Source organism: Paroedura picta, chromosome 3 (genome assembly GCF_049243985.1).
Source record: "Paroedura picta isolate Pp20150507F chromosome 3, Ppicta_v3.0, whole genome shotgun sequence".
Classification (NCBI taxonomy): domain Eukaryota; kingdom Metazoa; phylum Chordata; class Lepidosauria; order Squamata; family Gekkonidae; genus Paroedura; species Paroedura picta.
Genome location: NC_135371.1, coordinates 15959942 through 16197642, shown reverse-complemented (window position 1 = coordinate 16197642; position 237701 = coordinate 15959942). Strand labels below are relative to the sequence as shown.

Here is a 237701-nt window from a genome sequence, read left to right as displayed (position 1 = left end):
ACACAGCTACCCGCTTGAATATATTTGTATTGCATAGGTACTAATGTGAAATTGGGCAAAAAGGTTTTGAGTCGTGTTGGGCTGAAGCGGCAGAACAAGGTTTGAGTCCAGGGGACACCTTTAAGGCTAACAGAGTTTTATTAAAGGTATGAGCTTCCGTGTGCATGCACGCTTCATCAGACAAAAAGAAGTGTGCATGCACGCACCTTGAATAAAAGGTTGGTTTTAAAGGATTCAAACTGTGTTCAATGTTACACAATTACCCCCTGTAATGAGCACATTTATATGATATACAGATGACAGTGCAATCTGTGAAGGGTTAATTTTTCACACTTTTGGAAGGGTGTGGGGATGCATTGTTAATCCAGAGTGGAAAGCAGTCATCGTTTCTGATAAGCATGCTTGTACTAGCTCAGGCATAATAAGTGGTGCGTGGTAAGTGCTGTGGGGTCGCTTCCAACTTGTGGCCCTATGAATTAAGGGCCTCCAAAACACCTCATCATTCAGTAGCACCTTTGAGGTCAAACTTTTATTCAAGGTCCTGCAAAGGGTGGGCCCTAGCTATCTTGACAGAAAATTGGTTTCATACAAGGTCTTCTCCCTTGCTGCTGGTTTCAACTTTACCTAGCATGATTGTCCTTTCTGGTGACGCTGTCTTCTAATGTGAACAAAGTACAATAGTCTCAGTTGGGTCATATTAGTTTCTAGAGGAAGTTCAGGCAGTAATTCAGATTTTGCTAGAATATATCTTTGTTAAACGTTCATCTTGTTTATATATATATTTGAAATAAAGAAGGAACCAGTAGGAAGCCTCAACACACATGTATCCCATTAACCATGTCTTGAAACAAACAAAAAGAAAGAACAAATTCTGAAATTACATACTTATCCTGTATTATGTAATGAACTGGCAACCTGGGCAAGTTTCCTTTGAGACTCTGCCTCCCAGGGAACTATACCTACCTGCCATTGCTTGAGCTCTGGTTATGCAGGCCTTTGTACTCAGAATTAATTCATTTAATTCTGAGTACAAAGTACGAGTGAGAGTCTTGGCAGCTTTGTTGCACCCTCATACCCACCTTCCTGCCCTCTTTTCCTGCTCCAAGTAATTTTTTAAATGGTGCAGTCTGCATTGCAGCATGACTGCAAAGCTATATTGTCAAAGGTAAAATAAAATATTTAAAGTGTCCACAGTCTTTTGGGGATCAGGCAGGCAAAACACAGCCCCTTTTCTGTTTTCGGGAGGTGGGAAATGAGCTAGAGAAGGGGGGGGGCAGGTGATCAGGCAATATTCTCCTGATCATAGAGGGGGCTTAGCAGTCTGTTTTTAAGCCAACCATTTACATTTTTGTGCTCCAGGAACAATGTGCAGCGTCTCAGAAATCCAGACAGACAGAAATAAAGTGCAAAAGAACACAACTCCCCAAAAGGGAGGGGAATGCTGTATCATTCTGGTGTTTCTCCATAGCAACATGGCAGTGTTCAATTTTATTAAAAATGCATCTGTGTCGTGGCATTACCATAGCAACATGGAAGTGCCTTTTTAAAAACAAAAATTAATTTTGGGGCTGGGGGGGGAGAAAGTTTCAGTCCACGAGAAAACTGCTGTGCTGTAATTGGTGGCTTGCTGTGATTGACAAGCCAAGAGGTGGAGGAAGAAGTTCGTTTTGCTTTCCCTTGCAGCCTCATCAGGAGGTTAAAAAGCCGTGATGGGGCAGAGGGAAAACACAGGAGGCGTCTCCCCATGAGAGGGCTACAAATGCGAGATTTACCATCCCGCGTTTGCAAGCAGGAAGCCACACGTGTTTTACCCCTCGGCGTGGAAATGGTCACAGATCTTACTAATTTCTTTAATCTAATTTTAGCACTAATTGGCCCTTCCTAGCAACAACCTCTTCACCTGCTACCTCCGTGTGATGGCTGGTGACTATTTCAATGTATCTGAAAAAGTGTGTATTATACACTGTATAAAACAGTGTAAAAGGTGCCGCTGATCTATGAGTGCTGAAGATAAGCGAAGTCATATTCAACCACCAACAGAAGACCAGTGATATAGTTTCCTAAAACAAAACCGGCATGGAACAGACCGCCAAATTAATACCATAGCAACCCCACTGCTGCCATGGAAACCACAAAGATGTTGGTTGCTGATGATGCCAATATTACTATCTTTGTCCCATACTGTAAGTATTGTGACAACCATGTTGAGAGAACAGCTGTAGCCCTCTGCCAGAGATGGCAATGACATTTTGAGACCATTTACTAAGACAAGAAGCCTAGCACCTTGTTCATATTCCGTGACAATTGTATTTGGCTCCAGAATTGACAATAAGCTAACCACTTAGACATCAGAACAAAGTGTGAGTCCAGTGGCATCTTTAAGAGCAATACAGTTTAATTCTATTTATAAGCTTTCGTGGATCTGTACACTTCTGTGCATGGCCACAAAAACTTATACCCAGAATCAAACTTTGTTGGGCTTAAAGGTGCCACTGGACTCAAGCTTTGTCTATTGCTTCAGACCAACTCAGCTTCCCATGTGAATCCACAGTTATATTATACCCTAACGTGACTGATGGCCTACCTCCTCTACATTAAGAATCAGTCAATCTTGCCAGCCTAGCCCCTATTACTAATGCTAAATCAGTACATACAGGGAGCAAACCTGAGCGGGTTTCCTCAGAAGTAAGTCTCATGTTATTCAGTAGAGCTTACATCCAGGAAAGTGTCTTTTGTACTGAAGTCTGAAAACACAGAATTAAAATGTTATATTTCGTGTGGAATTTCAGTCTTGTTTTTCAGCAGCTTCCCAGATTCTATGTTGCTAGGCTTGCCTCATCTTTCCCTCCTGATGGATCAGACAGAACAGAAAATACAATGCCAGAGTAGGACAGCATATGTTGAATGAGTCCCGGCACCCCATCACTTCCATTAAATTTTCATGAGCGTGTTTATTTCCTTTCAGTATGATCTGTAAAACTTGAAAAGGAAAAGAAGAGTTGGTTGTTATACTCTTCACTACCCAAAGGAGTCCCAAAGTGGTTTATGAACACCTTTCCCTTCCTTTCCCCACAACAGACACCCTAAGGGGGTAGGTGGCGCTCAAAGAGCTCTGACAGAACTGCTCTGCAAGAAGAGCCCAAGGAGAACTGTGAGTAGCCCAAGGTCACCCTGCTTGCTGCCTGCAGAGGAGTAGGGAATGAAATCTGATTACAGTCTACCACTTTAAACCACTACACCACTCTGACTGTCAAATAGTAACCTTGATGTCTGTTTTGCATAAGATAAAGAACACTATATCTTCTCCACTGTGGTCAAGTACAACTTCAGACTGAATATCATGGCACAATACTTGCTATTAACAACATACACTTCGTAGTTTCTGCCACAGAACATGCTTTCTCTTCTACTAAAATTTCTTTTTGCTCATGGACTCCGTTGATCTTGTGCAAATGAAAGCTTTAGAGCCAGATTCCCCAACCTGATCCCTATCGGCCCACTGACACATTTCCTGGTTCCCACCAATTGTTTATAGAATATGGTGGAGCCAGGTGAGGATTTTCCCTAGCAGGGTTTCTGATTGGCTATACAGGTCTTTAAAATTGCATTAGCAGCAACTGCTGTCACAGCACAAAGGTCTTCACTGGGTAACTGAAGATAAAAAGTATGTTAAAAGAGTAGAATCATAGAGTTGGAAGAGGCTATACAGTCCAACCCCCTGCTCAACGCAGGATCAGCCCAAAGCATCCTAAAGCATCCAAGAAAAGTGTGTATCCAACCTTTGCTTGAAGACTGCCAGTGAGGGGGAGCTCACCACCTCCTAAGGCAGCCTATTCCACTGCTGAACTACTCCGACTGTGTAAATTTTTTCCCTGATATCTAGCCTATATCGTTGTACTTGTAGTTTAAACCCATTACTGTGTGTCCTTTCCTCTGCAGCCAATGGGAACAGCATCCTGCCCTCTTCCAAATGACAACCTTTCGATTACTTAAAGAGGGCTTTCTTACACTTGTACTAACAAGTGTAAGGAAAGGAGTCCAAATTACATATGCAGAAAAAGAGCTACCGGAACAATTTATCATAGTTGTCTCGTTAATATACAAAAAGAAGGTTGTTTCAGAATTTAAAAATAAGGGAATATTTAAAAGAGATCTTCATTCCAAAGTTTATGTCAGAACACAGAAAAAAAATTAAATCTAACAATACTAATTGAAATCTCTCAAGCAATAAAGAACCTTAAGAAGGACAAAACACCAGGACTAGATGGGTTGACAGCAATATATTATAAGTGGGCTGAAGAGGTATTAATAATAACAGTTACAAAAAGTTACGAACGAGATAAAGGATGAAAAACACAGTGCCCCGGACATGGCAAGGAGCATAGATAATGCTTTTAGATCTATTCCTCTGTTGAATGGTGACTACAAATTTTTTGCCACAACAATAGTGGCAGAAAGATGAAGAAAATGCATACTTAATTTAATATACACTAACCAAACAGATTTTGTACTAAATCTGCCCCTGTCAGTTCTCTCATGCATGGGAGCAAGATCTCAGCTAACGGCTGAGCAATCAATTATCCATTTGCCCATTACTATCTTAATGTGGTGTATTTATTGTATACCAAATGTTTCCCATGTAATTCAATCTCAAGTGAACACAAACAAATCCAAATTGCTGGGTTTTTTTCCTATTTATCTCTGGAAACTGTTAACCATTTTGCATTATGCTGTATGTTAATTCAGTGGTCCCCAACCCCCTGTACAGGGACAAGTCCACCTCCTTGTCCTCCTCCCCGGCTGTTGCCTCGGGGGCTGCCCTGCCACTCTGCTGCTGCTCACCTTTGGTGCTCTCCAGCGGCCGCCATGGCTGGAGCTCCCGCTTGGCCTGGCACTGCACAGCTACTGCTGGTAGCGCCCCCCAGCGGGCGGCGGGAAGTCAGGGGCGCCAGCGGGAAAGCAAGTGGAGCAGGGGCTCAGGTCAAGCATTGACCGGTCCCCGCTGATAAAAAGGTTGGGGACCACTGCCTTAATTGACTCTCACATTCTACCTATAAGTTTTAACTGATTACTTCCATTCCGTTATATTGTATCTGAGGAAGTGTGCGTGCACACAAAAGCTCATACCTTGAATAAAACTTGGTTGGTCTTAAAGGTGCCCCTGGACTCTAAATTTGTTCTGCTGCTTCAGACCAACATGGCTACCCACCTGAATCTATTTGAGAAACAGGTCTACTATGAAAATCGAGGAAGATAACAGTGTGTATTATGTGTATTTTGCTAGCAGGAGACAAACTTAAAGTGAGAAAATATATACAAATGTATGGTAATGAAATAGAAGTAGAATAAAAACCTGTTCCAAATATAATATCCCAGTTATAAATGGGTTCTCCATAGGAGATATATAATAGATGTTCTTTGATACCATGATATACTATTTATCTATTAAAGGTTCTAATGAATATTTAGAAGTGGTGAAACTATATTATGTTGAATATATATGTAGTGTAGTCAAAACAGATTAGTTATGAAGCTTGAAGCTTAAAACTTAAATGATTAATACAATTGAGCCCCAACAGAAATAAGATTTATAGATGATACCTTAAAAAATTATAATGCAGGGGAGTTTATAACCAATTTCTATACAATCATGAACAATGGATCTTAATGCCATTGGTCAGTTTCAGTTTAATTTCTGTGAAAGAACCCTTGTATAATTTTCTGGTTGGGGGTCACCTCAACAGGAAGGACTGTATTAAAGGGTCGTGGCATTAGGAAGGTTGAGAACCACTGAGTTAATTGGACAATAGGTATAGCTGAGATTAGATTAAAGCTGTTGGTAGCAAATGTGATTTTTAGAAACCTTACAAGCGTGGAACTTTTTAAAAATTAGTATTATGCAAAAAGAAAAAATGCTCATGAGGTTGCAGGAAAGGGTATATTATCAAAGTTAGCTGTTCAGACCCCCAGGGTGGAAGAACATCAAATCTTCTCTAAGAGCAGTTTGTGTGTTCATTTCCCTGATGAGCAACTCACAGGGTGTCCAATGCTGGGGAAAAGGTCAAGTGTCGCTCTCCATGGTCCTCTCTGCCATGGCCTCCAATGAGAGCATAGAACGTGCATTGGTAATGCACCTCGTTTGTACCCATCAATTACGCTGATTGCATACCTATTTTTTTTTTCTTCCTCCATACAAATCAACAAGAAGCTGAGGAGTCATAAGATGGGAGGTGGGGGGAGAACCCCCCCCTCCAAAGAAAGATCTGTGGCAAGAATTCTGTAGGCTCTCAAAGGCTGCCTCCCCTTCCCCTTTTAAATGACTCTCGATAATCCGGCTTCTGGAGCAGATCCAAGGCTCATTAGTATAGTGTTCTGGCTCCCCCTGCCCTGAAGCTTTTCGGGTTGATTTACCAAATCATTTTTTTTTTCCTTCTGCAGATGACCTGTTTTTTTTTTTCTGATTTTGGGATTGGCACAGTGGCCGTCCACTTGCCTATTAAAAGAATTGATGGGAACAGCACCCCTCTAGTGATTTTTGTAGAAAAGATGGGGAAGGGCTCATCTTCAGCACACTCTGTTTTGTTCCCAGGATCCAGGGACTGGGTAAGTAGGCCAGCCCTGTCAATGATTCATCGGCAGCTTCTGCTGCAGCTTTTATCGCCACTTGATTGTAGCTCTTTTCTCTCTGTCTGCCCGGTTTCTGCCTGTGTGCCTCAGTGACCATATCTTACAGCTGGGGAGCCTGCCAGGGCTTAGAGTGGTGGTTCTCAGTTGGTGTCATGAACCCCTAGTTCCTGACCCGTAGTTCTCACCTTCTCGCCTCCTTTTGATGTTTTGCTTTATTGCCAATGTTCCCGGATCTCCCGCTGCTTTGTGGCACCTTCCCTAGCCCACTCAAGAGAACCTCTCCCATCTCCACCTGCATTTCAAAGGCTTGTCCAGTTCTCTTTCTCATTTCAAGGCTGTTCTCTGCTCAAAACTTAGTCTAAACACCAGATGGCTGACTCGGCTGCTCTGGCACCTTGTAGATCAGAGGAAAACTGTATTGTTCTTTCTGTGTGAACTAATGTTCCCGCAAAATGCTGCCCCAATGCCCCCCCTCACCGAGCTAAGGTATATCTGCTTTGCACACCCCTTGCCCAATGTCTCTGTCAAGATTCCTGTCTAAGAGCTTATGTGATGTGCTGATCGTTGTCCTGATTCTCCAAATAAAGACTTTTACTTAAAGCTTCATCCTGAAGCCCAAGAGTGATATGTTTGCTGCAAATCTCCTGGGTTCCTGACACTTGGTGGTATGGGTACCACTGGTGGAACTCAGAAGTAGGCTGACCTTATTAGAATCATGAGTTGGAAGGGACCTCCTGGGTCATCTAGTCCAACCCCCTGCACTATGCAGGACACTCACAACCCTATCGCTCATCCACTGTAACCTGCCACCTCCTTGAGCCTGCCAGGCATTATCCACTGTGGTTCTGCTGTGCTCCCCCCCCTACCCCACCCCCAGAGACCGTTATAAGTCACAACACTGTCCTTATATTCACAGTATCTTTATCAGCGATAAAGATAACCACTGTTCGCTGCCTGGGGTGAAGTTCTCGGAGATGAAGCCATAAATAAAACCCACTCTCAGATGATATAGCTATGCATCATATTGAAAACATGTCTTGTGATAGCGAAACTCTAAACCTCTTGCGAATTTGAAGAAGTTCTTTGCACTTCAAATGGATGAAGCAGCAGATGTTTCAAATGGTGCCATTTTAATAGGATCTGTCTGATAACCCAGTGAAGACAAGGTGTTTATGGTTCACAAAGCAACCGATGCAAAGGTAGCTTCTCATTATTGATGGATATTTTTCAAAGAATGATCAAGAACAGAAACGTGTTATACTGATGGCAATTCTGACATGACAGGCGTCCTTCTTGGGGATCATGGCAAACATTTGCCAGAGACTAATTTGCAAGTTGCATCCTTAGGGTTGTCAAACTCTCCCGGAATTATAACTGATCTCCAGAGGACAGATAACCAGTTCCCCTGAGAAAACGGCTGCTTCGGAGGGTGGGTGCTACAATTTTATATTGTGATGAAGACCCTCTCCTCTCCAAACCCCATCCTCCTCAGCTCCACCCCTAATAGCACCAGGAATTTCCCAGCCTTACTCACTGTATGTTCCATTATGCTTCCCATCAAACATATGAGTCCTGAACTGCCTGACTGCATGAAACCAACATACTGAGCAGCTGAATTGTCAAAGTACTTTATAAAGTGATGGATGCAAAGCACAAAAGCCTATTGCTGCACACCAGAGATGATTAAGGTGCTATTCAGAGTCTTCAAGCTGGGAGAATTTAGGTATTTCCAGGCTGAAAAGAAATTGGAGCTAGCGAGCCCGATAATACTGAATGGATCTTGAAAGCAGCAGATATGGTTGACCTAAACAAACTGAGTTTGCAGATGCAAAAGTTCATTCGATTCATTGTTCCATTCAAAAATAAGCTAGTGGTTTGGAAGAAAAGTGTTGATGAGAAATTGCTGGTGTATTTAATTGCATTTTGTCTGTCTGTGTTTTTAAAGACAGAGCAACAAAGTTTATTCCCACCAATACTCCTGTAATGTGTATGGCCTTTTCCCTTCTTGCGAAAAGTCAGCTTTTTTGTTTCTATCATGGAAGGACCCAGTTTCTTTGCTACAGCAACTGGTCGGATATGTTACCCTGCGGGGAGAGCGGTATATAAATACAATAATAAAATAAAATAAATAAAAGCTTGACAACCAGTAGCCTGGAGGATTCTCCTATATATCTGCTTCAGAAGAAATCAATTCCAGCTAGACTCTAGGGTCTTTCCAGATGTTACACTTGCACCCACCAAGAACCTTCCAGTGGTACATATCAGGAGACCATGCCACCTATGGTCTTGCCAATCACCAGGTTGCGTAAAGAAGGGATTTACCGTATGTGAAGAGTTCCTGTGCCCATGAGTGCAAACTCTGAAAAACCCAGTGCATGGTCAAAACACAGACTGTCCCCATTCACGAAGCTTGGGCTTAAGTGCTGGATAGCCTCTCCCGTGGAGCTTGCTTTCTCTAAAATTTCGATTTAGGCAATTCAGTGGGCTTTAATGGGCCCTTGCACAACTGACATTTTTAGCAGAAGGGGAAAAGCATTCCACAGCAGGAACTATCTCGTACACACAAATTGTAATGGCCTTTTATGCATGGGTGTTTTCCTGTGCTTTCACCATGCACCATGCACATCCATTGGGTTGTCTTTTTCATTCTGCATTTTCCCTCACTTTCACCACACATGTCTGTTTGCTTTGATTTTTCTTCCCTTCAGCATTCAGTTTGCTTTCTGCTCCCAGTTTCTCTGGGTTTTCTGAGAGTGGTTTTTGTGGTGAGTTTTCCCCATGCTTTCCTTCAAAGCTGAAGGTAATTCAAAGGCATGCAGCTTCCTTCAGAATCCCTTGCCACTGCCATTTTCCTGCCCTTGGGAGCCACTCCACTGCCCACATTCTTCTCTTTCTGTGCCTTCCACCATCATTGGGAAGGGGAAGCACCTCCTTCATTGGTGCTTATTTTTCCCATCACATAAAATTCTGCTCTTTCTTTTTTTCATGGGATGAATTTAGCAATATGAGTTTATTAATAACTTGGCTTGCTGGGGGGAAATTAGTCAGGGAAAGGCTGAGGAACATGTGGGAATCTTTTCAGAAATGCTGGTCCGTGTGTTCAGGAGCTGATCCTACAGGAAGAGTTCTCCCCGCAGGCTCTGCTGGGCAGCCTAGTTTAAATCAAACTGCCCAACTTAGCCTGCCAGGGAGCTAAGCCTGTGGGAAGAACTTTCCCCACAGGCTCTGCTGGGCAGCCTGGTTAAGACCAGACTGTCTAACAGAGCCTGCCCAGGAGCCAAACCTACAGGAGAGCTCTCCCAGCAGGCTCGGCTGGGGTTCTGCATGTGCCGTTTGGACAATTTCAGGATATTCTTTTAAAACTTTGCCTGTTTTCCTTTGTGTTCCCTTTCAACCAGGGGACTGAACCCCAAGGATTTAAACGGAAGGTGCTTACTTGACACTACTGTGCAGCTGCAAAAGAGACACTGTCATTTAAATAAAACCTTTGACACCATCCCCCGCATGTCACAAATAACGTTTCTACCCCAATTAAGAAAAACTGCATTTTTATATTGTAGCTGCTGAAAAAATACACTGGCAAATAAAAAAAAGATTTGTGCATATGGCAGGCTCAGGAATCCTTAGCTGAGCTTAAAGGCTTGGATTGCCTTCAGGAAGCTGTGTGTACATAATAGGCCAGTGACCACATGTCTTGGGAGGATATAAGTGTGGTAGAAGGGCTTCTAGTACACACAAATGTAATGTCTGAAAAAGTCTAGGGTAAACTAGAGTTGTACACATCATCGAGTTCAGGGGTAGTCAAACTGCAGCCCTCCAGATGTCCATGGACTACAATTCCCATGAGCCCCTGCCAGTGAACGCTGGCAGCGACTCATGGGAATTGTAGTCGATGGACATCTGGAGGGCTGCAGTTTAACTACCCCTGGCTAGTTACTGGGGTGGTTTGTGGGACAAGATATGCCGGACAAAGACACAGTGTAGTGTGACGCAAAGAGCAATGCCACTTTGGGCCTTTATTCACATGCAAACGCAAGCTATTTTTCTTGGGGTGCGTCATGTGCAACAGACTCGTGAATGTACCTGTCTCATCCAACCCTCCCTTGAGCCAATATATCATCTGCTCCGTGCTGTTAGCTTCTGAACTGGGTCTTCTGTCTCCTGAGGATGGACAACAAGGAGAAGGAGAGTAGAAGAAACTGGAACGAGACCATGTCTGCGGCAATACGTTCAGAGAGTAGCTGTGTTAGTCTGCAGGAGAATAGCTACATTAGAGTCGAGTAGCGCCTTAGAGACCTGCAAGGCTTCCAGGGTGTAAGCTTTCAAGAGAGTATCTGACAAAGGGAGTTTTCACTCTTGAAAACTTATACCCTGAAAATCTGGGTCTCTAAGGTGCTACTCGGCTTGAATCTAGCTCCCTGTGGCACGTAAGGGCTACCACAAAGATATTCCCCACACAGGAAGATGTCAGGGAGCAGATTCTCTTGAGGAAGGCTTGGTGAATCTTTTAATAATTCAGGCACCTAGAAAGCTGAGACAAGGTTGAGGACCCAGTTGGGGCAAGGCTCAGGGCCAAGCCATACCATACCAGGTCCATGTGGCCCCCAATGGGACTGTATCTCAGATGTGCATGTAGGCCTGGTTGTGACCATGACCTCAGTGCTTGGGTAGGAGGTGCTTCAGCTTTCCCCACGTCCTGATAGGAGCTGCTGTTTAGTCTGTTGTGAAACATACATGCCATAATAGCTTCAGGTATTTCTCCCCATTGCCACAAATAGCAACTACTCAGAGTTGTCTCAGGATCCTGGGTGGGTGGACAGAGGGTCTGAAATCACTTCCACCCGCCTTCTGCAGCTGCAATCGGAACCCATCCTGTCTGTGTCTTGGAGGCACAGAACTCCCACAGCACATCTGAATTAGAGCCCTCTTGGCGTCCACATGGACGTGTGAACAAAGAAAGAGCCGATAAAGAAGCAGTGCTCCAGGCACTAGGCAGGGGTGGCCAAGAGTTCTTCAAGCGCATGAGTAAAAGCAGAGAATGGATCTGACAAACTGGAAGGGGAGAGGGGGGGGGTGTTCAAAAATAGGAACATCACTGGCATGTGTTGTAAATTTGGATCTGCTGGTTGATGTCTCCCAAAATGGCCCTCATCTTGGCCTCCAGCCCGTCTAACTGGGCTGCCTTCTCTTCCAACAGCCTCTCGTTTTCTTCGTATGTTCCTTCCAGCACTGGATAGAGATGAGGACAGGTGTGGAATGGAGGGAGGACCCCAAAGAGAGAGGGAGAGAGAAAAGACATCACTAGTTGCACATCTTCATTCCTGAATCCAACATCTAAAGAGATCGTTCCAAGTTCTGTTCTTTGTAGTTCCAGCCAAAACCCTCAAGTGGGCAGGCACGTTCTTGCAGATTGAGTGAACTGTTTGTGCCCCTTCCATGATCTCTCATCCAGGCTCCCTATTGGCCACCAGACTACAGACAGAGTCGCGGACAAGGCTGCTTAGAGACCGTGCCAGGTCTGTGCTCTTGGTGCAGTGAGGCTTCCAATTATCCATGGACTCACAGCAGAGGCCAGACCCTGCCAAGTGCTGGCAAAGGCTATCATGGCACCTCCAGGAAAAACTCTTTAGGAGACTACTCTTTAGGAGTAGAAAAGTGACACCTTCAGACCTTGAGCTGTGGTGAGGTTCTCGGAATGCTCACTACTGCACCAAGACAGTAGATTCGGAGCTTGCAGAGTTAATTCTGCTCAAAAACACACAAAGCTCTCCCAACGAAATCCTCTTCCAATAGTGTGTTCACTGTCTGTTATTACCTCCTCTTTCCCTCACCCCCCAAGAGTCACAATGAATCACAGAATCATAGAACCATAGAGTTGGAAGGGGCCATACAGGCCATCTAGTCCAACCCCCTGCTCAACGCAGGATCAGCTCAAAACATCCTAAAGCATACAAGAAAAGTGTGTATCCAACCTTTGCTTGAAGACTGCCAGTGAGGGGGAGCTCACCACCTCCTTAGGCAGCCTATTCCACTGCTGAACTACTCTGACTGTGAAAAAATTTTTCCTGATAACTAGCCTATATTGTTGTACTTGTAGCTTAAACCCATTACTGTGCGTCCTTCCCTCTGCAGCCATAAGATTCTGTTCTCTCCGCTCTATCCTAGGGCTTGGTATATTCTAACTGTTTGTAAGTCTTCCAAGCATGATATTAGTAACAGCAGCTGATACTTTGAGAATCAGCTTTGCATTAAAACAGCTCTTAAGTTTCTGTGTGAGACAGCAGAACTGAGATTATGTAGTCGAGGGAAAGTTCCGAAACCAGGAAGGACGAAAGGCATCTTTATCTAGCTCTCTATCCTTTCCCCAGTCATACCCATCTTCCCATCCACAGTATTACTACTCCAATCAGAGGGGAATGGAGACTCTCTAGGAATCTCAATCTTGGGAGACAAAATATATACAAATGTTCAGGGTTTATGTCATTTATACAGAGGGTGGAAGGGAGAGGTCCTGGTGCCAAATTTACAAGCAGTGTTTATGTTGAGCGCATCCCTGGTGACTACACCCTCCCCTCTGCCATAGGCACATACCACTCAGCCGTCGTAGTTTGTCGTGAGCATTGCGCAGCAGCCCCTTGGCCTCGTCCCGTAGGCGCTCTGCTTTCTGCCGCGCTTGCTGCACATGGTGAGCCTTGTACTCCACCAGCTCCTTCATGGTGCGGTACTGGTCCCCCAGAGACCCCTCCAGCACCTGGAGAGACAGTGGGAAAGAGGCGAGGTGGTGAGCAGGAAGTGCAGGCCGAGATCCCTGGCATATCCCGAGGATTATGGGAAGGATGGCCAGAAACAAAGATGGGAATTGTTTTGATGGAATAGCTTCAACAGACAAGCTTTGCTCCTACTAAGGTATCTGTGAGACAGGGGTGTATCATCTTCCTAACTGTTCTATCTGTATGGAGAACACTTTGTTAGGAAAACTGGATTAGATTCAGATGAAGGTGGAATGAAAATTGGTGGAAGGAACATTAACCGTTTGAGATGACTCCACACTACTGGCAGAAAACAGTCAAGACTTGGAACGGCCACCGATGAAGGTCAAAGCCGAAAGTGCCAAGGCAAGATTATAGCTGAACCTCAAGAAGATAAAAGTAATTACTCCTGGGAAATTGCACAACTTTAAGGTGATGGCGAAGAAACCGAAATGGGTCCAGATTTTCTATTCCTTGGTTCCCTCATCGACCAAAAGGAAGACAAAAGGAGATTGAAACTGGGAAGGGCAGACATGAAGGACTGAGAAAAAATTGGGACACGTGAGGATGTGGCCCTGGCATCCAAGATCAAGATAAGATACGGTAATTTCCCCTATTACTAGGTAGGGATGCAGAAGTTCAGCGCGGTAGAAAGTAGACAGGAAGATAGTTGGCTGATTGATTTGACATGTGGTGTTGAAGGAGAGTCGAACAGATACCATGGACCACCAAAAAGACAAATACATGGGCTCTAAATCAAAGCGAGCCTGAATTCTCCCTAGAAGGTGAAATGACCAAACTGACACTATCATACTTTGGCTGCATTATATGACAACAAGAGTCAGGGAAGATGCTAGGCAAACTTGAAGGCAGCAGGAGAAGCGGAAGACCCAAGAGATGGGTTGGCTCAGTTAAGGAAGCCCTCTGGTTGCAAGACCTCAGCAAGGCTGTGAATGATCGTATATTTTGGAGGTTATTAATTCACCTGGAGGTCATTAATTCATATGGTCGGCAAAAGTCAGAAGCAGCTTGATGGGACATAACACAAAGACTCACACACTGTCTGAGGCCAGGGAAAAGGATTTCCTCCAGGGTCAGACTGGTCATGGGTGTGTGTTTGAGATATGTGGTTTGGTACAACAGCTCGAACAACACAGATATTTCTCCCTGTGTCCTGTGCCCATGCTTGTGGACATCATCGACTGGAATGCCTAGATGGGTCTACCTGGACTTTGGGTTTCACCTTGGAGTCTCCTCCATCTCTATGATTCCACTGGAGTGCTCCTTATTAGGGAGGCTAAATGAAGTGGGCCTAGTGGTAGGAGAAGGTAGAAGATCTGCCCGGCTTGGTTCTGTCTGCCAAAAGCTTTTGCCACCACCTAGCCTCCCCAACATCATCAGAACTCTGTCTTAAGGGACACAGACCCTGCATATTGCTATCTCCAGAAATAAGCTATCTGAAGTAAGATGCATTCCATCTGTCTGATGTAATTGGCCCAGACCATTTAATTATAGTGTTGGAGTTTCTTAGGGCATTTGTGATTCCCATTAAAACTAGGAGATATCCAGAGAAAACTTGGCAAGACTGAATCTCTGGAGGCCCGCCAGCAAAAAGCAAACGAAATTGTCTCCAGAACAACCTTGCGAGGGGTAGGTACAAAGAGCTCTAGGAGGATACAAGAAGGGTCAGCCAAAGAACACAAAGGGTTTCAAAGTATTAATTTTACACCAAAAGTACTTGATGTGAATTATCTATTCTGAATTGCCCAGGGACTCCATGAGAAAAGTGGAATGCAAAACTGTGACACAGATAATGCCTACCACCTGTCCAAGGTCAGGGAAAGGCTGTCCCACATGTGGATCCTGCACAGATAATGCAACGTGCCCATGTTCAACCCAAGTGCTGAAGCCCCTCCCTCCTTACCTGTTTGGCCTCCGCAGCCCGGTCCCGAGCGGCATTGGCTGTCTCCTCTGCTCGCGTGGCTGCCAGGCTGTTATTGGCCCACTTCACCTTGAGGGCATCCACCTGCCTGTCCAGGTGACCTACCCGCTCCATGGCTTCAGCCAGCTGACCCTCGGCGCTTTCTGTCTGTTCCTGGATCTGACGGGAGGTGGGAGGCAAGAGGGAATCAGTGAAGAAGCAAGGAGCGATGATGTCTCTTTCTCTCTCAGCAGTGCGAGCAGCATCTCCTTTCACGCGGGCCCACTGACTGGCAGCATGTAGTGCTCATATAAACCATCCAGGTCCCCCATGCACCAAGACACAGAACTAGGGAAATGCATTGTCCAGTGCACAGCCATCTAGCCCTCCCCTCTATCAAAATGGCACTCAAGGCAGCCTACAGAATTCTGTTTTAAAACCTTCCAGACCCGTATTGCAGTTCAAAAATACAACAATAACGAAAGCAGCAGAAGACCAGAGAATAGGAAGCATTAGGTGGTCATCAAACAAAATCCAAAAGAACAGAATACTAAAAAGAGACTGGAGCATCAGGGGGGCAGCTAAAACTGAAGTGGAGACTAAAACCAGCAATTGAGAGTGAAAAGATCAACAGGCCACGGTTAGATTCAGCCTTTGGAAAAAGAAGTCATCACCGAATGGGCTTCTTAAGGGAGAGAGTTCCAGCTACCTGGTCCTTTAAACTGGAGATGTTGGGGATTGAACCTGGGACCTTCTGCATACAAAGCAGACACTGTGCCAGCGAGCCCACCCATGCCATGGCCACATCCACAACCCCCACCTAAAGCAATTTCCCTCTCCTGGTTTATGAAGGAATCCCTCCCTCACCTTTGTATCAGTGACTGTGCTAAGGATCTGCTGAGGAAGGTATGTTAATGCTGGCTTTTCTCCCTGCTAGAAGGGCAATACCTCCCTTCTGTACTTCTTTAGATCATTCTCACTGCTGAGCCTTCTGCTGGGCATTCATTCATTCATTCATTCATTCATTCATTCATTCATTCATTCATTCATTCATTCATTCATTCATTCATTCATTCATTCATTCATTCATTCATTCATTCATTCATTGTATTTTTATCCCGCCACTCTCTGGAGACTCGTGGCAGCTTACACAAAAGACAGAATTAGACCCCAATAAAATAAATCACAATCCCCAATACTAAAATTCATTAAAAAGTAAAGGTAAAGGTATCCCCTGTGCAAGCACCGGGTCATGTCTGACCCTTGGGGTGACGCCCTCCAGCGTTTTCATGGCAGACTCAATACGGGGTGGTTTGCCAGTGCCTTCCCCAGTCATTACCGTTTACCCCCCAGCAAGCTGGGTACTCATTTTACCGATCTCAGAAGGATGGAAGGCTGAGTCAACCTTGAGCCGGCTGCTGGGATCGAACTCCCAGCCTCATAGGCAGAGCTTCAGACTGCACGTCTGCTGCCTTGCCACTCTGCACCACAAGAGGCTCTTTAAAATCCATTAAAAAAACCCCTTAACCTCATAAAATGCCAGCATGATCCCCAAACCTTGCCCGATTTACAGTCAAACCACCACAGGTACAGAATCACAGAGTGAAATAGGGCTGGCTGGAGGTTCTCCACCCTCCACCCCCCCAAAGAGACAAGAGAGATCAAGAGTTTTCTCTGTAAAGGCTGGGCATAGCCTTTGTAGGACAGAAACTGAGGTGGGACTGGCAAGGGCTGCCATGTCTTGGGACTCACCTTATTCACAGCATTCTGGGTGTGGTAGATATCGCTGGCTGCATTGCGGATGGCTCTCTCAGCAGCACTCTGCGCACGCTTGGCATCGTCCAGCGCTCGTTTCACAGCTTCGGCAGCACTCTTGACACTCTCTGCCCGGGCACTGGAAGGAGAGGGTGGCTCCAAATTAGATCCTATCCCCACTAACCATCCTGGTGGCCAGGAACAGAGATTGCAGAGTTATGGGAGGACAGAGTGGTAAGCAGCCGATATGCAGTCTGAAAGCTCTGCCCATGAGGCTGGGAGTTCAATCCCAGCAGCCAGCTCAAGGTTGACTCAGCCTGCCCTCCTTCCGAGGTCGGTAAAATGAGCACCCAGCTTGCTGGGGTGTAAAACGGTAATGACTGGGGAAGGGACTGGCAAACCACCCCGTATTGAGTCTGCCATGAAAATGCTAGAGGGCATCAGCCCAAGGGTCAGACATGACCCGGTGCTTCTACAGGGGATGCCTTTACCTTTACCTTTTACTAGCTACAACTGCTCAACAGGGCTTCTGGGTTCAGATCTACTGTGCTTCAGATTAATGAATGTCAGGGGCAAAAACAGAGGGACAGATCTGAACCTTGGTTCCTCTGGTCCAAGTCTAATACTTTAACCCCATGTTGGGTCTGTAACAGTGACTATCCCTCTTCTGTACAGCTCCTAATACAGCCCCCGCCCCCAATGTAGAGAGATATGGGTGCCACCATTTTCCTTGCATCTGCAAAGTATTTTGCGAAAGTGGGCGGGGTTTTGTCCCATCAAAGTTTCAGATCCACCATTGATGGGACTGGCCGTGCAGATTGTTTTAAACAAACATTACTTTGACCGCAGCTACCACCACTGCACAAGAATCGTTACGGTGTGACTGAAAGTGAGCTGTGGCAGCCATTTTGTGGCTGGCTCCACTTCCTGGGGCAGCCATTTTGTGTCAGCCATGCAATGTCAGAATTCCAAATGTGCCTGCAGGTTCAAAAAGGTTGGAGATCCACCCCACCCCACACTTCGAGAGAGAGAAGGGATTAAGACTTATGACAAGACATGCCTCGTTTTGCACACAAAGCACTCCACAGTTCTTACCCACTTGAACACCATAAGACCACTATGAGGGAGGAATAGGCAAGTCACTATCTTCTCAGCTTTTGTTTCTTGCCAACTCAGGGGCTTCATGGGGGACAAGAGGTTTTAACCTTCTGCCCAGACTCAATATGTCCTCTCTACAATATGTCCCCTCACAAAGGGCTGCCAGTCTCCTGGCAGTTGGTTACCTCAGTTGCTGAGCCCCTTTGCTCCCATTTTGTTCGCCATCATGTTACTTGTGCCTATGTCGAAGGCAGCTGAGGGGGAACAATGGTTCTAGCCCCTACCGTCTCTTTCTGGACCCCAGAGAGCCACGCCGTTCCCACTCCTACCTCCCGCACTCACTTAGCACGACGTGCATCTTGTAGCAGCAGCCCTGCTTTGTGGACATCCCCTGCCGTTTGGTCCAAGATGGCGTCCACGTTGGCCAGGCTGCTGACACGCTCCTTGATCTCCTCAGCAAGGTGGTGGATCTGTGCAGGTGAGGCTGGGATGGAGAGCTCCAGCACGCGGGAGGCCACCAGGGCGATGCTGTCAGGATCAGCCCCTTCGACTATGAAAGTGATGGATCGGTTATTGCTCTGAAGAGATTTTTTTTGAAAAACAGCCTCTTCCCACAAGGCCTATCCTAGATATGCTTCTGGATAGGGTTAGGGTTCCAAACCCCTCCAAACGATTTGCCTCAGTCTATCTGTGGCTGCTTAACAAAGCCCAAATACACCATTCTCATCGAAACAGCAACCAGAGTGTCAAAGGCTGGCGATACTTGGGAGCCTTGCCCAAGTGCAAAGGCTGTTGGAGTTCTATAACTGGGACAGTAAATACATAATTTGGCTGTAAAAAGCAGCCACACAGGCAGGCAACCTGGATGAGGACTGTAGGGAATGGGGAAGAGGGGAGGCTAACTCTTCACCGAATACCATTTACTTGGTTGGAAATTCCCCACACTATGAAGGAAAAAGACATCTAGTGCCTGTCTTTTTCCCCTTTGGAAACTTACAACAGCTCAGAAGAGAGAAGCTTTTCAGTTTTGGAAATAGCTGTGAAGACATGCAGTCTGAAAGCTCTGCCCATGAGGCTGGGAGTTCGATCCCAGCAGCCGGCTCAAGGTTGACTCAGCCTTCCATCCTTCTGAGATTGGTAAAATTAGTATCCAGCTTGCTGGGGGGGTAAACGGTAATGACTGGGGAAGGCACTGGCAAACCACCCCGTATTGAGTCTGCCATGAAAACGCTAGAGGGCGTCACCCCAAGGGTCAGACATGACTCAGTGCTTGCACAGGGGATACCTTTACCTTTTACACAAGACTTCAGCACCCCCAACTTTCCCTAGCAGTGTAAACCTGCTCCAAATCACATATATATCCTACTTACAGCTGTTCTTCAGGGATGCCTGGAGCTCCAGTGATGGAACTCCAGTGTCCCAGGTAAGCTTGCAGGTACAAAAACATTGCCAGGGTAGAGCTGAACCTACTGATTGCTGGAACTCCTCTCTCCACTATACAGGTGAGGGTTATGTTCACATGAGAAAATATCCTGGCCTGCTTAGGAGCTTTGCAGAAGGACCTGCCAAGCTGCTGATGGACATAAAGTTTTGGAAGAGAAGGACTTTGGCCTTCTCTAGCAGGTGGTTCTCTGAAACGCTTTTGGCCTAATGCTTTTTGTGTTTCTTCGTGTGAATACAGACTCAGTCCACAGAACTAAGTGAAGTCCTAGGGCCATGCCAAGAACGTAAGAAGAACAGTGTGACATTTAAGACAAGATCTCACTTATAATAACTTTATTCTGAGCTGTGACTAAAAATCGTCCAAAAGATTTTCTTGAATATATATATATATATTTGTAAAAAAATCTTGTTGAATGTGTATGGATTGTTTATACAGAGCTTTCTAGGGCAATGATTCCTGGTCTGTTGTGTAACTTCCTGGTGGTGCCTGGCTGCTTCCTTGTTTTGCTCAGGTAAAGTACTGCACACGCAAAAATGAAACTACCTTCTTATTTAACAAGCATTTTATTTTATTAGGGATGCCATGCACACTATAAACATGTGATTTCCAGGGCATGGCAAGGAGGCGTGGCCGACTGGCATCACTTCCAGGGTTACTGGTAGCAGGTATTTCAAGGGGTTACTTCATGGTCAAAATGTTGAAAAAGTCTGGAGTAGACAATGCTAACCTTGCTAGACCAAGGGTCTGACTCCGTGTCAAGTGGTTTCTTAAAATCATGTTTTAATAAATGCCCTTACTTAGGTAGGCTAAACTGGCACTGGAGAAGTGGAGTCTCCCAATTGTGAATGCTGCTGAAATACTATACAGGCTTATGTTTCAGCTTCTGGTGTTTAATGGTTTATATCAGGGGTAGTCAAACTGCGGCCCTCCAGATGTCCGTGGACTACAATTCCCAGGAGCCCCTGCCAGCGAATGCTGGCAGGGGCTGCTGGGAATTGTAGTCCACGGACATCTGGAGGGCCGCAGTTTGACTACCCCTGGTTTATATATTAACTGTATGTTTTTAAACTGAATTTTCCCCGAGTTTTAATACAGGCTGCCTTGAGAGCACCTTTGGGTGTTCAGGTGTTCAAAGGTATATGAGCAGGTTTTTATATGCACAGGGGACAGGGGGATACAGCTAGATCCTGCACTTACGATTCAGGAATCCCTTGATCTGCTGGATGAGGTCCCGCAGTTCCTTGTTGGAGTGCTCCAGCCGGGCTTTGGTGGCATTGGCGTTGTCCAAGGCTGCTTGAGCTCTCTGCCTGGCCACCCCTGCCTGTGCTTTAGCATCCGCCACCTGCCAAAAAGCACAATGGACCTACTGGTCAGCCAGAAGGGGGCAGCAGATACACAGGGATGCAAAGGAACCCGCATGCAAAAATACAATGGGAAAAAGTTCCTGCTGAGCACTGCCTTGAGATTAAGGTTGCAACTGACCGCGATGGGAGGGGCAAACTTTGTTGCCACACAATGGTGTCATTCCTGGAATGAGTCTCCCTAAAGTGCCAGCACTGCACTGAGGCAACGCTCTAGCATTCATCCCCAAAACTCTGGAGTTCCTGGGTAAGCGCTAGAACATCGCCCTGGTGCAACGCTGGAGTTTCCAGGTCGCACTAGAAGTGACATCATCAAGCGGTGACAAAGACTGCAGCCACACAGACTCCATTTTGCTGGCCTGCTTCCACCTGCCCACCAGATGAGTGGCAACAATCGCTTGGAGCTCGCCCACCATTAGTGGGCACCTTGCACAGTGCCACGTCCAGGCCTCCAGATATAATTTGATCAGCATGAAGAAGGAAGCCCCTCCCCACCCCCTGCGGAAGCAAGCCCTACTTCCTCCGTCAGAGCTTACCTGACGTAACAGTTGATCCACGTCAGTCACGGCACGGCGCAGCTCTCCTTCAGCATGGCGGGCTCGGTCCAACGCGTTATCGGCCGTGGCCACTGCCCCATTGCAGTTGAGGCCCCCACAGTGACGTCGGCCATCTTCGTCACGACAACCAGCGCCTCCACATGGGCTGCTGGAACAAGGGAGATCCCCTGGGGCACCACACACCTGGCAGAGGAAACAGGTGAGACAGCCAGTGAGGCTGTGGGCCCCTCTCCTTCTCCACTGCACTTTTACTGTCTCCTTTCCTGAACCATCACATCAAAGGGACTATAATGTTTTTACTGCACTTTCTAATTTATTGGTAATCCAGTTGTTGTGATGTTTATGCTATGTCATGTCTTTTAAATGATGACAACTTTACTATATAATTAACCACAAAAGAATCAAATTAACACAAACACTAACGATCCTTAATCTAATCAGTCCATATAGTCGTTGTGTGAGTTCAACTGAGTAAATAATGTAGGAAAGCAAAACATACAACCTTCTTATTAAATACTCATAAATTAAACCAGCTATAAGCTGTTATTCCATCAGAATATTTCTGAAGTTACGATCACTTCTCTTCACAACAGCCTGCTGAGCAATTAATGATACAGTTAAGATCCAAACATACATCAATTTAACAAGTTAAACTATTCACACCTATCCACTGACTATGTTATGTTACCAGACTTATGCCTAATAAATGTTATATTATTTTTACAATTTTTATTTTTTTTAAATTGCGGTAAGTAAACTGTCTAAATTTAATAATTTACATTGAAATTAAATTGATTAGATTAAATAATGTTTAAGGAAATTTTCTTTTTACAGCTACCAAAAAAGCACAGTTATAAAAACTGTCATTGCATATTGAAAAAATCATAAAATGATTGCCAACTCTGTGCAAAAGAAGGTTTCTCAAATCTGCCATCCTGCAATAGCACTAATTCTGTCCATTTTGCTCACTGAGGGCAGCTGTCCTGCCCCTGAGTGCCTCCTCCTCCAATCGGCTTGCCTGTTTGTCCAGCGGCCAGCCAATCGCCTTCCACCCCCCACCCCTGACTACTGCCTCCTCCTTCCACTTCCCTCTGAGGCTCGGAGGCTGCAGATCCCTGCTGCATGAGAGCTCCCCCTGCTGGTGAGTTCCCTAACCGCTGCCGGCAGCCTTTCCAGGTCCTGGGGGGAGGGGGAAGCCATCTGCAAAATTCTTCTACCCCGCTACCCCCACCCCCAATCTAGCTCCCGTTGTATTCCTGAATGCAACAGGCTTGGCCCCTAGTAAGTAAGTAAGTAAGTAAGTAGGTAGGTAGGTAGGTAGGTAAGTAAGTAAGTAAGTAAACAAGGATTCTGTCCAACCTTCAGATCTTGATTCCTTCTTATTGCTGTTTCCCATGTTTCCCACAATGCATTCAATCTCAGCACCATCCCCTCTCCTCACATCCTCTCCAGTCTCACCCACCTTCTCATTGATCCGGTGAAGGCGCAGACCACCAACGCGTGTGGACAGATCCGTCAGGGCTCTCCGGTTCACTGCATTCTGCCGGTTGAAGGCGTCTCTCCGTGCCGCCATTAGGCCTTCCGTGCGGCGTCGGAGGGCGGCTGACTGGCTGACAGGACTGGGCACTGCTAAAGTGGAGGCGTTGGCCCGGCGCTCAGCTTCTTGCGACTGCTCAAAGGACTTGCGTATACTATCATAGGCCCCTGAAGGGAAGCATGAGAACCATCCAAGGCTTGTTTGCTGGACAGCAAAGCCAGGTCCCTGGGATTCTCGCATGGCGGCCAAGTGTCTCAAGTTCCCACCCAGCCCGCTCCTTGGGGAAGGGAACCAAAAGACAAACTGGGACTGCAGAAGAGTGAAGTTAGCAGTGAGAGGCATTACCAATTTCCCCCGCCCTAAATGCCTCTTCCAGAGATTCAAGTGGGTAGCCGTGTTGGTCTGAAGCAGCAGAACAAATTTAGACTCCTGTGGGACCTTGAAGGCCAACAAAGATTTATTCAAGGCGTGAGCTTTCGTGTGCACGCACACATCCTCTGAGGTGCTATTGGACTTAAAGGTGCTACTGGACTCTTCCAGGGACTGTAGCTCGGAGGTAGCATATTGGCTTTGAATGCATAAGCTCTCACGATCCAGCCATGGTATTTCCACTTAAATGAATCAGGGAGTAGGTGCTGGAATTCTGGAGGGCCGTCAAGGTCAACAAGTACTGACCTTGATAGACCAATGGTCTGACTCAGTATATCGATTTGGGATGGGCCATGGAGGCCTTCTGCTATTCAGAGCAGAGCTAGATGGACCCATGTACTGAATGGGTATAGAGCAGCTCAGAGTGTTCTCCTATGCTCAGAATTTGGGTGGAGATGTTGGGAAAAGCAGAGGAAGGTTCTAAGCCAGTGGTTCTCAACCTTCTGAATGCCGTGACCCTTTAATACAGTTCCTCATGTTGTGGTGACCCCCAACCATAAAATTATGCAAGTGTTCTTTCACAGAAATTAAACCGAAACTGAACAATGGGGTGAAGATCCATTGTTCATGACTGTATATAAACTGGGGTTTCTCCGTTCAGTTCTGCCTCTTGTCCCACCATGCCGATCTCGCTCTTTTCCGCTGCTCCAGGCAGACAAATGCTCTATCTTGATCTACTCTGCAAGGCTGTTGTGTGGATGGTGCCTTCCCGTGGCCAAGCTGGTTGCCCTGCTGTGACCTCCAAAGGGGTCCTGACCCCCAGATTGAGAACCACTGTTCTAAGGTAAGAGCAGTACATAAAGAATAACCCTTGATGGGCACTGAATGGTGACTTCACCATTAAATACAAGTGCTGTCTTTTCTCTCCAGCGTTAAGCTTTGGGGGCAGGGGGGAGTTCTGTAAATCTACAACCAGCTGAGCACAGCACCTATTGGTCAGAACCCATGCTGTCCCCGGATGAACAACCCTCGCAATTCAAGGAGAACTTCTGCTTCCATTTTTTAAAATAAACCCATTATTTTAAACACAACACAGCTGAAAAAATAATACGAATCATAAAAAGTTGCCATCACCAGATAAACAACCCTCATAACTCACAGAGAACTTCTGCAAACAATTTTTAGAAATAAATCCATTATTTTAAATAGGGCAAAGGATGAAAGGTTAAACACAATAGAGTTGAAAAATAATACCAATAATACAAAATTGACAGCTCGCCCAAGGCAGGGCTGAAGGGTAAGACTGACAGCTGCCTCAGCATTTGAGTTGTCAGAAGGTCTGGCTGACATGCAACCTGACAGCTGGTAGAAAGCTGTGAAATTTTTTTCACAGTCAGAGTAGTTCAGCAGTGGAATAGGCTGCCTAAGGAGGTGGTGAGCTCCCCCTCACTGGCAGGCTTCAAGCAAAGGTTGGATACACACTTTTCTTGGATGCTTTAGGATGCTGTGGGCTGATCCTGCATTGAGCTGGGGGTTGGACTAGATGGCCTGTATGGCCCCTTCCAACTCTATAATTCTGTGATTCTATAAGCAGAAGTAAAAGAACCAGCTCTGCCTTCCACTTACGTAATACATTTGTCTTCATTCCGAGGTGAAGTTCCTACCTGGCATTTGGACTCCCCACCCTCAAAACTTGTGCACTTAAGCACTGCACTCTCCCAACGAAGTTTGACGAGGACTGCAAGCCAAAAATGTGGAGCCTGCTCAGAAATCCCAAGGACTACCAGGAAGGTTACCCAGTTTGTCTTTTGGCTTCCTTCCCCTGAGTGTGGATTTGGCCTCTGGGCGAAGCCCCCCAGAGGACGCTTACCCGGCACGTTGGCATGCTTGAGTGCATCCAGCTGGCGTGCCAGGTCTGCCAGGCTGAGGTTGAGGCCACGAGCAGCACGCTCCAGAGTGCCCAGGGCATGGTTGGCGCTGAAGTTCTCATCCTGGGTTGCGGTCAGCAGCCCCTCCAGGCGGGTGAGCGTTTCTGTGACATCTGCTATCTCCTGTCTAAGAAGACAACGTCAGTCAAAAACTGGAGCACTGTCCTACTCCTGGGGAAGGGGCAGGATGCAACCCCTGCAGTTCTGCCTTTAAGCACGGTGAATCTGTCTGTCAATGGCTGCGAGATCATCTACAGCAGTGGTTCTCAACCTTCCTTATGCCGTGATCCCCAACCATAAAATTATGCAAGTGTTCTTTCACAGAAAGTAAACCAAAACTGACAATGCCATGAAGATCCATTGTTCATGATTATATGTAAATTGCTTTTTTCCATGGGGTTTCTCAGTTCAGCTCTGCCTCTTGTCCCACCATGCCGATCTCGCTCTCTTCCGCTGCTCTAGACTGATGAAAGCTCTCTCTCGATCTATCCCACAAGGCTGTTGTGTGGGTGGCGCCCCCCCCCCGGCCAAGCTGCTTGCCCTGCCGCGACCCCTGTGAAAGGGTCGTTTGACCCCCAAAGGTGTCCTGACCCCCAGGCTGAGAACCACTGCCCTAAGCGACTCTAGAGTCCCAGATGTCAACATGGTTGATGATCACATAAGGGACACAGAGGCCTCCCTTGTGAACGTCCCACCTGGCAAAGGATTCCTGGAATAAGACTGGATCGGATGAACCCATCTGGCGCAGTCAGTGAAACGATTCTTCCTTTCCCCGCCTCCCGTATTCGTTCATGTCATGTTGGGACCCTCTTTCACTCACCGCAGTTCGTCCATGTGATGCAGGAGGTGGGCTATGTTGCCGGCTGTGGCGTTGCGGGCGTTGACAATGGCCTGGGCGGCACGCAGCTTGTCCTGCAGCCGACGGAAGGTGCCCTCAAAAGCCCCGGTGAGGCCCGTGTGCTGGAGCTGCTGGGCGCGCTGGGCCAGGCTGCGGGTGCGGGCTGCCAAATCCTGCACGATGCGGTCCCAGTCTCCGAAACACTGGTGGCAGGTGTGGCAGGCCGGGAAGTCGCCCGCAAAGCCCCGGGAGCACTGGTCACAGCGCACGCCCGACACGCCTGGGCGGCAGGAGCAGTGTCCGGTGACACGGTGGCACTGGGGGGTCTCGATCCCGCGAGGGTCACAGTCGCAAGCTGCCCACAGCACAAAGTCAGGACACAAGGGAGGGTTTATGAGCACAGGTATCCCAAGTCCTTGTGGCCTAGCTTCACAAGGCCCTAGGTTTAGAATAAACTACTCCGATGCAGGACTTTTGAGATATCCTTTCCCCATTCTTCAGTTTGCCCTTACCTGGATAGCCCAGGTTAGCCCAATCTTGTCAGATCTTGGGTGGGAGGCCACCTTGGGAATCCAGGGTCACTCTGCAGAGGCAGAGTCAATGGCAATCCACTTTTCCATGTCCTCCCGCCTTGAGAAGCCCACCAGAGGTTGCCAGGAATTGTCTGCAACTTGGTAGCACTTTCTATCAGCATTCTACTTACGGCCACCCCTGGTTTTGCTACTTCTCTGGGTTTGCTACTTTTCCGGGTCCCAATGTGTTGCGAGGTGAACTGGCAAATATTTTAAAGAAACGATTATTTACGAATAACTCCATGGTTGCAAAGTTGCTGTGCTATCCGGTTCCAGGGCTTTCCCATGACCAAGCAACAGACACCCAGATTGTTTGAAACAATCTGCTTGATCTAGAGAGCTCCTCCCACAGCCATGGCCCCCTGAGCTACACAACATGAGAGCCTAGATCAGGAGTCCCCAACAGGGTGGCCTTGAGCACCAAGAAATCCACCAACACCTTTTTGGGCACCTGCAAAATGATTTTAGAAAGCAGGTGGAAACAGACTGGGCTTCTGCTCAGCAAGGTTTCTGAATGACTGTTGGCGATTTGATTGGCTGGACAGATTATTAGCAATGTTGCTTTGGCCATCACCACAGTGACTGTAAGTAAGCTGCAGCAGCTGCTGTATTCCACCTCCTACCTCACAGGGAGTCTGTGGTGGGGAGAGGAAGGGAAGGTGATTGTAAGCCGCTTTGAGACTCCCTCGGGTAATGAAAAGCGTGGTATAAAAGCTAACGCTTCTTCTTCCGTGGCAGCTGTTTTGTGGCTGAGCCCACTAAAGTGGGCCAGAATGCCAAAGGTGCTTGCAGGTTCAAAAAGTTGGGGGACTCCTGGTATAGTGTGTTCTTTAGCCCTCAAAAGCAGCCTTCTCAGAGCAGTGGGGGCAGCAGGGGAAGGAACAGACCCCAATGGAACTCTGCTCCCAGTTCTTCATAAGCATTAGAGCAGGGGTAGTCAAACTGCGGCCCTCCAGATGTCCGTGGACTACAATTCCCAGGAGACCCTGCCAGCATTCGCTGGCAGGGTCTCCTGGGAATTGTAGTCCATGGACATCTGGAGGGCCACAGTTTGACTACCCCTGTATTAGAGGCTCGCCATTGTGTGTGTTCTTTTAAATGAACCCAGATGTTTTCCCGATTACTGTGTCATCCGTCACAGCTTTGCACCCGGCTTTTGGCTCTCTGCAAGGGCCTGGATGCTGGCTGCTTGCTGGCTGTACTCACCTCTGCACTGCCGGCTGGGCTCTCCCCAGTGGTATTCCTGGCATTCAGAGCAGGTGCGGCCCCCGAAGCCCGGTCGGCACTGGCATTGCCCTGTGAACTGCACAAAACGGCCAGCTGGTGGCACAGCGGAAGGAATCCCGAAAGCAAGCCCCAGCACACCACCTCCATGGCCAAGGGGCAGAAGGCGCACGTTGCCTAGGCACTGAGATACAGTACTGTATGGTGCCTCAGTTCCCCATTGCTGGGAAGCCCTGACTAATACTTGGGAGACCAGGGAGGATTGGAGACAGCAGAGGAAGGAGAAAAAAACCAAGAGGCAAATTTCTACTGAGAGAAGTTTAGGCTTCTGCAGCTTCTGCTCAGAAAAGTTAGGGCTTCCCCTTTAAGGCAAGTTAGGGCTTCCCCTTTAAATCTTGGAAACCAGGAACTGACGCCCTGGCCAATCAGGGCTTCTCTACCACAGAGTTCAGGAACAAATTTGAGGCAGGCAGAGCTCCGCATGTTTTCTCATGCTTTCTCAATCCGATTCTTCAAATATTGAGGGTTATATCCACTCTAGGATACTGCAGGATAAAGGTAGGGTCACTCCGGATCAATCATGCTTGTTGCAGAGGGAAAATTTAAATCGGACAAAATTATCATGGAAATCGCTTTCAGTGGAGTTGGCTGTGAGGACGAAATGGGGGAAAGGAGATCCATGTATCCCAGCTCCTTGAAGGAGAAAAAAATGTGCTTGATATGCATGGACTGGACCGTGGCCGGAACGGCACCTGCCACAGGGTCTGGGTGGGATCAAGAGGAGCACACACTAGCAGATGCCTTCTTGGCCGGCACATCCTCTGGTTTCCTTTGCAGAAATTTCACTGCACGTGGCAGTCACTTTATTAAGCTCCTGGGCACAGTGGCTCTGAGTCTGAGAGGCAAGGAAGGGAATGCTCAAACATTGTTTCTGCTATAAGCTTAGAAGGGGGCCTTAGGGGAGCTGCTGTCCCGCAGCATAAGATGGTCTCTGCTCCTCCGGCTCCCATCCCCGGAAGCCCCTACCTGCCTTCACTGACAACTGAGATTTGGCTCACCTGATTGCAAGCAGGGCTCAGCGAGTACTGGGGGTGGCAGCTGCACGGCTGGCAGCCCTGTCCACCGGCTAGGTTCCAGAAGTTGGGGGCACAACGGTCGCAGCTCTGCCCTTGAACACTGGGCAAGCACTGACATTGTCCGCTGCTCCGTTCGCACAGGCAGTGGTCCTGCGATGGACACTCACTGCGCACCGTGCCCAGGAAGTTACAGGAACAGCCTGCAGGGAGAAAGGCAAGCAGTAAACAGAAGGGAGATCTTATTCCATGTCAATGAAAGAAATTGTGCCTCTTCTGGAATACTAAAGCAAAACCTTTTCTGAGATCCAGGAGGATACAGGGCCAGCATACATACTATGGTGTAATTGTGACTGAGTGGAAGTACAATGGGAAGGAGGTTTGGGGCAATAAATGACAACAAGGGGCTTTCCAGCATTCTCATGTTCCTAGCTTGTTCTGTTTCTTTTGGGTGGGGGCTTGTTCTGCATATGTTTTGGCCACTCTATTGGTTGATTTAATTTTACACCCGTTTATGTCCCGCATAAAATCCTGTAGTTTAAATCTGCAGGGAGATATACTGGACATACACTGATGTAATATTGAGTCGACCACTAGAGGGAGCAAGGCAGTTGTGGAATGGACTGTACCCCCACCGTAAGAAACCATAACTTAGAAGCAAGGAAATTGAGAATGTGGAAAAGCTCAAAGGTAATGCTGTCATGAGGACTGAGATTTGCCTGCCCTTGCTCTTCTTTTCTCCCTCCACCCTACATGAGCAGATTAAGATTCAAGGCTTTTGGTTTTCATCAGGTTTCAGGGCACTCAGAGACCCAAACACAGGAACGTTTGAAAACCAAAGCATGTATGTATGTGTGTATTTATTGCATTTATATACTGCCCTCCCCTAAGGCTCAGAGCAGTTTACTCTTTTACTCTTTCAGGGTGGGGCCATGGCTCAGAGTACCTGGTCTCCATTCAAAACGACTCAGGTTCCCATTCTTGGCATCTCCACTTGAAACGATCAAGTAGAAGTTGACAGGAAAGACCTCTGTTTGAAACCCCCAACTAGGCAATCCTGACCAATGGCCTCATTCTGCCTTCAATCAGGAATTCTGAACCAGGAAGCAAATCTCGGCTGGTGAGGAATGAACAAAACGTGATTTGCTGAAGCGTCTCGATTTGGACAACCTGATGAACTGGAGCTTGATCAGCCCAGTTTTATGTGTGGAAGAAAGTAAGGGGGGGGGCGAAGCATGAGCACCGCAGCAACCTATTTCCGTGCCCCTCGCTTCAAAGCTTCTTTTTGTCGTGACACGTGGCTAAAGGCAATCCCCCTTTCAGCTGACCCCTGAAGCCTGATAGTGTGATGAAGCTGTACCTGACAGAGATTTGCCTCCCCTAAATCCAGTCCTCTAGGCCTTTACTTATCTCATGTTTTCATTATCGTGAGAATTAGGAAGCACCTATGAAAACAGAAGTCCTTAGTGCTCTGAGAAAGATGCCAGATATGGAACTAGAACGACACAGGGCATTTGTGCACCCAGGCCCTAAGCCGATTGTCCCACTGTAAGCGTGACTGCTCCTGCCCCAGGTTGACTACCCCTGATCTGGACGATATATTTTCAGCCAACAGTATTATTAAGATTTAAACTTGGGGACAACAAAATGAAGCAACCAGACTCCAACCCCTCATAATCTCTGTACTCTGGCAATTTAGCAAGCCACACGTTACCTGACAGAATAACCTGGACGCCTCCGATGCTTCTTTGCACTTTCTTCCAGCCCTAAAAACACATCTGTCTATGGTTTGTGGAAGGACAGGCCCAAGAAGGCAGAGCTAGGAGCTGCGGCTGCAAAATGCCATCTGGAAGCAGGGCCTCTCCACAGGAGACACTTACGGCGGCAGGTCCGGCGTGTGGCATCCCCGTAATAGCCCACTTGGCAGTGCTGACACTGGTCCCCCTCCGAGTGGTAGAGGCAGCGGAGGCAGCGGCCCGTGCGACGGTCGCAGGATTCCGGGTTCGAGGGGTCGATGTTGTTGTTGCACGTGCAGGGCTGGCAGCGCCCCCCAGACTGCCAAGGGTTGCCGTAGTAACCGGGAGCACACTCATCACAGCGCTGGCCTGTTTAAGGCAAAGGAGGTTTTTTTTTGGGGGGGGGGGCTGACACACGCAGCGGTAGGCCAGTGCCACCACCCCAATAAAACATACGAAAGCCGCCAGTGTTCCGACCCACAAGGCTCGACTCCTGCTTCCTAGCCGAGCCTGCTGTGGCAGGAGGTCATCAGCGATGGACTTAGTGCATCCTTGCAACGAGAGATGCCAACCTCCAGGTGGGGCCTGGGGATGCCCCGGAATCACAGCTCATTTCCAAACTGCAAAGCCCCTGGTGGAAATGGATGTTTTTGGGGGGTGGACTCTAGGGCATTCTATTCCATGCCAACCCCAGCCCTCCCCAGGTTGCTTCCCCAAATCGGGGGTTTCCCAGCTTGGATTTAGCGGTCCTACCCCTCAACTCCCCCACCAGTGGGGACCTGGCAGCCCTACTTCCAGCCCATTTTACGGGGTCTAAAATTCCCCTTCTTCACCGCACGTGCCGCATGCCAAGCCTGACCCTTGGCTCAGCTGGAAGGACAGAGAGGTTGGTCTTGCCTGTATAGCCTGGGAGGCAGCCACACATCACGGTGCCAGAGCGGCTGTCTTGATGGCAGGCGGTAGCAAAATGGCGTCCGGAGCCAGGTGACTCGGGACAGGGGCAGGGGCGGCAGTGGCCCCCTGAGGCAAGCACAGGGTTTCCGTAGTATCCAGAGGCACACCTGCAGATGAAGGAAAGGGGCACGTTGTGTATTTTACCTTTCAGGGCAATAAATACATGAAGCACATCCTGCTGGGAGGGTGGTCTAAAAGTTTAACCCAACAAATGTTGCACAAATTTTTAAAATATTTAAAATTTGATTAACTCGCACCCTTTCAGGAAACCCTTCCAAGGTTGTCGAGAAAACCTGGTCTAATCCCATTATGCATAACCATTCATATATGGAAAAATACCTGACTTATATGACAGAGTCACAACACACTATCTGGACTTCCTTGGGGGAAAAAAAAAGGAAGACGTTCCAGGCTGATGGGGGTGGGCGTGGTGATTGGCTGGCTGTTCATGTGGACAAGTGGGACGATAATCTATGATACCTCATTCCTTCATGCTGATGAACAATATATGACTGGCACATTCCCCACTTCAGCCAGTGTGGACATGGATTCATAAGTGTGGGCCACATCCGACAACAATAGGCTACCATCTGATCCTTCAGTGCAGGGGTAGTCAACCTGTGGTCCTCCAGATGTCCATGGACTACAGTTCCCATGAGCCCCTGCCAGCAAATGCTGGCAGGGGCTCATGGGAACTGTAGTCCATGGACAACTGGAGGACCACAGGTTGACTACCCCTGCTTTAGTGGTTGGATTCACGAGGATGCAGGACCCTGAGGCCTTCCCTCCCATACCTCAAACCCGTGTCCTCAGGGGGAGGGATGACCCCCTCGAATGCCTTAATGCTCTCCCTCACCTCTGGCACCGTTCTCCTTCAGTGTGGCCTCGGCAATGCAGACAGCTGCCTGTCCGGGGGTCGCACTCTTCGGCACGCCCATTGCACTGGCAGGGCCGGCAGTTCGGGAAGCCCCAGTGGCCGGGCTGGCAGTGGTCACAGCGGGGCCCAAAGGCCCCCGGCCTGCATGGGCACTGTCCATTGAAGCTGTCACAGAAGCTGGTCAAGGATCCCTCCCTGTTGCACTGGCATGCTGTAAAGACGGGGAATCAAAGAGTCATCCATGCTTTCTGCTCTCTTGCTAAGACGCCATCACAAGCACTCCGTGAACACAAGATCACACCCGCCTCACAACACGTCTGCTTATCTGAATTAAGAGCCGTTCCCGGCCTCTTTCTGGCTTCCCTTTGTCTAGAAATGTCCGCAGTCCTTGCCTAAAAGATCCAAGTTCTGCTTTCATTCAGTTATATAATTCAAGGGATAGAAATGGTGCTTCTTCTGCGCAATATTAATTCCTTGCCACGCTCCTTTCCTGAACCAGGTGTTTTAATTTTCTTCCCTGCAGTATCTGTCTGCTTTTTAGCCAAGCACAGTGGCAGGACAAAAAGGGACAGCGAGGAACAGTCAGATAACGATCGGAGGCTGTTCAAATGCACAATTGCTTCGGCACAATACGACTGCGGCGGGAGAACTCAAAGAATGCCATTATATCAGCAGCATTAAGTGTTTCTTCGGAGGAGAGGAATCGGGGTAGAGCACAACAGAATGGGTGCAAAGAATTGCCAGGCAATAAAAGAACAAATGATTTTTTCTGAAAAGATCCGTCTTTCTCTTTGCTGGGCAGAAGATTAACATTTTAAGAACTATTCAGCTTAAAGATTCGGGTCGCTCGCATAGGGAGAGTTGTTTAGTTATAAAAGAGACTAAAGAGCATAGGGGAATGCTAGGTAGCTCTGGAGGGCAGAGAAGAGACCTAAAAGCACTGTAAATAAACAAGAATAGATTCAAATGGGTAGCTGTGTTGGTCTGAAGTAGCACAATAATATCAGAGTCCAGTAGCACCTTCAAGACCAACAAAGATTTATTCAAGGCATGAGCTTTCGAAAGTTCACGCCTTGAATAAATCTTTGTTGGTCTTAAAGGTGCTACTGGACTCTGATTTTATTATAAACTAGTAGTAGAGCCCACTGAAACCAAAATTCAGCGGGCGCTAGGGGCCCGGGGTGCTTTCTTCTCCCCCCCCCATCTTGAAAAAAGCTCCCCAGGCCCCAGATCGCCTTCCCTGCAGCCTGGGGAGCTTTTTTCTCCCCCCCCCCCCGATCCAGCAAAAAGCTCCCCAGGCTCCGGGGAAGGCGCTCCGTGGCTCTGCGAGCCGCGGATCGCCTTCCCTGCAGCCTGGGGAGCTTTTTTCTCCCCCCCCCGATCCAGCAAAAAGCTCCCGAGGCCCCGGGGAAGGGGCTGAGCAGCCAAGCGAGCCGGCCAGCAGCCTCCCCGGGGTCTTGGGAGCCGTTGCTGTTTCGAAGTCAGGGGCCAAAGAGCATACCTTCGCTGTCGGCGGCCAGCAGAGCAATGGCCGCTGGAGCGAAGGTAAGCTCTGGTGGGGGGTAGGGCGGGTTGGGAGGCGCTTCGCGCCTCCCAATTGGTTATAGTCTGGGAAAACAGCCAATCAGCAGCCACGCTGTGCGTGGCTGCTGATTGGCAGTTTGGGGCTGTACTGACAAGCAGAGGGCCCAATCGGGAGGCGCTTCACGCCTCCCGATTGGGCCCTCTGCTTGTCAGTCCAGGGGAAGGGGCCTATCGGCACCCTTCCTCATCCCGGACAGGGCCTGCCCTCGGGGCCCTTACTGTTTTATTTCTTCCGCTCCGCCAGGAGCGGTTAAAGATAAACAAGTTACTTTGCGCTGTCTTTTGCTTATTCAGAAATGAACGTTGGGAAGAAGTGGTAGGGGTTACAGGAAGGGTGCTTAATCCTTTCCTTTTTACTCTTTTCCTGCTGTCCAGAATCATCCTTCTCTTTCCCCTAAGAACATAAGAGAAGCCATGTTGAATCAGGCCAGAGGCCCGGCCTTTCCAACGCTCTGTGTCACAAATCCAGAAGCCCTCAGGAGCTCCACCAACGGGACCTCTAGAAGCCCTTTTACTGGGGCCCCCGAGCACCAAGAATACAGTGCATCACTGTCCCAAACAAAATGTCTCATCTATATCTTGCATCAGCCACCAATGGACCTCTGCTTCATGTATTTATCCAATCCCCACTTGAAGCTACCTATGCTTATAGCCACCACCCAAACTTCATGGAGTTGAATTCTTTTCGTAGCTTGAGTCAACCTCCTTCCCATCCAATATGTCATCAGAAGGGAGAAACGTGGGACAGATGATCTAACGACATTTCTGTTGTGGCCCCGTTAGCAATGGCTGAAAGGAAGGAGCCCAGCAAGGACTTCAGAGCAGGTGCAGAGGAGAGCAAAAAGGATGATTAAGGGTTTGGAGACTAAGGCCGATTCTGCACATGTTGGATAATGCACTTTCAGTGTGCTTTTGCTGCTGAATTTTCCTGTGCGGAACAGGATAGTCTACTTCTAAAGTGCATTGAAAACGCAGTATCCGCTATGTGCAGAATGGGCCTAAGCCTTAAAAAGAAAGGCTGTGGGAACTGGGAATGTTCACCCTGGAGAAGAGAACGTTGGGCAGGATATGATGACTCTTTTAAAGAATTTGAGGGGCTGTCATTTAGACAGGGGCAGAGAGCTATTGGCAGTGGCGAACAGGACCTGTAATAATGGGCTTAAAATTATGGGTGGATTGTTAGAAAAAATAAGGGCAATAGAGTAGTTAATCAGCTGGCCAGGGATGTTGGTGGGCTTTCCCTCTTTAAAAGTGTTTAAGAGAAGATTGGATAATTATGTGTCAGGGAAGCTTTAGGACTACCTGCATGGTAGACTGGATGGTCGTTAGGTCCTTCCCAACCTTTTTAATCCTATGATACTATATGATACTTTCCAACTTATTCAATCCTATGATACTATTCTACAATTCTATGATCTGAAAAAAAAAAACAGTCGAGGAAGGGCTGATCAGAACCCAAGTCCCGCTCACCTTTGCAGCCACTGGGTCCAAAGCCAAAGGTGCCAGGGGAGCAGCGCTCACAGCGGCGGCCCATGACGTGGGGTTTGCACTGGCACTGCCCTCCGCTGGGATTGCATTCGGAGCTCAGGGACCCTTGGGGGTTACACAGGCAGGCTGTGGGGAAAGGGAGAAGGAGGTGGAAAGAAAGACAATGGGAGGGGGACTAGGAGACCAAAATCTCAGGGACCTGGTCACCTAGGGAGCCAGTGCATGGTTAGAAATTCCGTGGCCCCTTCTTTGAGGGGAAGGAAGGGTGACCTTGGGCCAAATCCATGATTTTTTTCAATATGGTGTCTGGGTTGGATCTGGAAGACATGAGGAAGCCCCAAGAGAATTCGCAACCGGGCAGACAACGCTGGCTGAGCAGCACTCTCTCGAAGAGCAAGAATGTAACCTTCACCAAATCACAGGAAGGTACCTTGAGACCTTTGGAGGGAACAAAGGGGAGGCAGGTCTACAGCATCCTGACTCCAGAAGACGATGGCAGAGAAACCACTTGTGCATACAACTTAGCCTGGACACAGAGCCACTGAAGTCTCCATGTGGTACGAGTCACCAGGGATCATTTCACCCCCTCTACCAAGGCGCTTTCATCCCCACACGGAGTTCTGTGCGGTGCCTGAAGCTTTTCCAGTGTGGGATGAGCCGTCGGGCAAGGTCTACCCCTTCCCCCCCCCTCCGGGGAACTGAACACTCACGCAGCGCCCCCTGGAGGATGATGGCGGACATGCTGACAAGCAAGTTAGCACAAGGCTCCGGAACGGGCGACTTGACCACCGGGCGAGCCTGCTGGGCACAGCGGTAGCGTTCAAAGACCTCCTTGCGGGCAATAGAGGCCGCATCGCCGGCAATGAACATCTCTAAGGAGGAGTAACGTGGCATCAGGACCAACTTCGGGGGAGGGGGAAGGAAAGGAAAGGGACACAGACAAGGACAGAGTGTTACTGGAAAGTGTCTCCTCCATCAAGCCATGGCTCCCCCTGTCAGATACACCAGGCCCCCGCCCATCAGTACTTACTGAGTCCAGGAGTATAGCAATGCCTTGCAAATGCTCACGGCCTCCATAGCGAGTGAACTCCACCTGGATGGTGTAGCTGACCCCTTGCTCCAGGCAGACTGGTTGAGGCAGTACCACGTAGCTGCAGACGGGAAGGACTGTATAGTTCGGGACACGGCAGAAAAAAGCCTACCTCTGTGGCATACACTCTAGTAACACCTAGATTAGACAATTGCCAGGCATGCTGGGATTGCACTCTGAGTTCAATGACTCTTTGGGGGGGGGGGCAAGGGAAGAGGGAGAAGGAGGGGAAAAGAAAGACAAGGGGAATGGTTCAGCTGAGAAGGGAGATGGACAGACTCGGAGAACAAAATCCCAGAGGCCTGGTAAAGCTCTGTGCCTCCGTGCGGGTGCTGGCTGGCTGGTGTGCTATTACCAGTGTCGTCCCTCCCCTCTGCACCACAGCTCTGGCCGCCTCGGGCTTCGGTGGTTGCTGAGGTGGCTGAATTATACCTAAGTGCTCACCCCTAGTTACAGACTTGTCTAGGATGCAGCCCTGTCTGGTCCTGAAACAGTCCAAATCCCCACAGTGACATACATGTCCACATCCTTAAAGTCAAAACGCTACCAATTCTGGATTTGCCAGCACTCACCGGGAGGTGGATGGCAGAGCCACAGACATCAAGTCGTCCGCGGGGATAGTGTTCCCACAGGGGCTCCCGGTAGGGATAGGCCCAGGCCGCACAACCGACACCTTCACCTTCTCCCATGTTCCGGGGAGCTGAGGGGACAGGAGAGCATACAGCATGGCTCATGGAGCAGCAATTCCCCTAATAAGGCAGAGCAAGGGTCAAATGGCACGTGGGTCAAATGGTCCCTCGGCTCAGTGCGTAGAGGAAGTTGTCGTGAGCCGAAGGGATTCAGTGCAGCAGGGAAGAAGATGAAAGTGGGGCAACCTGAGTCTGGCTCATTCCACGGGAGGGGGTAGAGGGCAGCCCCCGAATCTCCCTCCCATGGTGGCAGCCATAGAGGGCTCTGGACAGCAGCTTTGTTGCCGAAATGTCCAATTCCTCGCCCGGCCACCAGGGGGCTTAAAAAAACTCTCATTAAGCATAGTGTTACGTATAACAACGTACTAATATGTGTAATCAAGTTCCTTGAATTCCCAGCTCCCATTTTTAAAAGAAGTAAATCTCCAGCAGTTTCCCTCATAAAATCAAAGGGCGTATCTCCACAGCAAAGGAAGCTCAATACTTTCGTTTTAAAAAATGAAAGCTGGCAATGCAGGGAATCTGCTTGCTATTTGATTGTTATTTTCCAAAAAGTCTCTGGTGGAGGGGGGGGGGGAATGGCGGCTGTGACAGCCTCGTGTCACTGGAACCCAGGAGCCTAACCCCATACACAGACGCTGTTTTCCGGCTGTGGGGTGAGCTCGGCCACCTCTGAGAGCCAGTTTGGTGCGAGAGCCAGTTTGGTGTACTGGATAGAAGCGCAGACTTCTAATCTGGCGAGCCGGGTTTGATTCTGCACTGCCCCACATGCAGCCAGCTGGGTGACCTTGGGCTAGCCACAGCACTGGTAAAGCTGTTCTGATCAAGCAGTAATCTCAGGGCTCTCTAAGCCTCACCTCTCTCACAGGGTGTCTGTTGTGGGGAGAGGAAAGGGAAGGCGACCGTAAGCCACTTTGAGACTCCTTTGGGTAGAGTAAAGCGGCATATAAGGATCAACTCTTCTTCTTCAGTAATATCACGGCTGTCTCAGTCTCACCCAACTCACCGGAAGCCGCTTTGAGACTCCTTCAGGTAGAGAAAAGCGGCATATAAGAACCAACTCTTCTTCTTCTTCTGAGGCTAACACTGGAGAAAAGTCTTTGGTGTTGTAGGCGGTGCCTCACCAGTAAGTCCAGGATCACCTTTCTCTCTTTCCCTCCTCCCTCCTGCTGCCTCAGAGAAAGGGGGAAATGGGGGCGCAGAGGACAACAAAAACAATGATTGCCTGAAAAAAAAGATACCTGGGGGGAAATCCCCGAACTGATAACAACACTCCTGAAGAATCAGGATAACCAAAACAGTGCCCTACCTGAACTCCGGATCCGAAACTAATGTGAACATTTTGGAAGTGCACAACCCTAATTCTGTTGCTAGGCCAAAGTGGAGGTACCTGAGGTTCATAGCGCAGCAATATGTCATACTCCATGGAGAAGGGAACATTATTGATCTGGAACTCCACCACGCTGCCTTCCAAAGCCCGGGCAAACCCCAGCCCGGTCCATGTGGCTGGGTGGCCTGTAAGGTGCACTCGCTCCATGACTTCCGCACCCTGCCAAGAGAAATGGGTACAAAAATTGCCCTCTCTGCAGGACAGCACCCTGCCAACTCAGCCCCCGCCTGGCTGCTGTCCCCTCAGTGCTTCCCCCGTCTCAGTCCTTTGAGCTATCCCTGACTTCATTAGCAACAGAGGGAAGCAGTATATGCACTGGCATCATGGGACACACTGGTGCTCTTTGCTCCATACTCTTTGAATCCAGGCAAGAAAACTGCGGATCATGATGTTCTGGCTGCTCTGGATGTTAAGTACCAGCAGACCAGGCCTCGGAGCATTGCCAGAATTGACTCTCATTTAAGAAGAACACGTATTTCATTATGCCAATAAAAGTGTCGCAGAGGAATGGCGTTGATGCTACTACAGTCTTAAGGCCAATCCATTCTCTGCCTCCTCTGAGCCTGAGAGGGAGGTTTCCTGGAACGGACCCTCACATGGGCAGCAAAAGCAGGATTTCAATATGAAACGTCTACTGACTTGAGATCTTCACTAAGGAGTAAGCAGAGGTCTGTTTTCTGGGACTAAGGGCGTGCCGCATCAGATCCGTCACTCAGGCTTCCTTCACGGCTTGAAAGGCTGGCGGTTATCTCAAGCATTGACAATTGTGTCCAAGTGGGATACACACATTTATTTCACTTACACCCATAGCAAGGCAGCAGGCCAAGGCTAACAGAACCTGGGCTGATCCTGGCTCCAGCTCCCCTTTCTCCTGTTTCATGCTTCACTAGACCCAGCAGGCCGCTTCATATGCACCCCCAACAGGGGTGGTTCCTAGGGTCGCCAGGTACCCCATGCCCAGTGGGGAATGGGGGAGGGGTACAGCTTCAAGGCCCAGGTTGGGAAACTCTTGGAGGTTTGGGATAGAGCCTGGGGCGGATAGGGACTTCAGTTTGGCACATGGCCACCCGCCCTCCAAAGGAGCCATTATCTCCAGGGAAGCTGATTTCTGCTGTCCGGAGATGAGTTGCAATGCCCCAGGCCCCTAATGGAGGCTGTCAGCCCTAGTCTGAACCTTTCCCCCTGTCAGCCCCTTCCTCACCTGGCGGAGTCTGGCCTCTTCGGCCTCGTAGGTGTAGTGGTCCAACGCTATGTGGAAATAGCCAGTCTGCACTTGGTTGCACTGCCTGCCTACCATGTGGTTGCGGCAGCGACACTGACCTGTCTCCGCAGCACACCTAAGGGGAGAAAGGGCAGAGCATCGTAGAACGTCAGGGTGGGCCGACCCCGTCCTCTGGGGCCTCCCCTCCCCTCAGTTCCCCAAGCAATCTAGTTCTCGTGCCACAGCAGTGCCCCCAAGCCCTCCCTCCCATCTCCCCCCGCGATCTATTTAACTAGTGGCTGTAAACAAGAAGATACTAGGGAAGCTGCAGTGCATTGGGACTGGATATCCATCGACTAGTTGCCCAAGTCGAAAGAACAATCATGAGGCAAGTAACGCAGAGAATGGAGGATAGAGATGCACAGATACTGAGCTCAACATCTAACCGAACCTGTTCCCCTCAACACTGGGGAATCCTCCCCGTATATAGAGCCTCTCCTGCGTATTTAGGAATATTGGATGATAGTTCTCTTAGAAGAACATTTATTCTGATGCGGCTAAATATCTTCCCCTCCAGTGTATTCAGAGGTTACCTTTTGCACCTTTCCTTTGCGGAAAGGTTGTGACGTCATGGCTGTAGTGTACCTCAGTGGTCCCCAAGCCCCGGTTTGGGGACCGGTCCCGGTCCATAGATCAGTCAGTACCGGGCCGCAGCTCTTCCTCATCCACCTCCCCAGCAAAAGACTCCCCCTCCCCCCCCGGGCCCAAGCGCTGACCGGTCCCTGGTGATAAAAAGGTTGGGGACCACTGGTGTACCGGACACTTTGTATCACCCATTGATGGAGTGCCCTAGATTTTTCCACTTGCAAAAATCACTACTGGAGAAAACTGAAATCTACTAGTGTACATGAGAAGGACACAATGCATCAAATACTAGGTGAAAGTGATCCAGAGATTATCTGAGAAATAGCCAAGGTATTCTTAACAATACAAAGGGTGAATTGTTCATATCTGAGCCCTGTACTGGCTAAAAACAGACCTCTGTGAGCCCACTGTGGACCGCACATCACAATATGGCCATCTTGTAATATTTATATGTTATTGAAAGATTGTACCTATCACTTAACTGACCTGGTTTGACTACCATTTTATCTTCTGTTTATTATGCCAATAAAGATATTCTGTAATTCTCCCCCTGCAATCTATTGAACTAGTGTCTGAGCTCATGGAGAATCCCCACATTCACTCTTCTTGGGCCCCTGCCCCTCCGTGTTGGGCCTCCCCCCGCACTCTCTCGGCCAGTTCCTTACTGATTGTCATGAGCACCTCCCACGTCGCAGTCACAGGGCCGGCAGCCATGCAAGTCAGGGCTCAAGGCCCAGTGTTCAGGCTGAAAAGGAACAAAAAGCATGTTAGGGACCCCTTTTTTTAGGCAGGGGAGAGGATGTGAAAGTCAAAGGAGGACACTGACCAGGAGGAGGGCCTGTTCATCCATAATAAGATCTCTGGAAATTGCCCCCCACCCCAGGCAGGGAGGATGGACCAAGCAACCCTGGGTGTAAACTGCACAGAGCTTTTATTCCAACCCCAGATCGATTCAGTCCCTGCCCTCTACACAGAATGCGATTTCCGTTTGGATTTGGGGTGATTTTAATTTTCCTTCTGCAGCAAGGATTGATCCGGAGTGACCCTACCTTTATTGTGCAATATCTCAGACTGCTTTTAAGCCTGAATATCCATTTGGGAAAGAAAGCTCCGGATTGGGAAAGAAAGCTCCGTGGTAGAGAACCTCTGATAGGCTACACCTGGTCATGTGACATGCTTGCCTTAAAGGAGAAGCCCCTAATTTCTCTCAACTTCTGTCGGTCCTGGATTTTTCCTCCCTCCTCTGCCTTTTTTGATCCTCTCCCCCTCCCCTCCAAGAAAAGAAAGAGGCTTCCCTGCCTGGCTCCTCTCCGCCCCCTTCAAGAAAAGAAAGAAAGAGGCTTGGCTCCCCCCCACCTTCTGAGCCCCCCTAACCACGTGCAGAAGACTTTCCTGTTTCAATGGGGAAGGGGGGGGGGAAGGAAGAATCGAGTTCAAAGCAATCTGAATTCAACAGGATTGACAATGGAATAAAGAAAGTAAGTGCAGACTCTGCCCTGGTTAGAAAGTTAAGCTAGTATTTCTTGTGTTCTGAATGGCTTTCTTTTAGAGACCCGCCTGGCTAACTGATAAATTGATAGCTTGAAATTCGTTCTAATAAACTCGACATATGTTTTAACAAAGTCTGTTTCTTGTGCACACTCGCCCCACAGGGTTTAGGTCTGTGGACAAAACTGTTGGGGAAAGCCTCTGTCTCTCATCTTAAAAAGGCACTCCCAGTCTGAAAAGTCCATTCCGAGCCAGAGGGATCAATCACCTGACTTGGTAAAAGGCCACTAACGTTCTCAGATGCAAACGATTTGGGCAGCATCATCATCAGAGAATACTAATGTCTGACCAGCCCAGGAAACATCATCAATTATCATCAATCTGTTCCACATAATATATTTCTGGTAAGGCCTCAGAGGAGGACCGTGACTCATAGTTTAAGTGCCACTCAGCACTTAACACCCACTCAGGGAGGATGTCCCGCCCCTGAGTGCCTCCTCCTCCAACCGGCTTGCCTGTCTGTCCAGCAGCCAGCCAATCGCCTTCCATCCCCCACCCCTGACCAGCCCCTCCTCCTTCCACTTCCCTCTGAGGCTTGGAGGCTGCAGATCCCTGCTGCATGAGAGCTGCCCCTGCTGGTGAGTTCCCTAACAGCTGCCTGCAGCCTTTCCAGGTGGGGGGAGGGGGAGGCCGTCCGCAGAGTTCTTCCACCCCCCTCCCCAATCTAGCGCCTATTGTATTCCTGAATGCAACAGGCTTGGCCCCTAGTTATAAAAATAAAATAAGAGGATTGCCCAGCACTCACCAGACACTGGTTACAGCTGCGCCCAGTCACCAAACGTTTGCAGAAGCAGTCGCCGGTCATTACGTCACACTGGGGTCCATCCTGCACTGTGCCTCGTGGGTCACATTGGCATCCTGGGAGGGAGAGTGGATGAGATCATCCCAGTTAAATAACCTCCATCCTCTATGCTGAGAAATAGGTTTTAAATGCATTTATCCCTTTCACATTTCAGTTTTCTTTCGGGGAATTGAGGATGACGCTTATGAAGTGATCTCCTTTTCCCCTCAGAGCCATCTTGTGAGGTAAACTTAATTTGTTCAACACCCATATGGACATGAGAAGAGTCCTGCTAGATCAGACCAATGGTCCATTTAGTCCAGCATCCTGTCTCTTACACAGTGGCCAACCCGTTCCTCTGGAGCAGGGGTAGTCAACCTGTGGTCCTCCAGATGTCCATGGACTACAATTCCCAGGAGCCCCTGCCAGCATTTGCTCTCAAGCAGGGGTAGTCAACCTGTGGTCCTCCAGATGTTCATGCATTTGCTCCTGGGAATTGTAGTCCATGGACATCTGGAGGACCACAGGTTGACTACCCCTGCTCTGGAGGACCAACAACTGGGCATGGAGTCTGAGAACTTCCCCAGATGTTGCCTCCAGGTTCTGGCCTTCAGAGGTTTAGTGTCTCTGGACATGGAGGTTCACTTTGGTCACCATGGCTAGTAGTCACTGACAGAAAGACCTCTCCTCCATGAATCTAATTCCCTTTTAAAGCTGCTTATGCCTGTGGCTATCACCGCATCCTCTGGCAGCAAATTCCACATTTTAATCACTTGCTGAATAAAGAAGTGTTTCTTCTTGTCCGCCCTGAATCTTCCAGCCGTCAGCGCCACTGGGAGGCCTCAAGTTCTATCATTTTGGGAAAGGGAGAAGAATTTCTTGTGATTTTTCACCACCACATGCATAATTTCTTCTCATCCCCGTTACTTATCTCATTTTTTAACTGAAAAGTCCCCGACTCCTAAAGGTGATACTGTTAGCGTAACCTGGGAGTTTATGTTATTAAAAATATCAGCAGTTATACTGTATATAAAAGTGGGGGTCATCAACCCACGGTCCGCGGCCCGGAGCCGGGCCGCAAAGGCCACAGTACCGGGCCGCCGGCAGCCGCGCCTGCCTCCCCCTGCCCACAGCGAGAAGGAAGGGAAGAGGCAGGCGCAGCCGCTGGCACGCCGGTGACGCAAACGCGCAATTGCAGCGCATGCGCATTAGCGCCCCCTGGTGGCGAAACCGCGCATGCGCAGCAACTGCACATGTGCGTTTTTGCAGCGCCCGGGCCATCGGCTCTCCCCTCACCCCAGAGGCGGTCCCTGACCTGAGAAAGGTTGGGGACTGCTATATAAAAGGACAAGTTTACTAGCTAACCAGGATAGGGGAAACTGGAAGGTAAAACAATAAAACACATAGCTTCTTTAGCTCATACAGGAGCTCTACCCCTCAGCTGTTACATGGTGAAGATTCAAGATGGATCTACCTATCTGCTTAAAGTGGATGTCTTCTCAAACAAAAGGAGGAAGGAGAATTCTTCTCTTCCTGCTAAAGTTGTGTACCGGGTAAACAAGCATGAGGAAATGGCCCCTAAACAAATCTGCATATCCATAAACAGACCACATGACCCACTCTGCCTGTCCCCACCAGCAACAAGTGTAAACAAATAGTTAACCCTGTAACTCAGGGGTAGTCAAACTGCGGCCCTCCAGATGTCCATGGACTCCAATTCCCAGGAGCCCCTGCCAGCAAATGCTGGCAGGGGCTCCTGGGAATTGGAGTCCATGGACATCTGGAGGGCTGCAGTTTGACTACCCCTGCTCTAGCAGATATTAAAACTTCCCAGAAGCCTACCCACAACAGCACCCTATGGTGGAAGCAACGGTGGCTCCGAGTCCCTTAGAGGGCCGAGACGGACGGACCAGACTGCTCAGAGAGAAGGGCCCCTTACGTCGACAGCCTTGTGGGTTGTCCGCACTCATTCCAAAGAAGCCGGCTTTGCATCTGTCGCAGCGGGGTCCCTGCACGTGCTCCTTGCAGCGGCACTGTCCCGCGATCAGCCTCAGCACCGGATCGTCATGCGCGTCGCACACTCCGCCGTCGAGGGTGCCGTCAGGGTCACAGTCGCAGGCTGGAAGGCAGGGGGAGATGTCAAGGGCGCAAAGAGAGTGGCGCTCACTATTCAAGGGGCCAAGAGAGCCCTGGAGAAAAGAAACTTAATCTATCCCTCATCTAACCTATGTAACAACCAGCCTGCACCGTATTCTAGCCAATGAGCGGTCTCAGGCCGGATGGAGAGACCTGCTGTAGCGATATTATTATTATTAATTATTATTATTATTTAATTACATTTATACTTCAAACAATGAGCCTCTTGTGGCGCAGAGTGGTAAGGCAGCCGTCTGACAGCTTTGACCATGAGGCTGGGAGTTCAATCCCAACAGCCGGCTCAAGGTCGCCTCAGCCTTCCATCCTTCCGAGGTCGGTAAAATGAGTACCCAGCTTGCTGGGGGGTAAACGGTAATGACTGGGGAAGGCACTGGCAAACCACCCCGTATTGAGCCTGCCATGAAAACGCTGGAGGGCGTCACCCCAAGGGTCAGACATGACTCGGTGCTTGCACAGGGGATACCTTTACCTTTACCTTTATACTTCAAACAAAGGTGTAGCATTGCTTAGAATGGCACCGTCAAAAAGTCTGTTTTAATTTTCTAGCACCCTGTAAGTTAACACTGGGTATTTTATTTTGAGGTGGCCTTTTAAAACCAGTGGAATTTTAGGCTATTAGCTTCTGCACAACCGGTAGCATTCATCACATGAGTACCCAGATGCTGACACCAGGTAGGATGCAATGGATCGCTGTAAACTGTAGATTTTTCAGCCCTCCATTTCTATTCAGGAGACTTCAAAAGCTACAGTTCCCATCAACTATGGAAGAAGATCACATTGCGGAAGATTAGGGAACAAAATTTCCAGGAAACGGATGTCCTGTTTTCTGTATTCTGTTAAGTGTTATTTCCCATGTCAGATTACTTCCCTGTCCTGTGTTTAAGACAAGTAACATTTGAGGCTTGAAGAAGAAGAGTTGGTTCTTATATGCCCCTTTTCTCTACTGGAAGTAGTGTCAAAGCGGCTTAGTTGCCTTCCCTTTCCTCTCCCCACAACAGACACCCTGTGAGGTGGGTGAGGCTGACAGAGCCCTGATATCACGGCTCGGTCAGAACAGCCTTATCAGTGCTGTGGTGAGCCCAAGGTCACCCAACTGGTTTCATGTAGGGGAGCGCAGAATCAATCCTGGCTCACCATGTTAGAATTCTTTGCTCCTAACCACTACACCAAGAGCCTCTTGTGGCGCAGACTGGTAAGGCAGCAGACATGCTGTCTGAATCTCTGACCACAAGGCTGGGAGTTGAATCCCAACAGCCGGCTCAAGGTTGACTCAGCCTTCCATCCTTTCAAGGTTGGTAAAATGAGTACCCAGCTTGCTGCTGGGGGGTAAAACGGTAATGACTGGGGAAGGCACTGGTAATTTGCCTTCCCAGAGAGCCAGTTTGGTGTAGTGGTTAGGAGTGCGGACTTCTAATCTGGCATGCCAGGTTCGATTCTGTGCTCCCCCACATGCAACCAGCTGGATGACCTTGGGCTCGCCACAGCACTGATAAAACTGTTCTGACCGGGCAGTGATATCAGCGCTCTCTCAGCCTCACCCACCCCACAGGGTGTCTGTTGTGGGGAGAGGAATGGGAAGGCGACTGTAAGCCGCTTTGAGCCTCCTTCGGGTAGGGAAAGGCGGCATATAAGAACCAACTCTTCTTCTTCAAACCACCCCCTATTGAGTCTGCCAAGAGGACGCTAGAGGGCGTCACCCCAAGGGTCAGACATGACCCGGTGCTTGCACAGGGGATACCTTTACCTTTAACCACTACACCAAGCTGGCCCCAGTGTCTTGGGGACATTGGTGAGAAAGCTGGTGGCTACCTCAGTATGCACATATTCATATCTACATTTTCCAACTACCCACATCTGCCCAAATATCTGAAGCCCTGACAGGAATGCTTACAAGAAAGTGAGCGGGTTTGAATTGATTATGTGGGTATTTTTGCATCATTAATCCACTCAATATGGGGACAGACTAGTCTGATGGTCTTCAAAATACCTTACATTGCTTTAACTCGTAAGAACAGGCGTACTAGCTTCCTGCCTGCCTAGAAATGTTGCCCCTTAAATCTCTACACGTTTACTAAATCACATGCTAAATTCTACACAGAAACTAATTGCACTGCCTTAACACTCTTAAGAGACCTGCTGTCCCCTCCAACCAGGCAATGAAAATTTAGATTTTGGAGCCTCTTGAGTACTTCCCGCCCCAAAGACACCAATAGTCACCACGGCACACGCTGGGATCACGAATGTCCTTCGTGGGGTCCTTGTAGTAGAAGGGCTTGCAGAGCTGGCAGTTGCGCCCCATGGTGTTGTGCTGACAATCGTCACAGACCCCGCCACTGCTGTTGCCCGTGGCCAGGTACACAGCCATGTCGAAGTGGCACTTGTGCGAATGCTCGTTGCAGTTGCATTCTGTAAAGACAGTGAGGAATGCTAGCATGCTGGCTCCTGCCCCTAATCCATGAGCCCAACATCTAAATAGCCATCGTCTCTCCCCTAAAGCATGAGGAGCAGCTCAGCTTCATGCTGCCTGATGTGCATGCAAGAGTGGCCTCCAACCTTGCTGAGCTGGAGGACAGTTTTGGAATTCTGAGAAAGGACCACCACAAAATGGCCGCTATGAAGGATGGCTGCAACAGCAAAATGGCTGCCATGGAGCTATGGGACCCATTCAAAATACTGGAAAGTTCCAATAAAATGTCAAGAGGTTCTGAGACAAGCAATCTCCTACAAATGAGGCAGTTGTTTCTGAAGGGATGTTCCCCAGCAATGACAAAATGATTTGGGGTCCTCTGAAGCACCTTCTGCTTCAATGAGGTGGAGAAAATCCAGGATTAACACTTTAATTTGGGGAAGAGATCCTCTAGGGAAGAAGCCAATGAATGCCAGAAAAATGTGCCTGGGTGTTAAGACGTTTGAAGATTGATTTCACTTTGTAGTCAGATAACTCGGACTTGCGGTGGGAACGCCATTTGGTGCGCAAACCTCATGGAGGGGGGACGACCAGAATGTAACTGTTCCTGGAAAACTCCATGAGGCATCCTCAACAATGTATGTTTTGTGATGGCAGCTTCCTGCTGATGCTCCCTCAAGACTCCCAATAAAGCTACCTTTACCCATCTCTACAAAGAATTTGCTTTGGTGTCTTCAGGGGCAAGTGTCCCAGGGTCATGACACCTGTGCTAAAAATCATCTCCAAGTAGAAAAGAACAAGGCGATGCTTCCACTTTCCCCGATGCTACCTCTCTTGGGTCTCGATTCCGCTCAGGAGGCACAGCCCTACTTCAGGCATCCCTCTTCTCCCAGCAGCCCTTCTCCACTCACTTTTGCACGCATTGGTGCGGCGCCCCTCAGCTGGACGCCAGGGCAGCTCGTTGTAGAAGCTCTCACACTGCTCACAGTTCAGCCCTTTGGTGTTGTGCTTGCAGACACAGCGGCCGTGCACCTGTTGATAAGCGAGAGGGACGTGGAATCCTTCGGGCACATGGTGCAGTGCTGAACATGCCCAACACTTCCTCCCAGCACCGAACCATGTGTGTGTTCCTCACCCTACCCACACAGCGTACAACTACAGAAACTGCATTCCACCCCACACATACAAGGCAAAAGCCATGAGTATCTTTGGTTCTGGCACAGAATTCAGTACCTTGAACGGCTTCAAAAAGAACATCAACAAGCCACAACCTAACACTGTGAATTCTAGTTCTAAACTTGAAAATCCAAAGAACCAGGGGCTTTCCGCACCAGGATCTTTGTAGCAAATTGGTTGCTGAATGAAAAACGCCATTTAAAATAGTGGAATTCGTCGTTATGCATACCTGCCTTTGTAGTGGAATCCAGTTGCGTTTTGTAGCGTTTCCCACAGGCTTCCGGTCTCGGCAAAAATCGCTAGAAAGGAAGGGCTATTGCCAAGCTCGTCCCGCCCCTGGCCGTCAAGCAGCCAATGGGCAGCCGTTAGCATGCTCCCAAACAGCCCCTTTCCCTTTAAGAAAGTTAAAAAAAAAAAAAAGACCCATTGCAACGAATCTGTGTTGATTCGTTGCAACGGAGAGACCCATCCAGCTGCCTGGTGTGTTTGAGCTGTCGTTTGATCGTTGCCATGCTCCCTCCGAGTGAAAAAAAAAAATCCCCCCCCTCTCACGGGCCCGATTTTCGGCTGAATGAATGTGTAAAAGATAAAGGGAAAATACATCAGCAAACGGGCTTTTCTGTTGTTTGTGCTTAGTGACTCTGGGGAGGGACTGAAGCCGGGGAAGCCTCTAAATAGAAAGAGGCTCGCTGGTGCGTTTATCCCCGCTCGCTTGGAGAAAAAAAAATGGCGATCGCTTCGCCGGAAGATCAGAGGAGAGAGCCAGGGGGAGGGACTTTGTAGAAACCGCAACAATGTTAACACACAGGTCTTTTTCGCTAGTGTTGCAGATTGGTTGCAGGAGTGTATCGCTTTCCGGAGGGTGAATCCACTTTTGGGGATTTCCCTGAAAGCGCTACAAGGAAGCGCTTTTTGCAGATCGGTTTCAGGTGTGTGGCAGATTGTCAACGACGTTGTGCATAACGGAAAATCAGTAGCGTTTTCAATTGGCAACCATTGTGCGATTTTGAAGGCGTGCGAAAAGCCCCCCAGTATGGTGCATTGCAGTCTTTCTCAACCTTTTTACTGTGGAGAAACCCCTCAAACATTCTTCAGACTTCAAGAAAGACCAGAAGATTAGCAGGTCACACTTCCCTGCCATGCCCCCAAAAGTCACGTCACCAGAAGTGACATCATGTAGACACTCCCACAGGATATGACATCATACTCCGTTCCACCCCCCCGCCCGCCATACAATGCCAGAAACAGCCCAGTGGCCTACTCTGGGGCAGGCACCCACCTCTCTGTCACCCCCTGCCATCTCCCCAACTCAGTTAAGTTAAAATGATAATGCTCATCTCTCTGGACTCTAGTTGCTACCAGACGTGATGAGCCTTGGCCAGCAAGGACTTGTATGTTCAGGGCCCCTCCCCTTCTTAAACCCTCCCCCAGGCTCATCATTGGCCATTTGGGGGGGTGGATGAGGTCAACATAGCCATATATGGTAATTTCACCAGATATTTTTTCAAAGAAATATATATAAAATATTTTAATTAATTAATTCCTATCCAATCAGGGAAATCTTTCTGGAGGCTGTCAAGAAACTGCTCTGTGAGAACAGCTCTAACAGGACTGTGACTAGCCCAAGGTCACTCAGCTGGCTGCATATGGAGGAGCGGGGAATCAAACCCGGCTTGCCAGATTAGAGGCCGCTGCTCTTAACCACTACACCAAGCTGGCTCTCAGATAGACAGACAGAGAAGCTGTACTTGGCAGAGTCTGAGAACCTGGAGGGAGAACAAGAAGGACTTCCAATAGTTAGATAGTGAGTCTCAGAGCTCTGTGTTGTATCTCATCTTCCTATCTAGCCACAGCCAGCTAGCAGAAGATACAATAAATCTCAGTAGTAGTAGCAAAAGCTTGGTGGTTCAAGGGGCCTCCTACTGAGGCACAGATCTATTTCGTTTCAACATTGTGTTCCAGATCGTTCATTGGACCCCTAAAAGAGCATCCTTTGATACTTCTACATTGTACTGTAGAATGAAGTATCACAGGCAACTGAAAGACCTTGAACCACCAGAGATGTAGGGTTAACATTACACAGACAGCTGTATATGCGGAAGAAGTTCAGCAGGAACTTTATAGCTATGTAGCAAATGGAGAACTAGTACCAGTTGAATATCTCTATGACATACAGCTATTAAGAGCAAAGAGGGCCTCTATGGTATCCCTCAAGATGGAATAAGGGGTGTTCTTTTTGTGTGTATATGAGAGAGAGAGAAAGTTTGAACTTGAAATATGCAAGATCGGCAGTGTGCATAACTGAGCAGAATATAAAGGGTGTCCAGCAGGGGGCACTGGAGGAAATCTATATTTAGCATAGATAGGGTAGGAACGTCCTGATGATTTTAAAATTATCTCCTCCAGTGTCCTGATTGGCTCAACAGGAGACTTCCTGCTCTTTGAGTATACTTCCTTCCTGCTTGCCTCTAGAACAGTTGTTGGACAACAGAAAAATGACCCCAGGCAACAGTTAGTTAGACTGTAGGTCTCTCTCTCTCCATGGTTGTTTATCTCCTGAATAAAAACTATATTATTCTTTAAGGAACCCGGTATTGTGCTCTCTCTCTGCACATTCAAACTCTGCCAGCATGGAATAGGATCTGGGAGACCAAGGTTCAGATCCCCACTCTGCTTTGAAAGCTTGCTGTTGTCTCTGGGCCAGTCACTCAGCCCAAACTACCTCACAGGGGCATTGTTATAAAGGCAAAACGAAGGAGGGAGAATTATGTTGTGGATTTGGGTCTCTGCTGAATAGAAAGACTGGGTATAGACATCTATATAAGCCAAAAGAGTACCAGGGCCTTACCATGCCTTCCACATCAGCAGGGCTGCCGGGAAGAGGGGCACACTCCGAGGCATGCCCGTAACAGAAGCAGTTGCCACGCAGCACCATCTCATAAATGGCGTAGTAGTACTTCTCTTTGATTTCCCGGCGTGAGTCCAGAAGATTATCTCCTAGTGTGTGCAGCTTGGTCAAGTTCACCCGCAGGTTGGTGACCTTCAGGAGGTCTTAGAGGGAAAGAATTGGAGGAGGGGAGGTGGAAGGGAGAGATTCTCATTGCCACTGGCCCAATTGCCCAGAGGATATTGTAAGCTTCGGAGTATTTGAGCTTTAATATCTGTTAAGTTCTTATTGTTATAGTGTTATTACTGTTATCACCTGTTACCATATGTTATCTGTATCTTTTCCTGTTTTCTGTAAACCACCCTGAGCCCTCGAGGAGGGCGGTATATAAATATAATAAATAAATTAAAAAGATCAAGATGGGCGGCCGTGAAGAAGCAAGCCGTGACTGCGCTGTTACAAATTTTGTTGAGCTTTACGGTGCTGCTGGACGCTCGCTCTTTAATATCTAAGTTATCAATCAGAGAATATCGCAGCAGGTGGAAAGGGATAACTCCCCCCCCTCCCCCAGATGCACCCAGAGTCAAGATCTAAATCCACCCTCAGCCCAAGCAGAAAAAATGTCTACGGCCACAATAATCCAGCTGCAAATAGAACCAGACAGAGAGTCGCCTGCAGACTGTACTAGGATCCTAGATACTGGTTAATTAATTCATGTATACACACGTTTCTACGAATGTACATACAAAAGAAAGAGATCCTCTTTCTTAGGAATTGGGGAGGGTGGGCAATGTCTGTGCCCCGTGCCCTGATCTAGATGGCCTGAACTTCTCACATCTTGGAAGCTAAACAGAGTCAGCCGTGTTTAGTATTCAGATGGGAGGCTATCAAGGAATTCCTGGGTCTCTATGCAGAGGTAGGCAGTGGCAAACCATCCCAGTTAGTCTCTTGCCTTGAAAATCTATGGGATCACTTCGACTTGACAGCAGTTTACACACGTGCCCTGCGCAGTCTCTTGAGAATGAAGATCTGGTATTTATGCTGGCGATGCACTTAGGAACTTTGCAGGGTCTGCAAAACGGAGCTCTTCCTCCAGGCGTTTGGTTGAGGCCAGGGAAGATTCCCGATGTTTCCATCAGGGACCCCTTCCCAAAGTTTATTAGAGTCTGTTAGATCTGCACCTATTCACTCCTAGTGGAAGAAGACTCGGCCTCCAGCCGAACGAGGCGGGATGGGATAGATGGTTGAAATACATTTTTGACCTCTTGCTTGTCTATTGTAATTGGGGTTTTATGGGGGTTTCATTGTCTTTTAATGTTTTATTCTGTGAAGCGCCATGGGTTCCTAGGAAATGCGGCGGCATATAAATCGAAATAATAAGAATAAATCAATAAACCAATAAACCAATAAACCAATAAACCAATAAACCAATAAACCAATAAACCAATAAATCAATAACGGGATCACATTGGAAACAGAACACTTTTCAGGAGCTAACATGAAGCAACATGTCCAGATTCCTGGTATAGGGAGGGGGGAGGGATTGTGGGTACTGTCTCTTTGCAAACCATTCTCACTAAAGAGTTGCCATTTCATAAATAAGCACAGGTTGCGTGTATTTGTGTTGCTGAATACAACAGCTGCCTCCAACAGATTTCAGACACTGTGGGGTATGGCGTAGTTTGTTGTGGGCTCGATTTCAAGCAAAGCAATACAAGGTTGGGGAGTTCATGCAGTGAATTTCCCTCCGTTAATGAACCGTCTCTGAAGTGCTACGGTCATTTCAAACAGTGCCACTCCCACCCCCCTTTTTGCCGCGCCATCTTCCTCGGACCTATTTTTTTAACATTCTAAGTTGAGCGCTATAGCGTTACGCTAATGCAGAACTAAAGAACTGACTCAGTGGAGTTAGGGCATCTCACTGGTACTGCTATAGCGAAAAAAGGCAGGAGGAAAAGGCGGCATTGTACAAAGCCCTAGGGGCATTTTGGACAGCACACCACAGAGATTCAGAAGAGCAATGAAGGACAGGAAACAAAAGAAAGCCATTTCCCTCAAGAGCGGCTCAAGCACATTTTGCTAACCTAGAATCATAGAATATTGGAGTTGGAAGGGGCCACACAGGCCATCTAGTCCAACCCCCTGCTCAACGCAGGATCAGCCCAAAGCATCCTAAAGCATCCAAGAAAAGTGTGTATCCAACCTTTGCTTGAAGACTGCCAGTGAGGGGGAGCTCACCACCTCCTTAGGCAGCCTATTCCACTGCTGAACTACTCTGACTGTGAAAAACTTTTTCCTGATATCTAGCCTATATCGTTGTACTTGTAGTTTAAACCCATTACTGCATGTCCTCTCCTCTGCAGCCAACGGAAACAGCATCCTGCCCTCCTCCAAGTGACAACCTTTCAAATACTTAAAGAGGGCTATCATGTCCCCTCTCAACCTCCTTTTCTCCAGGCTGAACATTCCCAAGTCCCTCAACCTATCCTCATAACCTAACCTGACACAAGCTGGTTTGTATGAACAGGTAAATGAATCCTGCTAGCAGCCAGTTACTAAAATGGGCCTGTCCGAAATGACAGGGGAGAAAACGGAATACAAAAGCTGTTGGAAAACAGCCTGTAGCTCTTAGAATCAGAGGCACTGGCCCATCTTGCGGCTCTGTTCTGAGAAATTCTTCATCAGCTCTGCCTTATTTATTATTAAAAGGTGTCGTCCACCCAAAGCTAACCCATACAAATTTGGCACTACAAGATTCCACTCTCTTTCCGAAGTGCAAGCCTCCTCTTTGTGCCCCAGGATCCCAGCCTCTCTGAAGGGGAGGCAGGGTGTTTTCTGCTGCCCCCAGCCACGCCCTCCCCATTTCAGCCCACATCCCACACAGAGACTCACTCTGGATTTTTGGACTATAGGGGTCTCGAATGTAGATGGCTGGATCCAGCACTCTGTAAATTACCTGTAGGAAAGAAGGGAGACAGGACAGTGCAGGAGAGCCTGGGAATATTGCATGAAATCAATAACCAGCTCGGAGTGCACCCTAACCAGTGTGGTATAGGGGTTAGAACGTCAGGCTCAGATTCGGGAGACCCAGGTTCAAAATCCCCTGGAAGCTCACTTCTGATTGTAGGCCAGACTCACACCCTCAGCTTAACTTACTCCTCAGGGTTGTTGTGAGGAAAGAAGGTAGAAGAGAATGGTGTAGGCCACTTAGCGTTTAACTCCTGTGTTTATTGGAAATCTGTATTTTGGTACTAATTTTATGCATCAAATCTTTATTGTAAACCACCCTGAGTCTCACGAGATGGGGCAGTTAATAAATATAATTATAAAGAAAGAAAGAAACGAGGGAGAAAAATGGGGTGTAAGTGGCACAAAGAAAGAAACTGACTAAAAGGTAAATGGCGCCCTTTGCTTTAAGCCCCCATCTCAAGACAGAAGGCAAATCCACAAGGTATAAATCAGGGGTGGCCAGACCGTGGCTCCCCAGAGGTCCATGGACTACATTTCCCATGAGCCTCTTGGCAGGGGCTCATGGGAATTGTAGTCCATGGACCTCTGGGGAGCCACCGTTTGGCCACCTCTGGTATAAACCAATCTGGGTGCTGAAAAACCCTGTGGGCTCCCCATGCCCCCTCCCACCCCATGGTTATTTCTCCTCCTTTTGACTCTCCCGCCGTCACTCACCTCTCCCTCAGTAGAGGGCTCAATGTCTGAGTAGCGGGACTCACAGATGACGTCATCCACCCGTCGCAAGGATCCGTGGGGGACGTGAGGGAAGGACGCAGCACAATCGTAGGCAAAATAACGGTATACTTGCCAGGTGCGGCCAAAGTCTGCTGAGCGCTCCACCAACATGGCTGCTGGACGGAAAGTCTGTTTGGGGGGGGGAGGGAGGTTGTGAAGAAACAAGGAGCACTGCACAGGCCCAGACGTTTCACCTAATAAGGCAGGTTGGGACCGCAAAAATCTACCTTTCCCCAAATTACAAGCATTTCTTAGATTTTTGTTCCACCCGTGATGTCAACAGACAGGAGACATCCACAATGCCACATTGGTATCCTGCACTGTGTATTCCTGCTGTGGTGAACGTACAGCCACGCCGTGGTACAAGGGATGCTCTGACACGTGGTTGCAATAGGCACCGAAACAGGAACCACAAAAAAGGAATCCTTCTTGTGTTCTCAGTCAGTCAATACTGAAAGCTTTTCCTCACTTTCTCAGATCCCTGTTCAGTTGGCCTCCATGCAGATGTTATTAACCAGTATGAAAGTGCCTCGCTGTCTCTGGTGCAAAATTTGTTCCCAGCAAGAAGCGAGATGGGTTGGATGTACTGCTCTGAAAACCTGCAGTAAGATGTGCACGCATAATGTCCCTCTGCTCAGGAGTGTACTGTTAATTAACGTACTTGTTGCGACCTTGGCACACCTGAATGGATCCTTAAATCATTTCTTGTTTGTGGGGTGGAGGGGAATTAATGACCTTTTTGTAATTGTGCAGTTATTTTAATTAAAAATAAACGAATGAGCAATTGCTTTGGCTACAAAGAGCAAAGCAGCAAATCACCACCATCACCCCTTTGGAACAATTAATTATGGATTCATTCAGGAATATTTCTGCCAATGAACAGGAAAAAAAAATTAACTGAGAAGAAGAGAGAGAAGAGCTGGGGGTTCCTTTGTGCCCTGCTTTTTACCACATGAAGGAGTCTTCCCTTTCCTCTCCCTACAACAGACACCCTCTGAAGTAGGTGGGACTGAGAGAGCTCTGTGAGAACTGTGGCTGGTCCACCCAGGTGGCTGCATTTGGCAGAGGAGTGGGAAATCGAACCCGGTTCTCCAGATTTGAAACCTCTGCTCTTAACCGCTACACCAAGCTGGTTCTCAACTAAGAAGTGGAAGTTGCTTTAAAGCAAAAGAAAGCAGCAAACTTTAAAGGTGTTTAGTTGTCTGTGATTTATTTATTTACTAGCAAGACAGCCCATTGCAACCAGGAATGCAATGGGCGCTAGGACCCAGGGGACACCGGCAGGCACAGCTCTCTCTCTCTCTCTCTCTCTCTCTCTCTCTCTCTCTCTCTCTCTCTCTCTCTCTCTTGCAGCAGGAGCCATAGGAGGTAAGCAGGGCTCCTTCATAGCAGGGAAGCAAGGGTCGTTTGCAGCACGCAGCCCTTTTCCTGGAGAAAGAGCCTCCCTGCTCCTGAATAAGACATACCTTAAAAGTCATAATGAGGTGAGTGAAATGGAACTCTGCTTCCAGGTCAAGGTGAATGCTGACCTGCTCCATACCTAGATAAACAGGGAAATTGGTGTTAGGCCCAGGCAAAACTCCGTTTCATAGCGGTCTGTCATTTTCAGTCTGTGCTGGGGAGGGGGACTGGCCTTTTAGAAAAAGAAAGTTTTTATAAATAAACCAACTTTTCACTGCCCAAAGGAGTCTCAAAGCGGCCTTCCTCTCCCCAGAACAGACACCCTGTGAGGTAGGTGAGGCTGAGAGAGCTGCTCTGCGAGAACAGTCCTATCAGGGCTGTGACTAGCCCAAGGTCACCCAGCTGGCTGCAGGTGGAGGAGCGGGGAATCAAACCTGGCTCACCAGATTAGAAGCTGCCACTCCTAACCCCTACAACCACACTGGATCTCAGAAATTATCAGGACCTCTTTCAAGGGAAAACAGTAATTGTGTGCATGCTTTGCGTGCCCATGGCTGATGACTGTCTTCTGCAATATGCAGCAGCCACAAGACAGGGGAGAACTATGCTTTAGGGAGAAACTTCAGCTTATGCCATGCACTGCAGGGTGCAACAGGTCTGAACAACGTCCGGCTTGAACTTGGGGTTGCAATCCTCCAGGTTGGGGGCCTGGAGGTCTCCCAGAATTACAAACTCATCTCCAGATTACAGAGATCAATTCCCCTAATGGCTGCTTTGAAGCATGGACTCCATGGCATTGTGCCCTCCCCGAACTATACCCTCCCCAGGTTCCGACCCTACATCTCCAGGAATTCCCCACCCCAGAGCTGGCAACCCTCCTTGAGCCAAGGCAACTGATGTGCTGGACTGCTGCCAGGAGCACGCCACTTCAGACAGCAGGTAACAAATACCGTTTTGGAATGCTCCCCTGTATTAAAATCTCTCCATGCATCTGAAACCAAACACAGCAGGAGAAGGAAGGAGACATTTTTTTGTTGCACGCTATTTGTTTCTTCGTTCGTTTGTTAATGTGTTTATGCTTTGGCTTTATGAACCACTCCTTCCTGCAAACAGGGTTGAGGCATTTCACAGCATACATTTCACATACGTCAAATTATAAAACCCCAACTAAAACAGTAGCTAAACCAGTGTAGGGCTCCATTCTCCTGCCTGTTCGTTAGTTGCTCCACTACTTCATTCTCTTCATTCGCTTTTCATCTTTCAGTTTAGGATAAGAGATGGAGGGAAGCTCATAACTTTTATTGGCTATTGTAGCTTGTTTCGGCCTCAACCAAAAGCAACTGGCCACCAAAACGGATTACAAAGTCTGTTGAAAAGGGGCCCTTTCTGTACTAGTCTGATGCAGAGCATTATACTACGCTTGGTTAAACCCCACAGTGTATTCACAAGCTGTTGCTTTGTGGGTGCTTTCCTTAGCTCTAGGGATGTCATGTCATGACCTGGATAGCCCAGACCTGCTTGATCTCATCAGATCTTGGAAGCTAAGCAGGGTCAGTCCTGCCTAGTATTTGGATGGGAGACCTCCAAGGAGCACTAGGGCCATGACATGGAGGCAGGCAATGGCAAACCACCTCTGGTTCATCTCTTGCCTTGGAAACCCTATGGGGGGGGGTTGCTATAAGTCCACTGTGTCTTGACAGCAAGTGAAAACATTCTTGCCCTTAATACCTGACAACTGACATGTTAAACAGGACCCTTTGCCCACCCCTCAATGCCTGCTGAAAAGATTAGTATGTGGGAATGTAAAATTAGAACCAAAGGGTGAGAGTGACACCCAGGAGTATCTTGTGCCAGTGGTATTTATGGGGGAGTCCTAGCTAACCCACGTATCATGCTGCTGTCCTGGGATGCAGAACCAGATGGTCCAGGAATCTGGGACAAGGCTCCCCAGTGACAGCTAGGCAGTCCCTGTGATCAGCCGGCCCTTCTCCTGTAGTCAGCAGGGCTCCCGTTCCCCCCCACCCCCCGCCTGGCAAAAGGCTCAGGAAAGAAAGGGTATGATTCAACATTTCCTCTGCGTGGGAGAGAAAGGAAAGACACAGCGCTCTGGGGACACCCTTGCACGGCTGCTGCCTCGGCTTTGCCAAGCCTTCAAGCAGAGAAGCACTGCATTCATGTGCCCAGGGCATGCTAAGTTCACAAGACAAGTTTGCCACATGGAGCTCAGAGGCATGGGCCTGGTGGCAGAGGGCTTTGTTTCCTTTCAGCAAGGATTGCCAACTCTGGCCTGGGAGTGGAATGCCACCAACAGGGTACATGCATACAACAGGACACAATTTTATCCCCTTAGATGGCAACTGTTGTGGGTGACTTCATCTTTCTCTCCAAAGGTGCCAAGCCCTATTGCTCACCTGGGTCCCTTGTTATCCGTGGCAGCCCCTATGACTTAAATAGCGTTTGGGGATCAGACTTTAAATTGCTATGCTTGCAACTAGGATTGCCAGCTCTGGGTTGAATACCTGGAAAATACCTGGAGATGGAGCCAGGAATGGGTGGAATTAGTTTTTTAATTTGTTTGTTTGTTTATTTATTTGTTTGTTTATTTATAATCAGTTTGATATACCACCACTCCTAACATAGTTGGCTTGTGGTGGTTCACAATCAATAAAAACAACATCAGTACATGAAAAACATCTTTAAAACATCCAACAAAACCCCACAATACCAGTAAAGGTAAAGGTATCCCCTGTGCAAGCACTGGGTTATGTCTGACCCTTGGGGTGACGCCCTCTAGCGTTTTCATGGCAGACTCAATACGGGGTGGTTTGCCAGTGCCTTCCCCAGTCATTACCATTTACCCCCCAGCAAGCTGGGTACTCATTTTACCGACCTCAGAAGGATGGAAGGATGAGTCTACCTTGAGCCGGCTGCTGGGATTGAACTCCCAGCCTCATGGGCAGAGCTTTCAGACTGCATGTCTGCTGCCTTACCACTCTGCGCCACAAGAGGCTCTACAATACCAGTACAAAACTCCAAAATCCAGAAAAATTCAAGATGGCGGATTAACAAATCCCTTCCCCAGCGGTTCAATGTCCTGGCACCAATACACCATGGTGTCACCAACGGGTAGATATAATCCGGGGGAAGATCATACGATGGAACCGAACATACCCAAATTCAGTCTGGAATAGTGGAATCCAGGGGAAGGGGGTTGACAAGATCTCCTAAGCCCGAGACCCTGCACCCAGCCTGAACCAAACACCTGGCGGAAGAGCTCCGTTTTGCAGGAAGGGCCCTCAGTGGAGTATCATGCTATGGAATCCACCCTCCAAACAGGAGTAATTTAAGTAATTTAAGGACTCAATGGGCCTGTAGCACCAGAGCCAGTTTAAGCATCTGTGGGGCCCCTAGCAGAGTACAAGTGTGGTGGGTGCAGCTAGACTGGGGATGGAGGGCCCCCCACACAGTGGAAAGGGGTGTCACTCCGAGCATCCTTAAAGAGGGAAAAGGGGGGAGAAGAGCAGCTCTGGCCCTGATTCATGGGCGGGGGGAAGCACCACACAGGGCCCCTGGAAGTGCAGGGCCCGTAGCACCTGCTCCATGGATAAACCAGCCCTGCCTCCAAAGCAGCCATTTTCTCCAGGGGAACCAATCTCTTTAGTATGGAGATGAGCCATAATTCCAGGGGATCCCCAGCTCCCACCTGGGGTCCTGCATCCCTAGTTGCAACCCTGTGCCAAGTTACCTGAAATCAAAGAGCTTAGAGAGGGCAGCAAATCTACTAAGGACAGCACTGCAGATAGTTCCTGATGACTGCTGGACTTAGGACACGACGCAGAGCAGCTGAGCCCCAAGACAGCTCTCCCTTTTGTACAGTGCCTAGCGCACCATTCACACAAAACAGGAGCTCAAAGGTGGCTAGATGGCAGGGAGGGAGAACAGAGAGGCTGATTCTGTGAAGGCTCAAGGGGTTACAGTAGATGAGCTATTGGGATGTGAGTGTCCTGCATAGTGCAGGGGGTTGGACTAGATGACCCTGGAGGTCCCTTCCAACTCGATGATTCTATGACTCTTACCGTTCTCTGCCTGCCACCAGGCCTTCTTGCGGTGGGGCGCAAAGGTGGTAATGACATTCTCGATGCGATGGCTGTGTGGGTTGGTCAGGCGATCGTAGGGCCGGCGGGAGTCGCACGCAAAGCACTTTTTCTCATCCTGTAAGACATACAGTCAATCGCACACAGGGCTGAACGTATGCACGCATGTACACAAACCCCTTACCTCCACAATCCTACTCCTTTTTTTAAACACCCTCTAATTTTCAGCCTTTCAGGCAGCGGCATTAACGCTGCTCCATACAAGCTCAAAGGGTGGGTAATGGTGGCAGTGATCAGGAATTCCAGTTTCTGGCATCGCTGTGCATACGGCTGTTTTCCACAGCTGCTTGCTTCCCGGGTCCCCCGTGGCTAATCACGAGAACGTATATGGTGCTTTCTCATGTCCAAAGCACTTCGTATAAAGGTCGGAAAAGGGCAATGAGAACTAGAGGCTTGTTCATCCTCTTCCAAGAACATAAAACTCAAATCTGCAGGACGCTGGATTCTGTGGCTTTGCCACCTCCCACCCCCCTCCGAATAAATGAACCAATTCACACACTGGCCTGCGTATAAAACATATCCTGCTGTTGTGCCCCTCTTCTTTCAAAGATCTCAGGGTCATATTCATGAGATTAAATCCAAAATAAAGGTTGGATCCTTCTGACGATCCCGTGTACCATGAAAAAAGGCTGCCTTGGGGATATATGAACAATAGCCATGGTGGGTGTAGTACGGTAAGGGAACTGGGTGGGACTGAAAGAAAAAATCCTGGCTGGATCTAACCTACGGCCCTTCCCCCAATTTAATTTCTCAACGATCCTGTCAAGTACTGATTGATCTGAGTGGGTAGCTGCGTTGGTCTGAAGCAGCACAACCAAACAAAATCAGAGTCCAGTGGTTAGGCTGAAAAGGGAGAAATTCACCAATGGAGCTTGATGGCAGAGTCTATATTTCAACTTGGGTCTCCCCAGTCCTATTCTAGCTCTAACCCCTTGTCCACACCAACGCCTGTGGCTGAAGAGACCCAAGAATTCCACCGTGTCCCCAAGAATCCAGCCCTTGCCAAGGGATAGTCCTAGCGCCCAGGATCTCCCCTGCCCCTCTGAACATTATGAGTTTCCAGCTCCCGAAATGCCACTCTGCCCCGTGACGCTACATCCAGCCCCCTCACACATGGAGGCACCATCTGCAGGCAGCAGCTCTCCCAGAAGTTGGGCTGGAATCTTTAGCCCCTAAGTGGAGATGCCAGGGATTGCATTTGGGAATTGGGACCTTTGGCACGCAAAGCACACATTCTACCACTGAGCCCACTATAGCCCCTCCTCAATCTCCCACCCATTCCACTCCACTCACCGCGCCCTCTAAGGGCTGCCTCCAGCAGGAATGCAGTCTGAGACCTGGGTGCCTTTTCTAATCTCTATCCCTGGCACGAATCCCTCTCCCCAACACGCCCTGTCCCCCCTTCCCTGTGCTCCAGGGGGCACTCACCTGCAGGTGGCTGACAATGCAATAGGGCTGGGGCCGTCGCAGCCCGCAAGTGGAGGTGGTGGAGAGGCGGTCGGCCCGGCCCACGAGCAGGTCCCCTGTGGCTGGATAGCAGCTGCCTTGAGAGCAGCCGTGGGGGAGTTCGGGTTCTTGGCACAGAGCTCCCCCCAGCACTGGAGAGACAGGGAGCGGTCAAGAGAAAGGCAGGTCAGTAATCAGCCTAGACGATAGGCAATGAATGCTATTCCGCTTCCAAATGTGTCCCGTTTGCTTGAGGCAAAGTCGGCTTTTCTCATTAAACCCCCTTACAACAACCGAGAAATTCTATTACACAAACACAGAACTAAGAAGCACAAATATCAGAAAGGAGGAGGGGGGAAGATATGTGACATTTGCTTTGTCAAAACAGACGTGGACGCAAAAAGAACTGAAATGGGCGCTTAGCTCGGATATATTAGTTTCTCTCGATTCAGAATTGACACACCGTGTTGGATTCGACCAGCTTCTTGCCTCTGTCCTGCCACATCCCCTCATTGACTGAACATTTGTCCATGCAAGTCCCATGATCCCAAGCAAAACATTTTTGCCTGGTCCAAACAGACCCCTTCATTCATTCACACCGGAGTCATTAAAGCAATGAATAACAACATTTAACATTTACACCATTAATTAAGAAATGGGTTAGGCCAGTTATGCTTAATGGGGAGCCCCCATATGATGTGCTGGGAGGTGAGCTGAAGGACAAATGGGGGTACAAAAGAGTAAGTGGCCCATACCTTAGTTACCTCCAGACTGGACTACTGCAGTGTGATCTGCTTGGGGCTACCCTTGAAAAGTGTTTGGAAGCAGCTGCTAGAGCAGAATGCAACAGCTAGAATGCTGGTCAGGGCCAGCTATTGGGAGCATATCTTCCTGATACTACAGCAATTACACTAGCTGTCGATCCACTCCCAAATCCAATCCTTTTAAGTCCTACATGGTTTAGGACTGGGATATCTGATAGATTATTTTCTCCTGTACAGTCCTGCCTGGTAATTGAAATCTCAAGGATGTGCCCTCTTTAAATCCCACCAATTAAAGATGCTTGTTTGGTGGGTTCACAAGACAGGGCTTTTTCGGCAGCAGCCCCGCAATCATGGAACAACCTCACAAGGAGGTATATCTGGCATTGTCTGTCTTCAGGAGGAAGGTGAAGACGCTTTTATTTAGGACTGCATTTTAATTGGCCAGCTTGGTGTAGTAGTTAGGAGCACAGACTTCTAATTGGCGAGCTGGGTTTGATTCCCCGCTCCTCCTCCACATGCTGCCAGTTGGGTGACCTTGGGCTTGCCACCGCACTGATAGAGCTATTCTGACCGAGCAGTAATAATAATAAGCAGGGCACAAAGCGGCATATAAGAACCAACTCTTCTTCTTCAGTAATATCAGGGCTCTCTCTGCCTCACTTCCCTCACAGGGTTTCTGTTGTGGGGAGAGGAGAGAGAAGGGGAATGTAAGCTGCTTTGAGACTCCGAGTAGAGAAAAGCAGCATAAAAGAACGAACTCTTCTTCTTTAACTATTGTTATGGGCAATCCTAATTCGAGTTTTTAAACTGGATCTATTTTGGGTTTTACAACAGTTGCTTTTATTGTGTTCTATTAATACTGTAAGCTTCCACAGATTCTGCAAGTGTGGATAATAAATGCTCTAAATAATTAATAAATAAATCGAGCACTTTCTGCACCCATGCAAAGGCTTTCAACAGCCAGAGTGGTTTTATCCTGTTCATTCAGTCCTGAAGATAAAAGCCCAGCTTTTTCACCCCATGCCATTAAAAGGTGGCTCAGAACAAACAGCAATCAAACCTAACATTAACATTTGGCTGATGACAATCAGGAACAATAATGTAATTAAACGTACACCCAGTATCTGCATACTGTACATGGATTTCTTAAGTATGCATATGAAAGTTTATAAATTGAAAATTATAGAGGTTAATGAAATTATGCATGGGGAGGAGAGAGTTGACAAATCAATTTTCCCCCTCTCCCAAAATGCTAGAACTAGAGGGCAACCAATGAGGTTGATGGGCGGTAAGTTCAGGACAGACAAAAGGAAATATTACCTTACACAGATAATGATTAAAACATGGAATTCCGTGCCAGAGGATGTATTGATGGCCACAGGCATAGACAGCTTTAAAATAGGATGAGATAGATTCATGGAAGAGAAGTCTATCAGTGGCTATTCATCATGGTGACTGAGGGGAACCTCCATGTGCAGATGCAGTCAACCTCTGAATCCCAGTTCCAGGAGCCAACATCAAGGAAGGGTCTTGGTCATCTATGCCCCGCTGTTGGCCCTCTAGTCTGGAGGAAATGATTGGCCACTGTGTGAGACAGGATGCTGGATTTAGGGAGGAAGGGTCTTGGGGGTGGGCAGGGACCTCAGCAGGGTGCAATTCTATGGAGTCCAGCCCCCAAAGGAGTATTTTCTCCAGGGGGATGTATCTTGATTGTTTGGAGGTCGATTGTAATAGCAGGAGATCTGAAGGTGCCACCTGGAAGTCGACAACCTTACTAGGGTCACCGTAAATTGGAAGCGACAGACAGATACATACACAGACGAGGGCCCATTCCGCACCCATAGGATAATGCACTTTCAGTGTGTTTTGGCAGCTGGATTTTCCTGTGCGGAAGAGGAAAATCCACTTCTAAAGTGCATTGAAAGTATATTATCTATTGTGTGCAGAATAGGCCCACGATCACCCTTAGATGGGGAGTCCCCCACGTAACCTGCCCTGAGCTTTCCAAGGAAAGAGCAGGGAGTCATCATCAGCCAGTTTTGAGTTTGAGGCCTGGATTCAGATTTCTCTGCTAGGGACTTACTGAGTGCCCTTGGGCCAGTCACATCCGTGGCTCTATTTTGTCATCTATGTAATCTGGAGATGAAAATTCCTCCCTGATTTTTGCTCAGGACTTGATGACCCTCAGGACTCGATGGCTCAGGGATCAAATCATCTCACTGCTGGAGGGCTCTTTCACTCTTCTTTCCATGTTTCTTTCCCTTGCAGCTGGGATTCCTTCCCTCAGACTGCCCCCCCCCCCACCCACAGACTCTCCCACCTGTTTCTGCTGCTCAGACAAGGGTGGGGCTGGAGGGGGCAGTGTCTCTGCTAGGCTCCTCTGTCCTCACCCCCCCCTCCTCCCCATGGGGTCTGGAAGCGGAAACGGCAGCGGTGCCAGAAATAACCCAGTCGGGGACTGGCTCTGTTGTTTGGCCAGCTTGGCCCCCTGCCAGGGCCTGTGGGGGATGGAGGCTGAATCTGTGTGGCTGGGCTTTTGAGAACGCCTGATGGTGGGGGGAGATGGCACAGCCCCAAGCTGGGATCACAACTTTTCGCATGTCTGGGTCCCTCAGGCTGCCCAGGGCTCTCTCCCTTCCGCAGCAGGGCAGGGGATTAGACGTTGAGGGATTGAGTTCTGAGGTTGATGGAAACTTCAAGGGTCTTTTAAAGATGAATTCCACCCTCCCCCCTGCCCTGCCAGGAATCCTACAGATGTTGAATGGAGGTGGAGCAGGTACGGGATCTTGCCTGCGCCCCCCCCTTTTTTTTTTTTTTTTGCTGGCTGCTCCAGGCACCCTGCCAGCACTCTCAGCCTCAAATCCCCTGGAGCCAGAGCTTCAAAGGGAGGCAGGGACAAAGATTATTAGGGAGCTGATGGGTGTGTGTATGGGGGGGGGGATACACCAACAAAAGGAGATCCAGCTCCCACAGTGAAAAGGGGAAGGAAGCCGAGGTAAAAATCACTCAGGAAAGTGTACATGCTCAAATCAGTGCGCATACATTGATTTCAGATAAAAACAAACCAGCATCATGGCCCATTCTAGATCCATACAAATTAGGATCCTAGTTCCATCTATGAAGGTGTACTGAAAGGTTAGCAAAAACCTACCTTTTACCTGTTCTGTAGCCATCTTATAGTCAGTATACAGGCTAGGAGGGTATCAAGGGGTTACTAGCCCCTTTTGAAGAGCCTCTTGTGGCGCAGAGTGGTAAGGCAGCCGTCTGAAAGCTTTGCCCATGAGGCTGGGAGTTCAATCCCAGCAGCCAGCTCAAGGTTGACTCAGCCTTCCATCCTTCCGAGGTCGGTAAAATGAGTACCCAGCTTGCTGGGGGGTAAACGGTAATGACTGGGGAAGGCACTGGCAAACCACCCCATATTGAGTCTGCCATGAAAACGCTAGAGGGCGTCACCCCAAGAGTCAGACATGACCCGGTGCTTGCACAGGGGATACCTTTACCTTTTAGCCCCTTTTGAATTACCCTTAGTATGCAAAATATCTGTAAATCCCCTGAAGTCCCTTTTGTAGGGCAAACATGGCCTTCCCTGTTCTTACAATACACATTTAAGACTGGCAAAGTGTGGGTTAAGCAAATCTGAAACCAGGGACTAATCATGATGGGAATCTGGAATTAAACTGTATGGATTCTATATATAGGACTTCCTCAGCCTTGCGAGTTATGGGGTAGAGACATGCACACCAGCTCCCATCTCTCAGAATACAGGATCTTAGTAAACAAAATCTCCACCTAGGAATGGCTATAGGGCCAGGGCCTGGCCTGTAGCTGTAAATAGCAACCAGCTAGGCCACAAATTTAGGACCTGTCCAGTAGTCCTATCTGACAAAGGGAACTTTGACTCCTGAAACTTATACACTGGAAATGTTGTTCGTCTCTAAGAGGTAACTGGACTGGAATCTAAATTAGTTACCCTCTAAAGTCTGTGGCAAATTTGCTAACACACACATTTAATCTGTATTTGTCTTTGAACTGAGGTTCTAGTCAGCATTAGTGACAGCAATTTACCTCAACACTGGTTATTTGGGATCAATTAAATGGCACTTATTGATTTAGCATGTTGCTTTCAAAGGGCCTTGAGATGATTTCAACATAAAATCCCAGTAAAAGACACTTTCTTATAACATTAAGAGTCACTCCCTTATAACATTACAACAAATTCAGGGGTGATCCTGTGAGATTGTGTGAATGCAGCATTCATAGGGAGTCTGCAGTTAGCACCCAGTGGAAAGTCAGGGGTGTTGCTCCAAAAGAACCAGTCAGTCTAACAATAACCCACTCCTCAATGGAAAAGCACTACAGGCACTACAAATCCTGAGGGGGCATCACCTACAGCCCCCTCACTCAGTTCTGTGGCTTCCCCCCAAGTAAACTTGTGATGCTTTCTGAGGCAAGCTGGGAAAGCAGATCTCCCCCTTGCTGTATCTGGGGCTGCCATTTGTCCTGACCACCCACCCATTCAAAACCCCAACGACTCTGCCTCTGTTAATAGGCGTTTGCCTTAAATTGGTAACACCTTAACCTTTCCAGTATTAGGAGTATGGACAGAGGCCCCCATGTCTGCTAGAGTGAACAGCGTTTTGGGGGCACCTACATCCCTTCACCCCAAGGATTGCTGTCCCTTGCTGCGGGGGAGCAGGGATTGGATGGGGAGGGGGCTCTGTCTGGTATCTGGCATAGTCAGATCGATCCCCGCCCCCTCCAAGTTCAGTCCACTCCGTCCTGGGCACCCCAGCCGGCTGCCTACCTGCCTGCTTTCCCGCTGGGCAGGAGGAGGTTTTTTGACAGGCAGGTGTCAACCCCCCCCGCCGCCGCCGCGCCCTTTCCACCCAATCCCAAGCGAAGGCTCACCTGCCAACAGCAAGCCCCAAATTTCCATGGAGGCCACTCGATCCAGGGCTCAGTAGCCCCCTCGCGATCTGCAGGCAAAACCGAATTGATAAAAGATCTCTCTATGCGGGGTGGGGCGGGGGGTGGGAGGGCGCAGCTGTCCCCCCCGAAACTCCCTCCTTCCGTCCGCTCCTAGGCAAGGCCGAGCTCTCCCGGTCTCCTCCGGCCACTGGCTTCAGCGGGGCTCCAAAAAAGAAACGCGCAGCAAACACACCGCCCGGAATGATCCAAAAGCTAAACTTAGTTGGAAAAAGTTAGTAACAGGAGGTCGAAGGAAAGCGCGGGCCGGATTCCGCCCGGGATCCGGTGTCGAATGAAGCGCTCGCCCGGCGCATAACTGGGCGGACAGTCCGGGGATGCTGTTTTGGCTGGTTTGTATTTATTGTCGTTATAAACTACCCAGCTGTTCTCTGCGGGGCATTGGATGTTCAGAAACTGTAGAAATTTAAAACGCACCCACGTTTTCAGAGTTTCTCACAGGCATTAATTACATTAGGATTTTTCTTTTGCTGCTCTAGGCAAAGGGGAAATTGCAGTGGGCACAATACAGGCCGCAGCCAAACACTTTAAACTACATTGATTTCGGCTTGGAAGAGGAGTTGGTGGTTTATACCCTGCTTTCCACTGCCCGGAGGAGTCTCAAGTGGCTTCCCTTCCTCTCCCCACAACAGACCGGCTGTGAGGTAGTTGAGCCTGAGAGAGCTCTGACAGAACTGTGACTTGCCCAAGGTCACCCAGCTGGCACCATGGCACCATGAGGAGGAGCAGGGAATCAAACCCAGTTTGCCAGATTAGAAGCCACTGCCGGCTAATCCTATGCAGTGTCATAGGCTAATTCTCTGCAGAGTTACTCCAGTGAGTTTAAACTGGGGGATCCATGGAGAAGTGCACCATTAAGTATATGTTCCCGTTTCCCATTAAAATCAGGAGAAGCTAAAAATATTTGCCCATGACTGATTTGTGCCCAACAAATTCCTTTCATTCCATCCTCCTAATGACAGCCTAAAGGGAAGCCATTCCTATTAAACTACATAGTCCTCCATGGCTATTCCAGAAATGTAACCTGCCCATGAGGGGTTGCACATGCCCCCAAATGGTACGGAGAGAGGTTGTTGACATGGGTGAGTGTGGCAAAGGATGGAATTGGAGTTCTGCTGAGTGGAGCTCCAAGAGAGGCAGAGTCCTGAAACAGAGGGCCCAGGAAGTCAAATCCTGAAGAGACAGGCTGGGGAGGGGAGGTAGATGGTGGCAGGGATTTGTGGGAAGAGATTAGGAGAAGTAGGCAAGAAAGATTCATATGATGCTAGATTCATGTATTGTTTGATCCTGTAGTGTTAACATGGTCTCAAAGCTCCAGGTATGACGTACCGTATTGGCCGGCGTATAAGAAGACTGGGCGTATAAGACAACCCCCCAACATTTCCACTCAAAATATAGAGTTTGTTACATTACATTACAGTACTATGGGCAGCTATGTCTATCCCAACTGAAGTACACCTGGCGTATAGGACGACCCTCCCCCCCACTTGTAGGCATGTTTTTCAGGGGTAAAAAATAGTCTTATACGCCAGCAAATACTGTATGTTAGGCCAACAATAGTGAGGTTTTTGGGGTGAAGTCTGAGGAGGGCGGGCATAATGCCACAGAGTGCACCTTCCAAGGTGCCCGATTTTCTCCAAGGGAACTGATCTCTGTCACCTGGAGATCAACGGTCATAGCAGATCTCCAGTCACTACCTGGAGGCTGGCAATCCTAATGATGACCTGCCTAGGCTATTTTTTGTTTGTTTTTTTGAACAGCAGCATAGTGCTGTACCTATTTCATTTTTGCCTAGTCTACCACTCTAAAAGACATGTGCCTTTTGCTAGCTTAAGTTGGTTTGCCAGGTGTAGCGGTTCCTGCAAAAAGTCAGCCTTCACACATCCTGATTAGACTACTGCTACGCAATCTATGTGGGGCTGCCCTTGAAGACAGTGCAGCTTCAGTTACTTTATACATACATCACGTCAGTTTTTTTACAGCTGCATTTCTTAAAACTGTGAATTGTTGGTGCCTACAGTACATAGAGGCAAGCAATGGCAAACCACCTTTGAACATCTCTGACCTTGAAGAATCCGATGGGGTCTCCATAAGTCAGCCATGACTTGACGGCACTTTCCACTACCTCAGTAGATAAAGAAATGGTTCTTCCCCTATCAACCACCCTGAGCCCAGTGATCAATGAATGGGACTCTTCTATAAGAACCTACTTCGTCTGTGGTGAGATCAGCAGAGTGTTGTGTCCACCACCTCTAAGAAGTGAGATCCAGACAGTTTCTTTGGGCCTTCTTCTATATGGAGGGGAAATCAGCAAGCCCTGGGTTTTCCAGGTCCCTCCTGGCCAGCAGCGATGCCAGTGGGCCCAGGTCAGGAAATTCCTGGCAATTTGGGGATGCAGCATTTGGAGGACAGAGACCTTGGTGAGGTTACAATGCTGTAGAGTAAGACCAATATTGGTAACCTGCCTTCTCTCTGACTTCAGCCCCTTGTGCTTCCAGAATTTAAGAGCTGAAGTACGCCATGTTGTTCTTCCTGGCCCCAATACATTTCCTAGCCTGTCAGTCTATTAAAGCTGAAAGTGTCCTGCCACCCCTGTAAGGGAGGTTAGGCTGAGAAACTGACTGAGGAAGGATTTGAATCCAGTTCTGCCACACGTCCTGGACTGCTGGCAATCGTAATATTATTGTCAATACAGTTGTCAGTCGGTGGGGAGCAGTTGTGAACAGGCCTACCCCTTCCCCTTTACTAGAGACTTGCTATGTAGAAACGAGGAAGGAAGCTTTTTGTGGCATAGAGCTAAACAAGCAGCGGCAGTGTGGGGTAGTGGGTATACTGCTAGACTACAGCACGACGGACCAGGACCCCCACTCGGCCATGAAACCCACTGGATGACCTTGAGCCACAAACTAGTGAGGTAGTTGTGAGGATATACTGAAGGGCAGGCGAACACATAACCTCAGCTCCCCACTGAGGGGAAAAGTCAGGGCCATTTCGCACAGAGCTCAAAGTTGCTATTTGGTTGCCGTTTGTGAAAGCGCTACTTCAAGTAGCGAAATGTAACTAGCCGTGCCCGTAACGCACAGCTGCGGTTTTTGCGGAATTTGGCACTTTCACTTCTCGCCACTTTCGTAACCCACAGGCTTCCGGTTCTCCGTCTTATCGCTACAAAGGAGGTCCCTTTTTAGCGCTTCTGGCCTCCCGTGCCCGTCAATCAAACTGCAGGCACACCTTTGACCTCGACCCTGAAGCCGAACTTGTCGGGGTTCCCTTTTTTTTTAAAAAACCCAGGAAACCCCGTAGCAACGCGTTATCGTCCAATCATTGGCGCCCTTGGAACGTGTTTTCTATTGTTTTCTAGGAACCAGATGCATTGACATGTTTGATTGGTTAATCCCCGCCCACAGTACACGCCCACAGGTTACCTGCTTATATGCACCTGGGCAGACACGCGGTCGGCCTCACTCTTTTGTTTGCGTAGCCTACTGCCCGCAGCACAGGTCAACGTTGCAATGGAGAGGCTTATTTTTCAATTGCTGGCTTACATGCTCGCGGTGGTCCAGCGCATGAATATCGCCTTGTCGCGTCGGACGTCTGCTATCGCGGAGTACCGAGAACGGGTGGCCGGAACGCTGACCAGCAGCAGAAGACGTTCTGTAAGGGTAACCATGGCGGCCAAGAAACGCTGGCAAGCTCTGGCAGAGGTCCGGTTCCCCAGACAGTTCTGGGTGGACGAACGATCCTCTGACTGGTGGGAGAATTTTGTGTGGACTCGCTGGGATGATGACCACTGGATTGCCAACTTCAGGATGTCGAGGGGGACATTTTTTGAACTCGTGGAGGCTCTACGTGGACGCATGGAGAGGCAAGTCACTGGCATGCGGCGCCCCGTTCCAGTTGAAAAAAGGGTGGCTGCCGCATTGTGGTACTTGGCCACCCCTCAGTACTTCCGGACAGTAGCCCAGCAATTCGGACTCGGAGTCACTACGGTTGGCGATATCCTTAAGGAGTTCTGCCTCGCCATGGAGGCGGAATTGTTCAGCAAAGTCGTGTGCCTCGGAGACCGGCTTGGAGCGGTGAGTGTCATTCTATCCCCTTTGCCCTTTAAATTTTTTTTCTTGTTTGACAGGTCAGCAACGAAGACGCGATACACCCCACGCTGACATGCCATGGCTTATATTCTTTTCTTTCCCTTATTCCAGAGTATGGACGGGTTTGCCAGGCTTGGATTCCCGCATTGTTTTGCGGCCGTCGATGGAAGCCACATCCCTATCCGTGCCCCCGGGGGAAGCATAAAAGAGTACGGGAACAGGAAGGACTTTTGCTCTGTTCTCCTGCAAGGAACAGTGGACTTCTCCGGCCGGTTTATCGATGCCGAGGTGGGGTGGAGTGGCAGGAGGCATGATGCCCTTGTTTTCAGGGAATCCAACCTCAGGAAAGCCATGGACGAAGGGGTCTTTGTTCCAGGAAACCCCACCGCCACCATTGAGGGCGTGCGTGTGCCGCCGTTGGTGCTCGGGGACGGAGCCTACCCAATACGACGCTGGCTCATGACTCCCTACAAGCGGCCAAGGACAGACGTGCATAGCCACTACAACCTCACTCACTCCCGGGCAAGGAATGTAGTGGAGCGTGCCTTTGGACGTTTGAAGTCCCGGTTCCGTTGCCTGATGTCCCGACTACACGTGCATATAGACAATGTGACTCCGCTGATCATCGCGTGTGTCATTTTGCACAACATATGCGAGGACAAGGGACATAACATCCCCTTCCCTGTGGATGAACCTGATCCTGTTGTCCTTGAGGACACACAAGACATCCCTGAAGCAAGGAGAAGAAGAATCTATGCAGAGGGGTGCAAGGTTCGGGACGCCATAGCCACCCACATCTACAGAAACAGGAGGCGTGTTTAATTGTTTTTCCCACTCTCTTGTTGGTGAATAAAGTTTTGTGTTATTTGTTTAACCTTGTCTTGTGCGGTTTGTGTACTTTGCCAGCAAAAAAACGGGGATTCTCTGGTCCAAAAGCACTTTGACAGCCCTAAATGCTAACTCCCAACTGAAATTGACAAACACAATACGGAAGCGCTGAATGGGGAAAGTTCGGGGAGGCGGGTAGCCAGGAAGTATTGGCGACCCCTGTCAAACCGGAGGATCAATCCACTCATGTTCCAAGGAATAATTTTATTGGTGGGCAGCTTTGATACATTTAAAAAACGGGGTGGTCGATCGGAGCAACGCACGTTCGTTCCCTAACCGTCATTCCGAAGATGCCGAAGCCACGGAAGGGCTCCTTCTGGCAGCGCGCCGAGGCTGAGGCACTTCTGGAGCTTGTGCTACAATCAAAAAGTGTTGGCCGCCTAATGGCCAGCACCCATTGCCACACCAAGGGTGCCTACCTGGTGTTGGCTTCAAAGCTGAGGGAGAGGGGCTACGTCCGGACCTGGGAGCAGGTCCGGACAAAATTCAAGCGCCTTAAGCTGGACTTCCTAAACAGTCTGGAACAGTGGGGGGGGATCCCGCAGCCAAGTGGGAGGACGGTCTTCCACGACCAGATGGTTAAAATATGGGAGAAGGCTGGGAAGCCCCCCCTGGACATGAGGAGGCATATGGGTGAGTGCTGCCCTCGTTGTGTTTTGCCCTTAAACATGCATGGAATGACTAGCTGCCTCTTTCCCCTACTGTCCCCAATGAAATTCGAGAAAGTATTTAGATGCTGTCAACCCCCTCAGACTTAGCCAGCCAGTACTGTAGAACCACTTTGGTTATGCGCTTAGACTCTAACTGTGGTGTGTCTACCTGCTGTGTTTCATCTCTGTTTTGTGTGCTTTTAATTATGATTTGTCTTTTTCTTTGCCCAGCCACACAATCACCATCCAAGCTGGCAACAGCACCTGAGCGTGAGGAGGGGGAGGAAGAGGGACCTTCCACCTCGGGACAGGCTGCAGGTGAGAGTTTTATGCCTGTGCGGGAGACCCATGTGTGTGTACCCCCATGGAGCCATATGGGAGCCTGCTGTGATGCTCCCATTTGAAGTGTTATTAAATTCTTTGTTTGATTTCTATAGCTGAAACTGTGGAGGCAAGGCTGCGTGCCATGGAGGCCAGAGTTACTTCCCTGGAGGCTCAAGTGGCAGAGCTGAAAGGGGAGATTGAGCAGCACAGGCAACAGAGGGAGGCGGAAGAACGTAGGTTATGTTCCCCACTGCCCAACTCATCTCACACTGTGGCTAAGGCCACTTAAAAGTGTATGCATGTAAACTAAAGAAATTTGAAAATATGTGTGGTACTAATGTGTACTTTTTCTCCCTCCCCACAGTTAAGAAGAAGGAGGACGAAGAGCTCTTCCGGCGCAAAGTTAGGGGGACCGTGGGACGGCTGTGCAGGAGAGTTAGGGCGATGGAAGGGGCTGGGGAGGGGAGCGGTGGGAACTGAGTTTTGTTTCCTGTTTGTGTTTTGGGGTAGGGGTTGGGGGGGGGGGCTCCAAGTTTCATTCCCTAATGTTTTTCCCCTGTTAAATGTATACCTTTGTTAAAAAAAATAGGTTTTCCAGGGGGGTGGGGGGTGGTGGTGCTGGTGGGGCTCCAAGTTTCATTCCCTAATGTTTTTCCCCTGTTAAAATGTTGTTTAAAATAAAATGTTATTGCAAATTTTATAACAAGACTCCAGTGTGACTTCTTAAACTCGCACATATTTAACCCCACACCACACTCCTAAAACTCCTTGAACTAACACCCCTCCAACCTCCAACCCACACAGCAGTACCACAATATACACAATCACTAGAGAGGCCGCTTTCAGCCTTGCAGATTCTACAGTAGGGTACACAGAGACAGAGTCAAAAATATAAACTTTATTCAACAAACAACAAAACACAGATAACATGAAATAGAAAAAGTGGGCAAAACTAGGAGGGGGAGTACTTGTCTGCTGGTTTAATTTTTCTCTTTCCGAGAATAGTCCTCCTTCTTGTTTGGGTGGAGGCATTCTGAGAGGGAGTTGGTGGGGTGGGTGCTGGAAGTGGTGGTGTTGGTGTGGGTGGTGGTGGGGGGGCGATTTGTGGAGGGTAGGCCCTTTCCATGACCGCTACTGCCCTCTCCATGAGTCTCCTTATCAGTCGCACCTCCTCCACGCCTTCGCGTAGGATTTGGTTTGTCTCTCTAAGGACTGCCCTCAATTTTCTCCCCTCCTGGGCAATGAGTGTGAGCATGGCTTGGTCAGCGGCCGCGGCACGCCGTGACTCCTCATAGCAGTGCTCAAGGAGCCTCTCTCCCACGCTTGTCAAGACTGAGACGCGCCTCAGCCTGCCGCGTTCCCTCGTAAGCCTCTCCTCTGCTGGGAGCGCACCTCTAGGTGGTGGGCTGCCTGGAGGCAGGGGTGGTTCCTCCTCCTCATCTGAAAGAACCTCTGTTGGCAAAAAATGAGAAACAAAACTGTTAGTAACATCAAAAAAGTCAAAACACACCATGGTGGACATGGTGTCCTTTTTTGTCCCCGTGTTTTCCTGCCAAGAATTTAAACAATCCCCGGTGAGCACATGGCCATTGTTTGTTTGCCCATGTTGTGCTTTTACTTTTGCCTACTTTCACAGCAGGACTCTCAACAATTAAAAGGGAGCACATGGTTAGTGCCTAGCGACATTGTCCTGCAGCTATGGCTCGAAAGGAACAGGTCATGCACGCTCACCATCTTGAATCTGTATCCGCCTGCGCCGGGCAGGAGGTCCAAGCACCCCAGGCTGTTCCTCCTCCTGTGTTCCGGGTATGAAATCTGCAAAAAAAGGAAAAAAAAAAGATCTAGGACCAAAGGGTGGCAAAGCCAGCTTCAAAGCCTACACCAGCAACGCAGAGGGACTCTCTTCTTTCTCTTAGCAGTGCTGCTGCCCTGCACAAACAGAAAAGCACAAAGCAGTTAAAACAGCCCCCCCCCCTATTTTTACTAATACTTACCAATGTTAGTTGATGCCCCCGAATCACTATCCACGTCAGGTGCTGCTGGAGACTCTAGGGGCCCCGTCCCTGGCAACTGTGTCTCTGTGGACAAGAGCAGAAAATAGTGAAAAATGAGCAAGCATACACCATGAACCACAAAGCAAGCTCCCAAAGTAGTGAGCCAAAGTACTGCAGAAGGCCTATGGGCGAGGCATGCAGCAAATATTTTGGGGCTGTGGGTTAAACATGACCGTTTAAAATACTAACCACATCAAGCACTCCACAGCCAACCATCTTATTAAATCTTTTAAAAATTAAAATTAAATTATAACATTAAAACCGTTTCAAATAGTAACCACAGCAAGCACTCCACAGCCTACCTTCTTTTAAAATCTTTTAAAAATTAAATTATAAAATTATAAAATTAAAACCGTTTCAAATAGTAACCACAGCAAGCACTCCACAGCCTACCATCTTATGCGTTGCAACGAACACACGAGAAAACGATGCCCAAACGTCAGAACACACATTTGCTCAAAAGGAAATATAAAATAAAAAGAAAATCACTTACCGGAGGCAAGGGGCGTTTGCTCAGGAGCCTCCTCTGGCTCCCCAGGAGCGATGGCGATCAGGTCCAGCGTTACCGATTCCGCGGCTCGTTGCTGGACGGGGGGTGGAGGGCGAAAGCTGGACGAGGTTCCCTCGCCGGGATCCTCCTCAGCGGGTGGTTCCTCGACCGGGGCAGCCGGCTTCCGAACCACCTTAAGGCTCCGGCCGACGCGCTTCGGCCTGCCGGATCCTTCCCCGTCCCCGTACAGCTGGCGCTGCTCCTCGAAGTAGGGGCAGGTAACCTTTTCGTTGCCGGAACCCTTATTATGGTTCACGGCACGCATGTACTCTGCCCTCATTGTCTTGGTCTTCGACCGGCATTCAAGGCCGGTCCTGTTGTGGCCCAGGGCGCGCATCTTAATAGCCACTTGTTCAAAAACCTCCCTATTCCTGTGGGAGGACTGGAACGCGTCCTGGATTTTCTCCTCCGAGAAAATCCCGATCAGGTCCCTGATCTCCGCGTCCCTCCAAGTAGGGCCACGGCCGGTTGCAGGGACGGACGAGGCTTGAGAAGACGATTCCATGTTGCTTTCGCTAGTAGCTGAGCAAAATGGTGGTGGGAGGTGCAGGGTGCAACGGATCATATACCTTCCCGCACACAAAGACAAAGGGACTAGCCGGCTCCTGATTGGTGGAGGGCAGCAGGGGACACGCACATTGGCCACATCAGGTCACATGTCACGTTCAAAACTCCTCGCGCGGGAACAGGATCTGCTCCTAATGGCCAGATTGGCGCCCTTGTTGTTTGACTTAACGCATGCGCGTATTCGTTTACACGCGAGAAGAGCAGTTTGAACATGCAGCGGGAGCCATTTTAGGAAAATGTCCGCCATTACACAAACGCATGCCGGTGTTCAACCGAGAGCAAGTGCGGCAGTACTCGGCAGTTCCCCAATAATATTCACCAGCCACAGCATAAATCAACCAAACATGACATGTTACTGGCGTACGTTCGTTGGCACGCTCAGAGGAATGTTTTTTAAAATGAACGGGGGACGGCGACTCCGCTTGCCGGAGGTCTAGCCGCCAATGGAAGGGGTTGTCCGCACCCAAGCACAAGCACGCACCGGGAACCACACAAAGACCCACTACACATAAGCCGCCCCTCATGATATCACCACGAATCATGTCTATTGAACCCCTGTAAGCTAAGCAGGAGACTGCGAGCGGCGACCGTTCGTTGGCACGCTCAGAGGAAAATTTTTTAAAATGAACGGGGGACGGCAACTCCGCTTGCCGGAGGTCTAGCCGCCAATGGAAGGGGTTGTCCGCACCCAAGCACAAGCACGCACCGGGAACCACACAAAGACCCACTACACATAAGCCGCCCCTCATGATATCACCACGAATCATGTCTATTGAACCCCTCTAAGCTAAGCAGGAGACTGCGAGCGGCGAACGTTCGTTGGCACGCTCAGAGGAAAATTTTTTAAAATGCTCCCTGTACGTTGACTCCGCTAGGACTGGCCGATGGTAGACGGGGTTTTAAGCTTTGGGCAAATTTTGGGAACGTGACGGTGTGTGCCACTGTGCTTGTGAAAAACTCTTGTGGTGTCCGGGCAGAATTTCCGAAAGTGATCGTGCTTGAAAGCCAGTCGCTGTCCCGTTGCCTCGTAGATCCCCGCTCGCTCGGAGAAAAAAAAAATGGCGAACAGTTCGCCGGAAGTTTGGAGGACAGGCTCGGGAGGAGGGACTTTGAAGAACCCGCAACAATGGTAACGCACAGGTCTTTAGCGCTAGTGTTGCAGATTGGTTGCAGGAGTGTATCGCTATCCGGAGGGTGAATCCAGTTTTCTGGATTCCCCTAGAAGCGCTACAACGAAGCGCTTTTGGCGGTTCGGTTTCAGGATTGTTGCAGATTGTTTACGACGTCGTGCGTTATGGCAAATTAGTAGCGTTTTCAATCAGCTACCATTGTGCTATTTTTAAGCCGTGGGAAATGCCCCTCAGCTATGAATATCTTCTTTATGGTATCTTGAGCTCTATTGAAGGAGGGAGAGATAAGGAAATCAGCCATGGATGATGGATGCCCATCAAATTGTTGTTAAAGTTGCTATGAAGCCTTTTTCTCCAAAAGGTGATGCAGTAATAAATGTTTTCCTCGTTTGATAGTTAAAGGCACAGCCTCCAGGTGGTACCTGGGCCCACCTGGAATTACTGCTCATCTCCAGAGTGCAGAGATCAGTTTCCCCGGAAAAATTGATGCTTCGGGAGGTGGATTCTGGGCTGTTGTACCCCACTAAGGTCCCTGTCTTCCCCAGGCCCCATCCCTAAATCTACAGGAGTTTTCCAAACCTGGATCTAGCAACCCTACCCCCATCCCCCACTGGTGACCAGGGGATACCCGACCACCTTTGACACACAGATCCTGTATGAATAAATGTGGCAGGCCACCTTGGTGTAGTGCTTAGGAGTGTGGACTTCTAATCTGGCGAGCCGGGTTTGATTTCACGCTCCTCTGCATGCAGCCAGCTGGGTGACCTTGGGCTCGCCACAGCACTGATAAAGCTGTTCTGACTGAGCAGGAATATCAGGCCTCACTCAGCCTCACCTCCCTCACAGGGTGTCTGTTGTGGGGAGAGGAAAGGGAAGGAGAATGTAAGCCGTTTTGAGACTCCTTCGGGTAGAGAAAAGCAGCATATAAGAAACAACTCTTCTTCTTCAGTAATATCAAGGCTCCCTTAGCCTCACCTCCCTCACAGGGTGTCTGTTGTAGGGAGAGGAAAGAGAAGGCGATTGTAAGCTGCTTTGAGACTCCTTTGGGTAGAGAAAAGCGGCATATAAGAACCAACTCTTCTTCTTCTGAGACAATTGACTTAGCTCAACCCAGCTCAAAGCGTATACTTGACAGTGATATGTTGAATAGGGCCATAAATGTGAGGAATCCTTCACTTTTATTGCACTCCCACATGGATCTATAAAAGCCATTAAGTGAACATTTCTTCACATCCTGTTAGATTTATTTACGGGCAACTGTGGAACACTTTTCAGGAAATATGAACAATGTTGATTTTTTTTCCTCCCCTCAGTTATACACTCTCAGCAAAATGCTAAGTCTGTTTACTCAGGAGTAAACCTCTCTGGAATTCCTAGAGTATGTATCTTTGTAAGTGTGTTGCAGCAAAATCAAACAGAAATCTGGTGGCACTTCAAAGACTGCGAAAAAATGTTTTTAACGCCAGAACTCATGGCGACAGATGAATAGAACAAAGTTCGAATCCAGTGGCACTTTTAAGACCAACAAAGTTTTATTCAAGGTATAGCTCTTATGTGCGCGCACACTTCCTCAGATACATTGACATGGAAGCTACCAGTCCATACATATAGACAGGAATAACAAGCTTAGTTTATAGCAGGGGTAGTCAAACTGCAGCCCTCCAGATGTCCATGGACTACAATTCCCAGAATCCCCTGCCAGCGAATGCTGGCAGGGGCTTCTGGGAATTGTAGTCCATGGACATCTGGAGGGCCGCAGTTTGACTACCCCTGGTTTATAGTATGGTCACCACTTGTTTGGGTTTACTTCCATGGTGGGGAGCATAGGAAATAAATATATCAAAATTGGAAATTGATGTCCAACTCCTGGGGGATCCTGGAGAGCTCCCAGAATTACCATAGATCTACAGGCCATTCTGAAAGGTGGATGGTGGCATTATATTCTTCTGAGGGTTCTCCTCTAAAAATTTTCTAACCTGGAGTTGGCAACCCTGGTTACCTGCATCTGCAGGCGAAGGTACAGACTGAAAGATGGTCTCCTGCAATCAGGACTCCATGATTTGCTTAAAGTTGAACATATATTTAAAATGGATTCACATGTAAAACTGCCCAGCGTGGAAGAAAGCCTAGAATTACAACAGAACTTCTTGCTTCAAGGTTCCATGGATCTCCACTGAACGCATTCCTGACTTTCAGCAAGCAGAACAGTAGCATGCAAAAGAATGCATCCTGTTTAGGGAAGCCTTTGAGGAATGCTGGAGAAGAATAATCTATCACCAAGGGCTTTTCTGCATGCCATAAGTTTACCACCATGCTTACTTGGTGAAGACACTGTATTCTGTCCGCTCCGCATGATGTTGCCAGCCTTCTGCATCGGGTCAGCAAACTGCTCGCTATATCTGCCATTTCAAAGTGAGAGTTCGTTCATCCCCAGAAGTGGATTCACCAACCTAAAAAGCGCTATCCCCCGGTGGACAACCAGCAGGCCACCAGCACAGGAAATGTATGGAGGTGAAGAAGCGCTACCTCCGCCTCCAACGTCCCCCCCTCGCACCCGCCTCCCTCTCCCCGGGAATGGAAGTTCTTTTTTAAAATGGAGAACTGCCTGGAGCAACGAATAGGCAGACACGCACCTCAGCTGCGATTGTCTGTGCCTCTGAATATGTGGAGAGGCATTTAAACGAATAAGTCTATTTTTTAAAAAAACAGCGCTCTCAGGAAGTTCACATGTCAATCAGCCATGTCAGAAGGGGACTGGTTGGCCAAAGTTATTGACAGTGGTAGGCAGGGCAAAACAAAACAAGACTAAAGTGCATTGCATTTCCGGCAGCAAGTGAGGAGTGCAAGACATGTGAAAAGAGCCCAGAAACATTCGAGACAGCTCAAGAGGTGTGGAGTGCCAGCGAGTCGCTATTATTTCTCATGCTTTGCCATACAGCAGGCTTCATGTGATAATGCCCCAATGTGTGGAAAAGCCCCATGTTTTGCTTGCTGCTTTCCGCCTAGGGTAGGCATCTTGACTAGTCTCACTTTAGCAGCGAAAGTTTGCAGACAGTTGCGTGTCAGAAGTCTGACTTGCCAATCCTTCCCTGGGGCTGCTTAAGATAACGACATGTTCCCAAGTGCTACGGTAATTAAAGAGGTAATCATGAAGTATTTAATGTCGGTATATCTGATATAATCTCTCTGTGTGTTTTGCAGCAGTGCTGGTGCACGGGGCATTCAGTAATGTGTCTACCGTGGTTAATGGTCAATTGTGAATCTGCAAGCCACAAAGTGAGTGCCATGGTACGAGATGCAAGATTTGGAGATATTTGCTCTAGGGCCTTGCAGCTACTAGCTGTTGAGTATAATCTACTACTTGGAGCAAGGCTCAAATCAGAGTTCTACCAGGGTGTGGATGGCAGGAGACAAACAAGCCCCTGGGAGAGGTAGGAACTGCAAATACATGCGGCTTGCTTTCGAAGTACTTATTTATCACGTTTCTGTCCGTGTTTTCATCACATTTCTATCTGTATCGTGGCATTAAAAAGGAGCAGGAGTCCAGGAGCACCTAAAAGACTAACACAATTTGTGGCAGTGCAGGAGCTTTGGTGAGTCACTGTCACTTCTTCAGTACTGCTGCATACTGAGTTTGGTGTTGAGAGCCAGTTTGGTGTAGTGGTTAGGAGTCCGGATTTCTAATCTGGCGAGCTGGGCTCGGTTCTGCACTCCCCCACATGCAGCCAGCTGGGTGACCTTGGGCTCACCATGGCCCTGATAAAGCTGACTGAGCAGTGATATCAGGGCTCTCTCTGCCTCACCTCCCTCACAGGGTGTCTGTTGTGGGGAGAGGAAAGGGAAGGCGATTGTAAGCCGCATTGAGATTCCTTTGAGTAGAGGAAAGCGGCATATAAGAATCAGCTCTCCTTCTTCAGTAATATCAGGGCTCTCTCAGCCTCACCTCCCTTACAGGGTGTCTGCTATGGGGAGAGGAAGGGAAAGGTGATTGTAGAGAAAAGCGGCATATAAAAACCAACTCCTCCTCCTCCTCCTCCTCCTCCTTCTCCTTCTCCTTCTCCTTCCATATGTCCCTGCAGGCCAGCTACAGCCATCATGCAGCTATCTGTGGCTTGCCTGGCATCAAACAGAGCCTAGGCCTTTGCCATGACTCTGTGGAATGGGCTTCCTAAAAAGGTGAGAATCGGGATATCATCCTCCAGGTGAGACCTGAGGGTCTCCCGGAATTACACGTCCTCTCCAGGCAACAAAGATCAATCCTCTGGAGAAAATGGATATTCTGGGCTTTCTCAACCAGGGTTTTGTGAAAGGGCTGGAGTTAATTAATTTTAATTTTATTTTCAATCTGCTAAACATTTATCAGGCGATATGACCATATATGTTCATGTCGACCGCCCCCTCCCTCAAATGGCCACTGATGGACCGGGAGGGGCTCCAGGTGGGCATGTGCACAGCTATATTTCCCAACCATATTCTGCATGATTGTGCCACTTCTGGGTTTCTTAAACCCTGAAGAATGTTTTAGGGGTCTCTCAATGGTAAAAAAGTTGAGAGAGGCTGCCATGGAGGGTTGCTCTATAGCTTTGTATTCCACTAAGGTCCCCTGGTTTTACAGTTCATCTCCAGGCAACAGAGATCAGATCCCCTGGAGAAAGGAGCTTCTTTGAAGGGTGGTCTCCCTAGCATTATAGTCCATGGAGAAGATCCCTCCTCACCCCCAATTCTGCCAATTCTCAGCGCCACCCCCAAAGTCTCCAGGTATTTCCCAACCCAGAGCTAGCAATCCTAGAGTAAATATATCTTCTCTCCCCATTCTCAGTTGGATTTTGTAATACGGTGCTTGCTCCCTTTCGGGATTTTTTGGGCCCTCATTATGTGTGCATGAAAAATAGCAAAAGCTCTTTAAAAGTTCAGGGGTTGAGCAAGCTGTTAAAACTGGCTGGAATCTCAACTTTATAGTATACATTCTCATATCACCCAGGGAAGCACATAACCTTGAATTCATCATATTCCTATATGTATTTTTGTATGTCACTCCCATCGTTGCAGAGCCTCTTGTGGCGCAGAGAGGTAAGGCAGCAGACATGCAGTCTGAAAGCTCTGCCCATGAGGCTGGGAGTTCGATCCCAGCAGCCGGCTCAAGGTTGACTCAGCCTTCCATCCTTCCGAGGTCGGTAAAATGAGTACCCAGCTTGCTGGGGGGTAAATGTTAATGACTGGGGAAGGCCCTGGCAAACCACCCTGTATTGAGTCTGCCAAGAAAACCTTAGAGGGCGTCACCCCAAGGGTCAGACTTGACCCAGTGCTTGCACAGGGGATACCTTTACCTTTATCCATTGTTGCACAATTTTAGGGTCTGGTACCAATGCAAGAATGCTGGTATTCTACCTGTGTGGGGGGGGGGGGAGCAGTGGAGCAGGGCTGCCAATTGGATCAGGAAAACTCCCCATGCTTATTTGTTTCGGTGCATTTAGCAACCACTTGATATGCAGAAGGTAGCCTGTGAAATTTTGCACAGCAGGGAAATAAGCATAATTGCTCACTAATGTCTGCACATCAGCAGCTGTTCAAAGTACAGCCAAAGGGGCACCAGGTGTAGGTAACAACAATTGATTCAGCTAATGGACATGTATCACCTACTAAGCAGGTGCTATTTGCCTGACCTGGTAGACCCTTGCTGTTGTTGCTGGGCCATGTGCTGATGCTGTGCATAAGCAGAGCAGAGGCATGGTATGAACGGTCCATGGCCAGGGACCTGGATAGAGCTAAGAGAAGGCAGGTCCTTCTCTTAATGACTTAATGATACCACAACCAGATCAGTTTGTCAGTCTTCAGCTTTTCCAGACTTGGAACCAGCTTTAGCCCACATGTGACAACAGGGACACCACTCCACCATTGCAAGCACAGGACACAGGTGACAACCATGGGACAGGAAGAAGAGGGGCCTCTTCTCTGAATCTGCCTGGGCTAAAAAGGAACTCCCATGTTGCTGAGTGATAACGATTTGCTGTTCCATATCCTACTCTTAACATGTGAGCAAGGAGAGACCAGACCTGGGCCTCAGCAGCAGATTCTTCCAAAAATCATCGCCGTGGTTGCTCTGTAGCATCCTTTTCCAACCTTTTGACCATGGCGTAACCCCCAAAATAGTCTTCTGGCTTCAAGTAACCCCGGAAGTGGTGCCAGCTGGACACGCCTCCCTGCCAGGCCCCCAGAAGTCACATGTTCACAGTGAACATGGCATCACTACTAAAATAAAATGCTTCTTAAATAAGAACCTCTTCTGTCAACCTCAACAGTTAAAACAATCACACACACATCCCTGTACACAGAAATCCTACAAGACCCCCACCCCAAGGACTCCCCACACTCCACTTCAGTTGCCACCAACTCAAGTCAACCCTGTGAGAAGAGAGGATCCTCTGGCCGGTACCAATTTGGATTGCTGAAGCCCCTCCCCTCCCAACCATCTCCAAGCCCATCGTAGGCCATTTTGGAAGGGGTTGGGTCAACCTGCCCAAATAAGGAGAAGCCACCCCGGTAAATTGGGTTGAAGTGAAGACTAGCACGCTAGAGAGGACCAGCCGATGGAGAGAAAAAAAGACACGGAGCAGCTGCAGTAGGCCAGTGCTGCCTTGTATACCTTCACCCTCACAACGGAAGCAGAGAAATCTATGGGTTTCTTCCAGCCCTTTCCTTTGAGGTACCTACTTTGAAAGGAAATCTATGAGTGTAAGGATAGAAAAAGGGGGGGATGTGTGATTCAGGGCTTGTTCCTCAACAACAATGTAGTGTGGTGTAGGAACCTTCTGCTTGAAATGAGGGCTTTCTTCTGACAGCCCTTGCCTGACAATGAAAACTGAGTTCAATTGGATGGGCCCATGGAAGTGAGCTGGCCTATTTGGAGGATCCTGGAATCCAGTTGCTATGGAAACAGCTTGTCTTTGCCGAGCATCGAGCGCCATATATCCCCCGTGTTGGTGTGTCCAGCGTTCTGCAGGGATTACCCTCTAGTTATCCAACACGGATCCTGCCACACAATAAACCCGTCCCCCTCCCCTTCCCCCCCCCCAAGTCCTTAGTGGATCATAATTGATAGTGCAAGTTAGAATAACCTCCCCAGACAGAGGGAAGGCAGGTTCACGGTGCCCTAAGCCTCTGACGTGAGTCTTATATCCAAAATAAATTTGAAAACTCTTCTTTTAAGACACATCCCTTGTAATAAAGACTTGGATTTGGGGGTGGAGTCTGGAGAGGATAAGGACCTCAGTGGGGTACAATGTCATAGAATCCACCTTCCGAACATCCATTTTCTTTCCACTGGAGATGAGCTGTGTTTCTGAGGATATCCAAGTCCCAGCTGGAGGCCGGCATCCCTAGTATAATTGGTCAACTTCCAGGTTTTCCACTACTTCACTGTTTCTTTTCCCAAACATACTCAAAATGGGTTGGATTATCATGTGGTTGGGAAAGTGTCCATTGTTGGACCCCCTTGCTCACTTTGGGACCATTTCCCTTCAGTTTTCTTGTGCTTCCCCCTGCCCACACACGCCCCCAAGTCTTTTTTGCTAGCTTAGTAGGGTTAAAGCACTATTTTTAATAAAGGAAAAAGCCTTCAGGGGAAGGACACTGGCAATCATAGAATCATAGAATGAGTTGGAAGGGACCTCCTGGGTCATCTAGTCCAACCCCCTGCACTATGCAGGACACTCCCAACTCTATTGCTCATCTACTGTAACCTGCCACCCCCTTGAGCCTTCAAGGGTAGAGTAGTCACAAGGGACTACTCAAGAAAACAGTTTCAGGTGGGTAGCCGTGTTGGTCTGAAGCAGGAGAACAAAGTTCAAGTCCGGTGGGATCTTTAAGACCAACCAAGTTTAATTCAAGCTTTTGTGTGCACGAACACATTGAAATGCATCGGAAGAAGTGTGTGTGAACATGAATGCTGACACCTTGAATACAACTTAGTTGGTCTTAAAGGACCCACTAGACTTGAACCTTGTTCTAAAGTAAACATAGAGAATCCCCCCCCATCACATGTGGATGTTCTGTACTTACAGTGGCAAGAGGTGCTCAACAGGGAATAATTCCCCATGTGCCAATTAGTCGCAGCCGACTTATGACGACCCTGTCAGGTTTTCAAGGGAGGAGATTTTAAGAGGTGGTTTGCCGTTGCCTACCACTGCATTGTGATCCTGGTGTTCTTCAGTGGTCTCCTATCCAAATACCGACCAGGGCCAACCCTGCTTGCAAGAACGAAGGAGACAGGCTAGTCTGGACCATCCAGCTCCTATTCTGCACATGCTGGATTCTGCACTTTAGAAGATTATCCTGTTCCGCACAGGAAAATCCAGCTGCAAAAGCACTTTGAAGGTGCATTATACAATGTGTGCAGCATGGGCCCAGGTCAGGGGTCCTGATATGGAAGCACCCAAAATTGAAGTTTGACGGACAGGGCAAAGGCTGGAAGGATCCCAGAATGTTGGCAGGGGAGGATGAGGAGCAAGTCCATTTCAGCAAAATCTCGAAGGTAGCTTGTGGCAAAAGAAAAATAAACATTTATACTATGTTTTTAAAAATAACATGCTGTTGAACTGCTTTTGGTCAGTCTAAGTATCTACATCTACATCTACTGATTAAAAATGAGGTTAGGGGAGTCAGGATAGTTACATAGCATTTGCATGCATGTGCGGACATGAAAGACTCAATGGCTTTTTGGTACTTCTGTAAATCAATGTTCATTTGTTCATGAGAACAAAGTATTAGTTAATTCAGCTAGCCAGGCAGAAGCAGAGATCGATTTCCATTTTTTTGTCAGATGACCGAATTGGTTAAAATAAAGATCCGCTTCTGGAGTCTGCTCCCCAAACCCTCAAGTTCTTAAATGACATGCGTAGGCCTGCTTCGGTGGAGTAACCTACCAAGCACTGTCAGATATTACTTGACATTTTGAAAAGGCATGTTTTCATTTGAATTTCCAAATATACACCGTGACTAAAGGCCCATCTTCGCATAACTGCTCAGCTGGAAAATAATACCTGTTTGAAATGTACTGAGGAAGTGCAAAGTCACAGTGCCGGGCGATGGCTGGCGTTTTGTTTTGTTTCTTTAACGTTTCCTGATCTGCCAGCTTGGTGCCTGTCTTTCCCGGCAGCGGGGTGGGCAAAAGCTCCCATTCCTGCTGAAGAGTGAAAATGCTCCGGCTTTTCCCAGCTGCAGAGTGGGCTGGTCCTGGAACTGGGCTGGAATGCGCCTTCTTGCTCGCTCTCCTCTCCGTGCCCAGAGCTTGCTATGCACATAGTGCTTCAAATTCTGAAATGCAGCTACGTACTCATGAGCTGTCCCCTCTTTATCTGGGCCAGGCTCCTTTGGAGAGAGAGCAAACGGGTCATTCCACTGGAAGGAGAAGGCTCCGGGAAGGGGGCAGCTAGGGGAAGGATAAGAGATCACACAGTTCAGGCACCAATTGTTGATGCTACACAAGTGGGGAAGGAAGAGGAAGCCAGAGGTCCCCACCCAGGTCAAAACAGAGCAGACACATAATGCCCATGCTGCCTAGGGTGAGCAGACATTCTGTTTCGAAGGGCTACTTTGCTTGAAAAGGTGTCTTCCTGAATGTTCAAAAAAGACGTTGGCAAAATGGAGAGGGTTCAGAGGAGAGTAATGATGATCTTGGGCCTGGGGACCGACCCCTGTGAGGAAAGGCTGAGGGACTTGGGGATGTCCAGACTGGAGAAGAGGAGGTGGAGAGGGGACAGGATGGCTCTCTTTTAGTAGTTGAAAGGTTGTCACTTGGAGGAGGGCAGGGAGCAGTTCCTGTTGGCAGCAGAAGACTGGACCCACAATAATGGGTTTAAACTACGTTATTTGCTAGATAGCAGGAAATAATTTCCACGTTCAGAGTAGTTCAGCTGCGGAGTCGGCTGTGTAAGGCAATGGTGAGCTCGTCCTTGCTGGCGGATTTCAAGCAGCAGTCTGGACAGATCTTTATCCTTTAGGCTGATCCTGCACTGAGCAGGGAGTTGGACTAGTTGGCCTGGATGGCCCCTTCCAACTCTGCAATTCTATGATCATCTTATCTCAGAACCAGTCATTTCCACACAGTTTCATGTTTGCCCGAGGAGACCTGGACACAAGGTCCACATTTGCCATGAATGCTTTTGTCTTTGGACAAGTCAGTCTCAAGGTTACCTCACACGCAACATGTTTCTATGCATGTAAATACAGGCGCCATATAAAAATGTCATGGGAAAGCTCTTCGGCTAGTCGGCTGTTAATGACAGGTTTGGACCTGGACAGCCCAGACTAGCCCTGGTTGGTCATTGCACGGGAGATCATCAAGGAAAGCCAGGTACCAGGGTCACTCCACAGAGGGTCATTGGACACGGTTTTTAGGAGGGTTTTCTGGATAATATGGACTGCCCAAAAGGCCAGCAAACAGGCTCCAGATCGAATCAAGTCTGAACTCTCCTCTAGAAGCTGAAATGACCAAACTGAGGCTATCGTGTTTTGATGACATGAGAAGATGAGAGCCACGGGAGGGACATCACAATCATGGGCAGTACCTGAATAAAAATAAATAATAAAAAGGCAATAATGCTAAGAAAAGGCAGCTGGAAAAGAAGAAGACCCAGCTTGAGGTGGATTGATTCAATGAAGGGAAGCCGCGGCCTTCAGTTTGCAGGACCTGAGCAACGCTATGATGTTTGCAGGTCATTAATTCATGTTGTTGTTAGGTGCGAAGTCGTGTCCGACCCATCGCGACCCCATGGACAATGATCCTCCAGGCCTTCCTGTCCTCTACCATTCCCCGGAGTCCATTTAAGCTCGCACCGACTGCTTCAGTGACTCCATCCAGCCACCTCAATCTCTGTCGTCCCCTTCTTCTTTTGCCCTCAATCGCTCCCAGCATTAGGCTCTTCTCCAGGGAGTCCTTCCTTCTCATGAGGTGGCCACAGTATCTGAGTTTCATCTTCAGGATCTGGCCTTCTAAGGAGCAGGCAGGGCTGATCTCCTCTAGGACTGACCGGTTTGTTCGCCTTGCAAACCAAGGGACTCACAAGAGTCTTCTCCAGCACCAGAGTTCAAAAGCCTCAATTCTTTGACGCTCGGTCTTCCTTATGGTCCAACTTTCACAGCCATACACTGCAACTGGGAAGACCATAGCCTTGACTAGACGCACTTTCATTGGCAGCGTGATGTCTCTGCTTTTAGGATGCTGTCTAGATTTGCCATAGCTTTCCTCCCCAGGAGCAAGCGTTTTTTAATTTCAAAAATAAATAATAAAAAGACAATAATGCTAGGAAAAGGCAGCAGGAGAAGACGACCCAACTGGAGGTGGATTGATTCAATGAAGGGAAGCCGCGGCCTTCACTTTGCATGACCTGAGCAGTGCTACTCACAGTCACCTTAAGCTGGAAGCAATTTTATGGCACTTAATGACATGTACCCACACCCCGACAGAGAGGCAGGCAATGGCATACTGCTCCTGAATATTTCTTGTCTTGAAAAACCTATGGGGGCTTCCCCTATCCGGCAAAACATACAGATATTAGGAATTGTATCTATGTGAATGATAATAATTCAGTATTCAGCGCTCAACTGAAGTGCACTGAAGCATACGCTGAGTTGTAATAGCCACTGGCAGGAGCCAGGTGTTCCCAATTAAGCTTAACAAGGTGTTTTGTTTTTTAAACCCTCCTGCAGACAGATGTCTGAGTGTCTCTCTTCTCATCTGGTTTTGCAAGGAGGGGTGGGCGAGGGTTTGTATTCGTTCATGAGAAAGCCGGGGTGCTCAAAAAGGGATTTGGACAGAACTCCATATTGGTAATGGCTGGTGGCACATCCTTTGCTTTTTTAAACCCCAGCTTGAGAGCCTGCTTGCGGGTGGAAATGTGACTGAAACCATAAAAACACATGTTTTTCCCCACAAGGTAGAATGCTCCCCTCCCCTTCCTGAGTCCATATTTGGTTTCTATCATTAACATAGTGGCACCAGAGTGAAACTTGAGTATGATTTGGACATCAGCAATGAGAGAATCCGCGCAAGTAAATTCTTCCTGCCACAAGATGAGTAAAGCTGTCTTTAGGCTAGGATTTAGGAACTCTAAGGGCAATTCCGCACATTGAAAAAATAATGTTACGCCATTGCCATGGCGTAACAGTAAAAAATAACGTGGGCCTTTGGAGGTGGGAGAATTTTTTTTTGCTCTGCCTGGAAGATTTAACGCATATTTGTTGCTCCAGGCGGTTTGCTTCAAAAAAATAAAAAAATAAACCCTCATCCCCGGGAGAAGGGAGAGAGAGATAGTACTACTTTGCCTCCAAACCTTTCTTTAGCATTTCGTTAGAGAGGGTTGCTCCCCTCTCGCTCGCGCTACATGGCATTTTAAAATAGAGGATATAGCTACTGGTTTGCTGCTGGGACGCTGGATGTTGATGATGTCATGAGAAATGCCAAAAATATGGCATCTGCAAAAGGTAATCATTTCACTATAGTTTTTGGGTGTGGAATGGCCCTAAAAGTGGTTTTAACCCAGCAACAACGGCTTCCAAAATGTCCAGCTGCCACATATGAGTCGCATCATCAGGGTACCATCCTAAGGAATTGCTGTAATTTCTGGGGGGAGGGGGGTGTCCATGAGAATTCCTTAATCCCCAACACACCGCCTCTCCAGTAAGAGACACAAAAACATATCGGAAGAGTCAAGGACTTTATTTCTACCAAAAAAGTGGGGGAGGGGGAGGAGAGTTCACCCTGAGCAACATGAATTGAGAAGCGATGACCAGTGTGGCCATCCCGCTGCAGTGGCACTTCCCAAATGGTCACTGCGCCAATGGGATGAAAGGGGTACATTAGACCACATAAGACTGCGAAAATGGGCTACATTTAACCAGCTTTTCAGAGGTGAAAAAAGGAGGAGAGGGTCCCCCCTTTGACCACCCAAAAGGCTCTGCTGGGGATCTTGGGACCTGCAGCAATAAAAATGACATGGGAACGGGGTCCAAATAAGGGGAATTAGTCAACAAACTGACTGGATCCAACCCAATATATACTACATGTTGGGAGGGGGTGGTAGACAGGCACTGTTTTGTCTTTAGGGAAACATGTGGCCACTTGTAAACAGAATGGAGACCGATTTGGCACTGTCAGACTGGGAGAAAGAGCTGGGCAAGAACCTTGGGGCCGAGTAGTTCTAGAATGCCAACTAGCCACGTAGTTCTAGAATGCCAAGTGCTTCTCTTCCAGGCAAGTAAATGAATGTGCGAAACTGCTTTATACTGAATCAGATCATCAGCCCATCAAGGTTAGTATTGCCTATTAAGACTGGTAGCAGCTCCTAGAGCGTCAGGTAGAGGTCTTCCACATTACCTCCTATCAGATCTTTTTAATTGAAGATGCTGGGGATTGAACCTGGGACCTTCTGTATGTGAAGCAGAGACTCTACCACTGAGCTATAGCCTCTTCTGCTTACAAATGGGCAAGGCATCCAGAGCAGGAGAGGAAACATGGCACGGATGGTGCTGCGGCTGAGAAGGAAGACCTTTTTCTGCTGGCAACCCTAAACCACTGTGATCAATAGCTGTTCACAGACGTATCTCGTAGGAAGCCATGCAATCCTTTCTTGAAAGCTATCTTCTAATGGTGGCTCTTACCAGTGCCCAGGAAACATGAAAATCATAGAATCATAGAGTTGGAAGGGGCCACAGAGGCCATCTAGTCCAACCCCCTGCTCAATGCAGGATCAGCCCTAAAGCATCCAAGAAAAGTGTGTATCCAACCTTTGCTTGAAGATTGCCAGTGAGGGGGAGCTCACCACCTCCTTAGGCAGCCTATTCCACTGCTGAACTACTCTGACTGTGAAAAATTTTTTCCTGGTATCTAATTTTTCATAGTCAGAGTAGTTCAGCAGAGAAGTGGGCAGAGAAGATTTGTCAAATTACGGGTGGAAGAGGAGGCACTTTAGTGGAAGGTTCAGGCAAGAGGCTGAATGGCTTTTGTTCACTCTTTTTTGTTGGCCTGAGGGAAGCTTTGGGTCTTCACCCGTTATTTGCAAATGGTGGGCATAGGCATGGGATCATAAACCTAAGAAGATTCAGGGATCCTATTCAGGGCCTAAAGAGACAGACAGCCACTGGCTGCAGTCAAATTTTCAACAACAGCTGGCACAGTTGGAATGTTGTTTTTGTAGCACCCACTCATCCTTTTCACAGCCTGAGGGCACTGGCCAAAGGGCCTGGGTGGCTTGGGAAGTGCTGTGTTTCCTTGGTGATAGGGGGGGGGAAATCCTGAGGGAGGCAGGAAGAGGCTGAGGGGAATGATTCCATGAACAGGGTTAAGGAGGGCATGTTCCATCTCTCTGGAAAATAGCCACAGACATATATACTTTTCTAATCCCCTCGCTCCGAGGCCTAGGACATAAACATGGACTCGACACAACATAACTACATCGATATGAGATTTTGACAGCTAGAGTTGTTCTCCTGGGCCCAGACCCAGTTAGGCCTACCTGGTACAGTGCATGAGGATGAAATGGACTGATTTTGCATTAAGGCCCTGCAGGCGCTACAGACAAGGCCTCAGAGATTAGCTGGACCCTGACTCGAATGGGAGAGTCCCGCCAAGGCAGAGCATGGAGCTGGCAGAAGTCAGGCCCGAGGCACGGAGGGCAGAAACGTAGGCCCTAGCAGGTAGCGTAGGCTGCGGACTTTTCCCGTATGTAGTGCAGAAGGTCCATCACCTGCTTCTCCAACCTCTGCAGCTCTGTCGCTTTATCCTGCATCTCTTTCTCGTTGTCCGCGAAGCGCTTCTCTAACTCTGGTGGGGCGAAAGCAGAGCCTTGAGTGAGTTTTTTCCCTCTCCCAAATAGAACTCAGTTTATGTGTATGTGTGTGGGGTGTGTGTACTAGGACTTGTAAAGCTCCCCAAACAGAAAGGCAGGTACCAGAAGCTGGAGACGTTTGTCCACTGAAGTAACTACGGTGTTTCAGTGCAGAAGGAGAAGGGGTGACATGTTACAAGTGTCTGCTGCGACCAAGCTATGAACCAAGACTTCTAGGGCTCCAGGTGACACCTGGGGAGCTCCTGCTATTACAATTAATTTCCAGATGATCAAGATAATTTCCCCTGGAGAAAATGGCTGCTTTGGGGAGTGGCCTCTATGAGATTGTCCCCTCCCAAAACTCTGCATCTCCAGGTTCTACCCCCAACATCTCCAGATATTTCCCAACCCAGTGCTGGCAATTCTAGAGACTTACCAAGTCCAAATCTTAACTATTGCCATTTATTTATTTACTTTGCTTATATCCTATTTTTCTCCCCATTAGGGATGAAGTAGGAGAAGAGTTGGTTTTTATACTCTGCTTTTCACTGCCAAAGGAGTCTCAAACGGCTTATAATCGCCTTCCCTTCCTCTCCTCACGACAGATACCCTGTGAGGTGGGTGAGGCTGAGAGCTCTTAGAGAACTGCCCTGAGACAGAAGCTCTAAGAGAACCGTGACTAGCCCAAGGTAACCCAGCTGGCTCCACGTGGAGGAGTGAGGAACCAGAACACCGGCTCGCCAGATTAGAAGCCGCTGCTCTCCACCAAGCTGGCTCTCCAAAATGGTTTACATCAATCTCCTCTTCTCCATGTTATTCTCAAAAAGAGCTCACTAGGCCTGGGTTAGCCACCCTTCCTCGGCATCAGCGTCCCGTGTGCTGCTGCCACCCAGAAGTGACACCAGCACCCTGGAGGCATTGGGCAGGGGGGGTGATGTGCTGGCTTTTGGGGAAACTCTATGGTAAAAAAAATTGACCTCAAACCACAGAGTTTTGCCAAAACCCGGAATGTCAAGCCCCTGATGACCCCAGTATGTTGACATCACTTCTGGATGATGTAAGCACATCGGGATGTTCTTCCTGCTCCAGTGGGGGGGGGAGTCCATGGGGGCTGGGTTCACCACGAAAGCGGCACTTTGGGGGGAATTTCCCCCCACTTTCTGAAACCCCCAAAGGAGATGAATCAATGCCAAACTGGGCGTTCTCCTAGCCCCAGCAGGGCTTTTGTATCCCTGGCTCCCAATTACAATGAGACAGTGGCCTGCAGCCTACCATTCTACAGAACAAACTCTGGGGCCCTCTTCCAGCTTAAATCTCGCCTTCTTCCCACAGAAGAGCCATCTGAGTTGGAGGGAGGCTCTTTAGAGCCAAAGGGACTTCCTCCAGTCTATTATGGATACATGCTAATGATGCTCCCTCCCTCCCTCAGGAATATTGAAATGACTACTAAAAAGCATTGGGAGCTATGCTGCAAAACTGCTATTATTATCCTACCATAGTCTTCTTTTAATGTCAAGCCAGCCCCTATCGGCTTCAGGAGCAAGTCCCTGCAAGCCCGTGAATACTCTGCTGGGTAGATTCCGACACCCCCCCCCCCCATAAGCACTGAAATATCACAACATCGCTCTCCCCTTATAAAACATAGATCCTTTGTATTTCAGAATCAGCCATGCCACACTCTTGGTGCTGTAAAAAGATTAATAACAGAACTTGCACTGTTCTCCTAGAGCTCTCTGTGTTCTTCGCTTGTTCTGTTACTGTAACAATGAGTGGTACAGTCTGGCAACCAAGTGTACATCTGCCTGATATGCATGCTCACCACACTGGCTGGAGGGGAAAATGCACGTGTTTTGCATGTGTGTACAGCTTGGGCCTATGTGAACTGACCACGGGATTTTCCAGGGTTCTGATCCCCACGCACCAAAGCTGCATGTGCAAGAACAGCATGCATGCAACCCCGATTCAGACAACACTGCGGGAACGTGGATTGGGAACATGCACGGTGGCGGATGCTCCCAGTGTGAATGGCTGCTGGGTTCCCAGTACTTGTGACGCCTCAGGTTTGAAAAGGGCCACTTGCTAGATGACAAAAGCGACACCTTTCCCCGCAGCCATGTCCCTCCCTCCGGCATGATTTTGCTCAGTAAAGCTTGCTGCATCCTTACCATCCACCTTTCTCTTGCTGCTGTTAGCCTTGTCAAGGAGCTTCTGCGCTTGCATCTTCAGGTTCATTAGCCTTTGTAAGGAGTCCCCTCCCCCCGGCTGGTTCTCCAGTTGCTTCTGCAAGTCTTGATATTTTTGCATCACTTTCTCCACCTCCTGGAGGGGAGAGAGAGAGAGGGAGAGAGACTTCAACAGTCATCATCATGGCCAATGGAGCAGAGAGAAACTGGCAGTCTGCTTTCCAGTGCAGCTGGCACAGGATCTCCCACTGGGACACAGCACAGTGCAAGTATGGATGTGGGGTGGGGGGTGTCTGAGCAGAGGTGCTTCCCTTCTTCTAGGGTCAGACAGAATCTGGCTGTCCTGCTGTACTTGGCATGCATTCCAAAGTAAAACAACACCAAGACTGGTATATGACAGATGCCTCAAGGTGTGAAGCTGATATAGAGATGAACTGTGGGGTTTTTTTTACCCCACTTTTCATTACCTGAAGAAGCCTCAAAGCAGCACAGCTGCAATATGGGGCCCCCATGTTGTGGGTTTCCCTGCAATATGGGGCTTCCATATTTCCTGACCTGGCTCCCCTGGTAGCCATCTCCCCACACACATTGGGGAGCAAGGTTTTTTTTTCTGTTTGTTTCTCTTAAATCAGCATCGGTCACAGACAGATTGCTACAGTATAATGCTATTGTGATTTGTCAGTGACGAATTTTTTTTTTCAGCCCTAGGGATGGTCAAAGTGGTTGGCAAGGGGAAGAAAGCTGCTGCAGGGGGCCAGGGCTTGGAAAACGGTGCTAGCATGAGCAGGACCAAGACTTTCCCCATCCAGACAGCACCCACCATGGCTTTGCTGAGGTCTTTTGGAGAAAGAATGACTGTAGAAAGGCCGGAAGAGTTACCAAAGCACCCGGATGTCCTGTGGAAACGGGCAAAGAAAAGCCATCTCCGTTGGCCCCCGAGCGAGACCAAACCCCGGTGTGGAGTCGAGGTGCCTCACTAGTATAAACAACGCTGCATTGTTTCGTTTGAGCCTAGACTTCGTTTCTTAGGATATTCACAACATGGGCACAAAGGGCCCAATGCTTGATGGCAGAAGATGGAGCAAGGTACAGATGAGGTTATCTAACAAAACGTCTCATTGCATCTTGGAAAACTGATTGTGGCATAAACATGTGAAGAGCCTACTTGGTCAGACCCCTGAAGAGAAGCTGAGTGGATCCTTGGCAGGAACATGCAGGTGTGGAGACTGCTTCAGCCATAAGAAATCAATGGGCAGTGGCGCGGTGGGTGAGCAGACATAGTTCCCGTTGGCAGCAAGGGGGACCTACCTGAGAGAGAGGCTCCTACCTTAGACAGCCTTCCTGCGACAGCAGTGGCCTTCTCGGCTTTTCCTTTTGCTTGCTGAGCCAGCTGCTGATTGCTCTGGGATTTCTCTTGCAAGGCGGCCACATCCTGAGCCAGATCTCCGAGGCGGCTTTCCAGTTGCGCCCCCTTGTTGACCACTGCCTGGAGCCTGTGCTCAGCCTGAAAGGAAGAAGGGACACAGTCAGGCCTTGATCCCTGAGAAAGGCCTGCTTGGGCATCATTCGCCTCTCACTTTGCATCTGGGGTAGTTTCAGGAGTGCAGGAAAGAAAAAGGGGTCTATTTTCCCACCCAGGCTTTACATAACGAAGAAACCCTGTTTGTTGACTGGTACCTAGCATTGGAACTGCGTGCACCAAAACTTTTACAAAGGTTTTGCTGACCTATCATCCTCCTCCTGTGCCAGAATATTCCTAAACCAGGTTTTTATACATATAAATTACGTCAATAATTCAACATATCTGAAATAGGCCTTTTCTGCAAGGGCAGCATGATTATGAAAAGCATTACAGCAGTTGAGTGGGTGCCTTTTAGCTGCTAGGTAAAAGTGTATAAGCTCAGCCATTTTATGGAGAGGTTTTTCTTCTTTTTAATGTGCTCTTTTATGTTATGCTTTACTTTTCTTAATTTCCTGGCTTTAATTGAGAATCATACTTCTTATCCGGTGTTCTTGCAGTATCCATCTAAGCAAAGTTAATCTTTTTGAGCCTGTGGGCGTAGAAGGATGTAATCCTGTTTGGATGGCACTGTGCATCCCCCACGTTTCACCTCTTGGTATTTATCTGATGCTTTAAATTGAAATAGAGCATAAGATTTGGTGCTACGTATTGTTTTACGCTGTATCCTGCCTCTTTTTTCTACAGCGGAGAGTGGGATTTACAAATGGCTTATTTTATCAACTAAATAAATGTTCTACAAGTTCTCGATGACGTGCCCTGGGGCTAAGATGATTTCAGTATGACATTATTTGGTCTAATGTGACTCGATGAAAAGCTGTTTGCTCACAGAAGTTGCTTAAAGGTATCAACTGAACTTTATGATGGGAGCTTTGCCTCTTGAAAGCTTATGACCTCAATCTCTTGCTGGCCTCTAAGGTGGACTCGAATCAAACTGTGGCTTACATCTGTTACTCTTTCAGGATGCTTCTGCAGTTCTGCACAGAATATCTACTATACAAATACGTTATCATCTGCTACAGGGAATTGAAATTTGCCTCCCCTCTAACACAGCATACTTTTGCGGGCTGTGTTACAAGAACAAACTTCCATCCTTCAAGGCTGATGAATTTAAGCATGCAGGGCTGCAATGACCTTAATCAACTGGAAATATTTTAACTGATTGCAAAAGTGCTCCGGATTAATCAGGTAACAGATTTGTTTTAAATTAATGATCTCTAAATTGCAAGTACTCGTGAATCTATGGGTGGGAGGTCCTTTGCAAGCAGAAGCATGCCTCCTTTAGTCACACCGAGGAGGGGATAGTTATTCTGAGATGGGGCCTGCTGTGACGCATCCAGCCATGATCTGTCCCCCCTGCCTTTTACAACTGTTACTTTAATCATATGCAAATAACTGCAGATCTCTACAGATTAATCTACCAGCCTGTACAAATGACTAAGACCTCTATAACCAAACGCCAGCTCTGATTTTCATGCACCCCACTCGCAAGTTCTAAAGGCTGACTTTTGCAAAATACATATTGCAATGAGGGAGCAGGGGTGTTCTTGCAAGCTCTGGTCTCAAGATCAAGTCTGAACTAGCAACTCAGATCCTGCAAAGACGCTTTGACTTTTATACTGATAATAGAGACTCGGAGGTGGGTTGCTGGGTCCTCCCTGGCCAATGGTGGGGGATGGAGGCAGAGGGGGTTTATCCTACTAACACATGTAGCCCATGCAGTGGGCCCACAGCTCCAGGGCCCCCATAGTGCTGTACAGAGAGGGGGCCTTGACACTGATTGTCAGGGGTCTTCATACTAATATAGCTTGTGGACCACAAGAATAAAAAAAGCTGTCAGTTTTTTTAAATCATTATTATTTAGATTTATTTCCTGCCACTCCCGGAACCAGCTCGTGGCAGGTTACCAATTGTCCACAATAAAACCCCAATGAAACCCCATTAAAACAGACTAGGACAGGGGTAGTCCATGGACTACAATTCCCATGAGCATTTGCTGGCAGGGTCTCATGGGGATTGTAGTCCATGGACATCTGGAGGGCCACAGTTTGACTACCCCTGGACTAGGGCATAAAAGTCATATAACAAAAGTAAAAAATCTCAAGCAGGGGTAGTCAAACTGCGGCCCTCCAGATATCCACGGACTACAATTCCCACAAGCCCCTGCCAGTGAATGCTGGCAGGGGCTTGTGGGAATTGCAGTCCGTGGACATTTGGAGGGCCGCAGTTTGACTACCCCTGATCTCAAGGAACACAATTTCTTAGTTGCCCTCCCCCATAACATCTAATAGAGGGAGTGGGAAGAGGGGGGCACAGGTTAGCCAAGCTGTCGCTTAACTTTGTTTCCAACGTTCCAATTGCCCTAGGAAAGTGCACCCCAATGTGCCAGTTGTGCTCCGCTAAGGCCTTGCAACTCCTTAAACTGGCTCTGGTGCTATAGGCCCCAGGAATCTTTAAACCAACCCTGAATGGAGGGTAGGTTGCCAAATCCAGGAAGGGAAACTCCTGGAGATCTGGGAATGAGATCTTAGGTCTAAGGCCTAAGATTGAACAGTGTATATGATAATTTTTCAATAATGGCCTATGGGCTTTGTGTGTGCTTTTAACCATTTTTTTTAAGCTGTGCACAATAAAAATGTTTATATAATTTTGTAGCCTGTTGTCCAGATTGCACAGATATCCAGCCTTTTAGGTCCAAGCTAATTCCAGGTAGGTTTTTTGTTTTCTGATCTGGGAATGAAGCCTGGGAAGGACAGGCATCTCAGTGGGGTACAATACCACAGAGTCCACCTCCCAGAGCAGCCATTTTCTCCAGGATCACATATGTCTGGAGCCTAAAGATGCAATTCTGGAGGAACTCTAGATCCTAGCAGGAGGCTGGCATCCCTAGGGTGAAGACAGTCTTTCTGTGAAAGGAGTGTTTCTGTAGAAGGGATCTTTTCTTCTTTCCCCTTCTGGCTCTCAAAAAAGTAATTCCGGGAGCTGGGAAATCTTCACGAACAGCATGGAAAGTGTTGCAGGTACATCCAGCAAGGAGGAGGAACCTCCGGAAATCACAACTTCCTGCTCTCGAGCCAGCCGAACAAGCACTAAAAATTGAGCAAAACTTGTGCAAGAGGGTGGGGAAAGGGGTGGGGGGCTTGTTCTGTCAAACTCTCTCTGTGACACAGCTCATGTTGTTCCCACAGGTATTTTAACCCTGAGATGCAGCCTTGGGGGACATGCAGGAGCGTGCAAGGAGGTGCTGGGGGAGTGAGAAAGCCCCCCCAAATCAGCTCCATGCATTTGCTCCATTTACAAAAGGCTTGGGTGCAACCTGGTCTGTTTAGAAAACCTTAAGTGAAGCAATTCATGCTTTAGTATTTTCAGTGGAAACTGGTTAGGCAAGATGCAAGAAAGCTTGCAAGGGTACACCTGGGGAGTGGTAGATCATTTCTACTGTGATTAATTCTTTTCCCAAAAAAACAAAGATAGTCTCCCTAGTATACCTGGTACAGGGGTGAACAGTGATAGTCCAGGGCTAGAACGCACTCTGCTACCCTCTGAAAGAGCAACACAGAGCATGAAAAGGGAACCTCTCCTAGATCCCTTGCTGGCTGCACACTCCCTTTCTTACCTGTGCCACTCTTCTCTCCACATTTCGGGTAACTTCCCCGGTTCTGTTCATCGCTCGCTCGGCAGCCCTCACTTTGTTCCTTGCCTCATTCAGTGCCATGCGCGTATCTGTGATTGTGGCCTGTATGCCCTCTGCGTGCTCCCTGGGTAAAAAAAGAGCACACAAAACAGAAGATGCAAGCATGCTCAAGATTAACAAAGTTACTTTTTCATAAGCGTTTACTTGGCTCAAGCCCATGCCAGCAGGAGTAATGAAACAGAGAGATAAGTGTACAAGGCTTGCAAATGCAATGTCACTTGTTGCTCATGCCAAAAACTAAGGGGAGGCCTAGCAAACCCTCATGAATCATTAGAGGATGGTTTCCAGCATGGAATGCATTCTCTCATCCTAACTATAAAAAAAGCAAGATTCTAGTCTTCACAGAAGCAAAGAGGCTGTGGGTGATTCAGACAGGGCTTCCCCTAGTCTCAAGAGTTCTTCAGCTGCTACAACTGGTTTTCACTTGTATATATTCCTACAGTCTTCATTAAACCTATTTCCTTTGCATTTCCCATTCTGCTATCTTAGCCCCTGGCCCTTGGGCCAACGTACTGTGCATCAAAGGAATCAATTTCTCTTACAGTGCTACTGTGACCCTAGTTCTGATTTAGCACTGGTAGCTTGAAGACAGTGCAAATGCAATGGAGGAGCTCTTCCGCTACAGTAGAAAAGACTGTGTGGACAGGCACAGGTAGAGCTCTGGCTCAGACTAATTGCAGTGGAAGGGCCACAGCAGGCTGAGTGTGGGTCTCCCACTCCACGCTTGATAGCATGCAAAACAAAGCTGCACTTTAACTGTTCTTAATCAAGTATCTTCTCTGCAGGCACACATGGGGACTGACTGTGCAGGAGGAGGCCTGCAATTGGAGAGGTCTTTACACCTAAGAGCCTCCAGGGGGTGCTGTGTGTTAGAGTCACAAACTTGGGGGCTTTCCGCACTGGGATCTTTGTAGCAAATTGGTTGCTAAATGAAAAATCGCCATTTAAAATAGTGGAATTCGTCGTTATGCATACCTGCCTTTGTAGCGGAATCCAGTTGCGTTTTGTAGCGTTTCCCACAGGCTTCCGATCTCGGCAAAAATCGCTAGAAAGGAAGCGCTATTGCCAAGCTCGTCCCGCCCCTGGCCGTCAAGCAGCCAATGGGCAGCCGTTAGCATGCTCCCAAACAGCCCCTTTCCCTTTAAAAAAACACACCCGTTGCAACGAATCCGTTGATTCGTTGCAACGGAGAGACCCATCCAGCTGCCTGGTGTGTTTGAGCTGTCGTTTCATCGTTGCCATGCTCCCTCCGAGTGAAAAAAAAAAATCCCCCCCCCCTCTCACGGGCCCGATTTTCGGCCGGAAACAGTGTAAAAAATAAAGGGAAAATACATCAGCAAACGGTTTGTGCTTAGTGACTCTGGGGAGGGACTGAAGCCGGGGAAGCCTCTAAACAGAAAGAGGCTCGCTGGTGCGTTTATCCCCGCTCACTCGGAGAAAAAAAAAATGGCGATCGCTTCGCCGGAAGATCAGAGGACAGAGCCAGGGGGAGGGACTTTGTAGAAACCGCAACAATGTTAACACACAGGTCTTTTTCGCTAGTGTTACAGATTGGTTGCAGGAGTGTATCGCTTTCCGGAGGGTGAATCCACTTTTGGGGATTTCCCTGAAAGCGCTACAACGAAGCGCTTTTTGCGGATCGGTTTCAGGTGTGTGGCAGATTGTCAACGACGTTGTGCATAACGGCAAATCAATAGCGTTTTCAATTGGCAACCATTGTGCGATTTTGAAGGCGTGTGAAAAGCCCCTTGTTCTGGCCCTGGACCATGTGCTCCTGCACAGCACCACCCCCACCCTCAGTTCCTGTAGTGTCTCCTAAGACAGAGCATGCAGTGGGGCAGGAGGGAGAGTATGTGTGCCTGCACAGAAGATACTCAATGAACAATAGTTACAAGAGTTCTCTTACTTAATGGGTTAGATCCAGTCCCAGGGATTGCAGATCTTCTCAGCTTTTACCTTCCTGTAACAGACCTTTTCACCCACAGGAATGTTTATTCCCAGGACTGCAGGATATATGTGGAGTAATGGCAATGAGGGTCAATTGACTGCAGTGGGAGGGTGTGTGGAGTGAAATTACTCCTTCCTCTTTTGTCAACAGACCTCTGTTCATCGAAGGGGCATGAGTCTTTCACCCACTTTCCTCTTGCACTGCAATTCCCTTGATTTATGGGGCTATTACTCCACAATCTCAGAAATAAACTTTACACGGGTTGGAAAAAAATGCTGGTGGGAGCAGAAAGCTTCGAAGATCTGCAAGCATCAACACTTTCCACTGGATCCAACCCCATATTACTGTATCAGAACTTGAATGAATTATGGTAGTGTATCGTGTCATTCTGAAATTTCGTTAGCATAAATCATTTATTTAAACAAAAATATCCCTTGTCCTCTGAGAGAGACTCACTTGGCCTGTTTTGCTTTTTCTAGCAGATCCCTGGCACGCATCAGATCCTCTTTGGTGGTGTTCAAGATAACATCCACTCCGTCGAGCTGGCTGATGGTCTTTCGGATCTCCTGCAGCAGGCTGCCAATCTCACTAGGGCTGATGGGCAGGGAGATGTTCAGTACCTGCTGGGCCACAAGTTCAATGCTTTCTGGATCAGCACCTTCCTCTGGAGAGACAAGAACACTGCCTTGCTATTGGGCACAGCTATTTACCCCACAGCTACCCTCCCCTATGATCCAGTCCTCTCACTGCCAAGAATAAAATGTCTACACACCAACTCTGCAAATTATTCTACACCAAATGCTGCCATTGCAGTAGCCACGCCCCTGTACCTCCCCCATATATAGAATTTAAATGTTATCAGGGAAGCCTTTGAATACATTCCACCCTCCTTGTGTTGCAGTTTCTTTCTGTTCAAAGCAGACAATGCCCGAATACCTGCTAAGAAGTCCTTTATCTTCTGGATGAATTCTCTCAGCCTCGCTGTTGAGTTCTCCGTCCGGCTCCGGGCCATCTGAGCACGGTCCAGAGTCTCCTGGGCACGGTTCCTGGTATCTCGTGCCAAGTTCTGGATTTCTTGCACCTAGAAGTGAAGCCGCTGTTTAGTGCCCTTAGCTGGCATGAAATGTGAGACCTGGGGCAGGATGGTGAAGGCAGGAAAGCCACCCCACAATAATTTGGAAGAGTTCTTGAGAACTGCATTGTCCGTATGTAAAAGCTCATATTGAAGTACACTTAATTGTTTGAGGTGTCAATGGACTTTTATTATTTTATTTTGCTATGACAGACTAACATGGCCACCCCCTTCACAACTGAAATGGTAGAAGCCATGCAGGATAAATTCTTTTTACCAAAATAACTGTTTTAGTCCAAACCTCTTTCACAGATAAAGTCTGAGTAGAGATCACCACAGGCATACAACTCAGGGTGGCTCACACAAGTTAAAACACAATACGATATAATATAGATAATATAAAATTTAAAATACAGTTATCATTATTTAATAATAAATATCTCCTGTCTGCTCGGTTCCTCTCCTATTTTCTAGGGCTTATGTATATTTGCCCACTATTTTCCCTGGTAGACTGTACACCACATGGGGGCAGAGGTGTGCCTATTGCCTTACTGTTCTAGAAAGAGCCATCTACACCAGGGGTAGTCAACCTGTGGTCCTCCAGATGTCCATGGACTACAATCCCCATGAGCTCTTGCCAGCAAATGCTGGCAGGGGCTCATAGGAATTGTAGTCCATGGACATCTGGAGGACCAGAGGTTGACTACCCCTGATCTACACCAATAGCATTATATATAAGAATACTAGCTTCAATACCACTCCACTACTACTAATTATTATACCACTGGGCAGTCCTCCAACACAGACTCCTGCAGTGATGCAATACCTTGCTAGCAATGGTGCCCAGTTGCCTGGCGGTGGTCTCCAGCTGGCGGGAGAAGTTCTGGGCTGTATCCAGGGCTTTCATGGACACGGGCAACGCTCCAGTGCAGCCAGGGCCTCCGCAGTGCCGCTGGCCCATGTTGTCCTTGCAGTTGGCCCCTCCACAGGGAGATTTCTCACAGTTCTCTTCTCCAGAACCACCACATATCTGGAGCAAGAGAGCAATCCAAGATGAGTACGGGGAGACAGGCCTCTGGTGAGACCCAAGTCTACTGTGCAAGTAGACAAAATAGGGAAAAGAAGGACCGGCACTCAGGTCAGGAGGCAGGGGGTGATGGCCACCTTGCCTGTGCCCAATAACCTGTTTCCTTGCCTTTCCCTTGCCCATCCCTGCCAAAGAACCTACCTTCTGGTTTACCCTGCCGAGTTGGAGGCTCCTGACCTTTTTCTTGAGGTCGCGAAGCGATTTTCGGTGAGCAGCTGCACTCCTTCGATAGGTGTTTCTCCTAAGCTTTAGTAGCTCAACAGTGGCCTTGTGCGTGCGTTTGGCTTGGCCCACGGGGCTCTGTGGCCCTTGAACAGAGGCCTCTGCTTGCTGCTGTGCCTGCTCCGACATCCGGAAGTATCCCACAATGCTATGGAAAGATTCTGCCAAGCACAGGGAAACCAAGAACGTTGCAGGGCAGGGAAGAAGAGTCCCTGCCCGTAACTTCTGTGGATGCTCCTCTGGCATGGACAGTCTCCCCCATTTTTCTTACCGTTAAAGTTGACACCTGCTATGCTCCCCAGCTGGCCGCGGAGGCGGCTGACAGTGCGGTTCAGCACGCCCAGCTCACGGTTCAGCGTGTTCAGGCGGCTCCTCTGTCCCGCAGCATCCTGCTCAGTGCCGTCCAGGTGCGAATCCGTGGTCTGCAGCTGTTGCCATAGCTCATCCATGTCAGCCCTGGCGAGAGATCAGATATGGAAGCCTGGGAATCCATCCCACTCCACCAGAAGCTCACTGGACAAGTCACTGTCTCTCAGGCCTAATTAGCCAGACAGGGTTGTCAGAGGACAACACAGGAGACAAGGACTAGGGGTTCCTGGGAGGAAAAGTGGGATGCAGCTAAAGGTGGGATGCAGCTATATAAATAAAAATACAGATAAATAATACAATAAGAAAGAATAACTCAGTGAAGGACAGCCAGAGTGCCTTTTAAATGGCTGCAAATCTATAGTTAATAGGATAAAAATATTCACATAGCACAAGAACAAAACACACACACAAGCAAGCAAGAAACCCCAACAAAAATAGTATTTACATCCAACATGAAAGCAAATATTGTGTTAACCTGCAATTCTACACAGGGTTTGACTGTCCCTTTAGCTGTCTGGGAACTTCCTGGGGGATGGCTGCTCTGGAGAACTGCTGATGGCTGGGAGCAAGCTGAGCCAAGTGTTTTGGGTAGCAATGGCAGCATTTTGGGGTTGTGCTCAGGCCATAGCAGTAATGATAATAGGCACACTCCTGATACTATCAGTGGCCTGAGCCTAAGAGCAAAGAAGCTCCTGCCAGAACCACAGGGGCCGTTTAATTCAGCTTGCTCCAGGGCTGGTTTGATGTTCAACCACAATGCCATCTTCTGTCAATGTGGTTATTTGGGGATGCCAATCTCCAGGTGGTGAGGCTAGAGATCTCCTGGGATTACAACTGATTTCCAGGTGACAAGCCAGACACAGGAACACCCTGAAACACACTCCAGCATCTCCACGTATTTCCCAACCAAACCTGGCAATCTTAGTTCTCATTGCAAAATTATACCGACAATGCCCAGGTTTCAGTACAGCTAGTTGTCAGCCTCCTCAGCCTCGGATGCGTCAGCTTCTTCCTTTCTGCTTTTTTTCCTATCTTACCTGACAGGTAATTGTAAATTTAAGGGCAGACCGGCTCACACTTCCCTAATTAGCAGCTAAATTAAATCCAGCAGAATACAATATATTCGTAATATATTCCAGATCAAAATTCTCTGCCTTCAAAAGCTCTCAGAAGAATGGTAAGAGGATTCACAGCAGCTTATAACCAGTAATGTGTCCATTGCAAACGGCATAATCTGCCAATAATTCTGAAATTTAGGACACAGAAAATTGGCTCTTGGATAGGTACATCAGTAATAGCTTATGTGATTTATTTCCATTAAAACTTTTATATCCTACTCTGCCAACTCAACTTCTTGAAGTGGCTTAATAACATTTTTTTAAAAAGCTGTAAAATTAATGATGGTGTATTTTCCAGCAGCATAAAATTTTGACATAAAAGCATAAAACCAGAATAAACCACCTGCTGGTCCCCCCAGAAGCCCACCCATGACTCTCCCAATGTTACTGTTAATTGTTATTTATATTATAAATGTGGTTTTGTAATCTTTTGATGCTTTATTGAAAATTGTTTTGATGTTATAGCCTGTATAACGTTCCATGTAAGTTATATAATGTTCAGTGTAAACCACCCAGAGCTGCAAAGAAATGGGCGGTATAGAACTCAAAATAAAATAAAATAATAAAAGTAATATTAGCAAAAATGATGAGTGCAGAGGGAATGGACAGGAGGAGTGGACTGGAAGCCCTATGCACACATTTTTTAATTTCATTTACACAGTGATCTCTAGTATAAACGAACCACTTGGTAAGAGCAGTGGCCTCAAATCTGGAGAACCAGATATGATTCCCCGCTTTTCCACATGCAGCCAGTTGGTTGACCTTGGGCCAGTCACAGTTCTCTCAGGGCTTTCTCAGCCTCACCTCCCTCACAGGGTGTCTGTTGTGGGGAGAGGAAGAGAAGGCGATTGGAAGCTGCTTTGAGACTCCTTTGGGAAGTGAAAAGTGGGGAGCAAAAAAACTACTCTCTATACCCGGTCTTTCTCCCAAGCAACTTACATTGTTCATTTTCTCTTCCCAGCAACCCCCTGGGAGGCTGAGTGCACATGACTGGCCCAAGGGTTGAATCCCACTGAAATCAGCCCGCTTCTAGCCTTTGCCCCCCAAGTCATAGCTAACTTATGGCAACCCTATAAATCAGGGGTAGTCAACCTGTGGTCCTCCAGATGTCCATGGACTACAATTCCCATGAGCCCCTGCCAGCAAACGCTGGCAGGGGCTCAAGGAAATTGTAGTCCATGGACATCTGGAGGACCACAGGTTGACTACCCCTGCTATAAATTACAAACTGCGGTATTCGACACAGGTTCCTATCAATGTTTATTTACGGTCATTCAGACCAAAATTAAAATACAAGCAATTAAAAACTAAGACAATTTGAAAAGAGAAAAAAAAGTAATAGTACTATAACAATTTTTAAAAGATCCGGTTCCTATCGTTAAAGATGTAACTATATATTTAAGTCAAGATGTTTTCTGTATTGCATTGTATTATGAAACTTCCAACGTGAACCGCCCTGAGCTGAAAGGGAGGGCGGTATATAAACATAATAAAGAAACAAACCATTAAATGTACTTCTAAGTAAAAGACCTAGGGCTACAGGTTGGTAGCTTTTGGAGTAGACATTTCCCCTGCTTCCGCTGCCAGTCTCACCCACTCTTGCCCTGCCCTGGCAGCCAGCTTCTGTGTCTCCCTACCTGAGCTGTGCCAGGAGGACGCTGAGGTGGTGCAGCAGGGAGGTGCTCGGACTGCTCCCGTCGCCGAGAAGCTTTTGCACTTGATCCAGGCTTCTCTCTAAGTTGCGCATGCGGCTGTTGCTGGCCTCAGGGATGGGGCCGCCTTCCTTCAGGGCTTGGACCGTCTCCTGCAGCCGTTTCAGCTGGGCCCAGAGCTGCTCCAGCACCTTGTCCCACTGACCAAAGCAAGGGTGGCAGGCGGAGCAACGGGGAAAGTTCTGCCGGAAGCCCCTCTGGCACTGGTCGCAGCGCTGCCCTGTGAAGCCAGCCCGGCACAGGCAGTGCCCGCTGAGACGGTCGCACTGCAGGGTCTCGGATCCTGTTGGATTGCACTCACACGCTGCAAGGGGGCAAAGGCGGAGATCAGACTGGGGCAAAACCTTCTATGAGAAATGCTCAGCTTGCTCGGAGGGGGGTAGAGCTGGCATCTTTCTAGAGGTGGCCTACCTAGGGTTGACTGTTGCTGCAGGAAAGTGAAGACTAGGAATGAAAGAGATAAAATGAGGCACTGCCTGAACTTGAACTCATAGTGGGTCTAGAATTGATCATCTAATGTAGGAGTCGTCAACCCCCGGTCTGCGGCCTGGTACCGGGCCGTGAAGGCCTCGGTATCGGGCCGGTGGCGGCCGCACCTGACTCTCCCCCCCCCCCCCAGCGAGAAACTCGTCAGGCCGCAAGTTCGTGGCCCGGCTAGCTTTTTGCTGCGGGGAGGGGGGGGGAGAAGCAGGCATATCCGCCGGCACACCGGTGGACGCAAACGTGCATGTGTGCAACTCTGCGCATGCGTGTTAGCGCCCCTGCTGGCGCAAATGCACATGCATGGCAACTCTGCGCATGTGCGTTTGCACACAGCTGCCGCACGTGCGTAGTGCCCGGGCCACCGGCTCTCCCCCACCCCCAGAGGCGGTCCTCAACCGCAAAAAGGTTGGGGACCACTGTTCTAAAGGATTCCTTGTATCAGCATAATACCTCATCAAAAAGGACTGTGCAGTGATGTGATGGAGCATAACAGAGGGTCAACCGCAGGTATCAAAGCTCAGCTTCTTGTCCCCTACCAAGGCATGCCTGAGAATGAATCGTTTTTTTAAACAGGCTTTCTTTGCGCCAGCTACACCATAGACTCAGCTGAGCAGCCAGCCATGTTCCAGGCAAATCTGTTCCACTTAATATTTCTGGGAATTGTAGTCCATGGACATCTGGAGGGCCACAGTTTGACTACCCCTGGCTTATACTCACCCAGACATTCCTGTTCTGGATCACCCCAGTGGTTATCTTGGCAGTGGGAGCAAACACGCCCCCCGAAGCCCGAGCGACAATGGCACTGCCCTGTGAACTGAGCAGAGTGAGAAGGGAGGCTTAGGACAGGGACGAAGGCGTAGCTGCCATGCCAGTCTCAAAGCTGTCTGGGGGCACACAGCGAGACTCTCGATGCTGCCCAGGCCTCTTTACCCGGCCCTTTTGGGTGGTGGGTCACTTACCAAGTTGCAGTCTGACCGTAACGAATGGGCAGGGTCACAGTTGCATGGCTGGCACCCCAGCTCGCTGCCAAAGCCCCAGAAGTTGTTGGCGCATCTGTCACAGTTCCTGTCCACCACGTTGGCACGGCAGGGGCAGCTGCCCGTCGTTCGGTCGCAGTGGCAGACACCCTCGGAGCAGTGGGAGAGCAGGGTTCCCTGCTCATTACAGGTGCAGCCTGGAGGAAAGAGCAGGGCGCTGGGTAGGGCTAGGAAGCCAAGGGCAGCATCCTGTCTGCCTGACAACATTTCTTGTTCAGGATAGATTTGGCTATCCACTGTTGCCGGTCCCAGTATTTGGGATTGTCTGGGAACGCAGGATATTGCTGATAAAGGGTGGTTAAAGGGACTGCAATCTCTTTAAATTACTTTAGAATGAACTAGCAGCTATAAGAAAAGAAGAAGAAGAAGAAGAGTTGGTTCTTATATGCCGCTTTTCCCTATCCGAAGGAGGCTCAAAGCGGCTTACAGTCACCTTCTCTTTCCTCTCCCCACAACAGACACCTTGTGAGGTGGGTGAGGCTGAGAGAGCCCTGATATTCCTGCTCAGCCAGAATAGTTTTATCAGTGCTGGGGTGAGCCCAAGGTCACCCAGCTGGCTGCATGTGGGGGAGTGCAGAATCGAACCCGGCATGCCAGATTAGAAGTCCACACTCCTAATCACTACACCAAACTGGCTCTTTGAAAGGGGCCTTGGGGACACCTTCTTTGGGTGCACATAGAATTGGACCCCCTGATCCAATATTTTTGAAACATTGGGGTTCTTTGAGGAGAGGCACCCACAGGTATATTGCAAACTTGATACCTCTCCAGATAGATTCTCCATGGACCATAATGGTCCCCATAGGCTCCAATGGAGTTGGGAAAAAATGAGGAACCTTGGAAATCTCACATTTAAATACCATACTGGAATCAGAGTTCAGAATATCAAGAAATACACCCAAAATACACCTCCTACTTACCACACCCTCACTTCAAGAGAACATCCCTTCGGTCTCCTCAGTCCCCCACCTACCATCACGACTGCCCCTCCAGTTCCAGTGTGTGGCTTCAGGCCTAAGCCCTCCTCTCACTCCCTCAGCCCCTCAGCCTAGGCCCAGCCGCCCCACTCACGTCGGCAGTTACGTTGATAAGCATTGCCATAGTAACCAGGTTGGCATTCGGCACAGTGGGGTCCCCCGGTGTGGTAGAGGCAGCGCAGGCACTGGCCAGTGTGAGGATCACAGGCCTCAGGGTCGCTGGTGTCAATGTTGTTGTTGCACTGGCAGGGGCGGCAGGCTCCGCTCTCCTGCTCAGGAGCTCCAAAATATCCGGGCGAGCAGCGGTCACAACGGGGCCCTGCCGGAGACGGAGGAGACAGAGGAGGTGAAGTGCCTGCTTCACACTTTTCCTTTCCCTTCCTTCCTACTCTTCATATCTTCACGGTAGCTGGAAATTTGTTATCAGACGCGTGAGAGCTGCCTTGTCCTGAGTCAGACCAGTGGTCGGTCAGGATCAGGATATTTTTGACGGGCGGTAGCACTGCAGGGTCTTGGGTAAAGATCTTTCCCACCACCGGATTCTGTGAATTGGAGATGCTGAACTCAGGATCTTCTGCATGCTGAGCAGATGCTCCACCACTGAGCCATGTTGCACTGCAGCTTTTTTCTTTGCTTGCACTAAACTCAGTGGTGTATAGCAGGGGGAGTCAACCTGTGGTCCGTGGCCCACTAGTGGGCCGTGAAGGCCTCAGTGACGGGCTGCCACGCCTGCCTTCCCCCCCCCCCCGAGAGAAGCTCACCAAATTGCGAGAGAAGTGGCCGCCAAAGCGGCCGTTTCACTCGCGGCCCGGCTAGTTTTCTGCTGTGAGAGCTGGGGGGCAGGCACGGCCGCCGGCACACCAGCGGGCACGGCCGCCGGCACACCAGCGGGCACAAATGCACATGTGCTGAGCTCCCACGCGTGCACGTTAGCGCCCCCTTGTGGTGAAAACGTGCATGCGCGGCACCCAGGCCGCCGGCTCTTCACCACCCCCGGAGGTGGTCCTCAACCTTTAAAAGGGTGGGGACCGCTAGTGTATAGACTTCAGCGTGAGCACATAGCTCACAAAAAGAGAACAGAAAATGACTATCGTGAGTATAGGAAACGGCACACTTTGTATTAGCGCGGGTCCGTTTCAGCTCCTGTGCAAGTCTGAGCCACCACTAGTCCACCCCAGGTCAGCAATGTCTTATCTAATTACCGTGTTTCCCCAAACATAAGGCATACCCATAAAATAAGCCGTAGCAGGATTTCTAAGTGTTGGCACAATATACGCCATAGAAGTAAAGCTGTGGCTGCCGTTTTACTCAGCACTATGGGTCTCTCTCCGCCGGCACCAACCAGCAACAGTCTGCGGTGGGGTTGCGGCTGCTTTGGTGCCCACGGACACCCCAGGTGGCGGCATGGAGGAGAGGGATGGATCTGGCACCAGCACGCCAGCTGGCACCCACATGTGGGTGCAGAGTTCTGCATCTGCATGCAGGTGCCAGCTGTTGTGCCACCAGCATCAACACCCTGCCCCTCTGCGCCTCGACAGTAGCTGCCCCAGTCTCTCTCATCCCACATAAACACCTTTGATGATGGCATTGACTTCTCTAAATATCAATAAGACACCCCCTGAAAATAAGCCATAGTGTGTCTTCTTGAGGAAAAATAAATATAAGACAGTGTCTTATTTTCGGGGAAACACGGTAGCAGCAGGACTCCATGTTCCCAGGGGAAGAAAATTCCTTCCCAACACTGCCCACCTGAAATATTTAACAGGAGATGTGACGAACAGAACATGGGAGTTTTCCATGGATGCTACACCATTGAGCCACTGATCCTCCTTGTGTGGTCCCTTTTAGCCTCAGAGAGAATCAAGTTATTCCAGCAACAATATATTTCATTTGGCCAGTGACATGTTATATCCCCCAAAGAGAGGCACTGCCAGGATCCTCTGGGAGAAGGGAGCCACAAATAAGTATTTGTTACTGTAAACAGATTGTCTGGAAAGGCCTTGCGTTAAGCTTTCCTGATGTTTCAAAATAACAGGACCTCTGCTGGAATTTCATATCAAAGGCACAGGAATAGCTATACCCTCGGGCTTCAGCCTAACCACGCAAAGTGGCATATAAAGGATATCACTCAATTGTTTCTGGCAAAGATCGGCTGGAGGAATGTGGGCCAAGGAAAGAACAAAGCCACACAGACTACAGAGTTTGAGGCAAAAGGTAATACTACAGTAACATTAATCAGGGGTGTATGTGGGTGTGCAGAGAGAATCAGAGGGGGGAGACTGATGGATCTAAGTATAGGAGCAAGCTAACCTAGAAATGCCAACTTCCAGGTGGGGTCTGGCGATCTCCCATTATTAGTACTGCTATCCAGACAATGGCATTCAGTTCCACTGGAGAAAATGGCTGCTTTAGAGGGTGCACACCATAACGTTATGACTTATGAAGTCTGTCCCCTTTTCAAACCCTCGCCTCCAAAATCTCTAGGTATTTCCAAACCCAGAGCTGACAACTTCAAGCTAGCCTGCACAGGAAGGCATCACTAAGGGCCAAAAAGGATCAGGGCTTTTTGACACCTTGTCAAAGATAAACTATTCACATGTGAGTCTCATCAGGGCTATAAAGGATGGAAGAAGGATTTAAACATCCAAATTCTGATTGGTTCAATAACTAAAACGGCACTTTCGTTAGCATTTTAAACGTTTTTAAAGGGCACGACTATTTCGTTTTAAAATGCTGACAATAGGAAGCCCAGCGACAATTAGCCAAGCCAAGCCGGAGATGAAGGGGCAAATTTCCTCTACCCTTCTGAAATGGGCCCCGATCCAAAGGCAACCTATAAAAGAAAAATCTTCTGTTTTTTTCCCCCACCTGCCTAGAACTGCAGCCACCACATGACATGTCAAGGCCAACATGTGCAAAGTCATTCGCTACTGAGGTGCCTGGGTCATGGCAGACTGAATACGGGGTGGTTTGCCAGTGCCTTCTCCAGTCATTACCGTTTACCCCCCAGCAAGCTGGGTACTCATTTTACCGACCTCGGAAGGATGGAAGGCTGAGTCAACCTTGAGCTGGCTGCTGGGATCGAACTCCCGACCTCATGGTCAGAGCTTCAGACAGCACTCTGCGCCACAAGAGGCTCTATCGGTTATTTTAAGATCCCTTACCCTGCAGCACACTTACCTGTATAGCCTGGAGCGCACAGGCAAACTATCTGGTTGGTCTCCCTATCAGTGTGACAGGAGATGCCATGGTAATGCCGAGAGCCCGGGTACCCAGGACACGGGCAGGGCCGACACTGTTGTCCCGAGCCCAAGACTGGGTCTCCGTAGTAGCCATCCAAGCACCTACAAGGAGGGCAAAGGAGAGAAAAGGGGGTATGAGAGCAGCCTCTTTCTGGTGACTCTTCAGAGATGGTTTTGCCCACAGTTAGGCCTCACTAGGATCTAGGCCCCCATTGCTCTTTGCTTGATCAGGGTCTCCCAGTGATTCCCTGCCTAACCCTTCCTCCACTTTCACTGATCAAATTCCGTTTCCCTCCAAACTAGGTTTGCAATCTCCAGGCCCCTTCATTTGCTGGAAGACTAAGGTGACCAGATTATCCCACTTTTGGAGGGACATCTGGCCATACCTGGCAAACTGTATTTATGTTAAAATTAAAAAATATATATTACAATACTATTTTTGCGTTCTATGAAACTTTTTGTTACTCCATATAGACCAAATTTTTAAAGTGTCCCACTTTACCAATGTTAAAATCTGGTCACCTTATGGAAGACACATTTTGCAGCTGCAGCATATGCATAATTACGGAGTTGCTTTCCTCAACTAGTTTGTGAAGTATCCACATGTGTCTTGTAAGCGGACAATTAGTGGGGGAACGAAAGAGCTTCTTCTCCCTGTCCTTTTCTGCCCTTTGTGAGCTCGAAATCCTCCCCCTGCCCAGCGACTTGTCCATCTGCAGGGGAGGAAGATGCAGGGTCCCCATAATTTTTCAGAAAACAGCCCAGGATGGGGAACAATTCTAAGCAGACCGGGAATAATAAAGGAAAGTGTTCAGCATCCCTTTCCCCTTGCCGCTCTTCTGCTTAAGTTTGGCTGCTTTCCGTCTAAAAGAGAAGTCAGGAAGATCCATCAAACCAGGAAATGTGCTGCACCATCTGTAGCTCCCTCCACACGGCCGTGAGACTCACACACCTACCTTTCGCAGTGACGGCCGGCCGTGTAATCGCGGCACTGTTGGCAGGCACCGGTGTGCGAGTCGCATTCCTCCGAGTGGCCGTTGCAGTGACAAGGCCGGCAGCTTGGGAAGCCCCAGTGGCCTGGCGGGCACTGGTCACACTGCCGCCCCACAGCCCCGTGCTGGCACCGGCACTGCCCGCTGGCCGGGTCACAGATCTTGGAGACAGAGCCCTCAGGGGAACAGGCACAGGCTGTGGAGACACAGAGATAGCCCTGGGTCCAGACTGCACCAGTTCAGGCTGCAGGAGGGTTGCCGGCCTCCAGGTGGCAGCTGACAGTCTCTTGGGATGACGACTGAGCTGCAGGTGACAGAGAACAGTTCCCCTGGAGGAAAGGGCCGCTTCAGAAGGGGGACTCTGTGGCATTTGCTGGCAGGGGATCATGGGAATTGTAGTCCATGAACATCTGGAGGACCACAGGTTGACTACCCCTGTTCTATCTCACTGAAGTCCCTCCCCTCTCCAGACCCCGCCCTCCTCAAACTCCGCTTCCCCAGTCTTCAAGTATTTCCCAGCCTGGAACTGCCAACCATAGGTCAATGTTGGGAGGGAGGGAGGGAGGGAGGGAGGGAGGGGGAATGCACACGATAGAATGCTTCCCCATTTATAAAAAGAAGTCTAAGCTAAGATCTTGCTCTGTAATATTTCCTATTCTTCGGTTGATGCCAATAAAGGTACTCTGACTGACTATTCTTTGCTAACTGAATTATATCTTGTGTATGAAGGAATATTCAGTCTTGTGTGGCCCCACCTGCTGTCCAAAGTTATATAATTTGGACCCAATTTTTTCAACTCGAGCATTTATGAGAGCTAACCCAGTCTGACACAGCCTGGACAGTGAAATGTGAACATGGAGGTGGACTGTTACAGACCTTGCCTCGGTTACTTACAGCTGCAGCCATGTGGCCCAAATCCGTAGGTGCCTGGGGCACACTGATCACAGCGGCGACCCACCACGTTGGGTTTACACTGGCACTGCCCCCCTAGTTTGTGGCAGACGCTGCTGGTGGAGCCTTGTGGATCACACTGGCAAGCTGGAAGAGATAGCATTGTGGAGCGTTAGGGAAGAAGCTGTGTGGTCAATACAAAACGAGGGGAACCCCCCTCCCAGGCCCTGATTGGAATGGAATCAGAACAGAATTCGGGACCTTTTTTTCTATTGTGTAAATCAGAAATAAATTAGAAACACAAACAAGTACCTAGTTTTAACCATCTTTGTCCAGCATCATGTATTCCTTGTCTTTGGGGCAGAATTTGGGACTCTCATCTCACACTGGGGTGGGGGGAAGGCAAACAGATGCCTCCCCCAGGACACTGAGCCAACCACATGACCTTGGCTCTAGACCTCATTTGTGAACAAAGAAGCCTGCTTGTCCGTCATTGTGAAATGCAGAATTTGCAATCAAGTTGCTGTCACGGAGACCTCAAAATCTCATCTTTTGTCATTAGAAACAATGAACAGCTTTCGTGCTACGTGGCGAAAGAAGCGGGAAATATTTTCGACATTTATACTAAACATTTGGAAAGAAGGCTGGTGTCCCAATTCCAGTGGCAGGCTACAGTTTTTCTGGCTGTAGAACTGTGAGTTAACAACCACAGAATTCTAAACTCTTATTCGCATCGTTCTGGTGTCTACCTCTTGAGTGTCAGGACAAGAACTTTTGAGTCATTCCACCCTGGGATCTTTTAGCGCTACTGCGGCTGTGTTGCCCTTATGCCATTAGCTGAGAGTGGAATTATAATTATAGCTCTACGTGGTACTAACTTAGGCTTTGTGCTCTCTACAGTTCTTCAATGGTCATCCCCTTAGCAATATGAACTCTCCTTGGATCTGCTATCAGAAAATCAAGTGAGGAAACCTGCCTTCCACTTCTCCGGTGATCCCCACTCAAATACAGTTTCATGCAGGCATTATTAAGAAAGCTTTGATCATTCTTAAAAAAAAAAGAAAAAGAAAACTACCCACAATTTGTGAATTAAAACTTACAAGCAGCTCCTGCAGACAAGTTTGAATAATGCTTGTTTTATGATTCTATTAAAACAAATGTAGAGTCCCGTGGCACCTTTAAGACGAACACAGCTGTATTCAAGGTATGAGCTTTCGTGTTCACACACACTTCCTCAGATTCAATGTCAGATACAAAGGAAGTGTGTCTGCACACTTAAGCTCACACCTTGAATACAACTTTGTTGGACTGGAAGGTGCCACAGGACTCTACATTTGTTCTGCTGCTTCAGACCAACACGGCTGCCCACTATTAAACTTCCTCAGTCCCATTCTTTGGAGACGCAGCATACAGATCTCAAAAAGGGGGGGGGGGATTCCCTACTCTTTGCTATTGAAAGCTTCTATTCTCCCAGCGAGAGTCCACAACCCAAATGAAACACCAATCTCATCTGCGCATTGCCATTCCAGCAGTTTTTAAATGACGGGAGAGGGGGATTGCGTTGCAGGACGTTTTAAAATGGCAATGCAAAAAGAAACGGCAGGGTGTCACCCTTCTAGCCCCTTCTTCTCCTAGGTGCATTAAGAACACTTTCCAATCCACACCAGATGGGTCAGCCTGGCAATGGTGTCCAAAGCCAAGAGTTTCAGCACAAACAATTTGTACAGGATTGCTGGGAGGTCAACGTGGAAAACAGTGGACTGAAATCTTCCGGCGGCAACATCGTCTGGATTCTCCATCATGACTCCACGGCAGTTCCGGACAAAAAGGCTAGGAGAGGAGCAAAGCTCTTTCCATCCACTTCCACTCCCCCACCAAGTTTGGCCCTTTACTTACGCAGCGCCCCATCGTGCATCAGGGCGGAGATGCTGCAGAGCAGACGAGCGCACATCTCAGCCAGGTCGGGCATGGTGGCCATACGAAATGCCTCTAGGCACGTGTAGCGCTGCAGCTCCTCCCGACGCTCCACGGCCGCTGGGTCGTCCCCATGGAGGCCAGGCAGCTCAGTCACCCGCGGCAGAAGAACCAGCTGTGAAAGGTGGGGGCCGCACGTCAGAAAAGGGGGAGCCAAGCTGGAGCGAGGATTACGACTAGTCAAGATAGACCTCCTGCTCATGTACACGTATTGTACAGCCTGCGGAGCATGAGCCGCACACAGAACCCACTCACTGAGAATGTGTGAAGAAGGTCAAAAGATCTGCTTCATTCTGGCTTCAGAATGGGGTTCTCCAACCTGATGGCCCTGCATTTTATCACTCCCACCAGTACTTCCCTGGAAAGCACAGCTTTCCAGAAAGTGAGTGGGACCACTGTGAAGCAGGGCTAATTATTTCCCTCTTTCAAATTAAAGGGTTTTCCAAAGAACTGGTCACCACCTTTCCTTTGTCTTTATGTGATTCCAGTTCCCCTTCAGGCTTTCCTTCTTCCTAGGAGGTGTGAGGAGGAATTCCCTTTGGCTGTTTTGGGGCATGGCTCTGCCTCCTCTGGCAGCCACTCTGGGGGGGGGGCATCAACCACCTTGCACAAAACTCTAAAGCCGCCCACAGGCTTGAAATGTTTAGGGAAGCTTGTTACAAACAGTTCTCTCCCTAGATAGCTGGCATAAGCAAATCAGGGAGGACGGCAAATAAGTGGAAGTCTTTAAATCAGGGGTGTCAAACATAAGGCCGGGGGCTGGAACTGGCCTGTCCAGGGTCCTTAGGTGGTCTGGGAGGGAGGGAGGGAGGGAGGGAGGAAAGGCAGGAGCCTATTTGGGGTGTGTTAGTAGGACACATGGTGAGGTGTGTGTGTGGTTGAAGCTGTCAAGAAATAGAAAGAAAAAATGGTTGGTGGTGTCCTTTATAAAATTTATATCTACATTTTATGACATACATGGCCTGGCAAAGTAACATTTGTGTTGCAGCCTGACCTTGTAACAAATGAGTCTGATGCCCCTGCTTTAAATGGTAATGCCAATACAGAATGCCAGATGCAAAAATCTGCCTAGGGAGAGAGACTCTTTCACATTTACTATCCTGAAGGGGCACCAGTCGGAGAGCCCAAGGGCTTGCAAGTCCATTCCTTCCCAGTGACAAAAGAATGAGATTTCACACTGGGGCTGGTTACCTTTAGGGCTGCTGAAGGCTTGGCAGAGAAAAGCGACCAAGGTTACAAAACCCTCTACAGTTCATCGCATTTCCTTACCGAGTCCACAAGGATGAAGGCTGCAGGGTGCCGCTGTGTCACCCCTGCTCTCTGGAAGCGCACCGTGATCTCGTAATAGTTCCTGGGCTCAAAGCAGAAAGGCCGTGGCAGGAGAACGTACCTGGGAAGAGATGACCGATTGAGGACCTCAGTTGATAGGGAAGTCAGGCACAGAGCAGGAAGGACAGGTGCAAGAGAACACACGTTCATGAAGTACATGCTGTGGCCTGAATCCCACATTGCACTGCCCTACACAGATGCCAGACCAGCAAATAACACACCTAAGACACAAGCCTATCAAGGCCTCCGTAGCTAGTACAACATGGACAGTGGCCATTGTCAGTGGCACAGCACATGGTTTTCAGGGGGAAAGTCACAGGTTCGATCCCTAAAGCAGGGGTAGCCAAATTGTGGCCCTTCTGATGTCCCTGGACTATAATTACCATGAGCCCCTGCCAACTGGGTAATATGACCATACATTGGAGGATCATTGTCCATGGGGTCGCGATGGGTCGGACACGACTTCACACCTAACAACAATAACAACAACAATGACCATACATGATCATCTCAACCTGCCTCCCCCACAAAATGGCCAATAACGGGCCTGGAGGGGAAGAGGAGGAAGCCCCGGTTGGCGGGCACACAGCTATGCTTCCCAACCATATTCTGCACGATTGCTCCACTTTCGGGGTTTCTCAAAGCCTGAGGAATATTTCAGGGGGTTCTCAACCGTAAAAAAAGGTGAGAAAGGCTGCCTTGGAGAGTCACTGCCAGTCAGAGCGGACAACAGTGGCCCTGCTAGACAGCTTCACGTATCCTGTCAGTAGGACACCAGAAGGCCTGTAAACCAGAGCTGTTCTGCCAAGCCTATGGCTGAGGCTGAAAACAATAGCAAAATTCTGGCCTCCCTGCTCAAAACATCAGTCACATCATCACCATGTTGACATCTCCTCAGAAGGGATTGATATTTTAAAATCAGATGGACAAAGGACTTCTGATTTGAATGATTATATTTACACATTATATATGTTTATAATGTATTTTTTTATTGATGATTATCCATGTTCTTACCTGTCCTGAGCCTTCAGGGAAAGGCAGAATATAAATAATATAAATAAATATTATTATTATTATTAATTATTAATTTGGATTTATTACCCGCTTCTCTCAGCAAAGCCAGCTCGTGGCAGGTTACAAGATAAAATAGTAAAAATACAATCCCCTAAAACCCCATATCTATATCTATATCTATATCTATATCTATATCTATATCTATATCTATATCTATATCTATATCTATATCTATATCTATATCTATATCTATATCTATATCTATATCTATATCTATATCTATATCTATATCTATACACACATATATACATATACACATATACACATACACATACACATACACATACACATACACATACACATACACATACACATACACATATACATATACATATACATATACTATTATTATCATTATTAAAGCATCTCAGGTAGCAGATGCTGGCAAAGACCCTTCTGAGCTGATGCTCTGGAGAGCATCTACCAGCAACCACCGGCCACTAAGCCAGGCAGACCAGCCGCCTGACTTGGTAGGAGGCAGCATCATTTGTCCGCCTGTGTTCAACATGTTGCCCGGTGCTCCCTGTTGTGGCTTCCAGCAGTCTTTTTCTAAAGTGTGAGTTGGGGATTTATTGTTTACCCCCACTCTACGCAATTAGACTGGACACAGGGACACCCACACGGTAAGCGGCCCTGGGAGCCGGTGGAAATAACCCGGAGCAGATAAATAAACGCCTGACAGCCTAAGCAAAGCGGCTGACAGATTGACTCTCCTAAGTGGTAGGGCTCCTGAGAGGCTGGCATTGTCCTTGACAAGGTGCATTCAACCTGGCAAAACAAGTCTAACGACCTCCCCCTCAACTCCCCCTCCCCCATACACTGCCTTCCCCTGGGAGCGCATCAGCTGCCGGTACAATAGGCCAGACAGCTTGGCTTTCATCCCCTCTTGCTTTGTAAAGCTCAATTAGCGTTCCCTGGTCGGAGTGACCCTTCACCCCTTGCCAGAACAAAGAGGGAAGGAAAAGGCGGCTGTGAGTGACTTCTTCCTAGGGAGCCGGGGGGGGGGGGGGGGGGCTTTTCAAGACCGCTGGCACAAAGCTTGCCCAGAACACAAAAGTGGGACTGCCTTGTGGCTCAAAGGCTATAGGGGGAAAGCCAGTCCACACAGAAGGGTAGGAGTGCTTTGCTACTGAGAAGACCTGGAGGGGGTTCATGTTGCATTTCCTTAGAAGGATAATGAGCTTTGCATCCCTTCGCTTTAAAAAAAAAGGAATTCTATGGACAGCTTCCCTCAAAGCACTAGCGACAATAAACAGAACATCAACCAGAAAGGCCCTGCACTAATTTTGACTGAGTTTTGTGGTGTTCGCCTCCCTATAACCTTGACAAATATGTATGGGCAAGGATGGGCAGGCCTGTAAAGAAACAATTTTTTAAAAACCTCCCATTTTCAAACCTTCTGGAATGGCACAGGTCTGAGTGGGGATGATGCTGTAGGAACGGACAAAGAACCAAGCCCTATGAAGATAGGTTAAGGGACTTGGGAATGTTCAGCCTGGAGAAAAGGAGGTTGAGAGGGGACATGGTAAAGGTAAAGTTATCCCCTATGAAAGCACCGAGTCATGTCTGACCCTTGGGGTGACGCCCTCTAGCGTTTTCATGGCAGACTCAATACGGGGTGGTTTGCCAGTGCCTTCCCCAGTCATTACCGTTTACCCCCTCATTTTACCGACCTCGGAAGGATGGAAGGCTGAGTCAACCTTGAGCCGGATGCTGGGATTGAACTCCCAGCCTCATGGGCAAAGCTTTCAGACGGCTGCCTTACCACTCTGCGCCACAAGAGGCTCTAAGGGACACAACAGCCCTCTTTAAGTATTTGAAAGGTTTTCATTTGGAGGAGGGCAGGATGCTGTTCCCATTGGCTGCAGAGGAAAGGACACGCAGTAATGGGTTTAAACTACAAGTACAACGATATAGGCTAGATATCAGGAAAAAGTTTTCACAGTCAGAGTAGTTCAGCAGTGGAATAGGCTGCCTAAGGAGGTGGTGAGCTCCCCCTCACTGGCAGTCTTCAAGCAAAGGCTGGATACACACTTTTCTGGGATGCTTTAGGCTGATCCTGCGTTGAGCAGGGGGTTGGAATAGATGACCTGTATGGCCCTTTCCAACTCTATGATTCTATGATTCTATGATTTTACTCATGCTGTCAAGAGTCTGCCAGAAGTGGGTGGATGGATGTGAGTTTGGGGGGGGGGGGGATTTTTCCTCAACTGCTAGTCAAACCAGTTTTCCCAGCAAAGGGAAGCTGCCTATTTCGCCAGTTGCCTGCAAATCTGAAGAGGCGCCCCTTTGCCTCTGAAAACATGCTGCTTCTTCCCTGACAGCCTGCCAGTACCCATTGTTTTTCCCCGGCTGTGGCAAAGTAGAGCATAGACAGGGACAATCAGCTCCTTGCCTTGGAAGGACGGTGGCGGTGCTGTCTCTCATTATGACTCTGCTTCTGGGTTTTCTCTTACAAAAGCCTGTGCCTCATTAAAAAGGAACTCTTGCTGGCTGCAGCGTTTCTTATGCTGCCCGGTCAGGCAGTGGGAAGAAAAGAACCCTGTCTCCCCCCACCCACCCCCCATCAATCCTATTATCTTGAAATTTCAAATGCTGAGGAACTTGCTGCTTGTGAGTAAAGCACACCTGCTTGCCCGCTGAAATGGGAAGTTGCTCAGGTTCCCAACAACTATACCCGGTGAAGAATACTTGTGCCCTGTCAGCGAGCCAGTCTTTCAGGGCTGCATCCAGAAACTGCAGGTGGAATAAAGCTCATAGTACAGAACCTTTCCATGTTGGGTTGGCAGCTCTGGGTTGGGAAACACCTGGAGATTTTGGGGGTGCAGTCTGAGAAAAAGGTTTGGGGAGGGATGTAAATGGATTATAATGCCACAGTCTACCTCTCAAAGCAGCCATTTTCTCATGTTCTCTGCCACCTGGAGGCCAGGTTAAGGGTGTCAATGCCTAATCTGAAGAACCAGGTTTGATTCCCCTCTCCTCCTTCACAGGAAGCCCACTGGGTGACCTTGGGCCAGTCACAGCTCTCTCAGCATTCTCTCAGCCCCACCTACCTCATAAGGTGCATGGTGTGAGGAGAGGAAGGGAAGGTGATAGTAATTCGCTTTGAGACTCCTGAGGGTGCAGAAAATCAGGGTATTAAATATCAACTGTTTTCCTTTATTTGTAGCTCTTACATCAGTGGAAAACAAGCATCGGCTACAAAATCCCTCAGGATTTTCCATGCTCAGAATGAGGCTCAGATTTACCAGGTGAGAATTCAAATGTATAGCAATAGAAAATGCCCTCTAATTATCAGACCATTACCGGTAATAGTATAATAAATATCCCAATGGTTGTTTTGAAGGACAAGAATCTTCCATAATCCTTCTCTCACAAGCCCATCATTCCCAGAATATCTTCACAATAAATGTGAAGATTACACAACTGGCAGAACTAGGAGGAAAATATCCGAGAAACAAAGAACAGAAGGAAATAGAGGAAACAGGAAAATGGCAAAAGTAAATAAGAAAAAGATATCAGAGGCTCTAAGAGGACCGCTGGAAGTATTAAAATTCCAGCAACTCCAGTGTGATAAGGAGTTTGGAAAGAAATTAGGGAAGAGGAGGAAAGCCGATAATGCTGCTCCCTTTGAAGTCTGCAGTACCAAAATCCACCAGCATGCACAGAGGGCCCTCAGCCAAACCAAAATATGAAAAACTTACTAACCACAAAACACCCACAAGCTCTTTACTTAATTATAGTAAATGCTCAGTCAATCCGATAGCAAATGCGCAGATGACAGAAAAATCATTTGTTTCCTCACTGGAAAATGTTAATTGTGCCAAAAATTCAAGAGAGATAGTACACAGTAACTAAGGTTTCATGCTTGTATCTTTAGAGTTTTCACATAATTTGAAATGAGCATTTCAGACTTGATGTCCATGTGTATCCCTTTCATAGACCTGCAAGGGGAGAGGGGAGCTCCTGCTGATAAAATTTCCTTTTAAACCTCCTTAATAGGGTTGCCAAACTCCAGCTGGTGGCTGAAGATCTCCAGAATTACCACTGACCCCCAAGATACAAAGACCAGCTCCTCTGGAGAAAATGGCTCCTTTGGAAGGTGGGTTATGGCATTCTATGCCTTTGGGAGGCATGACTCTTATATGGCCAGTGTAGTACAGTAGTTAAGGGTGTCAGAGTAGTAATCTGGAAGACCCGAGTTCATATCTCCACTCATGCCATGGAAACTCACTGGGTGATCCTGGGCCAATCACACTATCTTAGCCTAACCCACCTCACAGGTTTGTTGTGCTAATAAAATGGAGGAAAGGAGAATGTTGTAAGCCACTTTGGGTCCCCGTTGGGGAGAAAAGCAGGGTATAAATGAATTACATAAACCAGACCTTTTGAAGTCGCTCTCCTCAAGCTGTTTTATTTGGCCCCTGGTGCCAAATAGATCTATTAACTAATTAAGCCTGAAGTGTCACTGGAAGATAAGCAGGGTCTCCCCTGATTAATACTTGGATGGGAGGCCACAAGAAAAAGACACTGGCAACCGACCACTCATCTCTTGCCATGAGGGGTCAAGCATGAGGCAGTGGCGATTCAGTGGCACTCAACTGCTATGACTAAAACGTCCTGAACATTTCCTACATAAAAATTTGTTTTTCAGAAGTTATCTGGATATGACAGTACTCCCATTTAGTACAGCACTGTCCCCAAGGAGACTAAGTTAGGCAGCAGAAATACATTTCAACAGCTACTGAGAACACCAAAGTTGGCCTCCCTCATTCAGTCCCACATCATCCTCACAGTCTGACCTTCCGGTTTGTTAAAGACATAACACTGCCTTGCTTTCCATGCAAACTTTGCCCATATATAGTCTGGATCTCCCACGCGGAAGGGCAGACCCCTTTCCCACCCAATCAGTGAAGTGCATGGGGCTGGCTCCCCTCCCCTCTGGGTCACCTGGAACTATGAGGCAGGCTCTCCCGGTATTTCTGCTCCGAAGGCAGCACGTTGCCGCAGCGCGGGCTCATGGGCAGGGCTTGTGAGCTGACGCTGACGACCGCTTCCCAATCCTCTGTAGACTGAAAAGGAGACAAAGCAGTTCTAAGGAAGCAGGCCCAGAGAGCGGTCAGGCAATCTCCACAAAGGAAGGCATCAAAACGAGTCCTCTCCCCAATACCTTCCCCTACCCCCTTCCGTAGTTACGGCAGTAGGCACCGCAAACTACGGAAAGAGCTGAAGCAGTGCAACGGTTCCGATCGCAAGCTGGGGCTGCAAACTTTGACTGTAGATCCAAATGTGGTGCTCAATATGGAACTAAATGTGGCTCTTTAAAAAAAGAAAGCGAAGTCTTCATGTCTGGGACTTTTGGAGGGGCATTTTATTTGTCTCTCTCTCGCTCAGTTCTCCAGGATCAGTGTATGGCTGGCAATAATACTCACCAAATCAGTAGAGTTAAAAGGATTACTGAGATCATTTTATAAAATAGCCTTGGAGCACTTTGGGTTAAAGTGCTATATAAATGCTAAGAATTATTACGGGTTTAAAAAGTGGAAATATTTTTGTATTTCTAGCAACAGAGCTCTGCGCTCCACCGCCACCAACCGGCTAATGGTCCCTGGCCCTAAAGAAGTCCGCCTGGTCTTCACCAGGGTCAGAGCATTCTCTGTTGTGGCCCCCACCTGGTGGAATGAGCTCCCGGAGGAGATCAGGGCCCTGACGGAGCTTAAACAGTTCCGCAGGGCCTGCAAAAAGGAGCTCTTCCGCCAGGCATTTGGTTGAGACCAGGCACAACCAACAACGAACGAAGGGCCCCCGCTCTCCCCCCCCTTCCTCCCAGAACTCCACCAGAGTGCTCTGGACCTGTTGTGCCATTTGCACGGTTGCATTGTTATACTGTTATATTATTATTATTGTTATACTGCTTATTATACTGTTATTCTGTTACAACCACTGTTATTATTGTATGATTATTAATGAAGACTGTTCCATGTATTGTTTATACGTTTAATTGTAAACCGCCCTGAGCCTCCGGGCAGGGCGGTATATAAAATAAAATAAAATAAAATAAAATAAAATAAAATAAAATAAAATAAAATAAAATAAAATAAAATAAAATAAAATAAAATAAAATAAAATAAAATAAAATAAAATAAAATAAAATAAAATAAAATAAAATAAAATAAAATAAAATAAAATAAAATAAACAAACAGTTGTTGCCATTGCGCATGGTTGCCAAAGCACCACAGATAGGACCATGCTTTCCCTTCCTCCCACAACAAATCCACAGCACCTCCTCTCTCCACCCCCTTCCACGCACCTCCGGCTCATAGCGCAACAGAATGTCATACTCCATGGGGTAAGGAATGTTGTCAATGTGGAAGGATAAGCCAGCTCCATCCCGTACGCGGGCAAATCCTGGGCCAGTCCATGTGATCATGTGACCCGTGTGTTCACGTGGCACAACTTCCACATCGGGCTGCGGAGGAAAACAAGGGGTCAGTAGAGCTCCAGCTGTGCATTCCTCCCATCCTTGCCCATTCCCTCCCCTGTAGGGATGCCAAGACCCCCACTGGCACCATGTGAATTTCCCTGACTTGGGAGGTTTCAGATAGTGAGTGGAACCTTCACAAAAAATAGCCACTTTTGTGGCAATCAATCCTTGCCTCCTCAGACCTCCCCCCCCCCATGCTCACCAAGACCAAAAAAAAAAACATCCCAATGTGCTGACATCAGCCAGAAGTGATGTTGGCATCCCAGGGTTGTCAGAGGGGTGGCACTCTGGGGTTTGGCCAAAACTCTATGATCTGAGGCCAGTTTTTTTTTACTATAGTTTCCCCAAAAGCCAGAGTGTCACCCCAGATGCCTCCAACATGCTAACATCACTTCCAGGTGATGTCAGCATTCTGGATGCTCTCCAGGGTTCTGGTAAGTGTGTGTGTGTGTGTGTGTGTGTGTGTGTGTGTGTGAGAGAGAGAGCTCTTGGAGAGCGTCCCCTCCCCCGGTAGCAGCATGGCACACCTGGCAACCCTCCCAGGCCCCGCGATATAAACACTCACCTTTTGCTGAAGCTGCCTGGCTCGCCGGAGTGCTGCTCTCTGCTGCAAGAGCCTCAGTGTGCTGTGCTGGCGCCGTAGCCTCACTTTGCGCCCGTTCTGGACCCCGTTGTAATATTCCACGCAGTCAGTAGGAGCCTCGGGACGCAAGGGGCCCTGCAACAGAGAGTGAAATTAGGTCTCCGCTGCAGCTGCTTGGAGCTGCTGACATCTGTGCTTTGCACTCCTCCCCCATGAGCGATTCAGCAGTCTAATGGGGCTTTGGCGGGTGCTGAGGCTGGCGGTTGCAGGAGCAGCTGTAGGGGCAGAGGGAGAGGACATGGAATCTCCCTATGTGTGCGGTCTGGCTCACTTGCTTGAGCCAGCTGGAGGTTTCACAACACCTGTTTGTTGATAAGACTCTTTGCTGGTGCACCTCTTTCATCATGCTCTCCCTTTGTGAAACGCTAAACTTGGGACAGTGCCTGTTTATCTGCAATAAACTGTGGGAAACAGAATTTATTTATTTTGTATATATTCTGCCTTCTCCAGAGTCGTTCTTGAGATGGGTTTGTTTATCTGCACAAGATCCTAATTTAGAATAGGGGGAAGAGTTGACGGGATAACTTTCAGGTCCTATCTGGCTGCATCATAAAAGACTTTTCTCCAAGGAGAAATCCCCTGTACATAAAGAATTTAGATAAATCCCATAAAAAGAGGCACCATCATCTTTTTCCCTTCATGCAAAACACAAGGCCTTTCTAGACACAATCCCTTTCTGCACACGGAGCAGGGAATCTTCTCCTCTTTCCCCAAGTTTCCTCCACCTTTTCCTTTCCCAGTGCACTGACCGGCAGACTGTGATGCGTTGGCGGGAGGCCTGTGGCATGCTCTGCTTCGTACATATAGTAGTCCAAGGGCATGCAGAAAAACCCAGGCTGCACTTCGTCACACTGGCGGCCCATGAGGTTGGCCCGACAAGGACACTGCCCGTCTTCTGTGGAGCACCTGGAAACAGACGGGAAAATAAACAGATGGGAAAATAACCCCATGGCAGGTAAAAGAGACCCCTGACAGCAGGTGACATCTCAAATCACAATCAGGGTACTGTGTCCACAGATCATAATTGGGTAGCCCTGTTAGTCTGTCCGTAGCAGCGCCTGCAGAACGGAACTCTTCCACCAGGCGTTTGTCTGAGGCCAGGTGTTGGCCCGGGGGTTAAGATCGAGCCCCCTCCCCCCCTAGGGACAGAGGTAAAGTGACCAGATTTTAACATTGGTAAAGCGGGACACCATTGACCGGGGAGGTTCTTGATTAAAAATTTGGTCTACATGGAGCAACAAAAAGTTTCATAGAACACATAGAACGCAAAAATAGTATTGTAATATATATTTTTTAATTTCAACATAAGTACAATTTGCCAGGTGCCTTCAGATGTCCCTCCAAAAGTGGGACAATCTGGTCACCTTAGAGAGAGGCCAGTATTAGACTGGCCCAGATACCCAAATCGATCTACCTATGCCCAATTATTCATCTGCCTGTCTTTCCATCCTGTAGCCTGTGTGAGAATAGTAGCCTGCGTGGGAACAGTTATTATACTGCCATCTTTGTTAGTATTGATTTATGGGGGTTTTAATAGGGAATTTTAATGCTTTTATGTATTGATTTGTATTTGAAATGTAGTAAACCGCTGTGAGCTGGTTCTCCAAGAGTGGCGGTCATACAAATCTAATAAATAAACAAACAAACAAATAAATTGTTATTATTATTAATAATAATAGAAAAGAGTAAAGAGTCCAGTAGCACATGAAAGATTAACAACATTTGTGGCAGGGTGTAAATTCCCAGCTTGCCCTTAAAATTCTGAGGCCTTATACCCACAATATTGCAGCTGGCCACAGCTCTACTAGTCCCCTCCCACTTCATAGAATCATAGAATCATAGAGTTGGAAGGGGCCAAACAGGCCATCTAGTCCAACCCCCTGCTCAACGCAGGATCTAGTCAACCCCCTGCTCTACTAGTCCCCTCCCACTTGCCACATGACCTTGAGCCATTGCCCCACTTGCTGCCGTCCATTCCCCTCCTACCTGTTGCTGTAGGCACCTCCAAAGTCACAAGCACAGCTCCGGCATCCAGTCATGTCATAGCTGAGCCCCCAGTATTCAGGCTGTGGAGGAGAAGGGCCATCAAGAAGGAGATCTAATCCTCAGCCATAGGCAGAAGCACAAACGCACACGCTCGGATGATACAAAGCTCACTCACCAAACACTGGTCGCAATATCGCCCGGTCACAAAACGCTTGCAGTAGCAGTCACCGCTGATGTGGTCGCAGGGGCTGCTACCTGCGATGATCCCACGAGGGTCGCACCTGCAGGCTGAGAACACACCGGCCAGCACTTACTGCCAGGGCCCAGCATTGGTTGTTCAACCGGCTATGCCTGGAACAAGGCTAGGCCACCAACCCCTTTTCCTCCTAGCCCAGCTGAGCAGGTTCAAAAGGGCCAGAGTCAGATCTCTCCACACTGCCCAGTTTCTACAGCCAAGGTTCCACAGCTGGAATAGGGTCATCCAATTGTATCCTACACACATCTTGCTTTACTTCAAATAAATACTTATACATTCCAATGGATCTAAAATTGCTCATTCTAAACGTTGTGAGTTTCCTGCATTCTGCAGGGGGTTGGATGACCCCAGACCAGCATACTTGAGGGACTGCCTACAGCCTTATGAAACTATCAGATCTCTCAGGATGGTCCTTTGAGGCCCTATTTGGGTGCACCTGCCTTCTGAGCTTAGATGGGCGGGAACCCAGTTAATGGCCATCTCGATTATGACACCAAAACTCTGGAACTCTTTCTCCCGACAGACTCACTTGTCCTCTTCTGTTGCTGTCTCCGGCCCGTGGGCGAAGACTTTTGTGTTTTATCTCGTGTTCCCTCAGTGATCCCTCCTTCCTGCCCCCTGTTTTAATTGTGTGTGCATTTTAACTTGGTTTTAATGGTCTTAATGATGTGGAATTCGTTTGGTCTTAAGGTTTTTACATCTGTAAGCTTCCTTGGTGGCCCTCGCGAAATCGAAAGAACTGAAGACTTCTCCCCACAACATCACCTCAGGCAATCCCCGATACTAACGCTGGCACCCCTGAGGGTCATTGCGGCTCAGTCCGTAAAAGGCTTCTTTGCAGCTGTCACAGCGCATCCCCTTGACGTTCTCTTTGCAGCGGCACTGTCCGGCAATCATGCCCAGCATTGCATCTGTGTGGCTGTCACACACACCTCCGTCCAAGGATCCCACTGGGTCACAGTCACAGGCTGTGGGACAAAAGAGAAGCAGGGAAGAGGCATACAGTAGAGTAGACCGTCAGCATTCTAGGTGGCTAAGAGGCCGAATCAGAAATCTCTAGAATCAAAGGGTTGCATCCCTATGGTTGGATCCCACACAGTACTTGTGCAAGTAGAAGCCCTACAATTATTCAGAAGAACAGCCATGCTGGACCAGACCAAAGGTCCATCTAGTCCGACATTCTGTTCCTCAGTGGCCGGCCTGCTGCCTCTAGGAAGCCCACAAACAGAAAAGACTGTGTCATCTAGCCCGTGCTCCCCAGCAACTGACTTAAAGAGGCATACTACGTCATGGAGAGGGAAGGATTGTGCAATCATTTGACCCAATCTGTTGTACATTTCATTGTTCTACATGTACATGAAATGGGAACAACCACATAATGCTGTGCTCATTTTGAACAATGACCTGTAAGACCTCCTAGGGCTTTCCCCTCTAAACTGGATCAAAAATAAACCTACATTGACCTGACAGGTTACGATGAAATCACACAATTCCGTAGGGCTTGCAAAGCAGACCTCTTCTGCCAGGATTTTGGCTGTGACCAGCGACGGGGCATCCCTACAACCTACTCCCATCCCTGGCAAGCAACCCACTGATATACAATATGTCTATAAGTTTACAAGTTCACTGTTCTTTGTCTGTTGTGATTTCTCTCTTATTTGCGGCACATGCTTCAATGTACACTGTTTCTAAGTTTAGAATTGCTGTTTTAACAAATATCATTCTTTTCTTTCCAATGCATAATGTACCTACTGTTCTATGTACATTTCCCTGAGACATTATAGTGAGGGGCGGTATTTAAATTAAATGAATAAATTAATAAATAGGGTTGCCAGCCTCCAAGTGCCTGGAGATCTCCTTGAATTACAGCCAATCTCCAGCCAACCAAGCTCAGTTCCCCAGGAGATAATGGCTGCTTTGGAGGATGGATTCAGTGGCATCTTATCCTACTGAAGTCCTTCCCTCCCCAAGGCCCAGCCATCCTAGGCTTCATCTCCAAAATCTCCAGGAACTTCCCAACGCAGAGCTGACAACCCTACAGCAAGGGGAAACTATAGGGGAAGGGTGGGGTTGGAGACAGAACCTTCACCTGGATGTTCCACCTTCTGCCACTAGGGGGCTGTTTTGTAGCTAAGCTTCTGTTTTCAAAATGGCGCAGGGAGTGCCACGCAAAAGGACTTCTATCCCATTCAACAGAGACAGGGACAGTGAGGAAGAAAAAACAGGATCCAGGACTCAAGAAGGCTTTTGCAGACTATGTTTTTTGATCTCTTGACCAAGCAGCATGAGAAGGCAGCTGCATTCCCCACCCCATACAGATCAAGATGGCGTGCCAATGCCAGTAGATTTGGTCACTTCAGATACGCAGTCATCTGATAAGTTCATTTTTTACAACAACAATGATCTGGAGAGAGAACAAGAGAAGACGATACTCACGGATGCAGGCTGTGCTGGCCCGGATGTCAGCCAGAGGGTTGCGATAGTAGAAGGGCTTGCAGAGCTGGCAGTGGCGGCCCATGGTGTTGTGTTGACACTCGTCGCAGACCCCACCGCTGGTGTTGCCGGTGGCCAGGTAAACAGCCATGTCGAAGTGACACTTGTGAGAGTGTTCGTTGCAGTTACATTCTGCGGAGCAACCAAGGACACCGTTACTAGGCAAGATGCTTCCCAACCAGTTCATAGCCCTGCCAGTTCTGGGATGGGAAATTCCAGGAGATTTTGGGGTAGAGCCTGGAGAAGGTATTTAATGACGTATATAATACCAAAGAGCCGAGTTTCCCAAAGCAGGGGCACTGATCTTGGGGGTAACTCAGAGACTAGCTGTATTTCCGGGAGTTCTCCAACTAACACCTGTACACTCGCAACCCTCAGTTCCAATTCTCACCCTCCTTCTTCTATGATGTTGCCTAAGTCAGGGGTAGTCAACCTGTGGTCCTCCAGATGTTCACTGCCTACAATTCCCATGAGCCCCTGCCAGCAAATGCTGGCAGGGGCTCATGGGAATTGTAGGCAATGAACATCTGGAGGACCACAGGTTGACTACCCCTGGCCTAAGTGATCTAAGGCAGCAGCCCTTATTACAGTGTTAGCTAAATAACTTGTTGGGAGAAGAACTATCCGACCTGCCATTCTGGGGCCATAGAAATGGGAGGACAGAAAAAAAGGCTTGCTTGATGCTTGGTTTAGGAAGCAATACAGGTCTTAAGCAGGGAGGGTCTGAATGGGGTTGACAGGTCTCCCCTGGCCACCAGTGAGGGATTGGAGAAAACCTTTGCCAGCTCCAGTCTGGAAAACTCCTGGAGAATTGGGGATGAAGAGGACAGGGCCCTGAGTGGGGTACAATGCCACAACATCTACCCTCCAGCATTCATTTTCTCCAGGGAAACTGATTTCTGTAGTCTGGAGATGAGCTGTAATTCTGGGGGATTCCCAGGTCCTACTTGGAGACTGGCATCCCAAGACCAAAGGACCCTTCCCTGCTCACATACTCTTGAGAAGGTCCTCAGGTATAAATATATAAATAGCACTGCCTTACCCATCAGATTTTGCAACCCTATTGGCCTCTCCCAGTCAAGTTTGAAATAATGGATGCTACAATTTCCAGACATATTGGTCCCCTTCTCCCAGGGATGAGCATGCTTCCCCTGTTTCCCAGTGTGAAGGTAAAAGCTCAGTGTTTCTCACCCCGGCAGGCATGCGGCTTGTGGGCCTCCGCTGGTCTCCATGGCGACTCCTGATAGAAGTCCTTGCAGAGCTCACAGTTGAGGCCTTTGGTGTGATGTTTGCACACGCAACGTCCATGGATCTGGGGCAGAGAAGACAGGAGGAGGGGAATTAAGAACCAGTCTACTCCGGACATGGCTCAGTAGAATCGGAGGAGGCTGTCACTCAATATGAATATTTTTAAAAGTCCCATGAGCCCCAGAGAGCTAAAGGGTGGCTGGTGGTCAGAGCTTGGCAATTTGCATGCCTTCAGTCCTACAAGAGATTCTAGTAGAATCTGCAGAATCTCCCCCATCATGTCTCTAGCCCTGATGTTGCTGTCGAATAAATAACCCTGAAAAACATACAACAAATTTCTGCAAAGGCCTTCTGAAATCAGAAAGGGGCTGGGCAGAATTTCCTTTGGGTAGGTTTGGGATTATTTCATTCTGTACACGCCTCCCTCTTCTGACACAACTGTTATGTAAGAAATGCAGTCCTTTTCATCTCTGCTCGTCCTCTTCCCTCCAGAAAAACAGCACATGTTATCAGGGAAGGAGGAATCTGAATTAATCATATGAAAACTATATTTATGAGGGTAGCTTCAGAGAATAGTCATGTTGGCCTGTACCAGATAAGTTAGATTTGAGTTCAGCAAGTCCTCGGAGACCAACAAGGTTTTCAAGGTTTATGCTTTTGAAGAAGAGGTTAGGTTTTTATACCCTGCTTTTCACTACCCCAAAGGAGTACCAGAGCTGACACATACCTTTCCCAATTCAATCCAATTTTATTTACAGTCATTCAGACCAAACTTTAAACGTACATTTAAAATATCAATATTTAGCTTAACAGGCAAAAACCCCATCATGAAATATTGTAGGGGGGTTATAACAAAATATTTGTAGAGCATAATTTACTTGATGCTTACTAACTCACATCTTATATATCTGTTCTATTTCTTTCTTTGAAGAAAAATAAAAATTGTATTAAAAAGAAAACCATCATGATAAAAACTCATCGTTAAAACACCATTTCCAAAATGTCAAATCATTGTAGTGTTCGATTAAGATACTTTCTGTCCTGTGTATATACTGTGCAGTTTAATAGCAGCAGCACAGAACTTGGCAGCGCAGAGAGTTATTTTATTTATTTATTTCATTTTTATACCGCCCTCCCATATGGCTCAGGGTGATTGTTTGTCTATTTTCATCATTTTGAAATTTGTTGACCTTTTCCTTTGAGAAAGTCTTGAGTAACTGTCTAATATTGGCTGAATTAAATTGCCTCAGATGGTTTTGTAATCAGAACAGAGTAATAGTAAAAACATTCATTTGTTTCTATATGGTTGCTATATCCCTGTGAAAAGGGAATTTTCTTACAGCGGCCCTCCAGAGAAGCATGTGGGCAGGGCTGAACATTTAGCCTGTGTAAAGGTTCTTTTCTGTTTATTAATCTCTAAAATAGATAGGTGGGGAGCTGGGACTAGACTGTATCTAATATTATCTGACAGGAGGAAGTCTAGAAGATCCCTTTGCCAGCTAATGTCTTTAGACCTTTGTTTGAGTATGGAATTAGCTGGATTGCGGCCTAGTTGTTCCTTGATTAATAGTTGTTCTGATACGCTTACAAAACCACTTGAGGAAAATGACTCAGCTGTAAAGCACCCGCTCTGCATGAAGAAAATCCCACATTTAATTCCTACATAGTAGGCAGCGGGGGTGGGGTGGGGGTCGAAATCCTTCTTTACATGAAATCCGGGAGAGTCACTGGAGCCAGAGTAAACAACCCTGGGCTAGATTCAAGAAGAAGAGTTGGTTCTTATAGGTGGCAACCTTTTAAAGTTGCATTTATATACCACCCTCCCCGAAGGAGTCTCAAAGTGGCTTACAGTCGCCTTCCTTTTCCTCTCCCTACAACAGGAACCCTGTGAGGTGGGTGAGGCTGAGAGAGCCCTGATATTACTGCTTGGTCAGAACAGCTTTCTCAGTGCTGTGGCAAGCCCAATGTCACCCAGCTGTCTACATGTGGGGGAGCAGGGAATCAAACCTGGCTCAACAGATCCATGCTCCTAACCACTTCATCAAGCTGGCTTACTACACCAAGCTGGCTCAAGTATGTAGTTGAGTCCAGGGGCACCTTTAAGACCAACAAAGTTGAATTCTTCTCAGATAAAACCAGAGTCCAGTAGCACCTTTAAGACCAACAAAGTTTTATTCAATGTATAAGCTTTCGTGTGCATGCACACTTCCTCAGGTCCAATACTGTATCTAAATTTGTTCAACCCTGAACTAGACAGACCAACAATGGAAGCAACTTTTTGCATCCAAGCAATCTTTTCGCATCATGCCTTGTTGTCGCCTTCCTTCTATACAGGTTTTCCTCCCTCCCACCCCTGCCTCACCAATGCCTTACCATGCCCTCAACTCGGCTTGACACCCCAGCCACGGGTGCACACTCCGAGGCGTGTCCATAGCAGAAGCAGCTTCCGCGCAACACCATCTCGTATACGGCGTAATAATACTTCTGCAGCACCTGATGTCGGGAGTCCAGTAGGTTGTCGCCCAATGTGTGCAGCTTGGTGAAGTTCACCCGCAGGTTAGTGACTCGTAACAGATCTGGGCAGGAGTGGATGGAGGGAGGCATTGGTGCAGAACTCTAGGGTCCCTGCCTAAGACATCCTGGCAGCAACCTCACGGTCTGCAGTGCACCCAACTTGCTGATATCCCATTCTTGGGCTTCTCCCTTGCATCCCACCTTAGACATACTAGGAGGGCAACCTTAATTCATCGGCTGACTGAGTCATCGGTGAGCTAAGGGCATGTCGGTTTATCGTACGCGGTGTGACTGCGACAAAGGACGGCAAAGGAAATATTAAAGGCAGCCTCCCTCTTCTAATAATTAGCAGCACCCTTGGCTTATTCAACTGTTAAGTCTCTTGAGAGATAGCTAATGAGTTTTGGGCATTATGCAGATTTAAATTAAATCAATCGACTGTTTAAAAGGCAGATTATTAAACTAAAAACCTTTGAAACAGCCTCCTAAACAGCTCTGCAGCTCTAGTGCCGATAAAGACTTGGCCACAGCTGTACAACTCCCCATAATCCCTGCTTGTTTTTCTGCAATGCTATTGAAGTCCCAGAGTTAAGGAGCCATCATCTCCACCCTTCTTCTTCCCTTGATCTCCTGTTACTGCCATACCTTGGATTTCTCGGCTGTAAGGGTCTTCTACTTTTACAGCTGGGTCCAGAACTTTGAAAATCACCTATAGGTTCAAACAAGAGGGAATGTCTTTCATTAGTAGTTGATACAGTATAGAAACTTCTTTCAGAACTCCGAAGGCAGGGCAGAATGCAAATGTAAAATAAATAAATAAATATAAAATAAAGAAATTATTAGGTCCAATTTCCATCCTAGTGCTTCCCCCTGAAATTTGATTCTTACCTTTGATATTTACCTTTCATTGTTGTTATATTCCAGCCCCTCTGCATTACGTTGCCAACATGCAGCGTCTGAGCAGTAAACAGCCAGCTACATCCTCAATTTTAAAGCAATAGCTGGCGAATCCCAAAAAGTGGATTCACCAGCATATGTAGCACTACCTACTGGAGAGCAACCAGCAGGCCACCAGCAAAAATAATATATGGAGGCGTTAGGAGCGTTATCTCTGCCTCCAATGTCCCACCCTCACACCTGCCTCCCACTCCCTTCTACCGGGAAAGGAAGAGTTTTTTTTAAGTGAACTGCCTGGAGCAACGAATTGCCGTTCAATCATGCAGGCAATAGTAAAAAAAAAATTCCCCATAGTTCTAGCACAAAGCATGCCTCTTTAAGCTTGCCCTCCCCCAATCAGGAACGAGATTTGTTTTTAAAAGAAGTAAGACTCGTGATTCCATATGCAGTGGCAATAAAGAAGCACTATGCTTCTATGATTAGATGCATAGGCATTTCAACGGAGAATTGTTGATTTAAAAAAATTAACAGGCACCGTGGGCCCTTTAAAGTATGGGAAAAGGGGATTGGCAATCTGGCTTGATTGACAGGCAGAGAAGAGTTGCATATAAATCACGTTGCTCTCACCCACCATTTCCAGCAGCACTTGTGGAGGGAAAGAAGTACAAAATGGCGGCAAAAAACAGCGAGACAGCAAAAAGGTGAGGAGGGCCCAGGAGGCACGATTATATGTAGTGTTACACCACTCAGGTGGCATAATGCTATTTTTAACAAAGAAATGCCCTTATTTTTATTTTTCAACTAATAGCACCAGCCTTCTTGTGCATTGATTGTCCTTTACCACGGAAGTACTGACCTCGCCGTGGCTAGAGGGCTCAATCTCAGAGTATCGTTGGTCACATACTGCCTGGTTGACATGTGTTGGGATCTGGGTGGAGATGCCAGGAAACAGCTTGGAGCAATTGAAGGCAAAGTAGCGATAAACTTTCCAGGTGTGCCCGAAATCTGAGGAACGTTCAATCAACATGGCTGCTGGGCGGAATGTCTGGAAGAGAAAGAAGGAGAACGCTGAGTTGCAGTTTGCCTTCTACAGCTAAAAAAGGACTTCTCCCTCCCCGCTCCCCAAAAAAACAATTTGAAGAAGAAATACCAAAATTTTCAAAGCAAGGCCACATTCACTAATGCCTATTCAAGTACTTTTCAGTTACAGGGTGTGCATTTAAAAAAAAAGTTTTAAAGACATTTATATTGGTTGGTTGGGGTTTTTTAAATCTATCAATGTCCATCTGAGAATGTTGTTTTCTCTTTGCATACAAAAGCTGCTTTCTCTCACTTCACCAGGTCCAGCCACATCTGTATTGTTACATGCATCCTTACAATGCAGAACCCACCCAAGCAGGTGTGGTTTCTCTTCATCCTGTCACATGACTCAGATACCATAAAACTTCTTGTTGCAGACTTGCTTCAGTGAGTCCCATGCTACTTGTGCTGGACTAAGATACAGGAAGCTCGGGATGAGAAAGCCAGTACTGTGTGACTGAAATGGACACAAATCCACAAACCTCTCAATAGTCTATGTTTTCATTAATGAAGCTTTTGCCAGTTCCCCATGAAAGCATCTAGTTTATTGTTGTTGCCATCAGATCATGGCTGACTTATGGCAACCCTTCAGGGTTTTAAAGTAAGAGACATTTGGAGGTTCATTTATTTATTCGTTGCATTTTTAGGTTGCTGCTCCCAGCCAGCTGGCTTGCAGCCGCAAACAAATCACAAAATAAAATAAGAATAAAAACAGTAACCCTAAAAACCTCCCACCCTTCCCACGGCAGTCATCCCCCACCCAGATTGCCAATACGACTCCAGGTGCACCCCCCTTGCTAGGTGCTGGGGGTGCTGGAGGAGAGGCAGATTTCTCCTCCCAAGCAAAGGTATGGTGGTAGAGCTCTGATTGGCAGGCCCTGCGGAACCGACTCTTCTGGTGGTTTGCCTTTGCTTGTCTCTGCATCATGATCCCGTATTCCTTTGTAGGCTCCCATCCAAATACTAGCCACGGCTGACCCCGCTTAGTTTCCAAGATATGATGAGATCAGCCTTGCCTGGGCTATCCGGGACAAGGTGAAAAAATACATTAGCCACAGCAATACTTTAGCCTCTTGGTAGAATTCCCAGTACCTTAAACTTCATTATGAGGTGAGTGAAATGAAACTCAGCTTCCAGGTCTAGGCGGATGCTGACCTGCTCCACACCTGGGCAGGGAGAGAAAGGGACAGGTGTTAGACCGCCTCACATAAGCATCCTTCAAGAGGGGAGGGTGAAAATGGGTGTGTGCCTCTCATGTACATACACTCTGGAAGGCGTCAGTCTTCCCCTGTATTACTCACATTTGCCTTAAGCTATGTGCTGAAAACAGCTTTTCAGGATCTGCAGGTGGTATGATAGAGCTATTGTTGCCTGCAGGCATACGCATTCACTTTGTCGGTTCTGCTTTGGTCCCTGAATGCCACATCCTGAGGCTTTGAAAAAAATCTGAAAAAAGCTGTCTAACCAGAGTTCACAATGGGACCGGAAAATAAAATGATCGTGCCTACTCCCAGGCAGCAATAGCTCTATCATGCCGTCTTTGAGATTCTGAAAAACATTCTCCCATGCATACCCCTGCCTCATTCTAAGTGAAGAGCTGTGGGTTCTTCCTGCTAGAAGTCAACCCTCTCTATGTGGGTAGGCCTACATCTGATGTGTAATTCTAGAATATCTTTTCTTAATTTTTTTTGTGTATATGTGTAAGAAAGATTTTGAAGAAAAAGGGTTGGGTTTTATACCCTGCTTTTCACTGTCAGAAGGAGTCCCAAAGCAGCTTACTTTTTCCACGCCTTCCTCTTCTTACAATAGAGGTAGGTGCGGCTGAGAGAGCTCTGATAGAACTGCTCTGTGAGAACAGGACTATCAGGACTGTGATAGCCCTAGGTCAGTGTTGTGTATGTGGATCTGCTGCTGAGGACCAAGCTTGAGGTCCAAGGCAGGATCCAAGCAGACACAAAATCAGCCAATGCACTGCAAGGATCCCTGCTGCGGGATCCAATCAGTTTCAATCAATCATGTTCGATCTAGCCAATTGCACACAGCCATGGGAGATTCCTTTGTCTGTATTATGTATATAAAATTGGGGTTTTCTAAGGGGTTTTCAGTCATGTTGTCACCTGCTACAAGATGTACTCACTGTTGAGATCACCAATAAAGAGTTGTTTGTTTGCCCTACGAACCCGCAGATGGCTGCATGTGGAGGAGCGGGGAATCAAACCCAGCTCACCAGATTGGAAGCCATCACTCTTAACCGCTACTCCAAAAGTAGTTTACAACCATTTTCCTTTCCTCTAACCACAACAGACACTTTGCGAGGCAGGTTAGGTTGAGAGAGTTCTGGCTGCGTGTAGATGCTGGAATATGCAAGCTCTGGAGTGTGCATGATTCAACGGCATGTGAAGAATATCCTGAAGGGGGCTTCAGAGGAGATGCGTAGGTAGCATATTTAGATTAAGAACCTCCTGGTATTTTGCAAGTAATCTTCTCCTGTATCCTGATTGGCTTATTTGGAGACTGCCTGCTCCTTTGAGCACTTTTCCTTCTGATTCCTTCCTGTAATAGTTAATCACTTAGAATGTTAGGACTCTCTCTCTCCTCCTTCACACAAAGTTGTTTCCCTTCTCAATAAAACTATTTTAAAAAGCCAGTGCTCTACTCCAGGGGTAGTCAACCTGTGGTCCTCCAGATGTTCATGGACTACAATTCCCATGAGCCCCTGCCAGCATTTGCCTGCAGGCACTAAAAAGTCTGAGGAAGAGTGCATGCACTCAAAAGCTCATGCCTAGAATAAATCTTTGTTGGTCTTAAAGATGCTATTGGACTCTTCTTTTGTTGGGAGAGACAGATTCTGATCTAGGACATCCTTTCTCCACTTCTTTTTTAATCATTGAGAAACTCCTAAAATATTCTTCAAGCTTCCAGAAACCCCAGAAGTAAAACCCCTCCCCTTCCCACCTCCCCCTTCCAGACCCATCATTGGCCATTTTGGGAAGAGTGGGGGTTGACATGACCATATATGGTCATATTACCTGATAAATGCTTAACCTAATTAAAATATCTATTCAAAAATTAATTCACTCCTATCCATTCGTCAAACTTTTCCAGGGCTGTCAAGAAGCCCCAGGGTTTCAGGAAACTCTGGCTGAAAAAGCCTGATGTAGACTGAAGAAAGTAGGTAGGGACTCCCAATTCCAGAGAGATTGAGCCACATAAAAGAGAAGGATGGGGACGAGAAATGCCAGCTCTGGATTGGGAAACACCTCAAGAAGTTGGGGGGTGAAGCTGTATCAGGGTGGGATATGAAAAGAACTGAGCCTCAAGCAAGTAAATTTTCCCCGTCCCTTGCTGCTGCTTACCATTCTCTGATTGCCACCAGGTTTGCTCGCCATCCTGGCCGCTCAGGTAGAGGACGTTCTCGATCTGGTGGTTCTCACGGAGGGATGGGGAATGTGAGTCACAAACGAAGCATTTCTCAGAGTCCTGCCAGGAGAACCACAGTGTACTAGACATCAACCAGAGCATCACAAAGACAGGGTTGCCCGCTCTGAGCTGGGAGTGGGGTTTGGGGAAGGGCGGGGCCTCAGCAGGCTGCAAAGCAGCCATTTTCTCCAGGGGAACTGACTATCATTGCCTGGAGATCAATGGTAATGGCAGGAGATGTCCAGTTACCACTTGGAGGCTGGCAACATTGAGAGAAGTCCCACGAGAGTGGAGGCTACAATCATCAATAGTCAGAAGGACACACATGTCGGGCAAAGACACTGCTTCCCCCCTGCAAAACTCATTGTATAAATAGCCTGATTACCAGGGGGTCCCTCAGCCCAAGTCTCGTGAAAATCAGCAACCAGTTATCTACTGACAGTTGTCTGAATCATAGTAGAAAGAACAGCTTATCATCAAAAGAGGTGCTCTGGGAGGGGGCGTTATTTCAAAACATTTAGATCCAAGCATCTCTCCAGATTCTTTTTAAAACTCTTGCAAAGTTACTAACTCAGTTACAAGAGCAGCTGTCTCATAGGATTCCTTTCCCCTATACATGAATCACAGTGCAGTCCTAAGCAGGGCTGCAGGCTTCCAAGTCTGGCCTTAGAACAGTGTTAATCTCTTTAGATCCACCAGAATTGAAACATCCTAGGCTAGAATAAACTTGCCTCATGATTAGGGCTGCCAACCTTCAGGGGGGAGCCTGGAGATCTCCCAGAATTACAACTGATCTCCAGCTGACAGTTGCACCTGGAGAAAACCACTGCTTTTGAGCATTATACCTTTTTGGCATTTATACCTTGCTAAGCTTCCTCATCTCTTCTAACCTCGCCCTCCCCAGTCTTCACCCCCCCAAATCTCCAGGCAACCCTACTTACAGAGCATCTTTGTGTCTCCTGCTCTTCTTTAGCTGTGGCTGATGGAGTTCATGCCCCCTTTTTGTTGCCAGTGTACTCTAAACCAACCTGTTTCAATTTCCTCCCCAACTGTGCAAATCCCCCCAATCAAATCTCCACTCATCTCCTTAAAGGTAAAGGTATCCCCTGTGCAAGCACCGAGTCATGTCTGACCCTTGGGGTGACGCCCTCCAGCGTTTTCATGGCAGACTCAATACGGGGTGGTTTGCCAGTGCCTTCCCCAGTCATTACCGTTTACCCCCCCCCCCCAAGCTGGGTACTCATTTTACCGACCTCAGAAGGATGGAAGGCTGAGTCAACCTTGAGCCGGCTGCTGGGATTGAACTCCCAGCCTCATGGGCAAAGCTTTCAGACGGCTGCCTTACCACTGCGCCACAAGAGGCTCTACTCCTTACACAAGACCAAATGTATGTATGTATGTATGTATGTATTTGGATTTTTATACCGCCCATTAGGCTGAATGCCCATTCCCATTTCCCGGTCCTTCACAAGCACCAGCACTCAGGTAGCGTTACCTGCAGATGGCTTACGATGCAGTATTCCTGGGGTTCCACCAAGCCACAAGTGGATGTAGCACGTAGGCTGTGGGTCCTTCCGATGAGGAGGTTCCCCGTGGCCGGATAGCAGCTCCCCTCCGAGCAGCCATGGTAGAGTAGGTCGGGCTCTTCTGGCCCTTGGGCATCGGCTACCTGAACTGGTCAGAAAAAGGAAGGGAATAGGTTCAAGGCCATTTTAAGAACTTGTGAGATACCCGGGCATTGTGAAATAGGAACCAATATTGTAATCTCCCTGCCCACCAACCAGTAATTCACACATACACCTGTGATAACAGACCCACTATTCACACAGGAAATCTGGGCTAGATGGTTATAGGAAGGATAAGAATTTATCGACTACATACTAAAAATAGATTTATTGTGGAATAAGCTTTTGCAGAAGGACTCCCTGGAGAAGAGCCTAATGCTGGGAGCGACTGAGGGCAAAAGAAGAAGAAGGGGACAACAGAGAATGAGGTGGCTGGATGGAGTCACTGAAGCAGTTGGTGCAAACTTAAATGGACTCCAGGGAATGGTAGAGGACAGGAAGGCCTGGAGGATCATTGTCCATGGGGTCGCGATGGGTCGGACATGACTTCACACCTAACAACAACAAGCTTTTGTGGACTAAACTCCCCTTTGCCAAATGGATGAAGTGCACCCTCAGTTGGAAGGGATAGGGATACATCCTAGCACAGAGGCAGAAAGGAACTAAACAAGGCCAAGACACTGCAAAGCAACCACAATGAGCATTTTCAATTAATTCCCATTGTGTGAGAGGAATACAGAATCCCTCAAGCTCTCCCTGGATACTGTCAAGCTTCTGGATGAATTCTAACTCAGCACTTGCACGCTTGATTCTCCCTTTGAAGTTCTTTATTGACGAGTCGTGATTCTTATACCAGTAACCAAATGTTTCAAGAGAATGAAATAGACCTGAAATAAATTTGTGTCAGATTTGTAGATTTTGTGTCAGATACTTTTGCACAATGACTGATCTGTTTAGACTGCATCACAAGAAGAATATTGCAGTTGGCATAATATAATTACAAGTGAGGGACCTGCAATGATTCATGAGGGGTGGGAATCTTATTTCAACCAAACGAATAAAAGAGGAGGCACCCATTCACAAGGGCTGATGTTTTCAAAGATATTGAAATAATATATCTAAAGAAATATAAAGATGACAGAACTCATTGAAACTCATACAAACATGAAAAACTGAACCTTCATAATTGACTAGCAACAAAAAATTATCTTGTAAAGAATAGGGGGATAGGGGTGGCAACCAAGATTACATTCAAACTGTGAACAAACTTAACAATTGAACAAGTGACAAGAAGGAATTTTCTTGTAGGCCTGATGACCAAGGCAACCACTAAGGCAACCAACTGGCAGCTGGCTCCTAATTCACCTATCGTTGTCTCCCAAGCCTAGACCTCCAAATGAAAAAGGAAATGGGGAATAGGGTCAGAGTGGGCTGAATTCTTTGTCTGTTCCAAATCTCTCATCCTCAGTCTGAATGCAATCACTTAGGCAGGAAATCCCAAGCAGAGAGACCTCAAAACTTTGTTTTTCTTCCCAGAATAAACCCCATACATTGCATATAGTTCTTTCTGTGAGTTCTGAAGTCCACCCATCCCTACATGAGATTATTCTAAGCCCAGAAAGAGCCAAGAGCGCCTGGTTAACCAGGAGCTTCTTTGTTGTTTTCAGTTCAATGCTCATTCAAGAATTTTACTTTTCAGTTTTCAATTTGATACTCAGCTTTCCGCAGGGCCTGTAAAACGGAGCTCTTCCGCCAGGTCATTGGATGAGGCCGGTCCGCAAGGAAGATCTAGCCCCCCCTGTAACGGCAGTAGCGAAGTTCAACCAGCACCCTCTGTCTCCCTCATCCCCCCCCCCCATGGGAATCCTGGGGAATCCTAGCTAAGTTTAGAGTTTTTTGCTGCATCTGTTTTACTGTGTATTTTAGTATACTTTGTTTTATGGATTTTATTGTATGGTTTTTATTGGGGGGTTTATGTACTGTTACTCGCCTCAAGCCTCTGGGGAAAGGCGAGTAACAAATCAAATCAAATAATCAAATCAAATCAAATCAAATCAAATCTAACCATTCAATAGCATAATAAGGATTAGCCATTATTAATCTTCTCCATCTTTGTCACCCTCCCTCCCAATGGGATATGTTCTTCTCTGGAATGCTGACTTTTGCAGAGCTGCTGCTCAACCTTTGGGATTGCACCAGTAAGTCTTGTCTAGTAAAGGTAAAGGTAAAGGTAAAGGTATCCCCTGTGCAAGCACTGGGTCATGTCTGACCCTTGGGGTGACGCCCTCCAGCGTTTTCATGGCAGACTCAATACGGGGTGGTTTGCCAGTGCCTTCCCCAGTCATTACCGTACTATCACATAAATATAATTTACATTCAGACAGCAGTTAAAGCATTTTGCTTTCATTATCTCAATAAACAAGGGCCAAGTCCCAGGTACACCTTGCCGTGCATGGCATGTAGTGGTTATACATGTTCTGGGAGAGCCAGGATGAAATCCCCATTCTTCCATGGAAGTTTTCTGGGTTTTCTTCCCTGGAAGTTTTCTTGGGCCAGTCACTCTCTTTCAGCCCAGCCTACCTAACAAGCCTGATGCTGTGAGAGTAAAATGTAGAAAAGGAGATGGATGTTGTAAGCTGCTTTGGGATTCCCACTGGGGAGAAAAGTAAGCTATATAAATAAAGAGATGACATTGGAACTTACTTCATAGAATCACAGAATCATAGAGTTGGAAGGGGCCATACAGGCCATCTAGTCCAACCCCCTGCTCAACGCAGGATCAGCCCAGAGCATCCTAAAGCATCCAAGAAAAGTGTGTATCCAACCTTTGCTTGAAGACTGCCAGTGAGGGGGAGCTCACCACCTCCTTAGGCAGCCTATTCCACTGCTGAACTACTCTGACTGTGAAAATTTTTTTCCTGATATCTAGCCTATATCGTTGTAGTTTAAACCCATTACTGCGCGTCCTTTCCTGTGCAGCCAACAGAAACAGCATCCTGCCCTCCTCCAAGTGACAACCTTCCAAATACTTAAAGAGGGCTATCTTCCAGGCTCATAGCTCAATTTCTGACTTGCTCTTTTACCCCAATGATGTTTGTTCTTGCTCCATAACTTCAGAAATAAAGGAGATGCCATACTGCCTGTCCACATGTGCACATGTAAGAGTTTGTGTGTCTCAGCACACACCAGTGGCATGGTCCAAAAGTATCACATACTCTCAGGAATGGTACTTTAAGCAATTGAGGGTACTGCTCTTTGTTTCTGATTCAGTCATAAGAAGGAACACTTGAGACGGAGGAACAAGAATCTCCCCCCTCGTTACACCTTGTGCTTCCTGTCAGCAGAAACATCTGTCACATGGTGAAGCTTTTAATGCCAGAACACAAAGGGTACTTGTTAGTACCGGCAGAGCATGCTGCTGCTGACCTGCCTATGACCCTGTCAGTCTTCAGATCAGAAAGGGGTCCTGCGTGCACCAGGATCCCACCACTTCTATTAAGGAGAAACTTGCAAGCAGGCTGTTGCTTCCTGATCGATCCAACCAGTCTAGAAAGAGATGAAGCTTTCACAGTATCATCTGCAGGAGCTAAGAGCATCAGAAAGCTTGTAAAAGTTGAACTAAGAGTTCTGATAATAGGATACCTGCCAATGAAACCTTCTATATAAGAATTTTTGCCCTATTCTGTTCCTGTTCAGAAATTCAAGCACCTATGTGCCAAAGCACATGAGCGAGGGATGTATAAATATATATATATCCTTGTTTGTTTTCATTTTGGGGGGCAATCATATTCATCCTCTACCTTCAGCCCATTTCCTGTTTACTTTCGTTTCTTTCACACCATTTGATTGTTTTACGGTATTTTCACACCAATTCTTTTAGTACACTTTATTACACTGCATCTATGAAACCAGTGAAATGTCTTCACAGTTTAATGAATACAATCAGGAAAAAGGAGGCCCGCTCATTTGTTCCCTGAGCATGGAGAAACTTTTGATTTTACAACTGAGCCAGAGTCCCTGTGAAATTCGGTAGCATCCCTTCCTTTGGAGCTACAGGAGCTCTGGTCAGCTGCTGTCTTCTTCCATGTCAACAACATGCATACCCCAGTGAAGGCAGCAGCGTCGCACAGAGGCCTCCTTCCTCAACATGCTCTTCGCCATTCACTTGCATCCCATTCTGGGGACCCACATCTTCAAAGGACTGCCTCTCCCCCTTAGGAAGCCATGTGACACCTGTGTTCTTCGGACGCACTCCCTCTCCATTCCGTCTTGTAGACAGGTGTAGGGATAGCAACAGTTGTAATCCTCACTCGAGCCTCTTGTGGCGCAGAGTGGTAAGGCAGCAGACATGCTGTCTGAAACTCTGCCCATGAGGCTGGGAGTTGAATCCCAGCAGCCGGCTCAAGGTTGACTCAGCCTTCCATCCTTCCGAGGTCGGTAAAATGAGTACCCAGCTTGCTGGGGGGTAAACGGTCATGACTGGGGAAGGTACTGGCAAACCACCCCGTATTGAGTCTGCCATGAAAACGCTAGAGGGCGTCACCCCAAGGGTCGGACATGACTCGGTGCTTGCACAGGGGATACCTTTACCTTTACCTTTAATCCTCACTCCTCAGAATGTTCTCCTCTGATGCTTGAGGAAGGCTGCCCTGCCCCTCTTTTTGCAGGAGCACAGGGTCGTAAAATGTACAGAGGGCATTTCTTGTCCACCCTACAGGTCATGGTTTGAAACATGCTGAAATATGTGTTGCTACCTGCTCTGTTTATGAAGGACAATATATGCCTATTTTAACAACAGATGCATTTCATCAGAGGCTTCCTAACCAACTCTTATACTTTTTAAAAGAAAAATTGCTTATTCTTGCCCAAGCTCTTGTTCCCGACAATGATTAACTGAAGCTGCCCAAGCAGAGGTATGTCTGGTACATTCCAGAGCAGCCCCACCCGGGCACACAGCGTGGCTAATTTCTAAAAAAAACAAGAACGGCCTCCTGCCATTAGTTGAAAGCTACCTTTCCCCTACTCTGCTAAGGCCAGCAGACTTTTAAAAACCTAATTCCCCAGCATGGGGTGGTGGTTAAAGCACATGGCCTCTAATCTGGACAGCTGGGTTTGCTTCCCCATTCCTCCTCCATATGCAGCAAGCTAGGTGACCTTGGGCTAGTCATAGTTCTCTTAGAGCTGTCCTTGCAGAGCAGTTCTCACAGAGCTCTCTCAGCCCCACCTACTTTACAGGATGTCTGTTGTGGGGGAGAGGAAGGGAAAGGTGTTTGGAAGCTGCTCTGAGACGTCTTTGGGTAGTGAAAAGCGGGGTATTAAGAAAAAAACAGCTTTTCTTCCCCTCCCATGCCTTGATTATCTGCTTACTGAACTAGACTTTAAGCAAATGACACTTCTGATAAGGTTGGAGGTCATACGGAAGAAGCTGCACCTGTTTAATTTCTGCATAAAAGTGTCTGCCTAAAGAAAGAGTTCTCTCCCTCCCTTTTAAAAAGTTCTAGACGTACAGGACAAGCTGTGATTACCAGGGAGAAGGAAAGGTACTTTGGGGCATGGATCAAGCAAGAGAAGGTGGAGTTCATACAGCTGCCAGCCTTCAGGTACGGGTGGGGCCCCCCTGGAATAACAACTGATCTACTGATGACAGGGATCAGTTCCCCTGGAGAATACAGCTGCCTGGAGGATAAGATCCGTGGCACATACCCCTTCCTAAACCCCATTTGCCACCAGCTCCACCCACAAATCTTCATGCATTTCCCAAGCGGGAGTTGCCTTCTGTTGCCTAGCGCTGCCAACAGCAACGGGGGGAAAAATATCCTCCCCCTTTAACAAAGATTCAGTGTGCAGAATCAGACAGCTAAAGCTTTTCATTGCACGAAGGTGCTGTGCTTAGAGTAAATGCACAATGAACAATGGTACATTAAATATAGAGATTCTTATGCTGTAGGGCAGGGTTGTCAGCCTGTGGTCAAGGGGTAGTCAACCTGCGTTTGCTGGCAGGGGCTCATGGGAATTTTAGTCCATGAACATCTGGAGGACCACAGGTTGACTACCCCTGCTGTACGGTAGGTCCTTGAAATTCACAATAGATCCCAAGACCTCTGCTTATACTTATAGGCTTGTATCCCACCCAGAATTTCCTTGGGCACATTTTTGCTGATACTCTCCTCCTTTGAGAGATTTCTTATTCCCCTGAAGCTGTTGCCCAGCTCCTAGGAACACCATTTTTGGACTACCAAGGGAGCAAGACATCAGCAAAACCCATATTCCTTCTTTGAACCTGCAGAAAGTGAAAGCAGAACCAAAGCCATAGTTTGCAAACTTGCATTCATTTTTTTAAACACCTGTATTACTCCTTGTCTCAAACCTCACAGTATTTCCTTGGGCTGTCGTAATGTTGGAGAGTACTACAGTGGCCCCTTCCTTCCCTGCTGTTCCTTATCTCTGTACCAGCCCGGAACTTAATATGAGATAAGCCCAGAGAAGCAGTTATCAGGCTGAGCCCTGCAACACGTGAAGCAATATCAGGAAAGGGACGCCAACTAGGGGATAACATTTCATGCCTCTGGTGAAGTGGGCCCTAGGCCATGAAAGCTTATGCCACCAGAAATCTGTTCATCTTTCAGGTGCCACAAGACCCTTCTTTGTTTTAACAGGGAGAGGAATGAAGGTCAAACTAGATGAGGCAGGAGACCTCGCCGTGTCCTTTAAAGCTAGGTTTCAGGCATGCGGGGCCCAAATTCATATTATTAATCTGCCTACCCTGGAAGGCTTCTGCCTTTTGAAACTCCCTTCCATGCTCCTATTAGCTTGAGAGAGGAAAGAGACAGAATTTGACAGCATTGTTCTCCCTCCAGTGTTAATAGGAACACGGGGAGCATATATAATGGGCAAAATAATGTGGGCGGGGAATTCAGTCCTCTCCCTCTGTAGCCTCACAACCAACCATGGACCAGTGCCTTAAAAGGCAATTCATGGATCCCAATGATCAGTTTGGCTAATGGAAGAGGGGGATTTCTATCAGTTCCCCACTCTAGCTTCAGGGTGAATCGGGAAACACCTGGAGATTTTGGGGGTGGAGCCTGAAGACAGCAGAGGGGAAGGGTATAATGTGGGGTATAATGCTGTGGGGTATAATGCTGCTGAGTCCACCTTCTGCAGCAGCCACTTGCTCCAAGGGATCTGATCTCCGTCATCTGGAGATCAGCTGCAATCCCGGGAGATCTCCAGCTACCACCTGGATATTGGAAGCCTTATTCATGCTACAGAAACCCAATTCACTCCTCATGCTGTTCCTGGGGAAGGGGGATCCCCTGTCCCCCAGTAAAAGCATTTTAGGGAAATCCAGAAAGGAAGAAGGCAGGGCAGTTCTGTACTGTGCTGTTAGCAGACCTGTAAGGAGGAAAGTCTGCTATCCCATTAACTTGAGGGGATGGGATGCTTTCAGCATGCTGGCTTCTTAGGAGGACTCCAGGGCACAGGTGGAACAGAGAGAGCCTCCTTTGTTGCAGAGCCGGGACAGGCCCAGCCCCAGCCCCATCTTATTCCTCCCCATCCCCTCACAATGGGTCCTCAGGCATGACTTGTGCTGAGCGCGTGTCAAGGCCTGCCGCGGCACTCAGGCGCTCTCCGGACGGGTTTAAAGGCTGGCAGAGTCCCAAGAGTGTTTGTGTCAATCAGCCGGTAAGAAAACCACAACCTCGTCCCGTGTGTGCCAAGTGAGGACAACTTACAGACTTCAGAGGGGGGAAAAATTAAAAGTGGCTCAATGAGTCATCCTTAAAAAAAAAAGAAAAAAGAAAAGCAAGCCCTGGAGACGGCTACGTCAGACCTGGGTGGAGACCTGCATGTACAACTTGGATCTCTTCTGCAAAGATGACGTCCCTGCTTTCGAACATAACAGTACGGGGCACGGCTGGGCATTTTTCAGTGGCAAGGAGGCGATTCATCGCGACAACAAGAATCACTCGTGCTTTTGATGCCCTGTTTGTCTTGTACAACGTAGAGGCCTATTCCTAGGCCGTTGGCCTTGACCATGGTGGTATTTAGGCATACTTGGTTAAGATTGTTAAGATGCTCACTCACATCCACACATACGCTCTCCTCTGTATGTGGAGTGATAGGTTGTCACTGCCTTTCCAGCCACTGATGTGACCATTGGGTGACACAGTTCTCCCTGGAAAGAGGATAAGGCTTGGTTCCTAGATTGCTTGAACAGAAAAAGGCTTTTGGTCCTCCTTACCAACAGGTACCTGCCTCTTTCAGAAAACTGGATTTTGAGGGATTTACGAGGTCTAGAAATAACAGAGCAGGCTGAGCCAAGAACATCTCCCCCAGCGCTGGAGAGGAGAAGACCACATCACAGTGGACATCCTACGGTTGTGATCTTATGCACTTTGACTGACTGACTTAAACTTCCACTGGGTTAGGTGGGTCTATCAGTGGTTGAGGGGGACTTCCACCTCCTGAATCTCAGAATCAGGAGGCAACATCAGGGGGAGGTCACTCTCAGCCTCTGTGCCTGACCACTGTGTGAGAGGGGATGCTGAACTACATGGACCCTGGTTTGATCCAGCAAGGCTCTTCTTATGTTCTCATGAGTAAATTTGCCACATGGCGTCATGCTGCAAGATTGCTTCTAAATCCACTGAAGCCAATGGGCTCTGGAGGTTGCAACTCCACTTAGGCTTGCCCTGTATACTTGCCACAATTCCCCCTTTGGGGCAAATAAGAACCATCGCAGGAGCCTTGCCTCTGTGTGGAATCCTGTAATCCTTCCTTTATCCCCAGCCAATTGTGGAAACAATAGTGCCAGTCCAAAAGGCTGGCAGGGAATTGCAGGTAAATGTGACACAATCAGGTGGTACATTGCTCACATATTTATCCCTTCCTCCAAGACACACAGGTGACATAAACAGTTCTCCTCTCCCTCATGTGATTCTCAGAGCAAACCTGTAGGTTCGGCTGAGAGAGAGAGTAACATGGCTGTGTCTTTAACTCAGCGGGGCATACAGTGGTTGTCTGAGAAAGTTTCAGTTCAAGAAAACAGCATATGAAAGGAAGCTTAACACACACACACACAAGCATGCACACATACACAGGTCTTCCTTGCTATGGTCCAGTCTGAAATTACATGTGTAATTTTTATAGAAATAAAATTTTTGGAAGCTCTCTTCATGGAATACCACACTTCATATGTCATTCTATCTGGGGAATTGGTTTCCTAAGTCACTCTAAGCCAGTGGTTCTCAACCTTCCTAATGCTGCAGCCCTCATGTTGGGGTGACCCCCAACCATAAAATTATGCAAGTGTTCTTTCACAGAAATTAAACCGAAACTGACCAATGGCGTGAAGATCCATTGTTCATGATTGTATATAAATTGTTTTTTTTTCCCGGGGTTTCTCAGTTCAGTTCTGCCTCTTGTCCCACCATGCCGATCTTGCTCTTTTCTGCTGCTCCAGACAGACAAACGCTCCATCTTGATCTACCCCGCAAGGCTGTTATGTGGATGTCACCTCCCTCCGGCCAAGCTGCTTGCCCTGCCGCGACCCCTGTGAAAGGGTCATTCGACCCCCAAAGGGGTCTCGACCCCCAAGTTGAGGACCACCGCTCTAAGCACTAGGCCATACTGGCTCAGTACCCCACAGGCTTTGCTCCTGCTTGCTGAAAGGCAAATTTGGTGTCAGCACTTACCCCAAAGAAGCAAGTGGAGCAGCAAGGCCATTGGCAGTGTGGGGAGTTTCAATCTGGGGAAGGAAAAGAACACAGAATATTGTAGCACAACAATGAGATCTTCCTCTTTGTTCTGGGAAACTGAGGGGGAGCTGGACAAGTGTTGGAACCTTGTAGGACAAAAAGATTAAGTAACCAGGGGCAACCACTGAAGCGGAAGAGTCAAATGCAGGATGACCAGGGCAGGGTATGAGAGACAATATGGTGAAGTGGGGGGGGGGGGAGGGATTCAGGAAGTGCCAGGGCAACAGAATACCAACCGTTGCGTATTTTTGCCCACCCAAAGCCAACAGTCTGGTCAACCTGGCTTTCTCTTCCTCTTCAAAATTTGAGTCCAATGGCACCTTTAAGACAACAAAGATTTATTCAAGGCATGAGCATTCGTATGTGCGCACGCTTCCTCAGGCAATGGAACAAAAACAGTTTATATATTCAAAAGTGTTTTGCCCCATTGTCTGAGGGAGTGTGCACACACACGAAAGCTCACGCTTTGAATGTTTGTCTTAAAGGTGCCATTGGACTCAAATTTTCTTGTACTACTTCAGACCAACATGGCTGTCCACTTGAATTTATCTTCCCCTTCAAGTTCAGCTTAACTAACTAGCAGCTCATCGGGTGTTTAAAATATCCATACATTTATGTAAATATAAAAAGCTTTTTTTCTCCAGGGTACTCTTTCTAAAGCTAGTATCTTTTGTGTGAGGGACAGAAGCTGATTCATGGTCTGTTTGTAGGAGGGGCGTCTGTGTAAAAGGGAACATAAGTACACTAGGTTGTGAGAAAATCACATGAAAAGATGGCGAAGTCTTACTGCTTCCAGTGGGTCACCCCCCACCCCCCATGGTGTTTTACCATCAACAGTGGTGGTGAGGGAAATGGCAGGTGAGGGGGGAAGTGGCGTTGGATGTAGCAGGGAAGTATTAAAATATGCATATTTTTTTCTTGCACATTTCCTCCAAACACACTCTGAGTATGATCTTTACCATAACAGATTTGGCAAACTATAGAGCAGATGAAGGGAAAACCCCCAAGAAGGAATGAATTGATGGTGATGTCATGTGGAGCCTCACTGCAGTTTGGGAGGGTGGCATGTGGAGGAAAAACCTCCATGTGGACGCTGCCATAAGAGTGGTGTGAGAGGCCAATGATGAAGGAGGCCCAGTTATGAGAATTGGGAGCATTCTGGAGGAATGCAGAACAGAGCCTTGGGGGCTGGGGGAGCTGCAGGTTGGTCCCTCTTTTTAACTTCCCACTATTTTTCAAAACACCCACATCCCCAGAAGAAGAGGAAGAAGAAGAAGAAAGGTTGGTTCTACCTCCTTCGGATAGAGAAAAGCGGCATATAAGAACCAACTCTTCTTCTTTTTATATGCTGCTTTTCTCTTCCAGGAGTCACAAAGCGGCTTCCAATAGCCTTCCCTTTCCTCTTCGCACAAGAGGCACCCTGTGAGGGAGGTGAGGCTGAGCCCCTGATATTACTGCTCCGTCAGAACAGCTCTATCAGTGCTGCAGCGAGCTCAAGGTCACCCAGTTGGCTGCATGTGGAGGAGGAGCAGGGAATCAAGCCCAGCTTGCCAGATTAGAAGTCCACGCTCCTAACCACTACACCAAGCTGGCTCAAAGCAAATGCTTAGCATCTTCACAAAACAAGGAATCCTGTTCTACTTCACAGGACAGCTCTGGAGTCTCACCCCATGCACTTTTCACGCCCCACAGAAAACACAAATCCATCATGACCCCCGTGCCTTTTACAGCTAGAAATCACATTCCACCTGCTGCAGGCAAATTTGACTAAGAGAGAAAATACTACTCAAGCCATCCCCATTCTTCCAAGTACAACCCACTCTCTGTGACCATCCAATTTCTCCTCAAGGATGCCCTTAATACTCACTTCAGGACTGGGGCTACTCTGGGCGTCTGAGGTGATGCTTCATGCGTTGCTCCAAGTTGAGGCCCAGAGAGGACAGAGTGATGGAGGCAATATCCTTTCCTCCCCAACCCCCAGCAAGGAACACCCCCCCTTCCTGTCCTGCTGAAATGCCCGTGGTCCGCGTTGCCCAAGCAGCGTGAGAACTGGCCGTGCGAACTTAACAGACGACGACGGGTAAAAATAACCCAGCTCTTCCCAACCCCCCTCCCAGTGTGGGCAAGCGGGACTGGAGACTGATTTTTATTCAAATGGAGCTGGGACTCTCTGAAAGGGACTAACGGTCTCTAAGCTACGGGAATGTCGCAGCCTATTCTTTCTGCTCCATGGCACACAGAGCCTACCCCGCTGCAGGCCCAGGCCCAGGCCCAGGGCTGGCTCGCCTCACACTGTAAAGGGCGAAAGGGTGGCGGATTCTCCCTCAGGAGACGGAGGGAAGGCAAGGCCTTTTGTCCACATCCCGGTTCAGTCTGGCCAGACCCGGGGAGTTTCTGGACACAGTCTCTCTTGAGAAACGAAAGCTGGACTCCTCAGAGTCTAAACGCCGAACCATTTTGACACAAGGCATTCTGGGACGGCCACACTTTTACCTTCACTGCTCTTGCTGATTCCCAGGGAAGAGCTCAAATGATTGGTTTATTTCTTCCTTGCTTTTTTCCCAAAAGAGGATCCAAAACAGCTTACAGTCCCCCTCCCTCCGGTCCCCCTCCCACCCATTTTATCCTCACAACCATCACTTTGTGAGACAGGTTACCTTGAGAATGAGGCCTCCCAGTGAACTTTCGTGGCACAGATGGGATCCAAACCTAAATTTCCCAGACCCCAGTCCAATATTCATACTGAATGACATTGATGAGGGGGACACGCAGGCAGGACTGAAGTGGAGAATTGGGAATAGACGCAGTCTGAGCAAATGTTGAATTCTCCTTAATGCCAAGCTAAGGAAGGTCAGCATCACAGCCTGCCTGCTCTCTGTCCAGGATAAGAGGTCTCCAGCCTACAGGGCCGAGAGAGACCCTATCTGGGGCCATGACAGGGTGAGCACAGCACAAACTCCAGCTGACACAGGGACGCATTGGGACAAAGTGGCTGTCCAAGCCCACGCCCTGCTCAGCCACGGCCTGTTCCCAAGGAGCCTGTCAGCAGCCCGGCAGGAATGCACTTGTTGTGTCTTGCACCAGGCTTTCTCATAAAGGCACCAAGAATAGCTTATCCTTTCCCATTCTCCCTGCCCAGCCTCCCTTTGATTTGATGGGACGCTTCCCTTTTCACAGAGGGGGCAGGGTGGGAAAACGGGCAATGCCTCCCCCTCCCTTCCCATCTTCAACAATGGCAGAAAGTGCAGCTCCTTCTGGAGGTGGGCTTTACCTTCTTCTTTGGCAGAGGCCTGCCAGGAGGGAATCCCCACCCCCCACCCTGTGTGGCAGATGGAAATCAATTCTGGAACAGGGAAGCCCCATATGGAATCAAAAAGCAGACTCTCTTGGCAGGAGGTTGGCAGGATTTTTGTTTTTAACTGCAGTAGTTGAGGATGAGGCAGCTTCCTTTTGCCATGCTGTGGGATACCTAGGAATAGAGTTGTCAGCAGGTTTTAGGTTCCTGACAAGATGACAAACTGGGGGCCGTTCCGCATTCGTCCAAAATAGCACAATGGTTACTAATTGAAATCACTACAGTTTTGCCGTTATGCACAACATCGTTGACAATCTGCAAAGCTCCTGAAACCGATCCGCAAAAAGCGCTTCGTTGTAGCGCTTTCAGGGAAATCCCAAAAAGTGGATTCACCCTCCGGAAAGCGCTACCCTCTTGCAACCAATCTGCAACACTAGCGGGAAAGTTCTGTGCGTCACCATTGTTGCGGTTTCTGCAAAGTCCCTCCCCCTGGCTCTCTCCTCTGATCTTCCGGCGAAGCGATCGCCATTTTTTTTTCTCCGAGCGAGCGGAGATCAACGCACCAGCAAACCTTCGTTTACCCAGTGAGGCTTCCCCGGCTGCAGTCCCTCTGTTTAAAGCCACCAAGTACAAACATCATAGAGACCCGTTTGCTGGTTTATTTTCACTTTATTTTTCACACTGTTTTCGGCCGAAAATCGCACCCGTGAGGGGGGGGAGATTTTTTTTTTTCACTCGGGGGGAGCGTGGCAACGATGAAACGGCAGCTCAAACATCACCTGCTAGCTGGATGGGTTTCTCCATTGCAACGAATCAACGCATATTCGTTACAACGGTTGTGTGTGTTTTTTTAAAAAACCTTCCTTAAAGGGAAAGGGGCTGTTTGGGAGCATGCTAACGGCCGCCCATTGGCTGCTTGATGGCCAGGGGCAGGACACAGCTCAGCAATAGCGTTTCCTTTCTAGCAATTTTTGCCGAGACCGGAACCCTGTGGGAAACGATAGAAACGCAACTGGATTCCACTACAAAGGCAGGTATGCATAACGACAAATTCCACTATTTAAAATGGCGATTTTTCGTTCAGCAAACAATTTGCTACATGGATCCTGGTGCGGAATGGCCCTGGGAATCGACCGATGGATTTTAAAAACCTGTCATAATGGGATCCTGCCACTCTTCCTGTTCTGGAGGTGTTCAAGGAATAGATGCCTAGCTCTCAAAGAGTGCTCCCTGTAACTTTTCACTGTTCAGTATTCACCTGGCAAGATATGGACAATCATCGCCTTTTCCTTTAAATCTGCTTCGGCTTGACTGACTCATTCACTAATATAAACCAAAGCCCATATAGATTGTTGGTACTTCCCAATGAGCCAGAGCAATGGAATTTGGTATTAATGTAGGTGACAGGGCTCCGTAGGGCCTGCAAAAAGGAGCTCTTCCACCAGCCATTTGGTTGAGAGCAGGCATAACCAACAACATCTGAAGGGCCCCTGCTCCCTCCCTCCCAGAACTCCATCAGTGCGCCCTGGACCTGTTTGCGCTGTTGCACTATTGCATTGTTTGCACTGTTATAATTTCTAGTTATTATTATTATTGTTGTTACGGTTACTTATATGTTATGGATTGTTTTGTGTATTGTTTATACGTTTTATGTAAACCACCCTGAGCCTCCGGGGAGGGCGGTATATAAATATAATAAACCAGTGGTTCCCAAACCTATCTGGCCTACCACCCCCTTTCCACAAAAAAATATTACTCAGCGTCCTGGAAATTAATTTTTTTTATTTTAATAGTTATTAATCGCCCCCAAATGCACCTGTGGCCCATCGCCACCCCCTGGATCGCTGCAGCACCCAGCAGGGGGCGGTAGCACCCACTTTGGGAATCACTGTAATAAACAAACAAACAAATTCTAAGGGGGGAGGCATCTGCTTTGCATGCAAAATGTCCCAGGTTCAGTTTCCAGCATCTTCCACTAAAAGGACAAGGCAGTGTTTGTTTGCAATATGATCTCTCCTGCCTCTTTTCTGAATCCAGCTTGAACATCTGAACATCTAGAATTTTTTGTTCCATGTTACAGCTAACAGTGTTTGTTGTAACATTTTGAACATCACTTTACTTGCATGAAAAATTAATTCAGTGAGCTGATAGTTGCTACAGTCTTTGATGTCTCCTTTTATTAAATTGTCCTTTTCTGGTCTTCAAGCTGGTGTTTTGTTTTCCATAATTTGGGGGGCATATTCTTGTTACGATTTTGATGGATTCTGTTCCTGTGGCTTGGAATGGCTCTATTGATATACCATCTATTATTGGTGATTTGTTTCTCCCACCTGCTCTCTGTGTAGCTTTCACTTTACTTTCTAAAATGGTAGGTTCTTTTTGGTAACAATCTGTCATCCTTTCATCTTTTTTGTGTAGTTCTTCAATGTACTGTTTTTATCTTTTTGGTGATATAAAAGACTTCAGCCTGACACCGAGAGTGGTTGCCAGTCTGAGTACACAATACTGACCTTGATGGACTGATAGTCAGATTCAGTATAAGACATCTCATATGTTCAATTACCAGAAAAATCTGAAAACATATTTAGTGACTTCCCCCTAAACAACCTCAAAGTGCACCCACGAATGTACTTTATCCTACTTATGCCCTAGCTATGGAACTGAAATCTCCTCCACAAATACACAGTCCAAGACACCCTGATTATTAGAAAACTGGAAGAAAGACTTTGATGAGTACATTTCTTGCTTAAAGGGATTCTGGAAGTGCTGACACTTCCAGGGTATCCAGAAAAATTAAAATTTGGTATGCATGTAGCTCGAAACACATCAATTACCAGGAAAGTCTGAGGATCAAAATTTGGGCAGTGATCATTCCATTTGTGCATTTTAATCAAACATCAAGGTTTCTAGTAACAACTAGGGGGTGGCCTGCTCTCCCTGGAGGCTTTGCTCAGAAGACTGTTTTAGCTATGTAGGTCAAACAGGACCTCCTGAGAAGCTTATTGTCGGCATCAAAATCCCTGCTGAGAACATCACATTATGTTTCTGTTAATATCTTGCAAATTAAGTGAGAGCCTCTTGACAATGCAACCCTAATTAATTTGACCTAGGAGTTCAACTTTTGCAGATTCGCTTTCCGTATCTTAACTGTCTATTTGTTTAGGAGGCGCTGTGCTATAAACAAATATTTTGAAGAATGGTGCATTAAAGTCAATCAGCTTGGTAATGATGTGTACGAGGCTTTTCATTTTCAAAGGTCTTGGTTGTCCTCAAAGCTCTAAGCTGCCATTCCTAAAGGAGTGACTTGCCAAAGGCCACACAGTGAACCAGTGTCAGGGATGGGTCTTGAACTCAAGCCACTTAAAGCCAACATCAGCCCACTGCCTTCCTGAAGTAGAATTAAATTCAGAAATGCGTTTGCAGACTCAAGCTATTGTCCTGATCAACAGATTTGCGGGTCTAGGCAGCAGAGATAGGTCTAGAGTTCATACAATCACTGGCCAGAAAGTCCCCCAAACCAGAATTGAATCACACCAATCACATTTCACTGCCTTGAGAGCTAGATACTTGTTTTTTTTCCCTTTCCTTTGGAAGTTGAGATCAGGGTTGAATCTGCACATAGCTTTTATTCCAGTCCCAGGTAGATTCAGTCCCTGCCATCTCCACTGAATGCGATTTCCATTTTGATTTTGTCTGATTTAAATTTTCCCTCTGCAACAAGCATGATTGATTCAGAGTGACCATACCTTTTCCCCGCAATATTGTGGATATAACAATATTTGAAAAATCAACATGAAAAAGCATGCTGTTCCGAACTTGCTACTGAGCCTCTGTTGTAGAGAAGCCCTGATTGGCCAAGGCTTCAGTTCAAAGGCTTCCTTGTTCCCAGGCTGCAAGTTTGTCTCAAAGGGGAAGCCCTAACCTCTCTCTGCAGATGCTCCAGAAGCCCTAACTTCTCTCAGTACAGATTTGCCTTTTGTTTTTTTTCTCCCTCCTCTGATGTTTCCAATCCTCTCCCCCTTTTCATGAAAATAAAGAGGCTCCTGCAGTGCTTGGCTCGCCCCCGCCCTCCTGAGCTTCCCTAACCACGTGCAGAACACTTTTCTGTTTCAGTGAGGGGGACCATGAAGACCCGAGTTCAAATCGATCTAGATTCAGCAGGATCCACAACGGAATAAAGAAAGTAAGTGCAGATTCATCCCAGGTATCTGAAATCTGCACCCAGTTCTAGTTTCTTCAGTACAGTGCAACTGTAGAATCATTCAGTCTTCTGCTCCTTCTCATCCTCAACATACAGGCATCTCCACCTTCTCATTATCCTATTAACAAATTGCTTTCCAAAAGGCTTTTTGATAATCAAAGGTTGTGAAGGGTGCTCAGTCTTTCCCCCTGGATAGCCAGTCCAGAGATTTAATCTCCACTCTGGCTGCTAAGTACCAAGACTTGAGCCTTAATGAGAACAATTCCAGCTTTTATTCAGCTTCCTTTGACTTAATTAAAGTGTATTTTCCCATCCAGTTCCAAGATTAGGGCATTACAGATAGGACAGGCAAATGAAGCCAGGATTTCTTACTCAGCCATGCCTTATGGGGCCCAAATGAGGCCCCGACCCATTCTTCCATCGAAATACACAGAGCTCCTAATGAACAAGTGCAGAGACCTTTTCTGTCCCCAGCACTGATTAGTTAACATTTGGGATTAGGCTGCAGGGAAATTATAGATGCTAAAGTCCCACCGTTTCTCATTTTTTAAATTTCACTCATCCTCCCAGGAACTCATCCTTCCCTTTCCCCTTCACAACAACCCTGTGAGGTAGAATAGGCTGAAGGAGAGCAAGCGGCTCACGTTCAGCTAGCAAGCTTCACAGCTGAGCAAGGAACTGAACCCAGGCCAATGTGGTCTAAATTAAGCCCCATCTCTCAACATCTATCCGCACTGGCAGGCAGTAGTTAAATACTTTGTGTGTTCTTCCAAAGTGCTAGAAATCCCAGCAGCAATGAAATCTGAATGCACGGTTGAGCTATCTGAGTACCGCAGAATTCACCTCTACAGACAATATACTTCGGTTAAACATTTTTTATGGCTTCTAGCTAAATGCAGGATATTGTGCAGGGCGGGGTACAGAGTGAACATTCGCCTTCCTTTGCACAGGCCTACAGAGGTAGATATTGGGGTTCCCATAGGGTTGCCTACCCCCATGGGGGAAATATCTGGAGTCCTGAGGATTAGGGAGTAGAGTCTTGTGAAGGACTGCCTTGGGGCATATGCCATAGAGCAGGGGTAGTCAAACTGCGGCCCTCCAGATGTCCATGGACTACAATTCCCAGAAGCCCCTGCCAGCATTTGCTGGCAGGGGCTTCTGGGAATTGTAGTCCATGGACATCTGGAGGGCTGCAGTTTGACTACCCCTGCCATAGAGGCTGCACCCCAAAGCTGCTATTTTCTCCTGGGAACAGAACTCTATTGCCCAGAGGGCAGCTGTAATTCCGGTGGATCTCCAACTCCCAGCTGGAGATTGTCAGTCCTAAATTGACACCTGGCTCTTGAGAACATCCAAGGCTGGGCAACAAACCTCTCAGGATCCGGCTGCCAAACCTGCGCTCTACCAGAGAAACAGGTGGCGTGGATTCCGTTTGCAGTCCGCCTTCCAGCCTTCAAAATGCACAACAAAAGCACCCTTCCTGGTCAGACTTCCTTATTGTACAAAGCAGTTATGCTCCGGGCACGTAGAAAGGCAAGGCAAAGGGAAGCCAGAGCTCTTGCCTAACACTGAAAGGGAACAGTGAAGAAGCAGAGGGCGAGAAGGGCCCGGCGAACTCCTACCTGAACATGTCCCTGCTGCTCTTCAAGGCCTTGCACACAGCTGACAGGGCTGCACCCCTAACCCCTCTAGGTGTGCATGCGGCCTGCTCCGTGCAGCTTGCACACAGCTCCCCGCGCGCACGCACGCAGCCTGCACGCTCAAGAGCTCAGCTTTGCAACGGGGCCGCTCGGAGAGCCGTCTGTTCCCGGAGGTTTCCTTCTTCCAACTCCTCCTCCCCTCTGCACGGTGCCAGGCATTGAGAGGGAGGGATCAGCCCTGCTTTTTTGCAGCTCAGCCAAGGTGAGGCAGCAGGCCAGGTAGAGGCGCTCCCCATTCCCCTCCCAACCAGGGAGCGGCCTAATGCCACACTGAAGAACACAAGGTGACCCACTTAACAGGAGGCCTTTGACACTAGGTGCTTTGGAGGAGGCTGGGGCTCCTGATGGGAGCTCCCTGGAGAACAGGTGCATGAGGTGAGCTCCGAAGAAGAAAACGGCAGTGGGCCATGCCCAGGAGAAAGAGATCCAAGCATCTGAAAAGGCAGGGTATGTATAGCACCGCCGAGAGAATGAGGAACACAGTTGTTTCCTGAGGGAAGCCTTGCAGCTTTATGAAGCTGCACGACAGGCAGAGATGTCGCCGTGATTGATTGATGTCCCTGCTTCGTTTATACCCTGCTTTCCTCCCTAATGGGGACCCACAGCCCCCTGCCTTGTTCTCCTCTCCTCCATTCTTATCCTCACAACAACCCTGTGAGTTAAGCTGAGCATGTGTGATTGGCCCGAGGTCACCCAGCAACTTTCCATGGCAGCATGGGGATTTGAACCTAGATCTCCCAGATCCTAAACTGACACTGTAACCAGGATATCACGGTTCTCTGCAGTTGACAGGGGAAAGCAGCACCCACGAAGCTCCTATCATGCACTAGGGTTGATAGGTCCCCTCTGGCCACCATTGAGGAATGGGGGGCTAGGACTGCCAGCTCCATGTTGGGAAACTCCTCGAAATTTGGGGGGCGGAGCTTGGGGGGACAGCGGGGCACATGCTCCAAGAGTCAACTTGGTATAGTGGTGAAGAGCAGCAGCTTCTAACCTGGTGAGCTGGGTTTGATTCCTCACCCCTTCACATGCAGCCAGCTGGGTGACCCTGGGCCACTCACTGTCCTGTTAGAGCTGTTCTCACAGAGCGTCCCTGTCAGAACTCTCTCAGCCTTTACTGGGTGTCTGTTGTGGGAAGAGGAAGGGAAAACGATTGTAAGCCACTCTGAGACTCCTTCGGAAAGTGAAAAGCAGGGTATAAAAATCAATTCTTCTAAGTATTCCTTTTCTCCAGAGGAACTGATCTCTGCAGTCTGGAGGAGAGCTGTAATTCCAGGGGGATCCCCAGGTCCCACCTGGAGGCTGGCATCCCTATCATGCATGCACAGGGACCTAGTCAGAAAAAGTAGTGATATTCAAATATAAAAGGACCTTCTCCCCATGAAAGAAATTTGCTAGGAGTGAATTTCTAATGAGAGACATTCCTTAGGCTAAAGCAAGTCTAATAACTGCATCTAATAGCCACATCTCTTACTTTGGAAGCCCATAGCCAGAATCCCAGATATGCTTGTACATTAATTGGGGAGGGGGGGGGAGAATGCTGTGGTTACTCACTGGTAAGAGAAATGACTTCTGTACGCATTTCAAAATGCTGTTCCCTTTATTAGCACTCCACATGTCCCAAGGCTAAGCCCTGTTTCATAAAGGATTTCTCTGTCCGTTTTCAGCCGCTTGGAAAGGCTACCAAAGGCGTGATGGATGAGCTCAGGGATCCAAAGATGCTGATTCAAGTGACACACTATCGGCATCTTGCTGGGACTGGGCTGCAGTCACAAAAGCACACACAGATTGTGCCTTCAAGGAATGAGGACACCCTCAAACCCTGTCATCACACCCGCTGACCCCGGCAGTGGTTCCGTCACCCAGAGGAAGCAGCTGCTGAGAACAAAGTATACAGAGCTGGACACCTCCTGGGATCACGACTGACTGCCAGGAGACAGAGATCAGGTCCCCTGGAGAAAATGGCTGCTCTGGGTGGTGGGATCATGGCATTATATCCCCATTGAAATCCTTCCTCTCCCCAAAATCACCCTCCTTGGACTCCACTCTCCAAATTGCCAGGGATTCCCTCGGCTGTACACAGTTCCTGCAGTCAGGAGAGCCATTTGGAGAGGAGCCAAATTTGCCGTTCTTAATTGTATAGAACTGGGCACTGTGGCACTTCCACTTCACGTGATCCCTCCTTCACATAAACACGGGAAACGGAGAGGTCCCATGGGATTGAGGGTTGCCCTGTGGCCAGAAGAAGGCCTGTCCCTTTAAGAGAGGCTTAAGGGGATATTATTTATCAGGTGATGTTATTTAACCTCCATGCCATTAAAAAAAACAACAATTCTGAAAAGCCTTTTCTGCACATTAAGCCACTAGAAAAGGGGTGGGACATTTTTCTTCAGGCCGGCTGGAAATCCTAGGCTTAGTGGTGGAGCACGTGCTGTATGGCTCCGTTCCAGTTCCTGGCATCTCCAATTAAAATGTCTCCGGTAGAAGCCCAAACTCTCCCGAGAAGTGAAAATGGCTAAACTAAGGCTATCATGCTTTGGTCACAATATAAGAAGACAGGAGTAACTGGAAAAGAGAATAGCGCTAGGAAAAATTGAAGACAGCAAACTCCCAATGTGATCAAGGAAGCTACGGTCATCAGCTTGCAAGACCTGAGCAAGGCTGTTGACAACAGAACAGTTTGGAGTATGTTAATCCATAGAGACACCACAGCGTGAAGCGACTTCTTGGCACTTCACGCACACAAAGAAGGGGCTGGCAAAGACGGTTTTCTGCCTGAGAACCCACAGAGTGCCTGCCAACCACAGCAGACTATACCAAAGAAGATGGACTCATAGCACAAGCACAGGGAACTTCGTAAGTGCTCAGAGACCTTCATACTTTAGTTGTATTTATTGTATACATTACAGTGGAGCAGCCTGTCCTGCCCCCATACTTGTATGTTGGTTTAGTCTCATGGGGAGGATATACTGTGCCTTAGTTCTGAACGTTAGTTAGGAGTGTAGACTGTATGAGCTCCGTTGTCCCAAAACCAGTCACTCCCATGCCTGGATCTTCTTGCTTATAAATGGACGTTGTTTTGAACACACCCTGTTTCTGCAATGTGAACCTAAGGACAGGGCCCTGTCTGTGTCCCCTATTCCAGACCCACAAACAAAAGGGAACACTACACATAGGAAGGAAATTCAGCGATGCTGCAGGTATATTTGGAGAAGGTGTGTGGCTCACATCAAAATCACAAGATGTCATAGTGCCATTGTATACGGCACGGGTCAGACCACACCTGGAGTACTGTGTGCAGTTCTGGAGGCCTCACTTCAAGAAGGACGTGGATAATATTGAAAGGGTACAGAGGAGAGCGACGAAGATTATCTGGGGCCAAGGGACCAAGCCCTATGAAGATAGGTTGAGGGACTTGGGAATGTTCAGCCTGGAGAAAAGGAGGTTAAGAGGGAACATGATAGCCCTCTTTAAGTATTTGAAAGGTTGTCACTTGGAGGAGGGCAGGATGCTGTTTCCGTGGGCTGCAGAGGAAAGGACGCGCAGTAATGGGTTTAAACTACAATGATATAGGTTAGATATCAGGAAAACAAATTTCACAGTCAGAGTAGTTCAGCAGTGGAATAGGCTGCCTAAGGAGGTAGTGAGCTCCCCCTCACTGGCAGTCTTCAAGCAAAGGTTGGATACACACTTTTCTTGGATGCTTTAGGATGGTTAGGGCTGATCCTGCATTGAGCAGGGGGTTGGACTAGATGGCCTGTGTGGTCCCTTCCAACTCTATGATTCTATGATTCAGCGGTAGAGCTACTGCATTGCATGCAGAAGGACCCAGATTCAAACCTTGGCATGCCCTCTCAAAAAGACTGCCAACTGAACTGCAGTTCCTGCAGGGTCATCTGAGTTCAAGAAAATAGCGGAGGATGGAAATGTATTCAGTTATTTATACCCAGTCTTTCCCTTGTGGCTCAAAGCCTTCCCCTCAGCTCTGCAGTTCCAATCCAAATGGTGAGTAAAATGGGAATGGGAGCTGGCAGTGTTGGAGCTTCTAGCATCTTATCTACTTCGTCCCTCAGAACCCTCCTTTGATTCTCATTCCTTAAGTCAATCAGTCTCTAGCTAATTCTCAGTGGGATGGAATCAGGTGCTTTTATGAAATGCAGTTGATGCACAGGCATGTGGAACTACTTCTCAATGGTGTGCACATCAGCTCCTTTCTTTAAAATCCTGATTAAGCAGGCTGCATTGATCCCTCCCACTGTCACAGCCCTCTAAGACAGCAGCACACAACTGTGGCTCGGCAAAGAACCATTGTCTATAAAACATGAAACTCTGTGAGATCCTACGTCCTTGAACTTCTAGATAAGGACGTGGTTTCATTGTTTCTTTGCAAATGTTCTCTGTGAAAAGCTGCTTATCTAGCCAAGGAGAAACCTTCCCCTTCCAAAAGATGAGACTCCCCCTCATTTAAAAAAAAGAAGATTTCAAAGACCCCTAACATGAAGGCAGGAGATTACTGAGGATGTCTTTTCGTAATCATCCAACAACTGCTTGCGTGTGGAAATAGTTCAAAAAATATCTTCCTAGAGACAAGTCTGTGAAAAACCCACTAGAATTTGAGATTCTGTTTGTCAGTTTATGTTGTCGTTGTTGTTGCTATGTGATTTCTTACCCACCTTCCCCCCCCGAAGGCTCAAGGCGGGTTACAACATATATAAAAACCCCATACAGCCCTTAAAAACCAATATAAAATACACAATAAAAACATCAACCCCCACCAAAAAAACAAAACTCTTCCCAGACCCGAAGTCTCCCAACTAAATCCAGAGGGGAAAGGGACAGAGAGGGTGCTGAAGACATTCGCTATCACCACTCCAGTGGGGAGGGGACATGATCTTCCTTGCTGCCTGGCCTCAGCTATAGACCTGGCTGAAGAGCTCTGTTTTGCAGGCCCCGCAGAATGTTGAAAGCTCCTGTGGGACCCACAGCTCCTCCAGGAGCTCATTCCACCAGGTCGGGGCCAGAACTGAAAAGACCCTTTCCCTAGTTGAGGCCAAGCGAGCCTTCCTGGGGCCAGGAATGACCAACAAATTATTACCCGCAGAGCGTAATGTAGATCAGGGGTAGTCAACCTGTGGTCCTCCAGATGTTCATGGACTATAATTCCCATGAGCCCCTGCCAGCAAACGCTTATGGGGACCGCAGGTTGACTACCCCTGATGTAGATAACCTGCTTCCCTTATCTAGGGTTGCCAGCTTTCAGGTAGGGCCAGAACTAGAACTACAGCTGATCATTAAAGTGATCAGCTCCCCAGAGAAAAAAGCTGCTTTGTAGAAGGCCACCCATACCCTGCTGTGGTCCCTCTCCATCTCCAGCCCTGTCTTTCCCAGGCTGTACCCCCAAATCTCCAGGAATTTCCCAAATTAGAGTTGGCAACTCTAGCACTTTCTCCATGAGCAGGAAACATTGCCCTAGGAGCAGCCCAAAATATTACCGCCTACCCAGATTCAGGGCTTTTCTGCATGCGATTATATATAGTGAAATGCTTACCTTGTGAAGACGCTTTATTCTAAGCCGTTCCCCATGACATCGCCAACCTCCCACATCTGGCCAGCAACACCTCGCTATATCCGCCATTTTAAAGCACTAGTTGGGGAATCGCATAAAATGGATTCACCAAACTAAAAGTGCTTTCCCCCAGTGGACAACCAGCCAGCCAGCAGCAAAAGAAAAGTATGGAGGCGAAGAAGCGCTACATCCGCTTCCAATGTCTCGCCCTTGCACCTGCCTTTTTTTTTTTAATGGCGATCACCGGAAGTTCATCTGTCAATCAGCCATGCCGGGAGGGGATTGGCTGGCCAAAGTGCAACAAGACTAAAACAGGAAAAGTGGCCAGAAACATGTGAGACAGCTTGAGAAGTGTGGAGTGCCGGTGAGTCCCAATTATTTGTCATGCTTTGCAATACAGCAGGTTTCACGCTATAATGCCCAATGTGCGGAAAAGCCCCCCAAAAAAGCAAGGTGGGGAAGGCCTGAAAAAGTGCCAGGGTAGGCACAACATTTGGATTTTGCTCCAGACATTTCCTCTGCTTTGAGAACCATTAAGCCTGTGGAGGCTCAAATATTTTCCTTCAAGCGGCCTTTCCACATGACCCCTTCCACTGCATACAAATTGTCTTATTGACCCTGCTGTCTACATCCATCCTCTGCAGAATAAGCAAAAGATACATCCAGCCACATACTCAGATGACTTCAATTCTTTGTTAATATACACCCAAGGCAGCTTTATAAGACTTTAGCCAGGATCTTTTGCTGGTGACATAGATCTGGCCGGCATCAGGCTTCATTCAAGGCATCTCCACTCCAGTGTGTTCTTGGCTTGTATAGAAAGTCTGCCCAAGGTCCTGGAGGAGAAGAGAAGGAGGTGGTCTCTCTGTTCCCCACTTGTGCTTCCTTACCTTCAAAGGTCTGGAACCCTCACATGTCAAGATCTCCTCTTCCATTATGCCCCCCAAAGGGTGCTAAGGATTAGTGACCAAAACCTGCTTAGGATCCCTGGCCCCAAAGCGATCAAATTAGCCTCAACCAGTGCCAGGGCTTTTTGGGTGGCTTTTTCTCCTGGTGGAACAGTCTGCCAATGAGATCAGAGCTCTGTGGGATCGTAAACAGTTCTGCTGGGATTGTAAAAGAGAGCTGTTCTGCCGGGCCTAATAATCCGATCTGTGACAAAGAGAGGGGACAGAAAGAACTCATTCTCCCACAGTACTGGAACTCAGGGGTCCCCAATGATGTAGATGAGCAATAAGTTCAGAACGGACTTGATCTAGTAAGGCTCTTCTTATGAAACAGCAAAAACTTAAATACATCTTCAAAACCTTAAAAACTTAAATCTAAACATACTTTTATATTATCTCAGCCCTTGTCAGCTTTCAGGGGCTCTTGCACACAATGGAACATGAAGAGGACACTGGCCAAAACAGGGGAACTGACCATCTGTAAATTACACTGGCTGAGAAATATATAATTCTGGCCAGAAAATATCTCATGTAGAAGAACAGAAAAATCAGGACCTGGTTTACCTCTTATTGGGTAGAAAATTCTCCGCATATTTCAGTAAAAGAGTTAGACTCTTTTTAAATTTAAAGTAAAATGTCTGGGGAGAGACCTCGATTATCTCTGAATAGGCCATCTCCAAAGTATGCCCTCAGTGGCTACAGTTCTGAAAGCTGATTCAACCAAACCACCACCACCATAACAACAAGAGTTGGTTTTATACTCCGCTTTTTACTACCTGAAGAAGTCTCAAAGTGTCTTATATTTATCTTCCTCCCTCCGCAGCAGACACCCTGTGAAGTAGGTGGGGCTTTGACAGAAATGCTTTGCAAGACCAGCTCTAACAGAATTGTGACTGGTCCAAGGTCACCCAGCTGGCTGCATGTGGAGGAGTGTGGAATCAAACCTGGCTCACCAGATTAGAATCCACCGCTTTTAACCTCTACATCAAACTTGCATCCATCACCATGCATACCTGCTTCTTGTCTGGAGTGCAGTGCATGTATCGAGTGGGTCCTTCAGTCCCATCGGGGTCACTGAGATTGGTAAGGTGCTTTGTGGCCAGGAGGCAGCTGGCTGTACGCTGGCGCTGCTTCCCAAGACGGTGCATTGTGTGCAGCTGTCGACGCCAGTTGGCCACTTGCTGCATCCTAGGTGTGGAAACTGGGCATCCTAGCCACGGTACCTATAAAGTGGTAGAACTATGTCAGGAGGTGCCACATTTGTGGGCATAAGGGTCATATGTCCTTTGTGGCGAAAGATCTGCAGCAGTTGCTTGTTTGTCTTTGGAAATAATTTTAAGGCAGCTTCATGTCCTTATGTGCATTCTAATTCTACAGGCAGTTTGGGAGTAGATCCAGATGATTTTTCTACTAATAAAAAAGGAGGGGTCCCTTTGACCACCAAAAGTGCTATGTTGGATATCATGAGACCTGTATGACCAAAGCTGTATTTCTAGCTGTGGTAGATAACTGTGTAAGCTGATTGCATTCAACTGTTATTAAAAATACTTGTCTCCTGAATATTGGATGGGGAAATTAGTAATTTTAGGAGACTTCTCTGCGCAAGTGGGGTAACAAATGAGAACTCCACCTGTGTATACCAGGAGAGTAGACCTATCAAAAAACTCAGGCGGTGGCTGAATTTTAAAAATAAAAAGGGATCTTTTATTGGGAAAAAATGTAAAGCCTTAACAAACTTTCAGACAATTTAAACTAACACAAGAAGAAAGTGAAGAGCTGAGATGGTGCTATGGGGAGTATAGGTCAGAGAAAAATTAATAGCTATCTTCTGATGAAAGTTGGACAGAAAATATGACATGGATGATGCTGGGTACATGGCCTGGATCCTAGGACAACACACACAAGGCTATAGCCCTGTGTCTTTTTAGTCTGGAGACTAAGGCTGGGCAGCTAGCCTCTAAAACAAAGGAGCTGATGTGTTACCCCGGTGAGGTGAAGAAATGCAGACAAGGGAACAATTCTGTCATTTTTGAGACAAAAGCCCTTGGCTGAATTACGGAGTCAGGGAGGACATCGATGATTGCTTTAGGATGGGTTTCCCAAGCCAAAAGAGTGACTAGTAAGGATGTTCAGGTGTTGACTCTCTGGTCATTAAGGAAGGGAAGTAGCTGAGGTGGGGATGAATGAGTTAAGGAAAAGAATGACCACAGCTGTGAGAGGAATATCAAAGAAAAGAACAAGCTCCCAGGTGCCATCATCTCAACAATAAGCCTAGGTGAGGGAAAGGTCAGTTGAAGATGCCCCTCATGGGAATAGTAATGTTTCTCTACATAAGGACTCCTTCACAATTCACTCGCTGCATGAGTGCAAACTTGGCTAGGTCAGCTTCCTGGGGGGAACTGACATGACTTGGTACATTTCTGGCCCAGCGATGCTTTGGTAATGCAATGCAGGCAGCCTTTTCTCAAGGGCGGTTTGCTAGTAACCCCTCCACTTTGCCCATGGCCAGGCTGCATACTGTCGCCGTGCCTATTTAACTTGTATGTGGAGCACGTCATGAGAAAGGCGGGGTTAGATGAGTCACAAATTGGGATCAAGATTGCAGGGAGAAGTATCAACAACCTCAGATATGCAGATGATACCACTCTAATGGCAGAAAGCGAAGAGGAACTAAAGAGCCTCTTGAGGCGGTTGAAGGAGGAGAGTGCAAAAGCTGGCTTGAAACTCAACATAAAGTAAACTAAGATCATGGCATCCAGCCCTCTCAATTCTTGGCAAATAGATGGGGAAGAAATGGAGGTAGTGACAGATTTTATTTTCCTGGGCTCCAAGATCACTGCAGATGGGGACTGCAGCAAAGAAATTAAAAGACGCTTGATCCTCGGGAGGAAAGCTATGGCAAATCTAGACAGCATCCTAAAAAGCAGAGACATCACCCTGCCAATGAAAGGACGTCTAGTCAAGGCTATGGTCTTCCCAGTTGCAATGTATGGCTGTGAAAGTTGGACCATAAGGAAGGCCGAGCGTCAAAGAATTATGGCTTTTGAACTCTGGTGCTGGAGGAGACTCTTGCGAGTCCCTTGGACTGCGAGGTGAACAAACTGGTCAGTCCTAGAAGAGATCAGCCCTGACCGCTCTTTAGAAGGCCAGATCCTGAAGATGAAACTCCAGTAATTTGGCCATCTTATGAGAAGTAAGGACTTCCTGAAGAAGAGCCTAATGCTGGGAGCGATTGAGGGCAAAAGAAGAAGGGGACGACAGAGAATGAGGTGGCTGGATGGAGTCACTAAAGCAGTCAGTGCGAACTTAAATGGACTCCGGGGAATGGTAGAGGACAGGAAGGCCTGGAGGATCATTGTCTATGGGGTCGCGATGGGTTGGACACGACTTCGCAACTAATAACAACAACAACTGCCCATGGATGGATCTGGGCTCTAATGCAACCTTTTGAGATTTGGATGCAAATCAGCCTTTCTGCATGGCTATCAATGAATTCACAAGCTCAGGATGGGAACTTTTCAAGCTGCCTCTTTCACGTGTGCACACCCACAGTGAGAGTGCTTCAAGAATAAGCATGTGAATTTGGCCACAATCCAGAGGTGTGGTTTAGCTTTAAAGCCAAGTCTGGGTGAGAAGCTAAAGGAAAACACGAGCTGGGGGTGGTGGAGTTGCTGAATGCAAGTTATGCCATGAGCCCTCAGAGAAGAGCGGTATAGAAATTTAATAAATAAATATTATCCAGGCAGGTTCTCAGGGGGCTAAAAGGATATTCCTTGCAAACCAGCTGACTTCCTATAGTGATTAATTATGGTGAGAAAGTTTGCAAGTACAAGTTAAGATATTGCTAATATTAAAGCATAAAGTGTCATAGAATCATAGAATTTTAGAGGGACCTCCTGGGTCATCTAGTCCAACCCCCCGCACTATGCAGGACATTCACATCCCAATCGCTCATCTACTGTAACCTGCCATCCCTTTGCCTTCACAGAATCAGCCTCTCCGTCAGATGGCTATCTAGCCTCTGTTTAAAAATTTCCATGTGTCATGTACATAGACATAAACTTTGGAAAAGCATATTTTCTGACATGGGGGGGGAGCCTTCTGAGTATTTTGCCTGTGCTGTTTTCCAAACCTGGAACAGCACTGGGGTTGTCCTAGTTGGCACAACTGAAGTAAACCTGCAGGGTACTTAGCAGGTGTGTCTGGATCTCCATGCCTGGCTGAAATTAAGCCTGTGTGGAACTGAGACAAATATGAGACAACTGAGACAAAGCTCCCTGGGGCAAGGCATTCCCTTTCTGTACTCTGTAAAGCACTGATGGCACAACATGATTTATTAGTAGTGGTATCTCTGTTGCCTCCTGCACAAGTAGGGTCTCTAGCTCCAGGTTGTGAAATACCTGGAGATTTTAGGGATGGAGGAGGGCGGGGGTTTGTGGGGGAGGGATCTCCATGGGGTATAATGCCAGAGAGTCCACCTTCCAGAGTGGCCATTTCCTCCAGAAGAATGGATCTCTGTTGCACAGAAATCAGTTGTAATCCCTGGAGATCTCCAGCCACCACCTGGAGGCTGGGAACCCTAGGCACAACAGGCCCAGGAACAATTGCTTGACAGCAGAGATCTTAACTCATGCTTAATAAAGCTCTAGTATAAATATGGGATGGGAAGAAGGTGGCTACCAAAGACAGGCTCTCTGCCCCTGCTGGATCTGTTCCTCACCTGGTGGGAGAGTGAGCTGCCTTTCTTAGCTTCTGCAAGCTGACGCTGGCGCTTGGGTTCCTCATGCAGTACCCTCCAGATCTCCTCAGCCCTGTCTGTGGGACAGGGAGGGAGGAAATGAAGCTGACCGTCCTCAGTTCTGGGCCACCATAAGCACCCCCCCTCCCAAATGAACACCCCCTTGAGCAGGGGTAGTCAAACTGCGGCCCTCCAGATGTCCATGGACTACAATTCCCACGAGCCCCTGCCAGCATTCGCTGGCAGGGGCTCGTGGGAATTGTAGTCCATGGACATCTGGAGGGCCGCAGTTTGACTACTCCTGCCCTTGAGTCTGTAGTCTCTCTTTTGTCATCATTTCATTCCTATGCCAGGAAAAGTTCCACCTGCTAACTTCCGATAGTTGAGGGAGACACAGAAGGCCCTTCCTGGGGGGGGGGGGGAGAGGAGTTGGCTTTATCCCCTGCTTTTCTCTGCCCAAGGGAATCTCAAAGCAGCTTACACTCACCTACCCTTCATCTCCCCACAACAGACACCCTGCGAGCCCTAAAATAATTTTTTCAGACTTTGAGGAGCCCCAGAAGTGAGCTGGCCACGCCCTCAGAAGTGACATCACTATCCATACCCTTGGCCCTCCTTTTGCTCCCTCCTCCTGCCTTTACTACTACTACGGTGGCTCTGCCTCATGTAGGCCGGAAAGAAGAGGAGGAGCTGAGAAGACAGCCCAGACCCACCCCCGTTCCACCCCACTTCAGAGCTCCTGGTTGGGAATCCCTGATCTAGGCTCCAGATCAGGGGTAGTCAAACTGCGGCCCTCCAGATGTCCATGGACTACAATTCCCACGAGCCCCTGCCAGCGAATGCTGGCAGGGGCTCGTGGGAATTGTAGTCCATGGACATCTGGAGGGCCGCAGTTTGACTACCCCTGCTCCAGATGCTTCCACATACCAGTACATAAAACATAGAGTGTGATAAACTGGGGTAAACACATGAAGGGGAAGTAGCACACTTGGTCAGAGGGTTACTGCAGGGACAGTATTGCAAGATCAATCACACGGGTGTAAGAACTGGAGACAGCAGGCCGAGTACGATCTCCACTTTGCCTTGCTTTGACAAGATGGAGGGAAAGGAGAGGGCCTTTCCGAAACTGCTTTACCTGTACCAGCCACCAGTAGGTGCTGTACTGCAGGGTTTATGGGTTTTTCCAGGAGGGGTGGCTTTATAATACTGGAAGCTTTCTCAGGGCCCAGCAGCCTGCAAGGAAGGAAATAGAAGTCACCGTGGGATGCTGGGACCCTAAAAAGGTGGACACAGCTAACCTAATGAGAAGTTTGAGTCCAGTGGCACCTTTATGACCCACAAAGTTTAATTTTGGGTATATGCTTTCGTGTGCATTCACACTTCTTCAAACATCTGAGAAGAATAGATTCAAATGGGTAGCCGTGTTGGTCTGAAGTAGCACAATAAAATCAGAGTCCAGTTGCAACTTTAAGACCAACAAAGAAGATCATAGTCTGAGGAAGAGTGCTTGCACTGGAAAGCTCACGCCCTGAATAAATCTTTGTTGGTCTTAAGGGTGCTACTGGACTCTGATTTTATCTGAGAAGAGTTCAACTTTGTTGGTCTTAAAGGTGCCACTGGATTCAAACTTTGTTCTGCTGCTTCAGACCAACTCTGCCACCACCCCCCACCTCACCCCCCACCTAATGAAAAGCTGTCATACCAGAACAATGGCCCCAGTACTGTTTGTTTATGGATTTAAATAGCTCCTCCCAACAATGTTCCTGAGGCAGAGTTTGATTCCGCTGCAATAACTCAGGTTACGGGTAGTGGATTTGGGGGGGGGGGTAGTTTTTAGATTTCTTTGCACTATTTTAAGTCTCTTGTCACTTTTGTCCGCCTTATTACCAAACTTCACAAGCCACTTCACCAGTTTCCAGACTGATCCCCTTTCTCTGTAGAAACAAATATGCTATCCACTCACAGTTCCCTACCAGCATCTTCTTTTCATGGGATGCCATAGTACTATACCAAAGGATTAATGCCTGAGGGAATTGAGGCGCTTGCTTCAGTCCTGTATCCCATTCATATCAGTGGGACAAATCTGAGAAATCCTTTTTTTTAAAAGCCTTCTATGCCACCTTTAAGCCCAGGAACCGCCCCCCAAAAGCAACAAAACAATTCCAAGTTACAATGCTGTTCAAAATACAGACTGGTTCAAATGTAAGGTGACCAGATTGTCCCACTTTTAGAGGGACATCTGGGGGTACCTGGCAAATTGTACTTACGTTAAAATTTAAAAATATGTATTACAATACTATTTTTGCGTTCTATGAAACTTTTTGTTGCTCCATATATTTTTAATCAATTTTTAATCAAGAACCCCGCCCCCCTCCGGTCAATGGTGTCCCGCTTTACCAATGTTAAAATCTGGCCACCTTATTCAAATGAGAACTAATGGGTGAGGTCCTATGGTGTATGAATCATAGCTTCATATTGTCAGCACACACAGTTCTTTCCTGTCTTCCCCACCCCTCTGAAATCTCTGAAAAGCTGGTGCCGGAAGTTGCAAGACCACTCAGAGAACGAGCCGTGCAGCTGAGGAGGCTGAGGTGAGGGAGAAGAATAAATGGAACTCACTCCCCAGCTTCCTCCTGGATTAACAGAGGCATCCCTAGCAGAAGAAGGAAACAGGGATAATTTCCATCCACTTTCTCTTCTTAAATGCAGCTCCCTGGGCTCCTGCAGTCTCCAACACCAGCTTTTCAAGACTGCCTGGCAGCTACATACTTGGACCACAAAAAACAGAGCAGTGCATGTATGATTATTCAGGGGGTTGCACATTGCACTTCAGACATGCTCAGAGGCACTGTCTTTACCTCACATTTTCCAGGGCTGGACACAATTTGCCCTCTTGCTCTCTCCCTTTCCAGCACATTCACCCATACAGAGGCTCTGGGGAGGGTTAAGGTGTAGCCCTAATGGAAAAAGGAACTGCTCACCTGTAGAGATGCTGCTGATATTCAGGCAGGGGTCTCCCAGGAACACCTTTCTCTTGGATGTTTTGCAGACTCCAGTGCCCAGGTCTTTTGGGGCTAACCCACCTGTGAGAGTCTTGGATTCGTTGTGAATGTAAGGACCAGCCATGTTTCGGATGTATCATCAGAACCTGTTAGGAAGAGTTAGGGAGCACCGGCAGGGCTGAAATGGGAATCTTTTCCCACTCCTCCCTAGAACTTCAGCTTCCAGACCCTTCTCTTTCATTCACGGCCAGCTCCCAAGATGGCAAGTTTGAGAGGAGGCAGTATATAAATCAAACTATAAATAAATAAAAATAAAAGCATGTGACTAACCTTGTGGGTTCTGAGTTCAGGAAGAGACGGGCAGCCACTCAGAGAACTGTGGCACCTACGCTCTTTAAAACTTCTTGTTTGGGTGTAGTCATGGTGCTGCTGCAATCCTTCCTGCTTTGTGAACAGCAGAAGCAAGAGCCTTTTAGCTAGACAGCTGGCAGCAGCAGGTAGCACCTTCTCCATAGTGGCTTTTAGCACAGTGGCCGGCATACTGGTGCAGGAAATCTCAGCTCAAATCCTTGCTAAATTATTAAACCTACCAAGCAACATGAGGTTTTGTGTGTGTCTGTGTGGGGCATCAGTCACTCAGAAAGCAGGACAATTTGAAAATTTAAAAGATAAAATTCAAACATGAAAGGAGAACACGTTTTGTTTGGCCAAGGGAGAAAAACAAAACATAACGCATTTGTGAGTGGAATTATTTTGCATGTTATTGCTGGGTTTCGTGTTAAAGACAAGTCTGAAGCAATGGCATCCTTCAGAGTCTTCTCTTCCTGTTCCTATAAACTCCTGCTTTTTTGTACGAAGTGGAGTTTGCTTTATTCAGAAGCTTAACATTCCCTCCTTTGATCCAATGGACCCCCTCCCCCAACACCAGCCAGGGATTCTTAAACTTTGGAGATTGTTCCTGAAAATTGTAAGTGTGCCTGCATTCAATAGAGATAATTAAAGGGACACACACTGTTCCTTAAGAGTTGGACAAAAAATAACAGTGTGTTTCCCTTTAAACATATCTAGGCAGTGTTGCTAGCCTCCGCTTCATATATGGATTTCTCTGCTTCCATTTAGAAACAAAACAAACAAAACCAGTTATTGGTGATGTGATTTTGGTAAGAGTGTCAAACTAAGATCTGGGAGACTCATATTTGAAACCCCTCTCTGCTGCAGAAGCTTGCTGGGTGACCTTAGGCAAGTCTAACCTACTTTTCATAGACTGAGGCGGGTAACTCTGTTGTCAGAAGAAGCAGAACAAAGTTTGAGTCCAGTGGCACCTTAAAGCCCAACAAAGTTTTATCCAAGGTATAAGCCTTCGTGTGCACACACATGAAAGGTGCCTTAGTCTTCAGGGTAACACTGGACTCAAACCTTGTTCTACCTTCAATGGTGTATTTAGGATACACCAGCTGGGGTTCATGCCCTGGGTGTCCTATTTGATGGGGGCACACTAGGCCCTATCAAGAACCTGCGAACAATAGGAGATGCGCACCCTAAACAACCCATGTTCAGTGGTACCTGCCAAGGTGGGTAGAGGGGGGTGCATGTACCAGCTGTAGGCAGTCTCTCCCCCCCCCCCCCCAACACTGCAGACCTGAGGCTGGGTATGGTGGTTGCTTGTGTCGGACAGAGAAACACACAAACCTCCACAACCTTCCTTCTGACATGGGCGTTGGTGTGGAACGCCCCCTCCCAATGGTTGCCAGTCCCCCATCCCACCTAAAGCTGTTCTGACCGAGCAGTGATATCAGGGCTCTCTCAGCCCCACCTACCTCACAGGGTGTCTATTGAGGGGAGAGGAAAGGGAAGGTGAATGTAAAGCCGCTTTGAGACTCCTTCAGGTAGAGAAAAGTGGCATATAAGAACCAACTCTTCTTGTTCTTGTTCTTGTTCTTCCTTGGACAAGCCAAGGATCTCGTGGTCCGGGGTGGCTGGCCCCTCTATCACCACCCCTTGGTGGGGATATTGGGCAGCAAGGTGGGGAGCTGGTTCACATGTGGGCATTCCTGTGTCACCTCTGAGGAGTCACAGCCCCTGTGTCACCAAGCCCCACCCACCCACTTGCCCCAGGTGCAGAATGGGATGAGTACATGCCTTATCTACCTTACGTATATAATTCTTCCCTCATATTATTCACACAGCTCGTGAAGCAAGTTAGGCTGAGAGAGAACGATTAAAACTATCCAGATGGCTTAAAACTGTTCAGATGGCTCCCCTCTGTGAGGATGAAACAGAAGGGAGAATGAGAGAGCTGTTTCGGGTACCCATTGGGAATAAAAGTGGGGTATAAATATCTAAATAAATAGGTGTTGGCCAAATGTTCCCAAGCACAGGTAATTTCGGTGTTTGGCATGATTGTCCGTTCCCTCCCTCAAGATCTCCAGATATATTTTATGTCCTTTTCCACTGTTCCTTCCTTCCCTCACACCCCCTTTCTTGTTGCCACGCTGGCTTCTCGTTCCCAGACACTTCACTTTCTGAAAGAAAGCACCCACCCACTCTCCTGAATTTTATTTTATTTTTTTTGAAAGCCCTCATTTCCCCACTGGGAGTTGGCTTATCATGAGGCCTTGGTGTTCGGGTGGAGGAATACAAAAGAATGTTTCACTTGGCCAAGATCCTGGCAGGAGGCTGCTGAGGGCCCACACTGGAACGAGAATAGAGTTTGCAACACTTTGTCTGTGGCAAAGCCCCATGCTGGGAAAAGGCTTCCTGTGAGGAACCCTTTTCAATAATTCAGTGGCAAGTACAAGGTGGGGGTGGGAATCAAGGTTGAATGGGGCTGACTGATTGAATGGACCCTGGAAGAAAGGAGTCGGCTATCCACAAAACAAGCACCGGCTTTGCTGCTACTGTCTCCAGCTATGGGGGGGGTGGGGGGTGGAAAAGCCTGCATGTAAGAAGGATTTGGGCTGGTGCTGCTCCATAGAAATCGCAGTGCCAGTCGCTCTGGTGAAGTTGCCACTTCTTCAGGGAGGTGAGTTGCAGACCACCGAAATTCCGAGGTAGTTGCTTCAAGGCACCAAATTCCCAAAGGAAAGCCGTTTTGCTACCTCCAGCTCCGACTAGGAGGTGTCACTTGTTTAAATAACTGCCATCCTAAAAGCAGAATGATGTTTGTGCAAAATTTTGGCTTCAAGAGAGGAAAAGACTCAGGCTTGTAGGAAGGCACTGCTCATTTGTACTTGCAGATTTAAACTATTCCTTAAAACACATTTGTGGCTGGGCTTTGGTGCTTGTAAAGAGTGCCAAATAGCAACTACCCTTCCGTGTCCCTATACTACAATGGTTCTTAATCTTCCTGATGCCGCAACCCTTTAATACAGTTCCTCATGTTGTGGTGACCCCCAACCAGAAAATTATGTAAGTGTTCTTTCACAGAAATTAAACCGAAACTGACCCATAGCATGAAGATCCATTGTTCATGATTATATTAAAAAAAAATTTTTCTGGGGTTTCTCAGTTCAGTTTTGTCTCGTCCCACCATGCCGATCTCGCTCTTTTCCACTGCTCCAGACAGACGAACGCTCTATCTTGATCTACCCCGCAAGGCTGTTGTGTGGATGTTGCCCCCCCCCCCGGCCAAGCAGCTTGACCTGCCGCGACCCCTGTGAAAGGGTCGTTTGACCCCCAAAGGAGTCCCGGCCCCCAGGTTGAGAACCACTGCTATACTGGGTCTCGCAACAACATTAGGCCATAGAAGTCCGTTAAGGTCCACTGGGAATATGTACAATTCACATATGGCATATATTTGATTGTTCTTCATATGTGTTAGTTATCATGGTGCAGTCAATGCATGTACAAATGAACATGTGACATTTATCCAGGATCTGAGCTCTGGTTTCATTCCTAAAGTCAATGATCACTAGTTCTTTCTTATAAGCAGTTGCCTGTATATGCAGGCAGGATGCATGGGTGCTCAGTGTAAAATGTGAACAGGGCTATAAGGGAAGAGACTGTGTCTTGGTAAGTCATACCTGGAATGACGCTTGTTCCCAGGAGAAGAATGATAAATAATAATAATAAACTATTTTTGTAGCCTGCCCTTCCTGGATAGCTCAGGGCAGGTGATAGCATGGTTTAAAACAATTGCATAATGTAAAATCAGAATATCAGTCAGTTAAACATACATAAATTACAGAAGCCTCCAATTAATTTGAATGGGGGCGGGGGGATTCACAATCTTTGGAGGACAGATCTTCCCTCTGTGTCAGCAGCGAGGCCAGCTTTCCTAGATGTTACTTCTGGCCTCAACCACAGGCCCTGCAGAACTGGTTAAGGTCCTGCAGCGCCCTGGTCTCTTTTGGCAGAGCATTCCACCATGCTGGGGCCAAGGCCAAAAAGGCCCTGCCCTTGGTCAAGGCCATTCTCACCTCCTTTGGTCCAGGGATCCTGAGCAGGTTTTGATCAGATGATCTAACACTTTTGGAGGGCCATAATGGAAGAAGGGGTCCTGTAGATACGCCAGTCCCAGACGATTTAGGGCTTTAAGGGTTAATACCAAAACCTTGACCCTGATCCGGTCTCCAATCTGGAGCCAATTCAGCTGGGAGAGCACTGGTTACTAGCACTTTAACCTACAGAAACTGGGATCAAGTCTTGCCTGGGTACAGACAGTTTCTCTTGAGAACTCATGTGAAGAGCAGGCCAGTTTTGTGATCCCACAGTCCTGTACAGCCAGTCAAGGTGTGGAAATGGATGAGAGAAGATCCTATGATCCTGCCTTCTCAATCTGCTCTCAGCCTTTATGCATGGGCATAATAGCCTGCCTAGGATTTTAGGGGAGGGGCCATGGCTCAGTGCTCAGGCAACCATTTGGCATACATCACCAGTTAAAGAATCCAGTAGTAGATGATGTAAAGCAGGGGTAGTCAACCTGTGGTCCTCCAGATGTTCAGGGACTACAATTCCCATAAGTGTTTGCTGGCAGGGGCTCATGGGAATTGTAGTCCATGCACATCTGGAGGACCACAGGTTGACTACCCCTGATGTGAAGGACTTCTGCCTGAGACCTTGGAGAGCTACTGCTGGTCTGAGTAGACAATACAGATGGACAAAGAGTCTGATGCAGTATAAGGCAGTTTCTAGATGATGCATAATGCAATTTATAGATCTAGGAAACACTCTGCCATTGAAGCTGGTTGGGTGACTTTGGCCCAGTCACACACTCTTAGTCTAACCTACCTCACAGGGTTCTTGTGAGTATAAAACAGGGGGGAGGAGAATACATAAGCTGCTCCGGGTCCCCTTTGGGGAGAACGGCAGGGTATAAACAAGCAAATAAATCATCTCAAATTGTTTTTGCAAAGTACAGAACGCACTTTCAAAATCTATGCATGCTCACACACACACACACGTTGACACCTCCTGCCTTGAGGGCATTTTGGGATGACTCACAGCTCCATGCCTGAGTTGCTTTCCTTGAAAAGTGCTGCTTTGAAGCTATGTGTCAGGAGGCAGGGTAAACCTTAAAGCAAACCCTGAAAAACAGGAGTCATTTGGAGATCAAGCGGCATGGGAAAGTGCTTATGACACTAGCATCTGCCATCTACTGGCTTGGGTAGAGAATGCAGATGAGCCCTCCCCGCCCCCATAACCCAAGCAGAGATCTGCAAAGGCCAGACCGGCAATGTCACTTCCGCCAGGGTTGCAGTACAGGCCAGATCTCTTCAGCTTTGTGTCAATAGCGCTATGACAGCGTTAAGATAGAGCAGTGTGCAGGGCAGATGAATGCCAATTGCCCCGCTTAGGTGCACATTGGCGATCAGGCGATCCACAGCCAGTCTGAACAATCGTGTTTATCTGATGAACCTTCGGGCATATTTCAGGTGCAACTAAATTGCACATGTGGGTTTGTATAGCTACAGGCTAGCCCCATTATTGCATAGGCATTCTTCTCTCAAAGCAGTTTCAGAGGGAAGCTTCTGGCGTTCCACCTTCATTTTATTTTCCCAGCAACCCCAGGAGTTAGGCCAGGTGGAGAGGGTGGCTGGTTTAAGGTGAGCTTCATGACTGTTGGGATACAACCCGGTCCTCAGACCTGTGGCATCCACTCTGCCAGGCCACGCCACACCAGCTCTGAGGATGGCAATTATATACGGCAGTGGTCCCCAACCTTTTTATCACCGGGGACCACTCAATGCCGGGGACCACTCACCAGGGACCACTCAACGCCTTTTACTGAGGCCCGGTGGGGGGGGGGTAGTTTACTCCTCTACTCTCAACCACTGCCCTAACGCTCTCTGATCGCTATGGTAATGTTTAAACATCCCTTCAAAATAAGATACAGACACGCCACAACAATGAAGTGTGTTGTAAAGGGCCAGGGGGGATGAAGTAAAGGGCTGGGGGGGGGGAGAAGGTGACCTTCGGGGCCCACCTCCAATTAGTCGAGGGACCACATGTGGTCCGCGGCCCACAGGTTGGGGATCGCTAATATACGGTACCTGAAAACGTGATAGATGAAACATGCAAAACCATTTACAGTGCCAGTTGAGTTTTGTTTGTGTCTTCCTGAGCCACAAGCCATCAATTCCTGTGAAAAGTGATTTGCTTATCCAGGTTTAATCCAGCTCAGTTTGTACTGGCATGCATTCAATATTGTCAATAGCTTACTTTAGTCATGCAATGTTTACATACAAATGTTTTTTGCTCTGAACTACAATGTTTCATAATTGGGTTCTGTGGACTGAATTTCATATTGTACAGTACCAGGGGAGGGCAGCCTGGCATGAAAGGGTTAAACCCTTCCACTAATATAGCAAATTTGGCACAAACGATTCCAATGCTGCAAGTCCATAGGTAATAAGAGCCTCTTGTGGCGCAGAGTGGTAAGGCAGCCGCCTGAAAGCTTTGCCCATGAGGTTGGGAGTTCGATCCCAGCAGCCGGCTCAAGGCTGACTCAGCCTTCCATCCTTCCAAGGTCGGTAAAATGAGTACCCAGTTTGCTGCTGGGGGGTAAACGGTCATGACTGGGGAAGGCACTGGCAAACCACCCCGTATTGAGTCTGCCATGAAAACGCTAGAGGGCGTCACCCCAAGGGTCAGACATGACCCGGTGCTTGCACAGGGGATACCTTTTACCATAGGTAATGTGGGTACATATTGCTCTTTGATGCAAGTGCATCTGTAGTGAAAAATCTGAACATGTACTGGGGCAATATTTAGCCCTTACACACACACACAATGCACATACATACATTTAGCAGCAAATCATAACTTTTAGCCATTTAAAAAAACAGCACCTTTCCATCTGCCTCCTTCCACAAGACGAATGACATTTTCCTTTGTGTTTTGCAGTCCCCAGTTTTCAGTGTTGTGCCAATCCCTGCAATTCAAAGAGAGAATAGGCGGGCCAACCTCTCTAGGAGAGATCTGAATTTGATAAGGTCACTTTAGCCAACCTTTTTTCTGTTCAAGACAAAGAACTAATATTTCTGGGCTCTGGAACAGCTGATACTTTTGCATTTTATGCTGGACCTCCAGGGATGCTTGCTTCTGAAGTTGGATCTTTCTGCTGGTCACCAAAAAGACAAAACAATAATTATGAATTAAGTACTCCTGTAGTCAGGAGCACAGGCAGGAGAGCGACTGTAAGAACAGCACTACAGGCTCTCATCTCCCCTCCCTACACTGGCTTTCTCTGGAGCAAAGTAGATGTGAGGGCATCCTCATGTGTCCAAAAGGATGCTTCCATTTTAAAGCATTTTAGAAATGCCAAAGGGGCCCGAACAGGATCCAGCCTGCAGTGCTGTGGGCTCAGGCACCCTTGTTTCCATGTGAGCCCTTTTAAAGTGTCAAACGGGTCACCCCCCACCCCAAGTGGCTATTGAAAAGGTGTAGGGGAGCACAGGATCAGGCTCTTCTGGCATTCTGAAATCTCTCTAAAATGGCGGCAGGGTCTCCACAGCAGACATGAGGGGACGGGAGGGCCCATGGCTCCATGGCAGAGCATCAGCATGCTGAAAGTCCCAGGTTCGATCCCCCACATCTCCGTTTAAAAGGCCCAAGTGATGTGAAAGACCTCTGCTTGAGACTCTGGTGAGCTGCTGCCCATCAGAGTAGACAGTAACAAGAGTGGCTGCCCCTGAGATTCAAAATCCAACACAAAGCAGGGTGTCGAGGACCGGGGACTGTTATGCGCTGCTTCTTCCTTGAAGCTTGCCTTCCCCTTGAAAATGAGAGTGAGTCAGAGATTTCCAGAGTGTTTCCCCGACAGAGTGGTGCTTGTCAGTGCGAAAGAAGCGTGTAAGTTTCTTGCGTGCTAGTTGTAGGTTCACCTCCCTTATTCCTCAGAATCTAGAATAGTAGCCTAGAATGCTGGTACTAAATTTCGAATGCTTTTTGGGACTCACCAGCATTCTTGTGCTGTCCTCCCTGAGAGAGAGAGAGAGAGAGAGAGAGAGAGAGAGAGAGAGAGAGGTCTGAAAGAGTTCATTTCAGCCCATCCTTTCTTTGTTTTGGTTCAAGACAAGGAAGTAATAATTCTGAGTCCTCAAACTGATGATACATTTCTTTCCCTTTTTATTTAATATGTTTGAAAAGGAGAAAAAAAGACATGGGGGAGAAAAGAGGGACCAATAGAACGGAGGAGAAAGAAGACTCAGATGGTTAGCAGAAAATTAAAAACAGGTCTCACGATGCCAGATGGAACTAACGAGATCTGAAAAGATTGAGATCTACTGCTGATTAGTCTCTTAGGAGAGCTGCAAAAGGAGCTGGGAGGATTAAATTTTTGCTTCCCATCCTGGGGGAAATACATTACTATCGCAAATAGGCCAGGAGTTGCACATGATCCATGCCTGCATGTGCTATGTGCTGAATTCAAGCTCAAGATTCAAATCTTCAACCATTTTTATTTAAAGGACACTTTCTAGACCTCAGTGTCATGGTGGAAGTTTTCTAACTGGGCAACGTATAGAAAAGCAAAGGTGTGATCTGGACAAAGTTGCCAGCACTATCTTCTGAGCTAGTACAGCTCTGTTCTTATCCTTCCCCATGGTGGCCAGACCCAGGCTGCAGGCACCCTGCAGTTCTTGCCAGCCCAGGATGTCATTCTTTCCAAGCAATCTGTGTTAGACAATGTTTTCCTCTTCCCCCCAACTTTCTGCACACAGAAAGCTTAAGTGGCACTGCTTTGACTTATGCTTCTGCTGTGAGATCAAGTGCAACTTTTTTTGTCAAGTCTTCCCCTTCTGGAGCTTCGAGTCTCTTATCTGGGTCATATTCATGCTCTGAAAATCTGCGTGTGGGGTTTAACTCCTCTCTGAGCCTGCAAGAGAAACATTCAAATAAGCAGAAAAGAGAAACAAACTACCAAAGTTCGACAGACACTTGAGACTGTGGCAGAACAGCCAGTACCTGAAGCTTGAAAAGGGTTCTCCAGAGTAAGACTGGGATGCTAAAACAACCCTGGAACAAAGGAAGCCAAATGGCCCAGCCAGTATCACAGATACTGCTGCAAATGCCACAACCATATGAGGCATTTGGCCTCATAAATTTGTCTGCTCTTGTCTCCCCAACTCCACTAAGTCAAAGCAGATCCTGATAAGTATGACTGACTAAAAATATTCCGGTACTAGCTTTAAAGCCTGTTGTATGTTTAAATACAATGGGTGCTAGCATCCCAGTTCCCCCACCCACCCAGCAGCCCTTCCACCAGCCCTCCCCCCTGTCCCCAAAAGGCCTGCCATAGTCTCTGCAAGGCTTGGAACTCCCTTCCCAACCCCTGCAAGCCCACCAACCTCTTCCAGCAGCAGTTAGGGGCAGACTGGTGCCAATTGTGCCAGACTGCCCCTCACCAGGTTCGTTAGAGGCCACTCCAGCCTGTGTTTCCGGTCCACAGGCCAATTAGGATGCGCACAGTCCTGATTGGTCTGGACCAGCTCTGCCCAGGAGGCCACAGCTCAAATATTATAAGAGCAGCTTAGTGTTACAGATAAGGAAAGAGTTCCACCTGGAGGATATATGCCCCTCTTTGGACACTTAACTGAGACAGGGGCAATTGTACGTGAGGCAGAGCAGTACAAAAGGGTATCTAGAAGTGGGCTGCAGATCCTCAGAAGGAAACAGATCCCCCTTCTTGTGGCTATTTGAGACCACCCCATTTCTGAACGTATAAGAAGCATCATATGGAGTCAATCCAACGAAGCATCTGCTCCAGCTGTCAGGGGCTCTCTAAGGCAGACTGTTCCCACACCAGAGGCTTTGCACCGGGCTACATGCTGGAGTTTGAGCCAGGGCAGGTCGCCCCACCTCTTCCTGCTCCTTATGCATGCAAGGCATAGGCTTTTCCATTGAGCTAAGTGGCCTTTGCAATTTGTATGCCTTGCCATAGAACAGGGCTAATCAACCTGTGGTCCTCCAGATGTCCACGGACTACAATTCCCATGAGCCCCTGCCAGCACCATGGACATCTGGAGGACCACAGGTTGACTACCCCTGCCATAGAACATTAATGGATGCTTAGATTTCTTAATCTCTAATTGTACTGAATGCTTAAACATTTCCTTGTCAGCAGCGCAGGTCTTCCACTGTGCAAAGCCAGCATAATGTCCACCCAGACTCATTTTAATCTCCCCACCAAATCTAACGATTTGTCACTGATCCCTCCATTTTAAATCAGGGATACCTCCACAGCCTGTCCCATGGGGCTGTTACCGTGCAACCCATAAGTCAAGACGAAGTGGAGTCCAGACTGAACAATGAAGCTGCCTTAGACTGAACCAGCATATACTTACATTGACCTTTGGTCCATCAAAGTCAGTACTCAGACGGACAACAGCTCTCCAGGGTCCCAGGAAGACAGAGGTCTTTCACATCACCTACTACTTGGTCCTTTTTAAACCGGAGATACCAGGGATTGAACCTAAAACCTTCTGTATGCCAAGCAGATGCTCTACCACTGAGCTACGGATCCTTCTCATATCACAACAGAGGACACCGTTTTAATTTTCCAGCTTCTTCCTTAAACACAGCTACATAGGATACTTGAGGTGGGCTACAGAAGACAAAAAAAAAAACAGAGCCAAGAGAAACAAACGACATTTTGGAAACAGTCCAGGGCCCAGAAGCTGTTTCTTGAGTGGAAATAAAAGGTAAAGGTATCCCCTGTGCAAGCACTGGGTCATGTCTGACCCTTGGGGGTGACGCCCTCCAGTGTTTTCATGGCAGACTCAATACGGGGTGGTTTGCCAGTGCCTTCCCCAGTCATTACCGTTTACCCCCAGCACCAAGCTGGGTACTCATTTTACCGACCTTGGAAGGATGGAAGGCTGAGTCAGCCTTGAGCCGGCTGCTGGGATCGAACTCCCAGCCTCATGGGCAGACAGCTTCAGACAGCATGTCACTGCCTAACCACTCTGTGCCACAAGAGGCTCTTCTGAGTGGAAATTGGCTGAATTAACTGTCGGTACAAACATTCCTGCATCAGACAACAATTCCTTTACCAGGAGAGACTGTATGGGACCAATTACAAGCAAAACCCTTTAAAAACTTAATCATTAACCCCACTCCTTTCTGGCAATGCCAGTTGCCAAATCGCTTTCGAAACAGGAGGGAGGTTCTGAGACAGTTTGGGAGTCTGCTGTTCAGAGGGAGACAAAGAAACAGGAATCACACTTGGATCCCAGGACACAGTTACATCTATTCTTGATCTAATAGGGTCAAACTACACATGGTGAGGGACCCATCATCATAATTTATGGGGAGAAAACCTTTGCCCTAAAAAAAGGAGTTAATGGCAGGAGGAAGATACAGTTTGGGTGTAACAGCATTGGGAAAGCATCTCTTAAAATTTTGCAGCACCACCCCACCCCAGGTGACCCACAAACCTTGGGGGCATTTAGAATCTCAGACAGGCCAGTCTCAGTTTCCAGCATCACGGCACAGCAAGGAGAGGAGAGTTGTTTTGTACGGCTTCTCTTGCCCTGAGGCTAAAATCCCAGGTCCCTGATTCTTCCCCCAGGACTTAAAAGAAGTAGCTCATAGCAAATAAGAATCAAACAGGCATGCCTCCGCCTTGCTTGGGGCAAAAAAATAATACTCTTCCATCCTTGAAAGATGGGATGAATGTCCAGAAACAAAGCAAGCAAGAGGAGCAGTGTAAAACAAGGACAAACACCTTCTCCAAAATGAGCCGGCTGAGTGGCAATAAAAACTGGCACTTTGACACCTGGTTAGGATCCTTGTGGTCATTTCTATCAATAGAGCTATTTTCCCTTGCCTCCCATGGAGGGCTGCCAGGTCCAGGTAAGGAAACTCCTGGAGATTTGGAGATAGATGGATGTCAGTGGGGTACAGTGCCATATAGAGACCACCCTACAAAGCATTGATTTTCTCCAGAAGAACTAATCTGTGTAATCTGGAGGTGAGCTGTAATTCTGGGGGAATCCCCGATTCTCCCTCTAGGTCAGGAGGACAGCTTGGTGGGTGCTACAATTAGCATCCTGGCAGGGACTCGTGGTAATTGTAGTCCCTAACCCACATCTGCAGAGCCACAGTTTGGCCATACCTCATAAACAAAAGGTATTGGGGGGGTGGGCTTTGGCTCAGTGATAGAGTATCTGCTTTGTAAGCAGAAAATCTGCGTTAAGCAGCAACCTATGTTATCTTGACCCTCCTTCCTCCCACCGTGTTTTTGTGTCCATTTTAATGGGGTTTTAATGGGATTTTTAACTGGATGTTTGTAGCCTGCCATGAGCCGGCTTCAGGAGTGGCGGGGAATAAATCAAAATCATCATCATCATCATCATCATCATCTCAGGATCAGCCCTTGTCATCTACAGCTAAAAGAATCAACTAGTAGGTGATGTGAAAGACCTCTAAGAGAGATCTTGGGGAGCTGCTGCCAGTCAGAGCAGACCATACTGACTTTGATGGTCTAGTGGTCTGACTTGGCATAAGGCAGCTCTTAGAACCAAACTACCACATTCCAAGTACAGATTAAAAGCGAGTCTAGGACTGGAAAGATTTCATATAAGCATCCTGAAAAACAAGCAGAGACCATCCATCCAACCATTGTAGCAACTGCTGGAGATCCAAAGCAGAGATAAACATTTACAAGAGACTTCTGCATGGAATATAGTCATTTCTTTCTCAGATGGGAGCCAGAAAAGAGCGGTCATGGTTCAAGAACATAAGACGCTGGTTGTATTTGCAAATTCCACTCCATATAATTGTCACTTTGGAATCTCGAACTAAATGGTCTCGAACTAAATTTTCTCTCCCCCCTGGGTCCCAATACCCTATAGCAGTGGTCCCCAACCTTTTTATCACTGGGGACTGATCAATACTTGACAATTTTACTGAGGCCCGGGGGGGGGGGTAGTCTTTTGCCAAGGGACGCCACCGCCTGAGCCCCTGCTCCACTTGCTTTCCTGCCAGCGCCCCTGCCAGCAGTAGCTGCGCAGTGCTACGCCAAGGGGGAGCCCCAGCCATGGTGGCCGCTGGAGAGCACCAAAGGTGAGCCGGTGGTAGAGTGGCATGGCAGGTGCTGAGGCAGCACCTGGAGAGGAGGACGAGGAAGAGCCGCGGCCCAGTACTGACTGATCCACGGACCGGCACCGGTCCACGGACCGGGGGTTGGGGACCACTGCCCTGTAGAACACATTTCTAAAGAAGAGAAAGAGCCCCCTCCCAAAAAAGACAACAAAGACACAGTATATTGGGTTCTGAAGCACCATTTTTTACTGTAGAATGGCAGAGCAGCATCTCCTGCTACAATTTCAAAACCAAGGAAAGAAAAGGTTCACTTCATTAAAAATAAAGACAGGTTGGCTCTCTTGCCTTTCCTCCTTGGGCAAAGAAATGTAATACTCAAAAGTTGCCTTGCATCGCACAAGGTCATCCCAAAACATACAAACACTGAAAACCGGGAGATGTGCGCTGTGTATGGAACATTGAAAAGGACAAGCTTCTGGAAAAATCCTCTGCAGAAACCAAAATATGGGGGGGGGGGGAATATGCTCTAATGAGGTGGCCTGTTAGCGTAGCCTTCTCCTCTTCCCACAACAGTACAAACCCCTGCTCTTAGAAGTGAGGGATGAAGGGAGACTCACAGAAGTAACCAATGATGGGGGGGGGGATGACAACTAATGGTGTGTCAAGATTACACACAGTACATTGCACACGAGATGGGTGGCCACAAGTTCAGGGCAACAGAGGACAGGAGGTCCATGGCAAAGCTCACTTCCGTGGAAAGCAATCCGATTTGTGCTTGGCGACGTTGAACAGTTCAGAGGGACTGGCTCAAAGTCCAGGACACTTTGCAGGGCTCCGCAGAGGCTGGCTGGCATCCACAGAGAACTTACATCAGGAACAGGTTGCATCCGAAATATCACAGCCGGCCATTTCCACCTGCACAGAATCACGTCCTTCAGTGACAAGAGACCCGGCCGTTCAAAGTGCTTTGCTTGTGGAGACTGACAGGGAAGAGCGTCTTGATGCCGTGGTTTATAATTGCCTTCTATAAACTTGCTTTCCCGGATGGGCTGCCAAGACCCCTTAACAGGCACTGATGTGGCAACAATACCCTGTCCACAGTGATGGGGGGGGGGGGAGATGGACAGGGGACAATTCAAGCCAATTCCATAGGGCCACTGTAAATGCAGATAGCCCCATTTGGTTTTTGATTTTAAGGACTGAAAGTACACCTTCAACACTCTCTGTCTCCATAGCACATACGTGCAGGGAACTGCCTGAGCTCTCACTGGCACACTGGGAGCCAAGTCAGACAATCCACACAGGTGGGAAGGTCTGCCTGACTTTGAGCCAGTCCCCACTATCCCAAGTTTGTATGGCACAAGCAGGGAAAGAGCCATCAAAACAAACTTAATTCCCTTTCTCAGCCTACTCAAGTAGATGTAAGGAAAGGCATCCCAAAGGGTTAGGGGGAGAAGGGAGGAGCCTGGCAGGAGGCCCATGACCACAGACACGTCTCACTTTGCAGCACAGAAGAAAAGGCTCAGATGCCACATTTAGCTAAACAAAGGCGACGTTGCTCCCATGGGACTTGACCACAAAATAAAAGATTACTTCAGGAAAGGCAGCAAACTCAAGTCTTGTTGCCCTTCTCTACTAACAGAAGATTGGGCAACCACAAACTCTTTAACCCTACTTCATACACCTCTGTATGCTCAAACCTACTCAGAAGCAGCATTACTTTACATTCATTACCTCTCTTTCCCCAGTAGGTCAATACAGAACAAACAATTCTAGAACAACTTTCTAGAAAGATAAATGCATTTGCTAACCATCACCAAGGAACCAGGAAAGACTGAATCCCTTTTGCAAAGGGAACTGGCATGAGGGACATACCGACCTGAAGCAGTTTTGTTTCCTGGGGTTGCTGCTGGGGAGTTCTATGCAATATTAAACAGAGGCAGTTACTGTGGTGTTCCATTGTCAATCCAAGGGGCTTGGATCCACCAAACATCTGCAGAATTCTGTCTATAGAGTGCTTTTTTTTTTTTTTGCACTTTCCCTTCTGCTGCAACCCAAAATGTCCCTGAAATGCTGCGACTAGGAGATGTAGAACTCACCACAAACTGCATGTTCTGCAGCAGAGAGGAAAATTGGCTAAAATCCCTCCACTCTGTGTGGAAATCCACTACTGGATCCAAGGAACTTGCCTTTCACTGCCTCTCCAAAAGGCATACAGTTCCATGATCAGCCCAATTACCATGCCCAATCAACCTAATGACAGAAAAGGTCTTCCCCCTCAAGAACATGTCAGCTCATTAAAATTGGTGTAATATGATAAAATGGGATCCTATGGGGAGGGTTGCATAAATTGCTAACTTGGAGGCCAAAGATGGACTCTGCAACATAGTTCACACCCCCCCCCCCCCAGGGAGCAGCTGTGAGAGAACCTTTACCAGATGGCCAGTTAGCAACACCTCCCCAATCACATCCAATTTAAGGAGCTTATGTGAGGCAGCTTCATAGAAAGATAAGACCATTGGTCTACAAAGATTATTGATTATTCCAACTGATGATAGGGGCCCTCCAAGCTCAGGGCAAGTCACTAAGATCTTTTTCAAAGACTGAACTTGAAATCTTGTGCATATAAGAGTGTGTGCTTTGTTTCTGAGCTGTAACTCCTTGCCCTAGCAACTACTGGCCTCTTCCACACATGACTGGGAACTACAGAGTAGCATAGGCTCAATGCATAGGGTGAAAATTGACTCCTAAAGGAAGGGGACCCAAAGAGACTTAGCATCGTAGCTTGGCTCTTAAAATTCTCCTAGGAGGTCAGCACCATCTTAAAATATTTGTGAAAATTAATATAAACAGCCTTGCCTTGAAAACCAATGGCTGAAGAGGCAAATAAGAAAGGCATCCCTGCCTGTCCAATGTTTCAACTAAAGGGCATTAGAGACTTGTGAGCACTAGAAGACTGCCTAACAGTCACCTGTGTAGGCTTTTCAAGCATTAGCCCAGAAAGCAGAGATAGTCGACTATGCAGAAGTAACCATCGTAAAGGCACAAAATTTGTCTAGGCATCTGCTTAGCCGATATTCATTACAGCTTTTTAGATCTATGACTCCATGCCTTTTGGACCAGGTCTCACTGCAGAAGGCTTAGGAGGACCCTTCCTAGACAGCCTTCTCAACCTCATCAAGTGATTTTGTGAGCTAAAAACAGGGCAAAAGCTTCACTTCCTGCAATGTTTATGTAGACCTTTTGTAAATAAGGGCATGCAGGAGAAGCAGCTATGGGGAGAAGGTATGGGCCCCAACCTTTCCCTGTGTTATGACATTTCCCTATAGAAACAATACGTGCAGCCCAATCTTAAACACAGCTACCAGATAGTAAGTTCCAGTGCTTCGGATCATGGGCTTAGCCTTGTTTTTAGAGAAAATATCAAGTAATTCTTACAAGAACCAGAGATTAGTCAAGAGAAAGCAGCAGTGCATATAACTACACTTTCCCAGGGAGACTTGCTGTCCAAGTAAATGTGCTTAGGGTCGCTGCATCTTGATTAACGAGTAAAAATGCTTAAGTGAGGTTTCAAATGCTTCCCATTTTCAAGGTGGATTCTGTGAAAAGAGAAGCAGAATACCTACTCTCCAAAACCATGAAAAAACATAGTAAATTAAAATATAACAATCAGGATGTTTGTTTGTTTGTTTTACCTATAAGTATGACATTTGAACTGTCCCAGCACTGGCTGCTTCATCATTTTCATTATCTGGAAATATTTACAGAATTGAAGACTTTTGGATTTTGTTTTTGTGGCAACATCAATTCAAAAAAACCAAACCCAAAAAACCCAGACTGAAATAAAATGCTCAGAGAAAGATTTTGAGGTCCTGGCCTGCACAAGACACAGAAAATCGTTGCACAATAAGCCTAAAAAGTCTAAAAATGTAGTATGAAAAGCAGCTCCTACTTATTTCATCAAACTTAATTGTTATGGAACAGCTTATTTATGACTCCAAAGGAGCCACTAAAATCTTTTATCAGGGGTTACTTAAGCATGTTAAAACACAGATAGCAGTAATGATACTGCTAAGATTAAGTCCTACTAGGTAAGTTTCAGACACTCTCTGTAGGGCTGTTTCCTAAATGAGACTCCTTTATGCCTCTCATTCAACTATGAGTTGTGCGTCTCACGTCTCCTTAACTCTCAGAGTATGGTGAGTTTGAAGCCCTATTGGAGCATTTTCAATTTTTAATCCAGGCGCACCAATCCTATACACATTTGCCTGTAAAATCCCATCAGGTTTGTTGGGTGAGGGATGAGAGAACTAAATTAAGAACGAGGCAGCCATGAAAATGGCAAATCAGTTAAAACATTTGTTTTGAGTATGTTTATTAATGTTTTTGAAAACATGGACACTGGAAAATATGCAGCAATGCAAGACTGGTTTTTACAGCCCTTTCCAAATTGGTCCTGCGTCATATAATGTATATGCCCCTTTGCTTAATAGGTTTACTGCCTTGCTTCAGCATCCTGCATTTTCTTCTGTATTTGGGTGTCACTAGTTTACACTTTTAAAAACTGACATGCATGTGAACTGCCCAATAAATCACTGTTTGCCTCGTATTGTTAACTCTCTGCTATTTCCATCTCCCTTTTGAATGGATTTTAACACTGCCCAGTACTATTACAAAGAGACTGTCCATGAGCAGGCAGACAGATCCTCAACTGGTATTTAGGGCAACAACAGACGGATGTTCCTCTAGCACCTGAAAACAGGAGTGGCATCTTGAAGAGCTGTCTTTAATGGCAGCTATTCAACACAAAAACATCACCCATCCCTCTACCTGGCACTGATCAAGGAATTAATTAATTTGGGCAGGGATGACCCCCCGCCAAAAAAATCAGGGCTACAAAGTGACCAACAACAGCCCCTCTTTTTCTGCAGGAATTTGTTTTTGCTGGGAAACTGCTCTTTACACACTCTTGCATGGGATAAAGAACTAGTGCTACCAGGCATCGGTCAGTCAGCTCCCAGCTAAGAAGGGGTCAGCCTCTTTCTTAAGGTCAGTTCTCTTGTTAATCCAATTTATTCACTAAACCAAAGAATCGTGTTATCTTGGGAATCAACTATAGTGCCTTCATGCCAGCACTGTTTGCTCCTCTGCTCTCCAGCACTTCAGCCCATCTTCTGAACATACTACTGCCCTGGCTGTTCTCTCTACAAGGAAAGCAACCTAGTGCCAACATACAACCCCTCCCTGAAGGAATTTAAAAAGGTTTTTCTACATTCCCTCAACAGCTACTCCATTAGGAAAATAAGTGGGATGACTTCCAGCACTTTTGAGGAGTTCACTGCTAGAATAATGGAATTTGACAGCAGAAAGTCAAGCTGACAATTCCTGGATTTAAAGCTGCTCCTATGCTTTTAAGGAGGCCCTATTTGCAATGTGGCTTTTCCCATTCTAGGTGTTCCCTTGAGATAAGAGGCATGAGGTAGGTGCCAATCATCCCCCTGACAGGCAGGTATTACGGAGGCCAGCAGTGCAATTCTAATTACACCCTTCCAAGTCTTCAAAGTCAGTGGGCTTATAAGAATGCAATTTTGCTTAGGATCACCCTGTAAAAGAACACTTTGAGTAGACCCCAGTGGGGAAAAAACCAGAAAACCAAGGCAGGCTAAGGATTATTTGAACAAACCCCAGCCTCAGCAAGAACTACATTGGTGAAGACTGGGAAGGGTGATGGAAGCCACAGGAGTTAACTCCGATTATCTCTCTCATATGTAGCCTCAGTACTTATGCAAAGCCATAGTCTAAGGTTCCACCAAGAACAATGCTGGCTTGTTAAAAAGGAAAACAAACAAAAAACCAAACCAGCAGTTCAGAGTCAGGACTCCCTTTACTACCACTGTAAGGGCACTTTACTTATTGTGCCAGGATTGTGAACATGGCGTCAATTTAAGAACACTGAAAGAGCACAACTATTAAATGGCTTTATGCAAATTCATGAATGAGAACGCTCCAGCAGTAAATAAAAGCCCTTTTCTTTATCCCATTACTAAATCCCAACGACAAGAAGAGTTTACAGGAATGTCAGATTTCTTCCGTTCAGAGAGACTGGTTTTTTAAAGGGACCTGACTGGGGCAGGCAAAGTACTGGGGACACAGTGTGGGGAACAGATTCATTTCCTCCACTGCTGCTCAACAGCAGAAGATCCACAGACCCTCAGGAGGTTAATATGGAGTCAACCACTGTATTCCTGAGGAGGGGGAAAGACAAGGTTGTCCCAGCATTGGCTTAGTTTGAGAAGATGCACATCTAAAGGTGATATGGGCTGCTGTGTGAAGCAAGGCATCTGGGAACTGACCATAAAGAGAAAGGCGAGTCAGTTTAGAGCGGAGGGAAAGTTAATGCTCAGGTTCAGCAGTGTGCAAAACGTGGCTCATTATCCTCAAAGCAAAAGCTACTGCAGAGCGTATGAGGGGCCCTCCATATACTTGGTGCAGGGCTGAGGCAAGGCCAATGTACTCCACAAAAGAAAGTACCTGGAATGTAAAAAAACTAGCCCACAGAATGGGAGATTCCCAATAACGCCTCCGCACTCACCTCAAGACTCCTATTAAAGACAGCGATAACAAGTTGTACAGAATGAGAGTGTCATCAGTGCTCTGAAAATACCCCAGTTTATCATTTTAATTTGTATAATTTCTGAAATGGCTATTAGCAGCTAAATAATGGCCAAAAACTATGGGAGACCGATGACCACTTGCTAAAAAATTACAGCAACATAGCAAAACCTGTACTCTGTTAGCGAGGAAACTTAGGCTTTATCAGCCATGCACCCTAACAGCATGTTTACATAAAAAAAACCTTAAAAGCAATTTTAACAGGTGACTTTTTGCCCAGGAGAACTGAAATTTTGCAAAAGGAACTTGCAAAGTGAAGCTTTGCATGAACAGAGCCGTTATTGCCTGTGTGCCCTCTGAAAGCCGTGCTGCTTCAACAGGCTTAACACAAGCTTGGGTTTGTAGATGTGGCACCAAGAAAAATGATACTGAAAAATACTGAAAGATTCTGGCAAGTGTGTATTGCTGAACCCTGTGCGGTCTGAAGGCCAGAAATCGCTCTCTGATTGTTTTAGAATGACTACCCCCCTTCACAACACAGGCCAAGAAATTACATCTCGTATCCCCTTCACCAAGCCCAGGACTCTCCTGATGCTACTCTGCAGCAGCTGTAACCTAGATAGTTTGGACGAGTCAGATACATTCAGAAGCGTAATAGCAATCCATTCCGCAGAAAGGGATAGGACGTAACTGGGACATCTGGCAGCAGAGGCGTTTAAAAAATTGCACCTGGAGGTATTGTTTACCATACCAGCTGTCAAGTTCTTAGGCTCAGAGGAAGCCACAGACCCATTTTTGAACTTAATCAAACACAAGTAACAGAACAGTTAACTCCACAGGGTTTTGTGGCACGGTGACCCTTTGGAAGGCGACAGAAAGCAGCAGAGAGGACATCGGCCAGAAGCCAGGCTACCCTTGTGAATTCTACCAAGGAAGTGGTGAGGCACCAAGTCTTCAGAAAGCTTCTCCACAGACAGAGGTGCTCCCCTATGGCACATTATTTGGCAACGCTCCGTGGGGCCCCCTTCTCTACTCATGCGGGGCATGCTGGGAACTCAGACATCCCATCCCCTTGTCACCTTCGCATAAGGCTCACAAGGTCTTTCATATTTGGGACAACCGTTCTTCTTTCACTGCTGCAGCCTCACAACCTGTTTGGGGGGTGTCAACATTCTAGTCAAGGGCAAAGGATACTGGAGAAACCAGTGAAGGACACGTTTCCTCCAATTCCACTTTTCCATTCAGCTGCAACCCACTCCCTTCCAGCGGGCATGTAAATATGGACCCCCACCAGCTCTGCAGGGGCGGCAGCAGCCGACAACCATTCAGGGACTCGTAAATCATAGAGAAGCTACAAGGGAGGCAACACTGGAAATGAAGGCCTTGTCATTTCCCCATTGCAACCACAAAAAAAGGTGAGGGAGAAAAGCTTTTTGAACCCAATTCTAGAGAAGGGGAACAAGACAAAGAGGCAGTCACATTCTGACAGCCCTCAGGCAATGCATGTACATAAGTCAGTAGATATTTATATTTAATAAGTATACAAAATATGATTGAAATAAAACCCAACAGATTTACACTTTGGAACAAAAAAAAGGAAGGGGGGAAATGAAAGAAATCACAGTACAGCAGTACTCCTGGTGCTGCCGCCTCCAAGTTGTGCGCTCTGCCACGTTTAACAAAAGCACTGCAGAAGTAGGTCCCGGCGGAAGCCAGTGCTCTGCTCCACGTTTCTCTCAAAAGAGCCCCGGAGACCTCCTCTGACGTTTCTACACATGGTTCTATAATCCAGCAGCTCTGCAGAGCTTTCCCCAACTGGTAAGCTGTGGCTAGGTGCTCCAGGACTGCAGACACATGTCACTAAATCCTCACCGAGCTCAAGAGCTGGGAAGGCGGACTGACCATCCACATGCTGTGACCATGCGGCCTCACCGGAACTGACTCAGGGGACACTGTGAGAGCCAGGCAAAGGCTGGATTCTGATAACCGGGGAGAGGTTAACCCTCAGGATCTTCTGTGCCCTCCTCCTCAATTCGTCATCTGAAGAGCTGTCCACCTTGATGGTCCGGAATTTCAGTGTGTTCGAAGTGAGTTCTGGTTGACTGGAGGATGGAATGGAATTGGGTTTCTTTCTGTGCGACAGCTCTTTCCCGTCCTCGGCGTTTTTCCTTTTCTGCCCAACTGTCTCCTCTTGACTGCCACCTGCTCTCCGGTCCGTTTTGCCCACTGATGGCTCTTTAGTTCTGGAGGCCCCTGCACTGCAGCTCTGGGAGGTGCTTCCAGAAATCCTGCCATTCAGGATTCCAGAGGCTTTACAAGCATTGCTTTCCCGCAGTACCCCACCCTTTGGTCCTTTCAAAAGGGTGACAGTCAGGGCAGCAGAATCTGGCACTTTCTTTATTATGTGCCTATAACTTTTGGGGTCCAGTTGGCCTGGTGACATTTTTGTGGCCTTTGCTGGAAGCTGCCTGGATGCGTTAGCTGCCTTAAGGAGTTTAAGGTCTGAGGGAGAGATCCCCAGATGCCCTTGCTTGCATCTGGACTCCAGGCAGGATGCTGTGGCTTTCAGTGGGACCAAGGCTTCCAGGACCACAGAGAGCCTCATGGCTGGATAGACACCAGGGTACATGTTAGCGGGGAAGCCCACTGTCGAGGCTTCTGAGGTGCCTGAACGTGTCCGTTTCAACGAATTCAATAAGAGATTTGTGGAATTGCTGTTCTTGGATAAAGGTGAAGGAGGATCTTTAGGAGAACTTACTGTAATACCTGCTAGGGGGGCAGATAGTTTTGCCACTGTTACTGTGCTTCGGGCTGAAGCCTTAACAGAGTCCAAAAGAGGGCTCACTATTTTTGAAGAGTCTTGGGAGCTGCCTTTCACCTGGTGGTTGGGTATGCTGGCTGTGCATGAGCTGTACCCATAGACATCTTTGCTCCTTAGAATGGTGGGCTGGTAGCCTTCCTCCCTGAGACCCTGAAGAAAGGCTACCAGCTGGGTCTCTGTATCAGAAAGGTCCTTGGACATGGGGTTGAACACTCGGAGAGCTTCTTCCAATGCTTTCTGTCCTGCAGAGGAGATCCTTGACCAGGAATGGACGGCTTTTTCTTCCACATTGTCCGCTGCAACATTCATGGCATTAGGCTACGGGAGCTTCTAATGGGTCCAAACCACTTGGAAGCCAGGGCAGGTGACCTCAAATTAAAAGGGGAAAAAAGCAGTTACTTTATGCAGTGTGAATCCATCTAGGTTTCCTAGTGCAGGCTCTTAAAGTCACAAGACACTCCTTGTTTCTATAGAATACAAGCCTAACGATCCCAGCCCTAGCACAACGGCAATGACCAAATACGAATGCAGAAGTAAGCCACGCAAAGAGTTTTATCTTCAGCTTTAAACAAATTTAACAGGCAATAGTAGGTATACCATATCTTTCAGCCAAGTTATATGCCCCCTCTCCTGTGCCTAAGCAGATTTCACAATTTATTTTGCTTAATTTTTTAATAGATCATTCCAAATTATGTCTCTCTGGACAAGCTGCATTGACATGCTAATTTTCAATGACTCACAGAAAAATGTTTAGGTCATGATGTGCCCAAGTATTAATAGCCCCACCAATCTCCTGAAGAATCAAATTCCTCCTCATCATAACGCATACAGGAAATTGCTGAGCAATATATTCACAGTGTTCCAGATAAGGGTTGGTATTCCAGTCAGCAGACTTCATAACAATAAAACTGGACTACAGTCTTACATTCCATCAAGTCAAGCATGTCCTCCTGCAAGTGGCATACTGTTATCAATTGGCAGCATGGTATCTTTTTGCTCCAGCAATAATGTGCTATGACAGAGTGTTTTTGTATGTTGGAAACAACACGGAGGAATCTATAAACTCATACTGCAGTACATAAAAGGAACACCTGCCTTACACAAGCAGGCACTCCTCTGGTTAATCATTTTATAGAACAATAATTGTCCCCCAGACGATTGTGGGCCATTCAGAAACTACCTACCATTAATAATAATTTGCTACTTAGGAAAAGAGACTGGGTTTTTGAGATAGTGTACTTTGGTTCCTCAAGGCTTAAATGAGGACCTACATCTCTTGCAGCCAAGACTCAGATTTGCTCCATTCTGTTTTCTTTTTTCCTGTGAGCTCAGCAGCAGCTGTGGAGAAGTACTATAGATGAACATTTAGAGTTTAGTTCTTGCATGTATTTTCAAACGTCGGCCCACACATCATTATGTGATTTTATGCTTGGGAAATATGATTTCATCTCTGTGTGCTGAAGGATAAGGCTCTATATTGCTTTACTATAGTATATATATTTTGTTCTCTGTATGTAGCATTTCTAGGATTTTTTTTCAAAATATGTAATATTCTCACTTTTTATTTTTATCATTATATTTCATTCATTCAGGATTCTTAAATAGCCTATATTTTGTGTTCTTAAATAGCCAGTATTTTGACTGTTTTCCATAAAATTTAATTCCTTTCATAACATGTTTCAGATCCTTCGATGGAACTATTGCAAAACATGCAGGGCTTTTTAGTGTGCCATCAATAAATTTTCATTCCGACAGTGTGCTATCAGCCCTTGTCTTTGCTGTGTTTCATTCTGCTGACTGGTACAACCCTCCTGTTTGCTGTTCATTATAAATAGTCAAGTCAATGTTGCTGTATTCTAGGAATTATTTTGTTTGTATTGGTGGTAAGATTACTCCCAGTGACAATACTCCTATTCAAAACCTTCTATTTGCCCATCTGGAATGTGTTCATTTTTTTCCTGTACCATTTCCCTGTGAGATTCACTCTAAGCACTCAGCCCTTCTCCTAAGCATTTACACCTCAACTCCCCCCACCCCTCCAATCATTGTCAATTAAACTGAACACATTCTCCTGCAAAGCTCTTTAAACTCCAAAGCTTAGCTGACAGGCCTACTGCTTGACTTTCTTGCTGAACTTATGTACAGATTTCATGATTACCATGTTGCCATGCACTCACTTGCAGAACAAGGACTGCTGCCTACGATCAGCTTCATTTTTCTCTCTCCCTCAGAGCTGCCCCATGACGGATGCCCATTTTGTTATCAATGGGATGAGTGGCTGGAGCGATAACTTAACCCAAAGACAAAATAAGAGTCCAGTGGCACCTTTAAGGCCAACTAAGATTTATTCAAGGTGTGAGCTTTTGAGTGCAAGCACTCTTCCTCAGATTAAGAACTACCATCATGACAGTGGAAATATAAAGTTAATTCTGTTAAATTAACAGAGAATTATCAAATGGCTGTATATGGATGTTGTGACACAGTTTACTAATTTAATAGAATTAACTTTATATTTCCATTGTCATGATGGTAGTTCTTAGTCTGAGGAAGAGTGCTTGCACTCGAAAGCTCATGCCTTGAATAAATCTTTGCTGGCCTTAAAGGTGCCACTAGACTCTGATTTTGTTTTGTTTTGTTGTGCTGCTTCAGACCAACACGGCTACCCGCTTGAATCTAACCCCAAGACATACAGTTGCATGGTGTTGAACCAAGTCAGCACTGAGGACTGTTTGCAGGGCTTGGTTCTAGGTTTGTGTCTTTTTGAGTGGTCCTTGTTGACTCAAAGAGATGCCAACTCAGGAACCATATCCCTTAGGAATTTGGGGGTCCTTCGATTATAGGCAGGTGTTGGACGCTGCTTGCGTAAAAAAAAAGGCTTTCTGTTCCATGCTGTTAAGTCTGAATCAGCCAAACAAGAAACCTGCTTTGTGGTATCAGACCCCAGCTCTCTAATAACTATATTCTTAGAATACTGAGGTGGCTGGAGAAAAGGAAAGCAAAGAGACAACCAAGCCATTACACTTGGCTTTAGTGGTTTTCATCAAACCTACTGTGTGGCTCCTTCAACCATATAATAATTTCCTCATAATAGGACAAGCACATGCTGGGTGGTACCTTAAGTCCTTAGTTTCTAGGTCTGGAGACGGGGGGGGGGGGTGTCATCACATCATTTTACAGTATGGAAACAGCAAAGTGGGATTTGCTTGAAATTTGTGTTCATTTTGGAGGACCAATTCAAAACAGAGACCAGAACAGCTCCCCTCTCCAATTCGTTTTCTATAAAAGTGGCCTGCCTCTCCATCCTGCTGCCAATTCCAACTTAATTTTCGAGATAATCCATCAGAGTTCAATTAATATTCTCCTCAGCATAATTCTGCCTCCTGCTCCTTCTACTGTCCCAGCTACTCTTTCTACCATTATTCTTTGAAGGCATACTGACAAACTTTTATCTCAAAAAGTGTTTTTGTATGACTTAACAAGGTATATACTTTGGTGTAAACTCAAAATAGTATTTCATTTCAGCAGTAATGGTAGTTCTCAATCAAAGAGAAGGGGAGGGGGGAGAGAGAGAGAGAGACTGGCCTCACAGAAAAGGAATTGGAACTTGCCCAAATGCACAAGAAGAAGAGTTGGTTCTTATATGCCACTTTTCTCTACCCGAAGGAGTCTCAAAGCGGCTTACAATAGCCTTCCCTTCCTCTCCCCACAACAGACACCCTGTGAGGGAGGTGAGGCTGAGAGAGCCCTGAGATTACTGAAAAAGAATTGGTTCTTATATGCCGCTTTTCTCTACCCGAAGGAGTCTCAAAGTGGCTTACAGTCGCCTTCCCTTTCCTCTCCCCACAACAGACACCCTGTGAGGGAGGTGAGGCTGAGAGAGCCCTGAGATTACTGAAGAAGAAGAGTTGGTTCTTATATGCCGATTTTCTCTAGCAAAGGAGTCTCAAAGCAGCTGACATTCACCTTCCCTTTCCTCTCCCCACAACAGACACCCTGTGAGGGAGGTGAGGCTGAGAGAGCCCTGAGATTACTACCTGGTCAGAGCAGCTTTCAGTGCTGGAGCGAGCCCAAGGTCACCCAGCTGGCTGCATACGGAGTTGGTGCAGGGAATCAAACCCGGCTCGCCAGATTAGAAGTCCGCACTCCTAACCACTACACCAAGCTGGAAAGGGAGGCAATACTGGACTTAAAAGGGGAAAAAAGGAAGAAATTGAGCTTCACGCTTTAAAAGTAAGGCTCAGGTCTGAAGCAGAACAGAAAATACCAGAAGATTTACCTCAGGTTGACAAAGAATTTTCAAGGTATCCAAAAAGGAATCATATATGAAGCTTCTTCATTTGTTTGAAACAGTGCGTAAGGATATTGCTGTGCCTGATGATTAGGGGATGCTTTCCCTCAAATCCTACAAGCGCTCTGGGTTAAATGAACTTTACTCAGAAATTAGCCTTAGGGAGTCTTCATATTAACAAAGGGTGGAGAGGTATTACAGAGTCTCAGCGGTACAGAAGAGATTTCAGAGGTTTACATATATTGCCCAGATAATTTTATAGTGAAGCTGCCAGTAAATTAGTTAAGCTTAATAGATGGCTAGAAAGGAGCCAAATAAAAACTCAAGCAAATCTGGAGGCACCCAGGGGCTTGGAACCATTTTATAAATTGATGCCAAAACAATGTATTTGGATAATTAAAGATTAAAAGCCTGCCTCTATAACTACTGCAGCGGAAATTATGGACAATATAGAGGCTGAAAATGGGCAGCTAAGGAGCAAAAAAAAAAAAAAAAAAAAAAAAAAAAACCCACCAACAAGTAAAAAGGGGTGAAAAACTTCACCCCTCAGAAACCCAACACTGAGGAAATGCATTGGGGAATGTGAATAGAAGAAAGTGTGCTTTCCCTGTGGAAAACCAGGGCATAAAAACGCGTTTTGTTCAGAACTGAGGTAAAGTTACCTCAGAAACCTCAAAACCAGAACTAGACATACCCCAGAACAAACCTACCACAGTAGTTTCTGTATAAGGCCAGAAAGTGCCTATGGAGATTTTCTGGAAAACATGAATTTAAGTGGACAAGACGTAATTACTCTCAGGGACTTAGGAGTAGAAAGCACCATGGTAAAGCCAGAACTGATTCTACCTATTGCTATTTCTTATAAAGGATGAAAAGGACAGTCTGAGGTAGGAATCTGTCAGGACATTCTGGCCAATGGGTATGAAAAAATCCAGCATGTTTGTCACTTGATGCCAGGGTAAAGCAGAGGCAGACAATTTTCACTGGGAAGAAGGACAACAGCTCTAGACCTAGTTCTTCAGCAGACGGGATACAGTTGCCCAGCCAAGAAAAACTGCCAGAGCAGGCAAGCTTATTACAAAGTGAGTCTGTAAGAGTAGGAAGCAGATGAAATGCTGAGGCTCCAATAAGCACAAGGAGAAGTTCAAGAAGCTAATCCACAACTACCTGTTTGCTTTATTACAAAACAGATTGTACAGGCAGTGCCCGGTAAAGATACAGGGAGAGAACAGTTAATGATACCCTCTCCAAACAGAAAGTAACTGCTTCAATTAACCCATGGACACCCTTTTGCAAGACACCATGGTATGACAAAAAACAGAGATACACTGGATGCCATGTAAAAGATTTTTTTTGTGAGCTGTGTCATGTCTGCCAATCCTCGGGAAGCACAGGGACGAAGGGAAATGACCTTTACCTCCTATGCTCCCCTATAGGCAACAAAAAGATGGAATAAATATCTTCTGATGTTGACGAACATCAGAAGATATTTATGAGGTAAGCAAAGGGCATTACCCTTGACAACATTGAAGAAAATTTTGTATTAGAGGTGCTGATCCATACATTTTATCATATAGGATGCCCAGCTGAAGTTGCCATGTATTGCGTTATGGCGCTCCTAATGTAAAGAATATGTATGGCTTGAAGAATTTAACCATGACAGCATGCCATCTGGGAGCCAATGGCTTACTGGAAAGATTTCATTCTACCTTAAACCACATGTTGAGGTCCTAAATCAGTGTGCATACAAGAAACTTGGATGTAAACACCTACGACCTCTTCTCTCTACTTATAGAGAAGTGTTTGAAGAATATACAGGTTTTAGTCCTTTTGAGCTGCTGTATGACAAAAGAATTTGAGGGCCACTAGACTGGGAAGAGACAATGCAAGACAACCTGGTGAATACTGTGGAGTTTGTGCAATAGTTGCAAAATATCCAGAGGGAAACCTTGGAAACAGCAATTTACTCAAAATAAACAGAAATTCTGGTAAGACATTAAGACAAGGAAGGCCATCCATGTTTTGGGAGACATGGCTTTGGTCCTGAGTCCAAAGAAAGGACATGAGTTCCAGACATGATGGGAAGGACATTTCCAGATCATTACTAGTTTATCTGACATAATGTACAAGGCAGAGATCAACCCCAAGAGCTAGGTGAGGAAAAGCTAACATTCCAACATGTTCAAGCCTTACCATAACAGGGACAAACTCTTAACATACACTGAATGGATGCTGGAAAGTTGGGGAAATTGTATCACAATGGTATTATTACTTTACAAAGGTACAAATGTCCAGAGTGGAGGTATTGGAGACTGCTAAGTTTATGACAATCTCTGATCTGGTCAAAGATTACTGGCAAATGCTCATGCTGGAGAAAGAGGATAAACCTGTATTTATTACAAGAGTAGGGTTTATGTTTAATGTTATACCCTTTGATCTCCAAGGACTAATCAGCAAACAGTTGATGGGAATTGACCAGTCTGAGTTGACATATATTGAAGATGTAGGCATGTTTCACAGAACTTGGGGAAAAAATGCAACACAGGTTGAGAAACTGTTGCAATGCACTGATAGGGTTTGGGTCAAACCAAAGAAATGCCAGGGAATAATAAAGCAAATCAAATATTTGGGTTATATTGTTGACAGCAGGATCATCCAACCAGATAACCCAAAGACTGAAGTAATGATGAACTGGTGCATACCAAGAACTGCCTGAGCTATCGCAGTTCTGCAGGGCCTGCAAAATGGAGCTCTTTCACCAGGAATTTGGTTGAGGTTGAGTGAACCTCCAAAAACTCCTTCTCCGTGAATGGAACCCGAATTGACCAACCTACGGGACCATCGTTAAAAGGTTCACGTTGTCATAGTTAGTATTGGAATTGTTACATGAAAAAGTAATTGAATTGGTATAGAAATCACTATTATTATTGTATTTATTTGAGTTATTGAATTATACTATATGTATCCCTATGTTCTATGTAAACTGACCCAAGCCACAAGGGAAGGCAGTATATAAATATAATAATAATATTACTCATAAAACTGATAGCATATTTGTGAAGGTTTGTAGAAGGCTATAGTAATACAGCTGTTCCAGTAACTGAACTGACCAAAAAAAGGTATGCCCAATCAGGAAAACTGGAAAGATAAATGCCCAAAAGCATTCCATGGCTTTGAAACTCTAATATCCTCAGAGCCTGTTAATTGTCTCTGACACTGAAAACTCTTTTCACTCTAACTGCAGATGATTTTAACATTTGACTTGGAGCAGATCTGAGTTTGGGGAGGCCAGAGCAGCCTTTCTCAACATTTTTACCATTGAGAAACCCCTGAAGCATTATTTAGGCATTGAGAAACCACAGAAGTAGTGTGATCATGCAAAATATGGTTGGGAAGCATAGATGTGGACATGCTCACCCAGGGCCTTTCCCCACTCCCTCTAGGCCCACCACTGGCTGTTTTGGGAGGGGTGGGTCGATCTGACCATAATTGGTCATATCACCAGATAAATGTTTAAGAAATCTAAAAAATACATTTAAATTAATTAACCCCTCCCTCCCCCCATTCTGGAAACCCTTCCAAGGCTCTCAAGAAACCCCAGGGTTTCAGAAAACCCTGGTTGAGAAAGGCTGGGCGAGAGGGACAATTGAACTCAATATTTTTCCTGCTAAGAAAGATAATTTATCGGCTGATTGTAAGGCATGTTGGCATAGGATGATCCTTAAATAAATTAAAACCATTTCTGTGGAGAAGCAAATTTACCATCCACACTAACCCCTTCCTCTCTATGCTGGTTTAGCAATTTGAAAGGGAACAATGAAAAATTGAAGTGAAATCTAATGCTCCAAGTTTTGGTTTTAACCTAATGCATTTAAAAGGTCATGAAAATGTAGTTGCACATGAGCTGTTAACTCCTGACTCTCTAAAAAAAGAGATAATGAACAGAAGTGGACGGACGTAACTGTATTTATGAAAATGTAACTGTATTTATAAATGAAAATGGTTTTAACAGATTAATATAAAAGTATTAATACATCATAGATGATAAGTGATGGTAAACTGAACTTATGCTTTGTTTATGCTCCTCTGGTGAGAAGTCGCACCCAAACAACATCCTAGAGAAGGACAGGTATGACAGGTAGTTGCAAGTACTGCCCTCAATGAGCCAATCAAGTTTCAAACCATGGACTGGAATGCTGAAAAGGGAAAGAAAACAAGGAGTTTGAAGTTCAACCACTTGTCAACTGACAGAATTGAGTGAGGTTGGATTTTGGCAGAAGGGTTCGGCAGTTTGCTGGTTAGGCAGAGAGTTCCTTAAGGACATCTGGTATTCTGAAGATAGGGGGGGTTGGAAGGTCAAATCTTGTCAGATCTCAGAAGCTAAGCAGGATCAGCCCTGGTTAGTATTTGGATGGGAGACCACCAGCAAGTCGAAGGCTGCCACCCAGAAGCAAATAATCTCCGAACATCTCTTGAAAATCCTATAAGATTGTCATTAAGCCAGCTGCAACTCGATGGCACTTTCCATCACCAGGGCTCAGGTTCTGTTCCTTTCAAAGAGAGTTAAAAGGCCTTTTGTCCTGTGTTATAAATCTGAAACAAACAAGAAACTTGCTAACTCAGACCTCAGCTCTCTAGTAACTTTATTCCCATAATACTGAGAAAACTGGATAAAAGGAAAACAAAGAAACAACAAAGCAACACACACCATTGAAATAAGCCTGTTTCTTCATTGTTTCCATCAACCCACTCATAATAGGTCAGGTGAATGCCATGTGGCACTGTGTCCATGCATTGCCCTCACTGACAACTAGGAAACAAACAATTTCAAATCCAAAAGAAATGTATATAGTATGAAGTTGCTAGTTTCTAGGTCTGGAGATGAGGTTACATTACATCCCTTCTCTGATTTCACTTACAGAAATATGTAAAATCTAATTCCTCTACATGGCATCAGAAAAAATGAACTATGACCCTTGACCACTTATGCTGAAGTAAGCATCCTTAGTCTTTAAGGTGCCACTAGGCACCTATATACCTCATGGTTAGACTACTGTAATGTACTCTACATAAGTCACCCCTTGAAGACTATTGGGAAATTCCAGCTGGTAGGAAACACTGTAGCTCAATTACTATCAGGAGCTTAATGGAGTATGCATATTACACCTGGGGGGGAGGCAGGTAATTAATAAATAAATAATACATTGATAATAATAATAATAATAATAATAATAATAATAATAATAATAATAATATATTCTGCAGTTACTACATTGGTTACCCATTAGCTCCCCAAGTACTGGTTATCACTTACACAAAGCCCTTCACGGCCTTGGACCAGTGTATTTTGCCAATATGTTCTGCTGAGGCAGTTCCGCTCACCAGAATGAAGATACCTGTTATGGTATAGAACTTTGTCTTCTTTTATGCCTATATATAGGTACACTAGCAATAACGCCTGTCATGTAAAAGAATACAATGGGCTCTAGGAAACTGTTGCTGGAAAGGGCTGCCCAGAGCCCACTGGCTAGGCAGGACATACATATGCCACTCCACCTTTACCTCAGCCTTACCTTTGCCATCACTGTTCATCTCCAGACTAAAGATCAACTCCTCAGGCAAAATGGCTGCCTTGGAAGGTGGATTCTGAGAGTGCACTGTTTTGAGGCCCCACCTCAAGGAATATTTCCAACCAAAGGTAGTCAGTCTCCAGGTGGGGTCTGAAGATCTGCAATTACAGTTCATCTCCACACTATACAGATCAGCTCCCTAGGTAAAAATGGCTACTTCAGAGAGGGGACTCTGTGGAACTGTATCCCACTGACATTTAGGAATGGCAGCCTCCAGATGGGACTTGGGAAATCCCTCAGAACTTCAGCTCATCTCTAGGCAACAGTGATCAGTTCGCCTGGAGAAAATGGCTTCTTTTTGGGGCGGGGGGTGAACTCTGGGACATTGTACCTTTTTGAGAATGCACTCCCAAATCTCCTGTTGGCAATCCTGGTCTGGCCATCTCTGGAGTCTGGAGTCACAAGCTTGAGGTCCTGGTCTCCCCACGCCACCCAGTATGTATCCTCAACAGATGAACCCGAGCCTGGCCCCTCCTTCCCAGTCATTAATTCCCCCCTTGATGAAGAACTGCTTCTTGCCTCCTCCTCATTTTGTCACTTCACCCCACAGAAAAGGTGGGGGGTGATAGTTCTCTTTTGGCAAGAAAACGTGTGCAAGACTCTGAAGGAGGATCTCATGATGCAGCTTCGTGAAAGGAGGAGGGTGTGTTGAAAGAGATGCGAGGGAAGAGGCCAAGGGTGTGGCAATGAGGACAGTAAGAGAAGAGACACATATGACTTGGCTGTGTCTTCCCTCCAGCTGTGAGACTAGCTACATCAGGATTGTAAGTGGCCCATAGACAATCCTGTATCGCTTAGGCTGTCACTCAGCATGACACAGACAGGCTTCCTTCACAGCAGACCTGAAGGGAAGGGGCATGCGTAGAAACCTGAGCAAGAGCTACAATCGGCCGTGAGTGAGGGATATTCCACCAATAGAAAGAAGGCAGTCCCTTTTCGTCAGTAGTTGCTGGAAAGATCCATCAGATCACAGGGCATGCTGGTTAACTTGAGCACACATTGCCTTATATGTTGGAGGATGATTATGATATGCTGAAGCATACCTTTTTTTTCTTATACACGCATGTCCTGTTATTCTTGTGACCTCACTTCCCTTTTCCCCAAATAGCTGCTCTGCCTAATGAGCTATGTTTGGAGACATCTTGCCTACTTTGCCACATCCTGTTTTGCACATTTGCTGACATCTGATTGCTTAAGCAGAATACAATAGCAATGTGCTATGTATGCATAAGTCACCAGCCAAGCCCTGAATTTGCAAATGGTGTTAATTTTGCCCATCATACTGAGCCCTGGCCCCTACCCTATAATACTAGGGCAAAAATGTGCTTTAATCACATATAGAAGCCTGGGTTATCTGTTGCTATGCTACAAATGCTGAAGTCTAAGCCTCTTCTGTCAAGTTTTTAAAATTTATACATATAATATACTCTGCCATTCCTCCAAACAACAAAATTTGAGTCCAATGGCACCTTTAAGAGCAACAAAACTTTATTCAAGGTGTGAGCTTTCCTGTGCATGCACATTTCCCCAGACAATGGGACAAGAATCATAAGAGTACAGAAAAAGGAAAGGATAAATTAGTAGTAAATTAGTAACTGCCCAAGGCAAGTTGCTCCATTATCTTTATATATATTGCTATGATTTAATTCATTTATTATTAACAAGAATTTTATTCTGATCTTCTGCCTTCATAGGGCCATCAAGGTGGCTAACAAATTAAAACATAAAAATTAAAATCTGTTCTTTAGAGACATTAAAACCAACACCAAAACATTAATTCGTCATCATTGTCCTGTGCAATCCCACATGGGTTCTGCGCAGGCCAGCCACTGGAAGATTTTTAACTAGCTAGAGATAGCTAGGGGCGGCTCCTCCAATCAGTGCTCAGCAGCGGTGTCCCACCTAATGTTCATAAGGCCAGGGAGAAGCCAGCCCCCCATTCCCTCAATTCTCTCTTTGCCACCGCTTCAAGAGGACTTACTAACTAGTGTTCCAATTTTTCTCTTAGGGAAATCTTCTGTGACATCATGTCTTTATTCAAAAAGTGCTACTTGTGCTACGAAAAAATCAAGGACAGACGACCACACCGTATATCTATTGTGTTTGGGGGAATCCCATAAGTCAGGACCTGTTCAGTGTGTCAAGCTTTTATGCCCAAGGCCCATTCGGAGTGCGCCACGAGGTTAAAAGCACCTCTCCGGCAGAAAGCTGTCTGTTTCAGCTCCATCTGTTGTGCGGCCATCGATGTTGGCTGAAGCTATGAACTTTTCGGTGTCAAAACCGTTACAGTCTCTGTCTCTGGAACTGACATAGCAACGTTCTTCATTGGAATCGCCCCCTATTTAGGAGCACAAGTCAAAGAAGTTGTGTACCATTAAGGATGCTACATTGGTTTGGCCATCAGTTCCGGCATCAGCTCCTGCGCATGCACCTCAGGTGCGCGTGGTTCCAAGGACACCATCACCAAGATCCCATTCTCCATCAGGGTTGGTGATTGTCTGTGACTTTGGCAACCATGACTACCTGGAGCCTGGTTCTCCAGAGAGTCATCACTGGTTGGTTCCAACTTCAGCGACGTTGCCTTGCTGACATCATAGTCGAGATTGCCTTCCACCTCCACCTCCTTAGGCCCTAGAGATCTCAATGTTTTTTCTTGATGTTCATAAATTCAAGATGATTACTCTACAGCCAATTTCTCAGTTGATGAGACAGGGGGACTGGTTCACAGTCCTGGACCTCCAGGATATGTATTTCCATATTGCCATCCCACCTTCCATAAATACCTTAGATTTCGTTTTTCGGGGAAAGTTATATGAATACAACCTTCTCCTATTTGGTTTAGCAACTACTCCTTGAGTGTTTACGAAGTTATGGCCACTGGAGAGGAATGGGAAGGCGACTGTAAGCCGCTTTGAGCCTCCTTCGGGTAGGGAAAAGTGGCATATAAGAACCAACTCTTCTTCTTCTTCTTCTTCTTCTTCTCCTCCTTCTTCTCCTCCTTCTTCTCCTCCTTCTCTTCTTCTCCTTCTCTTCTTCTCCTTCTCCTTCTCCTTCTCCTTCTCCTTCTTCTTGTAGCTCATCTTCGAGCCCACGGTTGCTCTGTTTCCTTATTTAGATGACTGTCTGTTTACAGCCTGGTCAGAAGACGATCTTAAGGCCTGAGTTACCCTTGCACTGCAGGTTTCTACCAGTCTGGGCTTGACAGTAAACTGGAAGAAGTCTAACCTAATTCCAACACAGGTTATTCCCTTTACAGGTGCTCATTTTGACTCTGTGTCAGCAACTGTTTCGTTGCTGGCAGAGAAGGCCACTTTGATTGGATTCTTCATCAGACGTTTTGCATCGCAAAGATTTCAGTCTGCCCTTTACAGAAGGTGTTAAGGTTTATGGTCTCTACTACAGCCATGTGCCTTATGCCTGCTTGTGGATGCAACCTCTACAAACGTGGTTTTTACATAAGTTTAGCCCTGTTTTTCATTCATCATAGACGTCATCTATCCTGGTAGGAAAATGAATCAAATCTGTTGAAGGGTTGCCATTTGGTCTCCCTCCCCATTACATAATTTTGACATCTGATGCTTCCCTTACTGGTTGGGGAGCTCATTGTGACCATCTTTCTGTACAGGGCCCCTCAAGACCTATGTTGCCATATTAATCTGCTAGAATTAAGAGCCATTCGTTTAGCCCTTAATTTTTCTGCAGATCATCTCGGTGGCAAGTGAATCTTGATCCAGATGGACAATACCACTGCAATGTTTTATATAAGCAAACAGGATGGCACGACTTCTGCTCCTTTGTGCCATGAAGCTGTCCTGATTTGGCAATTGGCAATCACCAATGCGGTGGAACTCAAGGCGATTGACACTGTGGGATCTCAAAAGGTCACTTCAGACCTTTTGAGAGCAGGATAGGAGATCCAATTTATGAATGGCACTCAATGTGAAATATGTGTCAAATATTTTTACTCTTTGGGGCCTTCCAGAGGTGGACCTGTCTGCCACAAAGTTCAATTCAAAAGCACCCAGGTTTTGCACAAGGGCATGAATAGATTCTATGTCCCTAGGGGATGCTTTTCCGGACTCATGGTCAACGAGACTCCTTTACGCCTTCCCTCCACTTCCACCCCAGGTTGTTGCAAAGACTGTCCCAGGACAATGCCCATTGTATCCTAGTGACACCTTTTTGGCCTCACTAACCTTGGTTCCATGCAGTTTTTCACAGAGCAGAGGACATGTTTCTTCACCTTCCCTTAGAACACGATCTTCTACTGTGGCAGGGAGCCCAGGGTCCCAGCATCGAAACTCTGAAGCTTACTTGCTGGAGGCTTCTGCCACAGCCCCTTTCTCTGACCAGGTGCGAACAAGTTCTATTGAATGCAAAGAAGCCTTCTACTAGGGCAGTGGTTCTCAACCTTCCTAATGCCGCGACCCTTTAATACAGATCCTCACAGAAATTAAACCAAAACTGACCAATGGCGTGAAGATCCATAGTTCATGATTGTATAGAAATTGTTTTTTTCTCTGGGGTTTCTCAGTTCAGTTCTGCCTCTTGTCCCACCAAGCTGCACTGCCACCTGGAGCACCTGGCGGGAGACTGCGCTGTGCTGGAGGCAATGCTGGGGCGGCTGGCAGCTGAGCGCGGGTGCCTGCAGGAGGAGCGGCAACAGTGGGAGTGCCCCCCTGGCCAAGCTGCTTGCCCTGCCGCAACCCCTGTGAAAGGGTCGTTTGACCACCAAAGGGCTCCCGACCCCCAGGTTGAGAACCACTGTACTAAGGCTTCTTATTCCAATAAATGGTCAGCATTCTCCCAGTGGGCACTTTCACAGGGTCTTGACCCATTTAATGCATCTTTGGCACATGTGTTTGACTACTTATTTGCCTTTAAAAAATCAGGTCTTGCCAACACCTCAATTAAGATTCACCTGGCCATTATTTCGGCTTACCATCTCCCAGTGGAGGGAAAATCTGTTTTCCCATTGGACATCCAATAATTTTTGAAGGGTTTAAATAGTATTTACTTTCCGGTACCTCCTGTTATTCCCCAGTGGTCCCTAACATTGGTTCTTATACAATGAATGCGTCACCTTTGAAGCCCTTGGACACGTGTTCTTTGGCTTCTCTCTCTTATAAGACAGCGTTCTTGAAAGTCATAGCTTTGGCCAGGTGGGCTGATTTCCCCATTTTGATTTTTTTCTGACTAGAACTGTTTTACACCCTAGCTTGCGTTCTGTTCCCAAGGTGATTTCCAGGTTTCACCTTTCATGGGATCGTAACCTACTGGTGTTTTTTCCCCACTCCATCGTCTCCTGCAGAAAAGGCACTCCACACCTTGGATGTTAAAAGAGCTCTTTTATTTTATTTAAAGAGGACTGAGCCCTTCCGACATTATTTGTCGGGTACTCAGGTTCCAAGATTGGCAAACCCATTTCTTCACAGACTACCTCCAGATGGATGGTCTCTGCTATTAGAGCACCATACGATGTAGCAGCTGTCAGATGTCTGGTGGTGTTAAAGGCACACTCTACTCAAGCCCAGGCTGCCTCTACTGCTTTTCAAAGAGGCATTCCCTTGCAGGAGGTTTGCAGGGCTGCCATCTGGCCATCCACAGATACTTTTGTTAAACATTATGCAATGGACGTTGATCGTAGAAGGGAGGCTGCTGTGGGCACTCACTGTTTTGCACTCACTGTTTAATTAGTGCTCACCTCACCCTACCACCTTGGTGGGTGCAGCTTTGCGGTCTCCCATGTGGGACTGCACAGGACAATGACGACAAAAAACAGGTTTCCTTACCTGTAACTGGTGTTCCTCTAGTTGTCCTGTGCAGGTACACATCTCTCCCTCCTCCCCACTGTGAGTAGAATTAGGTGTTATTTGCTGGTGGTATTAAACATTTTTATACTGATTTATTATAAAGTGTGTTTTTTTCTGTGTGGCTCATTTCTGGCAGGCAAGTAAAGAACTGAGGGGCTGACTCCTCCCTGGCCATGTGACCATTAGGCAGGAAACGGCTGCTGAGCACTGATTGGAGGAGCTGCCCCTAGCTGTCTCTAAGCTAGTGAAAAATCTTCCTATGCAGAACCCATGTGTGCTTGCACAGGACAACTAGACGATCACCAGGTTCAGGTAAGGAAAGCCGTTTTTTCATTTAGATCCCACCTTGCTCCATAGTTAGCCCCAAAGAAGCTTACACCATTCTCCTCACCCCACTTATCCTCACAATAACCATGTGAGGTAGGTAAGGGTGAAAGCAAGGCCACCCAACACGCTTCCACAGCACAGCAGGGATCTGAACTTGGATCTCCCGGATCCTAACCCAGAATTTCTCAACCTTTTTACTATTATTATTTACCTGAAACATTCTTCAGGCTTTGAGAAACCACAGAAGTGGTGAGATTCTGCAGAATATGGTTAGAAAGCACTGCTGTATACATGCCCACTAGGGCCCCTACCCTTCCCACCCCCTCCAGGCCCACCACTGGCCATTTGGCTGGGTCGACATGACCATAGATGGTCATATCACCTGATAAACATTTAACAAATTATAAACATATTAAAAATTACAGTATTTGCTGGCGTATAAGACTACTTTCCCCCCCTGAAAAACATGCCTCCAAGTGGGGGGGGGGGTCATCCTATACGCCGGGTTGGGATAGACATAGCTGCCCATAGTAGCCCATAGTACTGTAATGTAATGTAACAAACTCTATATTTTGAGTGGAAATGTTGGGGGGTCGTCTTATACGCCCAGTTGTCTTATACGCCAGCAAATACGGTAATTTCATGGCCATTATGAAACCCTGTCCTAATCCAACAACAAAAAGAATGAAAAGAACAAGCATCTTTCACAAGCTTACCAATGATGTCTATGGTATCTGTCTGAGAAACCCTACATCTTAAAGGCTACATATCACTCTGATCTATGAAACAGCAACCAGTTTGTAATATTCATTTGGCTGTCTAGGTACCACAGAATGGGAAATAGTTGTCCAGTCCCTATCATAACACAGAGACAAAAGCATGCATCTGAGGAACTGGACCACACTATCATCCAAAGAATGATAGAGAATGAGGTGGCTGGATGGAGTCACTGAAGCAGTCGGTGTGAGCTTAAATGGACTCCGGGGAATGGTAGAGGACAGGAAGGCCTGGAAGATCATTGTCCATGGGGTCGTGATGGGTCGGACACGACTTTGCACCTAACAACAACAAATCATCCAAAGAAGATGAAATTTTCATACACAGGCAGCTTTGGCCTATCACCATCTCAAAATACAAGGGCTGCTTTCAAACACAACTATATGCTTGGCTTACACGTGCCAGAGAATGGAAGTGATAGAATACACTACTTTATTTCAGACTGCAAATGGGGGGCTTGAGCACTGAACACTCCATCATAAGTAAATCCATGTAAACAGCAAACTAGCACATGGAGAAAGTGCCAATCCTTTCTTACTCTTTGATTGCTATGTTGGTTCTCTCTGTGTGTAAGGTATTAAGAACACAGGACAGCATTCCACCTGCAGTATGAAGACCTGCAGTACAATCTACCAACTTGTTCCTACACCATTATCCAGTACGTATGAATCTCAGTCATCTTTGTCTTGGGTAGAAGATCGCAGCCCAATCACTTCTTCAATAATCTTGCAGTGTGTCTTTAGACAAGACATCTCAAAGTTCCTTTCACTCACAAGATGACATATTATCTCAAGGACAGTTGACTGAATCCAGTTAAGGCAGAGGTTCTATAGCTGGATCGATGTTACCAGGTGAGGTACTTCAACTCCCGGCCCTTGATGGGACCCTGTAAACAACTTCGGATACTTTCAGGAGCCTAGGGATGATTCTGGATTCTTCATTATCAACAGAGGCCCAGGTCATGAATGCTGCCCACTAGGTTTTCTACCATTTTCACCAGGTGAGGCAACTTGTGCTTTACCTGTTGACACCTGACCTAGCCATTGTGATCCATGCAATGGTTACCTCCAGATTAGACTAGTGCAATTTGCTCTATACAGGCGACCCTTATATCTGATCCAGAAACTTCAACTGGTCCAGAATGCAATGGCCTTACAGAATGCAATGGAGAACTCCTTACAGAAGTTCTCTCAACCAGGGTTTTGTGAAACCCTGAGATTTCTTGACGGCCTAAGAAGGGTTTCGCCAAAAGGTGGAAATTATTAATTTTTATTAAATGGCCAATAATAGGCATGGGAAGGGGAGGGACCTTGGGTGGGCATGTACACAGCTATGCTTCCCGCCATATTCTGTATCATCATACCACTTCTAGGGTTTCTCAACGGTAAAAAGGTTGAGAAAGGCTGTCTTACATGAACCAAGTGAAAAGAGGACATTTGACAAATGCTGTCCCAGTTGCACTGGCTCCAGATTGAGAACAGAATCAAGTTCAAGGTACTGGTATTGACCTAAGATCCTAAATGGTCTGGGACCTTCATACTTGTGGGACCAACTCCTCCTCTGTGCCCCTAAGAGGAACTTACGCTTGAACATGCAAACTGTGCTTAAGATCCCCAGTCCCAGAGAAGTAAAACCGGCCTCAACCAGAGCCAGGGCCCTGAGGGATCTAAAGCAGTTCCACAGGGTCTGTAAGTCAGAACTGTTCCACTAGGTCTACAGAAACACAAGCAACAACTGATCTTCCTATGTAGACAACGACATCTGGATGCCATATAGTAATTTCCATCTCAGCACTTTATTCCACGGAAGATGGTATTTAGGGTTTTATGATAGCTCAATAATAACAATGATTTAATATTTAAATAATTGTTAATTTTGTAAGCCACTCTGAGCTCTCAGGGAAGAGTGGCATAGAAATAAAATAAGAAGGCTTTGGGTGAAGGTCAAGAACAAAATGCACAATATTGGGAAGTGAATCCTCACTGCCCAGGGTAACAAGCCAACATCAATCCCTCTAAACTAATCCTCAGCTGAGGAATCAAGTCTACAGCCCTACCAGATGTTAGTCAGGAATTCAACAATGCAAAGCAGGACACTTGCAACCTGAGTTCCACAAATTGTCTGTAAACCACCGTGAGCCCAATTGGGAACAGCGGTATATAAATCCAAATCCAAGTGAAAATTGGTGGAAGGAATATGCAGATGATACTACATTTCTGGCAGAAAATAGTGAAGACCTGAAATGACTCCTGATGGTTAAAAGAGAAAGTGCAAACCAGGGTGACAACTGAACATCAAGAAGATAAAAGTAATGACAACTAGGGAAATACAGTTTTAAGGATGATAATGAAGAATTTGAAAACGGTAGAGATTTTCTATTCCTTGATTATATCAACAAATTTAAGGGAGACTGCAACCAAGAAATCAGGAGAACGGAACTGGGAAAGGCAGCCATGAAAGAGCTAGATGATATTCTTCAAATGTATGGATGTGTCACTAGTGATCCAAGATAAGTCATGCCATAATTTTCCCCATTAGTATATATGGGTGTGAAAGCTGGACAATAATGAAAGCTGACAGGAAGAAAGTTGATCCATTTGAAATGTGGTGTTGGAGGAGACTGTTACAAGATATCATGGACTGCCAAAAAGAAAAATAAGAGGGGTCCAGATCAAACGCGGACTCTCTGGAAACTAAAACAACTAAACCAAGAATATTGTACTTTGGTCACATTATGAAAAGGCAAGAGTTGATGGAAAAGGCAATAATACTAAGAAAATTTAAAGGCAGCAGGAAAACAGGAAGATCCAACATGAGATGGACTGACTCAATAAAGGAAGCCATGGCCTTCTGCTTGCAAGACTTAAGTAAAGCTGTTAACAATAGTACATTTGGGAGGTTATTAATTCATGGAGTCACTGTAAGTTCAAAGCAGGGCGGCGGCACTTAACACACGCATACACAGGGTGAAGTCTCCCAAATAAAACCACAGGAATATAATTAATTTTTATTAAAAGACATGTGCAAAAGTATAAAAGTAATGCAAAGGGATGAAAATAACAAAACTTAGTAGCTATCCTAAAATACGTATTCTGGCTTTAGTCCTCATATCCAGATGTTACCTGGTCTGACTGAAGGTGCAGAATCCATATAGAACTCCAAAGTCCAAAATCCAAGGAGCAGGTATTCTAGCAGCACAAAGCCCAACCTACATTCCAAACAGAGCTGGAACGAAGAAAGGCCAAAAAGAGTCTAAACTAGAATGCAAGACTGCCCACAACTGGCCTGGTTCTCTTCAGTCAATCAGATGCATTGATAAGACATGTGACTACATACCTCTGCAGCTGATGCACACTCAAAATCAAGCAACTCACCGACGCCTGATGCTCCTGGCACTAATGAGATGGAATGTGAGTACAAAACTCCCTCTGGGTCACTGATCTTGAAGCTCCCAGGCCCCATATCTCACATGTGCCAGTGCCTAGCTCCATCTCATCCCTTATCTCTCTTTATAAGCTGTAAATCATCATAACTGTTAATTCCCCAGAGAGGAGCCCTCAGTAACTTGACTAGGCTCAAAAGCCTGAAATAAAATCTGCAAGGCCAAGAACCAGCTGGACAAGGCATAATCTGCTTCAGGTCCCAATTTGAAAAATGGTAATTACTTCAGATGGCTGTTGAAAGGATGGATAGTAAGAACATAAAACATTTCAATAATTTTAAAGGCCCACAGAATGAAATCAATGGCCTCATCCCTCAAGTCACTGCATTAATACTTTGAGGCGGAGAACCCAAAGAAACAGACAAGTCCTTCACAAATAAAACACTCCTCAATAGCGCTCATTCTGGATTAGTGAGGTCAACTCATTTCTAAAGGCAGGTGCAAATACTGGAACTTGCCACACCAATCAAACCAATCAAAACCAGCAGCATGTTCAACTGCCCAAGACATTCCTGGATTGCACAAGTGGTCAATGATCAAAAATCAGAGGCAGAACAGTGGTTAACCATGATGCATAGCCCAAAGGGATGAACTTATGCAATAGGGGAAAACAGGTTCACAATTTTTAAGTCTACAACACAATAGCCTTCACAGCCTTGTATAAATGAGGACTGCACTCCACACCATAATAACAAAGGTCTGGCCTTGGAAGAAAGGTCTGGCCAAGGCCAAGTAAGTCCAGGGAAGGAGACAGAGAAAGAAATATCCTGGCCTGAGACAGTCCTCACTTAAATAAAAGATAACATTAACTTGCGACGGAATTAATTTACTTCCACTACTACGGTTTTTGTTGATTGCATCAATGTCACAGACAGGTTTCCCTAGAGGTCAAGTTACAACAGCAGTATAGTAACTTTCTATTTGGACTGAACAAAATGAAACAAAATAGTGTACAAGCCTTTGCATTCTCCAGAGAATCTCTTAGGCTGGATGTTCATCACAACAACAACAACAACAACAACAAAAGGGGGGGGAATGAAAGAAGAAACAAAGATGTTTCAGGGCCACGTGTGAAGTTTAAACCTGTCTTAAAATGGATTACAGGAGGTGTTGCAGACTTAACTTGATTAGAAGCTTTTTTATATATTTGGAAAAGAAAAGTGATCTTTTTAGCACTTCAAGGATGAACAAACCAGTCAGTCCTAGAGGAGATCAGCCCCGACTGCTCCTTAGAAGGCCAGATCCTGAAGATGAAACTCAAATACTTTGGCCACCTCATGAGAAGGAAGGACTCCCTGGAGAAGAGCCTCATGCTGGGAGAGATCGAGGGCAAAAGAAGAAGGGGATGACAGAAAATGAGGTGGCTGGATGGAGTCACTGAAGCAATAGGTGCAAACTTAAGTGGACTCCGAGGAATGGTAGAGGACAAGAAGGCCTGGAGGATCGTTGTCCATGGGGTCGCGATGGGTTGGACACGACTTCGCACCTAACAACAACAACATCCAAGTAGCTTGGATGAATTTGGAATAGTTTTATGTCACTAAACACCATCTAATCTAATTATCTGCAATGCCAACTATATAAGAAACAGAAAGCTTAGTTTTTCCCCATAATGTCCTGAAACATTTGTCCCTTCCCTTATCCTTTTTTCATACTGAACATCCAAAACTGATGAAAAATCCTAGGTAACGCCAAAGCTTGCTCACTTAGTGACATTTCAATTGAGACTTAAGTAAAAAATGCATCGCACTGCAGTTGTTCATGGACACATAAATAATAGATATATCACATACAGTGTCTACATGATTCTGTTACAGTTTTTATAATATTATTGGGGAGGGTTTTGTAAACTGCCTAAGAATGGTGAATAGCTAATAACATTATTATTTTATTTAAAACATCTGTATCCTGCCTTCCTGCCCAGTTAGAGCCCTCAAGGCAGCAAACAGTTAAAAAGGCATTAAAATCGTTTTCAAAGTAATGCATATACCTAAAACAGCAAATTAAAACAGGAAAGGACAGAACACCAAACAAAACAAACAAGTCACTAACCGCTACCAAGGAGCGGTACCAGTAACATTGGGGCACACACTTCTGCAGAGTTTTGCCAGCGGTGCCCTTTAATTGGAAGCAGGACATACACACAACCTTAAATAACATTTGTAAATGCCTTGAAAGAGATACATTAGCATTCCACAATAATGTCAGAAGGCAGTTTATGAATTTGGGTTTGCAACGATACATTTAGTTCTTTTGCCTGCAGGCATCTTATGCTTAAGTTTTTAATGGATCTTAAAGGAAATAAATTAGGTCTTGAAGAGCACGTTTAAAACCTCCAGGTGACACATCATCACATTCTTGACTGTTTCCCACAAAGCTAGGAACGTGAGCACCTGTTGAGATGCTTATTATCAGGGAGTGTTTGGGGACACAAACCAAGCTTGTGTCAGGCAAGGTTTTAACCAAAATGATCAAGAACAGCCAGAAAGAACTGTCCCAGGCACCTCCAAGCTACTTTTGAAGTATTACCTTCCTCGCCTCCTACAAAACCCAAAGAGTTGCCAACAAAAAAAACAAACACACACTGAAACACATTAAGTTGTCTGGCTTGTAACCCAACGTACACATCCAAGCACCTAGGCTGGGGTAAGAGCAGAGAAGACAGTCGCCACCTTCTCTAGAGCGGGGGGGGACAGAAGACTTCGGGAGGGGCACGAAGCCACCCGGCCAAGAAACCCAGGGCGCTTCTGGCTGGAAAGCACTCCTGCGAAGTCGTCAAGGTGCCACTGGGCTACCTGTTCACCTGGCACTCAGCGCCCGCCACGAGGAGGCAAGAACGGGACCGGCAAGCACTGGCTGGCCCGGGACACAGTGGAGGGTGTCGGAAGGTGGGGGGGGGGCGCAGGTTGAGTGCCCCCCCCCCAAAAAAACCAGGGGGAAGCCGAGGCAGGGGGAGCCCAGGCACGAGGGGCGCGCCCGGGAGCGAGCGAGCGAGCGGGTGGGCGTGCTCCGGAGGGGGGACGCCACCGAGGCAGGGCTGGGCGTGTCGTGTGGCTGGTGGCCCCGCAGGGGCTCTGGAGCGGGGAGCCTCGGGACCCCGAGGGAAGGGCGGGGCAGCATCCCCCGATGCGGGCGAAGAAGAAGGCGGTGGCGGCGGCGGCGGTGCCAGGAAGGGAAGGGAGGCGGGCGGGGAGCCGCCCAGGCACGAGCTCGAGTCCCAGCTGCGGCACCCCCGCCAGGAGTCGGCGCCGGCCCGCTACCTACCGGCCGCCGCGGGAACCAGCCAAAGCCACTGCACCGTCCCAGCTGCTGTAACATGGCCGCCCGCCTGCGGAGCGCCGGAAATACTAGGCCACATCCGCTTCCGGCAAGGCGAGAACTGCCCCAACTGCCCCCCTCGGGGGAGCCCCGCCCCTCGCCCGGTGGCTTTACCTGGGCAACGCCCCCTTTGCGGCTGCTGGCCACGCCCACCGAGGGACTCGCCAGGCCACGCCCACCGACGGTCCCCCAAGGCCCCGCCCACTTGCGAGGCCACGCCCACAGCTTCCAAGGGGAGGATATCCTGCCCCACCTTTCTGAGCCTTCTGTCATGGCAGCTCTTTGGCTCCCCATTGGGCCAGTGGTCTCCATCCTGCCAGCTCTTTCCCTTTAGCTTGTATGCCTCTGCCTTGGGTTTTCCAGTCTGTTTCCAAGACACCCCTTTAACTCTTAGGGTTACCAACCTCCAGGAGGGGCCTGACAATTTCCTATAATTGTCACCAGGCTAAAGAGATCAGTTCTCCCAGAGAAAATGGCAATTCAAAGGGTAGGTAGTATGGCATTTTACACTACCCTGGCGCCACCAAAAACCTTGCCCTTCCCAGGCTCCATCCTTCAGGAGCTGGCAATCCTATGACATTATGTATTTCTATGCCAATTTCGCCCCATTGGGGACTCAAAGCATTTCACAGGGAAATATGAGATTGTAATAGAAATATAATTTATATATTAAGAACAACACATCATTTCTCGCCGTCCACCATAGATTACTTCCACTGACCTCCAGTAAATGACCTCTGGATCCCAACCCTCTGGGATATCTTCAGTCTCTGTTTAACCTGCCAATATCTTTCACAGGCAACCAAGGCCCAATGGCGCCTGAGTCCCTTACCCCTTCACTTGAGAAATATTTATCAAATATTAGGTTACTTCTCCCACTGACTACTTTTAGTTTTAAATTTTTTCTCACTACGGGAGAATTTCCAGCGGGACTAAAAGAGGCAGTGGTATGCCCACTATTGAAAAAGCCATCTCTAGACCCGTGAGAGCCCGACAACTATCAACCTGTCTCACACTCAGCATTTCTGGGGAAAATGGTGGAAAGGGCTGCCGTGGATCAGATATCGGCATTCCTGGAAGAAGCTTCAGTCCTGGGCTCATCTTAGTCAGGTTTCCGGCCTGGCCATGGGGTAGAGACAGCGCTAGTCACCCTGACGGATGACCTCTGTCGCTAGCTGGACCAAGGCCAGTCAGCACTGCTGATATTACTAGATCTCCAGCAGCGATCAAGCATGAGCTTCTAGCTCGCTGTCTCGCCGATGCCGGGGCAGCCCTCCAATGGCTGATCTCCTTCCTCCGGGGTCGCGGACAGAGGGCAGCAATAGGAAGAGAGATCATCAACCCACCAACTTGTGGAGTCCCACAAGGAGCAGTCCTCTCTCCAATTTTATTCATCATGCGCCCTCTTGCCCAACTGGTGTGGAGGTTCGGGCTGGGTTGCCATCAATATGCTGATGACTCCCAGCTCTTCCTCCTGATGGATGACCGCCCTGACTCTCTCCCAGAAGCATTAGCCGGCTGCCTGGAAGCAGTGACAGGATGGCTTGAGCAGAGTTGTCTGAAGCTCAACCCATCAAAGACGAAGGTCCTGTGGCTGGGTATTATTATATTAATTTTATATTTATTCCCCGCCACTCCCGGAGCCGGCTCGTGGCGGGTTACTGAAGTCCCCCGAAAAACCATTTAAAAAACTCTGTAGTGGAACTGGCCTGCTTCTGCCTTGCAGGCCCAGTTCTGTCCTTGCTAACCCCCGATGTGGACGGTTGCCGACCACAGGTGGGTGGTACAATGCTCTACCACCACCTGGATAAAGTACAGTTCCGCAGCTGGGGGAGCCAGGACCCCTAGCTGCACTTACACACGTGAGGACTCGCCTCTGTGTTCTCCCACAGCTCCAGCTCTTAAGTACTGTGAGGGATAAGATACTGCAAGGGTCCACCCCTCTGCGTTTTCTCTTTGCACTTCCGTTAGCGTTTCCAAGGCGGGGGAGCTCTACGTGGATCAGAGAACCATGGCCCACTTCCAAATTTTAAAAGATTTATTAAAAGAACAAGGTTTAAAAAGCAGATCTTTAGCACAGCACAGAGTTAAGCAAAAGAGACCAAAAGAAACCGAATGAACGCAGTCCTTCTGTCCCTCTGCTAAACATATCCTATCTGATGTTAAATACAGGACAGGCACCTTAGCTTAAAGGCACCTTTGCTCACATGTCCAAGATGGCTGCTCACCTCCTCTTCCAAGAGCAGGCTCCTTCCCTGATGATCAGCAGGCAAAGACCGCCAGCTAAAGACCCTTCCTTCCTGTGCTCAGGATCAGATATACTCTCCTGCTCCCACCCACAGGAAGCCCTTCACCTAGTAATTCTGGGGAGGAGAATCTCTCCCCCCTCCCCTCCAGGAACCTCCTTCCTGGCCAGGTCAATTAACATGTGAAAGGGAAGGTGAACATGGGCTAAGCAGCCCCTCCCCCTCTCTGTCCCCCAGCCCAGCGGGGGGGGGGGGGACTGTCCTTTTGAAATAGCAAGGGGGCATTTCATCACACCCCCATTAAAAGGACATAAAGACTCAAACTACAATCACAGTAAAAAAGTGAGAAACACGGCAGAATATTACCCCACCCCAACCCTGCTTCTAGAGGGGGGAGGAAGGAGGGCTAAGATGACTCAAGTTGTTGCTTAACGCTGGAGGGGGGGCACCCTCAATCTTCCACACCGACCCCGGCCTCAACCATAGACCTGGTGGAAGAGCTCCATTTTGCAGGCCCTGCGGAATGCTGAGAATTCCTGCAGGGCCCGCAGCTCACCTGGGAGCTCATTCCAGCAGGTCGGGGCAGGACCAAAAAGGTCACAGTGGGTTAATGACAAAAAGGCACACCCGGCCATAGATCCCACCCATTTATCCAGCACTATGAATAGGTCCAAGAGCACTCCCAAATTACGGTCTTGTCTCTGTTCCCTTAAGGAAAGAGCAGACCCATCCAGAACAGGCAACAACTGAAATCCTGTGTCAGATTTTCTGCCCACCAATAGCATTTCTGTTTCGTCAAGATTAAGGTTGAATTCATCAGCCTTCATCCACTCCAAGAGTTGGTTCTTATATGCCGCTTTTCTCTACCTGATGGAGTCTCAAAATGGCTTACAATCACTTCCCTTTCCTCTCCCCACAACAGACACCCTGTGAGGTGGGTGAGGCTGAGAGAGCCCTGATGTCACTGCTCAGTCAGAACAGCTTTATCAGTGCCGTGGTGAGCCCAAGGTCACCCAGCTGGCTGCATGTGGGGGAAGAGTGCAAAATCAAACCCAGCTTGCCAGATTAGGAGTCCGTGGTCCTAACCACTACACCACACCGGCTCTCTAAAAGGCTTGCTAAGCAGAGGCAGGCAATCGCAAACCACCTCTGAATGCCTCTGGCCTTGGAAACCTTATGGGTTGCCATATGTTGCCTGTGACTTGACAGCACTTTCCTCTACTACCAAATAAGTAAATATTGCTCAGTGGAGTAGTAGAATAAGGTTAGGATCCATGTTCTTACATGTCAACTGGTCTAGAGGGCTTTTCCTCTGTCAGGATTTCCTTTATGTGTGTTTATGTGTGTTTGCTCATTCCCCAGATACCCATCCATGATGCCGTGCCTTGTTATTAGCGTAGACCAAAACTAGCAGAATCAAGCTAAAGTTTAACAAAGACTACGGAAAGGTGAAGAATTATCTACCAGTCACAGGCTCACACCGATGACTAATGGAAGGCTGTTTCTCACAACAAAAGATAACAAAAAAAGATAACTTACTGACACTGACAAGTTACAAATAACCGAGAAAGATGATTATTATAACTCAGATGAGGAAATGAAATTAATAACCAAGGCAAGAGGACAAATAATACGAAAGGTTGTTTTTTTACCCTGCTTTTCGCCACCCAAAGGAATTTCAAATCCCTTCCTCTCCCCACAACAGACACCCTGTGAGGTAGTTGGAGCTGAGGGAAAGAAGGGTAAAAGAAGGAATGCATGTTTCCTCTTTGTTTCATGGGTAATACATTCATTGACTGGATCAGCCTCAGGTTTCGTGTTCCCTATCCACCAAATAATTGTTTTCTACACACTTATTCCTAAAAGAAAATTACAAATATGCATGAAGCGTTCTGTACTACGGTGGTCCCCAACCACCGGGCCGTAGCCCGGGCCTGGCACCGGGCCGCGGCTCCCTCTCCCCACCCCCCCACCCCCAGTAAGAAACTTCCCAGGCCGCAAGCAAATCGGCCACAAAAGCGGCCAATTAGCTTGCGGCCCGGCAAGCTTCTTTTTGTGGGGGGGGAGGGAAGCAGGGCTGCGCATGCGCGGGAGTTTCACACATGCGTGGGAGTGCCACAAACGCGCATACGTGTCTGCGCATGCGCGACATGTGCGGCCGGGCGATCGCCCTCCCCACCGCCACCGGTCCGCAGCCTTAAAAAGGTTGCGGACCACTGCTGTAGTATCTGGCATAGCTCTGTTTCTTAGGGTTTTCTGCTTTCTAATGTAGAGATGTGTAGTGTTGCAGTTAGATTGTTGGACTATGATCAGGGAGATCCTGTTTCGAATCCCCACTCTGCGGCTGGAAGTGTGCCAAATGACCTTGGGCCAATCACAACGACTCAGCTTAGCTACCTCACAGGGTTGTTGTGTAGATACAATGAAGGACATGAGAATGATGGAAGCTGCTTAGGGTTCCTGATGAGAAAAGTGGGGCATAAATAAAATACAATAAAATAAAAACAAATGTGGCCTAGTTGTCATATTCGTTCTGTTGTGATCAGCAAGCGATTTTGGGGTGATATTCCTTTACGGCAGCCTTTTTCAACCTTTTGATCATGGCAGTACTCCTGAAATATTCTTAAGGCTTCAGGGCACCCCAGAAGTGATGTTAGCTGGCCACACCTCACCGACACACCCCCCCCCCACAAATACACCCTTTGGAACTGACATAGCTCAGACACTCCCACCAGATGTGACCAGGCCACACCCACTGCCACATCACAGAAAATGATATCACTAGGTCTTCCCCTTTCCTCCTACATAGACAGAATGAATGTGTCACCCCATCTACAATTTACTGGTGTGTATTAATGTAATAACTGCACTGCTAGAGTTGCCAGCCTCCAGGTGAGGCCTGGAGATCTCAAAGAACCATAAGTGATCTGCTAGGGTCACCAACCTCCAGGTAGGGAGGGGCCTGTTGCTCTCAACAAACTACAAACTGATCTGCCTTGCTTTGTGAACAGAGCAATACCCTTCAGTCTGGGCTGGCTATCAATTTGTTCTTCTTTACCAAAGGGAGTCCACAGTGGCACCATCTCTGGTTTTTCCCAGTTAAAGAAAACAACCAAAATCCAGGAAATGGGCAGAGACAGCAACCACTAGAAATCATTGCAGATATTTTGTGAACAGAGCCATACTGGCTCTCTGGGCTGGTTATGAATTTGCTCTTCTTCCCCTTTATCTCTAAATCAGCCTTCACAAGGAGGCCCAAATATAGCCTTCTGTCATGCTCAAGCAGGCTCCGGTAAGGCTGCACTCAGGCTCCACCTCCACAACAACAGGGATGTTGTGATTGGTCGTACCTGACGCTTTTTGCTTTCCCCGGAGATGAAATGATGGTGGGCAGAACATTGGGAAAAGGCCAAGGGTATGGGGCTATGGTATCAAAAGGGCATCCAATGTGGTATTAAATGGTATTAAAATAAAATGAAATAAACTTGATGGAAGGACTACGAATGAACATGAAACAGCTTTTCTGTGGGCCCCACCCTTGATTGTATTTCCATTCTTGGCAGACTCCAAGGTCTGCCTGTAGGCTATTCAAAGATACAGTAAAGGCTGTGTGGTTTTTTGCCATTTGGTTAGTTGCCATGTGTGGTTAACTGAGCGCTGTCTGTTTTCAAGAGCGTTGGAGCTGCCAACTCGCAGTAAGTGTAGTAGTTCAAAGTGGCGGCCTTTAATCTGAAGAATTGGGTTTGATTCCCCACTCTTCTGCATGTAGCTGGCTGGGTGACCTTGGGTCAGTCACAGCTCTCAGAGCTGTCTCAGCCCCACCTGCCTCACAGGGTCCCTCTCTGTCGTGGGGAGACTAAGGGAAGGCGATTGTAAGTGACCTTTGGGTAGTGAAAAGCTGACTATAAAAACCAGGACCCCACTGTCAGGGGTCCCTACTCCCATGCCACCAATCAGCTGTGTGCCAAGCACAGATTTAAAGAGCTGGGACATGCCTGGGCTCTTTAAATCTTCACCCACTGCAGAGCTGATCACCAGCATGGGGCAGCTGTGCATTCAGGTCATGGGCAATACCCACACTGTGGACAGCGGACAGTGCCCATTGCTAGGAGCCCACAGGAACCACCACCTGCTCCTCCTCTGCTGTGGAAGGATGAACAGCTGATCCCCACTGAATTAAACCCACATGTTTATTATTATTATTTATTTTTTGGTTAACCAGATACCTCAGGTCCCCAAGGATGAGTGTACCATATTTTATTGTACTTTCTTCAAAAAGAAAATTCAATGATTATTTTTTATTGTATGGCAAGTGTATTATAGCCAGGAGAGTCAATGATTGTCTGGCAGCCAGGCAAAAGATGTTCAGAGGTCGTCACGACCCCCTAGTGTCCCTCGGAGGAACTACCACTCAAATCCTTGAAGGAATCCCATCCAAATCCTAGCCAGGGCCAGACCTGCCTAGCATCTGAACTACAGTGGGATTAGGTTTGCCTGAGCTATCCAGTCATGCAAGGACAACAGCCTTATTTGTGGTTTGAGGAATGGGGGCTGTGGTCTGGGAAATAAGTTATTATAGAATCATAGAATCATAGAGTTGGAAGGGGCCATGCAGGCCATCTAGTCCAGCCCCCTGCTCAACGCAGGATCAGCCAAGAGCATCCTAAAGCATCCAAGAAAAGTGTGTATCCAACCTTTGCTTGAAGACTGCCAGTGAAGCTCAGAATGGTTAGATGAAGCTCAGAAGCGATGCTCAAGTTGCAATGAGAGAATCATCGTTCCATTTCCAAACAGCTAGAAACAGCTATGTTGTCTTGAGTAATCTGCTCTGCGTGTATTTGAATTTTTTTTAAACGGATTAACAGATTTTCCTTGGTCTGTGTTCTGCACCTGTTTAATCCTAATGCTTTCTAGAGTGGGCGGTGTTTTTGACAGTGCCCTTCAGCTCTGGAGTAAAATGGGAGTCAGAGTTCCGAAAGGGGCTGGATCGCATCTGATTGTTTGGAAAGGAGCTCTTCCGCCAGGTCTATGGTTGAGGCTGGGACAGTGGGGGAAGATCAATCCCCCCGCCCCGGTGTCAAACTGCAACTCTGGTTATCTCGTCTCTCTTTCCTCTTCCCTTTAGAGGTAGGGGTAGGGGAGGTTGGGGGGGGGTTCTGCCATGTTGTTGGGTTTGTTTGGTTTATTGTATAAACCAAACAGTTTGGTGTAGTGGTTAGGAGTGTGGATTTCTAATCTGGCATGCCGGGTTCAATTCTGCGCTCCCCCACATGTAGCCAGCTGGGTGACCTTGGGCACTGATAAAGCTGTTCTGACTGAGCAGGAATCTCAGGGCTTTCTCAGCCTCACCCACCTCACAGGGTGTCTGTTGTGGGGAGAGGAAGGGAAGGCAACTGTAAACCGCTTTGAGACTCCTTCGGGTAGAGAAAAGCGGCACATAAGAACCCACTCTTCTTCCTTCTTCCTCTTCCTCCTTCCTCTTAATATTTTGAGTCCATTTTAATGGGGGTTTAATGGAGCTTTTAACTGGACATTTATAGCCCACCATGAGGCTTTGGGAGTGGTGGATAACAAATTAATAATAATAATAATAATAATAATAATAATAATAATAATAATAATAATAGTGGGGGTTGCTGTGCCTGCTGCCAGGAAACTGTCTTCACTTCTTTGGGTCAGTCTGCAGGGAAGCTCTCCAGTGCTTCATTGTTAGAATAAAATGTGTCAGAACTCACTTTTTAGAAACATATTTTCCCTTCTTTTGATTTCTGAAGGAACTTTGTGCTTAGGGAAATGAACTCTGCACATGCCCAAGAGTCGCAACTGAAAACATGCAAGAAGGACGATAATGGGAATTAATCTTGAGAAACTTGACAGAAGATTTATATATCATGTCATTGTTTCAAGGGAAAAGAAATGAAATATTACAAATTTTCATGTCTACAACATAGAATCATGATGAATCATAAGGAAGAGTTGGTTGTACCCTGACCAGCAAAGAACCTGAGCTGCTGTTCTATATTATCCTCTTCTGGAATTTGCTTTGCAATGCTGGGAAGGAACCAAAGATAACATATTTGAAAACTGACACTGTTGAACCACCGATGGGAGGTGGGTGGGAATTTGATGTTTACCATATTCTTCTCAGGGTCATTGCAACTGATCTGATTTATTAATTGGCATAAGAAAGGGGAAGTTACCATTCAAGGCCAGCATTCCTGGAAGAACGTGAAATATGGGCCTACCCGTTAACACAGGAAAGCAATGATATGTTTTGTCTGGCTAAGAAACGGAGGAGGAGGACGACTGGCCCTAAATCCAAGAGTGGGAGTGGTTTAAAGGTCTTACTCCAACCGCTAACAAGCCAAATAAAAATATGTCATTCCCAATAGTTCGTCAAGTTTAAAGTATGTTAACAAGCCGGTTTGATTCAGACATTATGAGAAAGCATAGTTTGCCAATAGCTGAACAAGTCTTGGATTGATAAGCGCCATCTTCCCTTCCTTCTGTCCTGATGTATTTATTTAGAACATACAACAGCGGTGTTATAATTCAAACTAAATGTTTGTCGTAAGTTGGGCAGAAATGTATATGGGTAACACATCTGAAGAAGAGCTGGTTTTTATACCCTGCTTTTTACTACTTGAAGGAGTCTCAACATGGTTTACAACTGCCGTCCGTTCCTCTCCTCACAGCAGACACCTTGTCAGGTAGGTGAGGCTGGGAGAGCTCTAAGAGAACTGCTCTGTACAAACAGCTCTAAGAGAACTGTGGATAATCCAAGGTCACCTAGTTGACTGCATGTGGAAGAATGGGGAACCAAACCTAGTTCTCCAGATTAGAGGCTTGCTCTCAGGACTTTAAACAATGCTATCCTAAACAGAGTTACATCCTTTTGGGCCCCTATAGTTACATCATTTTGAGCACCTGGAGATCTCCCATCAACCAAGATCAGTTCCCCTGGGAAAAAAATAGTTAACTCAGAAGGTGGACTGTATGTCCACATACCATGGTGAGCATTGGAATATACAAGATCTGTATAGTGCATGATTCAGAAACATATGAAGAATGTCCTGCAGGGGGCATTGGAGGAGAAGTGTATTTAGCATAGTTAGCTTAGAAATTTCCTGATGGTTTCAAATAATCATCACTGTCCTGATTGCTTCACCTGGATACAGGTGAGTACACCCCCACCCCGCCCACTTGCCTACAGAATGAACAGAACAGATAGGATTACTAGAACACACTCTCTCTCCTTTCTATACAAAATTCCCCTCACAATAAAACAATTTTATTCTTTAAGCAGCCTGGGGCTTTGCTACTCTGCCAACACTTAGGTCCGTCCCCTTCTCAAATCCCACCCTCCCCTGTGATCCACCACCCAAACCTCCAGATATGTCCCAACCCAGATCTGGGAACCCTATGGACTTAGAAAGGACTGTCCAATTAGGACAGCCCTAGAGAAGAAACTGGTGGCTTCAGGTTTACAATACTGACGGCTTGTACAGTTGACAAAGTCTGAAGTCTCTTTTTGGGTCATCGGCCTAATTCCAGGCCAACCTCCTGAAGATGATCCATGGGCATTACTGGACTGAACTTTCACAGAAAATCTGATCAGACAGCCAGCTCAAAGGGATGCAAACATGACAGACTCTCAGACCCAGCCAGTCTTGTAACTCAAGACTGTATCTTGTACTTAACATAACAAAGGATTCGAAAGCCCTGAAAGCAACAGAACCCTAATATATTTTGAGAGGGGGAAAAACATTTTTTTAAAAAGGGAAAGGAGGATGTTGTGAGGCAGGATGAAAAGCCCAAGCCTGTTGACATGTAAAATGGAACAGAGGAGATATTACTCAAACAATTAGGTTTGATTGTGCTGGATACAAAAAATCAGAGGGGGGAAAAAAATCTCAAGATTGCATCAAAGTCTACGAGGATAAAGAAATGATGGCTTCTCTCCTTTTGAAAATAAAAAAGCCCTCCGCTATTCAGGTCTATTTTTAGCACTCATCAGAACATTTCCCTTTAAAGATAAAAGAGCAGTAATAAAGAAAAAAAATAGCAGCCCTCCTTATTGCTTTTTAGAAATAATGTCTTATACCTATTATGCCTTGTTCTTCTTGACCTTTGCCCTCTGCCTTTATCAAAACAGAGCTTGCTAGAGAAAGATCTGCATAAATGCTGGCATTTCTATTACTTTTAGAAGGAGGCGAGCAGCCATTGCTTCTTCTCCCCAGAATGCCTTGCTTCACCAAGAGGAGTTTGCACTAGGCACCACTGAACGAAATCTGTAGAATACCCTCCCTCCTTCAAATGCAGGACTACCGCAAAGAATAGACCAGGGCTTTTCATCGAGCCCAATATCATCTCGTTCTTTCTCCCTCCGTCCTGTTTTGTTCTCCTCAATATCCACCCTGAATAACAGTTCAGGATAGCAAGCTCAAAAAGAACTCTCAATTGCTTAGTGACATTTCAGGTTAGTTCTTATAAAGCTGTTTACCCACTCCTGCCGCTCCTGGCGTTTTTCTTCTAGAAGAGCCCAGCTGCCTACGCATTTCGTATGCAAAAAACAGGCAGCCATGAAAAGTGTTACAAGGGGCAGGCTGGGAATAGGAGGGCCACAAAAGGGAATCCTTGTTTGAGGGCTGCGCCAGTGGATGAAGGACCATTTGGATTGTTGGTGGGAGAGTATAGTTACCAGGAAGCAAATAGGGAATGGGAAATATACTTTCCGGTGTCTGAAACCAAGGACTAGGAGCTAGGTTTAAGGACGTGATGTCCGTGGAGTTTCCGAGATTCATAAGATCGAAATACGCCCTAAAGACAGTCATTGGCTAACTTGGCTAACACAAATCCTCATTGGCTAACACAAATCCTCATTGTCGCACAGAGGTATCTTCAGGAGAAGTGAACTCTGGCCATTTCCTCACGATTGACTTACTCCTGATATCCTTCACACTTAAAATCACTAACCCCCAATTTGAATTGGTGGCATTCCTTCCACAAGTCACCTCCCTTCCCCTGTTTGTTTTGCAGAGCGGAGTCCCTTCTTTTCTTCTGCACATTCCAAAAACAATCAGGATTTCCAGCGTAGGCATTTGTCATAATTGGTGGGATCATGCTGCCTCCTGCACATTTGCTATCGCAATATATCGAAGTAACACTAGCAGACAGCCCTGTTCTGTGAGATCCTTGGACACTGTGAGAAACTCTGAACCAGGGGTAGACAAACTGCGGCCCTCCAGATGTCCATGGATTACAATTCCCATGAGCCCCTGCCAGCATTTGCTGGCAGGGGCTCGTGGGAATTGTAGTCCATGGACATCTGGAGGGCCGCAGTTTGACTACCCCTGCTCTGAATCCTCTCAATAACCAGAAAAAGAGAGAGATGAATTGAAGAATTACGATTAGCTCATCACAGGTTCATTGCCAAGACTGGCAAAGACTGAACAAGAACCCCCCCCCAAAAAAAAATCAACCTGGGGGGCTCTCAGCCCCTCCCAGCAGCAAACGGTTTGAGGTGGGGAAAACACAGGTTGATGGATTTACTTTGTTCAAGGGCTCAAAGGAGATAGTAACCCTAGCAACGGGGGTAGGGCATGGCATTTTACACCTAGAGGCTGACAGAGAGAGAGAGCCACTGCATTCCAGAGGTCCTGGGAGCGTCAGTCTAGCAAGATAGTGATACAAACCAGAGTGTCATAAAGCTCACTATAAAGCAGAGACATGGCAAACATGATTTTGACAACAAAACAAAATCAGAGTTCTCCTCAATTTAAGACCAACGAATCAGACCCCTCAAATTCAGTGGTAGTTCACAAAAAAATAGGAGAAATAAAACTGTCTATGTTTTTCTCCTCTGTTTTTGTGAACGACATAGGAATTCGGGGGGGACTGATTGGCTGTTTTAGCAAAGAATGATCCTATGGCTGGATTTGGATGCTGTGACACAGTTTACTAATTTAACAGGATTACATTTTTCTTATATATTCCCACTGTCATGGTGGTCAGTTCATAGTCTGAGGAAGAGTGCTTGCACTCGAAAGCTCACGCCTTGAATAAATCCTTGTTGGACTCTGATTTTGTTTTGTTGTGCTGCTTCAGACCAACACGGCCACCCACTTGAATCTATGATTTTGACAGACACTGAATTTCCTGTCATGGATTCTGAATGTGCAGGATGGGGTTATGGTTGGAGAGGGTCTTTCATTCTTCCAGCTGTGGGTTTTCCTAGACATTTCGATCTACTGCAAGACTGGCAAACGACTGGCTTGTTTTCAGTTACTTGTTTTTGACTTGGGAATGGCAAAGGAAATACCATGCTGCTGTCATTAGACAATGCCATTAAACTGTGCCTCAAATGCCTGGCCTGTTTATCTGGAAAAGCTTCTTTCAAGGATTCTGCTGGGATAGCAACATGGATGGCTGGCTGGGCCACCTCACAGAGGAATCCCCACCCACCACCCCTGGCAAGGCTGTGGTGGCAAGTCCTGGCAGACATACATGTTTTAATGGGGTTTTATTGGGGTTTTAGCATGGAGAACTTGTAACCCGCTGCGAGCCGGTCTCTGGAGTGGCGGGAAATAAATTTTAACAACAACAACAACAACTTGTTTTTCATTCAGAATTGGGTGACACATCCCAGTGCTCAGGCACGATAGATGTCCTCTCAGGGCCGAAACAATTTTAATGGGTTTGATGGGTCATCCAAAAATTCTACATCCACTGCTCATCATCTACATATGAAGCACAAAGTTCTCCCATCAGTCCTTGCTCCTCAGGTAGACCCAATAGTACTGGGAAAGAGAGTCTCTCCCCCCCCTCCACATGTTCCCATGATGCTTCTGTGCCCTGTCTATACTTTCCCCATCTTCATGCCATTGGTCTCAAATTTTTGTTGTTGTGATGGTTTGGGAAAGATTGCAGCTAGACAAAGGTGGTGTCCATATCGGAAGGGAAAGTCTACATCTTCCCAGTCCCACCCACAGCAGCATTATTTCCCCTGCTGCAATTGCCTGTGATAGTTACCCCCAAAGCATTCCTCCCTTTTCAGATTGCAAATTGCAAACCTCGCATGACTTACTCATGAGTAAACATTCCCAGGGCAGAGGCTGCTCTGTGTCCCTGAGGGCCAGCAGGGGGCTGTTTCTGGGCCTTCCATAGCGCCCCCCCCCCAGAAGGCACCACAGAGGCTGTGCCAGGAAGTGACTCATTCTCCCTCCACATGTCCTCCAAAACTGAAAGAGGCCAGGAGGCCAGGGAAACTTACTGGCAACAGGGCATCCTCTGAGGCCAGCTCCTCTTCCACCCAGCAAACCTCTGAAACTGGTAAGAAGTTGGAATCAGAGAGCTGACCTTTCCTAGCTGAGAGCTCCCTCCTGACTGAGACTAAACTATCCTGACTGAAGGCCATGACTTACTCATGAGTAAACATTCCCAGGGCAGGTGTCATGACTTGCTCATGAGTAAACATTCCCAGGGTAGAGGCTTTTCATGGCTGTCTGCATGCAATTTGACCTGATTGGCCCTCATTGGCAGAGTGCTCTCTCCCTGCTGGCAACATACCCCGATGGAGGGCCAATCAGGTAGCGAGTGAGTTGACTGCAGGCAGCTTCAACCTTATAATGTTTAGTGAAGTGCTGACGAGAAGGATTTTCTCATTTAATCACATCCAGAACTAGATTTCAAGCCCATTTTAAATTGAAATAAAATGGGCGCTAGATGGGCTGGGGGGGGAGAGCCCGTCCCCGGCAGAAGCTGGAGGGAAAAGGGGGGTGGGGTAAGGAGGCTTCTGTCGGGGCGGAGATCTCCCTCGCGGGTGCGAGGGAGAGCTCAGCCCCGGCAGAAGCCGGAGGGAAAAGGGGGGCTGGGAAAGGAGGCTTCTGTCGGGGCGGAGATCTCCCTCGCGGGTGCGAGGGAGAGCTCAGCCCCGGCAGAAGCCGGAGGGAAAAGGGGGGCTGGGAAAGGAGGCTTCTGTCGGGGCGGAGATCTCCCTCGCGGGTGCGAGGGAGAGCTCAGCCCAGGCAGAAGCCGGAGGGAAAAGAGGGGCTGGGAAAGGAGGCTTCTGTCGGGGCGGAGATCTCCCTCGCGGGTGCGAGGGAGAGCTCAGCCCCGGCAGAAGCCGGAGGGAAAAGGGGGGCTGGGAAAGGAGGATCCCGCCCCCCCCCTTCCCAAAGGCTCCCACGGCGTCCTGTCGGCCCCGGGAGCGGGCTCGCCGGGCGAGGCCGCTGCCGGGGCCGACAGAAGGCTGGCTCCCACCACCCCGACCCTCCCCCAGCGGCGAACGGCGTTCTCTCGGCCTCCGGAGCGCCCTCGCTGCTGCGAGGGCGCTCCGGAGGCCGAGCGAAGGCCGGCTCCCACCACCCCCACCCTCCCCCAGCGGCGAACGGCGTTCCCTCGGCCTCCGGAGCGCCCTCGCTGCCGCGAGGGCGCTCCGGAGGCCGAGCGAAGGCCGGCTCCCACCACCCCCACCCTCCCCCAGCGGCGAACGGCGTTCCCTCGGCCTCCGGAGCGCCCTCGCTGCCGCGAGGGCGCTCCGGAGGCCGAGCGAAGGCCGGCTCCCACCACCCCCACCCTCCCCCAGCGGCGAACGGCCCCCAAAGCGCTCACCTGTCGCTGTGCGTGTGAAGCAGGGAATGGGGAGCCGCGCTTCGCGCGGCTCCCCATTGCCTGCTTCGGGCGGGATGGGCACTTGGAGGGGCCAATCAGGAGCCGCTTCGCGGCTCCTGATTGGCCCTTCCGAGTTTTTATCCCGGACCGGTCCCGCCCTAACTCCTCCCCACTACCCCTTACTCCTTTATACAGTCCGTGGCGCCCGTGGCGCCACGGGCTGTGTACAGATTTCCAGACCATACCTCAGCACAGAAAGATACAGTGAGAGTATGTGGCTTAGCTTTAGCTCAAACATCCTTGTTGAAGCAAGTTTACTTAAGACAGCATAAAAGAAACATATGAACATAACAAGCAGCATATGAATCTCAACAATCTGAAA

The 237701-nt window shown here is 47.5% G+C and overlaps 6 protein-coding genes across 13 annotated transcripts; 1 reads left to right on the top strand and 5 right to left on the bottom strand.

Annotated features, from left to right (window-relative positions):
- Nucleotides 1–10618: 10618 nt before the first annotated feature.
- On the bottom strand, nucleotides 10619–68318 carry LAMB2 (laminin subunit beta 2). The gene is made up of 33 exons (XM_077324903.1): nucleotides 68081–68318; nucleotides 62391–62560; nucleotides 60885–61020; nucleotides 56874–56947; nucleotides 55348–55536; nucleotides 54556–54619; nucleotides 51625–51827; nucleotides 48512–48632; nucleotides 47411–47599; nucleotides 44976–45155; nucleotides 43001–43113; nucleotides 41373–41452; nucleotides 40063–40198; nucleotides 38862–39020; nucleotides 37355–37482; nucleotides 36723–36843; nucleotides 36403–36595; nucleotides 35675–35818; nucleotides 32600–32831; nucleotides 31687–31850; nucleotides 30934–31158; nucleotides 29039–29256; nucleotides 27963–28059; nucleotides 26167–26539; nucleotides 25289–25473; nucleotides 22975–23216; nucleotides 21492–21695; nucleotides 20792–20936; nucleotides 18493–18700; nucleotides 17050–17191; nucleotides 15301–15477; nucleotides 13219–13378; nucleotides 10619–11856 (listed from the first exon to the last, which is right to left on the bottom strand). Exons 1-33 carry the CDS (start codon nucleotides 68106–68108, stop codon nucleotides 11720–11722), a joined length of 5337 nt encoding a protein of 1778 aa, XP_077181018.1. The 5' UTR covers nucleotides 68109–68318; the 3' UTR covers nucleotides 10619–11719.
- On the top strand, nucleotides 65755–74613 carry LOC143831688 (uncharacterized). 2 transcript variants are annotated; one of them, XM_077324904.1, is made up of 4 exons: nucleotides 65755–65948; nucleotides 74016–74102; nucleotides 74222–74341; nucleotides 74473–74613. In XM_077324904.1, the coding sequence occupies exons 1-4, from the start codon at nucleotides 65771–65773 to the stop codon at nucleotides 74586–74588; spliced, it is 501 nt and encodes a 166-aa protein (XP_077181019.1). In that variant the 5' UTR covers nucleotides 65755–65770; the 3' UTR covers nucleotides 74589–74613. The 2 variants fall into 2 exon arrangements, 1 of the variants encoding a protein (XP_077181019.1); XR_013228936.1 differs by lacking the exon at nucleotides 65755–65948 and adding an exon at nucleotides 68342–68490.
- A 378-nt stretch (nucleotides 74614–74991) lies between these two features.
- LOC143831685 (uncharacterized) lies at nucleotides 74992–78628 on the bottom strand. Its single transcript, XM_077324902.1, has 4 exons — nucleotides 76656–78628; nucleotides 76103–76186; nucleotides 75840–75923; nucleotides 74992–75560 (listed from the first exon to the last, which is right to left on the bottom strand). Exons 1-4 carry the CDS (start codon nucleotides 77275–77277, stop codon nucleotides 75061–75063), a joined length of 1290 nt encoding a protein of 429 aa, XP_077181017.1. The 5' UTR covers nucleotides 77278–78628; the 3' UTR covers nucleotides 74992–75060.
- A 12480-nt stretch (nucleotides 78629–91108) lies between these two features.
- LOC143831683 (laminin subunit beta-1-like) lies at nucleotides 91109–161838 on the bottom strand. Of its 3 annotated transcripts, none has more exons than XM_077324897.1 (35): nucleotides 161618–161838; nucleotides 152437–152489; nucleotides 142672–142850; nucleotides 141113–141236; nucleotides 138849–138922; nucleotides 137533–137721; nucleotides 136425–136488; nucleotides 135639–135841; nucleotides 133209–133329; nucleotides 131961–132149; nucleotides 130313–130492; nucleotides 129444–129556; nucleotides 129269–129348; nucleotides 128032–128188; nucleotides 127205–127357; nucleotides 126466–126624; nucleotides 125105–125226; nucleotides 119021–119141; nucleotides 117674–117866; nucleotides 115781–115924; nucleotides 114851–115082; nucleotides 113833–113996; nucleotides 110747–110971; nucleotides 109598–109812; nucleotides 109356–109452; nucleotides 108081–108459; nucleotides 105228–105412; nucleotides 104876–105117; nucleotides 104474–104677; nucleotides 103512–103656; nucleotides 103032–103239; nucleotides 100550–100691; nucleotides 96742–96918; nucleotides 95397–95550; nucleotides 91109–93227 (listed from the first exon to the last, which is right to left on the bottom strand). In XM_077324897.1, the coding sequence occupies exons 1-35, from the start codon at nucleotides 161623–161625 to the stop codon at nucleotides 93094–93096; spliced, it is 5529 nt and encodes a 1842-aa protein (XP_077181012.1). In that variant the 5' UTR covers nucleotides 161626–161838; the 3' UTR covers nucleotides 91109–93093. The 3 variants fall into 3 exon arrangements, with proteins under 3 accessions (XP_077181012.1, XP_077181014.1, XP_077181013.1); XM_077324899.1 differs by lacking the exon at nucleotides 161618–161838 and adding an exon at nucleotides 155157–155177; XM_077324898.1 differs by lacking the exon at nucleotides 161618–161838 and adding an exon at nucleotides 154367–154489.
- Nucleotides 161839–167385: 5547 nt separating this feature from the next.
- LOC143831684 (uncharacterized) lies at nucleotides 167386–183542 on the bottom strand. 2 transcript variants are annotated; one of them, XM_077324901.1, is made up of 7 exons: nucleotides 183238–183542; nucleotides 176279–176389; nucleotides 175928–176094; nucleotides 174082–174179; nucleotides 172929–173023; nucleotides 169222–169431; nucleotides 167386–168097 (listed from the first exon to the last, which is right to left on the bottom strand). In XM_077324901.1, exons 1-7 carry the CDS (start codon nucleotides 183271–183273, stop codon nucleotides 168041–168043), a joined length of 774 nt encoding a protein of 257 aa, XP_077181016.1. In that variant the 5' UTR covers nucleotides 183274–183542; the 3' UTR covers nucleotides 167386–168040. The 2 variants fall into 2 exon arrangements, with proteins under 2 accessions (XP_077181016.1, XP_077181015.1); XM_077324900.1 differs by lacking the exon at nucleotides 183238–183542 and having other exon boundaries at nucleotides 176279–177028.
- A 10249-nt stretch (nucleotides 183543–193791) lies between these two features.
- CCDC71 (coiled-coil domain containing 71) lies at nucleotides 193792–224764 on the bottom strand. Of its 4 annotated transcripts, none has more exons than XM_077324891.1 (2): nucleotides 224690–224764; nucleotides 193792–199235 (listed from the first exon to the last, which is right to left on the bottom strand). In XM_077324891.1, exon 2 carries the CDS (start codon nucleotides 199173–199175, stop codon nucleotides 197988–197990), a length of 1188 nt encoding a protein of 395 aa, XP_077181006.1. In that variant the 5' UTR covers nucleotides 199176–199235; nucleotides 224690–224764; the 3' UTR covers nucleotides 193792–197987. The 4 variants fall into 4 exon arrangements, with proteins under 4 accessions (XP_077181006.1, XP_077181007.1, XP_077181005.1 ...); XM_077324892.1 differs by lacking the exon at nucleotides 224690–224764 and adding an exon at nucleotides 224669–224688; XM_077324890.1 differs by lacking the exon at nucleotides 224690–224764 and adding an exon at nucleotides 222408–222550.
- Between the last annotated feature and the right edge of the window lie 12937 nt (nucleotides 224765–237701).

Bases quoted from the DNA above. Each gene is read 5' to 3' on its own strand.
- LAMB2 (XM_077324903.1), bottom strand. From the start codon at position 68,108: ATGGAAATTTGGGGCTTGCTGTTGGCAG. The intron at 18,701-20,791 runs GTAAGTGCAGGA...TCACTTTCATAG, and splicing joins GATCAAGGGATTCCTGAATC to TCGAAGGGGCTGATCCTGAC. The intron at 11,857-13,218 runs GTATGTGCCTAT...ATCTCTATCCAG, and splicing joins CAAACTACGACGGCTGAGTG to TGCTGGAAGGAACATACGAA.
- LOC143831684 (XM_077324900.1), bottom strand. From the start codon at position 176,488: ATGCCGGCCACTGTGCTAAAAGCCACTATGGAGAAGGTGCTACCTGCT. The intron at 176,095-176,278 runs GTTAGTCACATG...TCTTCCTAACAG, and splicing joins CTGAACTCAGAACCCACAAG to GTTCTGATGATACATCCGAA. The intron at 169,432-172,928 runs GTGAGGAACAGA...ACCACTTTATAG, and splicing joins GCAGCTCACTCTCCCACCAG to GTACCGTGGCTAGGATGCCC.
- LOC143831683 (XM_077324897.1), bottom strand. The intron at 115,925-117,673 runs GTAAGTAAAGGG...TATCTCTTCCAG, and splicing joins GATGCACGATGGGGCGCTGC to CTTGCCAGTGTGATCCACAA. The intron at 108,460-109,355 runs GTGAGTATAAGC...GCCCCCTTGCAG, and splicing joins TCCAGAACAGGAATGTCTGG to CGTGTGAGTGCAATCCAACA.
- LOC143831688 (XM_077324904.1), top strand. From the start codon at position 65,771: ATGTCTGGGTCCCTCAGGCTGCCCAGGGCTCTCTCCCTTCCGCAGCAG. The intron at 65,949-74,015 runs GTACGGGATCTT...TTCTTTGCCCAG, and splicing joins GTTGAATGGAGGTGGAGCAG to CCACACAATCACCATCCAAG. The intron at 74,103-74,221 runs GTGAGAGTTTTA...TGATTTCTATAG, and splicing joins CACCTCGGGACAGGCTGCAG to CTGAAACTGTGGAGGCAAGG.
- LOC143831685 (XM_077324902.1), bottom strand. From the start codon at position 77,277: ATGATCCGTTGCACCCTGCACCTCCCACCACCATTTTGCTCAGCTACT. The intron at 76,187-76,655 runs GTAAGTGATTTT...TCTTGTCCACAG, and splicing joins GCAAACGCCCCTTGCCTCCG to AGACACAGTTGCCAGGGACG. The intron at 75,924-76,102 runs GTAAGTATTAGT...CTTTTTTTGCAG, and splicing joins GGGGGCATCAACTAACATTG to ATTTCATACCCGGAACACAG.
- CCDC71 (XM_077324891.1), bottom strand. From the start codon at position 199,175: ATGAATGTTGCAGCGGACAATGTGGAAGAAAAAGCCGTCCATTCCTGG.